The 278,259-nt window shown below is 39.5% G+C and overlaps 6 protein-coding genes and 1 pseudogene across 6 annotated transcripts; 4 read left to right on the forward strand and 3 right to left on the reverse strand.

Moving 5' to 3' along the window:
* Positions 1 to 16,620: 16,620 nt before the first annotated feature.
* Positions 16,621 to 143,992, reverse strand: AADACL3 (arylacetamide deacetylase like 3). Its single transcript, XM_061160717.1, has 10 exons — positions 143,876 to 143,992; positions 142,405 to 142,460; positions 114,735 to 114,834; positions 107,451 to 107,560; positions 60,409 to 60,645; positions 38,911 to 39,032; positions 24,906 to 25,039; positions 21,864 to 22,080; positions 20,080 to 20,143; positions 16,621 to 19,121 (listed from the first exon to the last, which is right to left on the reverse strand). Exons 7-10 carry the CDS (start codon positions 24,951 to 24,953, stop codon positions 18,347 to 18,349), a joined length of 1,104 nt encoding a protein of 367 aa, XP_061016700.1. The 5' UTR covers positions 24,954 to 25,039; positions 38,911 to 39,032; positions 60,409 to 60,645; positions 107,451 to 107,560; positions 114,735 to 114,834; positions 142,405 to 142,460; positions 143,876 to 143,992; the 3' UTR covers positions 16,621 to 18,346.
* LOC133068878 (small ribosomal subunit protein uS14-like) lies at positions 82,440 to 82,690 on the forward strand. The gene has a single exon (XM_061159807.1). The coding sequence runs from the start codon at positions 82,440 to 82,442 to the stop codon at positions 82,659 to 82,661; it is 222 nt and encodes a 73-aa protein (XP_061015790.1). The 3' UTR covers positions 82,662 to 82,690.
* Positions 125,559 to 137,059, forward strand: PRDX6 (peroxiredoxin 6). Its single transcript, XM_061160718.1, has 5 exons — positions 125,559 to 125,761; positions 131,409 to 131,565; positions 133,438 to 133,584; positions 134,564 to 134,710; positions 136,012 to 137,059. Exons 1-5 carry the CDS (start codon positions 125,667 to 125,669, stop codon positions 136,138 to 136,140), a joined length of 675 nt encoding a protein of 224 aa, XP_061016701.1. The 5' UTR covers positions 125,559 to 125,666; the 3' UTR covers positions 136,141 to 137,059.
* Positions 143,856 to 227,716, reverse strand: SLC9C2 (solute carrier family 9 member C2 (putative)). Its single transcript, XM_061159808.1, has 25 exons — positions 227,581 to 227,716; positions 220,085 to 220,185; positions 217,133 to 217,261; positions 214,790 to 214,955; positions 206,805 to 206,921; positions 205,524 to 205,685; positions 201,582 to 201,681; positions 197,532 to 197,675; positions 195,091 to 195,259; positions 189,880 to 189,961; positions 185,992 to 186,158; positions 185,322 to 185,420; positions 178,984 to 179,081; positions 177,631 to 177,750; positions 171,565 to 171,763; positions 170,670 to 170,858; positions 165,926 to 166,075; positions 165,149 to 165,200; positions 163,265 to 163,413; positions 160,561 to 160,686; positions 154,421 to 154,519; positions 151,828 to 151,995; positions 150,217 to 150,348; positions 145,643 to 145,828; positions 143,856 to 143,960 (listed from the first exon to the last, which is right to left on the reverse strand). The coding sequence occupies exons 1-25, from the start codon at positions 227,714 to 227,716 to the stop codon at positions 143,856 to 143,858; spliced, it is 3,345 nt and encodes a 1,114-aa protein (XP_061015791.1).
* An 8,150-nt stretch (positions 227,717 to 235,866) lies between these two features.
* Positions 235,867 to 275,744, reverse strand: ANKRD45 (ankyrin repeat domain 45). Its single transcript, XM_061161253.1, has 5 exons — positions 275,383 to 275,744; positions 266,868 to 267,035; positions 254,748 to 254,842; positions 252,120 to 252,258; positions 235,867 to 236,510 (listed from the first exon to the last, which is right to left on the reverse strand). The coding sequence occupies exons 1-5, from the start codon at positions 275,732 to 275,734 to the stop codon at positions 236,479 to 236,481; spliced, it is 786 nt and encodes a 261-aa protein (XP_061017236.1). The 5' UTR covers positions 275,735 to 275,744; the 3' UTR covers positions 235,867 to 236,478.
* Positions 244,160 to 244,571, forward strand: LOC133069646 (putative large ribosomal subunit protein eL32'; annotated as a pseudogene).
* TEX50 (testis expressed 50) lies at positions 260,064 to 262,149 on the forward strand. The gene is made up of 2 exons (XM_061161159.1): positions 260,064 to 260,387; positions 261,910 to 262,149. Exons 1-2 carry the CDS (start codon positions 260,064 to 260,066, stop codon positions 262,147 to 262,149), a joined length of 564 nt encoding a protein of 187 aa, XP_061017142.1.
* Positions 275,745 to 278,259: the final 2,515 nt, after the last annotated feature.

The following is a 278,259-nucleotide window of genomic DNA, read 5'->3' on the forward strand; positions in this document are numbered from 1 at the left end:
AGACCTTTACATGTACTCACTTGTTTAACCCTCAAAGAGTCCTATGAAGCAGGTGCCATAACTGTACCCATTTTATGGATGAGGACACTGAAGTAAAGAAGGATTAAGTAGCTACCTCAAGTCACACATGTGGAGAGTTGGGATTTAAATCCACTCTGATTCAGTTCTTTTACCACTGGGCTGTGCTCATTGCCCATCTGCCCCTTCACCTAAGGGTCTTCCAGGAAGAATGCTAATAAATATGATTCTTTTAGATCATCTTCATTCATTCATTCATTCCACAGTCATTCTATCAAGCGTATGCTACATCCAGAGCACTGACCTGGAGCTATTAGTACAATGCTCAGTGGCTAGACCAGGGCTCCATTCCAATAGAGCTCAGTCCAATGAGATAAAGACCATGACTTTGCTTATTCTTTAAGCCAAAAAATCAAGAACCAACCATCTAGATATCTACCAATGGAGGGCTGGCTCAACAAACTGTAGCATATCATATAATGAAATACCCGTAGCTGTTAAAAAATGCTGACATAGAAAGATGCCTGCAATATATGGTTAAGTTAAAGAATCAGTAGGCTTCCCTGGTGGCTCAGATGGTAAAGCGTCTGTCTGCAATGCAGGAGACCTGAGTTCAATTCCTGGGTTGGGAAGTTCCCCTGGAGAATGAAATGGCAGCCCACTTCAGCACTCTTGCCTGGAAAATCCCATGGACAGAGGAGCCTGGTAGGCTACAGTCCGTGGGGTCACAAAGAGTTGGATATGACTAAGCAGCTTCACTTTAAAGAAGCAGCACACTGTAGTCTTATTTTTAGTTTAGTTCAGTCTCTCAGTCATGTCCAACTCTTTTCAATCCCATGGACTGCAGTACACCAGGCTTCCCTGTCCATCACCAACTCCCGGAGCTTGCTCAAACTTGTGTCCATTGAGTTGGTGATGACATCCAATCATCTCATCCTCTGTCATCCTCTTCTCTTCCTGCCTTCAATCTTTCCCAGCATCAGGGTCTTTTCCAGTGAGTCAGTTCTTCAAATCAGGTTGCCAAAGTATCAGAGTTTCAGCTTCAGCATCAGTCCTTCCAATGAATATTCAGGACTGATTTCCTTGAGGATTGACTGGTTTGGATCTCCTTGCAATCCGAGGGACTTTCAAGGGTCTTCTCCAATACCACAGTTCAAAAGCATCAATTCTTTGGCGTTCAGCTTTCTTTTCAACTCTCACATCCATACATGACTACTGGCAAAACCATAGCTTTGACTAGATGGACCTTTAAAATGCAATGTCTCTGCTTTTTAATATGCTGTCTAGGTTGGTCATAGCTTTTCTTCCAAGGAGCAAGTGTCTTTTAATTACATGGCTGCAGTCACCATCTACAGTGATTTTGGAGCCCCCCAAAATAAAGTCTGTCACTCTTTCCATTGTTTCCCCATCTATTTGCCATGAAGTGATGGGACCGGATGCCATGATCTTAGTTATTTGAATGTTGTGTTTTAAGCCAACTTTTTCACTCTCCTCTTTCATCAAGAGGCTCTTTAGTTCTTCTTTTTTAGTAGTCTTGCTTGCCACAAGTAAAGACACTCGATTTCAAGCATCAATTCAGAGAAAGTGTTTTCCAATGACCTTGAAACTAAAGTAGAGGAATTCCAGGAAACCATTTGTTCTGCGTTGAAACAAAGCATGTGGCAAGGAAAGGGCGCGGTAGATAGAACAGAGCAAACTTCTATTTGGCAGGACTATATTTGAATATATATATTCCTGGCTTAAGCCAGGAAGACGGGATGTCTACCAATCAAAACATAGGAGAGCTACGTGTTCTGTATAATTCCGTTTTTTAAAAGTTCTTATTATAAACTGTAACACAAACATGAAAAATTACATTAAAAATAAATGAAATGGTTTATAGTCAATTTAGTTATAATATATTCCATGCTTTCCATAAATGGAATCCTATAGCATGTATTCATCTGAGTCTGATTGCTTTTCCCCAATACAGTTAATGTTTTTAAGAATCATCTGTGTTGCATGTGGCTGTGCTGTGCTTAGGTGCTCAGTCATGTCTAACTGTGTGATTCTATGGACTGTAGCCTGCCAGGCTCCTCTGTCCATGGGAATTCTCCAGGCAAGAATACTGGAGTGGGTTGCCATGCCCTTCTCCAGGGGATCTTCCCAAGCCAGGGATTGAAGCCAGGTCTCTCACATTGTAGGCAGATTCTTTACCATCTGAGCCACCAGGGAAGCCCTTGTAGCTGTGGTTCCTATAAGTTTGGGGGGGGGCACAGAACAAGTCTCCTGATGGCCAGATAGTGCCATTTTTCTAGGGCAGTGTTCTTTCAAATTTTTATTCTCATAAAACCTGTAGAAGACCCACAAGACTTCTTAAAGTGTGGATTATATTAGTGATCTGGAGCCAGATTGTACCAGTTTGTGAGAGCTGATACTACATTCTGTAGTCATGTTGATTACCTGAAATTGGTCATGGTAGGAATATTTACACCACAGAATTGGCCAACCCAATGAATTATATATTAATATTTATTAATTTATAAGTAACAACAAACTTTTGATCTATGGGAGTATACTGTTTAGTTTAAAGGAGAAAATCAGTCTTACAGAGATATATAGTTATAAGAGAGAGAAGAATTTTCCTAGCCTTTGAAATTAATTGTTTGGTTTGCTTTTTTTTTTTTTTTTCTTGGCCATGTCTTGCAGTGTGTGGGATCCCAGTTTGAGACCAGGGATGGAACCCATGTCTCCTGCAATGGACGTGTACAGTCTTAATCACTGGATCGCTAGGGGAGTCCCCAAGTGGCAGTTTTCAAAGGTTAATTGGACTGTGGAGTCTGAAACTACTCAGTGAACTCTTTGAGCTCTATTATATTAAAATCCACTGGTTGATCTTGTACTTTGGATAGATCTTTAACCTACTTGTAATTTTGTAACATCATGGTGGTCTTTTGGAAAATATTATTTTATAGAGCTGTGCAGATAGATCTTTCAAACGTTAACATGTTTCACTATACAACATTCCCCAAAATCACATTTGCTAATATCCCTACTGATATCATCAGAAAAGCACATAGTAGGAAGTTGACAAAGTCATATTGGTAGATACAAGTTTTCCAAAAATTCTAGGTTTAGCTTGAAAGCTCAAAGTTTTGTTATCGGCAGTAACTACTGACTATCACTTTCTTTGAAGTGAGAGCCTTTCGTAATCACTTCTCGGCCTTTTGGCTAAGATCAAGTGAGAGCCTTTCATCATTCATTTTTTTTTTTTAATTTGAGTATTTTATTTATAAATGTACATTTACTATAAAAGCTGTTGCATTTTAGACAACTTTTTATTTTTTATTTTTTTTTTTTTACTATTTCTCAGAGTCATTTTAGAATAAATATTTTAAATGAAGGTTAGTGTAACTGATACAGAACATTGGCCCACCCAGAATAGTAACATCTTTTGGACGGACTCACATATGAGGTGGATCATTTCAGCTTGTTAAGTCTTACACTGTGTATAGATAACTATAGTATGTATTGCATTAATAACACTACACAGAAAGAATGAACACATCATGAAAGTTTGCAAGTGAAAAACAGAGTTACCCATTTTTTTTTCCTTAAGAAAGAAGAGACTAGCTTTTGAAGTATAAGAAAAAAAAGATATACTTCCTCAGGAACAATAAATCACTCACTTGCCTCTCCTTTTTTTTAAACAAACACATTTACATTGTAGCTCAACGGAGCACAGCATTTTTTTTTTTCCTGGGATCTCAAAGATTATTTGAAAAGAAATAGATCATACTCATTATGCTGCATTGGAAAAAACAAGATCTAGTCTGCCCGAGCTGCCATGTAACAGACTCCAAATGAAATATAAATCAAATATAAATAGAAACAGTTGGCAATTAGAATTTAGAAAATGTTGGAGATTATTCTGTGCTGGTGACTATTGTTCATTATGGAAAAGCACATTTTGCAGTTGGAGAATGGGGCTTTATTTTTCTTGACTTGATTCTAGCTTCAATACATGTACAATGAGTCTCACTAAGAAGTATGTATAAATGGGTTTGTGAAACCAGAAGAGAATGTGCAATATTCATATAATCCTTACATAATGGATGGAGTTCCACATGTAAAAAGCATTCTATAAAAATCGGTTATGAATGATTCTATTGTACATGTTTTGTGCATTACTGGTGGTAAAGTACTCTTCTAATATCATGCAAAGTGCAAACATCCATATTATCAAAATACTTAATAAAACATGCAGGTGGTTAATCAAAATATTGGACTTAATCTGTACATTTTCAAAATGTTTTCAATTCTTCTTTTTCTTTTTTTTTTTTTTAAAATTTCTTCCCCTGTAAAGCAGCCAACACCTCCATGAGAAGTCTTGAGAACTTGGAAGTGACTTCATCTCTCTTCACTGTACTGCATCCATAATTCATCACTATGTGCAACAGCTTTGCATTTTCTAAGGCACAATTTTTAATGAAATGATGTGTAAATTTCAATCTAACAACAGCTCGTCCAAATAACAAAATGGCCAAACTATCTCCAGTGGCTGAGGAAATTTCTGCACTTACATGGAACCCGCGTGCAGAGAACCATCTAGCAAGTAAATAAATAAATAACTGCTAGCCATACTCAATAAGACAGAAAAAAAAGTTATTGCTTACGTAACAGAAAAACATCTACTTGATCTTTTATGACTACATTAACCTATTAGGAGTATATCCAGAGTCTTCATTCACAAAATGTCACCTGTCATCGTCACTTATTTGCCATCATTTTAAGGCAGAATAAATAGTCCCCCTTTCCCCAGTCTTCAGGAAAACAGCCTGGAGATCTAACATGGGATGCTTTTTAATAACTCGATTCCTTTCTTGGTCAGATGAAACTCATCACACAGGGCAAAAAATCATCGTCATTCATTTTTTAAAACACATTTGGCAAATGTTCCAACTCGAATAACCATGGTTTTGTCTGCCAATTGTTCTTCCAAGTAAAAGTTTCATTAAAAAAAAAAAAAAAAGCCCTGGGAATTCCCTGGCTGTCCAACGGTTAGGACTCTGTGCTTCTGCTGAAAGGGGCTCAGGTTGATCACTGGTCAAGGAACTAAAATCCCACAAGGTGCAAAAAAAAGCCCAACTTACTTCGCTCACAACTCAAACAATTGCACACACAGCATTCTTTCTCAAGAGAACCATTGAACGTGGACATGCCACAGCAGTGCTTTCTCACACGTGTCCTTCCCATTTCATCACACAGCATGTAAAAAAGATGTCTGCTCAGATGTCGAGATTTAATAAAATTAATAATTTCTACTTCTTCATCACGGACACTCTATGTGAAACTAGTGCCTTTTTTTTAAACTGCAAGTGTGTGGTGGTGAAGAATATGACTGATAATGGCACTGCTCTGATTTATGCACAGGCTCTTGCATTTTTACTCACCATCACTTTTGTACTATCAATGCAAATGCCAAGAACATGGAAAAAGGCAAATAATACCTTAATATCATTAAGAAGGCATGCTCAGTCACTCAGTTGCATCTGACTCTTTGAGACCCCATGGACTATAGCTCCCCAGGCTTCTCTGTCCATGGAATTTCCCAGGCAAGAATACTGAAGTGGGTTACCATTTCCTTCTCCAGGGGATCTTCCCAACCCAGGGATGGACTCGAGTCTCTTGTGTCTCCTGCATTGGCAGGCAGATTCTTTAACACTGCTACCTGGAACAGTATTGACATTGAAGATCTCCTGAAAGGAGCCTGGGGATCTCCAGGGGTCCATGGACCATGCTTTGAAAACCTCTGCTCTTGGATATATACCTAGGAGCAGGGTTTCTGGGTCATAGGGTATGCGTGTCTTAACTTTGCTAGACAATGCCAAACTAATAATATTTTCCAAAGCATTACAGCAATTTATTATGCATCCCCTCTACAGTGTATAAGTCTTTGTTTCCATTACTCCACATTTTCTAGAACTTTTTAATCATCCCAAACAGAAATTATGTACCCATTAAGCAATAATGGTTAATTATTGTTCCCCATTCCACCGTCCCTCAAGCTCTGGTAACCGCTTTTCTACTTTCTCGTCTCTGTGAATTTGATTGCTCCACGTACCTCATAACTTATTTCGCTTAACTTAATGTTTTCTAGATCCTTCCATGTTGTAGCATGTGTCAGAATTTCATTCCTTTTTTTTTTTTTTTTTTTGATGCAAAACTCTATGACTTTATTTAGTTAAAAATGACACCAAAGAGAAGCTACATAGTCAAACTGCATGAGATAACCAATCTTTGAAATGAGGTCTCTCCCACTGCAGAGTCCTCAGTGCTGGATTTTTACGCTGAATAATAATGTTCTATTTTGTGTATGTGTGTGTATATATAATATCACACTTTCTTTATCTGTTGATGGACATTTGGACTGTTTCCACCTTTCAGCTATGTGAATAATGCAGCTGTGAAAATTGGTTTACAGATAGCTGTTTGACCTATACTCTATTGAGTTTTCACCTAAGAGTGGAATCAGCCCCAGAAAACTATTTTACACAGCAACCACACCATTTTTACTTTCCCACCAGCAATGCACAGGGTTCTTGTTTCTCTATTTACTTGCCAACACTTGTTATTTTTTCTTTTTTCTTTCTTTTTTTTCCTGATAACCTATCTTAATAGGTGTGAGGTAGTACCTCACTGTAGTTTCAATTTGTATTTTCCCAATATCTGCCTCAGTGCAGGAGATGTGGGTTCAATCCCTGGATCGGGAAAATCCCCTGGAGAAAGAAATGGACAGTATTCATGCCTGGAGAATTCCATGGACAGAGGAACCTGGTGGGCTACAGTCCATGGTGTCTCAGAGAGTTGGACATGAATAAGTGACTAACACACACAAAGGGTATTGATCATCTTTTCTATGCTTATTGCCCATTTGTATACCTGCTTTGGAGAAATGTCTTTTGCCTATTTTTAAATTGTTTGTGTGTGTGGGTGTTTGTGGATGTGGGTGGGAGTGAGTTGTAGGAGTTCTTTAAATTCTGAGTATTAATCCCTTATCAGATATAAGTTTAACAAATATTTTCTCTCATTCTGTGAGCTCTTTTCACTCTCTTGCTATCTTCTGTTCCCATGTATTTTATATTTTATGCTACTTAAATTAATTATTTTTATTTCATTTTCTGATTATTGTCTTTATATTAAAATTGAATTAATTTTTTTAAACAATAACTTTATAGCCATCAACTTTGTTAATTATCTTATTAACTCTAGTACTTTCCCTGTAGATTCTTTGAGAGTCTGCATGCAGGAATATAGCATCTGCAAGTAATAACTATTTTATTTCTTCTTTTCCAATTCTAATTGGTTTTATACTTGTCTTTTACATTGCCTAGGACCACCCATACAATGTTGATTAAAAATGACATGAGCAACTCTTGTCCTGTTCCTAGTAAGGAAAAATGTTTAATGTTTACTATTAAAGATGATGTTTTTATAAATGCTATTTATTGAGTTCAAGAAGTTTCCTTCTATTCTAAATTTGCTGAGACAGCTTTCATAAATAATATTTAACTTTTTGCATCTATTAAGATAATCACAGTTTCTTTCATTGAATCCATTAATGTGATAAATTATATTGATTAATTCTTCAATGTTAAACTATCTTGCATTTCTAGTATTAAACTGTCATATATATGATCATGATATAGTATCCTTTTTCTAATATTTCTGGATTCTGCTTGCCAAATGTTTTTTAGAAATGTTTTGTTTCTATATCCATGAGTAAGACTTTTGTAGCCTGAATGTTTCATTTTGCAATTTTTTTGAGATTTTATTATTATGATTAAGTTAACCTCATAGAAAGAATATGCTTACTTTTTATAATCTAGGACAGTTTACATAAGATTAATGTGTTTAATCCCTGAATATTAAGTAAGTCAAGGCATCTGGGCCAGGAGATTTTTGTTTTGTTTATCTTTTTTTGAAGGCTTTTCATTGTAGACTTAATATTTGTTATTAGTTACAAAATTAATCTCATTTTTCTCTTTCCTTTTGTGTCAGTTTGGTGAGTTGTGTTTTTCTAGGAATTTACACATTGCATCTAAACTTTCAAATTTGGGACAGTACGTTGTTCATAATGTCCCCTTGTTTTTTTTTAAATATCTCTAGGATCTGTGCTGGAGTCCCTTTTTTATTTCTAGAATTTACTCTTGCGTGTTTTTTTCTGTATTGGTCTCATTAGATAATGATCAATTTTATTAGTCTTTTCAGAGAGCCAAAATGTGGCATTGTTGATCACCCCTTTTGCATCAGTATTTTAGAGATTTTTGCCCAAAATATACATATAAAGATAAGTATATTGGAAAGTATAAAATATAGTCATTTTAATTGGAATATAATTGCTTTTCAATATTGTGTTAGTTTCTGCTGTACAACAACATGAACCAGCCGTATGCATACACATATTGCCTCTCTCTTGAGCCTCCCTCCCAACCCCTATCCCACCCACCTAGGTCGTCAAAGAGCAACAAGCTCCCTGTGCCATACACCAGCTTTCCATTAGCTATCTGTTTTACCCATGGTAGTGCATGTGCGTCAATGTTGCTCTTTCAGTTCATCCCATCCTCTCCTTCCTACCCCGCCCATGTCCACAAGTCCATTCTCTATGTCTGCATCTCTATTCCTGCCCTGCAAATAGGTTCATCAGTACCATTTTTCTAGATTCCATATATATGCATTAATATATGATATTTAATCATTCAATTATTTTAGGAAATTCTCAGCTATTACAAGTTCAAATATTGCTTCTGCCTCCGTTCCTTCCAGAACACCAGCTGCATATTTGCCACAACTTTCTCACTGAATCCTCAAAGTCTCTGGCCCCCCTTCCGTATTTTCCATCCTTTTGTTTCTTTGTACTTCTGAATAGCTTCTTCTGATCTCCATCCCAGCCCACAGATCCTCTCTCAAGTGTGCCTAATGTGAAATTAAACCCACCCATTGATTTGTTGCATTCTTCAGTTCTAAACTTTGCTTGATTAATAATCTATGTATATATGCTACTTCTTACAATTCCAGGTTTTTTTTTTAACTTCTGAATTACAGATTATTCCTTGTTGCCTCAAATGTTCAAATCTGTAGGTTTATAAATCTACAGATTTATATATTTTAGACTTATAGATTGTAGTTACATATTGTGTTAGTCACTAAGTCATGTATGACTCTTTGTGACACCACAGACTATATAGCCTGCCCGGCTCCTCTGTTTTCTCTGGGCAAGAGCACTGGATTGGGTTGCCATTATATAAAGATTTATATATTCTATTTATATAGATTATATTTATAAATATATGTATATAGACTTTACTTGGACATAATAAGCAGAGCTATTTTATAGTCTGTGGCTTCCTTTCTTTTTACCTGTTGTTTCTGTGGGTTTCTATTGCTAGTTTCTCTCTTCTCATAGGCCTGGTATCTGAAAAACTAAATGTGAAAATGGTGTGAGGTCTAGGATGATACTATCTTCCTCCAGAGATGATTGCCATTTGCTTTTCCAATCACCTGTGCCTATTAGAAACAGGATTACTTTAATCCAACATAGGTTCAGACACTTTTGGTGTCTGCTCAGCACTACACAGGAGGAGCTACAGCAGACTCTGCAAGCCACAGGAGAAGGGTCTAATTTCAGAGAAGGTGGCACTCTTCTATGGCGAGACCTCACAGGTGGATAATGAATTGACTTCTCCCAGTCCAGTACATCCTAGAAACACTTCTTAAAGATGGGCAATCAGCTCCAGGTTATTGCACAAGGAATGGGATTGGGGATGGGGGGAAGGGGTTGCTGAGTACTCAGACAAACTTGGCTTCTACTTCAAGTCCCACCTCTTATCAGCTGTTTCCTTTTGAACAAGTTCCTGGGTCAAGCCAGCTTTGGTGTACTAATCTGTAAACTGGGAATAATTTCATGGCTGCGGTCACCAACCACACTGATTTTGGAGCCCAAGAAAATAAAGTCTGTCACTGTTTCCACCTTTTCCCCATTTATTTGCCATGAAGTGATGGGACCAGATGCCATCCTCTTATTTTTTTAAATGTTGAGTTTTAAGCCAATTTTTTCTTAAAAAAATTGGCTCTCCTCTTTTGCCCTCATTAAAAGGCTCTTTAGTTTCTCCTTGGAGAAGTGGGTGACAGAGGATGAGATGGTTAGATGGCATCACTGAATCAATGGACATTAGTTTGAGCAAAGTCTGGGAGACAGTAAAGGACAGGGAAGCCTGGAGTGCTGCAGTCCATGGGGTCACAAAGAGTCAGACACAACTTAGCGACTGAACAGCAAAAACAAAATTGGGAGTCAATATCCTATACTTAATAAAATAAGATTATGAGAATACAATGAAATGTCACCTACAAAACACTTCATAAAATACCTGTCACATATAAGAGGTCAATAAATGCTGAACCCTCTCTTTCCTTTGTGCCTAAACCAAGCCTGTTTTAGCAACAAAATCCATTCCTTTCCCCATATTAGAGGAGTGATAATGGGAAACTGGGGCAAAAATACCCAAAGGGAACAATGTATATTCATTTTGAATAGAGAATTACTGAGCACAAAAACAGCTTGTTATCCCCACCAGGGGATAAGCTATGAGTCTGGTAACCAGCACGTCTGTAACTGTCCACTGAACAGCAGATACCTAATCACAACTTACATTGATTCAGCCTGCTTTGCACAAACACCCAGATGTGCTCAACATGATTAACCCCATTTCAAGTCAAGAAAACTGAGGGCTTAGGAGGTTAAATAAATGCTGGGCCTCCAACTGGTTCTAGACTATGTGTCTTCCATCACTCTGCCTCTTTGCAGAAGCTGCAGTAACAAACCCAGAATGCAATGTCTCTTCAACTTAAAATTAAAACTGCTCTATCCTTTGGTGATGACAAAGCAGGGAGTTGTTTCACAATAAAGAGGTCAGACTCACACTTGTGGGTTTTTCCCTGCAATAAGAAGTGCTTTGAAACTAAACCCCAGGTACCACCTTATCAGAGTCAACCTTGTACAGCCATTTGCAAGAAACCAGCTGCAATGTTGGAGCAGGGGTGATGTAGCCAATAGCAAGCCTTGGCAACCTGGGAAAGAGGAGCCAATCTGCTGACTCTGGTGTCCTTTACTTTGCTAGATGAAGATAAGGATGTTAGAGGTAACACACCAGTAACATTGCAGCCTGACTCAACTCCTCAGCTGATTCTTGGAGAGGTTCATTTGAGTTAAGGACATTTCCTGTTAAAATACAGACCTGCCAGTCAACTATGTCCCATGCAACCAGGTGTTAAGCAATTTTCAATTTTCTTTCAAAGTCAATTTTCTTTTTGCTTTTGGGATTGGTGGTTACAATCCAACTACTTCCCTCCCAGCTGAGATCTGCTGGGGAAAAGGGGGGGATGGGACAGTCATTTTTTAAATTATTATTGTTATTATTCATTTTTGGCTATGCTGGGTCTTCGTTGCTACGTGTGGGCTTTCTCTAGTTGTGGCGAGTAGAGGCCACTCTTTGTTGCAGTGCCCAGGCTTAGTTGCCCCATGGCACGTGGGGTTTTCCCAGACCAGGGATCAAACCCATGTCCCCTGCATTGATAGGCAAACTTTCAACCACTGGACCACCAGGGAAGCCCAGACAGGCATCTTTACAGTATCTATTAGTGTGGAAAATTGTGTCAGGCCAAGGATAGATTCCGTCATTCTTGAATCTATCACAGAGAATCACACATGGCAGAAGCGGGTACATGCAGATACATTCACTGCAAATTTGTAGGGAATGGCTAAGAACTATAATAGAGCCATCCCATGGATTACCATGCAGTAGCTATAAAGAGCAAGAGGAATCTATATGGTTTGCTAGGCTGGATTTCTAAGATACATTGTTGAGTGAAAAAAAAAAATACTCAAGTGGTACAACAGGTACAGAATAATCTCTGTTATATACAATATACATCTAAGCCATCCCACAAAGTAATACTCTGTATTTTCTGTAGGTACCTATCTATACATGTGAAAGTCTAGAAACAGGTTTTAAAGGGTTGAAAAACCAACCCTGCACTCCCCAAAGAAGGTAACAGCAGATACATCCATATCAAAAGGACTAGAGTTGAGGGAGGGTGCTCAAAGAGACTTTAGCTTTATCTCTAAAAGGAGAATATTTTTATAAAAGGGAATTCCCTGGTAGTCCAGTGGTTGGGACTCTGTGCTATCACTGCAGAGGACGCAGGTTCCATCCCTGGTCTGGGAAGTAAGGTTCTGCAAGTAACACAGTGCAGCCAAAATAAATAAAAGCATATCACTTGCTGCTGCTGTTCAGTCATGTCTAGCTTTTTGCAACCCCATGGACTGCAGCATGCCAGGCCTCCCTATCCCTCACCATCTCCCAGAGTTTGCCCGCATTCATGTCCATTGCCATCAGTGATATCATCCAGCCATCTCATCCTCTGACACCCTCTTCTCCTTCTACCCTCAATCTTGCCCAGCATCAGGAAATTTTCCAATGAGTCAGCTGTTCACATTAGGTGACCAAAATATGGGTGCTTCAGCTTCAGAATTATCCTTTCAGTGAGTATTCAGGATTGATTTCCTTTGTGATTGACTGGTTTGATCTCCTTGCAGTCCAAGAGACTCTCAAGAGTCTTCTTTAGCACCACATCACTTATATAAAGGGCCTCTTGATGAAAGTGAAAGAGGAGAGTGAAAAAAAGGGCTTAAAACTCAACATTCAAAAAACTAAGATCATGGCATTGAGGCCCATCACTTCATGGCAAATAGATGGGGAAACAATGGAAACAGTGACAGACTTTATTTTCTTGGACTCCAAAGTCACTGCAGATGGTAACTTCAGCCTTGAAATTAAAAGATGAACTGCCATATGACCCAGCATTCCCACTTCTGGGCATACACACTGAGGAAACCAGATCTGAGAGAGACACGTGCACCCCAATGTTCATCGCAGCACTGTTTATAATAGCCAGGACATGGAAGCAACATAGATGCCCATCAGCAGATGAATGGATAAGGAAGCTGTGGTACATATACACCATGGAATATTACTCAGCCATTAAAAAGAATTCATTTGAATCAGTCCTAATGAGATGGATGAAACTGGAGCCCCTTATACAGAGTGAAGTAAGCCAGAAAGATAAAGAACATTACAGCATACTAACACATATATATGGAATTTAGAAAGATGGTAACGATAACCCTATATGCAAAACAGAAAAAGAGACACAGAAATACAGAACAGACTTTTGAACTCTGTGGGAGAAGGTGAGGGTGGGATGTTTTGAAAGAACAGCGTGTATATTACCTATGGTGAAACAGATCACCAGCCCAGGTGGGATGCATGAGACAAGTGCTCCGGCCTGGTGCACTGGGAAGACCCAGAGGAATCAGGTGGAGAGGGAGGTGGGAGGGGGGATCGGGATGGGGAATACGTGTAAATCTATGGCTGATTCATATCAATGTATGACAAAACCCACTGAAATGTTGTGAAGTAATTAGCCTCCAACTAATAAAAAAAAAAAAAAAAAGAAATTAAAAGATGCTTGCTCCTTGAAAGAAAAGCTATGATAAACCTAGAGAGTGTATTAAAAAGCAGACATTACTTTGCCAGCAAAGATCTATATAGTCAAAGCTATGGTTTTTCCATAGCTTTGGGCTTCCCTGGTGGCTCAGATGGTAAAGAATCTGCCTACAGTGTGGGAGACCTGGGTTTGATCCCTGGGCCAGGAAGATCCCCTGGAGAAGGAAATAGCAACACACTCCAGTATTCTTGCCTGGAAAATCCCATGGACAGAGGAGCCTGGCAGGCTACAGTCTGTGAAATTGCAAAGAGTCAGACATGACTGAACAACTTCACTTTCTTTCTTTCTATGGTTTTTCCAGTAGTCATGTATGGATGTGAGTGTTGGACCATAAAGAAGGCTGAATGCCGAAGAATTGATGCTTTTGAACTGTGGGGTGGGAAAAGACTCTTGAGAGTCCCTTGGACTGCAAGGAGATCAAACCAGTCCATCCTAAAAGAGATCAGTCCTGGGTGTTCATTGGAAGGACTGATGCTGAAGCTAAAGCTCCAGTAATTTGGCCACCTGATGCAAAGAACTAACTCATCATAAAAGACCCTGATGCTGGGAAAGATTGAAGGCAGGAGGAGAAGGGGACGACAGAGGATGAGATGGCATCACCGACTCTATGGACATGAGTTTGAACAAGCTCTGAGAGATGGTGAAGGACAGGGAAGCCTGGCATGCTGCAGTGCATGAGGTCACAAAGAGTCAGACACGACTGAGCAATTGAACAAGAATGGAAATGAAAATATTATGATTGAGAGTGTGGTTAGCTGTAATACTGACCACAAGTATCTGCCACTCTTCTTATTCTCCTCTGTCTTGTCAACATCAAGCTTAGTTGACAAGACATAGGTTTTGCTCTGACCAATGAAAGGTGAGCAGAAACAGTGAGCATCACTTCTAAGCAGAAGCTTGGGGAGCCAATGCATGAGTCAACATGCTCTTTTTCCCTCTGCCATGAGACCAGAGATATCTCAAATAGAGGTTGCTCCATCAGCCTGGATCTGGGGGTAGATGAATGTGGAGTCATGCTGCCATTGACCTTTGCTAAGGTGCTTCAGTCGTGTCCAACTCTTTGCAACCTCATGGACTGTAGCCAACCAGGCTCCTCTGTCCATGGGATTCTCCAGGCAAGAATACTAGAGTGGGTTGCCACGCCTTCCTCCAGGGGATCTTCTCGACCCAGGGATTGAACCCATATCTCTCACATCTCCTGCACTGGGAAGCAGGTTCTTTACCACTGAGCCACCTGGGAAGCCGCTGACATTTGAGGGTTGTTGTAATATGTAATTCAGCAGGAAATAGACCTTTGCTGCCATAAGATACTGAGACTGTGGTGCCATTTGTCACTTCAGTGGAGCCTGATCTATACTAGCCTGTATATCACTAGCGAGTCCAGAGATAGGAGGAGAGAGCAGGCAGGTACTCCAGTGCAGTGGGTACCAGGGTAGAGGGAGACAAGGTTTAGAGCCAGACAGGCAGGGAGGTCCTGGGTGGAGGTGAGAAGTACCCTGAGGAAGACACCATTTTCTTTACTTTGCCCTAAGATCTTGTCCTCAATTGTCTTCTGACAAAAGAAAACAATTTTGGTTACAATGTGTTATCTTTTATCTGATGGCACTTGCTGTGGGCAAACTGGCAGATCTTCGCAGGGAAGTCCTGGGAACTTACTGAGAAAACACTCCCGGAGTGTCTAGGCTTAAAGGTGGCTCCATCTTCCGAGCCGTGTTAGCAGGGCACGCCAGCTGTGCATTTCCAAATGGGGCTATGGTTACCTATTCCAAAGCCATTGTGACTTAGAGAAAGCTAAAATCAAGAAAGCAAAAAAAAATAAAACCTGATGGCAAAAAGACTTGACACTATCAATCTGCCTCAGATCAGAGGGTAGCTAACACCCCGCTGGACGGGAAATGACTCACATAAGGTCATGTGACTCACACTTCGTAGAATTCACGTGTACACACAGTGAAGGGTGGGGTGGAGCAGGACAGCATACCTGGTGTATTAAGTTAAGACTGATGATGATGGCTTGCTGAATGAGGGGACACCAGCACCTCACACAGGGTCAACAGGGGGCTCCCCCCACATCCAAACTCTCTTTGAGGAAGTGAACACCTAGGGGTGATTTCAACTGAAAGTACAATTTCAACACACTCACACAAAGCAGGTAAAGTCACAATATTTATTATTTACAGATCCCAGAAATGAGGGTGGGGTGGGGGTGCGCGGTGAGCAGGGGCAGCGAAGGCAGTCCTCTGTTCCAGGTCACAAGTGAGCAGGGGACGAAGAACAGGACAGCAAGCAAGCACCTATTCCTTCTAAGGTGTTGGGGTGGAGGTCACTAACTTTTCACAGGCTCAACTCTAGAATGGTTATTCTAAAAGATGACCAGGGAGAAGCAGGAACTTGTGGTGGGAATCCTAAGCACGGGTCTTTATCATAATGTCCAGACTCTGGATGTGAGCAGAGCTGTCATACCATTAAATGCCTAGGCAGCAACCAGCATAGCTGTTTTTCATCACAGTGAGGTGGCAGATTTAAACAGCCCTGTATGGAGCCTAGCATGCAGCAGACTCTCAGTGAACATTCATTCCTACCCCTTTTCCATTCCCTGAGCCTCAGGAACAGGTTGCAGGAAGGACAGCCAGGAAGAATAAAGGAGAAGAGAGGAGTATCATGTCCCCAGATCAAACCAACCATTGTGGGTGAAAGGGCTTCATCTCTCGCACAGCCTGCAGAAGGAAGCAGCCTCAGAAATAAGCCCACCCAGCATTCTTCCATACCCTAGTGCAAGTGGGTGAAAGGGTAACCCACTATCTCCACTGGGCACCATCTTCCTGTGGCTCACTTACTCCTCACCATCCCACCATTGAAGAGCTGATCACCCAAATTTCCAGAAGGTTGGCTCACTTCCCTCCACCTATCTCCAGAGCTGGGGGTGAACCAAGGCCACAATACAGCCCAAGGCCAGCAGTCAGCTCAGAGACCTGTTTCAGAGGGGACAATTCTCTCCAACAGCTGAGTGGCCAGCAAGCCATGTGCTGTTAGTGAGTTGTTCCTAATTCTCCCACAAAGCTGGTCTTCCTGCTGTGAATGCACCAAGAAGCCATCCAGCGGGATTCCTCTCTGCCCCATGTGTCAGCTTGAACATTCACCTGAATGCAAGTTAAGGGCAAACATGGGGCCCTTTGTGCAGTAGACTTTGTGCAGGTCCTTTGCTTCTTGGCCTATAAAAGCCACTGGCCAGTCAGGAGCAGAGCCTCCTGAGGACCAGGTGGGGTCAGCCTGAGAGCTTGGGCTATCCCTTTCAAAGGAATTTTTATTTATAAGTGGCAAGTGGTCAACTTGCCCAGTGGTCCTTGACATCTCTTACCACTTCCAAGGACCTTGACTCAGGCTTCATTTGAGCTTCTACAGTAGAGTAAGTGTTGATGTGAGGGAGAACTCATCCATCCCCCATGCCCATCCAAGCACCACATGGAGTTGATCCCACCCTCCACTCCAAGGAGGGCATGGGACTTGGGGCTGGTCACTCATAGCATTCCATATTCTTGGTTTTAGCAACTGGATACACCACTCAGAAAACCAACAAAGTCATCAAATTGCAGTGTGATTTCTGCTGGGACTGCTGAGAATTAAATAAGTTCATTATAATGAACTTGACTATGGGAAAAGACAAGCCTGGAGGTACTCAGGGCCAAATCTAGAGAGGGGACAGTGAGGTTCACAAGCATGGACTATAGTAAAGAGAACATAGCTGGTGATACTGTTTGCATTCCTGGATCAAACCATGCCTGATTTATCCTTGCAATTTGTAGCTACATTAGCCAATACATTCTCTCTTTGATTTAGGCCAGTTTGAGCTAGTTCTGTGTCTTAAAGTAGTGATAGTTCTCACTAACACATCTTCAGTTCTTTGGGCCCTCCTTTGATTTCCACTGTGGACATGGTTGAGTTTGATCAGATTTCATCTTCATAGGTCTCCAGCTTGGGACTTAGCTTCCCTCTGGACTCTGCTCCTTGAGCACATATAATACTGTTTACAAGCCCTTGGCTGAAAGCCTGACTTTGACTCCAAGAGCTCCAGTCTGTCTTTATCTCCCACTAAGTGTCAACTACCATGGAAAACCTACTCAGTCCATCTTCACTCTTCCAGTCCAGGCAGTTGAGACTCTGAGCTCAGAGACAGAGAAAGGGCAGGAAAAATGTCACCATGTACCCAGAGGGGGAAGATGAAACCAGTTTCTGCACCACCACCCAGCACTAGGACATCAGGACCCCTGCCCTCTGAGCCAGATTGGAAAAGGCCCACGAGATTGCACATGATGCTCCCAGCTTATTCCAAGGCCCAGACAAGTAGACACTCCTGTTGCCCACAGCCTGGATCAGCCTGGGCAACCTGAACTGTCCCTCAAGGAGGCCATGAATGGTCTTTACTTGCTCATTCCCTCTTGTAAATGGTCACTGAAGAATGTCAGCTTGATTTTTCACTGACAGTGATCATGGATCATGGACAGAGAGCCCACCCTTCCCCTAAACCTGTCTCTTCTGCTGTTCTCCTTTTAGACATCAGAGACATGCATTCTAGGATTCCAGAACCTGAAGTAAGATGACATGATAACCTCCACACTCTCCCCAGCCCTACCCAGCATCACCTACATGAATAACAGGGACCCCCGATGAGAATCAGATGATGGCAGAATCCATACTTTTGCAACTGCAGCAGGAAGGAAGATGGTCACAGCCCCTTTATGAAATGAGCCACAGCATCCAGAATCCTCGAGGAGCAGGGGAAGTAAAAGAATCTCATGTCAATGGTGGTCAACACTCCATGAAAACCATCCTCCATGTGGTGCCAAGTTACTCTAACCCCCAGGTCCTCCAACCTCTTCTTGTACAACAGCGACTCGTCCCGAAGTATATCATACTCACAGCTCACGATGCAAGCTTCAGGGAGCCGAGACACTACTTCATCATCTGCAATCAAGGGTGAGTTCATCACATCTAGAATGATGTTTGTCTCCAGATAGGCAGCCTCATTCAGGGGCTCACGGGACACAGGCAGGTAACCTCTCTTCTTAAACCTGTCTGGGAGGTTTTCTGCACCCAACCACTTCCTGTACTTTTCCCAGACTTCCGCAGGCAAGTGGGCGCCTTTCAGTATAGCGCTTCTCCAAGAGGGGCTGATGTCCAAGTAACTACACCAACAATAGAAGGCCAAATTCTGGCTGAGCAGTGGCATGTTCTTGTTCTGCTGATAGGAAGGGGACTGGAAATCCAGGCTCTGGACAGTGGAATAGATGAGGATCTGAGCACGAATCTTGGGGAGATCAGAATGGTCCACAAACTTTTGACAAAGAATCGTTGCCACGGCCCCGCCCACACTGTCACCACAGACTATGATCCGGGCTGGATCCACCCCATACGTATTCAAGGACTTCAAGAAGTGGATTGTACCCACCATGCAATCTTTTACTACCACTGGAAACCTATGCTTAGGCACCATGCGGTATCTGAAAAGGAATCAACAAATATGGTTTACACTCACCACTCCCACAGGGCCCCAAACACCTGTGTCTAACATCCTTCTGCCCATATTTCTTCTATTAAGTTCTTCTTCTGAAGCTTGAGAAGGTGAAGTCAAAGTAGAAGGCTTAAATGAGATGACAGACAAAGCCTTCAATGCCCAGGCACGTAGGCTCAGAAATGTCTGAGGACTGACTTCTGTCAATTTTACTTACTTCACTGGCTATATCCCCACCAAGATGTTGGCAGTGGATATCTCTTCCTGGCATGTGCATTTAAATGAAACTGCAGGAAGAGCTTGATCAGAAGGAACCACCCAGGGCCTGGGTGACGATGTGTCAGGCAGCAGGCAGGAGACCCAGGGAGGGTCTCTCCAGGTGTCTCTGTGCCCTGTTGAGGTTCCAGATCGTGTGGTGACTCGCCCAGATAGGTTAGGAGAGACAGTGGCTTTTTCATTTTTCCTGCCTCCTTCAGTGGGTCTCACCAGGGTGGACCGCCCTCTCCAGAGCACTTGGAAATGATGTGGCACTGTTGGAGGTTGTCCTGGTTACAGCGCAGGGCATTGTGCACATTTGGTGGAGGGAGGTACTCAGTGTAGAAGGTGCAGGGCTGTTCTGTTCCAAGTACAGTGTTCCACCCAGACATGCACTGGTAGTGAAGCTCTGCCCCGGATGTACTTTGCAAAGACCACCCCCTATCCAGTTTCCAGAGGCTGCAATGCTCTAAAGCCTTCCTTTAAAGATACCTAAGGGCCACCCGCAGGAGTAATGCCCCATCTCCACCTCTCCCTGCTTCTCCCTTCCTCTCTCTCTTCTTTGCCCTCCTGCTCACCATCATCTCACAGCCTCTGCTCCTGGCATCCTTCAACACCTGCCTGCCACAGACTCCTTTATTGCCCCTGGGGCTCCTGGAATCCCAGCATCTCTGCATCCTTGCCTTACTCACCCAACTGCTAGAACCACTGCATCACTCTTCTTGCACAAGTTACAGCATATGCCATGGTGTGTTTCTAGAAAATAAAAGGTTTGAAATGTTCAAGCTAGGGAGGTTTAGTGGGCTCCTTTTGCCAGCCATCCTCACCTGCCCCTTCTTAAGGATAACTTCAGAGGTCAAAGGGCCAGGCTGATTCTAATAAGGTTTTGCAGATTCTCCTCCAGCTGTAGTCAGCCTCCCTCTCTACTTTCTCACTCTCCTCTGTCAAGCTGTCTCAACAGCTTTCTCTAAGACTCACCTGCAACCCTATCTGTTCTACAGTACATTCACAGCATCTGAGAAGATGTCTGACCGTGGGTAAGCTATAGATTTAGACCTGAGTTCAGATCCCAAGTTTTCCTCCTTTTAGCTTGACCTAAAGTTGTACCGGGCGGGTCCCTTCACCTCCCTGAGGCTTGATTTCCTCTTCTGTAAAATAGATATAATGACAATAATAGGGCTGTTGGGGACTCAGATGAGATGCTTCCAATATATATTAGGTGCAGACAAATACTGTTTGATTCCACTTACATGAGGTACGTAGAATATAGAACAGTCAAATTCATAGAATCAGAAAGTACACTGGTAGATGCCAGGGTCCAGGGGGTGGTGGGAGGAGAAATGAGGTCTAAGTGTTTAATGGGGACAGAGATTCAGTTTAAGAAGGTGAAAAATTCAGGAAATGGATGATGGTGAGAGTTGTACAACAATGTGGATGTATTTAGTGCCACTGAACTGTACCAATAAATATGTTTTATATTATGTGACTTTTACTACAATTAAAAAAATTTTTACAAAAAAGATTATGCATCTACACAGATTCCATAGTACCTTCCATGTAAATATTAATATTAATAATGTCAACAAATAAATATTGGCTCACTGTCATTGATTATGTAAACCAAAACAAAACCACAGTTGTATTAAATCCCTTATTCTCAAAGTCTACAGCAAAGGGACCCTGGCATTCCACAGACCAAGAAGTACTATGTAAAGGTGGTTCTTCTCCCTAATTTCTCCGCAATGGAAAAAATTAAGATATATAATAACATTGACCCAATTTTGCACTCATTTCCCTCCTCCTTAATTTTCCTCAACTCTTTGGTCCTCCTGTCTGTCTGTACCAGAAATTTGTCTCAAGCAATACCTATTGTGAAACACACTTGAGTTTTCATTGTTTTTAATCCTTATTTACAACTAAATAGAAGTGGTGGTCACACATTTGAATGTACTAAATACCATCGAATTGCACAGTTTAAAATGGTGAATTTTATGTTATGTGAATTGTGTGTGTGTGTGTGTGTGTGTGTGTGTGTGTGTGTGTGTGTATAGGGAGAGAGAAAGAGAGAGAAAGTGAAGTCGCTCAGTGATGTCTGACTCTTTACGACCCCATGGACTGTAGCCTACCAGGCTCCTCTGTCCATGAAATTTTCCAGTCAAGAGTTACTAGAGTTCGTTGCGATTTCCTTCTCCAGGGGATCTTCCCAACCCAGGGATCAAACCTGGGTTTCCCGCAATGCAGGCAGACGTTTTACCGTCTGAGCCACCAGAGAAACCCTTAATATATATGTATGATATGTATACATATGTATATGATCTGGGCCCCAGTAACTGTCCTGGTGTCCCCTGGTCATAATAACAGCTTTGAGACCCTGGGAAAATGACAGGAGGGCCACCTCCTGCTGAAAGATGTGTCCACCCGGCTGTGCTCTGGGACATCACACTCCAGGCAAAGGATCTAAGGAAAGGACTCTTACTCAAGCTCCCTAGGATGCCCCCGCCGCCGTGGTAGAACACAATGCCAGGCCTGAGACCACTTGTGGATGCCTTGGGCTGGTAGAGCTTCACGGGGATCGTCCCAAACCGGAGGTCCTTGACCACCACATCCGGATGCTTCCTTAGTGGCGGCAGATCATGAACGAAACGGACAAACTGGGGCATAGCGCAGATTCTCAGTTTCTCAAAAATCATCCCCTGTTGGTGAGAGAAAAGGAAATGGGATGAGAAGGGTTTCAGAGTGTGCTGTGCCAGGGCTCTATCACCGCAGTACCCTCTGCAAAGTGGCTGCAGACTGGGCCACAAGCCTGCAAGTCCCCCGCTGTGCCTCCATTACCTGCAGAAAATCCATCCTCACCGAGACCCTCACTGCTCCAGTACCAGCACTTCTCAATCCTCTCTCCTCAGAAACCCAGCCCCACAAACCAGGCTCTGGCCACCCCTCAAGGGACCCTGGAAAGGCTCCCACCTCAGCCTGCATGTGTGGTCTCTTCCCAGGGAGGCCTTTCTGGACCATTCTAGTCATCATGGCCATCCTAAGCATCCTGCTGCTATCTTTATGAGTGATAATTGCATAGTGGTTATGTTTTTTTAAAGGGATGGTGAGGCAGAGGGAGGTCTTGTTTTTTAGAGACACCTACAGAAATATTTTTAGATAAAATAATATGATATCTGGGATCTACTTATAAGGAAATGGGAATGAGGGAAAATGTAGGGGCACAGATGAAGTGAGATTGGTTGAGAATCAATAATCATGAATGCTATGGGTTGAATGTCTGAGGCTTCTTTATACTATTCTGTCTCCTTGGGTTATGTCTGTAAGTTTGCATGATAAAAAATATAAATAAGTAATGTGGGCTCTCTGCCAGGCACTCTCTTTCCAGTGGTTCCTCATCCTTTCTGTACCAAGGGCATTTTGGCTTTTAGCAAAGTCTGTGGCCTTTTCACAGAATACATTTGAATATATAAAATAAAACACATAGGATTATTACATTTTACTGAAATATAGCTATCAAAATATTAGAGTAAATGTATGCTATAGTAGTATACCTTCAGTACTTCCTTATTAGCATACTAAATAGAAGATCTAGTGGCTGGTCTAATACTATCATAATTTCAAAAGAACAAGGTACACATGTGATTGTTTGCAATCTGCTATGCCTGTAATAGGCTCTGAGAATATCCATGATTCCTCTTGCTGACAGAGTTGAGGGTTCTGCTGTCCCAATGGTGATTTGTTCCCTTCATGCATGAGGGAAGGAAATACCCCATTTGCATTAGAGGTTAAGTGAAAATGGGGCAATTTCCACCCCATCCAAACTCATGGACTCCTTGCATTCTGTTACCCTTGGGGGTTCTAGGAACTCCAGGTTAAGAAACCCTACTATACTCTACTGTAGCCCTACTGTTTTACTCTCCTCACAGCACCTGCCACTCTGTCATTTGGTTTATTTGTAGCAAGTTTGCTTATTTATTGCTGACTCCCCACCCCACACTTCCACGAGTGTTCAGACTGCTTGCAAATCACCTCTGTCTGGGGCTTTATTTCTTTCACCCATCACTAATCCTCAGAGCTGGGAAGGGAGAGTGACACATAGCAGTTACACAACTTTGTAGAAAAAAAAAATTAAGAAATAGCAATAAGGCTAATATTTATGGACAGTTTACTCTGTACTGGGCACATAAAGTCCACTCTGGGTAGATTAACTCATTACGTACCCACCAAGTGCTATGAAGCTGGGGTCTATTACTTTCCCTGATCCTGCAGATGAGGAAATTGAGTCACTGTATTTGGAAACCCAAAGTGTAGACTATGAGAGTCAAGGCCAGGAAAACCACAGGACTGAACCATCCCATCTCGTTCAAGCTGACCCCATAGGTAAGAAAATTGGCCCCCGAGTTCTCCTCCATCAAGGCTACATTGAGAACAAGTGCTTGCCATCAATTTTCATGAAGTAAGAGACTTAAATGTATCTTCTGTATCCAATCTCCATCAGCCCTTTGGAAAATCATAGCAAATCCTAATTGGCAATATTTACACAATCCTTGCCATGATCTACTTACAAGTATTTGATTAAATTATACAAACCAGCAATAATGAGTAGAATCTGACTATATTACAGAAAGAGTTTTCCATCTCTCAAAAGCAACAAAATATTTTTCTAAAAAGTCACATTCTGGAGTTGCACTCATCTCTACTCATTTACTCATCTGCTGCATCTTTTTATTTTGTGGTTGGCTGGTTCTAGGTAGCAGGTAGTCAACACAGGCCCCAAATTCAGAACAATTATCCCTGTCTTCACCACTCCACAGAATGGTGGATTCCATGGAGAAAATAAGACAGGAGGTGGGGTGGAATTTCTCTGTTATCTGAGGAAGTGAATCATTTTTGGCTTAATCATTTTGATTAAGTGAGTCAATGTTGTGGCTCTTAGCTGAGGCCAGCTTGAAAAACATCAGGAAGAGATTAAGAATCATGTTATCCAATAGAAAATCTTCAGGTTTGGTAATACACTGTCAGCCTCCACAGCCATGATGTGACTGTTAATTTAACTGAAAGTACTGGTATGTCCTTCTTCTAGTTAGTTAGTGTTGGTTGCTCAGTCATGTCTGACTCTTTGCGACCCTGTGAACTGTAGCCCGCCAGGCTCTTCTGTCCATGGGATTCTCCAGGCAAGAATACTGGAATGGGTAGCCATTCCCTTCTCCAGGGGAGCTTCCCGACCCAAGGATCGAACCCGGGTCTCCTGCACTGGCAGGCGGATTCTTTACTGTCTAAATCACCAGGGCAGCCCATTGTTTTCCTAATCCTGCTCTTAATTCTCTGGAAAGAAAGTGAACTTGCTCAGTCATGTCCAACTCTTTGCAACCCCATGGACTGCAAAGGTCTGCCAGGCTCCTCCGTCCATGGGATTTTCCAGGCAAGAGCACTGAAGTGGGTTGCCATTTCCTTCTCCATGGGATCTTCCTGACACAGGGATATTATTCTCTGGAGGAGGGGACAAACAAAACACAAAACTCACCCATGTTATCAAAAGCTGGAAGAAGCCGTTGAGGACCCGCAGTCTCATTGGATGGCTGATGGCAGCAGGGATGTCTGTGGTGAGGAAGTGGTTGCCGAAAACCCATAGTCCAACACCCACGAAGGCCACGCAAACTGTAGCAAGGAGCAGGAGGAGGAAAGAAATCAACATCCTGCTGTTTCCACCATGGGAGAGGCCAAGAGGAGACTGTGCTCAGGACAGGACCATTTGACACAGCTGGGAGCTGGCAGGCTTGCTCCACTTATACTTGCACCACCTGCACTCCCCACCTTCCCATGTGTTGCAAGCACTGGTCAGCTAGGTGAGTCACAAACTCAAGCGAGGGCCTGGTTCTAGGACAGGGCCCGTACTACGGAGGAAGCGGCTTGTGTAACCTGACCCAGCTGGAAAGGAGAGCTCCAAAGTCCAAGCTTGCATCTAGCACTGCTACTAGAAATGGCCTAGGCTAAGTAACTGCAAGGAGATCAAACCAGTCAGTCTTAAAGGAAATCAGCTCTGAAGATTCATTGGAAGAACTGATGCTGAAGCTGAAGATCCAATACTTTGGCCACCTGATATGAAGAGCCAACTCATTGGAAAAGACCCTGATGCTTGGAAAGACTGAAGGCAAAAAGAGAAGAGGGCAGCAGAGGATGAGACAGTTGGATGGCATCACTGACTCAATGGACATGAGTTTGAGCAAACTCTGAGAGATAGTGAAGAACAGCAGAGCCTAACATGCTGTAGTCCATGAGGCTGCAGAGTCAGATGCAACTTAGAGGCTGAACAATAACAAAGTGACTGTGGACATCACCCACACTCTTCCTTCCAACAAGACTCTGACCTCATCACCACCTCCTAATTCCACTCTGGTTGCACTTACTAATCCTCAACCTGCCAGAGGCCCCAGGGCATTGGCACTTACTATTCCCTGTGCAACATTCTTCCCTGAGACTTCACCTGGCCTCAATTGCTCCCCTACTGTGAGTCTCTGCTCAAATGTCACCTTCTGAGTGAGGCCAACCCTGGCCACCTTATTTAACACTGTAAGTCCCCACCAATATTCCTATACCCACCCTGGCCCACCTGCATGCTCTGTTGCTATGGCCTTTATCATTGTCTGGGATACCACATGCTTCACTTGTTCACATATTACCTTGAATGTAACCTCTGTGAGGACAGGAATTTTTGTCTTGTTCCTTGCTTTCTCCTCAAAGGCTAGATCAAGGTTTGGTACTTAGTGGGTGCTCAGCAACGTCTACTGAATGAAAGAATGAATGAACAGGCTTTGTCCTTTTCATCATAAAGCAGAGAAGAAAAAACTGAACTCATCTGTCTTTCCAGACTGGGTCAGAGATTGATATCAGCATTCAGAATCTTCCCTAACAACACAGTCCCTCATCCTCTGTAATAATGATGATGTCTGCCATGTCTCCCACCTCCCCCACCCTCATGTCAGGGCAGTGGTTTTTAAACAAGGGGATTTTACCCCGCCCCCTGGACACATCTGGTCATGTCTAGAGACATTTTTGGTTTTCGCCACTCCATGGGGTGGGAACTGGCACTGGCATCTTGTGGGTGGACCCCAGAGATGTTGGGAAACATCGTACAGCGCACAGAATGGTCCCCAGAACAAGGAATATTCTGGTCCAATGTATCAGTAGTGTTGAGGTTGAAAAACCCTGAGTTAGTAAGACTTGGATTTGTATCCTGCTGAATGCCAGCATTCTGATAATGAGCAAGTTATACTCTCTGACCCCCCATTTCCAAATCTGTAAAATGGGAAGGATAATAATAGCACCCCCATGGAGCTGTTGGGTGCAACAAAGGCACTGTGTCTGTAAGCACCTAGCCTGAGCCTGGGTGTTTTGTTGTTCAATTGCTAAGTCGTGTCCCACTCTTTGTGACCCCAAGAACTGCAGCACTCCAGGCTTCCCTGTCCTATACCATTTCCCAGGGTTTGCTCAAATTCATGTCCATTGAGTCAGTGATGCCATCCAACCATCTCATTCTCTCTCATCCCCTTCTCCTGAGTGTGGTAACACTCAATAGATTTCAGAGAGCAAGGCTGAGACAAGGTCTATAACAAAAGACAAAATAGGGCATTATATAATGATAAAGGGATCAATACAAAAGGAGGAATATCATTCATTAACATATATGCACCTAATATAGCAAATAATTAGGCAAATATTTACAGACATAAAGGAAGAAACTGATAATAATATTATAAAATTAGGGGACTTTAACAGCCAACTTACATCAATGGACAGATCACCCAGACAGAAGATCAATAAGGAAGCAGTGACACATAAATTGGAAGTTGAAATGAATGTCTACAGGACATTCCAACCAAAAACAGGAGAACACACATTCTTTTCAAGTGCATATAGAACATTTTCTAGAACAGATCACATACCAGGGGGAAAAAAACCAAGACTCAACAAATTTAAGATGATAGAAATTACGTTAAGTATTTTTCTGAACACAATAGTATAAAACTGGAAATCAAATACAGGAAGAAAATGGGGAAATTGCAAACATGTGGAGACTAAACCATATGCTACTAAAAAATGTGATCTTAGAGAAAATGCTTTAATTTTTCACTGTTGAGCATGATGTTAGCTTTGTTATAAATAGGCTTTATTATGTTAAGTTCCCATTACACCAACTTGGTAGAGAGTTTTTATCATGAATGCATGATGAATTTTGTCAAATGTTTTTTCTATATCTATTGACATGATCATGTGATTTTTATTAATGTTATGTGGTGTGTCACACTGACTGATTTGCAAGTACTGAACCATCCTCGTATCCCTGGAATAAATCCTACTTGATCCTAATGCATAATTCTTTCAGTGCATTGTTAAATTTGATTTGCTAACATTTTGTTGAGCAGTTTGCATCTATGCTCATCAGGGATAATGGCCTATAAATTTTTGTGTGTAACTTTGGTTTTGGTATCTGGGTAATGCTGGCCTCATAGAATGAGTTTGGAAGCATTCATTCCCTTGATGTTAACTCTTTAAATATTGGTCAAGTTCACCCGTGAAGCTTTTTGGTCTTTGACTTCAGCTTATTGATAGTTTTTAAATTACTCATTCAGTTTCATTACTATTAATGAGTGGTAACACATATTAAATAAGGAATAATGAGTAGTAATAAATAATAAAAGTCTGGTCTACTCAGATTTTTCTGTTTTTTCTGATTCAGTCTTGGAAGATGATATGTTTCTTCTAAATGGCCCAATTTGTTGTCATATAATTGTTCTCAGTATTTTCTTATGATTGTTCGCATTTCTGTGATATTGGTTGTAATTTCTCCTCTCACTTCTAATTTTATTCATTTCGGTCCTCTCTCCTTTGTTCTGGTGCATCACCATTTCTTTTCTCTTGTTTCTATCTTTCTCAAGCAATTTTCAACATCTGACATACTGTGTATTTCTACATATTCACTTGCTATGTCTCATCTATGAAATTAAAAGACACTTGCTCCCTGGAAGAAAAGTTATGACCAACCTAGACAGCATATTAAAAAGCAGAGACATTACTTTGCCAAGAAAGGTCTGTCCAGTCAAAGCTATGGTTTTTCCAGTAGCCATGTTTGGATGTGAGATCTGGACTATCAAGAAAGCCGAGCTCCAAAGAACTGATGCTTTTTAACTGTGGTGTTGGAGAAGACTCTTGAGAGTCCCTTGGACTGCAAGGAGACCCAACCAGTCCACCCTAAAGGAAATCAGTCCTGAATATTCATTGGAAGGACTGACGCTGAAGCTGAAACTCCAATACTTTGGCCACCTGATGCAAAGAGCTGACTCATTTGAAAAGACCCTGATGCTGGGAAAGATTGAAGGCGGGAGGAGAAGGGGACAACAGAGGATGAGATTTTTGGATGGCATCACTGACTCAATGGACATGAGTTTGAATAAACTCTGGGAGTTGGCGATGGACAGGGAGGCCTGGTGTGCTGCAGTCCATGGGGTCACAAAGAGTCGGACATGACTGAGTGACTGAACTGAACTGATGTCTCCTCAGAATTATCCAGTGACTTCCCTCCTCACCCATGAAGCCATATATATATATATATATATATATATAAGAAAAGCCAAACTAATCACAGTGGCTGAGAAAACTACCATGAACAGTTTTGGTTACCCCCCTGACCTCTTTTCATCCTATTTATCTCCTCAGTCACTCTGCCAATCACATTGGACTCCTTGTTGCTCCTTGAAGGCATTGGGCTGCTTCCTGCCATAGAGCCTTTGTACTTGCTCTTCTCTCTGTTCATTAGGTTCATCTCACAGATATCTGCATGGCTAGCACTCTCATTTCTTTCAGAATTTATGATCAGATAGATCTTCCTTAACTTCCTATTTGTAATTCCATCAATTTCCCTCTGCACCAGAACTCCTCATTCTCTTTTTACTGCCTAGCAAATATCACCTTTAATCATGCCATGATTTATCTCATTTACTTCATGAATACTGAAAGTTTCATGAAAACAGGTGTTTTTGACTCTCTTAAAATCATAAAGTAAAGTGTCTCAATAAACAGTGGTTGAATGAATGAACAGACGACTGAAAAATAGGAAATGCAAAGGCAAAGTCGTAAGGGATTTTAAGAAAATATTAAAATTCTAACTTGGCCTGGTTCCTTCTGAGATGCCTGATTGCATTGCTACAGTATTGTGGATACAGTGGTGTGGCATTTCCTGCCTTAAATGCTAACTCAATGCTGACTTTGCTAAAGGGAAGGAACCATTACATTTTGCATGCTGGTAATGACTAACTTTCCCTCTCTCTCCCAGATAATATTGTTTTGGGCCTTCACCACCACCAAAGGATCACGTCCAGATTTCTCAGCTGGGCTTTTCCCTTTGACAACCCATGGGATTCTACTCCTACAGACTTAACACATTTCCTAATTGCTGTTCACTGTCACATAACAGGCATTTGGAGGCAGAGGAAAGGGAAGTCAAAGTTTCAGTTAATGACCTCTGTTGCTTTGGTGTTTAGGAGGCAAAATCATCTGTTGAGAGAGGGTTGAGCTAGGATAGAGATGATGAAATATGAACCATCACTGATGAGATTGGGAAAGATGGCTGATGACAGAAAAGAGAGTGGTTGAGCAGGAAAAATGTGTTTGGGAAAAACACAGTATTTAAGATGTTTGAAGCAGGTTTTAGAAAAATGCATCATTTGTGGTTTAAAATTTAAATGATTAATAAAATACTTTTTAAAAATTCAGTCTCACCAATATCTTTAAAAATGTATATGTAGTACATATATACAATGGAATATTTCTCAGTCATAAAAAAGAATGGATTTGAGTCAATTCTAGTGAGGTGGATGAACCTAGAGCCTACTATACAGAGTGAAGTAAGTCAGAAATAGAAAAACAAATATAGTATGTTAACGCATATATATGGAATCTAGAAAAATTATATTGATGAACCTATCTGCAAGGAAGGAATGGAGACACAGTTGTAGAGAATGGACTAGTGGACACAGTGGGGGAGGGAAAGAGTGGGATGAATGGAGAAAGTAGCATCCACACACATAGACTATCTTGTGTAAAATGGATAGCTGATGAGAAGTTGCTATATAACAAAGGGAGCCCAATCTGGCACTCTGTGATGGCCATGAGGGTAGGGTGTGGGGAGGGGACGGAGGCTCAGGAGGGAGGTGATATATGTATAATTATGGCTGATGCATGTTGTTCGATGGCAGAAACCAACAGAACATTGTAAAAATTAAAAAACAAAAAATGCATGTTAAATATTGATATATATATTTTTCATACCAAAATACTTTAATGGGAATATCCAATCCTCGCAAAGGTAAGGAAGCAAGAATATGTACATAAAGCTGTTAACCTTTCAGAATGCAATTCTCTATGTATCACAAGACTTAAAAATGCTTTATACCTTGAATGTTAGTAGTAACTATTAGGTTGGTGCAAAAGTACTTGCGATTTTGCAGTGTTGAAATTTGCGATTTGCTATTGGAATATATTCTTAAATGAATGTGGGTTATGTTATACATCTTTTTAATGCACACTTCTTGTTTTATGTTTTTTTGTTAATGACTTATTACTTGCTACTTATTTTAAATTTATTTGAGACTATAGAAAAGATGTTAGATAAAAAGCAAATTCCAGTAATTTTTTTATTCAAGTTCAAAATGGGTTATAAAGCAGCAGAGACAACTCACAACATCAACAATGCATTTGACGCACGAACTGCTAATGAAAACAGAATGCAGCGGTGGTTCAAAAAGTTTTGCAAAGGAGACAAGGGCCTTGAAGAAGAGGAGCATGGTGACCTGTCATTGGAAGTTGAAAACAACCAGTTGAGAGGATCACTGAAGCTGATCGTCTTAGAACTACAGGAGAAGCTGCTGAAGAACTCAATGTCAACCATCCATGGTCATTTAGCATTTGAAGTAAATTGAAAAGGTGAAAAAGCTCGATAACTGGGTGCCTCATGATCTGACCGAAAGTCAAACAAACTGTCATTTTGAAGTGTCATCTTATTTTATTCTACGCAATATCAACAAACCATTTCTTCATCAAATTGTGACATGTGATGAAAGCTGGATTTTATATGATGACTGGTGATGACCAAGTTCAGTGGGGTTGCACCAAGAAGAAGCTCCAAGGCATTTGCCAAAACCAAACTTATACCAAAAAAGATCATGGTCACTGCTTGGTGGTCTGCTGCCCAACTGATCCACTACCGCTTTTGAAATCCAGGTGAAACCATTGCATCTCAGAAGTTGCTCAGCAAATCAATGAGATGAGCTGAAAACTGCAATGCCTTCAGCTGGCATTGGTCAACAGAAAGGGCACAATTCTCTATGACAATACCCAACTGCACATCACACAACAAATGCTTCAAAAGTTAAATAAATTGAGCTAAGAAGTTTTGCCTCATCTGTCATATTCACTCAACCTTTTGCCAACTGACTACCATTTCTTCAAGCATCTTGACAACTTCTTGCAGTGAAAATACATTACAACCCGCAGGATGCAGAAAATGTTTTTCAAGAGTTTGTTGAATCCTGAAGCATGGATTTTCATGCTACAGGAATATATAAACTTATTTCTTGTTGGCAAAAATCTGTTGGTTGTAATGGTTCCTATTTTGATTAATAAAGATGTGTGTGAGTTTAGTTATAATGATTTAAAATTCATGGTTCAAAGCTGCAATTACTTTTTCATCAACCTAATAAATATGCTCTGGGTCCTTTGGCCCAGTAATTACACATATTAAAAAATATATTAAGGAAATATTGCAAAATACTAAAGAAAATTGCCTTATATATCAAGAAAATCACTGTAGCACTTTTATAGCATTAAAATATTGAAAAACAACAAGTATACAGCAACAAATAAATAATTAAAAGGATAGGAACTATGAGGCACACTTTTAAAATTATATCTAAAAGAACTACAAAAATGATTATACTGTAATATGAAAGAATAAAAGTAGAGTGAAAACAGACTATTCTAAAACACAATCATAATTTACAAAAAGGAAACAATACAACATTAAATACAATTGTATATTAGAGAAGAGGTGAGAAGAGTCTTCCTTCTTCATATGACAACTAGAGAACAAACTTCAGAGCTATAACAAATTAAATGTAATCTGGGCAATTTGTTCAGTTCAATAAGCAAATATTGAGACCTAATAAATGCCAGGCAGTACCCTAGGTTCTATTATGTATAAAATGGCATTTTGTGCTACTACTAAAGAATTTCAAAAGGAAAACATGTGTTTCAAACATGAGACATTTGAGTCTTGACAAGAAAGGAAGGGAAAAAGGAGAGATAGAGGCAGAGAGGGAAGGGAAAAGGAAAGGTAGAAAGTAGTATTTTATTGAACTATCACAGAGTTACAATATAGTTCTGCACTTCCTCAAAAATGCCATCATCCAAAGAAGCAAAGAATATACAGTGGAGAAAAGACAGTCTCTTCAATAAATAGTTTTGAGAAAACTGGACAGCCACAGGCAAAAAAGAAAAAAAAGAAACTAGATCACTACCTCACACCATACACAGAAATCAACTCAAAATGGATTAAAGGCTTGAATGTAAGAACCGAAACTACAAAACTCCTAGAAGAACACTTAGGCTGCATGCTCCTTGATGTAAGTCTTAGCAATATCTTTCTAAATACGTCTCCTCAAGCAAGGGAAACAAAAGCAAAATTAAACAAATGGGGCTACACTAAACTAAAAAGCTTCTGTACAACAAATTGAAAAGATAACCTAGCAAACAGAAGAAGATATTCACAAGCTATATATCTAATAAGGGATTAATATCCAAAATACATAAAGAACTCATACAACTCAACAACTAAAGAGCAAACATTATCCAAAGGGCTGAGGACCTGAAAAGGCATTTTTTCCAAAGAAGACATACAGTTGACCAACAAGCACATGAAAAGACATTTAACATCACTAGCTATCGGAGAAATACAAATCAAAACCACAGTAAGATACCAACTCATCCATATTAGAATGGCTATTATCAAAAAGACAAGATATAACAAGTGTTGGTGATGACGTGAAGATAAGGGAACCCTTGTACACTGTTGATAGGAATGTAAATTGATGCAGCCACTATGGGAAACAGTGTGGATGTTCCTCAAAAAATTAAGAATAGAACTACCATATGATCCAGTTACCCCCCAAACAAGGTATTTATCCAAGAGTATGAAAACACTAATGGTAAAGAAACTGCCTGCCAATGCAAAAAACATAATAGACACAGGTTCAATTTCTGGGTTGGGGCAATTCCCCTAGAAGAAGGCATGGCAACCCACTCAGTATTCTTACCTGAAGAATCTCATGGACTGAGGGGTCTGGTGGGCTATGCTCCATAGGATTGCAAAGAGTCAGACACACTGAAGCAACTTAGCACACAGCATGAAAATACCAGTTTGAAAAGATACATGCATTATTCACCCTTATGTTCATCACATTAGGTATGATTGCTGAGATATGAAAATAACTGAAGTTCCCAATGAATGAACAGATGAAGAAGCCTATGTGTATCTCCTCATGTATCCACATGAGCATCCACATGTGGATGTGGATGTGTCCACAATCATTTAGTTGTGTCCTACTCTTTGTGACCCAATGGACTGTAGCCCGCCAGTCCTCTGTCCATGGAATTTTCCAAGCAAGAATACTGGAGTGGGTTACCATTTCCTACTCCTGGAGATCTTTCCAACCCAGGAATCGAACCCATGTCTCCTGCATTGCAGACACTGGCAAACAGATTCTTCACCACTAGTGTCACCTGAGAAAAACTGCAAGATATCACTGTTTTTATGACTGAGTAGTAGTTTGTTGTGTGTGTGTATACATATATATGTGTGTATGAAGTCATATATATAAACACGCACACAATGGAATACTACTCAGCCATAAAAACAATGAAAGCTTACCATTTGCAACAACATGAATGGACCTTGAGAGCATTATGCTAAGTGAAATAAATCTGATGCACAAAGACATATAATGTCACTCATATGTATAATATTATATAAAAATGAATAAATAAAAATAAATGGACAAACCAACCCAAATAAAAAGAAACACATAAATATAGAGATTAGAGTAGTGGTTACCAGAGGTAACGGGAGGATGTGGAGGGTGAAATGGGTAAAGAAGTCAACTACATGGTGATAGATGGAAATTATACTGTATACAGAAGTAGAAATATAATAGTGCTATACTGTATACAGAGGTAGAAATATTAATGTGGAATATATGAAACATATAATGTTACATAAATCAGTATTACCCGAATAAAAAATAAATCTAATTTTTAAAATGATTTTTAAAATGCCATCATCACCTGCAGTCCTGAAATCATTCCCCAAATAAATGTCATCAGTGATATACAAATTCTAGACACCATTTCTCCAATGATATTTGCTCCAAATCTACAGATGGGTTCCCATTCACATAATTGTTTAAGGATAGGGAAATAACACTAGCACTCAAAAATCAGAAAAATAAAAATATAAAAAATAAATAGACCCAATTTGGAGAAAAATATAGAAATCCTCAAAAATCAACCCACCTTGTTGATCAAAAATGTTCATAATTATTCAAAACTAACTCAATATACTCAAAAATAATCATTAATGCATTTATATTGATATTTATGGTCACATAATTTTCATTTTATGTCACTTATTATTAATATTAAATAATTGCTATTGTTGTTGTTCAGTCTCTAAGTCATGTCCGACCCTTTACAATCCCATGGACAGCAGCACACCAGGCTTGCCCGTCCTTTACTGTCTCCTGGAGTTTGTTCAAACTCATGTCCATTAAATTGGTGATGCCATCCAACCATCTCATTCTCTGTTCATTCTCTGTTGCCCCCTTCTCCTCCTGCCCTCAATATTTCTCAGCATCAGGGTCTTTTCCAATGGGTCAGCTCTTCACCTCAGGTGACCAAAATATTGGAGCTTCAGCTTCAGCATCAGTCCTTCCAATGGACATTCAGGGTTGATTTTCTTTTAGTATTGCTAGTTTGATCTCCCTGCTGTCCAAAGGACTCTCAAGAGTCTTCTCCTGCACTACAATTCGAAAGGATCAATTCTTCAACACTCAGCCTTCTTTATGGTCCAACTCACACATGTACATGACTGTACATGACTACTGGAAAAACCATAGCTTTGACTATACAAACCTTTGTTGGCAAAGTGATGTCTTTTTATTTTTAATATGTTGTCTAGGTTTGTCATAGCTTTTCTTTCAAAAAGCAAGCGTCTTTTAATTTCATGTTTGCAGTCACCATCTGAAGTGATTTTGGAGCCCCCCAAAATAAAATCTGTCACTGTTTCTAATTTTTCCCCTTCTATTTGCATGAAATGATGGGACAAGATGCCATGATCTTAAGTTTTTGAATGCTGAATTTTAAACCAGATTTTTCCCTTTCCTCTTTTCATCCTCATTAAGAGGTTCTTTAGTTCCTCTTTACTTTCTGTCATTACAGTGGTGTCATCTGAGTATCTGAGGTTGTTGATATTTCTCCCAGCAATCTTGATTCCAGCTTCTGATTCATCCAGACTGGCATTTCCTATGATGTACTCTGCATAGAAGGTAAATAAACAGGGTGACGCTACATAGCCAGATGGACTCTTTCCCAATTTTGAACCAGTCCATTGTTACATGTCTGGCTCTAACTGTTGCTTTTTGACCTGCATACAAGTTTGCAGATGTTGGCAATTTGATCTCTGGTTCCTCTGACTTTTCCAAATCCAGCTTGTACATGTGGAAGTTCTCACTTCACGTACTGTTGAAGCCTAGGTTGAAGGATTTTGAGCATTACCTTACTAGCATATGAAATGAGCACAATTGTCCAAGAGTTTGAACAGTCTTTGGCATTGCCCTTCTTTGGGAATGAAAATGGACATTTTCCAGTCCTGTGGCCACTGTTGAGCTTTTCAAACTTGCTGGCATATTGAGTGCAGCACTTTAACAGCATCCTCTTTTAGGATTTGAAATAGCTCAGCTGGAATTCCATCACCTCCACTAGCTTTGTTTGTAGTGATGCTTTCTAAGTCCCACTTGACCTTGCACTCCAGGATGTCTGGCTCTAGGTGAGTGATCACACCATCATGGTTATCTGGGTCATTAAGACCTTTTTTGTACAGTTCTTCTGTGTATTCTTGCCACCTCTTCTTAATCTCTTCTGCTTCTGTTAGGTCCATACCATTTCTGTGCTTTATCGAACCCATCATTGCCTGAAATGTCCCCCTGGTATCTCTAATTTTCTTGAAGAGATCTCTAGTCTTTCCCGTTCTGTTGTTTTCCTCTATTTCTTTGCATTGATCACTGAGGAAGTCTTTCTTATCTCTCCTGGCTATTCTTTGGAACTCTGCGTTCAAATGGGAATATCTTTCCTTTTCTCCTTTGCTTTTCGCTTCTCTTCATTTCACAGGTATTTGTAAGGCCTCCTCAGACAACCATTTTGCCTTCATGCATTTCTTTTCCATGGGGATGGTCTTGATCCCTGTCTCCTGTACAATGTCACGAACCTCCGTCCATAGTTCATCAGGCTCTCTATCAGATCTAGTCCCTTAAATTTATTTCTCACATCCACTGTATAGTCATAAGGGATTTGATTTAGGTCATACCTGAATGGTCTAGTGGTTATCCCTACTTTCTTCAGTTTAAGTCTGAATTTGGCAATAAGGAGTTCATGATCTGAGCCAGAGTCAGTTCCCATTCTTGTTTTTTGCTGACTGTATAGAGCTTCTCCATCTTTGGCTGCAAAGAATATAATCAATCTGATTTCGGTGTTGACCATCTGGTGTTGTCCATGTGTAGAGTCTTCTCTTGTGTTGTTGGAAGAGGGTGTTTGCTATGACCAGTGTGTTCTCTTGGCAAAACTCTATTAGCCTTTGCCCTGCTTCATTCCGTATTCCAAGGCCAAATTTGCCTGTTACTCCAGGTGTTTCTTGACTTCCTACTTTTGCATTCCAGTCCCCTATAATGAAAAGGACATCTTTTGGGGGTGTTAGTTCTAAAAGGTCTTGTAGGTCTTGATAGAACTGTTCAACTTCAGCTTCTTCAGCGTCACCTGTTGGGGCATAGGCTTGAATTACCGTGATATTGAATGGTTTGCCTTGGAAGCAAACAGAGATCATTCTGTCATTTTTGAGATTGCATCCAAGTACTGCATTTCAGACTCTTCTGTTGACAATGATGGCTACTCCATTTCTTCTAAGGGATTCCTGCCCACAGTAGTAGACATAATGATCATCTGAGTTAAATTCACCCATTGCAGTCCATTTTAGTTCACTGATTCCTAGAATGTCGACATTCACTCTTGCCATCTCCTGTTTGACCACTTCCAATTTGCCTTGATTCATGGACCTAACATTCCAGGTTCCTATGCAATATTGCTCTTTACAGCATTGGACCTTGCTTCTATCACCAGTCCCATCCACAACTGGGTATTGTTTTTGCTTTGGCTCCATCCCTTCATTCTTTCTGGAGTTATTACTCCACTAATCTCCAGTAGCACACTGGGCACCTACCGACCTGAAGAGTTCCTTTTTCAGTATCCTATCATTTTGCCTTCTCATACTGTTCATGGGGTTCTCAAGGCAAGAATACTGAAGTGGCTTGCCATTCCCTTCTCCAGTGGACCACATTCTGTCAGACCTCTCCACCATGACCTGACCATCTTGGGTGGCCCCACACGGCATGGCTTAGTTTCATTGAGTTAGACAAGACTGTGGTCCGGTGATCAGATTGGCTAGTTTTCTGTGATTATGGTTTTAGTGTGTCTGCCCTCTGATGCCCTCTCGCAACACCTATCATCTTACTTGGGTTTCCCTTACCTTGGACATGGGGTATCTCTTCACGGCTGCTCCAGCAAAGCGCAGCCGTTGCTCTTTACCTTGGACGACGGGTATCTCTCACGGCCGCCCCTCCTGACCTTGAACATGGAGTAGCTCCTCTCGGCCCTTGTCCCTGTGTTCCTAATAGCTCAGTTGGTAAAACAGTATGATACAGGCATAAAAGCAGATCACACTGAGCAATGGAACTGAATGGAACTGAACTGGGTTCCACTTAGAGACCCCAAATATAAAGTCACCCATATATAGCCAACTAATACAACAATGGAACCAAGAATATACTGGGGGAAGGATAATCTCTTCAATAAATGTATTGCTCAAATAAACAAAAACTCTTTTGTAACTTCAGTAATTTCAAAATATTAAAGGAGTCCTCAAACTAAAAAGTTTGGGAATCACTAATATATACATATAAATAAACCTCTTCCCCTTACCTATTTATTCCTCCAGTCACCAGTTTCCCTGACCAGAGGCAACCCCTCTTGATAGTTTCCTATGTGTTACATGCATATGTAACACATTACATGTGTGTCATGTATTTTTTCTTTTTATAAATGGCAGTTTATTATGCACACTGACCAAGATTTCTGAAATAAGGAAAAGTAGTTACCATCATTTCATCACACTTTTCAACTCTTCCTTCTCCATGTCCTTGGAAACACATTGTGTGTCTACTCTTCCAGAAATTACTGAGTCTTTCAAAGACACACACACTTCTCTTTGGATGCCCATCTGCAAATGACAGGGTAATAAAAATGTATATCATATCTATGATTATAAGAAAATTTCCATTTTTAATATTTTAATATCACCTTATCTTTGAGCTAATAAGACAGTTCTAAGTAATTAGAACACTAAGTCACTTTCTTCTCTTTAGGGGTGTAGTAACAATGCCAGCATAACCAGAATGTAACCCAAAGAGATGTATGAAATCTAGCCAAAGAAAATATCCTTCTTTAACTGTCTCTGGTACATTCTGGTTTTGTTTTTTTTTTTTCTTCATTTATTTTTATTAGTTGGAGGCTAATTACTTTACAATATTGTAGTGGTTTTTATCATACATTGACATGAATCAGCCATGGATTTACATGTATTCCCCATCCCGATCCCCCCTCCCACCTCCCTCTCTACCCAATCCCTCTGGGTCTTCCCAGTGCACCAGGCCCAAGCACTTGTCTCATGCATCCAACCTGGGCTGGTGATCTGTTTCACCATAGATAATATACACGTTTCGATGCTGTTCTCTCAAAACATCCCACCCTCGCCTTCTCCCACAGAGTCCCAAAGTCTGTTCTGTACATCTGTGTCTCTTTTTCTGTTTTGCATATAGGGTTATCGTTACCATCTTTCTAAATTCCATATATATGTGTTAGTATACTGTAATGGTCTTTATCTTTCTGGCTTACTTCACTCTGCATAATGGGCTCCAGTTTCATCCATCTCATTAGAACTGATTCAAATGAATTCTTTTTAATGGCTGAGTAATATTCCATGGTGTATATGTACCACAGCTTCCTTATCCATTCGTCTACTGATGGGCATCTAGGTTGCTTCCATGTCCTGGCTATTATAAAAGTCTCTGGTACATTCTTAATTATTTCTAGCTTAAAGTTTCTATTCTTTCTTTAATCTGCATATAATCTGAAATTTAACCCTTCCATTGAGATTTTTTATTAAAGTTGATTCATAATGTTGTGTTAATTTCTGCTGCCCAGCGAAGTGATTCTGTTATATAAGTACATACACCCATTTTTACATTTTTTTCCATTATGGTTTATCACAGGATATTGAATATAGCTCCTTGTGCTATTACAAGGGAACTCCCATAAGTCTATCAGCTGATTTCTCTCCAATGAGTTTACTATCAATTACTCTATACTGTTCAGAAAACTATTTGATTTTTTTTCAAATAGCTAATCTCTTCTGTTTGTAAGGCCCTGTTTCTCTTTTATATTTTTTTCTTTCATTGGTTTATTTACTCAATTGGATATATTTATTTTAGAAATTTGAATAATTCCAGTATCTGAAGTTCCTGGGAATTAACTCCCGTGATTTGTCTTGCAGGACATGGATTGAGGTTATGTCCTTCCAGACAAATGCTGCATTTGCTTCTACCAGGTGTCAAAGGATTCATGTTTATGGTAATTTATTGGTTTGGTTTTTACTAAAGTATGTGGAATATATAAATTTGAACCCCTAAACCATGTAAGAATAATCCTGTATTTACCATTCATCATGAAACACTTTTTTTCAGTCGGTACCAGACTAAAAAAGTTATTTTCTAGTCCACCCTGTTCACTGTTGCTGCCACTGCAGATATCTGCTTTGTATACACCTCTAGTAGGCATAAGGCCATGTCTCCTGTTCTTGTAAGGCCATTAAAACTAAGCACATTGGTTACTGAGACCTACAAACCCTTTCTAGTTTTCATTTTACTCTTGAGTTTTGGCCCTGGGAATTTCCCCTCTTTTCTTGCAAATTCTTGTAACTATGCATTGAAAAGAATGCCTGTTGTGGTTTATCCAGTATTTCTAGATTTTTTGCATTGGAAAAGGTACCAAATACTCTAGCCCACCATACTGCTAGAAACAGAAGTCTTCATCATACCTTGCTGATCAAGGTTATGTAACCTAAAGACAAAACCAAATTTATCCTCCAAATTATTTCTCAAATCTAAATCACCATATTTCTCCAACATTGTAAGACGATGGAAAGGCAGAATCCCTTCTCAAATTTATTATTATCAACCTAATTTCCATATTCCTCTTATGAAAAACTGTAAATTGTAGAATTAGTCATGCTTTCCTCTTCCCTTGACTACTAAAGAGTACATAATCACAGTCAATGTTAAAAATCTATATTCAACATTTCTTTTCTCAGCCTTTCAGGCAGTTTCACCATCCGAGGCTTCTTGCTCTGGCCTTCCCCTGTGAAGCACCTGGTCTCAAGGGCCTCTTTTTCTCCCTCCTTGTTTACATATCCCCAGCCTCAGCTTCAAATCAGCTTTTCTCTCTCCCTTATTTTCTCTCTCTTTCTCCTGCTCCTCCTCCCTCCCTTCCTTCCTCCCTCCCTCCAGTTGACTCCAGATTAGGTCTCTCTCTGGTTCCTTTTCTAAATGAACATATAAAAATTCATCTAGATATTCAACATATCTAAGGCTTTCCCATTTTTCCATCTTCCTTAGAAAGCAAAACAAAAAACAAAAAAAACTCCTATACTATCTCAGCTCTACATACTGAGAATTACTTCTCATCCTCTTAAATCTCTTAGGGGACTTTAGGAAAAGATTAAATCTACTATGACCTTGTTCATTCTTGAACTTGAACTGGTAGTTCATCTCCTTCCCTTCCCACCACACTAGAAAGCCAAGTTTTATCTCGCTCTCCCTACAATTCTGACAGCTTCTCCTCCTTGTTCTACCTCAGTCTAACCCATACCATCCTGGTGACCCAGCTGGAATGTCTAAACCAACCCCTAAATGAAGTGAGGATGATTATTAATTACCATAAAAGATATATAGTAATCAGTGGCCTGATATTCAGAGATGCCTAACTCTGACATACAGACCATGGGGTTTCCAAGGATAAAATTTAGAGTTTTGAGTGACTTTTATTACAAAGACAGAAATAAAAATATGAATTTTACAAACAAATACTTTATATAAACCAGAATATTCTAGTATCAAAACCTTTCAATTTCATGACTTTGCCCAAGTGGGTTGCAAGCCATTTACCTGAAAAATACCCCCAAATCTTTGGGGAATGTTGGCCACAAATGCTGAGCTAACATTAATTCCTTATAACCAGTAACACCACTCTGCAGTGTACCAGTCTGAGCAGGTGCTTATGTGAGTCAGGTGATAAGGAGTTCTAACCCAGTGTCAACTCATAGTACCAGAACTTTCCAAGTTTACATAGAGGTTTAATGGGGTTCAACCACAAACACAATTCAGACAGATGGTCTTGACAAGACCTTACATTTTTAAGGCTGCATCTTTGAAATGGCTCTAACTATGGGATGGTGTGGGTAAAACTTTTTGGGGTGGCCAAAAAGTTTGTTCAGATTTTTCTGTAAAATGTTAAAAACCTAAACAAGATTTTTGGCCAATCCAACATATTCCAAGTACAGGGCAGGAAGTAAGGAGCTTTCGATTGTCGAGGTCTAGCTCTTGGGTCAACCAGCAGCGATGTCCTCCACTTATACAAAGATCTTTGTTTTGTTCACTGATGTACCCCAAATACCTAGAACAAACTCTTCTGTAAAGTTTCAGATGGCAGATATCTTGTGGACTATACAGCTATTCAACTTGGCCTTCATAATTAGAAATCAGCTACAGATAATACACAAGCAAACAGGTGTGGCTGGGTCCAATAAAACTTTATTTATGGATATTAAAACCTGCATTGAATATAGTCTTCACCTATCACAGAATATCCTTCTTCATTTTATTTTTTCAACCACTTAAATATGTACAACAACAAAAAAATTCTTAGTTCACAGGCTCAACAAAAACAGGCAGTAGGCAGGATTTGGCCATGGGTCAGTTTGAAAACCACTGACCTAGAACATTGTAAGGGTGCTAATTGGAAGCTTTTATGCCAAAGTACTCAAGGGTACTTGAAAGTGCTACATTATTTTAAGTATATTAGGCATTACTTATATAATCATGCTTATGTTGTTACTGTGTTTTCAAAGTGCAGAGGAAAATTTAACTCACTTTATACACTGTGAACTATGATATATTTAAATTAGTGAGACTAGAATAAGGATGTCCTCAGTAAAATAGTAGATGGTAAACTCTCCGAACCCTTCCAGTGTTGTAGGTCAGTGGTTTTCAAACTAACCCAAGTTTATCCAGCCTACTGCCTGTTTTTATATGTCCTGTGAACTAAGCGTGCTTTTTACATATCCAAGTAGTTGAAAAAATAAAAAGAAGAATATTCTGTGGTGTGTGAAGACTACATTAAATTCGAGTTTCAAAAGTAGATGGTAAACAATTCTGGCTCCAAACATCTTATCCATCTCAAATTATACCTAACCAAGAAGACCAAGTTCCCAGCCTGAGCCTTGGATTTGATTTTATTACTGTTTAAAAAGCAGGTACTATCTGGAAGTCCAGTGGTTAGGAGTCGGTACTTTCACTGCCTATGGGCCCAGAGTTAAATCCCTGGTTGGGGAACTAAGAGCCCACAAGCCACAAAGCATGGTCAAAGAAAAAATAAAGTTAAAAATAGCAATTAACAGGATCAGGAACTAAGCCAGTTACGATGACATGTACATTTCTGATCGACTCATACTGAAAAATAAGAGTTAGTTAATCTCAGTGGCATAGAAAAGGCTGCATGGAGCAAAGATATATACTATTGGACCTGGAGGACTATGTCAACATATTTTTAACCTGTGGGCCGCATGAAGTAGAGAGCTCTGCTAAGGAGGTGGGGCCGGTTCCATTCCCACACTGGCTGGTTAGTTCAGGGATTATAGACAAATTCTGCTCTCCTAAGACTAGAGCAAACATTTCTCAGTCCCAGCCAGGCACACTTAAAAGAAACAGGACCTTGGCATATAGTAGGTACTCAGGAAATATTTAAATGAATGGATGAATATATGGATAACTTTGAACTATTAGAGTAAAAAAAACATGCATTCTAGTAAAGAGGCCATTAACAAATATTGTTTACTCTGTTCTTATCTTTTCTGTTATGGGAAACATAAGAAGTATAAGCCCAACTGATTGGCCGCTTACTCATTCACTAATTTCACAATCATATTACGAAATACATATGTTACAGAAACTCTTCAAGGAGCTGGGCCTACAAAGCTAAGACACCAGAGGTGTGCACACTAACTCTCATGGGTTCTAGGCACTTTTGTCTTCATGGGTCCCTTCCCCCAATAAAACAATATTAAAAGTTTTACCTTGTGTTAATATAAACACAAACATACTCAGACTGGATTCATTATTATACTCATGTGTGCAATGTGTGCTAAGTCACTTCAGTCCTGTCCAACTCTGTGACCCTATGGACTGTAGCTTATCAGGCTCCTCTGTCCCTGGGATTCTCCAGGCAAGAATACTGGAGTGGGTTGCCATGTCCTCCTCCAGAGCATCTTCCTGATCCAGGGACTGAACCCACATCTCTTATGTCTCCTGTACTGGCAGGCAGGTTAAGACTAGCTCCACCTGGAAAGTCCATTATAGTCATGGTTATTATTATTTTCATTATTTCTTCTGAATTTAAATGAAATTAAGACTACAACAATGGGGTGGGCCCCCAAAAGTATCGTGGGCCCTGGGTATCGTGTCCACTGAGCCTTATAAAAGGGGTCAGCCCCACAACAGTCTCTGTCTTCCTGCCATCTCTCCTGAATGATTCAGTCTAAACATTAATTGAAGGGGCTGAGCAAGATAGGTGGGTGGGATTCCAGAGTGTGGGAGTCCCGCAGGGTAATTTTGGAGAACTTCCAAGGTCGGAGGCAGGGCCTGCGGTGAGGGGGTAAGGAAGGCAGCTGTGTGGAGGGACAGTGACAGCAGTGGGAGGCATTAGGATCTGAGCAGAGTGAGGAGGAAATCTAGTTGCGAGTCAGGGTCACCATAGCGATGGCAGGAGAGCTGAGCAGGAGCACAGGAGGAGAGGGACCTCACCGCTCAGTGCAGGCTGCCAAAGCCTGAGTGGACTAAGGCAGATGTCCACACAAGGGTGCTAGGTGGTGGCAGTGGCCCATTAAGAAGCCACTGGGGATCAAGAGGGACTCTGGGAAGGCTAGGGGAGCAGAATAAACCGGCAGGTGTGGGCCCAAGCAGGATGCGGAGGACATTAGCACAGTCTGATGTGGGATGTCAGAGCCTGGGCAGGGTGGATCAAGGGAAGTACTGTCAAACTGAGGACAATGTGATAACAGATTTGATAAATACTGATGATAACAGATTTAGTTCAGTTCAGTTCAGTTGCTCAGTCGTGTCCGACTCTTTGCGACCCCATGAATCACAGCACACCAGGCCTCCCTGTCCATCACCAACTCCCAGAGTTTACCCAAACTCAAGTCCATAGAGTCAGTGATGCCATCCAACCATCTCATCCTCTGTCGTCCCCTTCTTCTCCTGCCTCCCAGCATCAGGGTCTTTTTCAATGAGTCAACTCTTCGCATGAGGTGGCCAAAGTAGTGGAGTTTCAGCTTCAGCATCAGTCCTTCCAATGAACACCCAGGACTGATCTCCTTCAGGATGGACTGGATGGATCTCCTTGCAGTCCAAGGGACTCTCAAGAATCTTCTCCAACACCACAGTTCAAAAGCATCAATTCTTCGGCACTCAGCTTTCTTCACAGTCCAACTCTCACATCCATACATGACCACTGGAAAAACCATAGCCTTGACTAGACGGGCCTTTGTTGGCAAACACTCAATAAATAAAATAGGAATACATGAGGCCACACTGATATAAATGAATGAATCTGTTAACTGATTGATTTATAAGGAAAAGAGAAAGCTTTTCCTCATAGCAGAATGCCAACTGATAAATGTAGAATGAATAAGCTAAATAAGAAAATCACTATCTGGCAATCAACTTAATAATATTGATTCAGACAAGAATAATCAATGGATGCCAAAACTGAAGGGTGAACATTTGATGCAGAATGGAATATTCAAATAGTCTCAAAGTACCTCCCACAAAATACTAACTATAAAGGGGGAAAGAACACTTCAACAATAAGGAAGGGTGATCAAAGCAAATGTCACCATTAATAAAACAAACTGGAATTGTGCACCACCTATTGGAGGCAGTGAGAAGATCATCACTGCTGTGATATTCCTGCCAAAAAAAATAATAATAATTTTAAAGCCTGACTGAAATGTAATTATGACATCAGACAAATTCAAACTTACGTACATTCAACAAAAATAACTGCCTTGCAATTTAATAAACTGTGAGGGCTCAGACAGCCGAGGAAAGATTGAGGAAGTCCCCTATTTGAAGAAAGCTAGACATGACAACTAACTGCAATACACAATCCTGGACTTGTGGGTGAAACTTGAAGGTATCTGCAGATTATATTGCATTGACTATATCAATGTTATTTTCCTGATTTTGATGACTGTGTTATCATTAGGTAGTAGGATGTCCCTGTGAGCGATACACTAAAATATCGGGCGGGGGTGTGGAGTGACAGGGTATTAATGCCAGAAACTTCCTCTTCAGTTGTTCAGGAAACAAGGTTATTATACTATTCTTGAAACTTTAGTTTGAAATTATTTCAAACTAAGACGACAAAATTAAAACCAAGGACTACAGAATTTGTTAACTATTTTGTATTCCTCGAAAAACATTTGCTTTTATTGATTTATAATATTTTTATTTATTTATTTTTTTTTGTTTTGTTACAGAAATCTTTTTTATTTTTTTATTTTTTTTCCCATTTATTTTTATTAGTTGGAGGCTAATTACTTTACAATATTGTAGTGGGTTTTGCCATACATTGACATGAATCAGCCATGGATTTACATGTGTTCCCCATCCCGATCCCCCCTCCCACCTCCCTCTCCATCCCATCCCTCTGGGTCTTCCCAGTGCACCAGCCCTGAGCACTTGTCTCATGCATCCAACCTGGGCTGGTGATCTGTTTCACCCTTGATAGTATACTTGTTTCAATGCTGTTCTTGGAGAACATCCCACCCTTGCCTTCTCCCACAGAGTCTAAAAGTCTGTTCTGTACATCTGTGTCTCTTTTTCTGTTTTGCATATAGGGTTATCGTTACCATCTTTTTAAATTCCATATATATGCGTTAGTATACAGTATTGGTGATTATCTTTCTGGCTTACTTCACTCTGTATAATGGGCTCCAGTTTCATCCATCTCATTAGAACTGATTCAAATGAATTCTTTTTAATGGCTGAGTAATATTCCATGGTGTATATGTACCACAGCTTCCTTATCCATTCGTCTGCTGATGGGCATCTAGGTTGCTTCCATGACCTGGCTATTATAAACAGTGCTGCAAATGCTAACGAGCATGAAAGGGGAAATTAACAAAAACACAATAATAGTGGGAGACTTTAATACCCCACTCACACCTATGGATAGATCAACTAAACAGAAAATTAACAAGGAAACACAAACTTTAAATGACACAATGGACCAACTAGACCTAATTGATATCTATAGGACATTTCACCCCAAAACAATCAATTTCACCTTTTTCTCAAGTGCACACAGAACATTCTCCAGAATAGATCACATCCTGGACCATAAATCGAGCCTTGGTAAATTAAAAAAAATTGAAATCATTCCAGTCATCTTTTCTGACCACAATGCAGTAAGACTAGATCTCAAATGCAGGAAGAAAACTACTAAAAATTCAAACATATGGAGGCTAAATAACACGCTTCTGAATAACCAACAAATCATAGAAGAAATCAAAAAAGAAATCAAAATATGCATAGAAACAAATGAAAATGAAAACACAACAACCCAAAACCTATGGGACACTGTAAAAGCAGTGCTAAGGGGAAGGTTCAGAGCATTACAGGCTTACCTCAAGAAACGAGAAAAAAGTCAAATAAATAACCTAGCTCTACACCTAAAGCAACTAGAGAAGGAAGAAATGAAGAACCCCAGGGTTAGTAGAAGGAAAGAAATCTTAAAAATTAAGGCAGAAATAAATGCAAAAAAGACAAAAGAGACCATAGCAAAAATCAACAAAGCTAAAAGCTGGTTTTTTGAAAAGATAAACAAAATTGACAAACCGTTAGCAAGACTCATTAAGAAACAAAGGGAGAAGAACCAAATCAACAAAATTAGAAATGAAAATGGAGAGATCACAACAGACAACACTGAAATACAAAGGATCATAAGAGACTACTACCAGCAGCTCTATGCCAATAAAATGGACAACTTGGAAAAATGGACAAATTCCTAGAAAAGTATAACTTTCCAAAACTGAACCAGGAAGAAATAGAAGATCTTAACAGACCCATCACAAGCACAGAAATCGAAACTGTAATCAGAAATCTTCCAGCAAACAAAAGCCCAAGACCAGATGGCTTCACAGCTGAATTCTACCAAAAATTTAGAGAAGAGCTAACACCTTTCTTACTCAAACTCTTCCAGAAAATTGCAGAAGGTAAACTTCCAAACTCATTCTATGAGGCCACCATCACCCTAATTCCAAAACCAGACAAAGATGCCACAAAAAAAGAAAACTACAGGCCAATATCACTGATGAATATAGATGCAAAAATCCTTAACAAAATTCTAGCAAACAGAATCCAACAAGATATTAAAAAGATCATACATCATGACCAAGTGGGCTTTATCCCAGGAATGCAAGGATTCTTTAATATCCACAAATCAATCAATGTAATACACCACATTAACAAATTGAAAGATAAAAACCATATGATTATCTCAATAGATGCAGAAAAAGCCTTTGACAAAATTCAACACTCATTTATGATAAAAACTCTCCAGAAAGCAGGCACAGAAGGAACATACCTCAACATAATAAAAGCTATATATGACAAACCCACAGCAAACATTATCCTCAATGGTGAAAAATTGAAAGCATTTCCCCTGAAATCAGGAACAAGACAAGGGTGCCCACTCTCACCACTACTATTCAACATAGTTTTAGAAGTTTTGGCCACAGCAATCAGAGCAGAAAAAGAAATAAAAGGAATCCAGACAGGAAAAAAAAAAAAAAAGTGAAACTCTCATTGTTTGCAGATGACATGATCCTCTACATAGAAAACCCTAAAGACTCTACCAGAAAATTACTAGAGCTAATCAATGAATATAGTAAAGTTGCAGGATATAAAATTAACACCCAGAAATCCCTTGCATTCCTATACACTAACAATGAGAATACAGAAAGAGAAATTAAGGAAACAATACCATTCACCATTGCAACAAAAAGAATAAAATACTTAGGAGTATATCTACCTAAAGAAACAAAAGACCTATACATAGAAAACTATAAAACACTGATGAAAGAAATCAAAGAGGACACAAATAGATGGAGAAATATACCATGTTCATGGATTGGAAGAATCAATATTGTGAAAATGACTATAATATTTTTAAAATCAAGTATTTTTTCTGATATAAAAATATGGCTCCCACATGCAAACCTAATCTACAGTATGAGAAGCTAGGATATTGGTTACCCTGGTGAGAGAATAACGGGGAATAGTGACTAGAGAAGAGTGGTGAGAAGTTTCTGCAGTTCAAGTATTGTTTCCTAAGCTGGGTGCTAGCTATGTATCCTTTATGTATTTCCTCACCCTGCACACATAAGATTTGTGCTCTTTTCTGTATGCAGGATATACTTCAATAAAATTTAAATGTAAATGAAAAAAGACATAATCTTTAACTTTTAAAAATCCACAATACACTATATATTTTAGATGATGCCAATTTCTCAGAGTTGCATATCTAACACTCACAAATCAACAGTGAACCATAAAACTAACCTAGGAAGCTCTAAATTGGTGAGTAAACAAAAATTCAAGAGAGAAAGTTGCTGGGGGTCCTAGTAGTCAAAAAATACACTCACTAGCTGTTCATGACATCTCATACAAAAGTGGAAGATGGAAATCAAGATCCAGTTTCACTACTCCTTGTTACTGCTTTCCTCCAACAATGCGAGGCAGCATTCAAAATGTTTATGGTAAAGGGACTTGGTCAAGGGGGAGACCCCCCCATATGCCTTAATAGTTACGAGCCTATCCAAGTGAGCCCACGTGGCACTGACACCTAAACAATGATGTCGGCAGGACTCCACAGGATGTGAATAAAAATAATGGCAGGAGCCCATCTACTCCTGCATGATGGATGTAGCAGGGATAAACTTCCAACACACACTCCCATCTAAGTATAGCAGCCCTTTCCTCCTCACTGAGGGTGAGGCATTTTCACCTAGAAATTCCAACTCCCTCAATCAGGAAAATAGCACAACTGTGCAAACATGTGAACACTGCTACCTGGATCAAGCTTTTTACTCTGCACGATGGTTCTGCCTCCTCTTAGTACTTGTCAGATTTCAACCTGGGGACCTTGTTAAAACGCAGGTTTCAACTTGGCTTGCAGGCAATTCAGCTTTCTAACATGGTTGTGCCAGTGCTGCTGATCAGCAGCCTCCTCTGGTTAGCCAGGTGATGGAGACCAGCCCTCATTTATTTCATCAATCTGCTTCCCCTTTGTGGGGAAGGGTTCAGCTGGTAAAACTTAAAGTGCACTGAGGAATCCATGGAGCTTCTTTACCATTATGCAAATACTCAAAACATATAATAATGAAGCCTTGAAGAAGGGTGAGAGTAGATAGTGTCTCCTCCCACTCCTGTAAAAATACTCCAGCCTTGGTTGGTCGAATCTGCAGATGCAGAATCCACAGACTTGAGAGCCAACTGCAAGTGGTGTGAGCACCCAAGGATGAAATGCTCTGTGGATACAAAGGGATGACTCAACTTTGCCCTTCTTGGTTACAGGAATCCCATTGTTCTGCATTAGACTTTGGCTCTAGCACCTGGAGATTATGTGATTTAGGACAAATTACTTAACATCTTTGTACCTCTTTCCTCATCTATGCTGCTGCTGCTGCTGCTAAGTCGCTTCAGTCAAGTCCGACCCTGTGCGACCCCATAGACGGCAGCCCACCAGGCTCCTCTGTCCATGGGATTTTCCAGGCAAGAACACTGGAGTGGGCTGCCATTGCCTTCTCCATTCCTCACCTATAAATCAAAATAATAATGTGTACTTTGTTCTGTGTGTATTAAGTAAAACTTAGTCTGAGCACTCTTATGTAACTAAGCAATGTTAATAAATAGTCAGGGCATAAAAAGAAGACACAATCATGGAGAGAAAAGGTGAAACAGATATATAAGCAAAATAATAATGAAGATAAATAAAAATCATGGTGAATATTAATATGACTTACTGAGTGGTCAACCCTGTACTTCAGCTTCACATGCTGACACTTCACATCATCTCACTCACTCCATAACACCACTGTGAGGCAGGCGTTATTGTTATTACTCACTTTATAGACAGGAAAACTAATCCAAGAGGCTATTTGTGTGCAAGGAAATTCAATTTTTAAGTGGTAAAACAGAGCCAGGATTGAAACCTAGATCTGTCGGATCCCAAATTCCAAACATAGCAAAATGAGTTTCTGAATCATCTGTTTATCATAATCACCTGGAGGGCTTATTAAAATCATAAACTCCTAGGGCCAAGGCAAGACCCACAGTGTGATTCTTACACCTGCCACCAGTCCAGCCTGCCACCAGGCCACCCAACTGAATTTAGGAACCACTGCCTTCTTCTAATAATGTGGGGGAACATTCAAAAGATGTTTGTTGTGAAGGGATGTGGTCAGTATAAAGACCCTAATGATGCTTTAACAGTTATGAGCACCTCTAAGTAAGCCCTTGTAGAGCTGGTTCTTACATTCAATTTAAGGAAACTTTGACGCAGGAGCAGAGATCAGAAGAGGCCTCCTGGGGTCACCAGTTCACTATGTCACTGGCTTCCAGTTCATCCACAAATTCAAAGGCATCCAAAAGTCCATCACCTCCCCCCTGCTGCCCGCCTGGTGCTCCTTGGAACTGAGCCTTGGCTGAGTACTTGCTTGAAGCTGGGTGATCCTGCTTTAAATCCCAGATTCCTGGGGCTGAAGGATGAAGCCCATTATCCTGGAGGAAAACTCAAGGGGTAGCAGTCCCACTAAGAGACACTTCCCCAGTTGGGAATAGTCCTTGGGATGTTTTTTTTCCTTCGTGAAAGTCTCTAACGCTTATTTCTTTGACAGGAAGGACTTGGGGGAAGTCCCTATGACTTTCCCCTGCTGACACTGGTCTGCTTTGGCCCTTTGACTCGTGTGGGCTTCCTAAAGTCTCCGCTACTGCAGACCACGAGGATCTCACTTTCCATTTGCTTGGGGAGGGCTTAATCCAGGAGACTCCCATTTCAGCTATAGCTCTGGTTTAGTGGTGGTTCTGCCCTAGCTATGATGACAAATTATTTATCATTCTTCACCTGGGTTCTCTAAATCTGTAAGAAGGTGTTTTTATGTAATTTCAAAAATCCTTCAGAATATAAGCACCACCCAGTGAGTGTCCCATTGTTGAATACCCTTTCAGTAAATACTGTATTAAAGAAGAGTTAAATGAATCTTTTTAGACACCAATTGCCCTGCCACATTGTCTCAGCTCACTTGTTGATTTCAGCCACAAACATAGAGAACAGTTCCTAGGAGACTCAGACTGGCCTAATTCTGACCCTCTCCCACCTCAATACCAGCCCTGCAAGTCTTTCTGCCTCCATTGTTGACTCAGCCTCACCTCCACACAACCTCAAATTCAAAGAAAGAAGGAACCATTTATCTCTACCTCCCTCAAAAGTTGGACCATAAAGAAGGCTCAGTGCTGAAGAATTTGATGCTTTCAAATTGTGGTGCTAGAGAAGACTCTTGAGAGTCCCTTAGGCTGCAAGAGATCAAAACCAGTGATCAAATCAACCCTGAATATTCATTAGAAGGACTGATGCCAAAGATGAAGTTCCTACACTTTGGCCACCTGATGCAGAGAGTCAACTCATTGGAAAATACCTTGATGATGGGAAAGACTGAAGGCAAGAGGACAAGGAGGCGACAGAGGATAAGATGGTTGGATATCATCACTGACTCAATGGACATGAGTTTGAGCAAATTCTGGGAGATAGTGAAGGACAGGGAAGCCTGGTGTGCTGCAGCCCATAGGGCTGCAAAGAGTCAGACTTAGCAACTAAACAATAATCCTCAAATGTTGCTAACTCATGATTCCAGAGTGAGCAAACATTAACCATAGAAAAGATTAATGAATTGAACTTCTGTTCCTAAAAAGACATCATTAAAGAAGTTAAAATGTTAACCATGGGTTAGGTGAATGTATTTGCAATATATGCATCAAGCAAATACTTGATTCATATCCAAAATATATAAAGAATTGCTGGAAATCAATCATAAATAAAAGACCAACAACTCATTGTTTTTCAGATATGGGCAAAAGTTTAAACAACCAACTGACAATACAGGACGTCCACAGGCCAAAGAGTATATGAAAGTGTTCATCACTATGAAAATACAAATTAAAACTGCAATGGATAACATGATATCTATTCAAAATGGCTACAATTTATAAGGCTGAAAATAATAAGTATAGGTAAGTATGTAGAGCAACTATAAATCTCATATACTCTGGTAGATGTATAAGTTGGTACAATCACTTTGGAAAACTATTTGATAATACCCACTAAAGATATTAGAATAGCAATGAGAGATAAGAAAGCCTTCCTCAGTGATAATGCAAAGAAATAGAGGAAAATAATGGAATGGGAAAGAGGTGGCAAGAATACACAGAAGAACTGTACAAAAAAGATCTTCATGACCCAGATAATCACGATGGTGTGATCACTCACCTAGAGCCAGACATCCTGGAATGTGAGGTCAAGTGGGCCTTAGGAAACATCACTACAAACAAAGCTAGTGGAGGTGATGGAATTCCAGTTGACTATTTCAAATCCTAAAAGATGATGCTGTGAAAATGCTGTACTCAATATGCCAGCAAATTTGGAAAACTCAGCAGTGGCCACAAGACTGGAAAAGGTCAGTTTTCATTCCAATCCCTAAGAAAGGCAATGCCAAAGAATGCTCAAACTACCGCACAATTGCACTCATCTTACATGCTAGTAAAGTAATGCTCAAAATTCTCCAAGCCAGGCTTCAGCAATACGTGAACCGTGAACTTCCAGATGTTCAAGCTGGTTTTAGAAAAGGCAGAGGAACCAGAGATCAAGTTGCCAACATCTACTGGATCATCGAAAAACCAAGAGAGTTCCAGAAAAACACCTATTTCTGCTTTACTGACTATGCCAAAGCCTTTGACAATGTGGATCACAATAAACTGTGGAAAATTCTGAAAGAGATGGGAATACCAGACCACCTGACCTGCCTCTTGAGAAACCTGTATGCAGGTCAGGAAGCAACTCTTAGAACTGGACATGGAACAACAGACTGGTTCCAAATAGGAAAGGGAGTACATCAAGGCTGTATATTGTCACCCTGCTTATTAACTTCTATGCAGAGTACATCATGAGAAATGTGGGCTGGAAGAAGCACAAGCTGGAATCAAGATTGCCGGGAGAAATATCAATAACCTCAGATATGCAGATGACACCACCCTTATGACAGAAAGTGAAGAAGAACTAAAGAGCCTCTTGATGAAAGTGAAAGAGGAGAGTGAAAAAGTTGGCTTAAAGCTCAACATTCAGAAAACTAAGATCATGGCAACCAGTCCCCTCACTTTATGGCAAATAGATGGGGAAAGAGCGGAAACAGTGGCTGACTTTATTTTGGGCTCCAAAATCACTGCAGATGGTGATTGCAACCATGAAATTAAAAGACACTTACTCCTCGGAAGGAAAATTATGACCATCCTAGACAGCATATTAGAAAGCAGAGACATTACTTTGCCGACAAAGGTCCATCTAGTCAAGGCTATGGTTTTTTCAGTAGTCATGTATGGATGTGAGAGTTGGACTATAAAGAAAGCTGAGCACTGAAGAATTAATGCTTTTGAACTGTGGTGTTGGAGAAGATTCTTGAGAGTCCCTTGGACTGCAAGGAGATCCAACCAGTCCATCCTAAAGGAGATCAGTCCTGGGTGTTCATTGGAAGGACTGATGTTGAAGCTGAAACTCCAATACTTTGGCCACCTGATGCAAAGAGCTGACTCTTTTTAAATGACCCTGATGCTGGAAAAGATTGAGGGCAGGAGGAGAAGGGGATGACAGAGGATGAGATGGTTGGATGGCATCACCAACTCAATGGACATGAGTTTGGGTAGAATCTGAGAGTTGGAGATGGACAGGGAGGCCTGGTGTGCTGCAGTCCATGGGGTTGCAAAGAGTCGGACATGACTGAGTGACTGAACTGAACTAAAGATATGCATTTTTTCCATGACCTAGAAATTCTACTCTTGATACATACTGAAAGAAATGAATGCTTATCTCCACTAAGATACATACAGTAAAGTACAGAGCAATATCATTTAATAGACCCAAACCAGAAACAACCCAAATGTCAACCAGTGGATAAACGGATAAATTGGATAAATACACTGAGGTATGATTCATCTAATGGAATACCACACAGGTGTGAAAAAGAATGAATACTCTGTAAAAAAAAAAAAAAAAAAAAAAAAACAAGAAGGATGAATTTCACAGACGTAATCTTGATTAAAGAAGCCAGACACCAGAGATCATATACTCTATGATTCCATGTAAATAGAGTTCACAAAAGGTAAAACTCTATCTGTGGTAATGTAAGTCAGAATAGTGATTATCTGGATGGCATACTGACAGAGTGCCTGTAAGGAAGCATCCTGGGCTGCTGGAAACATTCTACAACTCCATCTTGGTGATGGTTCCATGGATGTATAAATGTATACAGTTCATTGAGCTGTACACTGAAGACTGACACGCTCACAGCATGTAACCTATAGTTCAGTTATTAAAGAAGTACCAGGCTTAGATCACATACCCACCCCTGGATCAATCGCTGTGGCCACGGAGCACAACGACAGTCTTGGACCTGGTTCGTATGGTTCAGCCCTTCGGCTGGGGATGGACTCCACCGAGACAAAGAATGGACAGACGAGAAAATCTGGACCTGTTTCTGGAAGACAAGGAAATGGATGCTCTGAAGGAGACGAGCAACTAATTCCCAATGGTGAGGATGAAGGTGGCCCTCACCATGAGCAAGTAGACTGGGAAAACCTAGTCTTCAAAGACAGAGAGAGAGAGAGAGAAATAGTACAGGGAGACACACCCAGAGTAACCTGGCTCCTGACTTTCTAATTCCTGGTTCTCGGCCCTATGAGTGGAGCTGCTCTCCCTATTTTGGGGGTCTGTAAGATTCTCCTGTGTCTGTGGGGAACTTCTCGTTCTTTTTGGCCATCTGGCACTCTGAACCTTCTTTTATTGTTTGGGGAAGTTCCCTACATTATGAATCTTGGTGGGAGGCAGAGCCACCCCCCACTGTCAATGATGAAAATGCCAAATGCTCACATTGCCAGCCTTCCTTGATGTCAGAATGCAGTTGGGTGATACAAGCCAAAGGAGAGCACTGCTCCTGAACTGCAGGGCCCAGAGGCACATCCATTCCAGAAGACAGGCCACCAGTGCTCATGCAGTCCAGCCCAGTGCCCGGGGTGTTGGAGGAGTGAGTGGTAGTGGCCCATGCCGAGCAGTATAAGCCTGTGGTCCTCACACCACTCTACCCTTGCCTGGTGAGGCCTCACACCTAGGTCTCCAGCCTTCCTGAAAATCTTATACTTGATTCAGCATCCTTTCAATAGCTCTTTTGTGGCCTTGATCAACCAGAATTACTGTGTGCTGCTTAAAACCAGGAACCCTAATTGATAACAGTTAGTTCCAAAAAATTCCCCTTTTACTTTATACTAGTTTTGGAAGGTTCTATTACTTACAATGTGGAGAAAACAAGCCTGAATCCACAGAAGTGATTCTACCATATGAATTATCCAGGCCACCAGGAAGATGTTTGGTGGCAAACAGGCCCTTTACCAGCCCACAGATCACATGACAAAAGGGAAGGGATGGAGCTAATAGATGCAGATGACTGTTAGGGCTTCCTCTTGCATTATGTTCCGTTCCCATAATAGACCCAACAGATGGTATTGTATCCTTGTACTAGGATTGCCATAATATACCAGATATGGGATGGCTGAGATGACAGGAATTTAAGGTGCTGGACAATTCAGCTTCTAGTGAAGTCTCTCTTCCTGGCTTGTAGCCAGCTACCTTCCCTCTGTGTCCTCATAAGGTTTTTTTCTCTGTTGCATGCATGGATAGAGAGACAGAGACACACAGATAAAGAAGCAGAGAACAGAGGTCTCTGATATCTCTTCTTCTTGTAAGAACCTCAGTCCTGTTGGATTATGATAGGTTAACCCTATGACCTCATTTAACCTTATTACCTCCTTAGAGGCCCTATTTCCAAACAAAGTCACACACTGGTGCTGAGGGTTCCAATATATGAATTTTGGGAGACACAATTCAGTCTATTACAGGTATTGTCCCAACACTGAAGAAGAGAAACATGAGGTTAAAATCCTTGTCCAAGGTCTGAATGAAGCCTTTGCACCTCCCAGCCTCCTTTGTGATGGTGGTGGTTTCGTCGCTAGGTTGTGATTCTTAATATCCCATGGACCATAGCCTGCCAGGCTCCTCTGTCCATGGTATTCTCCAGGCATGAATACTGAAATGGGTTGCCATTTCCTTCTCCAGGAGATCTTCCCAACTCAGGAATCAAACCCGGGTCTCCTGCCTTGCAGGCAGATTCTTCACCAACTGAGCTACAATGAAGCTCACTTATGGCTTATCAAATCCTAGAAACACAAGCTTGCAAAGCACCAGATGAAGAGTATGTGGTTGGCACAGAGCAGTAAGAAACGAACAAACATGGGATAACCTCAGTGTGCCTGTCCAGTCTTCAGCGCTGAAGTCAGTGACTGGAATTGCCCAAACTCACCCACTGGCGCCTCTCCAAGCTCCAGCTGTGTCCATGGCTGGCATACTGTTTTTCCCTGAATCTCATCATTCTGGGTCCAATGTTCAGGGCTCTACTCTCACACTACTTTGTGAATGCTGACAAAAACTCTCTCTTTGACAGAACAGCCAGGTTCCTTCAGAGCCACTGTACCAAGCCTCCTTCAGCCTGCTGAGTCCAGTTTTAGCAAAGAATCCACTAAGTCAGTCAATCAAGATTTTCTTTTCTTTTTTAGTAGTGCTTGATAACTTATTGAAAAGAATGTAAATGCTTTTTCCAGGTAGAATGAAGGAGCTGGGCAGAGTGCATGTTTTTGTTTGTTCTCTTCTCAGTAGACTTTTTCCAAATGTGCACATCTGCAGGCCTGCTGAAATTTTGAAAGACGAGTGACTTATGTAAAACTGGTGCGTAGGAGAGAATAGATGTCACTGTCGTGATTTGGCTGCGAGGTACACGTACCCACAGCAGTCTGATTGGGGCAGGTAGAGAACACCCCAGGCTGTAGGAGTGGCCCCTTTGGGGGTTGGTGTGCTGCTCAAATCTACATCCAGCAGGTGAAGCCAACGCAGGCATCTTTTGGGTTCATCCTTATCTCCAAAAGCAGTGGGAGGTCGCTGTATAAGTGGGCAGTAGTGGGTAAGTGGCAGCTGGGTAAGTGGGCGGTAGTGGGTAAGTAGCAGCATAGTTCTCTGGGCAGACAGAGGGCCAGGCCATCGGGTGGGTGGCAGCAGCAGGGCTGAGGGTGGTCTGACCAGTTTGTGACAGGGGCCCGGCCTGCAGCTTGAGCTCTGGACACAGATTTGCAGGAGAGGGGTTCTGGGGCAGTAGTGTGCTGCAGAGCAAGGCGCCAGCCCCTGGTGGCAGGTAACTGAACTGCTATTTTGTGGAACAAACAAAAGCATTGTAAAGGGATGGGAGGGAACCTGAGGGCGGGAAGAGGAGACTTCCAAAGGGACCGTGGCAGGAGGGGGCAGCGTGCAAGAACCTGCCCCGCCAGGGCCTGGAGGTCTCCAGGCCTAGCAACCAACAACCTTCATTGTCATCAAAATACTGTGTCATTTCATCCAGGGCATTACGACTGCTATTTTTAAAATACACGTATTCCTGATGGAAGGTGAGTATCCTCAGCATGCAGTTTCTGAAACCTCTGTAATTGTCATAACACTGAGACTGCAAACAGACAAGAGCAAACACTGAGGCTGTGTTATTATCTCTATTTTACAGACAGAGCAAGATAGTTTCTTGGGTCAGCATTTGCCAAATTGTGATCCATGAGATGGTAATGATAGTGCTGAGCAATGAGGGGCAGAGGATTAAAAAAACATTTCTGTAGCCAAACATTTGAAAAATAATGCTAGAGAGTCTCATGTTCATGAGCATGGACTTAGGGGTCACAGAGACCTAGATTTGAGGCCAGGTTCTGCCGACTATTAGCCAGGGAGCTTGAGCAAATAGTAGACTTGACTGCCTCATCTGTAAATGGAAATAATAAAACACCAACTACATAAGGTTGCTGTGAAGCAAAGCTGGTGCAAATAAAATCCTCAATAAACGTGAGCTGTTACTAGCTTTGCAGCAGGTTAAATACTGTTAACACCTTAAACCTGGTCTTATAGTTCTAACAAGGAGATGGATTTTGTTTAAGAAAACACCTTGATAAACCACTTGGAGGAATGGGCAGAGATGAGACTGAAGTTATAAGACAGCAATAGCTAAGACCAAAACCTGGAAAATGAGGTTGGAAAAAACCAGGGTCCCATAGTGGGTGGGTCCCCAGTAAGGGGTCAACTGATTTCTCACTCAGGCTGGCATCATGGCATAGAGCTTAGGGCCACAGGGGCAAGACCTCCCCCCTCCCCACCCAGCTAGAGTCTTCACCTCCCTCTTTTGGGCACTACTCCACCCCTTTACACACACACACTCACACATACACAACTCCTACTTAGGAAGAAAGCCACATGCTCTAATTGAGTAGAGATTCTACTAACCTATTTTACTGTCTTCCTCTTCACTCCCTGAACTTTCTCTAAAGAAGCCTGTTTCTGTAATGTTTTTTTGCAATGAAAGGTAATACCTTAGTAACTAGATATAAAAGCAAAACACTTCTTTAAAAAATATTAAAGACTCTGCTCAGTCAGTACAAGCTCCAGAAAGTGTTTCCTGACCACCCTCAAGTTAGATACCCCTCTCCTGAGCTTCCAGAACACCCCTCTATACCAATTCTACCAGCTGAAATTATCCAAGTGTTTGTCTCATTTGCCTTAACCAGGTATCAAACTTCAGGCACGCAGGGGCCCTGACTTCCTCCTCGAGGTATTCCCAGCAGCTCATCCCACAGCTGACAGGCAATAGTTTGGCACTACGGATCTACAACTGAATCTGGACATCTCGCAAGGAGAAGGGCCCTTGACAAGAGATAGATAGGGTCTGAAACGCTATCCACCTCCTCCCTGCAGTAAGGATGCTCAGACAGTGCACCTTCCAAGGCCCAGAGCAGTGTTCTTACTTATTACATCCTGGAGATACCCTGGTTGTGGGCATTTGGAGTGACGTCCAGTATGCAAATACTCAGGGCCTGGTCCTGGTGAGCAGCAGTGACGATGCCTTGTGTGAAAGTTCCACAGGCAGCAGAGGGATCTTTCATTAGTCATTTCAATGCACACAGCTGTTAGGAGTCTGGCAAAGTTTTATTTGGCTAGGGGGAGTACATTTTCCACTTGTGGGCGTCTTGAAAACTTTCACACTAAAAAAGAAAAAAAAAAAAAAAAGAGTTGAGAAAGTCATCATAGTCCAAAATGGGAAGCCAGAAATTGAGGGTAGAGAGGCTAGGGCAGCAAATATAACAGAAAGAGGCCTGAACATAAACCAAAGACCCAAGTTCCCAGGCAGCCCTGCCACTTCCAGGTGTTCCATGGGCAAGTCAGCCCCTGCTCTCAGGATCCTCCCATGTGAAGAGAGATACCAATGCCTCCCTAGGAGATGGGGAAGATGAGTGGGTGTGAAAGCCTGAGCCGACTGCCAGGCAGTATTCAAAGACAGGCATTATTTCCAGCTACAGAGGCAGAAGACAGAGAGTTCATAGAAAAGAGAGGAGGATGAATGCTGGGGAAGAGACACGGACTGACCCAGCTTCCACACCTTGCTGCATGCATGCGGGCTAAGTCGCTTCAGTCGTGTCTGACTCTCTGCGACCCTATGGACTGTAGCCCACCAGGCTCCTCTGTCCATGGGATTCTCTAGGCAAGAATATTGGAGTGGGTTGCCATGCCCGCTTCCAGGGGATCTTCCCGACCCAGGGATCAAACCCACGTCCCTTATGTCTCCTGCATTGGCAGGTGGGTTCTTTACCACCAGCGCCACCTGGGAAGTCCGCAACTGTCTTCAGTGCCTGCAAAAGATCCACGGGGAAAGGAAGAGCGGACAAGAGAAAACAGCTCCAGGCCAGAGTCGGGTCAGGTGGGCCAGGAGCGGACTCCCCTCATGTCTCTGCTATAACGGACTGAAGGATTTTTTAAGATTTTTTTTTTAAATAATGTTACCCTGGCCTCAATCCTCCTCTGATGTTAACCTCAGTTTGCTCATGTTTAAACTTAAACCTCAGTTTAAGAGATGAAAAGCTGGATCCAAACACAACTCAGTTGGCCTGTTCTTTGGCAGCATCCCTATGCTTCCTTTCCCACTGGTTCTTCCCTCCTGACACACCTGTGACATGTGTTTACTGAATGAGCTGCATGCAACAGAAGGCAAGTAAAAAGCCCTTGTTTTTCCCTTGGTCCTTTCAGCCCCACCACCTGGATATGTGTTTTCCCTGCCGTTTGGATGAAAGCTGAACAATACCATGGATTTTCTAACCACTCTTAGGCATGAAACAAAGAGATCCTTTGTCTTGCCTTTAAAAGACCAGCCCAAAGTAACAATAGCACCCTACTCAATACAAAGCTTTCCCCTCCAGTTTGTCTCTTCACTCTTGGAAACCCACTGTACAGAGGAGGAGGGCGTGGACGTCACTATCTCCCCTGTTTTGCCTTTTCACCTCCCCTAGTGAGCCGCTAATTCTCAACCTGAAGTGTTGGGAGAGAGGGACCTGGGGGTAAAGACACAGTTGTTCACGGCTCTTAGCGTCACCAAGTTCAAACACTTGACTTTCTTCTAGGGCTGCTCTTAGACATGTTGCAGTAAGATGATATGGCCATCAGGTGGCAGTAAAGGTCTTTTCTCCTTGTCAGAAGAGCCTATTATCAGGGTTAATATGACTACACAATTTCCCTAAGATGCTAAATTTCCTTCAGAAAGTTAAATATGCCTTCCCTCTGTTTAAAAATGAAGCAAACAAAAAAAAAAATACATGACACTACAAACATCAATCTGACTAGCATACATATATATTTTTAATGATGCTAATAAACATTCAAAAGTTCAGTCAGACTCCTGAAACTTTTTTTAGGCTCACTGTAAATGTCCTTGTAAAATCTAGTTTTAGCAAGAATGCTAATAAATCAGTTTAACCAGAAACCCCACCCTCAACATCTGATCACCATCAATATCTGATCAGGTTCCTCATCCTCCAGCATTCTGAGGTAATGTCTGATCACCCTGGCTGTCTTTAGCAAGATTCCTGTTGGTTGATTTAAACATATCCCTCTTTAACCCTGGTGTTCCTCTTAGTAATTTTCCATACACTGACCTCCATCTGCTTCTTGTCTGTAGATACCACTTGCCCATATTGCAGTGGTCCCTGTACCTATTACAACTGAATAAAGTTGTATTCTGTATAAAACTTAGTATACTGAATATTTAAAGTCCTGAATAAAGTCTGTCTTAGTAGGGAACAAACTTTCAAAGAGAAATCCCCAAAATAATTAAATAAAGATATAATTTATCAATTCTCCCCCTCTCCCAGTTAATACCATGTGATTCTAAATCTTGTTCCCAGATTTCACTTATAATTTACCTTCCCCTAAATTACATTCAGGGACTTTCACCAAGGGCTCCCTGTAAGGCATACTGCCATTTAAAGGACTTCGTGGGTGCTGGGGTCCCTTGCTCAGTTGTGGCTCTGCTGAGGGGGAAATATTTAAGTACCTCATGCTGAAAGCAGTGTGCTCAGAACATGAAATAAAACTAAAGATATAAGATGCACTGAGACTTTGCTGCTGTGGGCTGGAGGGTTCAGAGAAGGTTTTCATGTAGGAGCTGAACTGACAGCAGGATCTTGAAAGAGTTCCAGTACAAGATGGGACACAGAATGCACCTGAACACACCTCCTCTCATGGACACATCAAACCTGTAGAGACACATGAGGCAACTCCCTCTGAAAGAAAACCAGAAATCAGCAGAGAGACTACTACATATTGGGTGAATAACAAAATACCCACATATAAAAGGAGTTCAACATATCGTCAACTACTGCAAGTCACGGAGACCAAAGAAAACAGCTTGGACAACATCACAAAGGTTTGAGAAACAACCCACAGCTCGGACCAAGCTGAATGATAAGTTCATCCCCTACACAAGACCTGGGGTAGGGCAGTTGTTTTAGCTGATGCACAGACATCAATACATCAAGGAAAATGAAGAAAACAAGATTATGTCCCACATAAAAGAACAAGTCAAAACTTCAGAAACAGATCTTAATGAAATGGAGATAAGTGATTTACTGGATAGAAAGTTCAAAACGAGGGCCACTGAGGCCAAGAGAACAGTGCATAAACCAAATGAGATTTCAACAAAGAGAATATATTTGAAGGTACCAACAAATCACAGAGCTGAAAAATACAATAATTGAACTGAAGTATTCAATAGAGGGATTCAACATCAGACCACATCAGGCAGAAGAAAGGATCACCAAACTCAAAAATAAGGCAGTGGCATTCATCCAAACAAGGGAGGAAAATAAGAATGAAAAAGAGTAAAGATAGCTTAATGGGACTTAGGAGATACCATGAAGAAGATCAACTATTCATCACAGAGGTCCCAGAAGTAAAGGGAAAGGGGAAGAAAACATATTTAAAGAAATAATGGCTGAAACTTTCCTAACCTGGGAAAGAAATAAGATCTCCAAATCCAGAAAGCCCAGACAATTCCAAAAAATGTCCAAAGAGACCCACACTAAGACATGTTATAATTTTCAAAAGTTAAAAATAAGAAGAAAATCTTAAAACAGGAAGAGAAAAATAACTTGTTAAGTATATGGGAATTCCCATTAGACTATAAGTGTATTTTTCAGTAGAACCTTTGCAGGCCAGAAGGGAGTGCCACAATATAGTCCAAGTGATGAAAGAAAGAGTTGCTGACCAAGAATATACTACCCAGCAAAGCTGTCTTTCAGAAATGAGTGAGAGATAGTTTCCAGACAAGCAAAATCTAAGTTTTCATCACCACTGGACCAGTCTTACAAGAAATGTTAAAAGGACTTCCTCAGGTTGAAGCAAGAGGATGGTAATTAGTAATAGGAAAACATGAAAGTATAACTAAAGTTAAATATATAGTGAAATTCAAAATACTCTAATGTTGTAAAGGTAATGGATAAATCAATTATAAATCTAGTATAAAGGTTAAAAGACACAAGTAGTAAAAATAACTATAACTATAATAATTTGTTAATGGATACACAAGGTTAAAAAAGTAAATTGTTACACTGAAAACAAAGAAAAATGTGTGAGGGAGAGGCTTTAGTACATGTTCAAAAATAAACTGTTACTAGCCTAAAATAAACTGTTATAGATATGTTTTAGGTAAGCTTCATGGTGCTACAAATTGAAATTCCATAGTACATACACAAAATAGGAATCTAGGCATAGTACTATAGGAAATCATCAAATCATCAAAGGAGGAGACCATCAAAGGAGGAGAGCAAGAGAAGAAGAAAGGAAAAAAGGACTTACAAAGTAACCAGAAAACCACTACAAACTGGCAATTTAAGTCCATAACTATCACTAATCACTTTAAATATAAATAAATAAAGTCTCCAATCAGAATACATAGAGTAGCTATGTGGAAGGAGGGAAAGAGAGCATTTTGCCAAAAGTTTTACTTTCACTTTAGGTCCAAAGGATTCACTAACAAAAGAAACCACTCACACACACACAGACACACACACACACACACACACACATGCACGACAAACAATTTCAATATTTAGTAGAGGACATTTGACTTAATTTCAATATACAGTCATTAAAAGATGAGAACAGGGAGAAGCAAAAGCACATACATCACCAAATTGGGGCAACCTACATCTAGTCTTGAAGAGTGCTGGAAATACAATTGTTAACAGCAATCTGGAGTCCCAGCTGGGAAAAGGTCCCAGACGGTTTGCCCACCCCGCAGGTGAGACTTCAAACTGCAGTTTAGGGGACTCTGCTTATAATCCCAGGCTGTAAATTGTTATTATCATCAGTTTTTTTCCATAAATGCAGCTCTAGTTTTTCTTAACTTTTACAAAGCTGTTTGTTTCACCTTGTAAATCATAGGATTTTCTTACACCCCAGAGGGTTGGCCAGACCCTCAGGGGCTCAAAAATGCCAAGGCCCACTCCCCACTTTCTTATCTAAAGTCTGCCTGACTTGGCTGTGCTTGCAGGCAGGCATAGAATCCAGGCAGTGTCCAAGCAGGTCAGAAGCAGGTCAGAGGTCTGCCTGCCTGCTTTTGAAGCCTGAACAAGACTTCCTCCATTTTAATTTCCATAACAGAGAAAGAGAGAGAGACTCCACTATATGCTGCCTAAAGAGATCCACTTTAGCTTTAAACATACATAAACACAATGAGAGCGAATGGGTGGGAAAAGATACTCTATGCAAATGGACACCAAAGCAAAGCAAGACTAGCATATTACAGCCAACAAAACATACTTTAAGACAAAGCCTAGTAAGAGACAAAGAAGGTTATTATATAATGATAAAGGGATCAATCCAACAAGAGGATATAGCATTTGTAAATACTTATGCACCCAACATAGGAGCAACTAAATATTTAAAGTAAATATTAACAGAACTAAAGGGAGAAACAGATCTCAGAGAATCCAATATGCACTTTCAACAATGAGTAGATTATGCAGACTGAAATCAATATGAAATCATGGGACTTAAAACCACATTAGACAAGGTAGACTTAACAGGCATTTATAGAAAATTCCATTCAACAGCACCAGATTACAAATTCCTTTCAACTGCACATTGATCATTCTCTAGGAAAGATCATATGTTAGTCCAAAAAATAAGTCTTAATAAATTTAAGAAGACTGAAATCAAATCAGGTATCTTTTCTAACTACAATGAAATTAAAAATCAATTACAAGAGGAAAACTGGGAAACTCACAAACATGTGGACATTACACAATATGCTATTGTTTAATAATAATGCCTACATTAAGAAACAAGAAATATCTCAAAAAAAACTAAATGTACACTTCAAGAAACTGGAAAAAGAACAAATTGAGTCCAAAATTAATAGAAAGAATAAACTATAAAAGATAAGAGTGGAAATAAATGAAAGAGACTAAAAAAGACAGTAGAAAAGATCAATTAAACTCAAAGGTAGGTTTTGAGAAGAAAAACAAAATTGACACAGTTTTAGTTAGACTCAACAAGAAAAAGAGAGGGCTTGAATAAATAAAACTATAAATGGAAGAGAAGACATTACAACTCATATTACATAGTACAAATGAGCATAAGTGACTACTATGAACAGCTATTTGCACACAAATTAGACAAATTAGAGAAAATGGATAAATTCCTAAATATATACGACCTACCAAAACTTAATCAAGAAGAAATAGAAAATCTGAACAGATCAATTACTATGAAGGAGGTAAGGAGCTTGAATCAGTAATCAAAAACCTCCTACTAAAAAAAATTCCAGGAAAAGATGGCTTCATGGTGAATTCTAACAAACATTTAAATAAAAATTAATGCCAATCCTTCCCAAATTCTTTCCAAAAAAGGAAGAAGAGGAAACACTTGCAAACTCATTTTACCAGGCCAGTATTAACTTGATCCCAAATCCAGACAAGGATACCACAAGAAAGGAAAATTATAGGCTAATATCCCCAACTAACATAGATGCAAAAATTGTCAACAAAACATTAGTAAATATAATTCAACAGTACACTAAAAGGATCAAACACCATGACCAAGTGGGATTTATTCCAGAGATGCAAGGAAGGTTCAACATTCACAATCAATCAATGTGATACCACCATTAACAAGATGAAGGATAAAAATCATAAGATCATCTCAAACGGTGCAGAAAAAGCATCTGAAAAATTCCACATCCTTTCATGATTAAAAAAAACACCTCTCAACAAATGAGTACATACAACATAAAGGCCATATATCACAAGCCATAACTAACATACTCAATGGGGAAAGCTGAAAGCTTTTTCTCTAAGATCAGGAAAAAGACAAGAATGCCTACTCTTGCCACTTTTTTTAATCTAGCACTGGAAGTTCTAGCCAGAGCAATCAGACAAGAAACAGGATATCCAAATTAGAAAGAAAGAAGTAAAACTGTCACTATTTGCAGATGACATGATATTATATAGAGCAAATCCTAAATACTCCAACAAAAAAATTATGAGAATAATAAATTCAGTGAAGTTTTAGGATGCAACTAAAAATATAGATTAAGTTAATACAGAAAATCAATTGTACTTCTATACACTATTAATAAACTAAAAGGAAGAGCAATTAAGAAAATAATCCCATTAAAACTGCATCAAAAATAATAAAATAACCAAGAAAGTGAAAGATCTCTCATGAAAACTATAAGATACTGATGAAAGAAACTAAAGACACAATTATATGAAAGGTATTCTATGCTTATGGATTGGAGGAAGTAATCAAAATTTCCATGCTGACCAAAGTGATCTACAGATTCAATCCAACCTCTTTCAAAATTGCAATGATATATTTCATAGAATTAGAAAAAGTAATCCGAAGATGTGTAAAACCTCAAACAGTGAAAGCAATCTTGAGAATGAAAAACAAAGCTGAGGCATCAGGCTTCCTGATTTCAAGCTATATCACAAAGCTATAGTAATCGAAACAGTATGGGACTGGCATAAAAACAGACATATGGATCAATGGGACAATAGAGACCCCAGCTACTTTACCTCCTTTAGAAAAACAACAACACCTCATTTTTCTCATGCTGACATTTATGTTTCTGTAATCCTTTCTGTCTCTGGGAAACTGAAATTTAAATACAATAGCCAAACCCAACTTGTGCATCTGGCTTAAGTTACCTGAAACATAATATAGCAATTTAGACCTAAACATAAACATAAAAACTCTAGTGTCACTGCACTATAGGGATACCACATGTTCAACACTTCTTTTCATTTCTGTTTTTTCTAGTCATATCTTTAAGTGCCTAATGCTAACAGATTTACTAAGCTTGTGTGTTACTGCACAATTTGTTGTGCTATGGTGAGACTATAACAGGACAGAACACCAAATGTTAATTAAGGTTAACTTCTAGTGGAAAAGAATCTGTCTGCAATGCAGGAGACCCTGGTTTGATTCCTGGGTCAGGAAGAGCCTCTGCAAAAGGGATAGGCTATCCACTCCAGTACTCTTGGTCTTCCCTTGTGGCTCAGCAGGTAAAGAATCCACCTGCAATGCAGGAGACCTGGGTTCAATCCCTGGGTGGGGGAGATCCCCTGGAGAAGGGAAAGGCTACCCAATCCAGTATTCTGGCCTGGGGAATTCCATGGACTGTATAGTCCATGGAGTCACAAAGAGTCAGACACTACTGAGCGACTACCATTTTCTAGTGGAAACACTTGGCAACAATCAAACATTTAAAGGCATTTATACCCATAAAATGCTTAAAACAGTGCCAGGCAAAGAATAAGTGCTCAGTAGCTGTGAGTTAGTGTCATCATTTTTAATACCTGGGGACAAAATTGATGGTTAGATCAGGAAGTGATTTTATAACTAGTAAGCCATAATGCAGAAAGGGACAGAAGGAATGGTGGTGCCAGAGGCGGGGTGGGGGAAAGGTTAAGATTGAGACAGAATGAAGAAAGTCCACTCATTCATTCAATAGCCATTTAGCAAATTAGTGCTATGTGCCAGTTTTCAAAGGCTGAGGAGTTTGATAAGGGAGGCAGGTCTTTACAGTACAATGTGATAACTGCAATGAAAGAGTGAAGCCCAGTGCATCAGGGACGCACAGACAAAGGGAATCAAAGCCAGTCAAGGAGGTCAAAGAGGGGTCAGGGAAATGTCCTAGAGTGACACCACAGCTGCCTCTTACTGGGGCAGTGAGAGCTGGCCAGGCTAAAGCTGGTAAAAAAGGAACACTAAGCAGACATAGACTTAAAGCAGCAAAATGTGTACAGGGGAAGTGGGAACACTTCAGTTCCCCTCTGCCTTGGGAAACAAGTCAATTATTGAGCAACATGTAGTTACTAGAACTATATACACCCAACCAAGGTCCCCTGAAGAAAGAAGACTTCTCACATCTTTAGCCAACCTGAGCAAGAGGGTGAATACCACAAGATGGAGATTTGGTGACAGGGAGAAAGTTTTGTCTGCTTCACATACTGACCACTGAAGATGTTGTTACATGTTGTATCTTAACTGTATTAATATCACTTGCAACCAAAAGAGACCTAATCAATATATGGTCTTCCACATTAACCCTCATAACCATCCTAACATAGATTTTATTATCCCACCATAAAGATGAGGAAACTGATTCCCACAGACATTAAATGATTTTTCTCAAGATCACGGCCACTAACAGAAAGAACAGGAACTGAATTTCAGTAGTATGCATAATTTTATTTCCCCTTCCATTCCATCTCTTTAATGAAATCACAGCTTCTGAGACCTCGCTTGAATCCTACCTCCTTACAAAGCTTTCTCTGGCCTCTGCTACAGCACACAGCCTTTCATAGGCCAAATACTCAGTAACAGTTTAATGATTGGAGATGATAATCAATGATTGTTTAGCAATGGCTGATCTGTGTGGGTACAATGTAACCACTGGAAAAAGAGCAACAATAACAGCCTGAACTCAGGAGAGAAGTCTTTTATGAAGGGCTAGGCTTTGACCCAGCTCTTGAAGGAAGTGGAAGCTATGAATTACTAAATGCATCTGGGATAGGAAGGGGAATATCCCACAAATGATGGAGAAGAAATACTTTGTACAAAGGCACAGAATCAGAGTAAAACAATATTACATCTATCTTCCAGGTCTCTGGCTTTAATGTTATATTTTGCCAAATCTTTGATAATTAGAGAGAAAGAAACAATTCTGATTGAATCATCCTGTATGTGCTCCTTTATGCTATACATATTTTGGGTGCCTTCTATGGGCAAGACTCTGTGAGAGGTACCAAGATGAATTATTTACAGACCTATTCTCTCCTGCTTGCAAGGAGAGGAAGACCTATACATAAATATTTCTAATAAAATATACAAAGTGGAAACAACCATAAACAAGATATGGACTGCTATAGTTCATTAGAAGAACCTATCACTTCCAGGTGGGGATCTTTCTGATAGCTTCCTAGAAACAATGGTGTTGCTGCTAGCTTTGCAAAAAGGATAGGATTTGTAAAGATGAAGATGGGTTCCAGGCTGTTCCACGAGGCAGACAAACCCACACACAAAAAGAAAGGTAGGAAAGTTCAAATCCAGCAAAGATGAGTGAGGGGTCTGGTTTTACTGCAACCTTGTAGATATAAAGAGTGAAAAATTAAGTTATAACACAAGTGAAGCAATATCATGGAGTGAAAAGAAGATGAAACTTTGGAGTCCTATGAAAAAATTGCTATTCTGTCCTTTCCTGCTTATGTGATCTTGGGCAAATTATTTAAATTCCTGAATGCCAGTTACTCAGTTACCTCATCTGTAAAATGGGACTAGACAGGAGGGTCCCCAGGCATGCAATAATGTGATATCCCTTCTATCTGATATTCTTTAAATACGGATTCAAGTTTTTTAAAAGACAGGCTGAGCACTGAGTCAGGTAGAGGCCCCTGCCTTTCCTCTACTGTCTCAAGTAATTTCAAAGTTCCAGGCAGTCAAACAACACCCTGTAGTTAATATGAGTGTTCTCTTCTCTTTGAACTATGTTCGGACCCTTCGATAGGAGTTCCTGGGGCATCCAATATCCCTTATAGGCTGTGACTTTGAACTTATGCCCTTCTAGCCCATCCCTTGGCTCAACTCTGTTCAAAGAATGGTTACAAGGATTCATGAGATTACAAAAATTGAGTGTTCTGTAAGAAGAGCTATAGTTATCACTGAGAGACAAACTGAAGGAGGAGAAACTGAAGAAATGGACACTGGCTAGGAGGTAATTTAGGAGGACTATTACATAATCCAAGAAAAAAAATCTGAAGGCCCGAAATAAGAGAAAGGTGGTGGGGATAGAGAAGAAAGGATAAATTTAAAAGCTCTCACTGAAATAGAATCCTGAGGACTTAGCAAATAACTGATGTGTGAAATAAAGTAAAGGAAGAGGTTGAAATCTGGGCTCTAGGAGGACTTTAGTGTCACTAATACAACTAGTGAGGAGGGGAAAAAGGAGTGGATTTGGAAAGAATATCACTGAATCTGTTGGGACACATTCAGTTAGGGGCCAGTAATAGTGTAACCAGGCAGGGAAAAAATAAGAAAGAGAGAGTTCTTTATAGATTCTCTCCTTGACCAAACTCTGCTCAGACTCCATGTCTGTCTCTGCATTTTAGCAAGAATCCTGCTAAGTCAGGTTAGCCAGAAACCCCCATCCTCCATATGTGATCACCCTCAATATCTAATCGGGTTCTTCATCCTCATGTGATGTCTGATCATCCTGGTCTGCCTTCAGCAAGAATCCTGTTAGGTCAGCTTAGCCAGAACCACCCTCACCCCTTACCCTTGATGTTTCCTCTTATAACTTTCCATCCACTGACCCCCACTCTTCTCCTCCCAACTTGTCCTTCTGTTTTGAAATGAGCTAGGTTTTATACCAAGATCTTTTTCTCCTATTGCAATAATTTTTCTAAATAAAATCTATTTTTACCATTTTATGTTCATCTCTGTTTTTGGAGTTGTTTTTTTGTTTGTTTGTTTGTTTGTTTGTTTTTACAGCAGTTAAGAATTCAGCCTGTTCTAGGGAGAACTAGAGGGTTGACACTTACACAGCCTTTTATATGCTCACATCAGCAGCAGGGAGGCTTAGTCAGCATACTGTGACTAAATCATGGACTGTTTCTACATTCTACACCCTTTTGGTGTCTTTTCTATTAAAATCACTCTCTGTAAACCTCCTGAAAACTTTCTATTCCTTCTGACTCTCAGTTATATGGACATGATAGCAAAACAACAGCTCCCAAAAGATGTCTATGTGCTAATCTTTGGAACCTGTTAATATATTACCTTGTGGGACAAAAAAGGACTTCATAACACTGATTAAGTTAAAATTGTTAAAAATGATGGCTTCTTCTGGATAATTCCAGTAAGCCCAATGTAATTCAAAGTGATCTTATAAAAGGGGTACTAGAGAGTCAGAGAGACAGAGAGAGAGAGGTTGGAAAATGTGACTAGCCTTCTGGCTTTGAAGATAAGAAAGGGGTATGAGCCAATGAATTCGGACAGCCTCTAGAAGCTGGAAAATGCAAGGGAACATATTCTATCCTAGATGCTCTAAAAGAAATACAGCCCTGTTAACACCTTTATTTTAGGCTAGTGAAACTCAGTTCAGACTTTTGGCCCTTGGAATTATAAAATAACAAATCTGTATTGTTTTAAGCTATTTCTGCAGTAATTTGTCACAGCAGCAATAGGAAACTAATACAATAGGTGTGGTGAATGGCCTAAGCCATTCAGTTGATAAGCACTTGAGAAATGGAAGGTTATGGACAGATAACATTTAAGAATGTTAAATGTGGTTCTCACAAGAGGAATTTTGCCCTCCTCTCCCTAGGGGACATTGCGAAAGTCTGAGATATATTTGATGGTCAAGCTACAGGGTGGGTATAACTTCAGACATTACATCAGAAAAACCAGAATATACATTCCTTTCAACTGTACATGGAATAGTCTTTAGGACTGATCACATACTAGAGCAAAAAACAAGCCTCCACAAATTTAAGAGCACAGAACTTATTTCCAGCATCATTTCTGACCACAATTGCATGAAACTAGAAATCAATAACAGAAAAAGAAAAGATAAAAAAAACAAATTACATGGAAAGTAAACAACATGCTACTAAAAAACCAGTGGATCAACAATGTGAAATCAAAAAGAAAATTTTAAAAATACCTTGAGACAAATGACAATGAAAACACAGCCAATATAAAATCTATAGGATGCAGCAAAAGCAGCTCTTAGAAGGAAGCTCATAGCAACACAGGCTTTCTTTAAGAAACAAGAAAACTCTCAAACAATCTTATCTTCTACCTAAAAGAATTAGAAAAAGAAGAACAAACAAAATATAAACTCAGCAGAAGAAACAAAATAATAAAGATCAGAGAGGAAATAAATAAAATAGAGACTTAAAAAACAATAGAAAACAAAACCCAATAAGGTCAAGAGCTGGTCCTTTGAAAGGGCAAACAAAATTGACAAACCTCTGGCCAGGCTCACCAAGAAGAAGAGAGACAGTAAATAAAATAAGAAATGAAAGAGGAGCAATCACAACTCATACCACAGAAAGACAAGAAACTATAAGAGAATACTACGACCAATTATAAGCCAAAAATTGGACAACCTAGAAGAAATGTACATGTTTTGCTTCTAGAAACATACAGTCCATCAAAACTGAATCACAAAGATATAGATAACTTGAAGAGACTGATCAATAGACATGAAATAGAATCTGTAATAAAAAGAGAAAAACTCCCTACAAACAAAAGTCCAGGACCATATGCCTTCACAGGAGAATTCTACTGAACATACAAAGAAGAACTTACACCAATCCTTCTCAAACTCTTCCAAAAGACTAAGGAGAAGAAAACACTCTCAAATAATAGTCTACAAAGCTACTATCACTGTGAAGCCAAAATCAGACAAAAATACCACCAAAAAAGAAAATTACAGGCCAATATCTTTGATGAATATAGATGCAAAAATTCTCAATGAAATCTTGGCAAAACAAACTCAACAATACACACAAAAAGATCATACACAATGACCAAGTGGAATTCATCCTAAGTTCACAAGAATGGTTTAACATACTCAAATCAAAAAAGGTGATACACCACATCAAAAAAAAAGAGAGAAAAACCACATGATCATCTCAATAGATGCAGAGAAAGTATTTGACAAAATTCAACATCCATTCATAATAAAAACTCTTACTATAATAGGTATTACCTTAACATAATAAAAGCTATTTATGATAAACCCACAGCCAATATAATTCTCAATGGTGAAAAGTTGAAAGCCTTTCCACTAAAATCTGGAACAAGACAAAAATACTCACTCTCAACTCTTCTGTTAAACATAGTATTGGAAGTCCTAGTTATAGCAATAAGACAATAAAGAGAAATAAAAGATATCCAAATTGGAAAGGAAGAAGTAAAATTGTCATTATATGCTGGTTACATTATATATATATATGTGTATGTATATATATATATATCCCTAAAGACTCCACACAAAAACTGCTAGAACTTTTAAATGAATTCAGCAAGGTAGTAGGATATGAAGTTAACATACAGAATCTGTTGCATTTCTCAACACTAACAATGAAATATCAGAAAAGGAATGTAAAAAAAAAATACCTTTTAAAATAACAATAGCACTCCACAAAATAAAATATTTATGAATAAACCTAACCAATAAAGTGAAAGATTTACATGCTGAGAACTATAAAACACTAATAAAGGAAACTGAGGATGATTCAAAGAAATGTAAAGACATCCCATATCTTAGAAAAATTAATATTGCTAAAATGGCCACACTGCTCAAAGCAATCTACAGATTTAATGTGATCCCTATTAAATTATCCATGACATTTTTCACAGAAGCAGAAAAAAATAATCCTAAAATTTATATGTAAATAAAAGACCCAGAATTGCCAAAGCAATCCTGAAGAAAAAGAACAATACAAGAGGCCTAACCCTCCTAGACTTCAGACAATACTACAAAGCTATAGTAATTAAATGGCATGGTACAAAAACTGACACATGGATCAATGGAACAGAATACAGAGCTCAGAAGTAAACCCACATACCTTGCAAAAAGCAAGGGATACAAGGAAAGATACACCCAACTAAACACAGAGTTCCAAAGAATAGCAAGGAGAGACAAGAAGACCTTCTTCAATGAACAATGCATAACAATTCAGGAAAACAATAGAAGGGGAAAGACTAGAGATCTCATCAGGAAAGTTGGAAATATCAAGGGAACATTTCACCCAAAGATGGGCACAATAAAGGACAAAAACAGTAGAGACCTAGTAGAAACAGAAGAGATCAAGGAGAAATGGAAAGAATACAAAGAAGAACTGCACCAAAAAAAGACCTTAATCAACTGGATGACCACAGTGGTGTGCTCAATCATCCAGAGCCAGACATTCTGGAGTATGAAGTCAAGTGGGCCTTAGGAAACACTGCTGTCAAGAAGTGGATGTGATGGAAATCCAGTACAGCCAGTCAAAACCCTAAAAGATGATGCTATCAGGGGGTTGCACGCAATATATCAGCAAATCTGAAAGACCCAGCAGTGGCCACAGGACTGGAAAAGGTCAATCCTCATCTGAATTACCAAGAAGAGCAGAATTAAAGAATGGTCAAACCACTGGACAATTGCACTCATCTCCCATGCTAGTAAGGTCATGCTTAAAATCTTGCATGCTAGGCTTCAGCATTATGCAAACCAAGAATTTCCAGACCTCCAAGCTGGGTTTAGAAAAGGCAGAACCAGAGATCAAATTGCCAACACTCACTGGATCATAGAGAAAGCAAGGGAATTCCAGAAAAACATCGACCTCTGTTTCATCGACTACGCTAAAGCCTTTGATTGTGTGGATTGTGACAAACCGTGGAAAGCTAGTAAAGAGACGGGAATACCAGACCATCTTACCTGTCTTCTGAGAAACCTGTAAGTAGGTCAAGAAGCAACAGTTAGAATCCTGTATGGAACAACTGATTGGTTCAGGATTGAGAAAGGAGTACGAAAGGAAGAAAAGTTATGACCAACCTAGACAACATATTAAAAAGCAGAGATATTACTTTGCCAACAAAGGTCCGTCTAGTCAAGGCTGTGGTTTTTCCAGTGGTCATATATGGATGTGAGAGTTGGACTATAAAGAAAGCTGAGTGCTGAAGAATTGATGCTTTTGAACTGTGGTGTTGGAGAAGACTCTTGAGAGTCTCTTGGACTGCAAGGAGACCCAACCAGTCCATCCTAAAGGAGAACAGTCCTGGGTGTTCTTTGGAGGGTCTGATGTTGAAGCTGAAACTCCAATACTTTGGCCACCTGATGCAAAAAGCTGACTCATTTGAAAAGACCCTGATGCTGGGAAAGATTGAGGGCAGGAGGAGAAGGGGACGACCGAGGATGAGATGGTTGGATGGCATCACCGACTCAATGGACATGGGTTTGGGTGGGCTCTGGGAGTTGGTGTTGGACAGGGAGGCCTGGCGTGCTGCAGCTCATGGGGTCGCAAAGAGTTGGACACAACTGAGCGACTGAACTGAACTGAACTGAACTGAAAAGCTAAATATTAAAAAACTAAGATCATGGTATCCGGCCCCATTACTTGATGGCAAATAGAAGGGGAAAATGTGGAAGCAGTGACAGATTTCCTCTTCTTTGGCTCCAAAACCACTGCGGATGGTGACTGCAGCCATGAAATTAAAAGACAACTGCTTCTTGGCAGGAAAGCTATGACAAATCTAAACAGTGTATTAAAAAGCAGAGACATCATTCTGCCTACAAAGGTCCACATAGTCCAAGGCTACGGTCTTCCCAGCTTTCACATATGGTTGTGAAAGCTGGACCGTGAGGAAGGCAGAGCACCAAAGAATTGATGCCTTCAAACTGTGGTGCTGGAGAAGACTCCTGAGAGTCCCCTGGACAGCAAAGAGTTCAAACCAGTCAATCTTAAAGGAAATCAACCCTGAATTCTCACTGGAAGGACTGATGCTGAAGCTGAAGCTCCAGTACTTTGATCACCTGATGCAAACAGCCGACTCACTAGAGGGTGTCAGAGGATGAGATGGCTGGATGGCATTACCGATACAATGGACATGAATTTGGGCAAACTTTGGGAAATAGTGAGGGAAAGAGAAGACTAGCATGCTGCAGTCCATGGGGTTGCAATGAGTTGAATGTCAGACAACTGGGCAACTGAACAACAACCTACAGCCAATTAATCTTTGGCAAAGGAGGTAAGTATACACAATAGGAAAAAGAAAGTCTCTTTAGCGGGTGGTTTTGTGAAAGTCAGACAGCCACATTTAAATCAACAGTTAGAACACATCCTCACACCATGCACAAAAATAAACTCAAAATGGCTTAAAGACTTAAACATAAGACATGACACCATAAAACTCCTAAAAAAGATCATAGCAAAACATTAATTGTACCAATGTTTTCTTAGGCCAGTCCCCCAGAGCAACAGAAATAAAAACAAAAATTAAAAAATGGGATTTAATCAAAGTTAGAAACTTTTGCATAGCAAAGGAAACAATAAACAAAACAAAAAGACAACCTACAGAATGGGAGAATATATTTGCAAACAATGCAACAAACAAGGGCTTAATTTTCAAAATATACAAACAACTTACACAATTCAACAATAAAAAGAAAACCCAATCAAAGAAATTAGCAAAAGACCTAAACAGACATTTCTCCAAAGAAGACATACAGATAGATGGTCAACGTAGCTAATTATTAGAGAAATGCACATCAAAACTACAAAATGGTACCACCTCGCACTGGTCAGATTGACCATCATTAAAAAGTGTATAAATAACAAATGCTGGAGAGGGTGTGGAGAAAACGGAACCCTCCTACACTGTTGGTGGGAATGTAAGTTGGTGCAGCAACTAGGGAAAACAGTATGGAGGTTCCTCAGAAAACTAAAAATAGAATTATCATATGATCCAGCAATCCCCCTCCTGGGCATATACCCAGACAAAACTCTAATTCAAAAAGAGACACACACCCCTATATTCATAGCAGTACTATTCACAATAGCCAAGTCATGGAAACAATCTAAATGCTCCCTGACAGATGAGTGGATAAAGATGTGGTACAGAGACATGATGGAATACTACTCAGCCATTAAAAAGGAACAAAATAATGCCGTTTGAAGAAACATGGCTACAACTAGAGGTCATCATACTAAGTGAAGTGAAGTCAGGAAAAGAAAGACAAATATCATATGATCACTTATAAGTCAGTGACAGACAGGGGAGCCTGGTGTGCTGCAGTCCATGGGGTCACAAAGAGTAGGACAGGACACAGTGACTGAATAACAGCAACAATCACTTTTAAGTGGAGTCTAAAATACGATACAAATAAACTTATGTATGAAACAGAAAGAGACTTACAGATATAGAAAACGGATTTGTGGTTGCCAAGGGGAAGGGGGTTGAGCGAAACATGAGTAGGAGGTTGGTGTTAGCAAATGTAAACTATTATATACAGAAAGGATAAACAACAAGGTCCTACTCTATAGCACAGGGGACTATATTCAATATCCTATGAAAAATCATAATGGAAAAAAATATTTAAAAAAGAATGTACATATATGTGTAACTGAATCACTTTGCTGTACAGCAGAAATTAATATAAGTATTAAAAAAAAGAATGTCATGGGGGATAAAAAGAGTGATTAGTCTACTTACAAAGTCATTTTGAGAGGAAAATGAAACCTGAATCTGATCAAGTCTCTAGATCCAACTATTAATTTATTAATTTACAGGAAACAAAGAATGGAGGATTCTGTTACATAGCATCCAGGGATTCAATCAGCAAAATCTACTGGACAAAGTTTTTCAACAGACTGCAAGAGTAATAAAAGACAAAAGGATATGGAATGGGGGGGAAATCTAAGGAATAAAAGAGACTTGAGACAAAGTAACCAGTTGGAATACATGGAGATGATTTGAATTCTAATTAAAACAAACTATAAAAATGCACATATGCATTTATGAGACAATTAGAAATTTAAATACTGACTAGATGATGTATGATATTAAAGAATTATTGCTAATTTAGGTGAATTGTCCTGTGGCTACTTTTTTAATGGAGTCCTTATCTATTAGAACTACATGTTGAAATGTTCACAGGTGAAACAGTATACCAAATATCCTTCAAAATAATACAGGAGAGAGGCTTGTTTGAAACTAGATTAGGCCATTAATTGATAATTGCTGAAGTTGATGAAGGGCACATGGGGGTTTATTATGCTATTCTCTATAAAGCATGTTTAAAATTTTCCATATTAAAGCATTTTTAAAAGAATATTATAAAACTATCTGTTTCTACTTTAAATATGTCTATTTTTCAGAAAGGAAGAATGGTCTCTCCCCTTTTCCTATATTCTCTCATTGCTCCAAATGACCTGTTCACATTTGCCATGCTCAGAAATGTACTCCAGATCAAAACAGAAGAAAACGTACTCAGAGTTCACTTGCCATTAGTTAGGTGCTAAATAAATTTAAAATATTCCAGTTTCAAGTGTGTAGATTCACTAGTGAAGAGAGAAACTGGGAGGGCCCCTGTCCTGTGTTAGATTCCAATCGCTCTCTGTGGCTCTTATAAAACAGAGCAGATGGAGGAAATGACCCTCAAAAAGCTGAGACCCAGGACTGGGCATGGGCTGAGCTACCACCTCCACCACCCATGGGGAAAAAGACTACAAGCCTCATTCATCTTTTACCATCAGCCCCTGGCACTGTGCTGGCACTTGGGCACACAGCACATATTTGGAAGGCAGGGAAGGAGGAAGTTGATTTAGCAGGTTTAGTTGTTTGTTTTTTGTTTTTAGTATTTTATTTTGGAGGGATGTTTTTGTGTGTGTGTGTGTGTGTGTGTGTGTGGCTGCACTGGGTTTTCATTGTTGTGCCTAGGCTTTCTCTAGTTGTGGAGAATAGGGTCTACTCTCTAGTTATGATGCATGAGTTTCTCATTGCAATGGCTTCTCTTGTGGAGCACGTGCTCTAGGGCCCATGGCTTCAGCAGTTGTGGCTCATGAGTTTAGTTGCCTTGAGGTACATGAGATTTTCCCACACCAGGGATCGAACCTGTGTTCCCTGCATTGGTAGGTGCATTCCTAACCAGTGGACCACCAGGGAAGCCCTGAGCAGATTTAGTCTTTAAGTGAACATGAATAACGTGTTTTATGGCGTGACAGCAATATCCTTCATTTCTCCACAGATGTCTTTGTTTTACAACCATCATGCCGTAAAGTGACCTCACCACCACAAATGTAGAGTTTCCTGTCTTAGCAGAGACTTTTCAGGAAGGTGCTGTAGCTAAAGCTGTCAGCTGCTGCTTTGTAAGACAAATCTTATATTTAAATAGCTACTCGTCACAAGTCCACTCCAGTGCACCTTATTTTTAACATTTATCACAGTTCTCAAGGTAAGATGCGGAAAGTCTCACCCACAGCTGAGTCACCCCTAAGCTCTCCCCACCCCTCCTGACCTTGGGCTAGAGAGTTGCTATACAGCTGGTATGCTATACAGTAGAGAAATAACATTATTGCATGATGTACTTAAAAACTTGCTAAAAGGGTAGATTTCCTGTTAAGTGTTCTTATCACAAACAAACAAACATATTACATAAATACATAAATAAAGGTGGGAGGAAACTCTGGGGAGGAGACCAATATGTTATGGCATATATTGTAGTGATGGTCTCACAGTTATCTCCAAACTCACTAAGTTGTATACATTAAACACTGTTGACCCTTGAAGAACACAGGTTTGAAGCGCCCAGATCCAGTTGTATGCAGAATTTTTTTTCCAATAATCCATACTACAGTACTATACAACCAGTGGTTGGTTGAATCCGCCAGTGTAGAACCACAGACAAGGGGGAAACAAGGATACAGGGGAAGCACTGATGAGGAGGGCCAACTCTATGTTGGATTTTCAGCACCCAGGAGGGTCAGTGTGCCAAGCCTTGAGTTGTTCAAGAGACAACTATATATATAGCTTGTTGTTTAACAATCCTACCCCAATAAAGAAGCATTGCTGAGCTTGCTATTCAAAGGAACATGGGGTCAAAGAACACAACAGGTTTACAGGGAGCCCAATATTCAGGCAGCATTGAGAAAGAACAGCCTGCTGTTTAGAATGGTGTTTATTTGCCCAGCCAAAGATCTATCTTTCAGACACAAAATATTTCATACTGAGGGTACAGAATTCACAGCTGCTTCCTTGGCACACTCTGCCGGTTACCAAACTTTCTTCATATTTTTCTGTTTAATATAAATGACTTCTTAAAAAGTCTTCCACATTCTGTGTCGAGAGCAGATGTTATGGAACTTAGCATACTTGAGAAAACAAACATTGGATAGCCATCTGGCTTAGAGGAGACAATGCTAGAGTGAAACCAGGCAGGACCCTATGGTCCTTCCCTACGCCCCGTCCTCTGCCTGCCTTTTTTGTCTGTGGAAAAACTTTAGCCAAAGAATAAGTTTAATCAGAGAAGCAAGAAAATGCAGAAACAAAGGAAAAGAGTTCACCAAGACTAAACAATGATAATTAGTCAGTTAACATAGCCAAGGACCTTTAGTTCCTTCTCAAGGGCTATGATAATATTCTGAGCCACATCCTGTGAGCTGTCTCGTAGGTTCTGAACCCTGCACCAGGTACGTGATGACCAGACAAGGGGCACATGACCTAAACTGCCACAACCCCGAGAACTGGCTTCAAGGACATGGGCACAAACAGGCCCTAGAACTGAAGAGTCATTGTACCTAAAAGAATCAAGAAGATGCTGATCAGACCACCACAGGACCAGTTTCAAGATGACTTGAGCTGACTGTGCTGTTTCTGCATGGGAGCCTCCTCCCTTCATCTATAAAAGCTCTTGACCACTGACTATCAGTGATGGGGAGTCAGTCTTTGGACAGAAATCCCCCCTCAACCTCTTGGCATCCAAAATAAAGCAAACTTTGCTTTCCATCAGCCTTGCCTTCTATTGGCTTTTGAGTGGCGAGCAACCAGACCCTACTTTTGGTTACAAGAGGAGACACTTTCAGCAAAGAAGAGTGGAACTATCATGGGGGAAGAGATAGAATAGGCATTTCATGGTTTTCTTCTTGTTGCTTGTTACAAGAATAATTAGCTTGGCATTCATATTCCCTAATAGATTCTTTCAAAGAGTGTGTGCATAGTAAATATGATTTCACTCTTAAGCTAAAGGGACTATGAAGCTGTTCACAGCAGGAACTAACTTCATACTCTGTATGAACAAATAACTGTACTCCTTCTCTGGTGGCTCAGATGGTAAAGAATCTGCCTGCAATGTGTAAGACCTGAGTTCAATCCCTGGGTCGGGAAGATCCTCTGGAGAAGGGAATGGCTACCCACTCCAGTATTCTTGCCTAAAGAATTCCAGGAAGAGCGCATGCGTACGCTTTCTCGTTCTTTTTACCTCGTTGCAACCGAGAAAGCAACATGGGTCACCAAGCAGCTCTACTGGAGCCATCCGAGAAAATTCGGCCAGGGTTCTCGCTCTTGCCGGGTCTGCTCAAACCGGCACGGTCTGATCCGGAAATACGGCCTCAATATGTGCCGCCAGTGTTTCCGCCAGTATGCGAAGGACATCGGCTTCATTAAGTTGGACTAATTGAACTTCCTTAGATGGCTCATCCTGAACATCACCCCTAGGCGGAAATAATACTAGCTCTTTGTATATAAAATAAAAGTTTTCAAAACTTCAAGTATGAGTGAAATCTTTAAAAATTTACTTCTCTGGATTCAACTTAAAAATGCTTATTTTCCCTGGCTTATGCAAAAGTATTCATGCTGAACTCTTGTAATGTCAGTTTTAGCTTTATACTTCAAAAAAGCCGTTTTTTGTTAGTTAAGGTGCCCACTGCATATAGCAGCATCCAGCATATAACCTGAGACAATTGGACTCTTGAGCAGCAGTTGCTGTCATTTAGATCTGCTCTGGGTGGGAAAAAAAAGACCTGCTCTGAGCATTTACCTAGTGTTTAGTAGTCCTGGCTTTTGGGATAATTCATCAGTTTACAAGAAAGCTTGTAAATTTCTCAACGTGTTTGGGTGAGGTGATTAAAAGTGAAATGGGTCGTATGAACAAAAGTAGCTTTTAGTGGGGCAGAGTTTAACAGAAAAACAAGTCCATCAGAATAGGCAGCATGAAAGTTGAGCTAGTCAACTAGCACACAAGTCAAAATGACTTCTGAAGAGGAAGACAGGATTTGTTGAAGGATTAGGTGTGGGAGAGAACCAAGAGTGATTCTAAGGGTTTTGGCCTGAACAACTGGAAGGGTTACTCTTGAGCTAGGACTTGAGAAGGTAGCTTGGTTTAGGGAAGAAAAAGTTGAGTTTCAGGCATACTGAATTTTAAATGCTTATTAGCCATTTGTGTTAAGCTCTGAAGCAGGCATTCATCTGGGGTTGACAGGAGCCTATCTTGGGCTCCCTCTGGGGCCCGCTGTTGGGTGGGGATCTTGCAGTGTGTGGTGTGGCTTTGTCCCTGAATAACCTGGAGAAAGAAATGGCAACCCACTCCAGTGTTGTTGCCTGGAGAATTCCATAGAGCCTGGTGTGGGGTCACAGAGACAAGACTGACTAACTCTGAACTGAACTGAACTATGACAAGATAGGCTTGACTGGTTCTCAGGTTATGAATAGTGTCTGCTGTTTGGGGATCTCATTTTCCCGACTGGGTGAGATCTCAGCCCTAAAGTCTAGAGATTAAATGATAAACATGGAGAAGGCTGTTCTGGGTTATTCCCAAGAGCAGGTAAAATGAAGATTCAACAGAGTAGAAGGAAAGGCAAAAGAGTGGTATGTTAGAAAACTTCAAAAACAGTTGAACACAGTGTAAGACTTGAGCTCATGGAGGTTAGGGACCCTGAAGCTTAGGTCTCAAGAGCTTCATGGTAAATTCAGTTCTTACTGACCCTGAGTTGCAGGAGTACATGGTAATTCTGTGGTGGACTTCTAACGAAATTTTAAGTGTTTCTGGGAAAGTGTTTAGGGAACAGGTTTCAAACAGGGTAAGGAAGTGGATAGAATTTTAGGAGAGGAGATCAAACAGGAAAGTTTTCTATGTTACAGATAGAGTGGCTGGGTGAGAAGCAATACCAGCTGAGCAAGAGTAAAAAATTTTAGGTGAAGAGGAGAGGCCTAAACAGTGATTTAAGTAAATGAAGTGATATATTTGGGTATGAGAACTGGGAGGAAGATGAACACTGCTCTAGTGGGATAGTCCTACGTAAATGCTCTTATAAGAATTGTGTGTTAGTTGAGAATTATGTGGAAGGGAACATTCTCTAGCCAGTCCTGGCCCTGTGGGTATGGTGGGTAGGAAGGCTGGTGTGAGCAGATGGTCTCTATTCAGAGTTGAATAACTTACTGCTAAAGATTATTTTAAAATGTATGTGCCCCAACATTGTATATCAACTATGACAACAAAATAAAATAATTTAAAAATGAAAAAAAAAAAAAAAAAAAGAATTCCACAGACAGAGGAGCCTGGCCAGGCTACAGTCCATGGGGTCCCAAATACTGGACATGACTGAGTGACTGACACACACATACAGCATATGCAATCCCAACATTTTATATAATTTGTCACTTGGGTCAGATATGACTCGGGCTGTACACTTAATTAAAAAAAAAACAAAACAAAACCCAAGACAAGAAAGTCTTCCCCTTGTGCCCTAAGTGCCCACAAACCCCCACTTTCTCAGATCTTCAGAGCTCTGCTGGGGTGAAGATAACTGGCAATCAAACCTGGACCTATGCTGAAGACTTCTGTAAAAAGAAGGATCCATTTATAATGTGAATACCAGCCTCCAAAGGGATATGTTTGAATTTTCACCTTTCAGCTTAGTGAGATTTCTTACAATGTTATTTAGCCAATCATTATTTTTAGGTATTCCCCACTGCCATCCTCCAAAGAGCCAAAGAGCATGTTATTTATATTGTTAAATGAATATTTATTTATAGACTTAAAGTGAATGAATTACTATAGCTGTTTCAACTTTCTTTAGAGAATACTTTTACATTCTGAATATCTCCAAATACAATCTCTTTTTAAAAAAAGATCCTTCTTTAAGAAAGTTCCTTTAAACAGTAACCTTCAAATTGGGTTTGAAATTCAGAAATACTGTGGTGTCTTCCAGGTTAAGGTTCTTAAAGGTCTTTACCTTCTTAAGATGCTGGGTCATAAAGGGTGCTTTCAGCATCCTGGGGCAGTAATTATTAGAAGTGCAACAGAAGAGAAACCTCATCCTGTCCTCTGGGCTTTGCACCCTGCTGGGGCCTCCTACCAGCACAGAGAAACACTGCCCTTCATTGGCCCTCAGCTGCAAGTGCCAACTCATCTATCTTTAGAGAACCAAACTCAGTTGAGCTTTCTCCCCAGGAAGAAGGTTGGCTGCTAAAAAGATTCTTTTTGCCAATACTTGCTTTCTGAATAAAGTATTTCACAGTTGGCAGATTGCTTTCAAATGTATTACCCTACATGCTGTCCTCAACTGACAGGAATCCGTGGTCTCAGGATGCATGGCATAAAAGGAGCATTCAGGACCATAACCTATTTTGATGTTAGATGAAGTCTGGAGTTTTGATCCTGGCCAAGCACTTACTTGCAGGTGACCTGAGGACACCACCTAACCTTTGAGAACCTCTGACCCTCATGGTAGAATGGGCTATATGAGAAATAAGTAAGGTAATGCCCCACTGAGCCCAAGATAGCTAGGTCTTTATTAGAAAATTGCAGTTAGAACCAGAGTTATATAGACGGAGTTGTGTCTCCTCAAATTCATATGTTGAAGCCCTAACCCTCAGTGTGACTGTATTTGAAAATGGGGCCTCTAATGAGGTAATTAAGGTAAGGAAGGGCCCTTACTAACAAGTGTCTTTGTTTTCCTGGAGGACAGTCTAATGATGTGATTTATGATAGGGGCTTTGAGCCATGCTGTACCTTTCACCTCTGGAGGGATTAGAGACTAAAAGCATTAGCCTAAGTCCCTGGAGTGTATGAAAACAGAGTCAGCCCTGTGGACAATACGTGATCAAGCTTCACTAAAAACTCCAGACGCCAAAAGCTGAGGTGAGCTTTCCTGATTGGCAGTATTCTCTGAGTACTGTCACACATCATGGCCAGGAAGCAACGCCATTCATGACTCAGTGGGGGAAGGAAAATCAGAAGCCTCATGCTTGGACCCTCCCAGACTCTGCCCTTACTTGTTTCTTCCTTCTGCTGATTTTAGTGTTTTTTTTTTTTCTTTTTACTACAATAAAATTTTAATTTTAAATATAGTGCTTTCCTGAGTTCTGTAGTCATTCTAGTGAGTTACCAAAACTGAGGATGGTCATGGCTCTTTAGGCTTTTTCTTTCTTTCTTTCTTTTTATGCTTTTTCTTTTTTTAAGGATTTTAACTTTGTCTTTTATTCTGTAGTAAATAGTTATTTACTTACTAATTTAACTTGTGGTAGTTTTAAACTATTGTGTAATCAGCTTTATCAATCTTTCCCATTAAAGTTTTTGTTTACTTAAAAAGGCTTTTTTCACAAGAAAATGAAATAGGTATTCATCTTTATTTTCTTCCTCTCTTTTCTGGCTCTGGCACCAGCTGCCTCAGCTTCCTTGGTCCATGAGCATCACACTGAAGCTCATGCCAGTGGGGACACCAAGAACCCCATTCATGCTCCTATATCTTTATTTTCTAGTTTTTTACAGTATCATTTCTCTTTATTAACTAATTTCATTTGGGATTTATTTTGCTATATGCTACTAAGTAAAAATCTGTTGTTACTTTTTTTCCATACAGTTTCTCAATTGACTCAACAACAGCTTTTGAATAATCATATTTTTCTACCTTGTTACCACATGCAAAATTCCCACATATATTAGGGTTTGCATGTGGTCAATCTATTCTGTTGGATCTATATGGCTATCTTCTCTTGCACCATCCTGCTTTTAGATTTATTGGCTTCATAACATGTATTAATATCCCACTGTAGGCATCTTTCCTATTTAATGTTCATATTTAAAATCTTCTTGGCTTACATTCCTATTTATTCTTCCACAACAAAATTTTCTGTGCCCCAAGAAAATGTTTTACTCAGAACATAAAAGAAAAATTAAAATCAGTTTGTCAATTCCCATTGACCTCCAAAAATAAAATACTAATATAGTTTTTCACTGGAATTACATTAAACTTAAAAATTTGGGGAAAATTGATATATGTATGTATAAGGCTAAGTCTTTCCAGGCAGAAATATGATATGTCCCAGAGTAAAAATAAATACATTAAAAAATGTTGATGTTCTTCATACAGGTCCAGCAAGTTTCTTGTTAACTTCAGGGAAATAAGAAACTTTAAGGCTCTTAATGCACATCACTACATTATCTCCACAAAATTTTCACAGAATATAAGACTGAAAATGCCCTCTTGCCAGTCTGAGCAGGTAAAAAAAAGTATTCACTATAGATTTAATGTGCACTTCTTTGACTTTTCATGAGGTTGAATGATTCTGAACATATTTACTGATTAGTTGTATTTCTTTCTTTGTGAACTTTTGCCTATTTTATTTTTTGTCTATTTTTTATATTAAGAATAATATACTTTGATTCCCCAGGTGGAAGTATTTTTCCCAGTACATCATTTGCCTCTTAATTTTGTTTATTATGTTTTTGGATATATAGAATTTTAAAATTTTCTATCTCCAATTCAAAGATCATATAACATTTGTGTCTGTTTTCTTATAGTCATGTATATATTCTTCTGTTTAAATTTTAATTCCCAATTTTACATTGATTTTTATGTTTATGATATAGATGGGCTTCCCTGGTGGCTGAGACAGTAAAGAATCTGCTTGCAATGCAGGAGACCCTAGATCGGGAAGATCCCCTGGCAAAGGGAATGACTACCCACTCTATTATTCTTGCCAGGAAAATCCCAATGACAGAGGAGCCAGGAGGGCTATAGTCCATTCGGTCTCAAAGAGTCAGGTACGACTGAGCAACTAACACACACATAGTAAAAATGAAATATAGCCTGGGTTTCATTTTGAGTTTTAGGGATTAGTTTATTTAGGTCTGTATATTGAAACATGGTCACTCTCTTTTTGGAAGTTATTCTGTGTCAAAGCAATTTGGTTTACTTAGCAATTTTTAAGTACAGAATTTCTTGGAACACATTTCAGTGGAGTAATAAAATGTTCTCATTATGAAAGGAATTTAAGCAATTACATCTGAAGCCTGCTCTAGTGTATCTAACAAGGTACTTTTTAGCTTAAAGAATGTTGTGTATCATTCAACTGCTAGTTGCCATAACATTGGGACTTTCCTGAGTCCTCTGAAAGTTGCATAGAGCTAAAGAGGTTATTTTACCAGCACCATCTGTAAAAATGTGTTGCTACAATTCACTTGGAAGGCTCAATCCCCCAAGAGTACAGAGAATTAATTTATAGTCACAAGTTTGGCATTCTTACAAGCTACTCAACCAAAGGGAAACAAAACCCTCTGAGAAATCAAATGTGTTTGGCAGATCTGGTTCAAGATTTCCAGCAATGTACTATCAACACAGCAAACCTAAGAAGCAGGAGAAACCTCTCTCGAAATCAAATACGGTACAGTACAAGGAACATTATATTGAATGTCTGAAAGCCAGGAGTCTTTGTTCCAACACCAGTGATTTGACCTTCACAAATCATTTTAATGAGTTTCAATTTCCTCTCTTATAAAATGGGTGCCCTCATAGGACTACTGCAAAAACTGAGAAAATGTATATGGATGTATTGTATAAACTGTAATGCACAGGTCAAAACATTAGTAGCTATTAATTAGCCTGCAATTGAACTTATTCTACTTTTCTAACTCAAGAGGAGAAGGTAGCACCTGCCGTCCCTGGTCTGTTCAGCCTGTCCTGGGGAAACACTATATGGACGCCCACCGCCTCCCCTTGAGTCATGCCCCACCTCTGAACCATGCATGCTTCCAGCCTGCAGCACTTCCCAGGGCAGACGTGTACATGAGCTTAAGCCTGGGGCCTTCAAGAAAGTAAGCACTATGTCTAGGAAGGAAAAAGAGGAATAACATTTATTGAGCACCTACCATATGTGGAGTACTGAAAGATATGCTAGCAAAATAGAGACACATGAGGCCAGTCCTAGGACTTTTTGCTTTAATTTTCACTGTATCAGACTCACAAGGTTCATAATGATTCAACATATATCATAAGCCAGAGGGTGTTTGCAAGTATGAACTACATTCTCAGCCTTGGGCAGTGACAGGTCTGGGAAAGTGAGATAAATTTACATACAGGTTGGGTGGAGTCAATGGGATACTTGTAAAATGATTTAAAAGTTTAGCTAGCTTGGGACTTCCGTGGTGGTCCAGTGGCTAGGACTCTGCACTCCCAGTGCAAGGGACCTGGGTTCAATCCCTGGTCATGGAACTACATCCCACATGGGGCAACTAAGAACTGGTGCATCCAAATAAATAAAAGTTTAGCTGGCTCAAAGATGTGTTCGTGCATCTATAAGAATTAGGTTCAAAATTCTTGACATGAAACCAGGACCAAGTCTGGGCTCCTCTTTCAAGAGAACTGCCTAAGTTGGGATAAAGTCAAAACATAATGGGAGGGACTTCCCTGGTGGTCCAGTGGTTAAAAATATGCCTGCTAGTGCAGGCGACATGAGTTCAGCCCCTGGTCTAAGAACTAAGATCCCACATGCCACAGAGAAACTAAGACCATGCACCATAACTTCTGAGCCCACGCTGCAACTACTGAAACCCACGTGCCCTAGAATTTGTGCTCCTCAATAAGAAAAGCCACCACAAGGAGAAGCCAGCACACCGCAACTAGAGAGTAGCCCCCACTTGCTGCAACTAGAGAAAGCCATGCATGCAACTAGAGAAAGCCTATGCATGAATAAATAAGTTTTTAAAAAAACACAATGGAAAGGCATTGAGAAGGGAGGGACATGATCAGATCTGAGCTTTAAAAAGAATACTCCGGTTACAATTAGGTGTTACCTCACAATGGTCAGAAAGGCAATCATGAAAAAGTCTACAAATAACATGCTGGAGAGGGTGTGGAGAAAAGGGAACCCTCCTACATTCTTGGTGGGCATGTAAACTGGTACAGTCACTATGGAGAACTGTATGGATATTCCTTAAAGAACTAAAAATAGAGTTACAGTATGATCTAGCAACCCCACTCCTGGGCACATATCTGGAGAAAATCGTAATTTGAAAAGATACGTTTACTCCAATGTTTGTAGCAGCACCATTTACAACAGCCAAGACATGGAAGCAACCTAATGTCCAATGATAGATGAATAGATAAAGATGTGGTATATATATATATACAAGGGAATATTACTCAGTCATAAAGCAAATGAAATAATGCCATTTGCAGCAATATGGACAGACCTAGAGATTACCATATTAAGTGAAGTAAGTCAAAGTCAACTATCATATGATCTCACTTGTATGTGGAATCTAAAAATAATTTTACAAATGAACTTATTTATTTAAAAAAACAGACTCACAAACATAGAGAACAAACGTGGTTAACAAAGGGGAAAGTTGGGGGGAGGGTGTAAGGACAAATTTAAAGTTTGGGTTTGACAGATACACACTACTATATATAAAACAGATAAACGATAAGGATCTGCTGTATGGCACAGAATCTTATAATAACCTATAATGGAAAAGAATGAAAAAGAATTTACATATATATATTTTTTATATATCGTATATATGTCATATACATGAAACTAACACAACATTGTAAATCAACTATACTCCAGTTGAAAAGAGAAAAAGAACTTTGGTTGCTGTATGGACGACGGAGGGGAATGCTGCAAGAAGGGAGCAGGTATGCCCCCACGGTGGTATGCAGCTGCTGGTTTGCTCTGGCTCAAGAAAGTTGACTGTGTCCATAATTTTCCCAAAGCCACATGTAGTGGTATCAGGTTGGTAGGCTGAAGGAAGCTATGGTGTGAATATTTACACCAAATATACCTGCAAATACTACAAACCAGGACTTCCCTACCTGCCCACCCTCCAGAGACAGTTTACCAGGACTGGAGGGGCTAGAAAGCTTCTACAGGGGATCAGGCAAGAGAGGCAGTGTGGTCCAGAGTGGTGACAGTGGAAGTGAAGGGAAGTGGATGGATTTGGAAAGCTATTTGCAGATAGAAACAGCTGCTGACAGTACTGACAGGTTGGATATGGGATGGGGTGGTCAAGGTGAGGTGAGAGAGTGTTGTAAGGAGAAGCCAATTCTGACTCCATGTTGGAGCTATTTCTTTGATTTGCTTTTTATTGCTTTTGTTATTACAATAATATATAATAGCCTGCCTCAGAGAACCCTGCCCCTCTGCCTGGCTGTTAAACTAAAGTGCCTTTGTTTAGCTCACAGGGAGATAATCTGACCCTGCCCCCCTGTTAAAAAGAAGAGATTAACACACCCCTTCCAAAGGCTGGTCCTTCCCAGAGATGTTCCGCAAGACTGAACACCACTTTTTACTTTACTTCCTCACTGCCTCTCCCTCTCTATTCTGCCTTCTGACTTTATTTCCTTATTGCTTTTCTCCCTCTGGCTCTATGAAAAAACCTGGCATCCAGAACCCACAAGATGGTTAATTTGAGACATTAATCTACCATCTTCTCCATCAGCAGGCTTTCCGAATAAAGTCGTATTCCTTGCCTCAACACTTCATATCTTGGATTCATCGACTTCCCATGCAGCAAACAGAGCAAGTCTGAAGTCATTAACAAGAGAAGAATATCTCCCAGGATTTAGTAAGTATGAAAGTGTGAGCATCAAAGGCAATGTTCCGAGTTTGGCTTTGAGACAGAGAATGTCTTAGACTCAGACAATGAGGTGATTTAGAAATACACACTCCACAGTTTTCAGTCACTGTGGCCTGACCCTAGTCCACCCTCCCAACTCACTTGGGGCATTCTCTTTCTGCCTCTCTGCCCTAGACTCCAGTCCTGCCAGCCACCTTTCAGTTCTTCATTTAGAAAATTTACTTAGTCTCTTGGCCTTCCTACATTCTGCTCCCTCAGCCCACAGTGTTCTTATCACAGCTCTCTGCATGGCTGGCGTGTTTCTCCCTCGGGTCCCTGCTAACAGAAGACACCTTCTCCCTCCAACCATATCCTCTCTGTTAGTTTCCTTCTTAGCACTTATCACAACTTATAATCATATACTTGTTGTCTACTTGCTTGTGTTCTGTCTCCCTCACTGGACTGTAAGTCTTCTTTAAAAATTGATTTCTGATTCTTTAACATTTGACAGAATTTGCCAAATAAATAAATAAACAAGAAACACAGCCTGCCTGCTGCCTATAAACAACACGGACCAAGATTGTACCAACTCTGCAGTGTATACCTCTTAAGCGTCCACAATAAAAAGCTGAATTTAGAAAAACAGTTGAGCCTTTGCAAGTAACTCATTCACAGGACAGGGTGTGACAGGCAAGGGCAAGTCCAGGCTTAAGGACAGTCACTTCCCCAAGTTTAGATCTGTCTAAAGAACCATAAAGTTCTTACAGTGAAGGTGACAGCCAAAAAAAAAACCCTAAAGGATGGGTGTAGTACATTTCTGTATTAGTTCCAAGTGTAACAGGGAAGAAGAGAGTCTGACTCCAAGTTACATCTGTTTCTTTCACTTTAAGCTTTGCTCCCCATTGCTTTTGTTACCATAATCACTGAAAGGATGCTCTCTATAGCTTAGTTGTTGTTCAGTCACTCAGTCATGTCGACTCTTTGTGACCCCATGGACTGCAACATGCCAGGCCTCCCTTCATTCACCATCTCCCAGAGCTTGCTCAAACTCATGTCCATTGAGTTGGTGATGCCATCTAACCATCTCGTCCGCTGTCGTCCCCTTCTCCTCCTGCTTTCAATCTTTCCCAGCATCAGGGCCCTTTCTAATGAGTCACGTCTTCCCATCAGGTGGCCAAAGTATTGGAGCTTCAGCATCAGTCCTTCCAATGAATATTCAGGACTGATTTCCTTTAGGATTGACTGGTTTGATCTCCTTGCAGTCCAAGGGACTCTCAAGAGTCTTCTCCAACACCACAGTTCAAAAGCATGAATCCTTTAGTGCTCAGCCTTCTTTATGGTCCAACTCTCACATCCATACAAGACTACAGGAAAAACTATACTTTTGACTAGATGGACCTTTGTCAGTAAGGTAATGTCTCTGCTTTTTAATATTCTGTCTAGGTTGGTCATAGCTTTTCTTCAAGGAGCAAGTATCTTTTAATTTCATGGCTGCAGTCACCATCTGCAGTGATTTTGAAGCCCAAGAAAATAAAGTCTGTCATGGTTTCCATTGTTTCCTCATCTATTTGCCATGCGGTGATGGGACTGGATGCCATGATCTTCATTTTCTGAATGTTGAGTTTTAAGCCAGTTTTTTCACTCTCCTCTTTCACTTTCATCAAGAGGCTCTTACTTCCTCTTTGCTTTCTATCATAAGGGTGGTGTTATCTGCATATCTGAGGTTATTGATATTTCTCCTGCAATCTTGATTCCAGCTTGTGCTTCATCCAGTCTGGCATTTCACATGATATATTCTGCATATAAGTTAAATAAGCAGGGTGGCAATATACAACATTGACTTACTCCTTTCCCAATTTGGAACCAGTCCACTGTTCCATGTCCAGTTCTAACTGTTGCTTCTTGACCAGCATACAGATTTCTCAGGAGGCAGGTAAGGTGGTCTGGTATTCCTGTCTCCTGAAGAATTTTCCACAGTTTATTTTGGTCCACACAAAGGCTTTGGTATAGTCAATAAAGCAGAAGTAGATGCTTTTCTGGAACTCTCCTGCTTTTTCTATGATCCAATGGATGTTGGCAATTTGATCTCTGGTTCCTCTGCCTTTTCTAAATCCAGCATGAACATCTGGAATTTCTTGGTTTACCTGTTGAAGCCTCACTTGGAGAATTTTTGAGCATTACTTTGCTAGCATGTGAGTCTATAGCTTTAAGCATATATAACGACCTGCCTCAGGAAGCCCTGCCCTCTGCCTGAATATTAAACTAAAATGCCTTTGTTCAGGTCACAGGGAGACATTCTGACCCTGCCCACCTGTGAATGGCTACAGAGAAAAAGAAATTAACACATCCAGCACAACAAAGGAAACTATAAGCAAGGTGAAAAGACAGCTCTCAGAATGGGAGAAAATAATAGCAAATGAAGAAACAGACAAAGGATTAATCTCAAAAATATACAAGCAACTCCTGCAGCTCAATTCCAGAAAAAAAAAATGACCCAATCAAAAAATGGGCCAAAGAACTAAACAGACATTTCTCCAAAGAAGACATACAGATGGCTAACAAACACATGAAAAGATGCTCAACATCACTCATTATCAGAGAAATGCAAATCAGAACCTCAATGAGGTACCATTACATGCCAGTCAGAATGGCTGCTATCCAAAAGTCTACAAGCAATAAATGCTGGAGAGGCTGTGGAGAAAAGGGAACCCTCTTACACTGTTGGTGGGAATGCAAACTAGTACAGCCACTATGGAGAACAGTGTGGAGATTCCTTAAAAAACTGGAAATAGAACTGCCATATGACCCAGCCATCCCACTCCTGGGCATACACACCAAGGAAACTAGATCTGAAAGAGACACGTGCACCCCAATGTTCATTGCAGCACTGTTTATAATAGCCAGGACATGGAAGCAACCTAGATGCCCATCAGCAGACAAATGGATAAGAAAGCTGTGGTACATATACATAATGGAATATTACTCAGTCATTTAAAAAAATTTATTTGAATCAGTTCTAATGAGGTGGATGAAACTGAAGCCCATTATACAGAGTGAAGTAAGCCAGAAAGAAAAACACCAATACAGTATACTAATGCATATATATGGAATTTAGAAAAATGGTAATAATAACCCTACATGCAAGACAGAAAAAGAGGCACAGATGTATAGAATAGACTTTTGGACTCTATGGGAGAAGGCGAGGGGGGGGATGATCTGAGGGAACAGCATCAAAACATGTATATTATCAAGTGTGAAACAGATCGCCAGTCCAGGTTGGATGCATGAGACAAGTGCTCAGGGCTGGTGCACTGGGATGACCCAGAGGGATGGGATGGGGAGGGAGGTGGGAGGGGGGTTCAGGATGGGGAACACATGTAAATCCATGGCTGATTCATGTCAATGTATGGCAAAAACCACTGCAATATTGTAAAGTAATGAGCCTCCAACTAATAAAAATAATTGGGGAAAAAATAAAGCTAAACATGCATTAATATGGAAAAAAACATATAAAGGAATTATGTGTATGTTAAAAAAAAAAAAAGAAATTAACACATCCAATTCCCAATGCTAACTAAGCCAGGAGATATTCTGCAAGACTCAGGGCCTTTTTATTTGACTGCCTCACCTCCTCCACCTCACTGTTCTATAAAAGATACTGGCATCCAGACCCCAATGGATGGTACTCTAGGACAGGGGTCCCCAACCTCCAGGCAGTGGACTGGTACCTCCTGTCAGATCAGTGGCAGCATTAGATTAGAAATAAAGTGCACAATAAATGTAATGTGCTTAAATCATCTTGAAACCATCCCTCCCACCCTCAGTTTGTGGATAAATTGCCTTCTACAAAATTGGTTCCTTGTGCCAAAAAGGTTGGGGACCACCACTTTAGGACAGCTATCCACCATCTTTTCAGAAGCTCAGTTTTCTGAATAGTCACTCTTTCTTGCCACAAACCTCACCTCCCAATTATTGCCCTGCTGTGCAGTGAGCAGAATGAGCTTAGATTCAGTAACACAAGCTCACAAAAGGAGATTCACATTTATTGGAGAAGTTTGTTGAGAGGATGTGACTGCAAGCTGACCCTAGAGTTGGATCCAGGCAATCAGGCTTCTTATTTGATGCCCCTGTCCTTAGAGTGTACACTCCATGCACTTCTGCTTAAGAACCATTTTCAAAGACATAGCCTTGAGGGACTAAGGCACTGTTGAGATCATCTGGATATTATATGTGATGGAACCTGTTGCAGAGAGGAAGCCAATTCTGACTCCATGTTGGAAACTGTTTCTTTGACTTGATGTTCATTGCTTTTGTTATTATAATCATACTTAATAGCTTGACTCAAGAGGATCCTGCCCCTCTGTCTGACTGTAAACTGAAATGCCTTTGTTCAGCTCATAGACAGATAATCTGTCCCTGCCCACTGGTGAGGAGAAAAGATTGTTGTTGTTCAGTATCTCTGCTGTGTCGACTCTTTGTGACCCCCAGGGACTGCAACATGCCAGGCTTACCTGTCCTTCACCAGCTCCCAGAGCTTGCTCAAACTCATGGCCATGAGTCGGTGATGTCATCCAACCATCTCGTCCTCTGTCATCCCCTTCTCCTCCTGCCTTCAATCTTTCCCAACATCAGCGCCTTTTCAAGTGAGTCGGCTCTTTGCATCAGGTGGCCAAAGCTTCAGCTTCAGCATCAATCCTTCCAATTAATATTCAGGGTTGATTTCCTTTAAGATTGACTGGTTTGATCTCCTTGCAGTCCAAGAGATTCTCAAGAGTCTTCTCCAACACCACAGTTCAAAAGTGTCAATTCTTCGGCACCCCACCTTCTTTATGGTCCAATTCTCACATCCATACATGACTACAGGAAAAACTATAGCTTTGACTAGACAGATCTTTGTCAGCAAAGTAATGTCTCTGCTTTTTAAGATTCTGTCTAGGTTTGTCATAGCTTTTCTTCCAAGGAGCAAGCATCTTTTAATTTCATGGCTGCTGTGACCATCAGCAGTGATTTTGGAGCCCAAGAAAATAAAGTCTGTCCTTGTTTCCATTGTTTCCTCATCTATTTGCCATGAAATGATGGGACTAGATGCCATGATCTTTATCTTTTGAATGGTGAGTTTTAAGCCAGCTTTTTCACCCTCCTCTTTCACCTTCATGAAGAGGCTCTTTAGTTCCTCTTCCCTTTCTGCCATAAGTATGCTGTCATTGGCATATCCAAGCTTATTGATATTTCTCCTGTTACAGCCACACGTTCTGGGAAACAAACTCACTTAGAAGGACAATGCAGATAGTGGAGTGCAGTTTGTTACATTGGCAGGCCCAAGGCAGAGTCTCCTCTTAGCCAAGGACCCCAACCAGTTTTTGTGAAAACCTTATATACCCTAAGTGTACGTGCCCAAACCCACCTCCCCAAATTCCCTGAAATTAGTGTGAATAAAGGAAAAGAAAGATACAATCAAAGTTAACCCGTGATTCATATGCCTTAGGCCTAGGTAGTTAACAGTGGACAATTATCAATAGGCCTGTGGTCATACCCCAATAAGCATAATAGAATTTATGATTCTATTTGATTACACAGACAATTAGGGTATTCTTTCAGGTGACAGAGAGTCTAGGTATGAACTCTGGGGCTCTTCCTTCCAGGGGTCTGGTTTTGCAGTTGTTATGTTGTTTCTATAGATACTGGGCAAAGAGCTCAAAGTCCACAGTCCGGCCCAAGATGGAGTCCTGCTTTCAAGAGGAGCCTGTTCTGTCTGTTTCCTCCTTCACTCCCAGCAAGCTCCCTGCTGAGAGAAGAGATTACCACACCCCTTCCAAAGGCTGGCCACTTCCTTGGAGATGTTTTGCAAGACTGAAGACCCTTTCACTTTTCTTCCCCACTGTCTCTCCCTCTCTATTCTGCCTTATGACTTTAGTTGCTTCTTTCTCTCTGACTCTACAAAGGAAACTGGCATCCAGATCCCAGTAAGATGGTTATTTTGAGGTCCTAGCATGCCATCTTCTCAGTCAAATGGCTCCCTGAATAAAGGCTCTTCCTTGCCTCAGCCCATCTTCTCTCAGATTTATTGGCCCATCACGTGGCAAGCAGAGAGAGCTTGAACTGGGAAACAAACCCAGCTATGTATAAAACTTTTTAAGATTCTGGTGAGCAGGTACTGAGAGCTGACTCATTGGAAAAGACCCTGATGCTGGGAAAGATTGAGGGCAGGAGGAGAAGGGGACGACAGAGGATGAGATGGTTGGATGGCATCACCAACTCAATGGACATGAGTTTGGGTGAACTGCGGGAGTCAGTGATGGACAGGGAGGCCCAGCGTGCTGCGGTTCATGGGGTTGCAAAGCGTCAGACACGACTGAGCGACTGAAATGAACTGAACTGAACTGAGACTCCTCAAGGTGGCGGGGTGGTAGGCACAAGTTTCGAGGAAGGAGCCTACTGTGTTCCCCTCTCCGTCAGCTGAGAATTAAAGCCACCTTTCTATTTCCTCCAAACTCTGTCTCCACATTTTTCATTCAGCTTCATTGGGCAGAGAAAGACAAGATTTTAGCCAGCAACACACCGACTATGTGACAGATAAATGGGGGTACAGGGGAAATATAAAGCATAATCTTTGATCTAATGGAGTTAAAAACTTGCAAAACAATTTGAGACTACTCCCACCATCAATCATCAACACCTGCTAAGCTGATGGACTGCAGGAACTTGAGAGACAGAGGAGCATGTGTAGGCTGAGAGCCAGGAAAAGCTGTTGCAGAAGGTAACTTTGAGTTCTGCAGACCACTCCTGACACCCCGTCAATGAAGAGGAGAGGACTAGAGTTCACTGCGTCCCTGCTGAGCTCATCTCCTTGACTTTAACCGATGAAGACATTTCAGGATAAAGACCTTCTTTCCCAATCAGCAACGTGCTGTACATGCAAATATCTGAGATTGTTACAGCCAGCAGGACTCTTCTCACTCCAATTACTCCCTGTTCAGGCTTGCATCATCTTGTTTTTCTTTTTCCTGCTCTGCATTTTCCACCTACAACATTCAATTCCTATTGACTCAGCACCAGACGACACTTTTCTTCTCTGGAATCCTCTACTGTCTCCATAGCGAGACTCTGTCATTGCTGATCACAGCTGCCTTCCTTTTGATCGATCACCAATTGCCTGCAGCATGTACAAATAGGAGTACCAGCGGCCTCCACCGACCCCATCTCCTCAAGACAGGATGCCATGCCAACCCATGTGTCATTCTCACACACCCCAAGTGGCAGTCAGTGGCCACGATCCCATTATCTTTCACAGAAATTGAGAAGGAGCCTGAGAAGAAAAGAGGAAGAAAGGAGCATCATATGTGATGAGAAGTTAAGGGCTACCAATTATGACTTTAGGAGAAAGTCAGTGACCCTGAGACACAGGCTAAGTCTGCCAGAAAAGCCACTGAATGATTCTAGAGACTTGCTTGTGATCAAGAGGCAAGTATGCCCCCTGCCCCTACCCACCACCATCAAACACACAACTTGTAAATAATCAATCAAATGTATACTCCTCCAGTTCTGTACATTCTTAATTTCACCTGCTTGACAGTGCTGCTCTTCCATGCTAGAGACAGTGTTGTCTGGCAGCAGAAGCTTCAATCAGAATCTAATTTTCATCCTTGTAGATACCTAGGTCTCATTCACTTTCTCATTCAAGTAAGAACCAAGCATTTCGTTCAAAACCATTAATGAAACAACAAGCCAATGAAGCCTCCTGTTGAAATATCTCTTCTCATTTATATTTGTTTACATTGTATGCTCTTCATACCGAGTCCTCAATAGACCAAAAACAGGGCTTTTTTTTTAGATTTATTTTTAAATAAACATTGTTTTCAAGTATAATCTATAGATACTACTGTGAGATGAGGCATTTAAATCTCTCTTAAAATAACACAGTCTGTCAAGTTTAAAATCCCTCAAACCAAAATGCAGGCTATATTTATATAATGTAATATAAATTACTAAAATCTTAAATTCTAAATAATTTTGCCACAAAGTGAAGACGTTCAAAATTCTGTGAGAAAATACCTTCATTGTCAAAAATAAACAATAAAATGGAAAATAAGAATAAAAATTTTTCAAAAAAAAAAAAAAAGCTTCCTCAGCAGAAGAATGGATAAAGATGTGATATATATATATATGTATGTGCATATATATATATATATAATATATACAATGGAAAATTACTCAGCCATAAGAAAAAAAAGAGAAGTTAGAGTTCTCTGAGCACTAACTATCCTGGTGATTCAGAGATAAAGAATCCACCTGCCAATGCAGGAGACACAGGTTTGATCCCTGGGTTGAGCAGATCCCCTAGAGAAGGAAATGGCAGCTCACTCCAGTATTCTTGCCTGGGAAATCCCATGGACAGATGAGTCTGGTAAGCTACAGTCCATGGGGTCACAAGAGTCGGACAAGACTTAATGACTAAACAACAAAACAACAATAAATGTTGCATTTTCCTTCACCATAAAAAAAAAGAATGAAATTTTGCCATTTGCAACAACATGGATGAAACTCAGAGGGCCTTATGCTTTAAGAAGTAAGTCAAACAGAAAGACAAATATCATATAATAAAACTTACATGTGGAATCTAAAAAGTAAAACAAATTGAGTGAATATAAGAAAAGAGAAACAGATTCAAAGACACAGAGAACAAAATAGTGGTTATCAGTGGGGAGAGGGAAAAAAGGAGCGGCAAGATAAGGGTAGAGGATTAAAAGGTAAAAAGTACTATGTGTAAAATAAATGAGGTACAATGGTACAGGACAGGGAATATAACCAATATTTTATAGTAAGTTTAAATGGACCATAATCTATAAAATGTTGAATCCTGAAACTAATGTTGTGCACCTGAAACTAACACAATATTGTAAATCAACTATACTTCAATTAAAAAAAAAACACTAAAAACTATTTCTTCTATTGTTGCTCACTCCTGGAGTGCTGCTCAGAGTAGGGTAACACATCTCCTGTCTTTTTGTTTAAGTGAAACCAGAACAGTTTAACTCTAACTCCACCAGCAGGCTCCTCATCCTTTATCTCACCATCTACCTTTTCTCCTACCTGCCCTTTACATATTTTCCTCTCTGCACATTTTTTGTTCTCATCTTTTCCCTCTTTTTCTTCCATTTTCCTCTCCCTTCTCTTTCCCCCATTCTCTAACTTGGTCTTTCCCTGCCCTCCCTTGCATCTCCCATTCCTTGCCATTCAAAGGCTATAAAATGAAGTCCAAACACAAATTGTTATCGTTTGTTTTGAGAACTGTTTGCTTTAATTTTTAAAGTGGGTGCTTTGAATATTTTCCATTTTGAACTCTAAAATAAACATTTACTTTTTTGTGCCTACAAGTGTTCACAGTGTTCCCCATGAGGATCAGTGGACCTTGAAAGAGAAAAAGGATATATGCTCTAGAGTTATAATACATTGGGACAAGCCCTTTCAAATCTGCTTGAACTCAGTTATCTCTTGTGGATGCACAGACACCTGCAGATAAAGTCCTGAGGAGGGGGCTGACCCGTTCTTACCAAGTTCACACGAAGCATCCCCCAAAAGACGGCTGGAGTTTCCAATTGCTCTGGCAAACTGAGGAATGAGAAGTCATGTCATGCCAGTAATATTTAACTTGGTCAGGGGTAAAATCTGAGTTGTAGCACTTGCTGATTACTATGGCATAAATGCTTCCATCATGACCAATTTCAAGCTACTACCATGGCATCACTGAACACGGAGTTGAGAGTCAATGCACAGTAAGCCCACTATTAAATAGTATTTGTACCATACAGATACACTAGATGTAAATAACCTCAAGGATAGATAACACTAAATTTTGCTAAAGTAATTAGAAAGTAATGGGTTTTTAGTATTTTTACCTTTGTTCACAGTATAAATTATTTAAGAATACATAATTTAATTTTTAATAATGGCTATATTAGACAACTAGCTTGCAAAATTTCTGAAAATGTAACATTCTGTTCTCATAAACTGGTACAAGCCAGCTCCCACACACCTCCTTGAGGAAAGTCACCTCCTCTTATCCAGTTATATCGGAAAAGCTGGCCGCTCAGATCAAATGGGATTTTAAAAGCTGCAGTAACAATAGAATATAAGAAGGTTTCTTTACAAATAATGAAGGAAAACTAGAACTCAAGTAAGTTATCAATGTTGTTTGTGGCATTTGTGTAGAAAGACCATACTTCATCAAAAGAAAAAAAATCTTCTTGGTGCCTGTGATGCACCAAACACAGCCATTTGCCACCAGCTCAGCCTCCCTCAATCATCACTTTCATCAAGGTCTGCCACACTGTGCCTTTCCACCTCGTCTCCAATAACTTCTCCTTTGCCCAGACCGACTTAAGCATTTTTTCCCAAGTACATGGCTCCTTAGCTCCACTTGGTCTGTCTGGCTGTACTTCCCTGCTGAGAAGCCCTTTGATTTCACATTTCAGGAACTAGCTTGGATGTCACCTCCAACTTTTCAACCTCAGGATCAGGGGGCTCCCATAGCTCTGGTTAACTGCATGTACCTTAATCTGCACTCTGTGTGTATGTACTCACAAGACATTTAGAAAAGTCAGCAGTGGCCACAGGACTGGAAAAGGTCAATTTTCATTTCAGTCTCAAAGAAAGGCAATGCCAAAGAATGTTCAAACTACTATAAAATTGTGCTCATTTCACATGCTAGCAAGGCAATGTTCAAAATCCTTCAAGTGAGGCTTCAAAAGTACATGAACCAAGAAATTCCAGATGTACAAACTGGATTTAGAAAAGGCAGAGGAACCAGAGATCAAATTGCCAACATCCATTGGATCATAGAAGAAGAGCAAAGGAATTCCAGAAAAACATCTATTTCTGCTTCATTGACTATGCTAAAGCCTTTAACTGTGTAGATCACAACAAACTGTGGAAAATTCTTAAAGAGAAGGGAATACCCGACCACATTACTTGTCTCCTGAGAAACTTCTATGGAGGTCAAGAAGCAACAGTAAGAATCAGATATGGAACAATGGACTGGTTCAAAATTTGGAAAGGAGTATGTCAAGGCGGTATATTGTCACCATGCTTGTATAATTTAAATGCAGAGTATATCATGTAAAATGCCAGGATGAAATCAGCATTGCCAGGAGAAATATCAACAACCACAGATATGCAGATGATATCACTTTAATGGCAGAGAGCGAAGAGGATCTTAAAAGCCTACTGATGAGGGTGAAAGAGGAGAGTGAAAAAGCTGGCTTAAAACTCAACATTCAAAAAACTAAGATCATGGCATCGGGTCCCATCACTTCATGGCAAATAGATGTGGAAAAAGTGAAAACAGTAACAAATTTTATTTTCTTGAGCTCCAAAATCACTGCAGACAGTGACTGTAGTCATGTAATTAAAAGATAGGAATATAGATAAATAAAATAGAATTGAGAGTCTGGAAATAAACCCTTATATTTATGGTCAGTGGGTTTTTAACAAAGTTACAAAACAGTTCAACAGAGAAATTATGCTATTTTTGACAAATAGTGCTGGAACATTTGGACATGTAGAAGCCAATAATTTATGTATTATACATATATGTATATATATACATGTATATACATATTATGTAAGAAAGATAGATCTTGACCAATACCCCCTATCTTATACAAAATCAACTCACAGACCTAAATGAAAAATCTAAAACTAATAAAATTCTAGGGAGAAAAAGTACCTTGCAGTCTCATCAGAACAAAAAAATTCTCTATGTCCAATGACGATGCTAACTAGATTTATTGTGGTGACTAGATTTAATGTTATGTGTCAATTATACCTCAGCATAAAAAAAAAGAAAAAAAGAAAGCAACATGTAGCTACCTTGCTCTTCTGTATTTAAGGAACCTTCCCCAATATACAAAAACCCTACAATTACCTCATCTGGAGCAGAAACCTCACAAAAGAGAGGATGACCATCCTTAAAACCTACCCCAAACATCCCCTATTTTCATTTGACTCATAACAAAGGTTAAATTTCAGTATGTCCTGGTGGCCTGGAAGTGGTAGCACATCTCTGGGTACAACTGGTGCTGAGTGCAGATTTGCCCCTTCTTCCAGGGAAGCACTACCTCCTCTTCAGAGTACGTATGGACCAAAATAATCTATACATTATGCCTTCACTAAACACCTGCTATAAAACAGTCTGAGGTGGGACTTCCCTGGTGGTCCAGCGGATAAGACTCCAGGCTCCCAATGCAGGGGAACTGTGTTTGATCCCTGGTTAGGGAACCAGATCTCACATGCTGCAACTATGTCAAATAAAGACAAATAAGTATTAAAAAAAAAAAAAAAAAGACTGCAGTATGTGTAGCTCCCATCTCTGGCCTTGTTTATTTTCAGTGGTTATATAATCCTTTGACCCACAGTTTCTGGCTCCAATAAGTACCCAAAGCTGAAGTACAAAAACAAACTCCAGCTTGGAAGGGAAGGTAGAAAGGTTTGTTCTCACAGAATCTGTCCCCATGACCACTGAAATAACCAGCCCAGATTCTTAGTTTTTATTCATTGCAATCAGTAAATATTTATTAAGTAATCACAAGAGATTTATTGTGTAATTAAAGTTGATAATGTACTATGCAACCACGTGAAGACACAAAGCCAGAGTCCCCAAACCTGCACAGTCCATTCTTGATGAAGAGTAAACATACACCTTTATGTTTTCACAGACTCTGTTTACAGAGCAATTCCAAACTCTTTTCATTGGGTGACATGTCTCTGTGTGACTAAATGTTCTAGGTTCCATATGGGCAAGGTAGCTAGGCAGAGAATCCCCTAAAACTCAAATTGTTTCTAAGGGAAATAGGGGTTGTACTTACGCTGGAGGAGGACAAAGATAGACTCTGAAAGAGCAGGTGGTTAGAGGTTAGCGTCCATCATCACGGAGCTGATCTCAGTAAGGTAAGGATCTCATTGCTTGTGCTGCCCCAAGTCCCCAGCTATCCCACCAGCGGGTATTGTTGGTGACAAGATAAAACCCAGGAGTAAAGCCCATCACTGCTATAAGAACTACTTAAATGCTCCTGATTTGAGTTAGTTGTTTCCTTATGCAAAATATACATACATTTTTTTATCATATACTTGAATAATAATGTAAAGGACAAAAGGGATGGGAAAGAAGAAATGTTTAGGGGAAAGAGAACGACAAAGGGATGAAAAAGTAGAGAAGAAATAAGGAAGGAGAACATTACCCTATAAGTTCACTGAGGCCATTTACCAATACCTTGTACAGTACCTTGCACTTAGAGAGGGAAATGCTTATTCAATGAATGAATGAATGAACAGTCATGAAAAATGAGAGAGAAACAAGATACATGAATACATTAACTTATAAATAGGTTTAACTCTTTAAATATTAAGCAAATGTGCCTTTATATAAAAAGATAACAACAGTGATACTCCTTCCAAGCTCCTCCAATCAGAAATATGTACTTCCTATTGTTTATCCTCTGTTAGATATGAATCAGCCATATATCCTACTCGCCTCCCTTTATGACCAGGATATTGATCCCAGAATGGAAAAGAGCAACAGATGTCTGAACCCACAATCTGGTTTCCAGTGGAACTATACGCTCAACTAACATGAGATGGAAATGAAGGCTGAATGCCTATTTATAAGAACTGACTACATGCCTAGTGTGTATACAAAAAAATAAACCAAAGGTATAAGATGAAATTCTGGACTTCCAATCTACAAAAATCTCACAAGAGGTTTTATTGTTAATTGAAAAATAAGCCTATTTGCCCACGGAGGCCCTTGGGAAACAGTGTCACTGACTGGATAATATATATAAATACTTTGCATATATAACTTTAATTGTATGGCTTCCTGAAAAATGAAAGAATTTAGTTCAGAGACATTTGAGCTCAGTATCTAAGGACTACATTCCTTCTCCTAGGAACACAGAGATCTATTATTTCAAAAACTAAATCCTAGCCATATGCTAAAGATGACTCAGTGCCCAGAAAGCTCAGGAGAACAAATCTCAAAGAGAAACTGCCTCTGTGAAATGCCCCATTTCTCCCACCCAATATTTACATGCCACCTAACTATCACCCATGTGGTCTGAAAGCTATCAAAGAGACAATACTGATAGGTCCAGAATTGAACAATAGTTACCACAGATATATTTAGGGAGAATTCTTCTATTCAAGACCCTGAAAAGTACCTCTCAAATTTAGTTTTCAAAATTATGGTTTTAAAACACACTGGCTGAGAATCTGGAACCTAGTATTTTTTGAGGTTATTTGATCCATATTCACTCTACAGAGCAAATAGTGATTCCTGGAAGAAGGGACAAATCTGGGAACCTGGACTCAGCACCAGTTATATGCAGAGACCTGCCCACTTCCAGGCCACTAGAACATGCTGAAATGTAACCTTAGTTATGGGTCTAATCACAATAGGAGTGTTTGGGGTAGACTTTTTAAAGATTTTTAAAACATCTTTTTTGAATTTGCTGCTTCTTTTCTTATGTTTTGGTTTTTTGGCCATGAGGCATGTGGGATCTTATCGCCCCAACTAGGGATCAAAGCTGCACCTCCTGCATTGAAAGGAAGTGTCAACCACTGTACCACCACGGAAATCCCTTGGGTAGGTTTTAAGGAGGATGGGCATCTTCTCTTTTGTAAGGTATCGGCTCCAGGTGAGGCAACTGTAGGGTTTTCGGGGGAGAAAAAGATTCCTCAGATACAGAGGTGCAGGCAAGGGAGACTACGAGTGACTCAAGATTCCCAAGTTTCAGGTTCAACCAAAACTCTTCAATTCAAGTCTTGGAACCTCATTCCTTCCTTATCAATGACCTGCTTTCCCATGGAACACCTTGCAAGGCTATGAACTAAACTGATGTAATTCTGCAATCTGCACAATCAAATTTTGCATTTGATTTTCAATAATATCATGCCTGTGACTATAAGAAACAAAAGATTCTTTTAGGGTTGTTGTGGAAACTCTCTGGTTCTCAGGCCAAGAAATGAAGTTGTTTAAGTTGTTTAAGAGTTTAAATCCTGAGATTTTCACTTTCTTTTTCTAAGCACTCCACTGGAGTGCTTAGCCAATCTGGAACAAGGTCCTTGCAGTGATTGCTGCTTTCGTAACAGGTGCGGCAGCCACTTGGGCCCCCAAAGCACATGTGTTTCATCACCATCAACCACGTGTGGCTATTTGATTGTGATGCCACCGAGTGTCATATATAAGTAGCATCACATTTCCCCTTGGTGAGGGGCTCAGACCAACCCAACCACAGAAACAATCTTCAAGAGTTTCTCTCCTCGGACTAACCCTAATATCAATTTCTATTTCAGTCAGGGTTCAGTCAAGATGCAGAAACCACAGCAATTCAACCAGGGAAAGCATAATATAATGAATTATTCACTTGGTGAAAAGGTGGTTAGCTACTAAAAGAGTATAAGAGAATTTTATGGGAATAGAAATGGCAACCACAGGCTACAGCTTTTATTCTCAGAGCTGAGGGAAGGGTAAATAAGGAGGAAACGTCAAAATGTAGAGAAAAGCTGCTCCAGGCTAAGATTCGGGTCTCTAAGGAGATGGCTCAGCTACTACAGAAACATGTCACTCACCACTTGGATGAAGAGGAAACCTTCTAGAGGACACTCGCTAGCTGGAGCCATGGGAGCAATCCACCACCACAAGGAATACTGCCAAGGCCAGCTGTGGCCTGATTCATTCACTGTCACGTGGAGAAAAAAAATCAAGATGAGTCCTTCATTCTTCAATTTGGAGAATCCCATCAGCACACCCTTTACCCCCAGTTGGTCAAACCCAACATCTGGCAGAGAAAAAACTGTAGCTTGCAAGAGTACAGTTCCAGGGTCATAGAGCAGGATGAAGAAAGGTAGATGTGGAGCTAAAGGAAAATGAATGAACAATCGGAACACCTGAACATAAACACTAGGAGTAAAGACAGAAAGAGGTAAATAATTACAAGATATACTTAGAGGCAAAAGCACTTGTACTTGATTTTGAGTCCTTTTGGGAGTGAGTAAAAGGAGGGCTCAGGATGACGTTCTCCTAAGAGAGAAGGGGGAAAACTGGGGATGTTCAGTCTTGTATCAAATGAGTTTTGTTTGGTGGGGGAGGTAAGGAATTAAGAATTACATTTTGGGCATATTCCATATATCTATGACAGAAGTCAAAGTATCAAATGGCAGACAGCAATGCAAAGCTTGAGGCTGGCTGAAGATAAAAATGGACATCATCAGCAGGTAGGTGCTATTTCAGGTCACAGGACTAGATGACATCACTTACAGAGAGACTGTACTTAGATAAAAGGGCAACAAGCGTGCTCTGAGAAGCTCCCACTTATTATAGAAATCAGAGAAGGGATGAGGCGCACATAAAGGAGACAGATTAGCCAGTGAAAGAGGAGGAAAGAAATCAGGAGAATTTGGGATTATGGAAGCAGAGTAAGAAGTGTTTACCCCCAAATTAGTCAATTCTGTCAAATACCAATTCCACTGGATTTAACAAGATGATCTTAATGAACAGAGGAAAAGAGAAAGGAGCAGAGAAGTGAGTTGTAGCAAGAGGAAATGGTGGGTCAAGGTAAGACTTTTTTTTTTTTTTTAGGGTAGGACTTTTAAACTGAACTGTCCGATACGGGAGCCTCTAGTCACAGGTAGTTCCTGAGCACCTGAAATGTGACTAGTGAAAATTGAGATGTGCTACAGGTATAAATAGTGCACCAAGTTTTTAGAACTTAGTATAAAAAAAAGTATAAAATATCTTGTTGATAATTTTTATATTACTTGCATGTTAAAAATGGTAAATTCTGTATATAATGGGTTAAATAAAATGTATTACAATTACTGTTTCTTCTTTTCACTTTTTTGGGGAGAATTTTTATTTTATTTATATATTTTAATTTTTGGCTGTGCTGAGTCTTCATTGTCCCATGTGGGCTTTCTCTAGTTATAGTTTCTCTATATATAGAGGGGAGAGGGACTGCTTTCTCGTTGTGGCACGCAGGCTTCTCGCTGTCATGGCTTCTTTTGTTGTGGAGCACTGGCCCTAGGTCTGAGGGCTCAGTAGTTGTGGTGCACGGGCTTAGTTGTCCTGTGGCATGAGGGATCTTCCAGGATGAGGGATCAAACCCGTGTCCCCTGCATTGGCAGGAGGATTCTTAACCACTGGACCACCAGGAATATCAATCTTTTCACTTTTCTTAACCACTGGACCACCAGGAATATCAATCTTTTCACTTTTTTAAGGTGGCTATCATAAAACTTTAAATTACACACATGGCTCACCTTATATTCCTATTAGAGAGAACTGTATTAGGGCATGTTTGCATGCTAACAGAATGAACATGGGAGAAGCAGAGATTGATAAAATAGAAAGAGAAAGCAGAAGAGGGAAGTCATAAATAAGCTTCAAGAGATAAGAAGTGGGGAAACAACCATAGATTGATGGACAGAGAGAAAGACAGATGTACACATGCAAATATTTCTCATATCCTTTAAAAAGAAACTGTATGCATGTGTACTCAGTCACATCCAACTCTTTAGAACCCCATGGACTGTAGCCCACCAGGCTCCTCCATCCATAGGATTCTCCAGGCAAGAATACTGGAGGGGGTTGCCATTTATTTCCTTCTCCAGTAAACAGAGGCTATCCAATCTTTTTAAATGGCCATGAAGCATTAATAAACATTTACCAAGGTCTAGGCTGCAAATAAAATCTCAATATGTTTCCAAAGGTACAGTTCATATTGCAAGAAAATAAGAAATTCACAAGAAAAAGGCAGCAAACTCAATCTAACCCATGAACCATATAAAACAGTTTTCTAGATAACTCTTGCGTTAAAGCAGAAGTCAAAAGTAAAATGCAGAATGTTTAGAAATTTAAAAAAAAAACAACACTATATTTCAAAATTCATCTGATCCCACCAAAGCCTTAACTGATGGAAACATTCAGAATTTTTAGTGATCTTCTTAACATACTGAAGACAAACTAAATGACTTAAGCATTCAAATCAGGAAACTAATAAAAGAACACACAGAAGAAATACAAAGAAGAACTAACAAAAAGATCTTAATGACCCAGATAACCACAATGGTGTGACCACTCACCTAGAACCAGAAATCCTGGAGTGCCACCTGAAGTCAAGTGCACCTTAGGAAGCATCACCATGAACAAAGGCAGTGGAGGTGATGGAATTTCAGTGGAGCAATTTCAAATCCTAAAAGATGAAGCTGTTAAAGTGCTGCACTAAATACGCCAACAAATTTGAAAAACTCAGCAGTGGCCAAAGGACTGGAAAAGGTCAGTTTTCATTCCAATCTCAAAGAAAGGCGATTCCAAGAATGTTCAAACTACCTTACAATTGCACTCATCTCACACGCTAACAAAGCAATGCTCAAAATTCTCCAAACTAGGCTTTAACAGTACATGAACTGAGAACTTCTAGATGTACGAGCCGGATTTAGAAAAGGCAGCGGAACCAGAGATCAACTTGCCAACATCCACTGGACCACAGAAAAAGCAAGGGAATTTCAGGAAAACATCTACTTCTGCTTCATTGACTACACTAAAGTCTTTGACTGTGTGGATCACAACAAATTATGGAAAATTCTTAAAAAGATGGGAATACCAGACCACCTTACCTGCCTCCAGAAAAACCTGTATGCAGGTCAAGAAGCACCGTTAGAACCAGAAATGGAACAATGGACTGGTTCCAAATTGGGAAAGGAGTATGTCAAATCTGTATACTGTCACCCTGCTTATTAACTTATATGCAGAGTACATCAGGGCTTCCCTGATAGCTCAGTTGGTAAAGAATATGCCTGCAATGCAGGAGACCCCAGTTCGATTCCTGGGTCGAAAGATCCATTGGAGAAGAGATAGGCTACCCACTCCAGTATTCTTGGGGTCCCTTGTGGCTCAGCTGGTAAAGAATCCACCTGCAATGTGGGAGACCTGGGTTTGATTCCTGGGTCGGGAAGATCCCCTGGAGAAGGGAAAGGCTACCCACTCCAGTATTCTGGTCTGGAGAATACCATGGACAGTATAGTCCAGGGGGTCACAAAGAGTCCATCATGAGAAATGCCGGGCTGGATGAAGCACAGCTGGAATCAAGATTGCTGGGAGAAATATCAATAAACTCAGATATGCAGATGACACCACCCTTATGGCAGAAAGTGAAGAGAAACTAAAGAGCCTCTTGATGAAAATGAAAGAGGAGAGTGAAAAAGTTAGCTTAAAGCTCCACATTCAAAAAACAAAGATCATGGCATCTGGTCCCATCACTTCACGGCAAATAGATAGGGAAACAATGGAAACAGTGACAGACTTTATTTTCTTGGGCTCCAAAATCACTGCCGATGGTGACTGCAGCCATGCAATTAAGACACTTGTTCCTTGGAAGAAAAGCTATAACCAACCTAGACAGCATATTAAAAAGCAGAGACATTACTTTGCTGACAAAGGTCCATATAGTCAAAGCTATGGTTTTTCCAGTGGTCATGTATGGATGTGAGAATTGGACCATAAAGAAGGCTGAACACTGAAGAACTGATGTTTTTGAACTGTGGTATTGGAGAAGACTAGTGAGAGTCCCTTAGACAACAAGGAGATCAAACCAGTCAATCCTAAAGGAAATCAATCCTGAATATTCATTGGAAGGACTAATGCTGAAGTTGAAGCTTCAATGCTCTGGCCAACTGATGCAAAGAGCCAACTCCTTAGAAAAGACCCTGATGCTGGGAAAGATTGAAGGCAGGAGGAGAAGGGGACGACAGAGTATGAGACAGTTGGATGGCATCACTGATTCAATGACATGAGTTTGAGCAAGCTCTGGGAGATGATAAAGGACAGGGAAGCCTGGCATGCTGCAGTCCATGGGGTCACAAAGAGTCAGACATGACTGAGTGACTGAAGAACAATAAAAGAACATCAAAATAAACCAACAGAGAATAGGGGGAACTAAGTAAAAGTAGAAATTAACGAACTAGAAATCAAAGGAAAACTGCATAAACCTGATAAAACAGTAATTTTGTTTTTGTTTTGTTGTTAAATACTACAACATAAAAACCATTAGTTAGCAGAACCAAGAAAAAAGGAAGAGGAAATAAAAATATATACAGTGAGAAAGTGAATATAACCAAAAATGGACTAAAATTATAAAATTTCCAACATATGACAATAAATTAGAAAATCTACATGAAGTAGACATATTTTAGAAATATACAAATAACTAATATTGACTCTTTAAGAGTGAAAATTAGCCTAATAATTAGAGAAGAACTTAGAAATGTAGCAAAAGTTCTAACTTCAAAAAAGTACTAGTCGAGACTGTTTTACCAGAGAGTCCAATATATTTTAAAGAACAGATAATTCCTGAGTTGTTTAAATCATTCAGATAATAAAAACTATGACAAGCTTCCCAATTTACTTCTTTTAAGAAGTTTATCCTGACTCTAAAAAGTAACTATGTGGACTTCCCTGGTGGCAGAGTGGGTAAGAATCTGCCTGCCAATGCAGGGGACATGGTTCAATCCCTGGTCTGGGATGATTCCACATGCCTTGGAGCTACTAAGCCCTCACACTAGAGCCCAAGAGCTGCAACTACTGAGCATGTATGCTGCAACTACTGAAACCCATGGGCCTGGAGCCTATGCTTGGCAACAAGAGAAGCCACCACAGTGAGAAGCCCGTGCACCCTAATGAAGAGTAGCCCCTGCTCACCATAACTAGAGAAAGCCCTTGCACAGCAATGAAGACACAGTGCAACCAAGCAAATAATAAAAAATAATAAATAAAAACTAACAATGCTAGCAAAAATAAAATAAATCTTGGTCATTTTCACCAAGGAATATAAATTTTAAAATCCAACGTAAAATAGTAACAAATCTAATTTACCACACTATAGGATACTTTTGACAGCAACCAACAGAAACCGTGATTCAAATTATTTTTAACCACATGAGTATTTCTTGATTCAGCCGGAAGTCTAGAGGTAGAGGAAGTTTTAGGACAGGCTGCAGTTCAATGATGTTATTAAGAATCCAGATTTTTTTCCACGTCTCTGCTGTGCCATTCTTGGTGTTAGGTCATTGCTAGTCTTGTAGAAATATGACAGCAATATTTCCAAGCATCCAGGCACAATTCTCAGAGGCAGAAGAAAAAATGACTCCCTTTGATTTTCACTTCAGAGAAAGGACATTTTTTCCTTTCTCTGAAAGGAGAGACAGAAGCTCTCCTAGCAAATGTCATGTCTCATTAGAAAGAGCTAGATCAAATGTCTATTCCTGGGCCAATTCCAATAAATGACAAGGTATTGTTTTAGTCTGTAGCATCAGAATCTCCTGGAGGATTTATTTAAACACATATCACAGGGTCCCATCCACAGTTTCTGATTCAGTAGGTCTGGCATGGAGCCATGTATTTCTTATAAGTCCCCAGGTAATACTGATACTGATTATCTTGGACCAATTAGGATTATCTCTGGAGCTGAAGGTGAGGTCAGCCTCCCTGAGACATCTGGCTGCCCTGAGGATGGATCAGTCAATTCAGTTCAGTTGCTCAGTCGTGTCTGACTCTTTGCGACCCCATGAATCGCAACACACCAGGCCTCCCTGTCCATCACCAACTCCTGGAGCTTGCTCAAACTCATGTCCATTGAGTCAGTGATGCCATCCAGCCATCTCATCCTCTGTCATCCCCTTCTCCTCCTGCCCCCATTCCCTCCCAGCATCAGGGTCTTTTCAAATGAGTCAACTCTTCACATCAGGTGGCCAAAGTACTGGAGTTTCAGCTTCAGCATCAGTCCTTCCAACAAACACCCAGGACTGATCTCCTTTAGGATGGACTGGTTGGATCTCCTTGCAGTCCAAGGCACTCTCAAGAGTCTTATCCAACACCGCAATTCAAAAGCATCAATTTTTCGGCGCTCAGCTTTCTTCACAGTCCAACTCTCACATCCATACATGACCAATGGAAAAACCATAGCCTTGACTAAACGGACCTTTGTTGCCCAAGTAATGTCTCTGCTTTTTAATATGGTGTCTAGGTTGGTCATAACTTTCCTTCCAAGGGGTAAGCGTTTTTTAATTTCATGGCTGCAGTCACCATCTGCAGTGATTCTGGAGCCCAGAAAAATAAAGTCTGACACTGTTTCCACTGTCTCCCCATCTATTTCCCATGAGGTGATGGGACCAGGTGCCATGATCTTAGTTTTCTGAATGTTGAGCTTTAAGCCAACTTTTTCACTCTCCTCTTTCACTTTCATCAAGAGGCTCTTTAGTTCCTCTTCACTTTCTGCCATAAGGGTGGTGTCATCTGCATATCTGAGGTTACTGATATTTCTCCTGGCAATCTTGATTCCAGCTTGTGCTCCCTCCAGCCCACAGTTTCTCATGATGTACTCTGCATAGAATTTAAATAAGCAGGGTGGCAATGTACAGCCTTAATGTACTGCTTTTCCTATTGGGAACGAGTCTGTTGTTCCATGTCCAGTTCTAACAGTTGCTTCCTGACCTGCATACAGGTTTCTCAAGAGGCAGGCCAGGTGGTCTGGTATTCCCATCTCTTTCAGAATTTTCCACAGTTTATTGTGATCCACACAGTTGAAGGCTTTGGCGTAGTCAATAAAGCAGAGATAGATGTTTTTCTGGAACTCTCTTGCTTTTTCAATGATTCAACAGATGTTGGCAATTTGATCTCTGGTTCCTCTGCCTTTTCTAAAACCAGCTTGAACATCTGGAAGTTCGTGGTTCACGTATTGCTGAAGCCTGGCTTGGAGAATTTTGAGCATTACTTTACTAGCGTGATTGATGAGTGCAATTGTGCAGTAGTTTGAGCATTCTTTGGCATTGCATTTCTTTGGGATTGGAATGAAAACTGACCTTTTCCAGTCTTGTGGCCACTGCTGAGTTTTCCACATTTGCTGGTATATTGAGTGCAGCACTTTGACAGCATCATCATTCAGGATTTGAAATAGCTCAACTGGAATAGAATAGAATCATTAGTATAGAACTTAAGGAAAAACATACCCTTGTGCATGATGAGTTATTTTATTGTGTAATCACTAGCTCTGGGCTTAAATAAAGTTAATCTTAGGCAAAATAGATTGTTGTCATAACAACTCAGAGTTTAAGAAAAAATGTCTTATGTGTTAAGACAAAGCAATGTAGAATAAAAAGTTTGTTCATTCATCCTGTTCAAGGGCCCTGGTCTCCTTATCAACCTACCTAAGATTAAGCTCTCTCATTACCAAGACTTTCACTGGAATGTCATGTTTGAGAAGGATATACATAGACTCAGATCTGACCAGATAGCTCTAAGGAAGTAAGGTTGACTTTCAAAATCCAGAAAAGATCACTTTGAAAATCCAACTTGTATCTTGCTTATAGGGTTCCCACATCACAGTGAGTGAGGGAGGTCACTACCTGGTAGGCCAGGAACCTCAGAATATATGGGGGACCTTAGGAAGAGAGGAATTCACCCAAATCAGTAGGTGTTATAGAAAAAGTCTTGTGATGACTCCTTGACTTGGCTTACTAGCCTTGAGAAGCTTTTAAAAGTCCAATCTGAGATTCCTTATGAAAAGTTCCAGCAAAGAAAACTCAGAAGACCCTTGGTCAGTCTTGCTGTACTTGTATAAGTAATCAGGCCAAATCTAGTGACATTAGACTTATTTTTCCAAACAGATTTGTCTTACTTTAGACAGAAAAATTATCAGTGCCATAAAAACGTGGCACATCTGTTTGGATATTAGATTCTAGCCCTGTTCATTGTCTTTCAGGTTTTAGTCCCTAACTGTAAACTGTACTGGTTCCTGAATTCTTCAGGTTTCCTCCATCACCTGGCTACAACTCTCCAAATTATTATTTTCATTTTCTCCCAACTTTCTGACTTGGAATCACTAAGAACTACCACTGCTCTTTTCCCCAAACACTGCAAACTAGATTAATTGGTTATAAACTTCAGAGAAATCATTACAACAGATGTGATGTATGGACATCCTTCATGCCTGCTGCTATGTGGGTCACTCAGAAAGTTTACCAGAACATCCAACACCAACACAGGCATTCAAACTGCAAACCAGGAAATTCATCAAAAATTATCACTGCCATCCTTACTTTACCATTGAAATAAACTATATCTAGATATATTCTCTACAGCCTGGTCTCCAGACTTTAAAAAATGATTTGTAAGTTTTCTCCTATCATTAAACTTTGTTTTTAAAATTTCTATAGAAATACCTTTTATTCAATACCTGATTGCTTGTACCATACACAGAGGCCATGTTTAGGTGGAAACCTGCAACACTGCCTCCTTAGATGAAACACAATTGTTTAACTGGACTGACCTATTCCCAAGACTAAGAGACTGAAATAAGATATGGGACATTGTAACTAGATGTGTTCTTTTCTGCTTTTTCCAATTTATGTTTTCTTTACCCTTTGACTTGATCTCTTATCTCACAATATCTAACTCAAGTCTTTCTGCAGCTACAAACTCAGCCTTAATACTTGAAACTTCCTGAGGATAAAGTTTCAAATGGGAAATGGAAGAAAATCAGAATGTCACCTCAAAATATGCTTCTTTGACGTGAAAATTATTTGAGCTGAAGGCAATTAAGAGGCATCAAAGCCAGATAAAGCTGCTCCTTTCTTCCTAAAGGCAATATATAAATTCTCCTTTTGCTGGAGACAGACTCTTATCAACTCAGAGATGGCACCAGAGAAATCTGCAAGCAAACTTTACTCCATTAGTTTCCTCACATGTATTTACCTTCCCTTGGCATGCCACTTTTGGAAGCCTAAAACCACTTTCCTCTGTTCTGCCATTTCTGTCCAAATTTATTGCTTCTTGTTGAAAATGCTACATAAGTCATGCTTCTAAGCAGGTATCTATCCATTCTCATGTGTGGATCACAATAAACTGTGGAAAATTCTGAAAGAGATGGGAATACCAGACCACCTGGCCTGCCTCTTGAGAAACCTGTATGCAGGTCAGGAAGCAACTGTTAGAACTGGACATGGAACAACAGACTCGTTCCCAATAGGAAAAGCAGTACATTAAGGCTGTACATTGCCACCCTGCTTATTTAAATTCTATGCAGAGTACATCATGAGAAACTGTGGGCTGGAGGGAGCACAAGCTGGAATCAAGATTGCCAGGAGAAATATCAGTAACCTCAGATATGCAGATGACACCACCCTTATGGCAGAAAGTGAAGAGGAACTAAAGAGCCTCTTGATGAAAGTGAAAGAGGAGAGTGAAAAAGTTGGCTTAAAGCTCAACATTCAGAAAACTAAGATCATGGCACCTGGTCCCATCACCTCATGGGAAATAGATGGGGAGACAGTGGAAACAGTGTCAGACTTTATTTTTCTGGGCTCCAGAATCACTGCAGATGGTGACTGCAGCCATGAAATTAAAAAACGCTTACCCCTTGGAAGGAAAGTTATGACCAACCTAGACACCATATTAAAAAGCAGAGACATTACTTGGGCAACAAAGGTCCGTTTAGTCAAGGCTATGGTTTTTCCATTGGTCATGTATGGATGTGAGAGTTGGACTGTGAAGAAAGCTGAGCGCCGAAAAATTGATGCTTTTGAATTGCGGTGTTGGATAAGACTCTTGAGAGTGCCTTGGACTGCAAGGAGATCCAACCAGTCCATCCTAAAGGAGATCAGTCCTGGGTGTTTGTTGGAAGGACTGATGCTGAAGCTGAAACTCCAGTACTTTGGCCACCTGATGTGAAGAGTTGACTCATTTGAAAAGACCCTGATGCTGGGAGGGATTGGGGGCAGGAGGAGAAGGGGACGACAGAGGATGAGATGGCTGGATGGCATCACTGACTCAATAGACATGAGTTTGAGCAAGCTCCAGGAGTTGGTGATGGACAGGGAAGCCTGATGTGCTGCAGTCCATTGGGTCGCAAAGAGTCGAACACTAGTGAGTGACTGAACTGAACTGATAAGGAGAACAGATTCTTACTGAATTTATGAAAATATATTATCACGAAATTTAAAATATTCAATAAGCTTTTCCAAATTCTGCAGGCATCATATAGGGGAAAAGAGTAATTGTTTCACCTTTGTCCACAAAGGTATAATTTACCAAGTTGCTGTAAGTTGGAGGTGGCTAAGGAAAGAGAATAAAAGGTTTCTTTAAATCTGAAAAACAAAATACTAAAGAACCAGCAATATTCCAAACAAAAATTCATAAAAATTGTAATCATTCTCACCAGTTCACTCAGTGTCATGTAACTAATTGTTATTATGTTTGATATTTGGTTTGCAGTTTTAAGAATCCATCAATTTCCACTTGAGTTCTGATAATTTACACCCAGTTCAACGGCATGATCTTAAAAGTTATCAGAACTCAGTATTCTAAAGTATTTGTCAAGGTCTTTTCCACTAACCTTTGAGGACAAGCAATTTTGTTTTTTGCTTTTTTTTTTTTTTTTTCATTTATTTTTATTAGTTGGAGGCTAATTACTTTACAATATTGTAGTGGGTTTTGCCATACATTGACATGAATCAGCCATGGATCTACATGTGTTCCCTATCCCGATCCCCCCTCCCACCTCCCTCTCCACCAGATTCCTCTGGGTCTTCCCAGTGCACCAGGCCGGAGCACTTGTCTCATGCATCCAACCTGGGCTGGTGATCTGTTTCACCCTAGATAATATACATGTTTCAATGCTGTCCTCTCGAAACATCCCATCCTCACCTTCTCCCACAGAGTCCAAAAGTCTGTTCTGTACATCTGTGTCTCTTTTTCTGTTTTGCATATAGGGTTATCATTACCATCTTTCTAAATTCCATATATATGCGTTAGTATACTGTATTGGTCTTTATCTTTCTGGCTTACTTCACTCTGTATAACGGGCTCCAGTTTCATCCATCTCATTAGAACTGATTCAAATGAATTCTTTTTAATGGCTGAGTAATATTCCATGGTGCATATGTACCACAGCTTCCTTATCCATTCGTCTGCTGATGGGCATCTAGGTTGCTTCCATGGAGGACAAGCAATTTTGGATTATAGTTGCTTGCAAGTTTTCAGGAAAGCATCAGAGTAAAACAATAACTGTGAATAACAAAAGACTTAAAAATATCCTTAGTTAAGGACTTAATAAGGGTCTATTTAGATACAACTGACCAAAAAAATTGGTCATTTCTGAGATATACAACATTTTAAGATGATAACTGGAATTTAACTGATAATATTATACCAGGACATATCAGATTTCTCAGAATCTCATGTAATTTCTATAACACTTATATGAATAATATATATATATATTATTTATACACAAATATAACCCCAAAAGGTCAAACACCACGTCTTACTTGAGAACACTTCACTTACATGAATAATATATATATATATATTATTTATACACAAATATAACCCCAAAAGGTCAAACACCACATCTTACTTGACAACACTTCTCATGTAATTTAACATGTCAAATAAGCCTAATTAGTTTAGAACCAACCAGTTCATCCTAAAGGAGATCAGTCCTGGGTGTTCATTGGAGGGACTGATGTTGAAGCTGAAACTCCAATACTTTGGCCACCTGATGCAAAGAGCTGACTCTTGAAAAGACCCTGACGCTGGGAAAGATTGAGGGCGGGAGGAGAAGGGGACAAGAGAGGATGAGATGGTTGGATGGCGTCACTGACACAATGGATATGGGTTTGGGTGGACTCTGGGAGTTGGTGATGGACAGAGAGGCCTGACGTGCTGCGATTCATGAGGTCACAAAGAGTCGGACACGACTGAGCAACTGAACTGAACTGAGTTTAATATCTCTCTTTTTAGAAGAAAATAAATCTCTTGAGATATTCCGGGGCTCTCTGTTAAATTCCCAAAGTTAGTTTACGGTCAAAAATTTTCATTTAGAATTTGATTTTGGGAAGTTTGTCAAATATGCCAAAGGCTTAAAATGCATGACTACATAAAATCACAGGTGTTATCTCATTGTGGCTTTGATTTGCATTTTCCTGATGATTAGTGATGCTGAGCATTTTTACATGTGCCTGTTGGCCATCTGCGTTTCCTCTTTGGAAAAATATCTATTCAGTTCTTTTTTTTTTGATGTTGAGTTGTATGATCTGTTTATATATGCTAGATATTAAACCCTTATTGGTCATATCACTTGCAAATATTTTCTCTCATTCAGCAGGCTGTCTTTTCATTTTACTGATAATTTCCCTTGCTGTGCAAAAGCTTTTAAGTTTAATCAGGTCCCAACTGTTTTTGTTCTTATTTCCTTTACTTCAGGAGATGGATCCCCAAAAATTGCTGCAATTTATGTTAAAGAGTGTTCTGCCTATGTTTTCCTCTAGGAGTTTTATAGTATTCAGTCTTACATTTAGGTCTTTAATCTACTTTGAATTTATTTTTGTATATGGTGTTAGAAAATGTTCTTATTTAATTCTTTTACACATAGCTGTTCAGTTCTCCCAGCATCACATATTGAAGAGACTGTTTTTCCACTGTATATTCTTACTGCCTTTGTCATAGATCAATTGACCAAAAGTGTGCGAGTTTATCTCTGGGCTCTCTACCCTGTTCCATTGATATGTGTCTGTTCTTGTGCCAGTACCATACTGTTTGATCACTGTAGCCTTGTAAATAGTCTAAAGTTAGGACATGTGATTCCCCCAGCTCTGTTCTTTCTCCAGATTGTTTTGGCTATTTAGGGTCTTTTGTGTTTCCATACAAATTTTTTAAAATTATTTGTTCTAGTTCTGTGAAAAATGACATTGCTATTTTGATAGGGGTTGAACTGAATCTGTAGATTGCTTGAGTAGTATTATTTTAACAATATTGATTCTTCCAATCCAAGAATATGGTATATCTGTCCATCTATTTGTGTTGTCTTCAGTATCTTTCATCAGTGTCTTCTAGTTTTCAGAGTATAGGTCTTTTGCCTCCTTACATAGGTTTATTTCTAGGTATTTTATCCTTTTTTATGTGACAGTAAATGGGACTGTTTCCTTATTTCCTCTCTCTGTACTTCATTGTTAATGTATGGAGATGCAACTATCCTACAATTTTACCAAATTCATTGATTAGCTCTAATAGTTTTCTGGTGGCATCATTAGGATTTTATTATTTACTGCTGCCACTGCTGCTAAGTTGGTTCAGTCATGTCTGACTCGGTGTGACCCCATAGACGGCAGCCCACCAGGCTCCTCTGTCCCTGGGATTCTCCAGGCAAGAATACTGGAGTGGGTTGCCATTTCCTTCTTATTAGTTACAGTTTATGTCATCTGCAAATAGAAACTGTTTTACTTCTTTCCTATTTAGATTCATTTTATTTCTTTATTAAATAAAAGTTTTATTTCTTTACATTAAAAAGATCATACACCATGATCATGTGGGATTTATCCCAGGAATGCAAAGATTTCTCAAATCCACAAATCAATCAATGTGACATACCTCATCAACAAATTGAAGAATAAAAACCATATAATAAAAAAAAACCATATAATCATCTCAATAGACACATGAAAAGCTTTTGACAAAATTCAACATCAATTTATGATAAAAATTCTTCAGAAAGCAGGCACAGACAGATCTCAACATAATAAAGGCCATACATGACAAACACAAAGATCATACTTAATGGTGAAAAGCTGAAAACAATTCCTCTAAGATGAGGAACAAGACAATGATGTCCACTCTCACCCTTTTTATTTAACATAATCTTGAACGTCCCAGTCACAACAATCAGAGAAGAAAAAGAAATAAAGGAAATCCAAGTAGGAAAAGAAGAAGTAAAACCATCACTGTTTGCAGATGACATCATACCCTATACATTTTATACACAAAAATTCCAGTGGTCACTCACAATGACATAACTTGAGTTCTGTTACTTTAACTTTATAATCATTGAGCTGTTGTTGCTTACTTCAAACCTGCTATTTAAATCCAAGAATTATTACTTCAGGAGTCAGAGAAAGAAACAATGCTGGAAAACAGCCTGAACCACAACGAATTTATAATTGAAATAAATGAGGTCTACAAATACAGAGAGAGCTGACTGGAGAGTGGAGACTTCTCCAAATTAACTTCTATGTAGACTTTCTTAAAAAAATAAATAAAGGATAAGTAAGTTAAATCTGGGCTTCACTGGTGGCTCAGATGGTAAAGAATCTGCCTGCAATGTGGGAGACCCAGGTTTTATCCCTGGGTTGGGAAGATCCTCTGGAGAAGGGCATGGTAACCCACTTGCCTGGAGAGTTTCATGGACAGAGGAACATGGGGTCACAAAGAGTTGGACACGACTGAGACTAAGCACAGAACACACATAAGTTAAATGTGCTAACCTACAGCTAAGGTATAGATTACATTATTAATACTTACCAGTGACTGGAGCAATTGTTTACAATTTAAACCAACATTAAGACTTTTCTAAGAGAAGTATTTTATCACTAACATTGCTTAGAAATGCCAGATCTTGGTGCTAGTGACAAGCAGCCTGATATTATTATAATCATCATCATCTTTAAATTCTCAGAAAATTTATAACTCGGTTGCCTGTACCTGGGGAGGACTTCTCTCATCACCTAGCTTTAGTTCACCCTGGCAGTAGGTCTCAAAGAATTTAAGTTGGGAAGCTAGGAGGCTATTAGTTAGTATCCTGTATGAAGTATCCTTTAATGACTAGGTGAGTTATCTTGCACCCTTCAGCATCGGTCATCTGCTGCTCTGCTTCTAGAGTTCCTGCCACTTCCACTCTTCTCTGGGCCATCTCATGGCTTCTGCTTACTACTGTACTTAACCATCTTTCAGCCTCTACCCTTCCTGTGAACTCCTTTGAACTGTTAACTTAATTGGTTGTCTTGCATTCCAGTCATCAAAAGAAGAACCAGTAACAAAACATTTTGTACCAAGCTCCCACAGGCTATTACCCAGTCTGCAGATTGATTGCCTTTGAGTCAAGCACCCAGTCCTGGGCAACCACCAAAGGCCAGAGTGGCAGGGCCATGTAGTTGACTTTGCTGAGGAGAAGTCTGGGCAAGGCAGGTATTCAAATTGGTTTCTCTCCCCAAACACTTCTTCTTCTCTCCTTTTTCTTTCTTTCTTCTTCCCTTTCCCAGCTCTTACTATTTGTCTGCTATCTACTTTCTCTTCTCTCCCTCTTTACCTTTCCCCTGTTTCCTCTCTATGATAATCTCTGTAGATAGACAGATATGAAGCTTCACAACTTGATATTCACCGCTCACTCTTTAAAAATCTTAATTTGTTTCCATTACAGCATCAAGTCTCTTATGCTTAACTAAAAGCAGATAAGCAAATTGGTACCTTAATTCATTATCCTTTAAGTAATTCCAAGTTGACTTTTGGTTTTTGTTCTAACACCTAATTCCTTAACCATTAATTAAAAAAATCAGCCCCCCCCCCAATCATTATTTGTGAAACTTACTAAACAGTCTCTTTCAGTGTAAACAGTAAACTTTCAGGAAGAGTGCTGTATTTGGGGAAAGAAGTGTCAGAATTCACTGCTCCAAAGTCCCTCTGAGAACTATTCATCATTCAAGCATTTCATAAGCTGTTGTCTTTTCATTTTTACTCCCACATGTCCTATTTTGCTTTCTTCCCAGATTGTAGATGTCTTGTAGCAGACATGATAGGAAGGAGTAACCACATTAAACATGATAAAAAAGAGCAGTGGAGAGATTATCAGCCCCACTCACACAGCAGCTTGATAGCACTGCCCTGATCAAGAGTTTCCTATACTCCAGCCCTCTATTTTTTTTCTGAAAAGAAAATCTAATTTAACAAGAAAGTTTTATAAGAATTGCTTTTAAAAACATCATCCCACCTTTCTAACATTAATTTCGAGTTTTAAGTATTTCCTCCAAAGTGAAAGTCGCTCAGTCGTGTCCAACTCTTTGCAACCCCATGGACTAAACAAACAGTCCAGGGAATTTTCCAGGTCAGAATACTGGAGTGGGTAGCCTTTCCCTTCTCCAGGGTATCTTCCCAACCCAGGGATCAAACCCAGGTCTCCGGCACTGCAGGCGGATTCTTTACCAGCTAAGCCACAAGAGAAGCCCAAAGTGGGTAAGAATTTTTGCCTAGCTACTATTATAATTAGGGATACATTGCTCTTTCATTCCCAGCAGAAAATGGACAAGAAACTTTGCTGTTGTGGCTGCAGGAAGGTGGCCAAATGGTTCTCCAATACTTTGCGCAATCTAGTTCCACACCCATTATGTCTAACAGGTCACAAACATTTATCAATAAAATATGGTCTAACCTTTAGGAGTTCACAAGCATAATGTACTGTTGTTCTTCCAAACGGCCATTGCCAAAGCCTTCACTTTTTCCTTCTTACCTTTTAACTCTTTAACAATTTGGCACCCTGCCCTCACCCAACTCTCCATCAGCATTTATCATTTTTATCATAACTGCTTTATCACAACTGTACATCTGCTTTCCTTCTAAGAGGAAAGACTCTCTCTCTTCTGTATCACCAGGCCTAGCATAGCACATAGAACAGTTGGCAAAGGAAGGGTTATTGCATAAATTACTATCATCATCCAAGTAATAGCTACCATTTCCAGAGCACTTACTATGTAAACTACTAAGTTATGAAAACAGATGCACCTGACAATTGGTATTACTGGCCTGTAAGTTGGGAGTCTTATCCCTACGAAGGAGCCCTTGATGCACTATGGCAGAGGTTAACTACTTACAGTTTACCTACATTATCCTGAAGGCTTTCCCTGAGCAGACCATCCAGTCCAAGCAGCACCTCAGTTACCCTCCAGCACATGCTACTGTCTAATACATTCCTGTTTAATGATGTCTCCCTCACTATAATAAAAGCTCCAAGAGAACAGTCATCTTGCCTAACTTGGGTAGGTAGAAAGTTAAATAAACGAATCTAAGCTTCCATTTCCTTGGGTGGCCGTGTTGACTTGCACACAATAGATCACAAGTAGGTTTTTATACTTATGCTTAAATTTCAGGATAATTGTGTTGAATATCTTATGGTCCAAAATGAACTCTGGGAGTGGAATAAAACTAAAAGTTCTGTCACATTCTCCCAAGCACGTACTGACATGGTTGCTGGAATTTTTGCTGCAACAAGAAAGCCACTTCCTCTGACGTAAGGTGGCCCACATGCCTGCGTCTTGCCACATCCTCTGATAACAGAATTCAGGATGGCTGGGCTGCCTGGGGCGGTCAGGATTCCAGACGCTCACGCTAACAGAGCCGGGAGTGCAGGGGTCTCTGGACCCCTTTGGCCTGCAGTCGGCCGTGAGGAGGTGAGCAGGAGGGTCTCCGCGGATTCTGGCGTGTCCGTAGGGCGGCTGTACGCCTAGGGGCGCCCTTTTCTACTGCGTTCCGCTTCCTTTACCTCCAAAGCCCAGAACGCACCTCCAAGCCTCCAAAGGGCGACGTCATTGAGTCCCCTGTCACGTGAGGAAGGCGCGACAGTGTCCACAGGCTCCCGGCAGGGCAGAAGCCTGGCGGGGTGTGCTAGACCGTGTCCAGGACAGGCCTTCCCGAGCCCTGCCTCAGGTTCCCGCCCGTTCGGACTCTCGCCCCTGTCGCCGCCGCGGCCAGACGCCAGACGCCAGACGCGGCCCCGCCCACCCCGCAAACGACCTGGCCCCGCCTCCTGGCCCCGCCCATAGCTCCCGCCGCGACCCCGCCTATCTGGACTCGGCTTTGGTCCCGCCCCTGGAAGCTCCATTTATTCCGCCTCCAGCACCTACACCGCCAGCACCAGCAGGCTAGTGGCTGTCGGTGCTGCACCTCCTCCTACTCCCCGCGTCACTGCTGCCGCCATGCCCGGAGGTCTCCTCCTCGGGGACGAGGCTCCCAACTTCGAGGCAAATACTACCATCGGCCGCATCCGTTTCCACGACTATCTGGGAGACTCGTAAGTGGCCACCTCGTCGCCCTGCCCTAGCCTCGGGTTACGCCCGGACTCAGGGCTGCCTTCCCTTTTTCCTCCCTGCGGTCCTTCTCACCGCTCGGCCCCTGCTCGTCGCCTGCCTCCTCCCCTCACCGGTTCCTGCACGTGCGTCTCGTTGTCTGGCCGCTTCTTCGCGGCGGCGCTGCGGAGGGGCAGCGACCCTCCCGCCCGCACTGCACCGGCACTTGATCGCCTCTCGCTTCTCGGCCCCCGCGTGGTTGGGCTGGCTCCCGGATGAGGAAGGGGGAGGGGGAACAAAATTGGGTTCCCGCGGGTCCCAGGAATGGGAGGCCAGTGCGGAGGAGAGTTTGAGTCTATTTAGTTCTGTTGGGTAAACTGTGCGAGTAGCATGGTCCAGCCGAGGCCGGGAGGGGGAAGGGGCCGGGCAGCATCGGCGGTCAGTTCCCGGGACTCGTGCCCAGGGTCGTACCTCCCTCCCTCCCTCCGTTCTGCAGTTCGTTCCCCGGGGAACGTGGGTAGCCAAGGCCAGTCAAAGGACACTCCTGCTGGCTGAAGGTTTAGGACGGGCCCAGCGTGTTATCTGAGGGTTCTGCTTGCTGCAGTGGTATTTGCAGGCTTCTCAGCACCAAAAAAATTTAAACCACCAGCTGCCAAATTGATGACTGAAAGACTTTTTGTCCAAAGCCTCCGCCAGCTGCTAGAATTTGATTTGATAACAGCTTTGGGAGGAACCCAGAACACTCTGTGTGCGGGTGTGTCCTTTATTCCAGAACTTGCAGCACCCTGAGGGAAGGGCTTTCTGAGGATGTTCAGTTTGCAGTAACTATGGGTAGGTCATGGACACCAACACCTCCCACTTGGAGGCCCTTGTGTTTAACAGCAGAGTACTTCTTAATGCCCCTCCCCCTTCTGCCTAGCTCCCAGCCGTACGTAGCCTTGCCAAACTGGTGACCCGTGATCTAGCCTAGCAATCATACTATTATGACTAGGAGTATATTGGTGGAACTGTGGTTTGGCAGCTTCTGAATCAGCAAACTTCAAGTTGATTAGATTTAATATGAAACATCCCAGCTGAGTCTAGTTATATTGTGGTTCTGGGGTTCCAGTGCCTGCCCCCCGCCACACTGTGGTCTAAGGCTTTACAATCCCTTCTTGCTTTGTATCCCTTTTATAAAGTGTCCAGGTGTATATATTACAGACAGAGGGTCAACTTTATGAGATGAATTAATGATAGGCCAAACCTCTGCAGAGCACCTGGGAGAGATTCTTAGGCCTAACCAACCTCTTCGAAGTGTGTTAGTTGCTCAGTTGTGTCTGACTTTTTCTGACCCCATGGATTGCAGCCTGCCAGCGAGAATCCATGGGATTCTCCAGGCAAGAATACTGGAGTGGGTAGCCATTCCCTCCTCCAGGGATCTTCCCAACCCAGGGATCAAACCCGGGTCTCCCACATTGCAGGTGGATTCTTTACCACCTGAGCCACTGGGGATTTTTTTCCAACCACTGATTAAGGGAAAAGCCAAGTTCTTTGAAAGAGAGGAGTAGGCTAGAAAAAGGATGAGAAATGGAACACTCAGACCTTAAAAGCAGGCAAAGACTAAAGAAATACAGACCATGTCCAGTCTCATATTCAAGTATCTAGGTGTTAGTATTTCTCCAAAACTCCATGGGATTTTCAGAGAATGTTTCTTCCCATTCTTAACCTACAGCCCCCACCCACATAAAACAAAATCTTGCCAAAGCTCTTAGGTTGTATAGATTGAAGCTAAATATTATTATGAAGCATATATTTATTGTAGCAATAGTTATAATGATGTCACCATTTAAGCTAACCCTACTTGTTTGGATTTTTTGTTGATCTGATTAAAAGTGGTACCTTCTCAGGGAACCAGCAATAGGAAGATGAGAGAGAAAACTGCATCTATAAACAAATAATACACAAGTCTGCCTTGGGTCAAGTATGAGAGAGTACTATTTCCTGTCTTACCCCAAAAATAAGTTTGAGCCTTTTATAACACTATAATAAATGGATTGCTGAATATAATTTTTCCCAACTCCATTCTTCATGTGATTTCAGTTCAGACTATCAATTTTTGATCAGATGTGTTTTGGAGAAAAAAATTATGATTTCAAACATCACTGGTACCTACCCTTCCCCTGGACAATTGGAAACAGCCAAGGGGTTTGGGATGAGTTTATTGAGCCCAATCACCATATGTATGTGATAGAAGCAGCTTCTTCACAGTATATCTTCACCAAACAAAACGTGGGTTTTCCTTGGGTTTTTCCAGGGGGATAGTGAGTTGGGGCCATCTCCCTTAAAGGAGGAAACCTTTTTGTCTTTTGAAAATGAAGGAAGGAAAGGGGATACTGTAATTGTATTCCTCTGAAGAGCAGCAGTAGGGAGACTTAGAGGGGAACAGACCACAGTAAGACATTGTCAGGAGTTAACGCTGTTCCTAGCCAGGAGCAAACTAGAGTGTGGCTTCTGAAGGGGAAGATGTGAAGTGGCTTCAGACAGGTTTCCTTAACATGATTCAGCAAAACAGTGTCTTGACTCACAATGCAAAGAGAAGGCCTGATTTTCTAACTAATCACCTCTTTAACAATACAAGAGGAACTGCCCTGTTCATTTTTTCCCTCAACTTCTGGAGACTTTGCTTAAGTCTCATCTGACCCTTAAATAGATCCTTCACCACAGACTCTAAGGCCTAGATTGTACTCATAACTAGGTTAATTATTTTTAAACATTTTAAATAAATCTCTTATTGCCCTTTATATATATAAAAAAGTAAACATACCACACCCTCCCACAATCTTAAAAATATTACCTTTCTCTTCCCAGTCTTGCCACAGGGCCATCCATCCTTTTTATAAGAAGGTCTTTTATATAAGGTCTTTTCCTTTCCTGAAACCTTGGGAGCTGAGTGGCAGATGTAGGTGGGAGTTAGGTACCCTGTCTCTGCTTTCTTCTTTGTGCTTCAGGAAATTTGGCAAGCTTCGAGGAGGTCAGTGTGGCGTCTAGGCTACCGTGAGTAATCTACTAGTTTAAGGTCCTGCTTTAATGTTGTTAAGTCAACTAGAGTGTGGAAACTGAGTGTTAGATTTTCAGTTGAAAGAATAGTTTCTGCTGCCCAGAAGACAGTACTCCAAAGATTCTTGGTGACTTAGCTTGAAATGTGCTTAAAACTTATACAAGTTTAATCTTAGGCAATGATGATTTAGATAATACTATTTCCCTAAGAATCTGTAGTTGTAGAAATCAGCATTAAAGGCTGTATTTTTTCTACCAGCTTGGTCTAAAGGAAGAAGAAACTGCATGTGAAGAGATAGGTGAAACTCTTAAAATGCTGTTGTTTTGTCAGGGTACAAACATTGGGTGTCCTGTTTAGCAAGTTAGATCAGTAAACTAGTTTTACAAAAGTTTTTATATCTGTTCACGTAAAAGAAGCCAAGTGTCAGCTTTAACTTTACATATAAATAGAGGATAGAAGCCTATTTATTTCAGGTTACATAATGTGTTTATTATTTAAGTCAGGCATTGGTCTAGATTCAAACATACTGGCTCATCCATTATTGGAGGTGAATGTCAGCATATCTGTGCTTAGAAAAAAATGTAGAAAGTGTAAAGGAGGGGAGAAGCTATTTTACTAAGTATTTAGTTTGAATAGCACAGATTTTTTTAGCTGAAAAGGACTCAGGGTGGCTCTGGAGTTACTAAAGTAGGCAATACCCTGACAGTCTTTTTAAATATTTACCATATTGAATTTCATATATTTGATTGAATTGGGCATGAAGCAGGTTTTTCTGGGGAGATAATTGAAAAGCATTCCACAACAGAAAAGTTTAAAAGTGATTGTCTTCCAGTATGGTACTGGCACAAAGACAGAAATATAGATCAGTGGAACAGAATTGAAAGCCCAGAGATAAATCCACATACCTATGGACACCTTATCTTCGACAAAGGAGGCAAGGATATACAATGGAAAAAAGACAACCCTTTTAACAAGTGGTGCTGGGAAAACTGGTCAACCACTTGTAAAAGAATGAAACTAGAACACCTTCTAACACCATACACAAAAATAAACTCAAAATGGATTAAAGATCTAAATGTAAGACCAGAAACTATAAAACTCCTAGAGGAGAACATAGGCAAAACACTCTCCAACATAAATCACAGCAGGATCCTCTATGACCCACCTCCCAGAATATTGGAAATAAAAGCAAAACTAAACAAATGGGACCTAATGAAGCTTAAAAGCTTTTGCACAACAAAGGAAACTATAAGTAAGGTGAAAAGACAGCTCTCAGAATGGGAGAAAATAATAGCAAACTAAGCAACAGACAAAGGATTAATCTCAAAAATATACAAGCAGCTCCTGTAGCTCAATTCCAGAAAAATAAATGACCCAATCAAAAAATGGGCCAAAGAACTAAACAGACATTTCTCCAAAGAAGACATACAGATGGCTAACAAACACATGAAAAAATGCTCAACATCACTCATTATCAGAGAAATGCAAATCAAAACCACAACGAGGTACCATTACACACCAGTCAGGATGGCTGGTATCCAAAAGTCTACAAGCAATAAATGCTGGAGAGGCTGTGGAGAAAAGGGAACCCTCTTACACTGTTGGTGGGAAGGCAAACTAGTACAGCCGCTATGGAGAACAGTGTGGAGATTCCTTAAAAAACTGGAAATAGAACTGCCATATGACCTAGCAATCCCACTTCTGGGCATACACACCGAGGAAACTAAATCTGAAAGAGACACGTGCACCCCAATGTTCATCACAGCACTGTTTATAATAGCCAGGTCATGGAAGCAACCTAGATGCCCATCAGCAGACGAATGGATAAGGGTGTACATATACACCATGGAATATTACTCAGCCATTAAAAAGAATTCATTTGAATCAGTTCTAATGAGATGGATGAAACTGGAGCCCATTATACAGAGTGAAGTAATCCAGAAAGATAAACACCAGTACAGTATACTAATGCATATATATGGAATTTAAAAAGATGGTAACGATAATCCAATATGCAAAACAGAAAAAGAGACACAGAACAGACTTTGGGACTCTGTGGGAGAAGGCGAGGGTGGGATGTTTAGAGAGAACAGCATCGAAACGTGTATATTATCAAGGGTGAAACAGATCACCAGCCCAGGTTGGATGCATGAGACAAGTGCTCAGGGCTGTGCACTGGGAAGACCCAGAGGGATGGGATGGGGAGGGAGGCGGGAGGGGGGATCGGGATAGGGAACACATGTAGATCCATGGCTGATTCATGTCAATGTATGGCAAAAACCACTACAATATTGTAAAGTAATTAGCCTCCAACTAATAAAAATAAATGAAAAAAAAAAAAAAAAAAGTGATTGTCTTCATGCGTGCATGCTAAGTCGTTTCAGTCCTTCAGTCATGTCCCAAATGGAGGGGGTTCCCATGCCCTCCTCCAGGGGAATCCTGACCCAGGGATGGAACCCACATCTCTTACATCTCTTGCTTTGGCAAATGGGTTCTTTACCACTAGCGCCACCTGGGAATCCCAATTGTCTTCATAAACATTTAAAAAGAAAGCATTTAAAAAGATGTTGGTGATCATCTCTTCATTCACTTGTGACCTTCTTTTCCTTATGCAGATGGGGCATTCTCTTCTCCCACCCTCGGGACTTTACCCCAGTGTGTACCACGGAGCTCGGCAGAGCAGCGAAGCTGGCACCAGAATTTGCCAAGAGAAATGTTAAGATGATTGCTCTTTCCATAGACAGTGTGGAAGACCATCTTGCATGGAGCAAGGTACTACCTGTTGGCAGAAGCTTTGAGGTTACAGATCATGTTATAAATTTTATAGAGTAGCTTGGCTTTTTTGAGGTGAAGGTGATACTTTCTTTGATACTAAATGATAAGAGAGTAGGAATTAGCTTGAATTAGGATAGAATAAAGCCAAAGCATATGGTTCTTTGCTTTTCAGGGGTGTAATGTAATGCCTGTCATACAAATAGCAGGGTTGAGAGTTACTGCATAGCAATCATTGAGACTACAAGTGGCAGAAGGAAGAGTTTATAGCCAACTATATAATATTCTTTAAAGTATAGGAACACACCCAGGTTCATGTTTCCTGGTGACCTTGTGCCTTAGAATTTTCAGAATTGTGATCACATTAAATAGGAAACAAGTCCCAACTTTACACCTGGTTATGTAGGAAACCTCAAGGTGCCGGTGGCATGAAACCATGTCGGTTGTTATTTTAGTGGTGGTGACGTGATAGACTGCTAGTGACAGAAGGAAGAAAGTTAAGCCCATTAAGAAACATGGTATAATTTGTTATCCATTTCAAAGTTCATGAATGCTACCTTTATCCTGTGGCGTCTCTGTGGCGTCTCTGAAATCCACAGAGGTTCTTAATCTGCTATGCCACCAACTCCTGTTTTACTTTGAAGGCGTCACAGAATACATAGACCTTATTCCAGCATTAACTCTTTTTCCTGACTTCCTAAAACCCTACCCAGATAAATTCCTCATTCTCCAGTCAATAGTTTATGCTCAGACTTGCCTACATGTTTCATTAATATTGCTCCCTCTCCCTAGAATGTCTTCCTTTGCCTTGTGAAAATTGTATCCATCCTTCAAGGCCCAGGTCAAAGTCATACCCCATCCTTAAACCCTTGCCTGGCTCAGCAGTCGTACACATGGGGAGGATGGTGTACTTCAGCTTCTGCTATTTGCATATTACCATCTTGCATTTGCTGCTACTTCTTACGGAAATCATCTAACCAAATTAGAAGTTCCCTTAGAGGCAGGAACTTTACTTAATCTGTATCCCACATGTACTTACCATAATGCTTAGCCCACCTCAAGTGCAATTTCAATGCCAGATCAAATAATAAAGCTAGATGTTTGTTTTTTTTTTTTCCCCAAAAAAAACTTCCCAGGATAGAAAAATGAATAAAGTTTTTTCACTAGGGGAGGAAGGCATAGAGAGCGGAAGCAAGTACATGTCCTTCAATTCAGACTTGGAATGCTTTGCTTTTTATGTGGATTTCACCCTAGTGTAAATTCACCTCTGCCTTTTTACCTGTAAGAGATTTACCTTTGACTTGTTCCTGAAGTGAATATTCAACTCTATTCTTTTTGCTCTAAGCTTTGTATTTCTTCTCATTTCTTAATATCTTTGTTTTCAGTAGCTTAATGTCTGAGTCAGGGTGCTTTTGAGGCAGGGGTCAGATCAGTACCATATCTACAGAATTATCTTTGCCTGTGACATAATTTCTGGATGTGAACTCATTGTTACTGATGGTTTTTTTTTTTTTACAGTGTTTGGGTACTCAGAGGTACCTGAGATTGACGTCTTAACTCTGTATTATTCCACTTTTAGAGAGTTTAATGCTGCTTTCTCAAAGCAATAAAAACACGCTGAATTTGAAGAGCCTTGAGCATGAAAAGGCTCTAGATTATAACCTAAGTACTATACCCGACTGTTATTTCTGTCAGTGAACAGTTGGGATAAGGAGTGTTCATTTATAAATTTTCTTATTAAAATTATGTAGAGAAATTATTATGATTATGGTCCTCTCTTCCCTGTCTTACAAAATGATGGCTGTTAACTGATTGCATTTAGAGGATATGCCTGCTTTAGACTTCCCTTTTTCCCTTTCCCCTTCATTTCAGGATATCAACGCTTACAATGGTGAAGAGCCCACGGAAAAGTTACCTTTTCCCATCATTGATGATAAGAATCGGGACCTTGCCATCCAGTTGGGCATGCTGGACCCAGCAGAGAAAGACGAAAAGGGCATGCCTGTGACTGCTCGTGTGGTGAGTTGTGTACATTCACTACTAGATAATCTGAAAACATCTATCCGAGTAAATGCTTGGGGCAACTCAAGTAAATGGGTGAACATCTCCAGTTAGGAGATAAGTGTCTGCTGGCACTCTCACTTTTTCTCTAAATGCTGGTACAAAGTAAAATTTTTCAGCTAACTTATTAATAAACTGCTTAATTCACAGCTTTTGGAAATCTACATAAAAATAGTTATCCTAACATGTCATCTAGAACTGTGAAATCTTTTGCTATAGTTCTCCTGACAGCCCTCTCTTTAAAAGCAGCGGGTCATAGCCTTCTTCATAAGGCATCTCTTGTTTTGAATTCTTATTTGTTCTGTCCTTATCCACCAGAGAACAAACTTATTCCCACATCTGCAAAAATATATAAAATTTTGAGGACCATTGTCAACTCCCATGGGGCTTCCCAAGTGGCTCAGTGGTAAAGAATCTGCCTGCCAAAGCAGGAGACTTGGGTATGATCCCTGGGTTGGGAAGATCCCCTGGAGTAGGGAATGGCAACCCACTCCAGTATTCTTGCCTGGGAAATCCCATGGACAGAGGAGCCTGGCGGGCTATGGTCCATAGGTCACAAAAGAGTTGGACATAACTTAGTGAGTAAACAACACCATCAACTCCCATTAGTATTATTTTTATGATTATTTTCCATAGTTAACATAGTACCTTCCTGAGGCCTTTTCTGGATTCAGTTCACAAGTCAGTTTTTCTTACTGAGATAGCCAAAACCAAATATAATTCCCTTTAAGTTTAGGAATATAACATAGAGAAGAAAATCATAACTATTCCAACTACCCAGTTTGTTTGGCATATCTTTCCAGATACTTGGGGGCTTTTGTTATTTTGTTTTGTTATGCCCTTGAACATTTTTAATGACTAAAGAGCCTTATAAGAGGCTTTAATATCAAAAACACGCAGAGAGTTCTTCCTGTTTATGTGTCTGTGTACTTTGCAGGTGTTTATTTTTGGTCCTGATAAGAAACTGAAACTGTCCATCCTCTACCCAGCTACCACTGGCAGGAACTTTGATGAGATTCTCAGAGTAATTATCTCTCTCCAGCTGACAGCAGAAAAGAGGGTTGCCACCCCGGTTGACTGGAAGGTAAAGATGCTAAGAGGGCAGAACTTTAGCCATCCCAACTTGCCTGGAAGGCCTCTGGGGCCATCTGAATGGCTCCCTTTAGGGTGTTATCTAGGGCTGTGTTTCTGGCATGCAAATATACTGGGAGGATTTTTCCTCCTTGCTGAGTTTAGGATTTACTTAGAGGTCATTTTTCAGTGTCTAACACCTTTTATACAAAACACAAACTCCCTATATTTCTAACTTTTAGGTTATTTGGACAGATTAACTGGTTAGAATGATTCCTTTTCCTAAATAAAAGGATTAAAAAAAAAAAAATACTTGAACTCTTCCTGATGGCAAAACATTTATAGCAGAACTTAGTTTGACCACTTAAGTCATGGGTATAAAACTATTTGGTGTATTAATGTCTTGAAACATTTCTCTTAAGCTTCAGTCTTTTAAACCCATGTAGAATTCTCTGAAACCTGTTCATGAATTTTTAATCTCTATGATTCCTGCAATATGTAGGACATGGATAATATCACAAGAGTTCTTAATGTTGCTACATTTTTTAATCTGCTAACCTGAATACCTGGTCTTGTTATTTTGTTTCGTCTGACCGGCAAACCATTGAAATTCTGTGTCCATTCATTGAACCTATGTTTACTGAGCCCAGACAGTGGGCACTGGAATTTAGCAGTGAACAATCAGTGTAAAGTCCCTGCCCTCACAAAACTTACATTCCAGTGGGTAAAGACCAACAGTAAAGTTTATAGTACCTTAGGTGACAGTGTATGACAGAGAGTAATCATGCAAAGGTGGGGAAAAGGGGAGCAGGGGTGGGAGGGGTTGCTTTTATATTTGGCTGTCAAGGAAGGAAGGCCCTTGTCTGAAGAGACCTTTGGGGAAGACATAAAGAAAGCGAGAGACCAAGTCCTGCATCTTCAGGAGGGAAGAGCACAGCAGGCTTAAAGGAACAGCTAAGGACTTTTCCTAAAAGTGAGCTTGGCACGTTCAAGGAACAGGAGAGCCACATGCCTGGAAAAGGCAGCAGGAGTTGAAAGTAGGGACCAAGGGTGAAAGAGGAAGCTGGGTTCAGTCACACAGGGTAGTGAAAAGGACTTATTTAGAATTAAATTTTAAAATGCAGTAGCAAACCATTATTGGGTTTAAAGCAGGACTATTTCTTGTTAAGGTGGGGAGATACTTCTCTTCCTAGAAGTGTCAAAGATCAATTTGTGAAAGCAGAATACCTCAGAGGGAGAGAGCAAAGCAAAGGAGACTTGATTATTCTCATCATGAAAGATTGAATTTCACCATTCTCAATGTCTTTTCAATAGAATGGGGACAGCGTGATGGTCCTTCCAACCATCCCCGAAGAGGAAGCCAAGAAACTTTTCCCTAAAGGAGTCTTCACCAAAGAGCTCCCATCTGGCAAGAAATACCTCCGCTACACACCCCAGCCATAGGCTCGCCACAGAGTTGGTTCTGGAGCTGCCCACTTAGCACCATGAGCCAGAGGACGCCCACTGTCCATCATGTTTCCCCGCAGCAGTCCATTAAAAACATTCTGGTGTGATCACAGCCAAGGTCTTTAGGTTGCTATACTACTGGCTTATTAAATGAAAACAGCACTAAAAATTCCTTGGGATCCTTTGTGCCTTCAGCAGCTTTCTCCTCTGTTCATATATCTTCACACTCTCTGCTGACTCTCCTCGAAATTTGAGACTTATCTTGGATCTCTGTAGGGTTTATGACCAAGAGGTGGTATCAGTTTATGGTCAAAAAAGCCTGCTTTGCTCCATCATTACTGTGTTGGCCAAAATGTTCATTTGGCTTTTTAAAACGTGAACAAACATTTTGGCCAAGCCAATAGAATGACTGTCAGGTTTGGGTTTTTTTTTTTTTTTTTTTTTTTGCTCTTCTAATCAAATCCTCTGTTACCGATTTTGGGAAGGAATAGAACTTAGAGTAACCCAGAAGTTCTTCAGTATTTCATGTTTTGATCACAACTGGAGGAAAAAAACCTTTTCAATTCAGTACTTTTCTAGTAGATAAATGAAAGATAAGCCTGGGGAGAGAATCTTTAAATATTTTGCTATCAAGAAAATTTTTCAGTAAATTTCTATTGAAAGCAAGAAGCTACAGAAAAGGCTCCACTTGCCTGCCAGAGAGGTGTAGCAGAAGGCATGACAGTGCCAGGTGCCTTTTGGAGAATTTCTGGATGTCAGTCTGTTCTGCGATGATGTGCATGTCAAAGGGCCCGCCGTGGGGAGAGGGAGAGGACGACTGAAAATGTTTATCTATTCTTGCAGTGGGAAAGGGAGATGTTTTTCTGAATTTTGCTTCTTAGGGATCAGCAAATAAATCCTTTTGTCTAAAACGTGATCAGAGAATTCTGTTGTCACATTTTGAGGTACTAGTTCAGACTCATGTCCTGAGGGCAAGACATCTCCTTGCTAGGACTGACACTGATGCTTCTCTCCAAAGACAGATGTATAAAAGTTCATGTAATGAAAACGGAGGAGCCGCTGATGAAAATGTGATCCTGCCACATCTCCTGGCCTACTTAGCACCTTCGTATTACTTACGTGGACCCTGTGGAATCTCTGATCCCTGCAACAAAGAGCTCCTCTAACCTAATACCTTAACAGGGGTGCTGGATTTAAGTATACCAATCTTGAGGGTGATGGGACATCTTTTGCTTTTCTGGAAAGAGTACGAAGGATTCCTAACTCAAGAGTCTCTCAGACTTACTATACTGTCCTAGGTTTAGAAAGAAGGGTCCCATACCTGGTATAATCTCTTGCATGTAGCCCTCTATACTTTTATTGAGTAGAATAACATAAAATCTGATCCCTGGTGCTGTGTTTTAGAGAAGTCATTAATTTTTCATTTCCTTGATTTCACCACGTGTAAAATTTGGGTGATGCTAAGAAGGTTGAGAAGGAAGGTGAAAATTCCAAGTCATATCCTTGGGAATGCTGGTCTGAGAGAGACTTGGCTGGCATCTTGCTGTCACCTCTTCTCCGAGTCACTGTGTTTTGTGCTTAAATAATTAAGACTATCTGGTGCTCTTTAGCACATCTCTTTTGAGTAACCCCTGGCTCCTCAAATCTTGTCACCTCCCAGTTAGGTTCCTCACTGTTCTCTTCCCTTGACTATTCACCTTCAGTCCTGCCTCTCAGAGAGAGTCTGGCTTAAGCTGAAATCTCCAACATTAATTATTCACACATGAGTCTCACCTTTACTGACTGATGGGACATCGGTCATTAAATTTATAAATTCAAAATCAAATTCATCAATTATTCCCCCAATAAATACATTGCCCCTCTTATCACTCAGGCATACAAACCTTGATGTTTTGTTTAGCTATATCTATCTACCCTACCCACATAGATTATGTCAGTATAAAATGCTGAAAAACTCAAGGAAAAGGGAGGTCATGTACCCACAAATTAATTTCTGGTTCTAGCACAAAGCAGCCATGAAGCCATGAGAGTGTGAGTATTTTCCAAATGTAAAATGTAACATAATGAATATGTGTTGAGTGGGTAGCAGTCTTTTTTTTTTTTTAAACTTGGCATGGGAAGGAGAATTCCCCTTTCCAGAATTGTTGCTCTCAATTTCATAGAATAGATTTAATAAATCTGAAAATTTATTACGTGAAAATGAATTATATGGCTGTTGTGGCTGAGAGAAGCTTAAATTGAGGCAGTCTACTGGGTGCCTTCTCAAAGAATCAGCAAATGCTTTGGCTAGAAAAGATAGCCGTCTAAGATTTGCAAAGTGACTTGAGGTTCCTGGGTGGTTTTGCCAAAAATCTGACCTTAACCTCCAACCATTCCCATGAGGGTAAGAATCCTCATTGAGAGGCTCTGAAAGGGGTAAAGAGCTAGAATGGCTGTGTCTAAAGGGGCATGTCAAGATGCCACTTGGATGCAGTGAACTGGCACAGTGATTTACTCGATTTGACCTCCACCACTTTGGGCAATGCAAATTGAGGAAATACAACTTTGATTCAAACTTAAAGGGTACGTTAACTAGTTAAAAAGGCATTGCCACTTTGTCAGTGATTGGTTCAGCAATGAGCACTGAGACACAAATAGAGGATCATGAGTTTCTACAAGAATTCTTTCTCAAACAAGAGCAACTAGAAGCCGTTTTTCTCTCTCATACTGAATGTAAACAAGAAAACATGAGACACTGCTGCTGCAGCTAACTTAACAACCTGGGAGCAGGGATCCAGCCATAGAATGAGGCTGTAAAGGTCAACAGCCAAGTTGAGGGAAAGGAAAACATCTGACCCTTCATGATCTTCACTGAGTAACAAGTGAACCCGTCCTACCTCTGGACTACTATAACATAAAATAATAAATTACCAGACTTCCTTGGTGGCTCAGTGGTAAAGAATCTTGTCTGCCAATGCAGAAGACATGCATGCGTTTGATCCCTGATTCGGGAAGATCCCACATGCCACAGAGCAACTAAGCCTGTGTGCCACAACTATTGAACCTGTGCTTTAGAGCCCCGGAGCCGCAACTACTGGCCCCACGTTGTTACCCCAACAACTGAAGCCTGTGCACCTGAGAGCCTGTGCTCCGAAAGAGAAGCCACCACAATGAGAAGCCCACACACCGCAACTAGAGAGTGGTCCCCACTCTCCGCAACTAGAGAAGAGCCTGCGCAGCAATGAAGACAGCACAGCCAAAAATAAGTAAATAAAATTTTTTAAGTAATAAAAATAAATTACCTTAGTATTTAAGCCTCTTTGAGTTGGGTTTTCTGGTACCTGAGGCCAAAAGCATCCTAACTGATACACATAGAATTAAGTGTCCTCTAGTTATTTCAAATAACATGATAATGTGCCTCATAAGATTGTAGACCCCACCACAGGCTGACATCTGTTTTTTTGCTACTGCTTTATCCCCTATCTTGTGGAACTCAAGCTTCAATATGCATTAAACTACATGAGGAGTGTGTTAAAATAAGCAGGTCAGGGCCCTTCCCCCAGACATGGGTTCCACAAGTGGCCAGAAGTTCTTCATCTGTCACAACCCAGGTGATCGTGATGCAGTATACAGCAGACACTGCAGTTCACCATAGCCATTTCCCCTTAATCTTCATGAAAAATACCCAGATTGTATTAAGGGTGCCAAGTTGAGGTGCCAGTTAAAATTCATGCTAAGATGATAGGTGGGTGTGGTCATGTGACAGTGTTGGCCTGTGGTGGGGTCTCTTCCTGAAAGTGCCTTGCCTCACTGAAAAGCAAATGGGATGACTGAGTTACAGATGTCATTTTGCCACCCTGAGGATAAAAGTCACAGGCCAAGGATGAAAGATAGGGAGTCTGAAAGGAAACCGGGTCTGTGATAACTTCCTTAGACAGCCAGACAGTCCTGGCTGCAGGACTGCTGTTAGGTGTGGCTGCACCTAACATTTGTTGACATGTAAGGGATCCACGAGCCACTCAGAAATACTGCCCTGTTCTAGGTATCTGGAGAGGCTTGACTTTTTCTCTTGTGTTTTCTTCTATTCTTTCTTCTATTATGGTTTTCCCTGGAGTAGAGAATCATGTATTCTTTTAAAATCTTGTTGAAATGAAAAGGAATAATGGATCCTAACTATTAAACAATCACCATAAAATTCAATTTTATTTGACTTTTTAAAGTAAAATGAAAAGTGATATTATATAGTACTATGCAATGTAAGATTGTTAATTTCTCCTAAACTGCTTTTAATAACTAAGATTATGGAACATGGTTCCATTCTTCAATATTTACTAGATTGAGGATGGGGGGAAATAATTTTACTCTATAAAATGTTAGGGAGGCACTAGTTGTAGCAATAACACATCAAAATTAATAGTTCCTATGCTTTAGATAGTAGTGGGTTAATTGTACAATGCTTTTGATAACTTCTACTCTATCATAGGTTGCTCTCAGCTGGATACAGGATTTCATTTGCTAAACCATAAGTTTAAGGTATCTGAAGGATTTTGAACATCTCAGGTATAAATGCAACTACTTAAAATTAGAGCTTTTGCAGCAGTCCATCAAAATTGTTTGTAAAATAAACGCAGAGATAAATTGCTTTAGCAGTTTGTGAGTAAACTCCTTGCCAGGTAGTGTTTCAGCACTTGAGTCAGGATATTAGCTCGGTCTCTAAACTGACTCCACGTATCACATAAGTGCCATTAAAGTCCTTTTCTAAAATGGGATCCAATTTCCAACTATAAAAGAAAGTCAAAAGTAACATATGAGACTATGAGCATTTCAGAAAAAAAGAAAAACAGTAAGTGCAATCAGAAAACCTACTGAAAAGTTTCCATTTAATTATCTGGAACACTCCCTTTAGAAGAGCTTACATATTAAAGACTTTGCGTAAGTAGGTACTGGTGCATCACTATCCCAACAAACATCATCTTGTAAAGAGATCCATTCACTTAGTTAGAATAGTGTATCAAAGTGCACTTAAAGAGAAATGTGAGGAGAGTTGAATTCCTGTTAACTTTGTGACTGATTGCAAGACAAACTGGAAACTTTTCTCCTAATTGTAGTGAGAATTTTTTAAATAAGGGGACCTGGAAGAGACAGTGGCAAGCGACAAGCCAAATTGCTAGACGCCTAATGAGGTGTCACATTTGTGAAATAGATCCCTTTAAGAAAGAGGATGACCCAGGAAGACTGCCTACAAGGAATTCAATTGCTTTGTTTAGAGGAACCAATAACCATAGGTTTGGTCAATGCAACTTTCCTTTCCCCAACAGACACACTGCAGACCACCCTGATTGTCGTAAATGATAGTCATAGGCCCAGAATTTCTATTAAAAGTTTCTTAGGGTGGTGTGATGGTCAAGGGACTTATGAAGCTGCATTTCCACAGCACATCATTTTTTCATAGAAGACATGTTTTCTGGAGTGACTTGGCAACTGGGGGAGGGAGGGTGCTGAAGGCTCCTGAAGCCCATTCTTGGCACCACTGTTGTTGCTACATGACCCACTCCTGCGTTTGCCCACCATCCTGTTGCACTGTCATAGCTGTCTTCTCCAATCCAATCCACTCAGCAGTGGGCTCTGGCCCAAGTGAACTCTCTTAGGGGCCCTCACAGAGATCCCTTGAGTAACAAGGGATCTACCCTCCTCCCCACCAGACTTGCCTCCATATTGTCCTTGCCCAGTGTGACCAGCCCTCTCCCTTGCCTGCCAATGATCCCTGGATTTGGGATGATTCCACATGCCAAGAGGCAACTAAGCCTGTGTGCCACAACTAACTTGGGCCTGCGTTCTAGAGCCTAGGAGCTGCAACTATTGAAGCCTGCATGCCTAGAGCCTGTGCTCTGCAACAAGAGAAGCCACAGCAATGAGAAGCCTGCACACCACAATGACAGTAGTCCCTGCTTGCCGTAACTCGAGATAGCCCATGGATAGCAATAAAGACCCAGTGCAGCCAAAATTAATTTTTTTTAAATAAATAAATATCACAGAAGGGAATTAGGAGGGGGGAAATTGGAAGAGGGAATCACAACAAAATTACGATTTTCAAAAATATTCTATAATTTTAACTGTTAAGTAATTCAGGTGAACTCTAATCCCAATTTTCCCATATTAAAGCAGTCCCACTAAGAGTTTCTTTTCTCGCCACCTACATGTTGCTACTTCACTTCACAACTTATTTTCACTGTGTAGTTTAATAGTCACAATAAGAAAAATCCAAAGTGTCAAGTTAATTACCTCATCTTTTTTCTTCCACTGGTAGTCTCTCTTAGTCATTCCAAGACCAGTGTTGCCTGAGCCAATCCAAATAAATGCATAAAAGAGAAAAATTACATTAGCAATTTCAGAGTACTGGTAGCGAAAGGATATTCTGAAATCTCAGTTTTCTTCCTCCCTTCAAGTCTCCCCATTCAGATGGGCTTTTTACATTTTTCCCTCAAGGAGATTTGTGAACTAGGCTCACAAAAGTACAATACAAGGGCTGGCAAATCCAAATGAGAACAGGTAGGTCACACAGACTGAGTGGTTTGGATATAACACAAGAGGGAGGGTGTGGACTGTGGCAAACCACAGAGCATCTGCTTCCTGTGTAGGAGCCAGCGATGCTCAGCTCTATCTGGTTGTTGCCACACACAGACAAAAGGACTGAGTGTTCAAGACTTTCCAGTTTTTTTTAAGACAAGCTCAAAATCTGTATTTTTTTTTTTAATGTGAAATTTCTGGATGTTTATACTTGACAATTTTAAAAGAAAACACAGATGTAAGCCAAATACAGTGTACTGGCTGGATCAAGTCCATGGGACTGCCACTTGTGACTTTCATCCCAGACTCATTGGGGAATGCAGATAATATATTTCCCTCACTCTAAAAATTTCGCCAACTCAATAGCCCTCGGGGTGCCCTATGGAGCTGACACTAGACCCTGAGCTCCCAGCCTTGCCATATACTCCTGTCCCCCAGGAGTGCTGTGAAAGCAGCAGAGTGGCAGACCTAAAGACACTGTGAAGGCTAAATTAGAGGAGCAAATCAAGGATGATTGTGTTTTCAAGCTGGAGTAGCTGGGGAAATGGTGACCCTGTGCTTGGTAAGGCAGGATGCTAAGCACTGAACAAAAGATCTTGAATGCATTTTCCCTACAGCAAGGCCTTCCTAGAAAGTCTTCTTTACAGTAGGCTTAGCACCATGATATAAGCAAATAGGCATCATATGCACTTAGTGACAATAATTATGTAGTGACTATCAAAGTCACCTCAAAGCAAGTCATTTGAGTTTTGGTTGTGACCGTGGCTTGGACTATTCCATGAGCATGGGTTAGATTCTATATTCCCTTTGGTCGTTGAGAGAAGACCCGCTCCCACACTTGGGCCTGCTGTGTGAGTCTATTCCCCCACCCCCCACTCCTGCTCTGTCCCCCAGCAGCACTATGGGGCTCCAGCTTATAGGATCAGAGTAAAGGTAGCAGCTGCTACCCCCAACAGGGTTGTGGAAGGAGACACACGAGAGAGCAGAGCCACCTGGACTTCAGTGTCTGAAAGTCTCTGAAATGTGACCTCTCGGAAGCAGTGTGGCAGCCAGGGTGGGCCCAAGAATGGAGACAGATGACAAACGCATACAGCGCCCTCAAATCATTTTTTTAGAATAAAATGAAGCTCACATATCAAAATTCTTTCTCAGTGGTTTGCCTACGACTAAAGAGCTACCCCCTTACCCATGACCTTGGCATTGTCATCATTTTTGTCAGGCGCAGGTGCTTGGATAACCAACAGCTTGCTTAAATCTGAAGTTCCCTGAACCTAAAGGAGAAAAGTCAAAATCAGTCAAAAGAGCATTCTTTGACCTCTAAACTGGCTGCCTCCTAGCCTTTCCAAAGAATATAAAAAAATAAGCCAAACATAGAACTGAGCCTCCAACCTAAGCTCTATCTTTTTCATTTCAAATCCTCTTTTACCTTGTTTCAAAGAGTCTAGGATAGGTAGGGGATGGGTGGATGGATGGATGGAAGGATGGAAGAACAGTTGAATGAATGGATTCTTACATGGGCTCATGGCTTAATACATGAAAAAGTAAGCAATCAAAAATGTAAAATAATTTTAAGAAGTCTTGGGCCAGGAAGTTATCTTTTGCATTTTTATAAATATCAGAAAGGAAATTTCTACACCTTACTTGTAACCAGCTTGGAAAATGGAATCCCCAGCATCCACTGAGTTACTTTTATTCCAGCATTAATATTCAAGGGCTCAGGCCCTAGCCTTCCCAGATAGGAACATAAATAAGCTTTTTTCCCTGAGCTTTTGCCCCAGCTGCCACAAAATCTGCCCTCCCAGAATGCAAGCAGCATATGTAAGTCACATATAACTATCATTTCTAGATATTATCACATTTTATCTCATTTAATCCCCACAAGAAACTTATGAGATGGCTGCTGCTATTATCCTCATCTTAGTAAGAGGAAACTGAGGGTCAGAAGGCATCTTTCTAGGTGCCTAGCATCACACACCTAGTGGGCACAGGCGTCAGGTCTTAAACCCAAGTATGCCTGACTCCAAACTCTGGTGTCTTAACAAAACTGTGTGGATTGCTCCCGTGGTCCCCTACCCCTTATTTCAAAGTTAAAGTGATTTTTCACTTTCTATTTTAAAAAAAATTAAATTACCTTCACCTTCTGAACTGTTGGGAGATTGACAAAATAAGTATGTTAGGAAAGTGGCAAGTGCACTTTTTAGGAGCTTAACCAACTTTTCTAGGACTCAAGTTTTCATTAAATTAATGACCTTTCTCAGCCTGAACAAGCAGAAAAGGTCTCTCCCAAAGGGGAGAAACTTGTTACCAAAAGAGAGACATGCTAGCTTTTCTCACAGCCTCTTAGTCCTCATACTTGGGCTCTGTCCTCACGTCACAGCTGTGGTCTAACAGCAAGTGGCTTCACGCATTAGGGACCTGGCTTCTATTCTTCCCATCCCCTGTTATATCCCAGGCACTCAACCGTCCCCCTCCCTTACAGAGGCGTGGAATGATGAGGCTTAGGGTCCTCTACTGAGTTGTGCCCCTAGGCCTTAATGTGGCAACAAAGTGACATGACCCTGACACATCTCCCTTCTTATCGACCAGCACAGATACTTCCAGAACCATCCTAGCAAGCAGTGTCACTGCCTTACACACAAACTAGGAAAAATGCTCCCCATCCTTCTCTGGGGAGGCACAGCCCATGCCAGGGCAAAGAGCTTGGCAAGCAGAGAGTAGGCAGATCCCTGCCCACTGGCCCCTCAGGCACACTCTCATGCAGGGCACAACTTGCACAACGCAGCACACAAGCCCTGGGGGCATTCTGGCTGTTTTGTTAAGGGCAGGTGAGAACTATAGGGTCTTTCTAGGTTTAGAGAAACCTAAATTTCTTTAAGATGGTTAGTTGAGGTTTTAAAGTCACTTATGGGGCACCATGAAAAGCAAAAGACTCTTAAGAAATGACCCTCCTTACCTGTTCACAGGTTTTAGGTAAAATGCAAGGTGCAAAATATGGTACCTCTGTCTTGGTATCAATAACACTGCCATACACAAGAATAACAAATTTCATGTTCACGTTATCAATACTCATTTCATTATAGCTTGATAAAGTCTCCACATATGCATGATTGAGCGTCACACACTTCTGAAATTTTAGGTCCTACAATAAAATTAGATTTTTTTCTATAAATCATATAAAATAACACATGATATCAAGAAGAAAGCATATTCCACATGAAAAGATGTTCAACAGCATTAATCATCAGGGGAATGCAAACCAGCTCAACAGAATGGCTATCATCAAAAAGACAACAAGTAACAAGTACTGGCAAGGATGTAGAGAAAAGGGGGAATCTTTTGTGGACTATTGGTGGGATTGTAAATTGGTGCAGCCACTATGTAAAATAGTAGGAAGTTCCTCAAAAAATTAAAAATTAAACTACCATATGATCTAGCAGTCTCACTCCTAGGCATATATCCAAAGAAAAGATACATGCATCCCAATGTTCACTGGACCAATTTTCACAATAGCCAAGGCATGGAGACAACCTAAATGTCCAAAAACAGAGGAATGGACAAAGAAGACGCGGTACATATATACCATAGAATAGAACAGAATGAAGTAATGCTGTTTGCAGCAACATGGATGGACCTAGAGATTATCATACTAAGTGAAAGAAGCCAGACACTGAAAAACAAACATCATGTGACATCATTTATTATGTGGAATCTTAAAAAATGATACAAATGAACTCATGTACAAACTTATGATTACCAAAGAGTGAGGGAGGGATAATCACATAAACACTACTATATATAAAATAGATAGCCAACAAGTATGTATTATATAGCACAGGGAACTATACTGATGTTTTGTAATAGTCTCTAAGGCAAAAAGAATCTGAAAAAGGATACAATATATATATTATAACTGAATCACATTGCTGTACACACAAAAATAACAAAACATTATAAATCAAGTATACTTCAATTTGTTTTTCAAAAAAATCCATGTGTAGGTGTTTGTGTGGACATAGTTTTTGGACATAGTTTTTTAACTCCTTTGGGTAAATATCAAAGAGAGTGCTTGCTGGATCATATGGCAGGAGCATGTTAGTTTTGTAAGAAACCACCAAACTCTCTTTCGAATTCTCACCAGCAATGAAGAAGAGTTCTTGTTGCTCCACACCCTTGCCAGCATGTGGTGTTGTCACTGGCCAATTAATAGGTATATAACAGTACCACTTCCTTTGTGGATCGCTGCCTTGTTGTGGCAAAGGGGCTTGCATAACACAATGAAGCCTACGAGCCATGTTCTGCAGGGCCACCCTAGACAGACAGGTCACAGCAGAGAGTTCTGACAAAACGTGATCCACTGGAGGAGGGAATGGCACACCACCCCAGAGTGCCATGAGAACCTCATGAACTGCATAAAAGGTCAGAAAGATATGACACCAAAAGATGAGTCCTGCAGGTCTGAAGGTGTCCAGTACGCTACTGGGGAAGAGCGGAGGAGAATTACCAGTAGTAATGAATAGATTCAAGGGACTAGATCTAGTTAACAGGGTGTCTGAAGAACTATTGACAGAGATTCGTAATACTGCACAGGAGGCGGCAAACAATACCATCCCAAAGAAAAAGAAAAGCAAGAAGGCAAAGTGGTTATCTGAGGAGGCCTTACAAATAGCAGAAGAACGAAGAGAAGCAAAAAACAAGGGAGAGAGATAAAAGTACATCCAATAAACACAGGGTCCCCAAAAATAGCTAGAAGGGACAAGAAGGGCTTCTTTAATAAACAATGCTTAATAACAGAAGAAAACAACAAAAAGGGAAAGACTAGAGATCTCTTCAGAAAAACTGGAAACATCAAGGGAGCATTCCGCCCTAAGATATGCACAATAAAGGATAAAAGTGGTAGAGATCTATAGAAGCAGAAGAGATCAAGAAGAAATGGAAAGAATACACAGAAGAACTGTATAAAAAAAGATCTTAATGAACCGGATTACTATAATGGTGTGGTTAGTCACCTAGATCCAGACATTCTGGAGTGTGAAGTCAAGTGGGCCTTAAGAAGCACTGCTATTAATAAAGCTAGTGGATGAGATGAAATTCCAGCAGAACTATTCAAATCCCTAAAGGATGATGCCATCAGGGTTTTGCATTCATTATGTTGGCAAATCTGGAACACCCAGCAATGGCCAGAGGATTAGAAAAGGTCAATGTTCATCCCAGTCCCCAAGAAGGGTAGCAAAGAATGTGCTAACCATTGGACAACTGCACTAATCTCCCATGCTAGTAAGTGAACCAAAAGTCACTCAGTCGTGTCCGACTCTTTGTGACTCCATGGACTATACAGTCCATGGAATTCTCCAGGCTATAATACTTTCCCTTCTCCAGAGGATCTTCCCAACCCAGGGAATCTTCCCAACCAGGGATCAAACCCAGTTCTCCTGCATTGCAGGCAGATTCTTTACCAGCTGAGCCACAAGGGAAGCCCAGCAAGGTTCATGCTTAAAATCTTGCATGTCAGGCTAGGCTTCAACCTTATGTGAACCAAGAACTTCCAGATGTCCAAGTTGGGTTTAGGAAAGGTACAGAAACTAGAGATCAAATTTCCAACATTCACTGGATTATACAGGAAGTAAGGGAATTTCAGAAAAACATTTCTGTTTCCTTTGACAGTGTGGATCATGACAAACTGTGGAAAGCTCTTAAAGACAGATCATCTTATCTGTCTCCTGAGAAACCTGTATGGGTCAAAAAGCAATAGAAGTATGGAACAACTGATTGGTTCAAGACTGAGACAGGAGTACAACAGGGCTGTCTGCTGTCACCCTATTTGCTTAACCTATACACTGAGCACATCATGAGAAATGCCAGGCTGGATGAGTTACAAGCTGGAATCAAGATAGGCAGGAGAATCATCAACAACCTCAGATATGCGGATGATACCACTGTGATGGCGAAAGTGAAGAGGAACTAAAGAGCCTCTTGAGGAGGGTGAGGGAGGAGAGTAAAAGAGCCAGCTTAAGACTAAATATCAAAAAAACTAAGATCATGGCATCTGGCCCCATTACTTCATGGCAAATATCAGGGGAAAAGGTGGAAGCAGGGACAGATTTCCTCTTCTTGGGCTCCAAAATCACTGCGGATGGTGACTGTAGTCATGAAATCAGAAGACGATTGCTTCTTGGCAGGAAAGCGATGACAAACCTAGACAGTGTGTTGAAAAGGAGGGACATTACTCTGCCGACAAAGGTCTGTTTAGTCAAGGCTATGGTCTTCTCAATGGTCATGTACAGTTGTGAGAGCTGGACCATAAAGAAGGCAGAATGCTAAATAACTGATGCCTTCGAACTGTGGTGCTGGAGAAGACTCCTGAAAGTCCTTTGGTCAGTGAGATCAAACCAGTCAATCTTAAGGGAGATCAACCCTGAATATTAACTGGAAGGACTGATGCTGAAGCTGAAGCTCCAGTAATTTGGTCATCTGATACAAATAGATGACTCATTGGAAAAGTCCCTGGTGCTGGGAAGGATTGAGGACAGAAGGAGAAGAGGGTGTCAGAGGATGAGATGGCTGAATGGCATCACCAATGCAATGAACATGAACTTGGGCAAACTCCGAGAGATGCTGAGAGACAAGGAGGCCTGGCAAGCTGCAGTCAGTACCTGGGGTCACAGTCAAACAGGACTGGGCAACTGAACAACAACAGTGGTATCACATTGTTGCATTTCTCTGATGACGTATGATATGGAGTATCTCTTCCTATATTTACTTGCTATTCATATATCTTCTCTGGTGAAGTTATCTATTATCAGCTTTGGCCCACTTTTTAATCAGGCTGGGTTTTTTCCCTACTGTTGAGTTTTAAAGCTCCTTGTATATTTTGGATAATAGTTCTTTATCTGATATGTCTATTGCAAATATTTTCTCCCAGTCTGTAGTTTGTCTTCTAATTTTCTTAATATATGCTCATTTTTAACCCAATATTTGTATTCAGTATCACAATTCAATGAATGTTCTTAAACTTCAGGTTTGTCACTTCCCCAGTTCCTAACTCATGGTAGGGGCTCAAAAAATTACTAAATGGAATGCAAATATAGGTTGTAAATTGTACCAGTCCAAGACCAGACCTGAAATGCTACTTTTTGAAGAGAAAGTTCATAGATGAGGCTTGGTAAACTCAATAAAAATTTGAAAAAGCAAATAATTTATAATAACATAGGTAGATAGAATAATAAACATCAAACTTGTGCTCAGTAACTCACTAATTAATGCTATGCTTGATTCTTGGGGATCTACCTATTTAAGATTTGCTTACTCTCTTATTTTTAAGGGATGACTGGGGGTAGCCTGGGAAAAATCAGCTATCACAAGGGACCAATGACCTGTAGGAACTCAGAATAACAGAGTAGTAAAGGTTCTGAAATCTTACTTTGAAAGATCAAACATACCTTCTTTTCTCTGTCTCCAAAATAGGAAATTTATTTTGTAAAAAAAATACAGGAAATAAAACTTCATTCATATTTTAATCATGCAACTTACCTCATCAACAAGACTTGATTCAAAATACTGATAGGCAATACTGAGAGCAAGCTTCAGCCATATTTTATATTCCAGGGATGGCCAGAAGAAATCAAAGCCTTCATATAAATCCTCCAGGGAGATAAAGCAGGCCTGAAATGACAAGGCATCAAACAGTATGCTTGATTTGAAACTAAATTATGAAATCATCAGAAAAACAAATGCCTGTAGGACTTCCCTGGTGGTACAGTGGATGAGAATCTACCTGTCAATGCAGGGGACATGGGTTCAACCCCTGGTCCAGAAAGATTCCATGCACCTCAGAGCAACTAAGCTCATGAACCACACAACTACTGAGACTGCATGCTGCAACTACGGAAGCTCCTGTGCCTAGAGCCTGTGCTCTGCAGTAAGAGAAGCCACAGCAATGAGAAGCCTATGCACCGCAAAGAAAAGTAGCTCCCACTCACCACAATTAGAGAAAGCCCTCAACAGCAATGAAGACCCAGCATAGCCAAACATTTTTTAAAAGCCTGTAGGTTTCATCTTCACCTAACCTCCTAGAAAAACTATCAACTCTAGTATATTAATTTTGATACTCTGCTATTTAAGTATAAGATGATAAAATGTACAGTCCAATTAAAGCTATAGACCTAATACTAGTCCAGAAAATTTTATATTAATCAATAGCTAGGATAATCATGAGCCCAAGATTATGGAGCTAAGCCACATAAACTTATTTATTTTTATTGCCACAGTAGGTAACATGAGCTCATTCATAGTATTTGCTTTCAGAGCAAAGTGCCAATCCAAACAAGGAAGACGACTCTCAGAATTCAAGCTACCTGAACTTCAGTGAATTCAGTTCAGCCTTGTGAATACATTCGTGTTTTCTATTCTTTTCCAAAAGTGAAATGGTATGAAACTGATAAAGCAACATTCCTTTCTGTCTGTCACACTCCTAAGACTCTGCACCTTGCTCCATTGCATCTAATAGTACCCAAAGCTTGAGAATTCTTTGTAAGTAGGAAGTTTCACTAATTTCTATTTGAATTGCCCACAGCTAGCCCACTATCAGACCACTTATTTGTTAAATAAAATTCTTACTTAGCAAGTGAAAAATGGAAGAAAGAGATTTGAAACACAAGTATTCTTTAAAAACACTACTTCCATAATGGTAGCCATTTATGGAGCACCAAAACATGCCAGGCATCTTACATATGTGTTTTCCTTACCTTTCTAACATCAGAAGTTAGATATTTTCTCTTCTAATTAAAAAAAGTGACAAAGACTCTTCGGTTAAAACATCTCCCTCCAGTTCAAGAGCGAGGGAACATAGGTATACCTATGGCTGATTCATGTTGATGTTTGGCAGAAACCAACACAATACTGTAAAGCAATTATCCTTCAATTAAAAATAAATAAATTTAACTATTTAAAAAAAAATCTCCCTCCAGACACCCTAGTCGATGTGAGACATCAAATTGGCCTTTCTCAGCTACACTGCTTCACAATAGCTGGTTGGATTGACTAAGATAATAGAACCCCAAAACAGAAAAGTGCTGGCACTCCTTACTGACTTGAGGAAGAATTAACTAACAACCCACAATACAGACAGAACAAGGTGCTTACCTGCAAAATAGTTTCACAGATGGCAGTATATTCAATTTCACGCTTAAGTAGACAGCTCAACTCTCCAATTACGTCTCCACTGGTACAGTACTCTGTAAACCTAGTTGTGGACTCTCTGTCAGGCCTTAGGCTCCTGTCTATTCCAAAAGTAGGAGGTGAACTCTCCAACTGCAATGGGGAAATAATTGAGCAAAGGGAAATACAAAATTAAGAGCCCTTGACCAAACCCTAGGAGCTCCCAGTGTTTCTTGCAATTATTACAATAGAAGGAAAAGATTCTTTATGAATCCTTTCAGATGGGAAGGAGGAATGGGCTTCCAAAAATCATTTCTTTCACATTTCAACTCTCCAAGCTGAGACTGTTTCCAATCTTTAGCTTTACAGATGACCCCTATTTACCTTCCTTATATAAAAATTCCATCAAAAGTAGTCATAGCAGTCTGCCACTAAATGCAAGTAACCACTCTAAGTCTATTAGATATTCTTAGCATAATGGGCTAATGCCTCAACTGCATTTGATGCATTTGATGCATAAACCAGATAATGAATATGCCCCCAAGCCAAGTCATAATTTCAGCAGAAATCTTGCCTCCCTTAAGATGCTTAAGAATAATTACCATGAGACATTAGCAGAAAAAGGTTTTAGGATGAACACAGGATGGTTGAGTTACTTCAGGAAAAGAACTGGTAGGCATGGGTGGGGGTAAAAAAAAGTCATCTTTCTTTTCAGGAGATTCAAAAGATTTCAGGAGGAAGATGCAAGAATTAACCAGAAGGATTACAGAACTTTCCAGAAAGTTTAGTTGTAAGTGCCAAATAGGAAGGTTGTTGCCCAAGAGACAAGAAATGGAAAGAAGTCACTGAAGGAATTGCTGTGAAAGTTGTACCCTCTCCTAGCGAGTACCACCATTCAAACTTGTAGAGGCACTCATGCTTCCAAAGAACTCCGACATTTTTAAACTTAATTTTTAATGAAGTCCAAAAGCCTTTTGAGTACAATAAGTCCCCTACACGCAAACAAGTTCCATTCTGAGAGCATGTTCTTAAGTCCAATATGTTTGTCAGTTCAACAAAGTTAACCCAGGTGCCCAGCTAACACAATTGGCTATATAGTACTGTACTGTAATAGGTTTATAATACTTTTCACACAAATAACACATAAAAACAAACACAAAAAACACAGAAAACATCTTTAAGCTTACAGCACAGTACATTGAAAAGTACAGCAGTACAGCGGGCATACAGGGGCACCTCGTATCTTTGAAAGGTTGCAACTTGAAGGTCCGTATGTAGGGGACTTAACAGTAAAGAAGAATGGCTCTGCTTTTTACAAACCAAGGAAAGACGATTACATCAGTGGCAAGCAGAATTTTAAAGAAGGCCTTCCAAGGTTCCTATCTTTTTGTTATTCAATCAAACATTGATCTATGAACTGCTGGGAAGGGATTTTGCAGATAGAATTAAGGTTACTAATCAGCTAAACTTAAAGAGATGATTCTGGATTATCCTGTGGGTTCCAGTGTAATCACATGAGCCCTCAAAGTAGAAAAGGAAGAGGTCAACAAGACTGGAGAGGGACAAATGAATTGATTTCTCTGTCCATCAGTTTTCTCATGAGGTTGATAGAAGGACAAAATGTCATAACATATTGCCATTCTTGATCATCTTTTTAAATGTCACAACTAGCCTCTTCAACTCTTGATCACTGCTAACATACTACATATTTAACTAAGGTATTTTGTCCATTGTTCCATCTCCTTCTATGCTTCTATAAGAAATTGACTTCTAAGAAGACAGGGCTTTTTTGTGTTTTCTCAGTTCTATGCCTAGAATGAACGTGCCTACTGCATGATAATAATGAAGTAAATATTTGTTGAATGAATGAGTAAATGAATGAATGAAAAGTGCCAGACACTTAATAAGTGCTATACATGTGTTAGTTAGTATTTATAATTATAGTTTATTTCCATGATTAATTTTTGTATTTTTAAGGCCTGAAACACTCATTCTAAAAATATAAAGCCAAATATATTATTTGCACTAATAATAAGGGTTTGTCACTTGTAACTGTCATATAGGATCTAGAAATTATGTTGGTCATGGCTGGGGCTCACCCATGAATCCAGCAACCGGTATTCAATTTCTAAAGGATTCTCATCCCTATCACTCTTACTGACAACAAAAACGTCTTATTAGTTAAAAATGGTATGCTCTTCATCCCTATTCAACCTCTGGGAGAATGTGACACTGCGGTGTATTTCCTCAACCTTGACTCTCATTTCCTTTAGATGGGTAACCCAACTACTCCAAGTACTGGGTTCCTTGTGTGACCATCACAGAAAAGACTGTTCCTGCCAGGATTGTTGTAAAGAATAAGTGATAATTATGAAAGCATTTTGTAAGATGGGAAGCACCTTTGAGATGGTGGGTGTTATAATTATATCTCTCAGCTGTGGTGTTAGCTCCAAACAGAAATGGTTTCATTTAGAAATTAAGTTAAAAATTTGAAAGTTTCTTGGTTCCTAAATTTCTCCTTACGTGATCATTACAAATTTCAAGATACATTTGTAGTAAAGAATGAATAGTTCCTTACGATTGCCATTCCTGAAATAATCAAGTAGATTCCTTGCGGCATTTCACCTTCTTTACAAATGACATCTCCGTAGTCAAAATAGGCGAGTTTAGCTCTTTCCTGAAAGAAAAGAAACAGGAAAGGAAAGAAAAAGAATCAACACAAATCTTCATAATCTACTTCTCTAAAGAGAAATAAGATTTTAAAGCTAAAAAGTAGCATGAAAACAAACTATATTCTTTGATTTGTTAATGAGTTGTAATGTTTTAACAAACCTCATTAACTTTTAGGGGAAAAAGGGACAAGCAAGCAAACTGCAGACTTTGTGCTTAGGACCTAGCAGAGTGACTGGCAGAAACACCCAATAAATGCTAGGTTGGATAAATGTTTACAATAAAGTGTAATAATTCTGGTCAAGGATACAGGGGCAGGGTGCTCTGGGAAACAAATTCAGAAAGGTCACAGGAACCCTGACTTGGGTGTTTAGGGAAGGAACAGCTAAACTGAGACCTGAAGGAAGAGTAACAAAAGACAGCCAGGATACCATAAGCTGAAGACCATTCAGGGCAGAGGATTCAGTTTATGCAAAGGCCCATTAGCAAATAGAATAACTGCATTGTGGGGTAACACAGAAGATTCAATACATCTCAGGCGGGGAGGGATGGACACCAGGGTGGAGTTATCCATTAGGCATCAATATACACAGTGTCCAGAGTTCACAGTACTTTTAGGGATTCAAAACAGTGTTTTAGTTTCTTTTAAAATCAGAAGAAAATAAGACAACTTTTAGGTAGAGTAAAATGTCTTAATATTAAAGCATCTAATGCTAATATATTCATCTTTATAGTAACAAAATCACAATGTATAATTTTTTGGTGCTTTTTCATGGAGGTAAAGGCAGAAGTGCCTGGAGTCCGGGTGGAGGCAGGACTGGAGAGGTGAGCCGGAGCCAGGTCTCCAAGGGGCTCACATGCGCAGTAAAAAGCCCACACACTCTGGAGCCCGGGCACCACAACTAGATAAACCATGTGGCACTAGGGAGTCTACGCACTTCAAGGAAAGATCCCATATGAAGTGATGAGGATCTCGTGTGCCACATAAGATCTGACACATCCAAATAAATAATTTTTTTTTTTAAGTCTGAGCTTTTTCCAAAACCAGGGGGTAGTCACTGAAGGGTTTCTAACAGGAGACTTACGGTGACACGTTTGCATTTAACAAAGATGTGGAGGAAATATATTTTTAAATCATTCATAGTAGTTATCGCTTAGTGTAGGGTGGGGAGTGAAAGGATATCACTTTTTACTTGTGAATTATTTTACAGTGTTGAAATAAACGTGGATGACTTCACAATAGTTTTTTTAAAAGCTGGCCTAAAGCCAATTATCCAGCTTATGTATTATTCAGATCTTTATTTTTTTCAATTGTTGTCTTTAGGCTTATCCTCATATACTATTACCTTTTTAATTAACCACAACAGTTGAAGGATGAAAGGAGGAAGGAGTAGTGAAAATTAACTATTGCTGCTGTGATAGAGACCAAGATTGAAATAACATCTATAATGAGGGGGTATTTCTTTTGTTTACTATATGGATTTTTCCATGCATTCCCTGGGCTAACCCTAATGAGAACAATGCTCATGTGCTCCCAATTCATCACATTTTTCTTTAGCCCAGTGAAATCTGATTTAAGTGGCTACCAATAACCAACATATTAAGGAAAAGGGCCACTTAATGAGTGAGCCATGTTAGAGCCAGAGAGCTGCAACTACCAAGCCCACGTGCGGCAATTACTGAAGCCCGGGTGCTCAAAAGCCCGTGCTCCGCAGCAAGAGAAGCCACCGCAATGAGAAGCCCAGCACTGCAATCAAGAGTAGCCCCTGCTCTCTGCACCTAGAGGAAATCCACACAGCAGTGAAGACCCAGCACCACCAAAAATAAATAAATAAACATTTTTTAAAAAGAGTGAGTTATGTCTGAAAGGGGGTGGAGAGAGTCTGACAGCTTTGCTTAGGCATGGCAGGCTAAGGAGTGGAGGAAGCTTGTGCCCTGGTTATAGATTCATCTCAGGTGTATGGAAATTATTAATTTATTGAGTTCCTACCCATTGTTTTTCCCATTCCTCCCCCATTCACCACAGGATGGTCAGTTAATTATACTTGTGAGAACATTACCTATAAAGAACCAAATTCAAATTTTAAACTTGGATATTTTAAAAAACTGAAGAGGATGCAGATTGTAATCAACACCACTTAGATACCTTCTTCCCAGTCCAAGCCCATCCCTCACCTCCCACCCTCTATTCCCCAGACTACCTTCAACGGCCCCTGCCCACTAGGTTTCCCCCTTCTCACAGTCACACTTGTATTCCCCAAACCTGGACATTTGATTCAAGCTAAGCTAGTTGGATTTCTCTCTCAAGAATTTGAACTAAAGGACAAAGAACCTGGGAGTAAGAACTGGGTCATCACAGCCATGTCCTAAAGGAAGAGTCCACAAATTCCTACCACTGACATTCCAGAGCTGGCCTGATTCCTGCCCTGTTCAGGGTTAGTCTGTCAACTGTTTCTTAGCATCTGTTGTTCACTTGCTAAGTCACGTCTCACTCTTTGCGACCCCATGGACTGCAGCATGCCAGGCTTTCCTGTCCTTCACTATCTTCCAGAGGTTGCTCAGATTCATGTCCATTGAGTGGGTGATGCTATCTATCTCATTCCCTGCTGCCCTTTTCTTCTCGTATACCACTGCAATATATTGTTAGTAAGATCCCCTCTTGCTTAAACTAGTTCAGATAGGGTTTTGTTACTTTCAACCATACAAGTCTTAATTTAATTAAATTTGAAATTAATTTCAAAAGGAAAATTCAAAAATTTCTGGCATGAAGTAAACACTAGTATGGCCTAAATGAAATCAGATCTTCAAAGCTCAGTAGAAACCCTCTTATGACTGCTCTCTTTCTAGAAAACAAGGAAAACATTCCCTCATTATAGTTAAACAGATGACATACATCTCCATGTCTAGATCACAAGGCAGAGTAAAACCAAATTTACAGTAAAGCAAGTATCACTCTTTGTCACAGAGTTTTCCTGATTCCAATAGGTTTCAACAAGTTGATGAAAGAGTTATTATTCCTATAATTCATATAACTATGATATAATTCATATAATTACCAGGGCTTCCCTGATAGCTCAGTTGGTAAAGAATCCACCTGCAATGCAGGAGACCCCGGTTCAATTCCTATATCGGGAAGATCTGCTGGAGAAGGGATAGGTTACCCACTCCAGTATTCTTGGGCTTCCCTTGTGGCTCAGCTGGCAAAGAATCCACCTGCAATGTGGGAGACCTGGGTTCGATCCCTGGGTTGGAAGATCCCCTGGAGAAGGGAAAGGCTACCCACTCCAGTATTCTGGTCTGGAGAATTCCATGGACTGGTATAGTCCATGGGGCCACAAAGAGTCAGACACAACTGAGTGACTTTCACTCATATAATAGCCATTTAAAACTAAAACCACGAACTGGTGGTCCATGAGTCATATCCAGTCCACAGATACATTTTGTTTGGCTTGCCCTGCTGCTGCTGCTTATCTTTAAAATTCTGAATTGGTTGCCAAGTTTTAAAATTCACATAAAAACACAGATGTATGGATTCTCCTTTAAAAATTTGACTTTTACATTATTAAATCTAATTATTAAATCAATTTTCAGACTTCATCTTATAATATGTGATCTCTCAGCCTCATATGATATAGTTGATCACTTTCTCCTTCTTGAAATACTTTCTTCACTTAGCTCTGGCACACCATTCTTTTTTTTCTCCTATTTGATGGATAACTCCTCAATTCTTCTTTTTCAGCTTTACTGAGACAGACTACTCAGCAATAAAGAGTCCACCTGCAATGCAGGAGATGCAGGTTCAATCCCTGGGTCAGGAAGGACCCTGAAAGAGGAAATGGCAACCCTCTCCAGTATTCTTGCCAGGGAAAATACAATGGAGAGAGGAGCCTGGCAGTTTATAGTCCATAGGGCTGTGAAGAGTCAGACACAACTGAGTGACTGAGTATACACACACACACAATATAAGTTTAAGATATACAGCATAATGACTTGACATGCACATATTGCAAAATTACTATCACAATAAATTTAGTTAACATACATCACTTGATATAGTTATAAAAATTTTTTCTATGTGATAAGGACTTTTAGATTCTGCTCTCCTAGAGCTTTCAAATATACTGTACATATATGACTATATAACATAGTTATCATGTTGTATACCTAGTATTTTTCTATCTTGTAACTTGGAAGTTTGTACCCTTTAACCCACTTGTCTAATTTACCCAGCTTCCACTCCCCTCCCCTGGCAAAGATCAATCTGATTCATAGCTCACAACTCAACCCTTGGATGTTCATAACAATTTCTTGAGTTATCAAGTTTCAAGGCCTTAAATATTATCTCTATGCTGACAACTCCAAAATGTCTTTCTCCAATTTGACCTCCCACCTACATTCTAGTCATATATCTAATTGCCTACTCAACAGCTCCACTTGGATGTCTAATAGCCTTCTTAAATTTAACTTATTCAGAATCAAACTCTTGCCCAACTCCCACTCCATATAAATCTTCTCTTCCTCATCTAAATAAAGGGCTAATCCATTTTCAGACTATTTTCTATTTTAGCCTAAAATTCTAGAAGTCATTCTTTCTCTCTCTAGCACTCACTCCATCAACATTTATATGCTGTCTCTTCAAAACCTATTGAGTCTGAACTCCTCTCACCACTTTCACTCGTCCAAGTCACTATCATCTCTTGTCTACATTATCATAATCATCTCCTAACTGGATGCCCTGGCTTGCCCTTGACCCCCTACAGCCTATTCTTAACACATCAGCAGATGATCATTTTTAAGTGTAAGTTAGATCATGTCACTTCTCTCTTCAAAACCTTTCAACATGTTTCCACTTAATTCTGAGTAAAAGCCAACATCCTAACACTGACCTACAAAGTTCTACAAACTCAAGCTTGCCATAAACGCTTCGTCTTCATCTCCTCCCTCCAGCACTGGTCCTGCCCACACGGGCCTTTGTGATGCTCCTTGAACAAAGCAGTCAGGGCTTCCCTGGTGGCCCCAGAAGTAAAGAGTCTGCCTGCAGTGCAGGAGACCCGGGTTTGATCCCTGGTTCAGGAAGATCTCCTGGAGAAGGAAATGGCAAACCACTACAGTACTCTTGCCTAGAAAGTCCCATGGACAAAGGAGCCTGGTGGATAGAGTCTATGGGGTTGCAAAGAATTGGACACGACTGAGCGACTTCACTTTGAACACAGCAAGCAGATCCACTTCAGGGCACTGCACACCTGCCTTCTCCCAGATGTCGAAATGGTGTGCTCCCTCACTTATTTCAGATCTCTGTCCCGAGGAGAGGTATTAGAGCAGTCTTCTCTAACCATCCTTATAAAATAGCTGCCTACCTATATTCTGCTTTTTCACCTTTTCCCCATATAGCATTTGTCACCACCTGACAGACTATATATTTATGCATGGGTATGTTTATTGCCCATCTCCATCCATATAACATAAAGTCAATGAAAGCAGGAATTTATTTATTTTGTTCACTGCTATATCCCCAAACCTAGAACATTCTCTGGCTCAAAGAGGCTATTCAATAGCTATCTATTGAAAGAGTACACATTCCTATAGAACACTCAGCTGACTTCAGACGAAGCATGAACTCTGGAATATACTATAGTCCTGTTCCCTATTTATATTACACCCAGATGGTTTTACTTTTATATTATCTGCCTGGCCTGCAAAGTAACTTAAATATGAAACCCTTGATCTAAAAGTCTTTTCCAGAGTGTGCATCTGGAAGTCTGGGGCTCTTCATCAGAAAATAAGATAGGACTGGTAATAATTGGGTAATGTATAAAAAAAAATATCATCCTAAGCAGATAAGCAATTATAAAAAAAAAATCTTTGCGGTTTAGGCTCAAAATGAAACCCACTCTTCTAGGTTTTGCTGGGCCTCCATTTGACTTATTTTTTACTGCCCATTATAGGAGTCTTGCCTTGGACAAGTTTTTTTTAATTTTTAATCTTATATTAGGGAATGAAAAATAATTATCATTGAACATGAGCTAGAATATAACACAGAATCTTTACCTTGAAGAATTCGATGAGAGCATCTTTATTTTCTAGCCAAATGATATTATGAAGATATTTGTCAGGAGTAGGGAGCGGGATTGCCATTGGAAAGTTATTCAATGATTTTATTTTTTCAAGAAGTACCTAAAACAAACAACCAAAATAATGGTGATCAGATCCTGTAACAGAAAAGGGACATCGGGTAAAAATGAAGGAAATCTAAATAAAATACTTTTATTTAGAGCTTTTCTTCTTTAAATTGTCCTCTAATTTTTTGTCCTCTAATTTTTTTTCCACTTTACTATTTTCACTGGTATATTAACTCATATTGAATTTATTCTTTTTATAATCCAATTAATAGCTGTATTCTATTCTGTCTTAATCTCAAACTTAACTGTTGATTACTATATGATTTAATGCCACATTCTCTCAATTTTTTTTTCATGTGAGTGAATTGCTTCTTTACATTCTTCTAGCTTTGGAGGATAAGGTTCTAGTTTTGTGGCCGTTCAGAAGTCTTCTCTGACTTCCCCAAGTAATACATAATCACTTACTTGCCTTATTCCCAGGGTATCTATTACAAATCTCCCTTACTGAACTCATTACATTGTAGTATTATTATGTTTACTTATCTGTGATATGTAACTTCTGTTGATTGCCTGGATAAATGACTAAATGAAAAAAGAGGAAGAGTGTCCATGGACTTTGGAATCAGTGTTGTACTCGTTAAGTATCCAAGTCTCCTCAAGAGTCATGGCACATAGGTATTCAACATATATTTAGTCAGCTAAATTGGCTAGATTTACCTAGCTCCTTACAGCCTGGGATTGATAATTATACCTCTTCAGCCAACAATCAGGCAACTAACAAATAACTGTTGAATGATTGATTTGTCCCTTACCTTTCTAAATAAACCTATAGGAAAAAATAAATCTCTCTTTTCATAAGGGCTATTGTTTATTTAACTAACGGGTATCAATCATTCAATTGAATCTTATACAATCTTCAAAGTAATAAAGGAAAAACAGAAAAAAATACAACATGCACAGAGGTGTAACTTGAAGAAAACTAAACCCTTCTCGTCCCTCTGACAGACACTAAGGAAAAATCATATTACCATTTAGTCCTGTGCCATGACCTTATAGAGACTAATGAGGCAGAGTTAAAATGGGAAAAGTTGGCCTGTCCCATGCCTACTTCCCTTCCAGGGCCATGGAGAGAGGGCTATGTTCAGAGAATGTCCTGAAGCACAGCCCAGGTGGCATGTGGTTGAAAAGTACCAGGGACAAGAATAAGCATGTGACACCCAGGAACAGCTTATCATTGGAAACACAGGCAGAATGTGAGATCAGAACTTATATGTTTCTTCTTTATGCTATGAAGCAGATAGACCCTTGTACAGGAGAGAAAAAAGCATTACTATTTGCACAATTCGCAGTCTAGACAGTGGATTTGATAGCCTGGTAGAATTAAACATTAAACACTTTTTCCTCTTATGGTCTTAGTTTTTTGAAAATTTGTAATTTTTCAAAAGTCCATTTATCAGCCAACCACTTAGGGTGTCTCCCCTGTTCCTCTCAAACTCTTCCCTCCCTGATTTCCACGTATACACACACACACACACGTGGGTCCCCTCCCACCTATGTTCAGTTCAGTCACTCAGTCGTATCCGACTCTTTGCGACCCCATGAATTGCAGCACACCAGCCCTCCCTGTCCATCACAAACTCCCAGAGTTTGCTCAAACTCATGCCCATCGAGTCAGTGATGCCATCCAGCCATCTCATCCTCTGTCGGCCCCTCCTCCTCCTGCCCCCAATCCCTCCCAGCATCAGGGTCTTTTCCAATGAGTCAACTCTTCGCATGAGGTGGCCAAAGTATTGGAGCTTCAGCTTCAGCATCAGTCCTTCCAATGAACACCCAGGACTGATCTCCTTCAGGATGGACTGGTTGGATCTCCTTGCAGCCCAAGGGACTCTCAAGAGTCTTCTCCAACACCACAGTTCAAAAGCATCAATTTTTTGGCGCTCATCTTTCCTCACGGTCCAACTCTCACATCCATACATGACTACTGGAAAAACCATAGCCTTGACTAGACAGAGCTTTGTTGGCAAAGTAATGTCTTCGCTTTTTAATATGCTATCTAGGTTGGTCATAACTTTCCTTCCAAGGAGTAGGCATCTTTTAATTTCATGCCCCCAATCCTTCCCACCTATGTTAACATTATGTAATTACCACTTTCCTTGCTACAGCTGCTGGGACTGGACTGTAGATATTCTACCAGTAGACAGAGAAGCAGAAAAATCTAATGAGTTTGTAAGAGAGAGCCAAAAGAAGATGCCACAGAGGGCAACCCTGATAGGAAATGGAGAAGCTGAAAGCTTTCTAGGTCACTGCTCGAGTCCCTTTCTGAGGCCTGGCCATGTGGTCTGGTTACCATGAAGTCTGTAAGATACTCTGGGTGCTCATGATAAATGTTCCATTTCTTTGTGAAACCTAGCTCAGGTTGGTTCTGGACAACCAAGTGGTTTTGACATAGAGGGAACCAGGTAGCAATGGCACTAGTTGCCACTGGCATTAACAAAGACTTAAACAATTACAGAGTTAACAACTGTCCTGACTCACCCTTTTCCCAATCTCCCTCCCTCACTCTGCTAGAGGAGCATTTCAGACGTGAGTGTTGGGTTTACGGAATCAAGTATCATGGGAAATTGCTTACTTACCTTATTCATCTCGAGGCTCTCATATTTATCAATAATGCCTCTAGACGAAAGGAAGGTGAGGCTTTTCAGAGCTTTAGCAATCACATTCCGGATTGCCTGCTTGGTCTTCAAAGCAATGACAACATCACGACCCTCATGCTCTATGAGTCCTGAAGCAAATAAAAGTATCAGTAAGCAAACAATTCAATAACCACAATAGTAATGAATATTTGCATAACAGTTTATAATTTCCAAAGCATTTACTCAATATCTTTTCATTCCTGTTTTGTATAGAACTTGTGAGGCCAGTAGGACTACAGTTATTTTCATCTCCAATTTATAGATGAGAAAATTGAAAAAAGGCTTCTTTCACCAGCTAACAGAAATTCACTCTTTTTCCCAAGGTATCTCCTACATATCTTCATTACAGAATTCATTACATGGTAGTATTATCATTTTTCCTTGTTTGTCTCATCCTTCGTATTATATAATTCTTGTTGGTTGGATGAATAAATGACTGAAAGTGTCCCTGGACTTGCACTGGTGGGTCTTTCTGAAATCAAATCACATATTTTTTCTTCTTCAGTGAGCATGAGAAGTCATGAGATGAACTAGGAGTCAAGGCTTAAAATGCATCTGTTTCATCCTTGTAATACTAATCTTGAGCACAATGCCTGACATCCGGAAGGGACTCAGTCACTTCTGAACTGAAATAAGCTGAGCAGTGAAATGAAGAACAGCATGGTGGAGAGCACAGGAGATCTCACATGGTGTGAGATCTAGCTCAGCTCTTACCAGCCATAGGACCTCAGGGGAGTTAAACTTTCTAAGCCTCAGTTTCATTATCTATAAACGAAGATGATAATAATATTTGCTTCATGGAGTAGTTATAAAGATCAAATGAAATAATGCATATAAAGCCATTAACACAATTCCTGACATAATTAGCATTCAATAGTAGGTTGCAGTAACAATACAGAAACAGGCATTCTTTCACATGACTGAATCAAGAACACTGGTAATATTCCGTACTGACCTAAAACATAAGACAGCAGCTCCTAGGCCCCTAACCTTTAAAAGCATGGAAATAAAAACCTGCCTAATATGTGAATGGAAACAATGGGTCCTGGATTTTCTGAGACGGTGCCAAAATATTCTGACCTATTGTCTCCAAAATTTACAATTTCATTCATTAGACCATGTTTTTTCAGTTTTGTTAAGGTAAGTGTGATCCTCATAAATCCATATGGCATCTTACAATGTGGTTATAAAAACAAAGGGACTTTGTTTTCTTTCTTTTACAAAAACATCCATTTGTTAAGGGCATACCAAGTGCCAGGCTCTCTACCAGAAACTATATTCTGGCAAACACTGAGAGCCTGGCCCACAGCCCCAGTGTGAGGAAAGCAGATCCAAGAAGTTTTGTATAAAATCCTAGGGCTCCCCCAAATGTTTCAACTCAAGCAGAGTGGCAGTAGATGCTCAAAAACCTTCATCCCTCACAAACTCACTTTGTTTGCGTACCCCTGCAAACAAAGTAGGGCGAAACAAAAACAGCACTCTCTGTCATAGGTAATGTTTTGTGTGTCTTTTTCTTACAACCTTAAGGAATATGATCTTGCCACCTTAACACACTTTTTGCACTTTTCATTCTTGCTTGTATGCACCCATAGCAAATAACAGAACTCCTCTAACTTTCTGCAATTATCTCTTGATATGCTCACACCTCCCACCAGGATCTGAATTTTATGTACACCTGGCCCATTATATGTGTTCAATAAATGCTTATTGAATGAATAAATGAATGAGTCTGTGATTGAATGAAAGCATGAACTTGTTTTCCTTTGGTTAAATTATGGGATTATAAGATGTGATTTTAGGAAATTAGACATCCCAACTACTTACCTAGTTCTTTGACAGCATCTTGTTTGTTGGTTTCCAGAATTTCATATAATTTCTATGACAAATTAATAAAAGTATTAATTTCTAATTATACCAAGTGCATTACTGGCTTTAAAATTTGAGGGGGAAAAAGCATGGTAGAAAACTCTCACTTAATTATCATTTGGGGGAGATATTTAATTCTTCTCTCTTCATAAATTCAGCTGCTTTTCCCAGCCTCATTCTCACAGTGCAATGAATGCTGTGTAGTAGCTTATATAAGTACATAAGTATCACACCTAATATTTCTCAGAAAAGACTAGTGTGCACTTCATTGTGTGCCAAAGAGAATCCTCAGAGATAGCACCCCATTAGAGGGTGTCCAACAGAGCAGCCAACTGGGGAGCCAGTCTACTGGGAGTGCAAAAACAAGTGGAATAATGAAAAATATGGTGTCAGGTAGGTCTTGTTTCCTACAGATAACTCCTGACATAACTGAAGAAATAGGTCCACTCTGGGCTAAACAATCTCTGTTCAATCATACAATTGTTATTTGTCAAATTCCCACCATGGCCCAGGCATGCCCTTGAGCTTTGAGTCTTCCTGAAGTTTGATAATCAGAGCTGAAATTTAAAGAACAGAAACTGTTCTCTGCAGCACCTTATATCACATAATAAAAAACTGAATCACCTTCACTTGACATAATTTCTCTTTTGAGGCAAATACATGCAGAAATGGTCTTAAATTAAATCAATACACCTAAGGGATGTTTTTCCCAAATGACCAGAGCTTGTCTCTCACCTGATCTATTGACTTTCGGCTAGAAATCTGTCTTATTAAAAACTTGGTATCCTCTAGACTTTTGACATAGCCTTTTGTAATACTATATGTCAAGCTGAGGCGCTTTTTGATCTGCACATCTACAATATTTATCAGCAGTGGTATTATTATCTGGAACAATGGAGAGGAAAAAAAAACGAAAATTTGATGAGGAAAGGCACCCTCTCAGGCAGATGTTCTCAACATGCCATCTCTAACAAGCTTGTTAGAAACACAAATTCTGAAACATCCACTGCTGAAACACAAATTCTCAGGTCCCACTCCAGACCCACTGAATCAGAAATGCTAGGGACAGGCCCCCAAATCAATGCTTTAACAAGTCTTCCAGGTGTTTCTATGTACACTCAAGTTTGAGAGCCCCACTCTAAAGAAAAGAAAGCTCAATGAATAACTGGTTCTGTAGCTTTAAGGCGAAGTGCTTACCACTGCCTCTTCCCTTATTCTCCATACTCCCCGTTTTCAGAAGACAAGAGAGGTCACCCCAATAACCTGGACAGTAGTTACCAACAGAATAAATCTCTCTACACCTCAGTTTCTTCACTTGCAGGACAAGGAATTTAGGGTGATCTGAGATTCTCCTTAGCTCTAAATTTCTCAAATGACAAGCTGAAGCAGGAGAGTACAGTGACTAAAGGGAGTGGGATTTTAAATAAGAACCTCCCTGGGTTCAAATACCAGCTCTCTGCTACTCACAGTGCTGTGACCTTGAACAGGTTACTTAGGGACTCCAAGGACTCAGCGTCCTTATCTGTTCAATGAGGATGATAACACCTAAGTACCAGGATTCCCAAGGAGCTGTCCCTCACAAGCAATGCAGTCAATCACAGAGGCACAACAGAGTACAGGGAGCATGGTGAAGGGCCAAGTAACACAAGGTGAAGACGTGATCAGGAAAAGAACCTCACAGGGAAGGAAGCACAAGAGCAGAGAAAGCAGAGATTTTCTTAAACTGTTATTTTGGTTGTGAAACTTTGGGGAGAAGAGGAGATATTGAAGAGGGTTTCTTTTTATAAAGTTTTATTCCATGATGCACTGGCTGATCTAAAGTAAAGTTCTTCAATATTCTTCCAGGCTTTCCAATACAGATTTGCTATTTTTGAAAACCTCACTCGGCTGAGACTGGCTACTAGGACACCTAACTTGATAAAGTGGAGACACCTACTTCACAGTATTGTAACAATTTAACTAGATATGTATGCAAAGTGGTCTGCACACATCCTGGAACACAGTGCCCAGTTTAAAAAAAAAAAAGCTACTCATGATTATATTTACTTAACTACACTCCACTAGGATTTGTCAGAGCACGCTGAACAGAAATAGCAGATGGTTCACACTGTAAACAGGATTGACTTCTATAATAATACATCTTTAAATCTTTACTTCACTCAGAGAGACTTTTTGCAAAGTATTCCTTCTCAGATACTTATTTTACACTCATCTGCATAAGATCCCAGTGTAAAAACTGATTACTTATGAAAGTCTCTACCTTCTGTATTAAGACTTAGCCTCACTCTACATATCCTAGAATAGTTTGTATTATAATGAGATTATACCCTACGTGGGCACGTTGCTCTAAACTCAGCTCATAAGGAAAAAATAATAAATAATCAAAATTACCCCTTAAGTAGGTGTTATGTATATAACTATTAAAGTTACTCTTATGAATATTAAAGAGTGGTAACATACTTTATTTCTATTCTATATTAAGTATATATATGGTGTGCTTTAGTCACTAAGTTGTGTCCAACTCTTGCGACCTCATGGACTGCAGTCCGCCAGGCTCCCCTGTCCATGGGATTTTCCAGACAAGAATACTGGAGTGGGTTGCCATTTCCTTCTCCAGGGGATCTTCCCAACCCTAGGAATAGAACCCGAGTCTCCTGCACTGCAGGTGGTGTCCTGCATTGCAGGCAGATTCTTTATTGACTGAGGCACCAAGAAAGCCCTAAGTATATATACACTTAATATAGAATAAAGGAAGGAACAAAAAAAGAAAAGTCAACAAGCACAGGTCTGGGCATTCAGACAATTCTGCCTAAGACAACTATTAAATTTCTTGGCAAATAGGGGCCAGGTGGCAGATTCTAATGTCTGCCTTTCACCGTCAGGGTTTAGAGCAATACTTTTTAATATTAAGTCTATATATCTTCAATACATACTAACAGATTTATTTGATGTAATAAGAATTGTTGTTTATTCACCAAGTCATGTCTGACTCTTTGGTGACCCCATGAACTATAGCCTGCCAGGCTCCTCTGTCCATGGGATCTCCTAGGCAAGAATACTGGAATAGGTTGCCATTTTCTTCTCCAAGGGATCTTTCTGACCCAGGGATGGAACCTGCATCTCCTGCTTTGGCAGGCAGATTCTTTACCACTGAGCCACCACGGAAGCTCCCGAATAAGAATTAAGCAACTCAAAAATGTGGAGTGGCAAGAGAACTCATCGAAAGCTACCAAGTTAAAAGCTTATATTAATATCATGCAACTCCACTGGAAAAAGAGAAAGGATGCTTAAGAACTGAGACAGAAAAATCTGAAGATCTACTTTCAGAATCAAAATGAGAGCCATGAAAAGAAGAAATGAAGAAATGGTCATTGTAAAGGAGATTGTTGCACTCATCTCACACGCCAGTAAAGTAATGCTCAAAATTCTCCAAGCCAGGCTTCGGCAATACGTGAACCATGCGTGAACTTCCAGAAGGTCAAGCTAGTTTAAGAAAAGGCAGAGGAACCAGAGATCAAATTGCCAGCATCTGCTGGATCATCGAAAAAGCAACAGAGTTCCAGAAAAACATCTATTTCTGCTTTATTGACTACGCCAAAGCCTTTGTGGATCACAATAAACTGTGGAAAATTCTGAAAGGGATGGGAATACCAGACCACCTGACCTGCCTCTTGAGAAACCTATATGCAGGTCAGGAAGCAACAGTTAGAACTAGACATGGAACAACAGACTGGTTCCAAATAGGAAAAGGAGTACGTTAAGGCTGTATATTGTCACCCTGCTTATTTAACTTATATGCAGAGTACATCATGAGAAATGGTGGGCTGGAGGAAGCACAAGCTGGAATCAAGATTGCCGGGAGAAATATCAATAACCTCAGATATGCAGATGACACCACCCTTATGGCAGAAAGGGAAGAGGAAATAAAAAGCCTCTTGATGAAAGTGAAAGAGGAGAGTGAAAAAGTTGGCTTAAAGCTCAACATTCAGAAAACTAAGATCATGGTATCCAGTCCCATCACTTCATGGCAAATAGATGGGGAAACAGTGGAGACAGTGGCTGACTTTATTTTTGGGGCTCCAAAATTACTGCAGATGGTGACTGCAGCCATGAAATTAAAAGATGCTTACTCCTTGGAAGGAAAGTTATGACCAACCTAGACACCATATTAAAAAGCAGAGACATTACTTTGCCAACAAAGGTCCATCTAGTCAAGGTTATGGATTTTCCAGTGGTCATGGATGGATGTGAGAGTTGGACTGTGAGGAAAGATGAGCGCCAAAAAATTGATGCTTTTGAACTGTGGTGTTGGAGAAGACTCTTGAGAGTCCCTTGGACTGCAAGGAGATCCAACCAGTCCATCCTGAAGGAGATCAGTCCTGGGTGTTCATTGGAAGGACTGATGCTGAAGCTGAAACTCCAATACTTTGGCCACCTCATGTGAAGAGTTGACTCATTTGAAAAGACCCTGATGCTGGGAGGGATTGGGGGCAGGAGGAGAAGGGGATGACAGAGGATGAGATGGCTGGATGGCATCACTGACTCGATGGACATGAGTTTGAGTAAACTCCGGGAGCTGGTGATGGACAGGGAGGCCTGGTGTGCTGCGATTCATGGGGTTGCAAAGAGTCGAACATGACTGAGCGACTGAACTGAACTGAACTGAAGGAGACTGAAGGCCACAGTAAAACCGAACTTCAGAGGCAGCAGGCTAAGTATGTACTCTAGAATAAATGTTTTATGTCCTGTACAGTTAGGGCTTTATGAGAAAATTTTACTAAAACTTGGAGAACTTGTTTCCAGATTATCTTGCTTCAAGTGGTGCTATCATTTTCATTTATTCATTCAATACATGATTTAGTAAGTACTTACACAGGTGGCACTAGTGGTAAAGGTCCTGCCTGCCAGGGCAGGAGACAGAAGAGACAGAGGTTCAATCCCTGTGTCAAGAAGATCTTCTGGAGTAAGAGATGGCAACCCACTCTAGTGTTCTTGACTGAAGAATCCCATGGAGAGAGGAGCCTGGTGGGCTACAGTCCATGGGATCGCAAAGAATCGGACACAACTGAGCGACTAACACTTTCATTTTCATATACTAGGTATCATTCTAGGTTACATCAGTAACCAAAACAAAGACCCTTACCTCATGGAAAGTACATACAACATATAGTAAAAAGGTGGTAAGTGCTATGCAGAAAAAATTAAGCAAATGAAGAGGGATCAAGGAGATGGGGTGGACAGTTGGGAGTATGGAGGGCAGGTTGCCATTTTACATAGCATGGTCAGGGAAGGCCTTCTCCATGAGAAGGTGAGAGTTGGGCAATGACTTGAAGGAGTGAGAGGGTGAACCAAGCAGATACCTGTAGAGAGAGGGTTCCAGAAGAAAAGATAGCTCCCTCCCTCATTTCTTCTAAAACAATGAGTTTTCTTAATTCAGTTGACAAATAGTATAGAAAAAAAAATTAATGTGAAATTTTACCTTGAGAAGAGGAAAAAATCTAATTATTCTGAAATAACCTATTATTACTGTAAACTGAATAAGGATCAAGTTGTCTGGTCTCAGTCTCACAAAGTATATACAAAATACATCAACAATTCCAATAATCACAATAAAAAATTCCAAAGTATTCCAGTGTTGGTGAAAATATTTCTTTTTCAAAATTATTATCTGTTTAGAAAACATATAGAACATACATCATTTCATAGCAGTATACAAAGGTGGGGAGAGGGACTCTTAAAAATTAACAGTTAAATGCTCAACTACAAATGCATTACATTCTGAAAGCTGGGTTTTAAGTCATTCATTTGAAATTCAAAAAAATCCTTTATAAATGTCTGACATCAAAGGGTATAATTTGATTTAAAATATATATAATCTATTATGAAGCTGCAACACCAAAGAAAAGCAATGAAAAATAGTGAATTAATTCACTGAAACACTATTAATTATAATTAAAGTATGAAACAGTATGCTGATAAATCATCTTTGAAGCATTTGTCCTAAAAAGTGGTCTTCATCTTATATCATGATAAGAACCTGCAAACTATTTTTCTTTTATTCATTTATTTATTCTTTGTATCCTTACAAGGAGTATTTGAGGAAAACATCAAATGTCTACATTTTCAATTCTCTTTTATGTGATCTTTGAGATTCTCTCCACTTTTATGATACTTCTCTTATCTGATATCCAAGACTGTGACTATTATACTGATTTCACTCAGAAAACTCAAAAAGAGTACTAAAATTCCCATAATCCTATCAACTATTACAGCAAAAGGCTTCTGGTAGGAATTATTCCAATAAAATGACAAAAATAGATTCAAGCTATCTAAATCATTCTTTTTATAGGATACATTTCTATTTTAAATGGTACCTTCAATGCTGATTCTAACAGATATAAACATACAAAATAGTAGTTTACGAATATCAGTCCTGACACATTTAATTTTCTTGCTGTTGGCCACAGGTGCATTATCATAGGATAAATGTACATTATTCCTATAATATGTTCTGCATTTTCAAATTCTTCTGAAAATACAATGTGATATATAAATATAAGAAATCTATTATGCCTGAAAAAAAAGAGATCAAATAAAATGTCAGGTCACTTTAAGAGTATAAAAATTAAAATCTGAAGTTTATTTGTTTAAGTAAATATTAACATTTATTTGAAGAAAGATATAAAATAATAGATGATTAAAATTTAAAACATACTTTCTATACATAGAAGTCATAAGGGAAAAAGATAAAAATATGGCTCTTGGTAATCTATATCAAGGCTGGGGAGCTTTTTTTTTCACTTAATATCTTATACTTATCATTCACATAAGTAGAAAAAAGGCTTTCATTACCTCTGTAAAAACATTAAGTACTGTAAATACATATTCATTTGGGAGGGGTAGTATTTTGGGGAGGGGGTGTTTTTCCTCCAGTTTCTTAAGATGTAATTGACATACAGCACTGTATAAATTTTAAAGTATACAACTTAATGATTTGATGTACGTACATCATGAAATGATTATCACAATAAGTTTAGTGAACATCCTTCATCTCATATGGATATAAAATTAAAGAAACAAAACATTTTTTCCTTTGAGAGGAGAACTTTTAGGATTTACTCCTTTAACAACTTTCATATATAACATATAGAAGTGTTCATTATATTTATCATGTTGCATATGACATTCCTAGTATTTACTTATCTTATAAATGAAAATTGTACTTTTTGACAGTCTTCATCCAATTCCCTCTCCTACCCCACACCTCTGGTAAGCATAAATTTGATCTTTTTTGCTAAGAGTTTGCTTTGTTTTTAAAGTATAATTGACCTACAACACATTAATTCCTATTACACAACACACTGATTCAGTATTTTTAGACATTTCAAAATAATAACTCCAATAAGTCTAGCTATGATATGCTACCATACAAAGATATTACCTTGTTACTGACTATATTCCCCACACTGTACACGTCATGTTTGTTACTCAATTATTTTGCCACTGGAATTTTGTACTCTTTCACTTCCCTCACTATTTCTTTCTTCCCCCAACCACTCCATTATGGACACTACCTATTCATTCTCTTTATCTAAGATTATTTCTCTTTCACTAAGTTTATTCATTTGTTTTGTTTTTTAAAATCCACATATAAGTGAAATCACACAGTATTTGACTTTCTCTGTCTGACTTCACTTAGTATAATACCATCTAGGTGCATCCATTTGGCAAGATTTCATTCTTTATTAGGGCTGAGGAATATTTCATTATACATACATATGAATATACATTTGTTGTTGTTGTTCAGTCACTAAGTTGTGTCCAACTCTTTGCAACCCCATGGACTGCAGCACGCCAGGCTTCCCTGTCCTTCACTGTCTCTCTGAGTCTGCTCAAATTCATGTACATTGAATCAGTGATGCTATCTAACCAACTCATCCTCTGCCACCCCCTTCTCCTTTTGCCTTCAATCTTTCCCAGCATCAGGGTCTTTTCCAGTGAGTCAGCTTTTCACATCAGGTAGCCGAAGTACTAGAGCTTCAGCTTCAGCTTCAGCATCAGTCCTTCCAATGAGTATTCAGGGTTGATTTCCTTTAGGATTGACTGGTTTGATCTCCTTGCAGTACAAGGGACTCTCAAGAGTCTTCTCCAGCACTACAGTTCGAAAGCATCAATTCTTTGGCCCTCAGTCTTCTTTATGGTCCAACTTTCACATGGGTACATGACTACTGGAAAAATCATAGCTTTGACTATATGGACTTTTATCAGCAAAGCTATGTCTCTGCTTTTTAATATGCTGTCTAGGTTTGTCATAGCTTTCCTTCCAAGGAGCAAACATCTTTTAATTTCATGGCTGCAGCCACCATCCACAGTGATTTTGGAGCCCAAGATATAGTCTGTCACTATTTCCACTTTCCCCAGCTTTTATTTGCCATGAAGTGATGGGACTGGATGCCATGCCATGAAGTGATGGGACTGGATGCCATATATATCCATATATATATATATATATATATATATATATATATATATATATATACACATATATACATATACATATATATATCCATTCATCTTCTTTTTCCATTCCTATCAATGGGCATTTAGCTTGTCTCCATATCTTGGCTATTAAAAATAATGCTACAATGAACATAAGGTGCACATATCTTTTCTAATTAGTGATCTCCTTTTCTACAGATAAATACCCAGGAGTGGAAATGGTAGTTCTACTTCTAATTTGTTGAAGAATCTCCATACTATCTTCCACAGTGGCTATACCAATTTACATTTCAATCAACAGTGCATGAGGGTTCCCTTTTTGCCGTATCCTCCCCACACTTGATGTTTATCTTTTTGATAATAGCCATTCTGACAAGTGTGAGATATCTCATTGTGGTTTTGATTTGCATTTCCCTGATGATTGATGATGCTGAGCATCTTTTCATGTGCCCACAGGTCATCTGTATGTCTTCTTTGGGAAATGTCTATTCATATTCTATGCCCTTGTTAAATCAGGTTATTTGGCTTTCTTTTTTTTAATGTTCTTTGTATGTGTGCTTTGTGCTAAGCTGCTTCAGTAGTGTCCAACTCTTTGCAACCCCATGGACTGTAGCCCGCCAGGCTCCTCTGTCCATGGGATTCTTCAGGCCAGGGCACTGGAGTGGGTTGCCATGCCCTTCTCCAGGGATCTTCCAGATGCAGGAAATGAACCCACATCTCTTACATCTCCTGCATTGGCGGGTGGATCCTTTACCACTAGCACCACCTGGGAAAACTGTTCTTTGTATAATTTGGCTATTAACCCCTTGCAGAATATATTGTTTGCAAATATCTTTTCCCATTCAGTAGGTGTTTTTTTTTTTATTTTGTTGATAACTTCTTTAACTGTGCAGAAAGTTTTTAGTTTGATGTAGTCCCATTTGTTTATTTTTGCTTTTGTTTTTCTTGCCTAAGGCCACATACACACACAAAAATCAGACAAATGTCAATGGGTTTACTGCCTGTGTTTTCTCCTAGAAGTTTTACAGTGTCAGGTATTACATTTAAATCTTTAACCCATTTTGAATTTATTTTTGTACATGGTGTAAAAGAGTAGTCCAGATTGATTTTTTTGGTTATAGCTGTACAGTTTCCCCAACAGCATTTATTTAAAAACTGTCTTTCCTTACTGCATATTCTTACCTTATTGTCATAGATTAATTGACCATATAAGTGTTTGTTCATTTCTGGGCTCTCTATTCTGTTCTGCTGACCCATGTGTCAGTTTTTATGCCAGCACCATTCTGTTTTGATTACTGTAGCTTTATAGTATAGTCTGGAGTCAGAAAGAATGATACCTCCAGCTTTGTTTTTTCTCAATATTGTTTTGGCTATTCGGGGTCTTTTGTGTTTCCATACAAATTTTAGAATTATTTGTTCTAGTTCTGGGAAAAATGTATTTTATAGGGATTGCACTCAATCCATAGATTGCTTTGAGGAGTATGGTCATTTTAACAAAATTAATTCTTCCAATCCATAAACATGGTGCATCCTTCCATTTGTTTGTGTTGCTTCAATTTCTTTCATCAGTGTCTTATAGTTTTCAAGTACAGGTCTTTTACCTCCTTAATTAGATGTATGCCTAGGTATTTTATTCTTTTTTGACATAATTGCAAATGGGATTATTTTATTAATTTCTCTTTTTGACAGTTCATTGTTAGTATATAGAAGTGAAACAGATTTTTAAAAATTATTTTTGTATCCTGCAACTCTACCAAGTTCAGAGATGAATTTCAGTAGTTTTTTGGTGGCATCTTTAGGATTTTTTATGTATAGCATCACATTATCTGCAAACAGTGACAGTCTTACTTCTCCCTTTCCAATTTGGATTCTTTTTATTTATTTTCTTATCTGATTACTGTGGCTAGGACTTCCAATATTGTGTTGAATAAAAGTAGCAAGAGTAGACTTTTGTTTTGTTCCTGATCTTAGAAGAAATGCTTTTCACTGTTGAGTTTGATGTTAACTGTGGGACTGTCACATATGACATTTATGATGTTGAAGTGTGTTCCCTCTATATCCATTTTGCTGAGAGTTAAATTTTGTCAAAATTTTTTTCCATATATATTGAAATTATATGATTTTTATTCTTCAATTTGTTAATGTGGTGTATCACACCAATTAGTTTGCAAACATGAACCATCTTTGCATCCTTGGGATAAATCCTACTTAATCATAGTGTATGATCCTTTTAATGTTATTTTAATTTGGTTTGCTAATATTTTGTCAAGGATTTTTGCATGTGTGTTGATACTGGCCTATAATTTCCTCTTTCATGTGATATCTTTGTCTGGTTTTGGTATCACGGTGATGTTGGTCTTCTAGAATGATTTCAGAGGTGTTCCTTCCTCTGCCATCTTTTGGAATAGTTTGATAGGAATATGTGTTAACTCTTCTCTAAATGTTTATCTGTGAAGTCATGTGGTCCTGGACTTTTGTTTGTTGGGAGTTTAATTACTGATTCAATTTCATATTGAATTGGTACTAGTAATTGGTCTATTCATATTTTATACTTCTTCCTGCTTCAGTCTTAGGAGATTGTACCTTTCTAAGAAATTGTCTATTTCTTCTACATTCTCCATTTTATTGGCATATAACTGTAGGGATTTCTTATGATCCTTTGTATTGCTTTAACTTCAGTTGTAACTTCTTTTTTATTTCTGACTTTATTGATCTGGTCCCTCTTTTTCTTGATGAGTTGGGCTGAAGGTTTGTCAGTTTTTTTTGTCTTTTCAAAGAACCAGCTCTTAAGTTTCATTTATCTTTGCCATTGCTTTTTGGTATCTTTTTCAGTTATCTCTGCTCTGATATTTATGATTTCTTCCTTCCTATTATGTTTGAGTTTTGTCTGTTCTTCTTTTTCTAGCTCCTTTAGGTGTAGGGTAGGATTATTTAAGATTTGTCTGAAGAGCATTTTTTAAAAATCAAGACTAATAATAGCACACAGGAATAATGCAAAGATTCGTACATCAAAAGCAAGAAACAAATAAATTTAGAGAAAAACATCAGTATTGATTAAAATTAGGAACAGGACAAAATATTTTACTTAATAATTACTCTGACATATTTCTAAAAAAAAAAATTACTATGACATATTTCTAAAATTCTTTCTATTCATCCAAAGTAGAAAATGACAAAAAGATGTTACATAGATATATGTCAAAACCCTAGGGTTTTAATTTTTTATATTTTTCTATAAACTTAATAAATCAAAGACAGTAAGAAAAATGACCATAATTTACTATGAAAAGTATGTTAACACCCATTTAAAATTTATTAACATTAATGGTCCCAGTGTCTTCTCATCTGACGTGTTTTGTTAGTAGAAAAATATTGTCTTTCTGGCCTAAAAAGTGTGTAAGTTCACAATTTATATAACCAAAGAGTCTACACAAGTTAAGTAAAATACATATCTTATGATATTTTGGACAATGACTGTAGGTGTTTATTAAGGCCATGCTGTGTTTTAACTAACTATAGACATCAACAGAACCATCCCATGCCACAGTTGAAACTAATTTCATGCCCATGAAATTAAGTTGAGAGTTAAATCTAGTCTTTGAGTTTGCTATTTCTCACCCATAAGCACCCCAGAAGAATATGAAAGAAGTCCAACATGTAATGTGACACTAAGACAAGACTATTATGACTTGAAGAACCCAAATATAACCATCTTTTTCTTCTTTTTTCTACCCACATTCTACTAGAGGTGTCAATGAAATTGCTAAAACAGAATGGAAAAAGAGAAGTAAGCACTCTGCTGCTTCCCTACTCAATCAATAAGAGTTGACTGTAATATTAGTTGAGGTTTTTCTTTAGGAAAAATCAAGGTAGCCTATTTTAACAATGTAGAAAAGGTCATATTTTCAAGTACATTGCTATTAAAGGTTCACAGTACTTACCCATATAGAATAGCAGATGTCTTATCTTTATGATATTCCAAGAAAGTTAATGTGTGTTTAAACTTCACAAGCCAACTTCTAGCTCTTACATAAGTTGAAACATCATAAATACTCATGAATCTAACAGAGAAAAAAATATATACATGATGAAAACCAAGTGCTATACCTTTGGGTAATATAAAATGAAAAGTTATACTAAACATAAATATAATACACATTTATTAAAAACGCCTCTGTATCCACCCACCTAACCACCCATGGTCATGGAACAGAAACAATTTTAGCATGAGACCCCTAAAGTCCACGTCCCTGAAACTTTTCTGACCTTAGGTAGAATATAATTAAAACTCTTCCAGCCCAATTCTTTGAGGTTCAAAATCAAGCTTCCTTTTGTCATGCCTTGCCTAGCCCAAGATTCTCCTTGGCCCTGAACTCCCTATCCTTCCCAAACTTTATTTAGGAACTGATGCTACATCTCCCAAATATATTACCAGGCTGATGAAATGTTAACTATCACCCAGAAAGAATCTCCTAAAGTTGCTCTATAACTTTGTCTTCGAACATTCATTATCTAATGTTTACCAGAACTGTAACCGGATATCAATATATCTCTAAGATACTGAGCTTTTCCCAACATATTTAATTGCATCTATCAGTCCCATGCACACACACATGCTCAGTCAGGTCCAATTCTTTGTGACTCTATGGACTGTAGCCTGCCAGGCTCCTCTGTCCATGGGATTCTCCAGGCATGAATACTGGAATGGGTTGCCATTTCCTACACCAAAGGATCTTCCTGACTCAGGAATTGAATCTGCATCTCTCACGTCTCCTGCATTGACAGGCAGATTTTTTACCACTGAGCCACCTAGGAAGTCCCTATCAATTTCATAGGCTGGATTAATTCCTCCAAATCCTGCTCCACACCAGGGAGCAATTTAATAGTAGGCTCCAGGCCTTCTTACCTCCCCTATGCAGTAATTTAGTGAATACAATATAAAGACAAAAAAATTATAATCATAATTAAAACTATGTGGGTTCTTTTTAATAGCTCCCCTTCCCTCTCATATAATTGCTCTGCAGTTAAATCTTCCTCCAGAAACTCCCAATGTCATCAAACTCATGAATCTTCAGGGAGAAAAGTATAAACAAGTAAACTAGGAAGTAGATGGATAGATGGATGGACAGACAGAGAGATAAGATTTAAAAAATGGATCAATCTAAAGCAATTATCCTTCAGTTAAAAAATAAATTTAAAAAAAGATTGATCAATCTGGACACTCAGCTGTTTTCATTCTTTATCGCATACCCATTCAATTTTGGAAATATCAATTAAAGAAATATTATACTTACTTTCCTTGGATGTGGCAATAGCTTTTGGTTGCACCAATTAATGTCCGGGCTGCCTCGACACTAAGGACTCCATCATTACACTGCTTTTCAAAGCTACTCTAAACATAAAATTTTAAATAAAAATTACAAAGGACAAAAACATTAGTGAAATGTACTCTACTTGACCTTTACATAGCCCTCATTATTATTATTGAACTCAGTATATTAAAGTATACTTTTCAAAAACTATAGCAAGAAATAAATTTCATTCAATTTGAATATTTACAGAATATGCAATTTTTGCAAAGTACTCCCTTGGATGTTATAAAAGACACAAAGATTTCTGGCTTCAGGAACCCCAAAATCTATACAGCTCAAAGAGTTTACTTTAGATGTTCAACATCACTAATTACTAGAGAAAAGGCAAATCCAAACCACAGGGAGGTATCACCTCGTATGGATCAGAATGACTGTCATCAAAAAAGGCTACAAGTAATAAATGCTGGAGAAAGTGTGTGGAGAAAACAGAACCCTTGTACACTATTGGTATGAAATGTAAATTGGTGCATCCACTATGAAGAACAGTATGCAAGTTCCTTAAAAAATAAAAAATAGAGCTACCATATGATCTAGTAATCTTACCTCTGGGTATATAGCCCAAAAACCCCAAAACTCTATTTCAAAAAGATACACGCACCCCAACATTCACAGCAGTACTATTTACAATCACCAAGACACAGAAACAACCCAAGTGCCCACTAACACAGTTGGCTTAAGAAGATATGACTATATTATATATATATATGTAAATACATCATGGAACATACATATATCATTAAATATGTATATAATAGAGTATATATATAATGAAATATTACTCAACCATATAAGATAATGAAATATGTCATTTGCAGCAACTTGGGTCATCCTAGAGATTATCATGGAGAAGGCAATGGCAACCCACTCCAGTACTCTTGCCTGGAAAATCCCATGGACAGAGGAGCCTGGTAGGCTGCAGTCCATGGGGTCACTAGGAGTTGGACATGACTGAACGACTTCACTTTCACTTTTCACTTTCATGCATTGGAGAAGGAAATGGCAACCCACTCCAGTGTTCTTGCCTGGAGAATCCCAGGGATTGGGGAGCCTGGTGGGCTACCGTCTATGGGGTTGCACAAAGTCGGACATGACTGAAGTGACTTAGCAACAGCAGCAGCAGAGATTATCAAAATAAGTGAAGCAAGTCAGACAAATATTCTATCACTTAAATGTGGAATCTAAAATATAATATAAATGAATCTATATACAAAATGGAAACAGACTCACAGACATAGAAAACAAGCTTATAGTTACCCAAAAGGAAAGGGAGGAGGACAAATTAGGAATATTATACTCATAGATATAAACTACAATACATAAAATAGATAAGCAACAAGGATTTACTGTATAGCAAAGGAAATTATATTCAACATCTTGTAATAACCTATAATGAAATATAATCTGAAAAAACTGAACCACTATGCTGTATGCTTAAAACTAACACAACATTGTAAATCAAATATATTTCAATTTCTTTAAAAAAATAACATGGAGTGGATCACTACATGGGATTATTGCTTTAAAAAGTAAATGTGGTAGGGCAGTATAACAATGGTCCCAATGAAACATAGCTGCCCATGTCTGTTTGTAACTAACATTGCTGCTCTTCCCTTCAAAGGTAGGCTCTTCTTTACTCATTGAATCTGGGCTAGCTTTGGGATTTACTTTGACTAACTGAATGGGAGTAAAAATGATGTTATTCCACTTTCAGAGCCTAGGAGATAGAGGCCTTGCAGCTCCTCTTCTCACCCTGTTGGAACCCAGAGATCACCATGAAGTGAAGAAGCCCAGTTCACTCTACTGGAAGATAGGAGGCCATGTGAAGGAGATCCAAAGTGCCCTGAAATACAACATAGTCAACTGCCAAATCTGTGAGTAAGGACATGTTGGACCCTCCAACCCCAATTGAACTAAGATGGTAGCCGACACATGAGTGGTCCCAAGCAAGACCAGCAACAAAATCATCCAGATTGTCAACCCACAGAACTGTGAGAAATACCCAATCATTGTTTTCAGCCACTAAATTTTGTAGTATAGCAAAGGCTAACCAAAACAGAAATCAGTACCAATTGCGGACCGTCTCCATGACAAAAAGCTAGACCATGTGTTGTTAGTTTTGGGACTAGGTGGTGAGCAGAGGCTAGAAAGGCAATGAGGAGACTGGAAGTTGGAAAAGCAGTGAGAAAACTGATGCAGAAGGCTGGAGGGAGGCAGTTGTGCTATGACGAGCCAGCACAACTGGCAATACTGTCACCTAAGGCAATTTGGAAAGCAGAAGATGTGCCTAATGAATTTATGAATCTGGCTAAAGAGATTTCTGGATTTCAAATATTCTAGAAATACTCAAGTGTCAACTTTTGAGGGGAATATAATTGCTTTACAATGTTGTGTTAGTTTCTGCTGTACAACATGAACAGCCATAAGGATAAACACATCCCCTCTTAAACCCCCCTCTCACCTCCGCCTGCTATCTCACCTGTCTAAGTTGTCATGGGGCACCAAGCTGAACTCCCATGCCATACAGCTGATTCCCATTAACTATTTTATACATGGTAGTGTATATATGTCAACCCGATTCTCCCAATTTGTCCCACCCTCCCTTTCCCCCGCTGTGCCCACGTCTGTTTCTCTACATCTGCATCTCTATTCTCGCTTTGGAAATGGTTCATCTGTACCTTTTTCCTAGATTCCACATGTATATGTTAATATACAAGATTTGTTTTTATCTCTAGCTGCATGTGATACTGTATGAGGAGAGAGGGGTAAACGAAAGGGTAACAGTTCAATCTGTAAGCAGATATTACAGAAAATATAAAGAGGCCATGATTGGTTTGAAAACCAAACCCATTTTCCATCTGCAGTCTCTCCAGGTGATAAAATGAAAATCAAATCTAGAGTTCTGCCAGTAAACTATGACCTCAGCTTCAAGATCAAGTCAAGGTTGTGGCTCAAGACCCTTGGATAAGACCACTTAGAGGTTAAAGGCAGTGCTTAGTCTACCCTCTCAAGCAGACTAAAGGCTTTCTCAGACCCATATTGTCTGGCATGTGGCCTGTACGAAAAGGAATTACAGAGTAGAATAGACTACAATCAGACTCATTGAAAACACAGAGTTTTTAAGGAAATGGTATCAGGGTGGGCTTAAAAGATAATTAAGAGTTCTAAATGAATAGGAATTTCCATTTCTACTGGCAGAAATCAGTCTGAGAAGATCACTCAGTCACAAACATGAATTACATGCATGCATACTAAGTCACTTCAGTCGTGTCCAACTCTTTGCGACCCTATGGACAGTGCCTGCCAGGTTCCTCTCTGTCCATGGGATTCTCCAGGCAAGAATGTTGGAGTGGGTTACCATTCCCTTTCCCAAGGGATCTTCCCAACACAGAGATCAAACCCTCATCTCTTACATCTCCTGCACTGGGAGGTGGGATCTTTACCACTAGTGCCACATGGGAAGCCCAAACATGGGTTACCTCCTATGATAACAGAATGAGGAGAACCAGATCATATGCCCAGCTGGATTTCAGAACTGCCAAGGACCAGTGATTAATCAATGCTTCCTGTTCTCTTCCTTCTTGAACAGAAGTGTCTGTTGATTACCACTGAAAGTTGGGATTGGGGATGGCGGTGGAGGTGGAGGCTGAGGAGACAGGTAACTTCTCTTTTTAGTCCACTGCTCTGTGTATCAAGAGGAATCATACTTAAAGAGATCCAACCAAGGAGCCTGAGCAATCCTAGACCAAATGAACATCATGAGGTAGCAGACTTTGGATCTGCTACCATAATGGGATAAAGCTTACCTGGGGCTGGTGGGGGGGATACAGAGTCTCAGAAAAAGATCAGTGTGTTTTGCTTTGTACCTCGTCTGAAAGCTAAGTGAAGCGAAGTCGCGAAGTTGTGTCCGACTCTTTGCGACCCCATGGACTCTAGCCCACCAGGCTCCTCTGTCCATGGGATTCTCCAGGCAAGAATACTGGAGTGGGTTGCCATTTCCATCTCCAGGGGATCTTCTGGACCTAGGGATCGAACCTATGTCTCCTGTTTGGCAGGCAGTTTCTTTACCACTGAGCCATCAGGGAAGCCCTTTGCTTTGTAGGACAGGTATAAATATATGTGGCCAGTGAGCAGAACATGGTACATTATATGTGGTCACAAATTCTTTGCATCTCTTACCATCAAGAGTTTGAGTCTACTGTCCCAAGCCTTAAATTAAAGTGGCTTCATTTGCAAAGTCTGGTAGTAGGGTACTGACTCTCAGCTGTATGCCTCAGGTTACTTCTGTATGGCCTCTCATTCTTCAAAGGCTAGGCCAGCTTCCTCACATGACAATCTCAGGGTGGTATTCAAAGTGGAAGAAGGGGGAGGTTACAAATCTCCTTAAGGCTCCAGTATATTCCCAAAGTCATTTGGCTTTGGTCAAAACAAGTCACAAGAGCAACCCAAGTTCAATGATGGTGAGGGATATAGACACTACCTCTCAATAGGAGATTGGTTTTATAAAGAATTCATGACCATACTTTATATCTCTGGGTAAGAACCTTCCAAAATCTGAGAACATTTTAAATTAACTATAGAAATGCTTTTAAAATAATATAGTGTTAGTGTTTCTGTATTAAGGAGAAATATGTTCTTCAATAGAAAAAAAAAAAAAAGAGGAATTTATAGGTTAAAAGAGACCTAGAGTACATATTCTGGGCTTCCCTGATGGCTCAGCAGTAAAGAATCCACCTGCAAGTCAGGAGCCACAGGAGATGCGGGTTTGATCCCAGGGTTAGGAAGATCCCCTGCAAGAGGGCGTGACAACCCACTTTGGTATTCTTGCCTTGAAAATCCCATGGACAGAGAAGCCTGGCGGGCTGCAGTCCATAGGGTCGCAAAGAGTCATACTCAACTGAAGCAATAGCACACACGCAAGCAAAGTACTACTCATTAACTGCAATATATGATTTCATTGAAATGCAATTTAAAGATGTAAACTGGAACTATGCATTGATCACATTTATGAGATAACTGAAAATCTGATCATTGACCAATATTTGATGTTATTAAGAAATTAATCTTTAGGCACAATGTTAGTATTTTACTGTTTTTTAAGACTTTAAAATTTCAAGATACATACTGAAATATTTGCAGATGAAATGATATATTCAATAACATCTGGGATTTGTTTCAAAATAACCAGGGAGATGTGGGAGTGACTGAGGGTATAGATGGGGCAGGGCTGGTCATGTGTGGATTTTCGTGAAGGCTGAGTGATAGGTACATGGAGGTTCAGTATGTTATTTTATCTACTTTTGTATGCATTAGAAATTCTTCATAATAGGTTCTAAAATGAAAATAAAACAGATGTACCTAACAGACTTTTGGACTCTGTGGGAGAAGGCGAGGGTGGGATGTTCTGAGAGAATAGCATTGAAACAAGTATACTATCAAGGGTGAAACAGATCATGAGCCCAGGTTGGATGCATGAGACAAGTGCTCAGGGCTGTGCACTGGGAAGACCCAGATGGATAGGATGGGGAGGGAGGCGGGAGGGGGGATCGGGATGGGGAACACATGTAAATCCATGGCTGATTCATGTCAATGTATGGCAAAAACCACTACAATATTGTAAAGTAATTAGCCTCCAACTAACAAAAATAAATGAAAAAAATTAAAAAAAATAAAATGAAAATAAAAAGGAAGGATTCTGGGCATAATGAGCATTTTATATACTTGTAAATTTGAATAAAATTTGTACTATTAGAATAAAACCCCAGTTTTAAATGTACAATTTGATAAGTTGATTCAAACTTGATTTTATCTCATAATCTATGTTTACATTATAACATTCAAATATTAAATCTTAAATATTTTAAGAGAATGTTTGATTCATTATATTTATTCTAGCCTATTAGATTTACAAGAGTTAAATAAGCATTTGAGAACATTTTATATAAATGGAACTCGCATACTTAAATCTGTGAAAGTAGTTTCAAATATTTGAAGATGTTTAATTATGTAAATGGCACAAAATATTATTCAAAGTTTCCCTAAAAGTGAACTGCTAAAATTTGCTAGACTTAGAATAAGGTTTGTAACTTGAATTTAAAGCCTTAGAAATTTATTTTTCTAACTTTCATAAATCAAACATAAAGTTTAACAACCAATCAAAAGGTGAACATTTTTCTAGTCACCTGAAAACCATATGTAAGAATTAAAAACACTGCAAGAATAAAATACATAAATAAAAAGCAGATTATGTGAAGGATACTAACTATTTGTATCATAACTACATGCAATCGGGCTTCTTCTAGTAAAACTTCATCTGTTGGGAACTCTTCCTTCGCCTTATTGTCACTTGAAACATGAGGAGTCTAAACAGACAGAGACAGATTTAAAAATAAGTAAAAAGGATTAGGAGCTGTCAAACACTCTGCTTGACCAAGATTCCAATAACTCAAATCAGAATTGCTAAAATGAAGGGCTGTATGTAAGTGAAAAACATTCTCCATGTTAGAAATGTTGCTTTCAATTGTGGTGAAGTAACTATTCATTTGGGGAGATTTAGAAGCCAAATTCTTCCCCAAACCGGTCTATGCTTGACTGCTCTCTGAAGCTGCCTGTGTTTTCTGCTTTTGAATAGTACTTGTACAGGGAGAGATCACTCACTTCCTCAACCAGCTGGAAAATATCACCCTGGCAGAGGCCATTCATAGTTACTCAATCAGCCTATTTGTAAAAACTTCTTGTATTTGGCAAATAAGGCTAGATCACCAACATCTGTTCAGAGACAGAATTCAGAGTATTTTGGCTGATAGAAAAAAGCTAGTAAATGTATCTCTCTTCAGTATCCTGACCTGTAACCAACAGAATCAAGTTTTGCACAATAAACAAAAGAAACAGAGAGAAAGGGAAAAGGACAGTTTTTGCCAGGAATCAACTCACAGGAATGATGTATTCAATCTTTGTTTTTTCTTCTACTAAGGTCCAATTAACATTTGTCAAAAGTTTTTCTGTTTTAAATAAAGTTATTCTGCTCTGTATCATCTCCTGGATGTGCTTAATGGCATTTTGCATGGCCATCTGTCTTGGAATGGAAAGGGCACACAAATCTATGACAAAGAAAAGGAAGGACCTTAATAAAATAGTGAAGAATGCACAGGGAATTGAAATGTTGCATGATGTAGTGAAATCTTAGCATCTCCTGCAGAGCCAAACCAGAGTGCTTAGAGCAAGGACAACTATTTGTCCAAAAATTTCCAGAAATTACCCAACTACCCATTTCCTTTCGGCTGTGCAACTCAACTTTATCTGACCCAACTGCTAAAGAATATTTTCTTAGTTTCTTTTTGTTTCCTATAACTAGAAACATGACTCACTATTTCAAGTCATCCAGTCAGTATTTCTCAAAGTATGGAAAATTACCTGTACCTTCTACAGGTAGAAGAATTGCCTGTTGAATTATTCCTGGGCTTTACCCTATGTCTGGAGAATCTGATTGGCCTGAGAACTTTCATTTTAGCAACTTCTTCAACTGATTCTTATACATAATAAAATTTAAAGACCACTGCAATAGAGACGCCTCCAATTTAACATCTCTGTTTCCTGACCAGCAAATCTTTATATCCAAAATTTGTGGCAGTTTGTATAATCCTGAAGTATCAACTTGAAGTTACAGCTATCAAGCTTGCTTACCAAAAGGAGAAATTTAATTAGTGAGTGAGCTCAGCCTACACACTCAGAATTCCAGCTCAATAAAACTGTTCTCAATAAAAAACAAGATTCTACTGTATAGCATAGGGAACTACATTCAACATCCTATGTAAAACATAATGGAAAAGAATATAAAAACGAATGTGCACATATGTATAAGTGAATCACTCTGCCGTACAGCAGAAACTTAACAAAACATTGTAAATCAACTGTACATCAATTAAATGTTAATCTCTTCATAACTACACATGAGATGTCTCAAATAGTTTAAAATGTTATTAAAAAATGTTTCAGTTTAACTTTATTGCATTCTCTACAGCACACTGTGGTGTTTGATATTTGAAATTTTCAGGGATTCAAAAAGATTTGAAATCACATCCCTCTCAGTTCTCTATGGTCCAGAGCAAAGATGCATTTGACTGCATGCTAAAGAGTTAGAATGTGTCAGCTTTGGATTTAAAATTCCCATGGCATAGAGCACACAAGGAAAAAGTTTACTGATCTGCATAATTACATCCCACCCATTAGGATGAGCAACAGCCACTTTCCAGTTGCTCTGGGAAAACACGGGTAAAGGGGACTGATTGGTTGTACCAGTACATTTGAATGAACTCCTGTGTTTAAGATGATTCTGGAAGAATATGAGGATGAATCTTTTCCTCGCTCTTCTTTTTTTTTTTAATTTTATCGAAGTATCGTTGATTTACAATGTTGTGTTTAATTTCTGCTGGACAGCAAAGTGATAGTGTTATATATATACATGAGTGAGTGAAAGTTGCTCAGTCATGTCCAACTCTTTGCGATCCTATGGACTATACAGTCCAGTGGAATTCTCCAGGCCAGAATACTGGGAGTGGGTAGCCTTTCCCTTCTCCAGGGGATCTTCCCAACCCAGGGATCAAATCCAGGTCTCCCACATTGCAGGTGGATTCTTTATCAGCTGAGCCACAAGGGAAGCCTTGCCCTAATACACACACACACACACACACACACACACATATATATATACACATATTCTGCATATTCTTTTCCGTTATGATTTATCACAAGATATTGAATATAGTTCCCTGTGCTATAGAGTAGGACTTTGTTGTTTATCCATCCTTATATGTCAAGGTTTGTAAACTCCCAGTCTTTCCCTCCCTTCCCTCTTGGCAACCACAAGTCTGTTCTCTATATCTGTAAGCCTGTTTTTGTTTCATAAATGTGTTCATGTGTGTCTTATTTTTATTAGATTCCACATATAAGTGATATCATATAGTATTTGTTTTTCTCTTTATGACTTACTTCACTTAGTAAGACAAGCTCTAGATTCAGAGGATGGATCTCTCAAAAGCATTAGACCAGGTGGATGAAGCTAATTTGAAATTCTTCCTGATAAAATTCAGTTTTGTCAATTACATGCTAACATGTGAGTAATTCTAGAAAGGATGAGCATCGATTCTGAGGATAAAGTACATGCCATACATAATATTTGTTTCATAATGAAAATTCTGAGGTTCAGTTAATACAATAAAAAAAATTGTATGGGAAGAAAAGGAGAAGAAAAAAATATTTCCATGATAGTAAAACCTCTTGATCTTGTTTCTGAGTATCAGAGTAAGAGCAATCTCAAGCAAACAAGCATGGGAGAAAACCAGATGCTATGTCATAAGCCAAGAGATCCCTGAAAGCCTATAAAAATTGGTGGGAAGGGAGGTGTAAGCAAACCTTCAGGGATCGGGTTAACTTCACTCACACTCAAGCGTAGCAAGCTCGTGCTGGCCCAAGCACAACTTTCCACTGCAAACAAGAGCAAACCCCATGACTAAGGGAGAAGGAGCACTGCCAAAACTCTGCCCCATTTACTAGTCCTATTTGTACCCCGGAGCCCTGGACTTTGAGGTCAGCTTTCACAAGAAGCTCTGCCATAGTGTTGATGAGGCACAGTTTCAGGAGTGGGCAGAACTATGGGAAGACACAAGCAGAGAAGCTGGATTCACCAGGCTATTTTTCTGTTTATAAGAACTCTCCTTCCTCAGCAACCTTCCATCAACCTCTCCCAAGTTCCACACCTTCCAAGAAACCTTCTGATTACTAATTTGATTTATTAAGGAAATTGGTATTTAGAGGTGAATACCCTGAAAAATGATCACAATTATTTCAGACATAGAAAGAAATCATCCTTATTATAAATTAATAAATTGATTTTCTGCTGCATCTCTATTCTCTTGGGAGTGCAACAGATGTAAATTTCCAGCCATCTGATTAATTCTAGACACTCTGACAAAATCAGGCCTCTGCACCAGCAAACCTGAGGATCAGACCATGGGACACTGGACGATACTAAGGCCCTACTCCTCCAAGACTCTGTGTAACTCCACCCCACCCTCTCTCTCCTCATGGACTCCACTGCCACTGATTATCTTATCCTGATTTCTCTATTGATCATGGGCTTTTTTTGTGATTTTATTATATTTATATATTTTATTATCAACAGCTTCACATTTTTTTTTAGAAATAGGCAACTCTGGCAGAGCCTGCTTACTGCTCCCCTTCATTCTCCTCTTCTTCTTTTCCCAATAGAATTTCCATGCTTTGGCTAAGCACATGACCGGTCAGTTAAGATAGTACTTCCCATCTTCCTTTGCCCTTGTGTGCCCATGAGACTAAGTTCTGGCCAATGGACTGTGAGCGGTAATGATATGTACAACTTCAGGAAGCAGAAGGAAGCTTCTTTAAATAAGCTCCTTACTCTCCATTGACACCATCACCACCACCATCACTCCCACCCTATTTTCCCTTTCTAGTTGATTGGATTGAAGATAACAGCGACTGTGAGCCCACTTCTACCCTGCAGACAAGAGCAACACTCTGGGAAGCAGAGGAGGAATGAAAGAAGGATTTGAAATCTCTGGACAACCTTGTAGGACAGAACCATCCCACTCTTCTTGATTTTCTGATGGGGGGTGGTGGGAAACAACTTCTGTCTTGTTTAAGGCACTCTTAATGTGGTTTCTATTAACAGGGAGTGAATGAAAACTGAGTTATTTCATGATCAATTCCTTGAGCTCCAGAAGAAATGTCCCACCTCCAGCAACAATCTATTCGCATTATTCTTCCTGGTTAAGTAGACTTTACCTAATGTCCTGGCCAAACGAGTCATCATGTATGAATTTATTCCCAAGGTCATTAAGGATATTACTTGTATGTACAATATAAACTGAAAGACAAAACACATACACATTAATAAGTTCTCCAAAGGGAATCATTGTTCAATTGACCGCCAACAAAATTCTACCTTAATCCACATTTTTAAATCCTACCTCTGATAAGTAAGAAGAGGCAAAAGGGTGGTTTTGGGGCAGGAAGTTCAGCAACAGCAGGCAGTGGTGACAGGGAAGTGCACCCACCGCAAGTATTTACTACATAAAGCCTTACAAGAAGCTCTAAAGAAGCAGACAGGAACTGTAGTGGGGTTCAGAGAGGCACCGCACAGAAGCATAACCACATTTGTAGATCTTGGCTCTGCCATTTACTAACCATGGAATTTAAGGCCAGTGAACTCAACTACTCTAAGTCTCAACATCCTTTACTGAAACATGGAGTTAACAGCAGTGTTGTTTTCAGAGAGTATTTCCCGAATGACTGATCTTATTTAATAAGCACCTGAAGTACTTCTTAAAGACACTGACTCCCAGGTTAATTCCCTGCAGATTCTGATTCTGTAGGTCTGGAGTGGCATCAAACAAATTTGTAACATCAGACAGATTTGGGAAACACTGGAAAATGATACTCACATGTTAGTTAACATTTCATTGTCTTGGTTTTAGGCCAATTCCCTGCACAAAATAAAACTGAGGGGCCTCAAATATTGGTCATTATTCTTTTCCTCTGGAACATGGAAGGACCCAAACCCCCTGCAAAACCACAGGTATGTTTGGACTCCAAATGCATTTCCAGACCATGCCCACAGACGTGGAGTATAAATCCTCAGGAAAGATGGTGAGGATTATGATACTCCATTATTTTTTAAAGCACTATTAAGAAATCAGCTTTCTCTTTTGGGAGTTAGGGTGCCTGAGTTCTTTCACTAACATGCTATTTTTGTTTGTTTGTTTTTGGTTTCCTCACATACAAGATGAGGGAGGTGATACTTGCTCCTTCCAGAAAAGACATTTGAAAAACCACTGTACTCCTAGGATCTTCTAGGACAGGAGTAAAAGAGCAAAGAAGGGAAAATTCTGTACTTGCAGTAGGATAATATCAAAAAACTCTGTACATTTACCTGCAAATTAAGGTTCGTTGGGAGGCGGGTAGTGTTCTTTCTTTATGTAACGATTTTTTTTGGAATGGAATATTTTTAAAGTCTTTACTGAATTTGTTACAATATTGTCTCTGTTTTGTGTTTTGGCTTCTTGGACCCAATGGAAGTGGGATCTTAGCTTTCTGAAGAAGGATCAAACCCGCACCCCCGGCATTGGAAGGTAAAGACTTAACCACTGGATTACCAAGGAAGTCCTGATGGGTAGTGCTCTTAATTCACATTATTTAGATGCTTTTCACCCTCCCAGGTGTAGGTTTGGGATTCACCTCACCAGGAAGTGGCAGGGGTATCCTGGGGACTTCTAGGAACTTCTAATGACTTATCCAGCGAGCTCACAGAGTACTGTCACAAATACCAAGGTACGCTAACACTGTCAGCAGATGTTCTGGGCTCTCTGGACCTTCCCTAGCATCCCACTGATGCTGCCACTGCCTGATTTCCCACTGGCCTGGAAATCCACTGGGTGGCCCATGGGGAAAAGGTTTTGAGAGAGAGTAGAAAGGAAACCAAGTTCTGTCTTGCACTGTGGATAAGGTAGCCTAGGCGAAAATTTTTAAGAAATTAATTTTTATTTAGCCCTAAATGACATAAAGAATGAATGAAGAGACAGAGCCAAAGCAAAAACAATACCCTTTTGTGGATGTGACTGGTGATGGAAGTAAAGTCCAATGCTGTAAAGAGCAACACTGCACAAGAACCTGGAATGTTAGGTCCATGAACCAAGGCAAGTTGGAAGTAGTCAAATAGGAGATGGCAAGAGTAAACGTCAACATTTTAGGAATCAGCGAACTATAATGAACTAGGATGGGTGAATTTAACTCAGATGACCATTCTATCTACTACTGTGGGCAAGAATCCCTTAGAAGAAATGGAGTAGCCATCACATTCAACAAAAGAGTTCAAAATGCAGTCCTGGGATACAATCTCAAAAACAACAGAATGATCTCTGTTGGTTTCTAGGGCAAACCATTCAATATCACAGTAATCCAAGTCTATGCCCCAACCAATAATGCTGAAGAAGCTGAAGTTGAACAGTTCTGTGAAGAACCTACAAGACTTTCTAGAACTAACACCCAAAAAAGATGTCCTTTTCATGATAGGGGACTGGAATCCAAAGTAGGAAGTCAAGAAATACTTGGAGTAACAGGCAAATTTGACCTTGGAGTACAGAATGAAGCAGGATAAAGGCTAATAGAGCTTTGCCAAGAGAACACAACAGACATAGCAAACACCCTCTTCCAACAGCACAAGAGAAGACTATACATCGACATCACCAGATGGTCAACGCCGAAATCAGATTGATTAAATTATTTGCCACCAAATATGGAGAGGTTATATACAGTCAGCAAAAACAAGACCGGGAGCTGACTGTGGCTCAGATCATGAACTCCTTATTGCCAAATTCAGACTTAAATTGAAGAAAGTGGGGAAACCACTAGACCATTCAGGTATGACCTAAATCAAATCCCTTAGAGTGGAAGTGAGAAATAGATTCAAGGGATTAGCTCTGATAGACACAGTGCCTGAAGAACTATGGATGGAGGTTCGTGACATTGTACAGGAGGCAGGGATCAAGACCATCCCCAAGAAAAAGAAAGGCAAAATGACTGTCTGAGGAGGCCTTATAAATAGCTGTGAAGAGAAGTAAAAGGCAGAGGAGAAAAGGAAAGATATATCCATTTGAATGCAGAGTTCCAAAGAATAACAAAGAGAGATAAGAAAGCCTTCCTCAGTGATCAATGCAAAGAAATAGAGGAAAACAATAGGATGGAAAGACTAAAGATCTCTTCAAGTGATGGAGGGATACCAAGGGAAAGATACCATGCATCTTTTCATGCAAAGATGGGCTCAATAAAGGACAGAAATGGTATGGACCTAACAGAAGCATAATATATTAAGAGGGGGTGGCAAGAATACACAGAAGAGCTATACAAAAAAGTTCTTCATGACCCAGATAATCAGGATGGTGTGATCACTCACCTAGAGCCAGACATCCTGGAGTGTGAAGTCAAATGGGCTTTAGGAAGCATCACTACGAACAAAGCTAGTGGAGATGATGGAATTCCAGTTGAGCTATTTCAAATCCTAAAAGATGATGCTGTGAAAGTGCTGCACTCAATATGCCAGCAAATTTGGAAAACTCAACAGTGGCCACAGGACTGGAAAAAGTCAGTTTTCATTCCAATCCCAAAGAAAGGTAATGCCAAAGAATGCTCAAACTACCACACAATTGCACTCATCTCACACGCCAGTAAAGTAATGCTCAAAATTCTCCAAGCCAGGCTTCAACAGTATGTGAACCATGAAATTCCAGATGTTCAAGCTGGATTTAGAAAAGACAGAGGAACCAGAGATCAAATTGCCAACATCCACTAGGTCATTGAAAAAGCAAGAGTTCCAGAAAAACATCTACTTCTGCTTTATTGACTACATCAAAGCCTTTGACTCTGTGGATCACAACAAACTGTGGAAAATTCTGAAAGAGATGGGAATACCAGACCACCTGACCTGCCTCTTAAGAAATCCGTACGCAGGTCAGGAAGCAACAGTTAGAACTGGACATGGAACAACAGACTGGTTCCAAACAGGAAAAGGAGTACGTCAAGGCTGTATATTGTCACCCTGCTTGTTTAATTCACGTGCAGAGTACCATCATGAGAAACACTGGTCTGGAAGAAGCACAAGCTGAAGTCAAGATTGCCAGGAGAAATATCAATAACCTCAGATACGCAGATGACACCACCCTTATGGCAGAAAGCAAAGAAGAACTGAAGAGCCTCTTGATGAAAGTGAAAGAGGAGCGTGAAAAAGTTGCCTTAAAGCTCAACATTCAGAAAACTAAGATCATGGCATCTGGTCCCATCACTTCATGGCAAATAGATGGGGAAACAGTGGCTGACTTTTTTGGGGGGCTTCAAAATCACTACAGATAGTGACTGCAGCCATGACATTAAAAGATGCTTCCTCCTTGGAAGAAAAGTTATGACCAATGGAGACAACATATTAAAAAGCAGAGAGTTACTTTGCCAACAAAGGTCCGTCTAGTCAAAGCTATGGTTTTTCCAGTAGTTATGTATGGATATGAGAGTTGAACTATAAAGAAAACTGAGTGCCAAAGAATTGATGCTTTTGAACTGTGCTATTGGAGAAGACTCTTGAGAGTCCCTTGGACTGCAAGGAGATCCAACCAGTCCATCCTAAAGGAAATTAGTCCTGAATATTCATTGGAAGGACTGATGCTGAAGCTGAAACTCCAATACTTTGGCCACCTAATGTGAAGAACTGACTCATTTGAAAAGACCCTGATGCTGGGAAAGATTGAAGGTGGGAGGAGACGGGGATGACAGAGGATGAGATGGTTGGATGGCATCACCGAGTCAGTGGACATGAGTTTGAGTAAACTCTGGGAGTTGGAGATGGACAGGGAATCCTGGCAAGCTGCAGTCCGTGCGTTGCAAAGAGTTGAACTCGACTGAGCAACTGAACTGAAAAGATATAAATATTAACTAGATCCTTAATTCAAACATTTATAAAATCCTTTTTTCCTTAGTATATTTAATAAGCATTTCAGTTTTCACTCTGATGCTATAGGAACTAGAATGCTCTAGCTAGGTTATTGGTTTTTTCATATTTTCTGAAAGGTCTTGAAAAACAGCATTTGTATGTTCAACAACACCTACTGTACATTTACTAAGCTGTCAGGTGTTTTACTAAGCATCACTGCGATCCTCAACTTGAAGTCCCACAAGTCTAAACTCACCCAAGATCACTCAACCTGTGAATGGTGAGGCCAGAATTCATTTCCCAAGTGTCATCTGACTCCCACAGCCATCACCACTAGTTATATTTGGTCCCTTTCACACTGTCAACATAAACTTTCCTCCATAAGTTCTTTTCTACTTAAAAGAATGCATTTTCCAAATCTAATTTTTTAAATGGTTAACTTTCATTATTGGGTACTATGAAAAGTGCTACAAAATAAAAATGAGTAAATATGAATAATCATGGGACATGACTTTTCTTACCAGCTCTGGTGACTCTACTCTTTCTTCAGCCAGATTATGAACTTCAGGAGCAAAGAGTAAGCTAAAAACTCCTTTAATTCCAGACCATGCTATAACAATTCCCCACCTCCAGTTGTACTCATAACTTGAATGCATCAGAATAGGGCTTACTAACACAACAGTAACAAACCTGTTGAAAGAAAAACATTTAGTTTAAATCACGCCTTATGTATTCACGTGTTTTGGTGTTTTTTTTTTTTTTTTTTGGTACGGTTGATACTATGTAGTAAATACTAAATTTCATGAAAAATTTTTCAGAAAAGAGAAGTCAATCCAGTTTATTAATAAGTTGTTTAAACTTTCTGGGACTAACCAAATCTACTATCTAAATTTTGCATATAATACTCAAATCTTGAAAAATAAGGCTAGAAGCTCTATACAAGTATAAGAAATTATCATTAATACTAGTTTGTCCTGTTTAGGATTTTGGTAGTAAATCCCTGCAGGGAAACTTCTTCAGATAACATTGACAAGTTCCCTGGAAGGTCATGACAGGATTCAGAAATTAGACCAGGAGGACCTGTCATGAGGAAAAAGTAAAATCATTGTAGACACTTTAATAAATTTAGCTCAACCAAATTTTTTTGAGCTGCTACAGGAAAGTGAAGGTGAAAGTTGCTCAGTCGTGTCCGACTGTTTGCAACCCCATGGATATACAGTCCTTGGAGTTCTCCAGGCCAGAATACTGGAGTGGGTAGCCATTCCCTTCTCCAGGGGATCTTCCCAACCCAGGGGTTGAACTCAGGTCTCCCACATTGCAGGCAGATTCTTTACCAGCTGAGCCACCCCAAGAATCATATACTAAATCACACAAATAATTTCTATTCCTGCCTCCTTTCACTATAGATTATTTTTCTATAGGACCCTATGCTAAAATTTAGATTCTATCTGTAACAGACTTGCATCTCCTTGTCCTTCAAATGAGATTTCAGCAGAAATACAACTGATAAATTTCAGCTTCAAAAAAGATATTGTGTATCAGTCACTTAGCTATGAATTTCATAAGACAATTTAGAGGATTCCTGTTATCCACAATTTGCCATCTATAATATATATAATTAATTTGGGCAAACTCTTCATGATCTACAGGTCCTCCTGGTCTAATTTCTGAATCCTGCCATGACTTTCTAAGGAGCTTGTCAGTGGCTCAGACAGTAAAGAATTCGCCTGCAATGCAGGAGACCTGGGTTCGATCCTTGGGTTGGGAGGATCCCCTGGAGGAGGGCATGGCAACCCATTCTATTATTCTTGCCTGGAGAATCCCCATGAACAGAGGAGCCTGGTGGGCTACAGTCCACAGGGTCGCAAAGAATCGGACATGCCCGAAAGACTTAGCATAGCACAGCACCTCCACCTTGCATTTAAGTCTTCTGCAAAGTAATTAGCTACACTTTCAGCCTTACTGAAAGATTTTTCTTTAAAATACCATTGAGTCCAGATGAAATAGAACAACTGATGTCATTTCCTGATATCAAAAAGAGAAAGGCAGTTTAGCAAAGGCTCTGGAGTCAGTCTACTTAGGTTCACATTTAGACTTTTATTGCTATGAAACCTTAAGCAAGTTATTTAACCTCTTCAAGCCTCAATTTCTTCATCTGTAATATGGAAAAATAATAGTCACTGAATTGCCTCAAAGGACTTTCATGAAGATTCAACTAAATGAAGTAACATTCATAGGGCTTAGAATGATGTTTAGAGGGTGATCTGCACTTAACACATGCTAGCAATGATTATGACATCCAGGCCTTTGTTTGACTCACCATCTCCAAAACATTTTTCTCAATAAGTCTCAAGCGAAGAGGAACTAAAGAGTCTCTTGATGAAGGTGAAAGAGGAGAGTGAAAAACCTGGCTTAAACTCAACATTCAGAAAACTAAGATCATGGCAGCTGGTCCCATCACTTCACAGCAAATAGATGGGGAAACAATGGAAACCGTGACACACTTTATTTTCTTGTGACATACTGTGCACAGTTAATGTTAAATAAATGGCTTTATCATAGTTATGACAATAATAAATGATGATGAAGTCAACAAAATGTTAGGAGCCATTAATCTGGTTGCTGGGGTGCTCACACTTAAACATGTTGAAACAGTTTCCTGCATCTCATCTCCAGAGATACAAATCAGTTAAATGGGATGGGCCCATGAATTTGCATCTCTATCAAGCTCATGGGTTATGTTGATGCTCCTGTTCTGCCCCTTCTCTCTTTACAGATGAAACCTTGAAGAGTAAATAGACTTTCCCTTAGTTGCACAGCAAGCTATTGTCAGGACCTTGACAACAATACAGGTTTCCTGACTGCATGTCCATAGCTCCTTTTGCTATAACCCACTTCTCAATTCTAATTCTGGACTTGAGAACCTGAGTTCAGTAAGCAAACTTTAAATTATAATCCTTACCTTACAAAATTCACTGTTACAAATAAGATAGACATGAAAACTACAGTGTGAAATTGAAAATCTTTGATTTGTCCACATCCAATTACGATGCCAAAGAAAGTGTATATTAAATGTTGGAATATACATGAAAACATTATTAGAAACCTAGGATAAATGGAAAGGAAATCACACTTTAAGGGATGTGCTTTTTTAAAATAGTTTCCTTTTCATATAAAAGCATCTATCACATATCTACCACTCTTGTCTTAGTAGAGGTCTTTGCCTCCATCACCGCTACTATCAACATTTAAAAACTATTCTGTTGGAATCAGAAACAGACTCACAGATATAGAGAACAAACTAGTGGTTACCAGTGGGGAGAAAGAAGAGCAAGACAGGAGTTGGGGATTAAGAGATAAAAACTACTATGTATAAAATAAATAAGCCACAAAGATATATAGCACAGGAAAATATAGCCATTATTTTATAATAACTTTAAATGGAGTAAAAACTATAAAAATATTGAGTCACTACATTGTATTATGTTAAGATTAATACATATTATAAATAAACTATACCTAAATAAAAATTAATGAATTTCATTAAAAGTATTTTGTTGGAACTAAAATACATTGTTTCACATTACAATCACCTTCATCACACCAATATCTGTGGGCTGCCTCTCTTGCAGCAGAGTAGTAAGATCGAGGCAGAAAAATAAAGATCCACCCCCGCCAAGTTGGTGATGTGGCGATTTTGCTGAGATGAGTTGGCAGCATATCCATGTCAGACCCATGACTGAAACCACAGCTGAGGCTGCGGCAAGGAGCCCCCTGTCTGGTCAACCCTGACTTTGTACTAGCTGACTGGATCCCCTCAACATTCTGCACTACTTCTCCCATTGTGATTTGCATAAAGTCCTTTATCCAGTATTCTTGTCTAGAGAATCCCATGGACAGAAGAACCTGGAGGGCTATAGATCACAGGGTCACAAAGAGGTGGACATGACTGAGTGACTGAGCAGGCACACTCACGCCCTTATATTTTTTTTATTTATTTTTTTAACTGAAGGATAATTGCTTTACAGAATTTTGTGGTTTTCTGTCATACATCAATAAGAATCAGCCATAGGTACACCCATGTCCCCTCCCTCCCAAACCTCCCTTCCATCTCCCTCCCTATCCTACCCTTCTAGATTGTCACAGAGCACCTGTTTGAGTTCCCTGAGTCAGAGAGCAAATTCCCATTGGTTATCTATTTTACATATGGTAATGTAAATTTCTATGTTACTCTCTCCATACATCCTACCCTCTCCCTCCTCCCCTTCCCCCGGGTCCATAGGTCTGTCTTCTATGTCTGTTTCTCCACTGCTGCCCTGAAAAGAAACTCATCAGTACCATCTTCTTAGATTCCATATATATGCATCAGTATATGATATTTATATTTCCCTTTCTGACTTACTTCACACTATATAAGAGGCTTATTAGAACTGACTCAAATGCATTCCTTTTTATGGCTGTGTAGCATTCCATTGTATATATGTACCACAGCTTCTTTATCCATTCATCTGTCAGCGGACATCTAGGTTACTTCCATGTTCTAGCTATTGTAAATAGTGCTGCAATGAACATTGGAGTACATGTGTCTTTTTCAATTTTGGTTTCCTCAGAATATATGCCTAGTAGTAGGATTGCTGGGTTATATGGGTACACTCATGCCCTTATCTTGAAGGTCCCTTCTGTCTGATTTCTCATCTACCAAATTCCTAAAGATGTTGTGAGGCTGACTCTAATCCCATACTCTTCAGGAAAAATATCCTCAGCACGCTCGCTAGACATGATCCTCCTCTGAGTCCTCACAGTGCCAGTCATCTACAACACTATGGTTCTCAAGCAGAGAAGCACATTAGGACCACCCAAATTGCTTTCCAAAAATCTACATGTCTTGTGACTTTCCTGGCCTTCTAGCGGTTAGGATTTTTCCTTCTAATGCTGAGGGTATGGGCTCAATTCCTGGTCTGGGAGATAAGAACCCACATCTCACAGCCAAAAAACCAAAACATAAAACAGAAGCAATGTTGTAACAAATTCAATAAAGACTTTAAAAATGGTCCACATTAAAAAAAAAAAAAAACTTAAGAAAAGCAAAAACAAAAATCTAGTCCCACCTCCAAAGATTCAGTGCTTAGGGCATGAGGCTGCTCTGGCTCCATGTGGTATCACACCTGGGTCTGGGCCAGGTCTGACTTGTACAGTCAGATCTCAAGTCTTGCCCCTTCTTGAACTCCTCTATTCAGACCTCCCCTTTCAGAGGACTGGGTGACCATCTGTCTGTCCCACAAACCAGTCTCCCTATAGGTAGGCCTCAAGATCTATACTGGGAAAGAAGCGTTAGGAAGCCTCATTTTAGCTGCAGATAGAAACCATGTTCTCTGATACAGCATTACTCCAATCAAGCAGACAGTCCAATTCTCTACCTGACTCCTGTCACTTGATTCAATTGATTCAGAACTCCTAGCAGAAAAGGGTATCAGTGGGACCTCAAACCCCGAAGCTTAGTTTTATCAAAATTCAGAAATGATGGAATAACTGACTGAATAGAAGAATTTTTAAAATGTCTCCACAGTACCTTAAGAAACAGCTTACATATAGTAAGATCCTAATAAAGATATAATTATTTATACTTATTCATAGTCTCTTAAATAAACACATCCATCATTTAACAATGAGTGTCTTCTGAGAAGGGACTTATTTTCAAAGCCCCAAACCTAGGATACAATGTCCAGGCCATAGGAGATAATAAGAAAGGCCTGGTTGAATACATAAAAGAATAAACAACTGAATGAATAGAATGAGTAATTTATGATGATGCTGACAGACAGCATGACTGAGCTCAGAAAACTGTCCTTTAAAATTCAGACAAAAAGGATATGTTCTATGAACTAGTTATTTCTAAGCTTCTGGTTTTTGAAAACCAGTAAAGTGTAATTCACATATACACAAGACTAGAATAAGCTACCAGAGAAGGCAATGGCACCCCACTCCAGTACTCTTGCCTGGAAAATCCCATGGATGGAGGAGCCTGGTGGGCTGCAGTCCATGGGTCTCAAAGAGTCGGACATGACTGAGCGACTTTACTTTCACTTTTCACTTTCATGCACTGGAGAAGGAAATGGCAACCCACTCCAGTGTTCTTGCCTGGAGAATCCCAGGGATGGGGGAGCCTGGTGGGCTGCCGTCTATGGGGTCGCACAGAGTTGGGACACCACTGAAGCGACTTAGCAGCAGCAGCAGCAGAGTAAGCTACAGGAGCCATTTTTTTAAAAGTTTGCAAAGTAATTTTTTAAAATAGTACCATCTTCCATGACTGTAATTTCATGAGAGAAATGACATTTTAAATATCAAAAAAGTATGAAGGACATAATTTCAGAACAAAAAATAGTCCTTTATATTAAAGCAACAAATCTTCACAGGAAAACTCAGGATAATGGCTTATTTTTCTCATTTCAACACTGGCTTTCATCCAATATGAGAATTTATACACTAGACTATGATTTGGTATGAAATAATTCTGAGACAATTCTATAATTTAGCACAGCTGCTCAGAGAATGGCTAATGCCTTTGTCTGAGAAGACAGGCAAATGGCTTTTACTCTGTCCACAGATATCCTTGTAACACCAGAGGTAAAGCTAGATTAGAGTTTGCTGGTATTGCACCTTTCTGCTACTTTTCTTTTCTAGCTCTTTTCATACTACGATACTATCATTCAGGTATGTTATGTAGAAAACAAAGGAATAAAGTAGTTTTTAAACTTCTCACAATTGAATTTTTATCAAAGAGTTATAAGAATTACTATGATCTCTGAGCCACTGATATTACATTATTCATAATAGGAATATCAATTCACAATAGGAATGTCAATAATTATTGGTAACAAGTTCTTTTCAAATATGACTGGCAGTAAAATTAAAAGATAGAAAAGTTATAAAAAGAAATATCATTATTTTTGTGAAGGCATTTAAGCACTAAATTTCTATGAGACCTATAACAAGTACAAAATATGAGACTTACTTAGTAATTATCAACTTGATCCTCGGTTTAAAGCTTAAGGAATCTAAATTTAGTCCTACAGTGGCTAACGCAACTGTACCTGACATTCCCAAAAATTCCACTGAGGAGAAAAAAAAGAATAAAATTAGTTGTGTTCAAATCTGTACATGGAGCTACTTCTCTTGAGTGATGAATCGGGAAATTTAAAACAGTCAGTGATTGCATTTCTTAGAAAGTTGCTTAAAGGGATTGGCCTAATCCTTAGATTGGGGATTGACAAACTTTCTCTGTGAAGGATCATATAGTAAATATTTAGTATTTGCACGTCACGTGGTCCTAGTTGCAACTATCAACCTCAACTGTTCTAGTGCATAAGCAGCCACAGGTAATATGTAACAAATGAGCACCCAATAAATAATGGACATTGAAATTTTAACTGCAAATAATTTTTGCATGCTGAAAAATATTTTTATTTTGGGTTTTTTTTAATGTAAAAACCATTCTTAGCTCATAGGCAATGCAAAAAAAAATAGGCATATTTGGCTACAGTTTGCCAACCCCTGCCATAGACCATCCTTGAGGACAGAGCTAATGAAAAATAAGTTTAACAGCCTCTAACCAGCACCTCAAGGACTCTGTGCTGCATGTCCTAGGGGTTGTGGCCCAAGCTCAGTGCTTTCTTGGTTACTGTAGGTCCTCACGCCTACTGTTTTTTGGCATGATATGTAATTCATATGTAATTCCCTGGGCTCTAAGCAAATGTGTCAATGCAATCTGAGGCAGGAAAACCAACTATGAAGAATGGTTGAACACCATCAATACTAACAGTCCTGAAGGTTACAGAGCCTTCAAATAGCACAGGAAAGTGGCTCTCTCTCAAACTCTCTCTCTTTCTCTCTTTGGTTTAGAAAAAGTGAAGGTCCTCCTAGTAGGAGAATCAAAGGGATTTTGTTTCCTAAAAACAACAGGATTCAGAAATGGATGTTTCCCAACAAGAAAACGTTAGGGTCATGACCAGAGTCCTTTGACATTTATAGCCTAAACCAATGACATAAAAAAAGAGTGAGAACAGTCAGCCTTGGAACACGTAAGAAAAGAATGCATTGTTTTAAAACAATAAAACTGACTAAAATCTGTTTCTATTCACCAGAAATTCTGACCAATGCCACTTGATAAAATATTGCTTCTGCTATAACAGACCCCTCTCACCACCACTCTTGCTGTACCTCTGGCCTAGACTTACACACAACCCATCATCTTACATGAATTATACGATGACGCTCTTAAACTGCCTTTTATACACTAGGGTTTCCCTGGTAGCTTAGATGGTAAAGAATCTGCCTGCAATGCAGGAGACTGAGTTCGATCCCTGGGTAGGGAAGATCCCCTGGAGAAGGGAATGGCAACCCACTCCAGTATTCTTGCCCGGAGAATTCCATGGACATACCATGGGGTCGCAAAGAGTCGGACACGACTCAGTGACTACTACTTGCACTTTGGGGGCTTCCCTCATAGCTTAGTCAGTAAAGAATCTGCCTGCAATGCAGGAGACCTGGGTTCGATTCCTGGGTCGGAAAGATCCCCTGGAGAAGGAAATGGCAACCCACTCCACTATTCTTGCCTGGAGAATCCCACAGACAGAGGCACCTGGCAAGATACAGTCCATGGGGTCCCAAGACTAAAATTTTTCCCGTGGGCTGATATATTAACATTGTTAGCTATACGACCTGTCAACCAACAATGTTCCAATGTGTCTTTTGTCTATGTGGCAAAGTCTGTGCAATTTCCTGACTATTTTATTTTATGAAAAAAGAACAAATGTGCTGACACAGGTGATTTCTAAAACCCCAGGTACAGTGGATTTAACAAGACAAAAATGGAAATTACTACCTGTGCTTGAAGAGATGAGGTTCAAACCTCAATCAGACACTCCCTGGATTCAAGCCAGTTAACAATGTGTTCGTTAGTGAAGAAAAAAAATAAAATTAGATAACACGACAGAAATGTCATGTTAGAGAATGTGTAAATAAAAATTTTATCTATGTCTAGCTTTCTGGCAATGGAACTTCTCCTTAGAACTGTCTGTTCCTGACTTTTGTTGTCAGGATCTGATTAAGTATAAGAGGAGAGAACGGCCAGAAAATTGTTTTTAATTCCTGAAGCAGAGGAAAGTGTAATGGATGAGGGAGCGGGTATTCATTTCCTGGGGCTGTTACCAAAGTATCTTCAACAAGAATGTATTATCTCACAGCCTGGAGGCTAGGGGGTCCAAGATCAAGGCTTTGTAGCAGAGATTCCTTCTGAGAGCAAGTGAGGGAGCATCTACTCCAGACCTCTCAAGCACTTGACCGAGAGCACCTACATGAATTAGGAGGAAAGGGGAAAGTAATCAACATATATTGGCTGCTCTACCTTGAGCTCAGTGGCATGTTGGTAAATGTTTATCAGAAGCAATCTGGGTGGTAAAAAAAAAAAAAAAAAAAACAATTGATTGTGTCTGCCAATTTCCATGGTCCCACTAAGGCCTATTTCAAGCTACACCCAAGTTATGTCAGTTGAATAAAGTGCTGGGAAGAGATGTGGACAGTCAGCTCTCGTGAGCTGGTCAAAGTTACCTCCAGGACACCAGCATGAGTGAGTCACACAACACATACTACCTCACTAACGCCTGGCACACCCCTCTAAATTAGGCTGCATTATATTACATTTATAGATGAGGAACTAACTGAAGTGTAAAGAGGTTAAGTAATATTCCAAAGTTACCAAGCTAATAAGTCGTAAAACTCGGGTTTGAAGTGAAATCTGCCCAACTTTCAAGCTCTTTAAGGACTAATAGTTTATTCAACCAACATGTGTTTAATTATTATTGGGCCTATGGCAAGCATTTGGCTTGACTCAGGGAACAAAGAAAAGAATAAATATAAAGATGGATAAGAGACAGCTCTGTCTCAAGGAACTTACGGCCCAAGAGGGAAAAAAAGGAAATATTAAATTAACTTCTTTTCTTCAGGCACTTAAGGCATTCGTAACAGGGACATAAGGGAGGGGGAAAAAAAGAGAGTAAGGAAATGAGTCTTCAGTGAATGTTTTTCTGTAATTTTACTGATTTGGGGTGGTGAGCAACAATAGGTAGCACTTTATCTTAAGAGAAAGCAGTGCTGTTTGGTAACTGGAGGTGAAAAGAGGAAAAATTAACCTCTTGATACCTGAGGTCTTTCATGGATGGAATTGCTCCACTGTGTGAGCTAAGAGGAGAAGCAGAATTTGGCTATGTTTTTGCCATAGTTACTATGGCTTTGGGGGACTGGTTACCTCAGTCAATGGGGTAAAAACTTTAGTTCCCAATCTCACTGGACTAAACTAGAAGATGACTGTTTGAAGGTTTCCCAGCATTAGGCACTCTGATTCCTGTGATTATTCCTCTGTCCTGCTTTTCTTCCAGAGGTAGATATACTTGATTTCTGCAACTCCTTTCCTGCCTCCTAGCCTCAGGTAAGGGCCACCATTTCTATGGTCCCCTCACTCTGGTACCCCCTGAATGGGTACTGCTGAACTGGAAAAGATCTCAGGAGCTTCTCTCCTAGCTTTCTCATCTTAGAGATGGGTTGCTAAGGGTCAGAGCAGAAATTGGCTCAGGTCTGTTTCCTCTTCCAGGGGACTGCCAGGGAATAAATGTAATGTCAAAGGTTAGAGTTAAAAAAGAATAAGAGAGTAACCACATAGAGGAGGAATACAAGAGAAGGAATGCAAGAGAAGAGTTGAAATTTAGGGTATGTTAAGACAGTCCAGGAAAGAGCTAGAGGTGCCTGAAAGATAGTATGACAAGACACACAAAGGAGCCACATTTAAAAAAAAAAAAAGCAGAAAAGCTGTTGGAAGGAAGCTGGATTCAAGAACAAGGGAAAATTAAAAAGCATAAAATACACATCAAGGATGGAATTTTTGTATCTGTTTCTGTCTTACCAATGTAGAAAGTCATGTACACCATTGAGATGCAAAAAATTATATTGGTCAGTGTATTGCTGAACAGGTCAGTCAATATAAACTGAATGATCCTTGCACACCAATATCCACATACTATGCTCCCCAAAATGTCCAAGGTGAGGCCCACAATTACATGTAACTCTAGAAAAAGGAAATAAGAAAAAAGAAAGGTGAACTCTAATTATTTTTTCTTTTATTAATGGCATTTGGGCAATACCCATCGGTTTGCTCTCGAGATTTTGAGTGGGGACCTTGTTCTTCAGCAGATGGAAGTTTCTTTCCCATGAAAGCCTGGCAAAAGAGGCTTTCTGGGGATACATTCCCCCACAGTCTGCAGCTTGAAGTTTGCTTATCTGGGGACAGCGGACTCAAATGCTCTCAGGAGTCAGGCAAAGAGCATAAATGTGATTGGTGATGGACAGGGAAGCCTGGTGTGCTGCAGTCCATGGGGTCGCAAAGAGCTGGACAGGACTAAGTGACTGAACTGAACCGATAAATGTGAAAAGCTCACCTGGTGAGTGAATAATGAGCCAAAATATGTTTAAATACAATTTTTTTTTTTTTTTTTTTTACAAACTATGTCAGGGCCAAGCACACCGTGCTCAGGATCCCCACAAACCTGCAGCCTATTTGCAACTTCTGCTCATTATCACTTCTAGAACCTGACTCCCCAGTACTACTTTCACCCTCAGACTCAAACTCAGGACCAAGCCAATTCTTTTTTTTTTTTAATTGGAGGATAAATGCTTTACAGTGTTGTTTCTTTCTGTTGTATAACAATGTGAAAATCAATTCTTAACATTTACTCACTGAGATCCAGATTGGTCTAGCAAAGAGGTTAATCTGAGCTAGATGACACAACTGTGTGTGTGTGTGCACGTGCATGTTGAGAGACATGAAATCATTTCTTTAACTACTTTCCCCTCTAATCTAAGGAAACACACAGTAGCAATTATTTTCTTGTTACCTGATATACTATTTTAATTTGTCCATAAGTAAAGAATAGGGGAAGCAGCAAAGTTAAGACATCTTGAATATATTTTAAGTTTGGTATGAATTAAAATGGACTACATAAGAATGATTTTAGAAAATACACAGATGGGACTTCCCTAGTGATCCAGCAGTTAAAACTCCACCTTACAATTCAGGGGGCATAGGTTCAATTCCGTCAGGGAACTGAGGTCCCACATGCCATGGAGGGTAGCCAAAAATTTAAAAATAAAAAAAAAAGAAAAGAAATAGAGGAAAAAATGCTCTTACCTCTAAAGTTGGACATCTGAAGTATGCCTCTCTGAAAAACTGAAAAAAAAATGGATGTGAAGCCACAGATGATCATTGATTCTCCTCTAATGATATCAGTATACATCTTAGAAATGCCTGGAAATGGAAATATAAAACATAATTTAGTACGGTGCATGAAAATGATGCTCTTTCACAGGAAATACAAAAACAGAAGAGAAGGAATATGCTAGAAAAAAAAAAAAGAAGGCAGTCATTACTGTGATGGATCTATAAGATAATCATGATTACCATTTTTTAACTTCTCCATTGTGCCTTCTGCATCTCCAGTGGCAAAGGCACATGGTAATGGCACATCTTGAAGCGTCCATTGCCTCAAAGCATGCTAGAACTTCAAAATGAGACAAAGCACTTCTCAGATCACTACATTCAGCTTGAATAAATATGAATCGTTAGACTCCAAAAGAACCACATTTTAGAAATAAGTATAAAATATGACCTAGCAATTCTGCTCCTAGACATATACCCAAAAGAGCTGAAAACATATGTCCACACAAAAATTTGTACATGGACAGTCATAGCAGCATTTTCATAACAGTAAAAAAAGTGGGAACAATACAAAGTCTATCAGCTGCTAGACAGATAAATATAGGTGATTTATCCCTATAATGGAATATTACTCATCCACAAAAAGGAAGGGAGTACCGACTGATACATGTTACAACATGGATGAACCTTTAAAAAAATTACAAAGTGAAAGAAACCAGACACAGAAATCACATATTGTATGGTTTGATTTATGTGAAATGTCCAGAATATGCAGATTCATAGACAGAAAATAGAATAATGGTTGCCAGGAACTTAGGGGAGGAGGGAATGAGAATGAATGACTGCTAACAGGCATGAGATTTCTTTTGAGGTTAATGAAAATGTTCTAAAATTAAGTAGTGAAGATGCTTGCATAACTATAAATCTACTAAAGACCACTGAATTTTATAACTTAAAAGGGTGAATTTTATGATGTGTGGGTTACATATCAATAAGGCTGGTATTTAAAAATTAAATATAAAATTTTATTGACATTTAACATTTACCAACAGTTTAATAGAAAATATAATCAAATTAACTGCCTACTGTCAATTTGTAAGAAGGATGACAGTGATTGGTACCTGCCCATCTAGTATCTATCCTCTGTTCTTGGTAACAAGACTGGTTTTACTCAGGGTGGCAATGTGCTCAGCTAGATGATAACCGTTCCCCAACTCCTGGGCTTCTAAGAATGGACACTGAGATATAAGTGGAAGTCACTGAGTGGAACTTTTGGGAAACTCCTTGGAGGGAGAGGTGACTTGGCTGAAAGGAACATCTTTCCATCCCTTGTTCTTCTTCCGTTTCCTGCCTGAAATACGGAATGATAGCAGGAACTTTAGCAGTCAACTTGTAATACTGAGGATGGATGCCATACACAAAGGGAAAGAGCAGATAAATAAACCCCACAATAGACAGCAACCATTTTTGCTTTAAATATTATCTTTTAAAAAGAGTAAAAATAAGAAAAAGTCATATTTTCCCATCGGTTTAAAATTATGGTGCTTTCCTTTCTTTTTTGCAGATGAAATTTTCCATCTGGTTCCATTTTCTTTCAGCCTAAAGGGCTTCTTTAACATTTTTGTAGTGCAGGTCTGTTAGTGAAAAATTCTTTCAGCTTTTATATTTAAGTCTTTATTTCTCCTTTATTTTGAAAGATATTTTCTCTGAGGATTTTAAGCTGGCAGTATTTTTCTTTCAGGACTTTAAAAGTGTTGCATACCATCTTTTGGCTTGCAATGTTTCTGAAGAGAAGTCTGTTATCATTATTAGTTTTGTGTCTCTGTATATAATGTGTCTTTTTTCCTCTGGTTACCTTTGAAAGTTTTTCTTTACCACTGGTGTTTAGGAGTTTGATTTTTATGTGCCATGGTATAGTTTTCAATTGTATTTCTTGGGCTTGGAGTTTGCTGAGCTTCCTGAGTCTGTGGTTTATAGTTCTCATCAAATTTAGAAATTTTTCATCCATTATTTCTTCAAATAGTTTTTGTTGCTTTCTCTCCTCTCTTTTAGGAACTTGTATATTAAGGCACTGAATTTGCCCCACAGCTTACGTCCTGCTTATTCTTTCAGCCTTCTTCTGTCCTTCATCTTGTAAGCACGCTAAGTTGCCTCAGTCGTGTTTGACTCTTTGTGACCCTATAGACTGTAGCCTGCCAGGATCCTATGTCCATGGGATTCTCCAGGAAAGAATAGTGGAGTAAGTTGCCATACGCTCCTCCAAGAGAATCTTCTTGACCCACGGATTGAACCTGCATTTCTTATGTCTCCTGCATTGGTAGGGAGGTTCTTTACCACTAGTGCCACCTGGGAAGCCCATCTTGGATAGTTTTTATTACTACATCTTAAGTTCACTAAATGGCAACCCACTCCAGTATGGAAAATCCATACTGCCTGGAAAATCCCATGGACAGAGGAGCCTGGCAGGCTACAGTCCATGGGGTCACAAAGAGTTGGACACGACTGAGCTTTGAACTTTAAGTTCACTAATCCTTTCTTATGCTGTGTCTAATCTGATTCCATCCAGTGTACTTTTCATCTCAGACATTGTGGGTTTCATCTCTACAAATTTTATTTAGGTCTCTTTTATATCTACCATGTCCAGTGGTGTACTGATAAACCAGCTTTCCAAAATCAAAAAAGGCCTCATTTGTACTGATTTGTAGCATTTGCCAACTTAATATGTAAACACTCCTACCATAACTAATTCAAAGCTACCAAAAGTTTAACCACTGGCTTGCAAAATTCCTATTGATTTAAAAACTGGCTCTTTTAAGCTGACAGGAGCAATTCTACCCCATACTCAATCTTTTCCTAACTTTTTGAACCAATGAAATATAGTTACAAGTGTCTTAATATATTTGTCTATTGAATCTACCATCTGCAGCATTGCTAGGTCTATTTCTACTTGTTTATGTACACTTTATGGGCTATTTTTTCAGCTTCTTTGCATGTCTTCCAATTTTTTATTAAGATAACATAACTGTATTATTACCTAATCAGGTGCTGTATGTTTTTGTATTCTCATATTCTTGAGCTTTGCTTTGTAATGCAGTTGTTACTTTGAAACAATTTGACCCTTTTGAGGCTTGTTTTTTAGATTTGTTAGGTAGGGCCAGAGCAGCCTTTAGTCAAAGGTTAATTTTCCCCGCTACTGAGGCAATACCCTTCGGAGTCCTTTACCTGATGTCCTACGAATTATTATGGTTTTCCACTTTGGCTGCAGTGAACATGAAAGGGATTTTTCTCTCTGATCCTTTGAGTGTTTTCATTCCTAGCATTGTGCAGTTTCTTCACATGCATGCACTAATGAGCACTCCCTCACCCAAAGACTCAAGTGGGTAGCTCTCAAAATTCCTTCTTCAGTACAGCTTTCATTCCTGCAGCAATTTGCCCCATGAACTTTAACTGCTTTGGCCTTCCTGGACTCCCAACTCTAGGTCTCCTCAACTCAAAGAAACTACCAAGTTCCAGCTAGGTCACCTTTCCCTGCACAAAGACCTAGAAACTCTCTCCAGGTAATTAAGCTATGGTAAGGGCAATCAAGAACATACTTCTTTTTTCCTTTCTTGAGTATTACTGTCCCGCATGGCCTGATGTCCACTATCTGAGAACTATTTTTCATTTTCATATATTTTGTCTGGCTTTTTAGTTAGCTCAGGCAGAAAGGTAAGTCTAGTCTCTGTTACTCCATATTTTTTAATTTAACAAAGATATTTATTTATATAGCAAATATTAATGAAATCACTCAACATTCAAAAAACAAAGATCATGGCATCCGGTCCCATCACTTCATGGCAAATAGATGTGGAAACAATGGAAACAGTGACAGACTTTATTTTCCTGGGCTCCACAATCACTGAAGATGGTGACTGAAGCCACGAAATTAAAAGACCCTTGCTCTTTGGAAGAAAAAAAAGCAGAGACATTACTTTGCCAACAAAGGTCCCTCTAGTCAAATCTATGGTTTTCCCAGTAGTCATGTATGGATGTGAGAGTTGGACCATAAAGAAAGCTGAGTGCCGAAGAATTGATGCTTTTGAACTATGGTGTTGGAGAAGACTTTTGAGAGTCCCTTGGACTGCAAGGAGATCAAACCAGTCAATCCTAAAGGAAATAAGTCCTGATTATTCATTGGAAGGACTGATGATGAAGTTGAAACTCCAATACTTTGGCCACCTGATGCGAAGCACTGACTCATTGGAAAAGGCCCAGATGCTGGGAAAGATTGAAGGTGGAAGGAGAACGGACGACAGAGGATGAGATGGTTGGATGGCATCACCGTACTGATGTACATGAGTTTGAGCAAGCTCCAGGAGTTGGTGATAGGACAGGGCAGCCTGGTGTGCTGCAGTCCATGGGGTCACAAAGAGTCAGACTCAACTGAGCAACTGAACTGAGTGAGTAATAAATTTATTAGCAAATTTACTAACATATCATTTAACTCTAAAACTTTAATAAAGATACAAATTAAATTCAAGTTAAGTGTTAAAAAACACATTTCAAATAAGAACACTAATTAAAAGACATATGATGTTATTTAAATGAAACTAAATCAACAGCGGTGGCATTAACATTGGAGATTTTAAATTCAAGACCAATTCTTAATCTTTGTTAAATTAAGACTGTGGAGAATCTCAGTTATCTACTTTTGAAGTATTTCAATAAGAATAGCAATTCTTTAGGATTTACATAATCTCATTGATTACTCATTAACAACCTCATGAGGTATAAATTGTTATTACCCTCATTTACTGATGAGAAAACTGAGGTAAATATAGGTTAGGATATTTGCCCAAGATCACAGAGTTGGTAGGGGCTTCCTAGGCAACACCAGTGGTAAAGAACCTTCCTGCCAATGCAGGGGACACAAGAGACTTGGGTTTGATCCCTGGGTAGGGAAGATCCCCTGGAAGAGGGCATAGCAACCCACTCCAGTATTCTTGCCTGGAGAATCCCATGGGCAGAGGAGCCAGGCAGGCTGCAGTCCATAGGGTTACACAGTCAGACAAGACTGAAACAATTTAGCACGCATGCATATAGTTGGCAAGGGGTAGAGATGGGGTTATAACTTCCCCGTCTACTAGCCAAAACACTAAGCTATTCTGCCTTTCATAGTACTAACCAAAAAGTGCTATCGTGAGCACAAAAATGAACAAAGTATATAATACTAAGCATGGTGACTGTCACATAGTCAACACTCAACATATATTAACTAGTATTTTGTCATCATTACCCTCTCATATACCTCAGAGCCTTTTCTGTCCTTGGGAAATGTTCCCTTTTCATCTTGGTCAACTTACAACATGTCATCAACCAACTCTTCTCCAGCACCCATCCTTCACAGACCTGATCCTGTTACTCCATCTTAACTACAGGAGTTATATAGAGGAATCCAGTGTCCTCAATGATTTCATGAAATTGCAGGCCAGCCCTGGACTTCTTTTACTTAGAAGCATAAACTCAAATTTAAGAACATATGACACATAGTGGTGCATTATGCAGTCTAATGTAAATACAAAATGATACAGAAAGAATTATACAACTACATGGTTTTTTAAAAGCAGCTATTTAATATATTTCATTGCATTAAAATCCAAACTGATCACATTAAACAACACTTTTTTAATGCAAGCAGAAATGATCTGATGAAGATTCTAATTTTTTCCCTTTGATATTTTGAAACACAAAATAATTAAAAATATATAGCTGAGGGTTCTCATTATTACTATTTCTAAGATACTATGCATAGTTGAAAAGACAGCAGATCTCTGCTTTCCAGTGTTTGATCTGAGTATATGAAATATCAGATTACAAAGATTCTACCTATCTTTACAAAAACCCTCTGAAAGATAGGATAGATACCAGGATGATACAGAATTTCTGATAACTCAGTGCCTGATTATGGATCAATATTCAGGCTGTTTATTTCTTTTCTTTGTGCCTCATTATTGTAGCCAATTTTAATTTGCTTTCTTTCTTTAGAAAGCAAAGAAAATAAAAGGCAAGGTAAATTATAATTATCTTATACTACTACTTGCTATTAATTCTGACTATGTCAGAAGACACAAAATACTGGTTAAACAGGTTTGAAGGTTATTGGCACATTTGATTTAGCTGGTCAAGAAATTCTTTAATTCTTCCCTTAGATTCAGTAAGTCAACCAGGGGGAAGTAGAGCATAAGGTTTACTGTATAAAGTTTTGAATTTGATGTATAGTTATTTTTAATAGTAAAATACCACAAGAATTACTCCCCACATTTTTATTGGCTTAATGTGAACTAACTTATATACATTAATTCACTGTAAAATTTTTAAAAGGAAATAATAAAACAAAAAATCATCTGTAATTCCATGACCCAGATAAAACCACTTGAATGTGGAAGGCATTCTCAAAGCATATAATTCCTTTTACTTAAATTGAGGTCATACTAAAACTTTGTATTTTATCCCTTTACAAGCTCCTAGTTCAGATTCATTTTAAAGTAAAAACTGTTTGAGCCTTTGTGTTCTTTTAAAATAGGTAATAGACAGGTTCTTTTTAACTTGTATGTGAACATCCATTATTTTTTCAGTGAGTCAGTCCACCTCAGACTCAGACTGTGCAGGTTTCACAGTGCTCCAGAGCACCACATCAAATGAAGAAACACTCACAGTATAGGAACTGCCATTTTGTAATATATTCTGGCAATTTTAGGCACATAGCAAAAAATATATTTTTTTTCCTTAAAAAAGATAATGTATTACAACAATTAGATAGAGGATCATTTTTATCTAATTCACACAAAGGTAAAGACATCATTGAATCCAGAACTATGTAACATCTGAGTATAACTGACATAAAGATAATATCAACTAAAAGTCAAATACCTTTAATAGTTTTCTTGTAAAGAAATGGAAGACTTTCTACTCTCTATTTGAAAAAATTTTTGAATATAGAAACTGCAATAAATAAAGTTTATAGTTTATTAGAGCCTCTTACAGTTAAGAGATTGCAGAAAGGGGAGCAGGAAGATAATGAGGTGAATAAAACAAGTGGAAAATACAAATGGCTTAGAGAGGAAAAACAGATGGAGAAAAGACAGAAAAATATAGCACCTACAGGGAAAAATGAGAGAGAAAAAGAAGATAGGGTCAGACTCTTTGAGAAATATCTGGTGACAATTTATAGTATCACCAGCAAAAGTGTCAAAACCTCATGTTTTCTCAACTGTAAGTATAAATATGTAATAGAAGGGGTTATCACCTGCCAGAAGGTAGGTGTCCCACCCTAATCATAAAGTGATATATTTCCACTAAATATAATTGAAACCTTAAAATTGGTTAATTAAATATTTCTGAGTCAAAATCAGAAATAAAAGCATCTAACCACGTTATGTTTTTTTACTGCTGTGTGAATAAAACATGACAACAGCTATTTCAGAGTGAAATTATCTTTTACAAAATAATATGGCAAGTAGTTCAGAACCCCTAGCCCTCTTGGGAATAAGCTTTTATTGAATAACATATTTGTCAGAATATGCTTTCACCTCATTACTTCTAAATAAGCTCCCTCTCCCACCTGCCGAAAGCTAGCTGCTTTAAAATAAAGGCCTTTCTAACAAGAAGTACCCAGGACTTTTGAAAAGTGCTGCAAAGATATAGTGCCAAATCTCTAGCTTGTGGCTTAGAACTCAGTGGAATGGAATAGAATACCAATTTTAATCACCTTCTAGAAAGATAACATTTTCTCCTTGAAAAAAATTATTTCAGATTATTTATCCCAGGCCCTGGGTTGCTTTATTGATTTTGCATACTCCTCCAAGAGAAATAGCACAAAATGGCTACTCTGCTGGATGCACAATTCACTCAAGAATATTATCAAAAGGAAATTTATCCTCATATCTTCAAAATAAGAGAGAGAAATAAATCCAACATACCAATAGTTTTCAGTGAATTCACAGAATAAATAGGATCTGTAATGCCAAGGGCCATGCTAAAGAGGAGGCAAGACTCCAAATCCCATGAATGTTTATTGAATTTCAGAACCACATATCCAATTATGATGAATGCTGTAGCAAAGCTAATTAATCCAGTTAAGAAGACCTGTGAAACCAATTCACAACACAGTATTAAATTTGACATGTAAGCATGGCATGACTGCATTTACTCATGGAAGAATCAGATCCTGCTATATATTTTATACAATTACTCGGGAAGATAACTTTAAAAGGTATTCTAGTTTACTAAGATACTATGCATAGTTGAAAAGACAGCAGATCTCTGCTTTCCAGTGTTTGATCTGAGTATATGAAATATCAGATTATAAAGATTCTATCTATCTTTACAAAAACCCTCTGAAAGATAGGATAGGAAACCATCCCTTCCAAATGATTCTACCTGTGAGAAGATCAATGCACCCATCTTTCTTGTTGCTATTCAAGATTAATAGCTTTCCACATCAAAATGTTCTAAGATGGAGTGCAAATTTTTCTTGCCTCCATACAAAGCATTCCCTTGTTTCCACAGTGATGATCTACAGGGCTCCAGGCAGGCAACAATGGACGAAAACTACACCCCAGCTGACTCGGTCCCCTTATTAAGGGCTTTCTGGAAAATCCATAGTTAGCAAACTGTTGTATACATCATTGTCCAATAGGTTTCTGACACTACCACACCTGTCAGGGATGCCAGGAAATAAGCACTATTTCAGACTCGGCCCACTACCACACTATACATACAGTAAGTCACTCTGTTATTGAGGAAGAAAGGGACAGGCAATCAACAATGCCTGCCTTAAAAAGAGCAATAGACTGCAAAACTTTTAAACCAGAAGAAGGAAAAAAAAAATAAAGAAAAAATTTTTTAAAAGAATAAAGAAAATTGAATCAATTGACTGAGAAAGGGAAAAAGAATGAGGAAAAACAAAGGAAAAGCATTATAAATTAAAAGTACAAAATCACATGGGACAGATAAATTCAAATCTATTTCTTTTGATCTTTAAAAAATTTATCTTTAACTTACATACAGTAAAATTCACTCTCTGACTGAATAGTTATATGAGTTTTGACAAATGCATGTAGTCAGGTAAACATGACCACAATGAAAAAACAAAACAGATCCATCACATTCAAAAATTTCTTCATGCTGCCACTTTATTTCTTCCCTCATCCTGCTCCCTGGCAACCAATGATCTGTTTTCCAAAGTATTGATTTGCCTTTGCTAGAAGGAAAGGAATTCTATGTATGGAATTATATTATTCCATAGGTACCCTTCTAGCCTGGTTTCTTTCTCTTATTCTGCTGCTGCTGCTGCTGCTAAATCACTTCAGTCATATCCGACTCTGTGCGACCCCATAGACGGCAGCCCATGAGGCACCCCCGTCCCTGGGATTCTCCAGGCAAGAACACTGGAGTGGGTTGCCATTTCCTTCTCCAATGCATGAAACTGAAAAGTGAAAATGAAGTTGCTCAGTCGTGTCCGACTCGTAGCCACCTCATGGACTGCAGCCCACCAGGCTCCTCCGTCCATGGGATTTTCCAGGCAAGAAGAGTACAGGAGTGGGTTGCCATTGCCTTCTCCATCTTTTATCATAATACATCTGAAATTCCTCCATATTCTACTTATCAATATTCTGTTTCTTTTTTATTGCTGAGTGAAAATACTAAAGACTTAAACATGTGGGGTGAAGCTAAAGAGTTATTACCAGAAAATTTCAAACTTTAAACGCACAAAATAACAACAATAAAAGAAGCTAAAAGTCAATCAACTAATACCTAGCTCAAGATATTAGAAAAAGTACAGAATAAAATAAAAGAAAATAAAAATAAATAAATAAAAGAAAATAAAACAATTTGAAAAGAAAAATAATCTGGCAAGTGTGATTAACAAAAAAAGAGGAAGGCATAAAATGGAAAATGGACAAATCTACAGACACAGCTGAGAGGCAGTCAGAGGTGGGTTCAGACCCAGGCTCTGCCATTGGTCAGTCTTGTGACCTCTGAACTATAGTTGTCTTACGTGAAATGGAGATGATATTAACTCAGTGCCTTAGTCACAGTAACTAATCTTAGTTACAGGTCAGCAAATATTTATTCCTTCTCCCTCCCCTCAACTCTCTTTAATTAGTGATTCTGCACAGCTAAAGAGTCAAACAACTAAAAATGTGAGATTGGTGAAACATTAATATGAGATTGGTGAATTATTAATCTCTCTAGACAGATTCTCTGTCAACATGAATAAGGAATAATGGACCATACTTTGTCTTAAAATGTGTTCTTACCTGCCAAAACACATTCTTGAGTATATAGAAGTCTACATCCAAAGCAGCCATAAATATAATTAAAGGTGAAAAATAACAATAAAGTGAAAAACTTGATGTTCTTAGAAGAGGGTAGACAATTTGGTGCATCTAATTAAACAAAGGCAAACAAAAAATTACTTTGTTACCATTTTGAAGTATTAGAAATTAGGTTGATGATCTGCCAATCAATATGAATTTTACAATATTCCAATTTGCAACTAATGAGAGATAACCTACAATGTCAGTCCTGGGGGTCTTGTGGTAGATTTCTTGATCTAACCATCCACATCAGATAAATGCATAGTCCTCTATTCACCAGAAGTATGTGTGACTTTAGGATATGTAAACATTGCTTATGGTAACTAATCAGTCAAAAATGGTACTTCACCATCAGTTACCCCAAGGTGATTTTAGGTGGTACTTTTTTATCTGACTGTTAGGTAATGATTTTAATTTGTGTAAGAGTGGGAGAAAGACCTTTGCATGGGTACTTGTGATTTCACGGACATTTGCTTAGGATTTTAAAATATTTCAGTGAATTAAGTAGATAAAAATAATACATGGATAATAGTATAGATTGTATATATAGGATATAAATCATGAAGGTTATATACAGATGAATAGAAAACACAGCAACAATGACTGAAGTGTAGTAAATATATCCTAAAAAGTCTTTGGCCCAATCAACAGTTTAATCTTCACTACTTAACATCTCTGTGCCTCAGTTTCCTCATCAGTAAAATGGGAAAAGAGTACCTACTTTCATTGGATTGCTCTGAGGAGAAATTAATTAACTCAAAAGTTAATAAGTTAATACAGGTTTCATAGGTGGGACTAGTGGTAAAGGATCTGCCTGCCAGGAAGGAGATGTTAAGAAATGTGAGTTTGAAACCTGGGTTGGGAAGATCCCCTGGAGGAGGGCATGGCAACTCACTAAAGTAGAAAACTGGAGTTTTCTAGTTGCCGGCAGAATCAGATGGACAGAGGAGCCTGATGGGCTATGGTCCATAGGGTTGCAAAGAGACACAATGAAGTGACTTAGGACACACAGTAAGTTAATAAAATATTAAAATTAAAAAATCAAAGAACTTAAAAGGGAGTCTGGCACACAGTTAACACTCAAAAGATGCTAGTTGTAGTGGTGGTGTTTCAAAGAATAACAAGAGGCTTTTACAATCCTAAATGCTCAAAATTCTCAATTCTCCAAGCCAGGCTTCAATAGTACTGTGAACTGTGAACTTTCAGATGTTCAAGCTGGATTTAGAAAAGGCAGAGGAACCAGAGATCAAATTGTTAACATCCGTTGGATCACCAAAAAAGCAAGAGAATTCCAAAAAAACATCTACTTCTGCTTTATTGACTATGTCAAAGCCTTTGACTGTGTGGATCACAACAAACTGTGAAAAATTCTTAAAGAAATGGGAATACCAGACCACCTTACCTGTCTCCTCAGAAACCTGTATGCAGGACAAGAAGCAATGGCTGGAACCGGACATGGAACAACAGACTAGTTCCAAATTGGGAAAGGAGTACGTCAAGACTGTATATTGTCACCCTGCTTATTTAACTTATATGCAGAGTACATCATGCGAAATGCCAGGCTTAATGAAGTATAGCTGGAATCAAGATTGCTGGGAAAATATCAAAAACCTCAGATACACAGATGACACCACCTTTATGGCAAAAAGCAAAGAAGAACTGAAGAGCCTCTTGAAAGTGAAAGAGGAGAGTGAAAGAGCCGGCTTGAAACTCAACATTCAAAAAAAAAAGATCATGCCATCTTGTCCCACCACTTCATGGCAAATAGATAGGGAAACAACTGAAACAGTGGCTGACTTTATTTTGGGGGGCTCCAAAATCACTGCAGATGGTGACTGCAGTCATGAAATTAAAAGACGCTTACTCTTTAGAAGAAAAGTTATGACCAACCTAGACAGCATATTAAAAAGCAGAGACATTACTTTGCCAACAAAGGTCCGTCTAGTCAAGGCTATGGTTTTCCAGCACTCATGTATGGATGTGAGAGCTGGACCATAAAGAAGGCTGAGTGTGGAAGAACTTATACTTTTGAACTGTGGTGTTGGAGAAGACTCTTGAGAGTCCCTTGGACTGCAAGGAGATCCAACCAGTCAATCCTAAAGGAAATCAGTCCTGAATATTCATTGGAAGGACTGATGCTGAAGCTGAAACTCCAATACTTTGGCCACCTCATGTGAAGAGTTGACTAAATGTAAAAGACCCTGATGCTGGGAGGGATTGGGGGCAGGAGGAGAAGGGGACGACAGAGGATGAGATGGTTGGATGGCATCACCAACTCGATGGACATGAGTCTGAGTAAACTCCAGTAGTTTGTGATGGACAGGGAGGCCTGGTGTGCTGTGATTCATGGGGTCGCAAAGAGTCGGACACAACTGAGCGACTCAACTGAACTGAACTAAACTCTGCTGCTGTACATTTAAAATCGTGTCAATAAATTAACAAAGTTTTTCTTGGATCAAAGTAATATTTTGTAGGATGTATGTTTTGCACTTAATCTGGCAGTTAGAAAAGGGTAATCATAATTCATCATGACAGTAACTGAGCCTTTGGTAACTAGAGTCCCTGCATGTGTTGAAGACAATAACATGAGAGAGTCCAGTTGTATGTACAGAGAAAGGAAACAGGAGCAAGGACCAAAGGCAGATGGTGAAGAATCCAAGAAGGCAATTAGATTTACTCACTTTCAAATTACTATTTTAAGCCTCTCTAATTCATGTTTCCTTTCTTGGATGGTTTTTCATTTTCAAAAACTTTAATACTAGATAAACTTTTCTCAGTAGCTGTCCACATAAAAAAAAAAAAATCCATTCATTCAGGTATGGAGACAGGAGTTGACCTTGTTTTTGGTCTTTGATCTTTAGTCTATCCTCTAGTTTATCGTATGTAAGTTACCTCAACAAAATCGTAGGCCAGTTGTCCTATTAAAAGTCCAAATAGAGAAAGAATCGTCAAGACAATGACGTCAGAATTCTTTAAAAATGCCCTCAGAAGTCCTAAAAAAAATAAAAAATACATGTATGTGTTATTTGGACATAAGGTATAGTTTTCAAACAATTTATTATTATCTCTCTTTAGGTATTTGATTTTAAACTTCCTCTGAATGTCATATCATTATGAAGAAATAACTGACAACTATTATATAACGCTATCTCTTAGTATAAGACACAAATAATGAGACTGCACTCATGTGAATGTGGAAAATTTTGAAGTTCCAAAAACCTCCCATTTGCCAACCCAGTGGCACTATCTGGGTATCTTGCTTCTGGATCTGATGAAGAGAAATCATGAAAATGAAATTTCCTATCCTCAAAGTAGCAGCTCAGTTTAGTCGCTCAGTTGTATGAGACAACTTGTGACCCCATGGACTGCAGGACGCCACGCTTCCCTGTCCATCACCAACTCCCAGAGCTTCCTCAAACTCATGTCCATCAAGTCGGTGATGCCATCCAACGATCTTATCCTCTGTCGTCCCCTTCTCCTCCTGCCTTCAATCTTTCCCAGCATCAGGGTCTTTTCAAATGAGTCAGCTCTTCACATCAGGTGGGCAAAGTATTGGAGTTTCAGTTTCAGAATCAGTCCTTCCATGAACACCCAGGACTGATCTCGTTTATTAGCATGGATTGGTTGGATCTCCTTGCAGTCCAAGGGACTCTCAAGAGTCTTTTCCAACACCACAGTTCAAAAGCATCAATTCTTCCACACTCAGCCTTCTTTATAGTCCAACTCTCACATTCATACATGACTACTGGAAAAACTATAACCTTGACTAGACGGACCTTTGTTGGCAAAGGAATGTCTCTGCTTTTTAATATGCTGTCTAGGTTGGTCATAGCTTTTCTTCCAAGGAGCAAGGGTCTTTTAATTTTATGGATGCAGTCACCATCTGCAGTGATTGGAGCCCCCCAAAATAAAGTCAGCCACTGTTTCAGTTGTTTCCCCATCTATTTGACATGAACTGATGGAACCGGATGCCATGATGTTAGTTTTCTGAATGTTGAGCTTTAAGCCAACTTTTTCACTCTCCTCTTTCACTTTCATCAAGAGGCTCTTTAGTTCTTTGCTTTCTGTCATAAAGGTGGTGTCATGTGTGTATCTGAGGTTTTTGATATTTCTCCCAGCAGTCTTGATTCCAGCTTGTACTTCAGCCATCTTGGCATTTTGCATGATATACTCTGCATATGAGTTAAATAATCAGTATGACAATATACAGCCTTGATGTACTCCTTTTCCTATTTGGAAGCAGTCTGTTTTTCCATATCCAGTTAGAGCTCTTGCTTCTTGACCTGCATACAGATTTCTCATGATGCAGGTAAGATGGTCTGGTATTCCCATCTCTTTAAGAATTTACCAGTTTGTTGTGATCCACACAGTCAAAGGCTTTGGCATAGTCAATAAAGCAGAAGTAGATGTTTTACTGGAACTCTCTTGCTTTTTTGATGATCCAACGGATGTTGGCAATTTGATCTCTGGTTCCTCTGCCTTTTCTAAAACCAGCTTGAACATGTGGGAGTTCAAGGTTCACGTATTGCTGAAGCCTGGCTTGGAGAATTTTGAGCATTACTTACCTAGCATGTGAGATGAGTGCAATTGTGTGGTAGTTTGAGCATTCTTTGGCATTACCTTTCTTTGGGATTGGAATGAAAACTGACGTTTTCCAGTCTGTGGCCATTGCTGAGTTTTCCAAATTTGCTGACATATTGAGTGCAGCACTTTCACAGCATCATCTTTTAGGATCTGAAATAGCTCAACTGGAATTCCATCACATCCACTAGCTTTGTTCTTAGTGATGCTTTCTAAGGCCCACTTGACTTCACATTCAAGGATGTCTGGCTCAAGGAGAGTGATCACACCATTGAGGTTATCTGGGTCATGAAGATATTTTCTGTACAGTTATTCTGTGTATAAAATATCAATGTTTTATATTTTATACACAGAATAAACATGAGAGAAATATCAATAAACTCAGCTATGCAGGTGATACCACCCTTATGGCAGAAAGTGAAGAAGAACTAAAAAGCTTCTTGATGAAAGTGAAAGAGGAGAGTGAAAAAGTTGGTTTCAAGCTCAACATTCAGAAAACTAAGATCATGGCATCTGATCCCATCACTTCATGGCAAATAGATGGGGAAACAGTGGCTGACCTTATTTTGGGGGCCTCCAAAATCACTGCAGATGGTGATGGCAGCCATGAAATAAAAAGATGCTTACTTCTTGGAAGGAAAGTTATGACCAACCTAGACAGCATAGTAAAAAGCAGAGACATTACTTTGTCAACAAAGGTCCATCTAGTCAAGGTTATGGTTTTTCCCATGGTCGTGTATGCATGTTAGAATTGGACTATAAAGAAAGCTGAGCACCAAAGAATTGATGCTTTTGAACTGTGGTGTTGGAAAAGACTCTTGAGAGTCCCTTGGACTGCAAGGAGATCCAACCAGTCCATCTTAAAGGAGATCAGTCCTGGGTGTTCATTGGAAGGACTGATGTTGAAGCTGAAACTCCAATCCTTTGGCCACCTGATCTGAAGAGCTGACTCATTTGAAAAGACCCTGATGCTGGGAAAGATTGAGGGCAGGAGGAAAGGGGACAACAGAGGATGAGATGGTTGGATGGCATCACCAACTTGATGGACATGGGTTTGGGTGGACTTTGGGAGTCTGTAATGGACAGGGAGGCTTGGAGTGCTGCAACTCATGGGGTCGCAAAGAGTCAGACACAACTGAGTGACTGAACTGAACTGAATTGATTCTTTGTATTCTTGCCACCTCTTCTTAATATCTTCTGCTTCTGTTAGGTCCATACCATTTCTGTCCTTTATTGTGCCCATCTGTGCATGAAATGTTCCCCTGGCATCTCTAATTTTCTTGAAGAGATCTCTAGTCTTTTCCATTCTATTGTTTTCCTCTATTTCTTTGCATTGATCACTAATGAAGGCTTTCTTATCTCTCCTTGTTATTCTTTGAACTCTGCATTCAAATGGGTATATCCCTTCTTTTCTCCTTTACCTTTCGCTTCTCTTCTCTTCTTTTTTTTTTTTTTTTTTCTGCTTCTCTTCTTTTCTCAGCTATTCGTAAGGCCTCCTCAGACAACCATTTTGCCTTTTTGCATTTCTGTTTTTGTTGGGGATGGTCTTAATCACTGCCTCCTGTACAATGTCATGAACCCCCATCCATAGTTCTTCAGGCACTCTATCAGATCTAATCCCTTAAATCTATTTCTCACTTCCAATGTATAACTGTAAGGGAACTGACTGAAGTCATACCTGAAAGATCTAGTGGTTTTCCCTACTTTCTTCAATTTAAGTCTGAATTTGGCAATAAGGAGTTCACAATCTGAGCCACAGTCAGCTCCTGGTCTTGTTTTTGCTGAATGTACAGAGCTTCCCCATCTTTGGCTGCAAAGAATATAATTAATCTGATTTCAGTATTGGCCATCTGGTGATGTCTATGTATAAGTCTTCTCTGTGTTGTAGGAAGAGGGTGTTTGCTATGACCATTGCGTTCTCTTGGCAAAACTCTATTAGCCTTTGACCTACTTCATTTTGTACTCCAAGGCCAAATTTGCCTGTTACTCCAGGCACCTCCTGACTTTCTACTTTTGCATTCCAGTCCCCTATAATGAAAAGACATCTTTTTGGGGTGTTAGTCCTAGAAGGTCTTGTAGGTTGTCATAGAACCATTCAACTTCAGCTTCTTCAACATTACTGGTTGGGGCATAGACTTGGATTACTGTGATACTGAATGGTTTGCCTTGGAAACAAACAGAGATCATGCTGTTGTTTTTGAGACTGCATCCAAGTACTGCATTTCAGACTCTTGTTGACTATGATGGCTACTCCATTTCTTCTAAGGGATTCTTGCACACAGTAGTAGATAGAATGGTCATCTGAGTTAAATTCACCAATTCCAGTCCATTTTAGTTCTCTGACTCCTAAAATGTCAACGTTCACGCTTGCCATCTCCTATATGACCACTTCCAATTTGCCTTGGTTCATGAACCTAACATTCCAGGTTCCGATGCAATATTGCTCTTTACAGCATTGGACTTTACTTCCATCACCAGTCACATCCACAACTGGGTGTTGTTTTTGCTTTGGCTCCATCTCTTCATTCTTTCTGGAGTTATTTCTCCACTGTTCTCCAGTAGCATATTGGGCACCTACTGACCTGGGGAGTTCATCTTTCCGTGTCCTATCTTTTTGCCTTTGATACTGTTCATGGGGTTCTCAAGGCAAGAATATTGAAGTGGTTTGCCCTTCCCTTCTCCAGTGGACCACATTTTGTCAGAACTCTCCACCATGACCTGTCTGTCTTGGGTGGCCCTACACGGCATGGCTCATAGTTTCACTGAGTTAGACAAGGCTGTGGTCCATGTGATCAGTTTGATTAGCTTTCTGTGATTATGGTTTTCATTCTCTCTGCCCTCTTGGATAAGGATAAGAGACTTACGGAAGCTTCCTGATGGCAGAGACTGACTGAGGGAGAAACTGGGTCTGTTCTGATGAGTGGGGTCATGCTCCATAAGTCTTTAATCCAATTTTCTGTTGATGGGCATGTTCTGCCCGTAGTCCGAGTCCCCGGTCGGGAAAGAAGACTCCTCGAAACAATGCAACTCGCAATAGGGGAATTTATTACTGACTTGAGCCAGGGCCTCCCACCCTCACCAGGTGTGTGAGGACAAAAGGCCCCGAGTCCCAGTTCTCTCGGGTATTTATTAGGTCAAAATAAGCAGCAGGTAGTTGGCTCAATCGGATTGGTTACACAGTGGGTAGTTGGCGTAAGCGGATTGGTTACACAGTTGCAAGGTAATTTTTGTTGGCCCAACGTGGGGCTTTCAGCTTTCCCCTGATAGGTTCCCTTTTCTCTGGCTAGGCATATGTTGATTGGCTGGCTCCAGGAGGCCTGATAATTATGTTACCCCGGGAAACCAGGCCTACTCCTAATCTAGGCTGCCTGCCATGGCATTAGCCGTGACAGCCTCACAGGGCAGGGCTGTGTTTCCTCCCTGTTGTTTGACCTGAGGCCAAACTATGGTGGAGGTAATGAAGATAACGGGGACCTCCTTCAAAAGATTCCATGCACACAATGCCGCACTCAGTGCCCCTGACCCCGCAGCAGGCCACCACTGACCCAAGCCTCTGCCAGAGACTCCTGAACACTCACGGGCAAGTCTGGATGTCTTGTGGGGTCACTGTTCCTTTCTCCTGGGTCCTGGTGCATACAAGGTTTTGTTTGTGCCCTCCAAGAGTCTGTTTCCCCAGTCCTTTGTAAGTTCTGGCAGCTCTATGGTGGGGTTAATGGCGACCTCCTTCAAGAGGACTTATGCCATACCCAGGTCTGCTGCACCCAGAGCCCCTGCCCCTGTGGCAGGCCACTGCTGCTGACCCGTACCTCCACATGAGACACTCAAACACTCAAAGGCAGGTCTGGCTCAGTCTCTGTGGCATCTCTTGGTACGCAGAACATTTTCTTTGAGCCCTCCAAGCATCTCTGGCAGGTATGGGGTTTGATTCTAAGTGCGATTTCACCCCTCTTACCATTTTGCTGGGGCTTCTCCTTTGCCCTTGGATGGGGTATCTTTTTTCAGTGGGATCCAACATTCTCCTGCCAATGGTTGTTCAGCGGTGACTTGTAATTTTGGAGTTATCACAGGAGAAAATGAACACACGTCCTCCTACTCCACCACCTTGCAATGTCTTACTACCTGTTAATCACTACTCATCCTAAGCTATAGTAACATATATTCTATAGTTCTCTTAAACACCAGAAATACTTTTAAATGAATCTAATCATAGGGAAAGCTTCCTTTACCAATTAAGTGTCAAAAGGCACTAGCTATTCTGTTTATATAAAGCTTCTTGCCTTAAAACTCCCTCCGTGCATGCATGCTAAGTCATTTCCATTGTGTCCAACTCTGTGCAACCCCATGGACTGTATTCCACCAGGCTCTTCCGTTCATGGGATTCTCCAGGCAAGAATACTGGAGTAGGTTGCCATGCTCTCCTCCAGTGGATCTTCCCAACCCAGGGATCAAACCCACATCTCCAGCACTACCCGGGAAGCCCCTAAAACTTCCTACTCTAAGATTATTCAGCTCATCACTTCCAGAGGCAATACATAGACTACAATCCAGTTAACTTATGCCTAAGGTGAGACTCATTGGCATCTCAGAGTCTGTATTTCTTGCCTTTCACCTACAGGTCATGACACATCAGTAAATATTTTTTGAATACATATGCATAAGGTTAGCCAAAGAAATGTTTCTCAAGCAATTTCTGCAATGCCCTTTACTGCCTGGAGCACCTGTCTCTATCATAAAAGATCTAAAGCTAGTGAGATTCATGGTCAGCAGTAATCCATTGTACCAAAAGGGACCAAGGTTGATGATGAGCATTTTAAAGACCCCAGAGAAAGCAATTTCACTCCCTAATGGGAGTAAAATTGAAGTTCTTCATGGGTGTTTGCTTTGTTGCTTCTTTGTAGTCTTTGTACCAGGTTTCCCTGATAAAGAATGTACCTGCAATACAGGAGACTTGGGTTCAACCCCTGAGATGGGAAGATCCCCTAGAGAAAGGAATGGCAACCCACTCTAGTATTCTTGCCTGGAGAATTCCATGGACAGACAGACCATGGGGTGGCAAAGAGTTGGACACGACTGAGCAACTAAAACTTTCACTTTTGTTCCAGAAAGCATTTTAAACCAGCTGACATTTTGCCCAAATGAAAAAACTTTTGAGGGAACTAGAAAATGTTCTCTAATCACTAGTGTTGAATTATGGAATAAAGCATCTATGATTTTTAATGTGTTATTTTACCTGCATGAATATCATTCTTCATGCCTACTGAATACTTTATCATTGTGTAAGAGATCTTATAGGTGAAACTTTTCCTAATTCTCCCCAGGAGGTGGAATGGTACATCTTCCCTAAAGAAAAATCACATCAAAAGTCATAGTAGAATGGACAAAAGTGAAGATGTTAACTTAGCAAATTGTGAACCATGTATCTGGGTTCTATTTGCCCTCCCCTCATCCCAGATATTTAGGTCAAGTTAGGCCTGGCAGGCAAGAATGAAGCCAGGCAGTGTAAAGCTCTCCCTCTCCTTTGTTACCAGAGATTCTGGACTATAACTTTACAGTTATAATAATGACACTGCATTGCAATTATGTGTCTGCCTGTCTCCCCCACGAAAAGTCTCCTTGAGGCTAAGAACTTTCATATCCTCCACACTGCTATGCTCAGCAAATGTCACTGAATGAATGAAGGAGCATAGTAGAGATCAGACTTTTTATATAATCTCATTGGTTTTCTTCTTTTGTTGTAATTGTGATCACTTTCTGCAGAAAGGTTCAGAGGTCAGAGGAAAGATGAGATGTAAAAAACAATCACCTACCTCCCAAAACAAGCGTGGACCATACAAGAATCAGGAAATGTCCCTTCACAACAGGGTAGTCAGCGGCCCTTCCACAGAGTAAATCAGGTCTGTTACCTTCTTTTTGTACCCAGAAGGACACATTAGCTTTTGACATTGTTTTATCAGTCCCAGTTGATGAACCTGGATGAGATTTACTGTTGACACTTTCACTAGTACAGACTAACGTGTTATGATACACAAAAAAGAAGACCATGTGACTGGCCAGGATCCAATCCATCCACATTCTTTCTACCTAAGATTATGCTACACTCAAATCTGAGCCCATAAGGTACAAATTAATACCTCCTGTTCCACCTCTGCTCTAAGAACGTTCTATGGGAACACTAAGAGCAGTGTTTGTGTTTCTTCCTGATACTGCTACACATGTATCGGGGAGAGATGGTATTGATTTTTGCATGTACCATTTATTGTACAATATGGTAATGTTTGTCTTCCCCATGGAACAGGGAGTTTCTTGAGGGTCAGGGCCAACTATTAATTTTCCTTAAGGCTGTGCACACAGCATGTGGCACATAACAGGTTCTCCATAAGTACTGGATGAACTCTTTGAGGAAGAACTCTTTCTCTGGGAGTACAAATCATTCTAGAATTTTCTTCTACCACTGCAATTTCTTGCCCCTTTTTCAACTCTCAGGCCCCTCCAACTCCAAAATGGCAAATGGGAAACAGGTCAAAATTGAGTCCTATTGGTTAAGGATGGGGGTGCAGAAGGATGTGAATAACCTAAAAACAAAGGGAAAAGACAAAAGTTGAGGTCTGATCATATGGTAGCTTTGAGTGAATTAGAAAAAGTTCCCCTTGCTAACAATAGGGCACACAGCTTAGCACGTGAATAACAGGCTGATTTCAACCCCAGGACCCAACCCACCCCCTCAAGCTGCTGCCCTTGGGTGGGACCTAGTCTGCATAAATAGATGTGAAGGTCCTGAGGACTCATTCTCTTTTTCTCTCCCTTGCAGCTACCCTTAACCTAAAATTCCTAGAGGTTCCTGAAGTATCCCCAATAATTTCTGGATCTTTGCTTTGCATCTGTTGGGTGTGAAAGTCACAGTGATTCTGACGTGAAGTGGAAGATGGCCCAAAAATGGGATTCAAAACACTTATTTTGAAACCTGTCCCTCCAGCAGCGCCTCACAACCTCAGCACCTTCACAGCCTACTACCCAACTTGTCAGGACAGCCTTGCTCCCAAATCAAGTTCTCCAAACTTTCAAAACCAGCAATACCTTCAGCCAAGGCCAAGCAGGTTCAGAGTTCAAACCAAGGTGAAGGCACTGAAAATCACATAACATGCTCAGCTCTGCATCTGTTTGCCAGGGACAGTACTGCCAACTGATATCACACTGAAAGCTATTTCCATGCCTAATTCCTATTGGTTGCTTCCCAACTTACTTTCATTCTGATTGGCTACAAACATTATGCCCACCCCCAATCCAGAAGAAGCTTAAGTGTCCCCAGGGAAACTTGCATTTCTTAATGCTCAAGCTATGTCTATACACATAACTGTTTTAACTGATTTTCTTTGCCTGGTGTAATGGCTGAAGTGGTCATTGACCATGTAGACAGAACTTCCTTTATGGTTTAATATATACTCTGGTTTTGTTTCTTCAACCTTAATCCTTTTCAACTGCCTTGTCTCCCCTCTGACTTTTTCATTCATCCTTTTCTATTTTCTCTTTTTCTGCCTCTCCTTTCTTTTCCATGGAGTTTCTCACTCCCCCTTTTCTCCTTAACTCCTCTTTGTCATTGGCTTTTGGTCCTTGATTTGAAGAAACCAAAAGCCAATGACAAATAGGCTACATAGGACATTCTTCATAGGACAAATGCGTCCCAAATTCTGTGATGCCCAATGTGATTTTTTTTTTACGCCAAATCTGATCATTAAAACCAAATACAGTATAAATTTAAACAAATGAACCAGTTATTAATCAACCTGTAGTTTACTTTGAAGAGAGTTATTCTGTGACAATGAAATTCTACTCTCTCACTCCTGTGCCACACTAATCAGGGCACCAAGGATAACACCACCACAATGAGATGACTTCGTCTATCATCGATCTTCTCCATCACTGTATCAAGGAAATTCTGACACACAGAGGTCCCAATTCCTTCTTGAGACTAAGTGGTTTCAGTCAACAGCTCTATATCTGCCCTGACTGCAACAACCACCACTAGCACTCACACACCATTCTCCCAAAATATTTCCTTTACAACGTTTTGTTGCTGTTGTCTGGTGTAGTTCTTTTATGTCACTGGACCCATTCCTACCATAAATCCTGAGGACTATGCTTTTCTAAAAGCTGTCTTGTACACAGGCTGTCTCCTGAAAGACCCATTCCTTGCTCATTCCCAACCTGCCCTTATTGAGCCTTTCTGGTTACCAAGTTCACTGCTCTTTCTCCCATATTTATCTTGACCTCATCTCTATTGCTTGTCACCTTGATTTCTCTCCTAAACTGTCATGCCTCAGATCACTCTGAGTAATGTCCCTCCAGTTCTGTCTAGTTCTTATCCCACTGCTATCCCCTCAGGCTCACTGGGTTCACCTAGACCCTACAGGTAAGAGTCATGCAGTTTTTACATTTTAAAAGTCAGATTCTCCATGGCTTTTGGAAAAATACCCATACTTCAAGAAACCCCAAACAAAATTCATAGACTCAGCTCTAGATTACATATGGTTCTGACAGCTAGAGACAGCACATAACTAGAATACACAGAGGTGACCAATTTCTCTCACAACAATATTTCCCATAAAGCTAAAAAAAAAAAAAGGCAATAATAAATTTATATTTCACCTTTTTTGGTATAGTACTTTCCTTGGTGACTCAGATGGTAAAGAATCTGCTTGCAATGCAGGAGACCCCAGGTTTGATCCCTGGGTTGGGAAGATCTCCTGGAGAAGGAAATACAACCCACTCCAGTATTCTTGCCTGGAGAATTCTATGAACAGAGGAGCCTGGCAGGCTACAGTCCATGGGGTCACAAAGAGTCAGACAGAACTGAGTGACTAAAACTTCTACACTTCTGATTTGTGGTAGAGCCAGTTGAATACTTTGATGATTTTGAGAGTTGAGAACTGAGAGGCTTCCCAGTCAGTCTCACCCAAACTCCGTCTTCTAATGAGAGACTACCCTGTCTGACAGAGACAGGCACAAAACAGGTTTGTTAGTCATAGCTCTCTGTCCCCCTAACACTATGGTTGGTTCAGAGCATGAGACTCAAGACCAATCAGATGATGCCTTGATATATATGTGTGTGTGTGTGTGTGGGTGTGTGTGTGTGTGTACTATTATCGAGAGACAGCTGGTCTCTTTCCATTTGACTTTAGCTGTGGTGATAACCCCTAGTGCAGCTATAGGCCATCTTTCCAGCTGCACTGAGAAAGCCCACCTCAAGTCTGAAGCTGAGCAAAGCCTTTTTGAGTCTGAACACTTCAATGACATACCACCTACATATCACTGAGGTCTTAACCAATGACCTCACAATCCTGCCTGAGATTTTTATCTTTTCCCAGCAGCCACCTCTTAGTTTGATAACTTTTTGCCATCTACAAAGGCTAGGAATGAGAACTAATTTTATTTTCAAGCCTAGCAAATACTGAATCCTTTGTATTTCTTTTAAATTTTATTTGAAAACTGAACTGTTCCTTTTAGGCTCATTCCTCTCCAATTTTAGTAGAAGAATACAGGTGGCACTTGAACACTATTTGGAAAAGTTCTGAGCAGGATCACTGAGTTCATCACTTGGATGAAAGTGTGGCCAAACTTAGCACCATCACGTAAGAAAGGTACCTTTTCTCTAGCTTCTAATAACATTTTCCTCTCTTTCCTAAAAATTCCCACTACAAGCCTCCCGTGCATGAGTTTGTGCTCAGTCGTGTCCGACTCTCTGCGACCCCATGGACTGTAGCCCTCCAGGCTCCTCTGTCCATGGAATCTTCCAGGCAAAAATACTGGAGCGGGTTGCCATTCCCTTCTCCATGGGATCTTCCTGACCCAGGGACTAAACCTGGGTCTCTCACATTGCAGGCAGATTCTTTACCAAGAATTCTGAGCCGCCAGGGAAGCCCCAAGAGCCTCCCAGACAGCCTCAAAGATTCTGCTAATAATCTAAGGCTCTGCAGGCTTTCACTAACACTCTCCTCTAGCCCATTCCGGCTTTGGTCTACTACCCAGTCCCAAAAGGCAATGCCATATGTTTTAGGGTTTGTTATGTGGATTTCTCACTTCCAAGTTCTAGAATTTATGTGTTATAAACTGCCGCGTAACAAACAGACACAAACCTTAGTAGTTTAAAACAACAATTATTTATTTGGCTGAAATCTACAATTTTGGCATGGCTCAACAGAGGCTTGTCTCTGCTCCACACAGCACCAGCTGTGGTGGTTCAACTGGAGGATCTGCTTCCAAGATGACTCACGCACATCACTGATGACTGCTGGCTGGAGCTCAGCCAGGGCTATGAGCTGGGCCTCAGTGCCTGTCCATATAGTCTCTCCACAGGTTGGTTTCCAAGAGCCAGCATCTCAAGAAAACTAGGTAGAAACTGTATCATCTTTATCTTTTATGATCTATGAAAGTCACATAGTTTTACTTCTACTGTAGTCACAGGCCTGCCCAGGTTCATGATGAGAGAACAGAGACCCACCTCTCTATGTGAGGAATGTCACAATCACATTGTAGAAGAGCAGGTGGGATGAGAGATGTGACCATCTTAGAAAATGCAATCTATCACAAATTAGATGAAACATTGGGATGGACTGTCAGCCTTTCACAATTATGGTAACCTAAGTAGCAGCCTGACTGCTTTAGCTTAGCCTAGAGCAATATATCTCAAAGGCTAGACCATATGCCAGTTGTAATTCACTATATGAGTTCCCTCATACATGGCAAAATGAAAAACATATAGACGTCTATACTAAAAGTTAATTTATTCAGTTTTAAAGACTGAGCCTTATACTGAGGTCATATCTTCCCATTTTTTCTGGCATTAATATTTCTTTTCATTTATTAAATGATAGTCATAGCAGACATTAGCTTTTTCTTAATGATGTCATACCAATCTCCTCCCCTTCTTTTTTTTTTTTTTTTTACAGTTTTCCAATCAATGAAAAAACACAAAAGCCTAAGGAACTACCATCTAAAAGTAATCAGAACACTCTTATGTACCTTTTGTTTTACTACCTCTTAAATAATGTGATTTAATTTACTAGTATGTGCCTTGAAATAGTAATTAATTACTCTGTGGGTTTTCAAAGTCATGCAGCTACCTGAGTAACAGCTCAAAGTCATGCAGCTACCTGAATAACAGCTCAAACAGGATTCAGACAGGACTCAAAAAGTATCAGGACCTTTGACACTCCTGTAAATATACCTATAATTCAATGTAACATTAGGTCACAAGATACACCATGTCTCTCAAAACTTACTAAAATTACAGATCTATAGATATAAACATATATTCAGACCCTCACATTAGTGAAATGCTTAAAATGAGATTCAGGAATTCCTTGATAATCACCAGGATCACATGACTAAAAAGTAATAGGAGACCCAAGAAGAAAGCTTAGAAATAGAGAACAAACTAAATACACAATCGTAATTCTGGATGTATGTGTGGCTTGTCTTCTGGAGGAGCAGAAGTTGACATGGGGCATTGGCACAGCAAAATATGGAGGCAGGATTCAGGAGTCATTTCTATAAAGGTGAACAAGCTCTATAAGTGAATGAAGACTAGTGAATTCTATGAATAAGGTGGTGCCAAAACTATTATTCACTAACTTACTATATTACAGGCTCTTTGAGAATGAAGAAAAACAAGACAAAGTCCCTACCCTGAAAAAGCTCATACTTGGGACTTCCCTGGTGGTCCAATGGTTAAGAATCCTCCTTGTGATGCAGAAAACACTGGTTCGATCCCTGGTCAGGAAACTAAGATCCCACATGCCTCAGAGCAACTAAGCTTGAGTGCCATAACTATCAAGTCCATGCACAACTAGAGAGTCCATGTACCACAACAAAAGATTCCGCATGCTGCAACTAAAACCTGATACAGCCAAATAAACAATTAAATATGCTTTTAAAAAAAAGCTTGTAGTTCATATGTGAACAATTACATAGAATATAGTACGGAGCTATTAATGCTATGGGTGCCCCAAAGGATTAGCTCTTACTAACATTGGGGATAGAGCTCACGGAGTAGAGAACTGCAGATTGCTTTGCCAAGGGTTGGAATTGACTTTTTTCAGCTTTATTGAGGTACAACTGACAAGTAAAATTGAAAGATAGCGTTGACTTTCGAAAAGTTCCCCTATCTTGAAGCAGGATGAAGAGGAGCTGGTGTCTCAGCCCATTCAGGCTGCTGTAACAAACCCATCATAAGGTTTGTTGTACCTTATAAACAACAAACATTTACTTCTCATACTTCTGGAGGCTGGGAAGGCCAAGTTCATGACGCCAGCAGACGCTCTTGAATCTGCCTTCTAGATGGATATCTTTTTGCTGTAACCTCACATGGTGCAAGGAGCAAGGGAGCCATCTAGGGCCTCTTATATAAAGGGCCTGATCAGCAGCCTCACTGACCTTATCACCTGCTAAGGCTTCGCCTCCTAATACTCTCACAGAGGGCATCAAGTTTCAAAATAGTAATCTGGAGGGGGGACACAAACATATTATAGCAGCTGCTGAAAAGAGAAAAGTAGTCTGTAAGAAAGTAAAGGAACCATAATGACATAAAGATGCCAATGTGAATTTCAAGAACAAGATATAAAGATAAAGAAGAGAGTTTATTTTCTACTCGGTCTTATCTAGGAATCTTTGAAGTGAGATTCAGAAATCCTTTCTTCGTCACTAGAACTACATGCCTGGAAAACAGTGTCATATTCACGATCAAGGCTCAGAAATGTAGAATCGGACCAGGAAGGACAAAAATGGCATCTGGCCTTTGCCCAAATTATTGCTGTGCTTAAAGGGAATAGACTTCTCACAATCTACAATATTGAGAGAATGGCACAAACACTGGTCTCCTTTTTTGCACTACTCCATGAACACCCACTAGATCTATCAATGAGGGGGCTGAGAGGTACTGCTCTCCTCTTTTGCTCAAGGCAACTAAACCTGAATAGCTCATACATTAAAAAAAAAAATCTCAAAACTTTTACATTTGTGATACAATGTTATCTCAGAACTGTGCCTGAGAAAATGTCAAGTGACAAGGAATTACTGAATTGCTCATTTCTTTTTCTTCCCTTCAACAATGAAAAACTAGCTTTTAGGGTGGGACAAAGAAGAGAATAATTTTCTTCCTATAGAACTTTTCCACTTCCGTGTCTCTTATTCTGTAAAACCACTACAACATTATAAAGTAATTAGCCTCCAACTAATAAAAATAAATGAAAACAACAACAACAAAAAAGAAGTTTTCCAGAAAGTCACAGAGTAGCAGAAGGTTCAGGGGCTCTTAGACAAACTAGAAAAAAGACAATTTCAAATCACTAATATGAAACCAACAATTATATTTAAAATCTAAGTGATATAAAACAGAAGGAAAATGACATGTAATACAATTAGGGGACAACAGATGATTAGATGGTTGGATGGCATCACTGACTCAATGGACATGAGTCTGAGCAAGCTCTGGGAGTTGGTGATGCAAGGGAAGCCTGGCATGCTGCAGTCCATTGGGACGCAAAGAGTCGGACACGACTGAGCAATTGAACTGAACTGAACTGATTGCCAAACCTACAGATTGGGGAAAGACAGAAGGAGGTTAAAGAAACAAGAAGATTTACTAAGAGACCACATGTATGCATGCGTGCTTAGTCACTTCAGTCGTGTCTGACTCTATGTGACCCAGTGGACTGTTGCCTGTCCATGAGATTCCCTAGGCAAGAATACTGGAGTGGGTAGCCACGTCCTCCTCCAGGATATCTTCCTGACCCAGGGGTCGAACCCACACCTCTTACCATCTCCTGCATTGGCAGGTGGGTTCTTTACCCCTAGCACCACCTGGGAAGCCCACTAGGAGACCACATCCCACCTTAAAGGTGAATTTTATTTTGGAGGTAAGAGAGTAATATTTATTTTTTTATTTTTTTTTTATTTTTTTTTTTCCATTTATTTTTATTAGTTGGAGGCTAATTACTTTACAATATTGTAGTGGTTTTTGCCATACATTGACATCAATCAGCCATGGATTTACATGTATTCCCCATCCCGATCCCCCCTCCCACCTCCCTCTCCACCAGATCCCTCTGGGTCTTCCCAGTGTACCAGCCCCGAGCACTTGTCTCATGCATCCAGCCTGGGCTGGTGAGCAGAGGACTCTCTTCTGAACCATCCTTAATATTTCCTTGCTCCAGAATGTCATCCCATAGCTTTCCTTTTGAGGAAGGGAGAACAAATTTTTCCTCTGGAAATGGTCAATGTGTCTTAAAAAAAAAAAAAAAATCCCTCAATTGAAGAGAAATTCCCTGCCTCAATTACACAGAAAACTGTCAGATTCTCTAAGCAGCTTTTATAACTCCCATCTGGTATTTGTGAGAGACTTATACTCAAGTGTTCTCTGGAAGGAGCATGTGGAACTCACATTAGACTGACTTGCAAGGGCAGAGGCAAGGCCAGAAAGCCTGGACATAAGCATGCTGAATGGGATAAAACAAAACAAGCATGATTTAATTTCATATTTAAACATTTTTATAAAACCCCACATCTATTTTCTTAACTTCAGTGAGCACAGATAGGTTTGCCTTTATAGACAGAAGACACAGATAGGTTTGCCACATAGAAGACAATGTGGCCTGTTATTAAAACACATACTCAATAGAAGGTATGATCTTGACTTCTTTTCTGACCATGGCTTACTGTACAGATTTGGCACTTTTCACTTGACCTGAAAGGAAGAAGATTTTTAAATTACATTTAATTAGCATGCTACAGAAAACAAAAATGAAGCCAGTTTTTAAAATACTGGCCATGAAATAAATCCGTATATCCAAGCCTGAAGCAGTCATTAATGAAACCCTGATGTTGGTAGGTCAATTCTCCCCCAACCTTTTTCTTTTCCCCCAATATTTAAAGCTGTGAGGTCATATTCTCATATAAACAGTATTATTGTTCCTAATTGAGCCATTTGAGTAAACTGCTTAACCTCACATGTCTGCACTTTCTTCAGTAAAACAAAGGGGTCATTTCACAGGTTCCATCAAGATCTAATATGAAGGTGTAAGATACTGAGGTGCTCGGAGGGGATACAGAGGACCTGGGTAAAGAGGTCTGCCATACAGCAAAGTGATTCAGAGTGCGTGTGTGTGTGTGTGTGTGTGTATAAACAACTTTTTCATATTCTTTCCCATTATGGTTTCTTACAGACTATAGCACCCTCTGCTTACAACAGGACCTTGTTGTTTATCCATACTATGTATAATAGTTTGCATCTGCTAATTCCAAACTCCCAATTCATCCCTTCCCAAACCCCCTCCCCCATCTTGACAAACACAAGTCTGTTCTCTATGTCTGTGAGTCTGTTTTTGTTCTGTAGTTAAGTGCATTTGTGTCATATTTTAGATTCCACATATAAGTGGTAACATCATGGTATTTACCTTTCTCTTTCTTACTTCACTTAGTATGATAATCTCTAGGTCCATCCACACTGCTGTAAATGGCATTAATGCATTCCTTCTCATGACCGAGTAGCATCCCATTGTGTGTATGTGTGTGTGTGTGTGTGTGTGTGTGTGTGTGTGTGTATGTGTATACCACATCTTCTTTATCCATTCAGCTGGCAATAAACATTTAGATTGTTTTCATATCTTTGCTATTGTAAATACACTGCTATGAACATAGGGGTGCAGGTATCTTTTTGAATTATAATTTTTCTGGATGTATACCCAGAAGTGAAATTGCTTGATCATGTGGCAACTCGATTTTTAGTTTTTTGAGGAACCTACATGCTATTTTCCATAGTGGTTGCACCAATTTACATTCCTACAACAATATAGGAGGACTTCCTTTTCTCTGCTCCCTCTCTGGCATTTCTTTCTTGTAGACCTTTTATGATGGCCACTCTGACCAGTGTGAGGTGGTACCTCATAGTTTTGATTTGCATTTCTCTAATAATTAGTGATGATACACATCTTTTCATGTATCTATTAGCCATCCGTATGTCCTCATTGGACAGATGTTTATTTAGGTCTTCTGCCTATATTTTGATTGGGTTGTTTGCTTTTTTTGGTGTATGATCTTTTTTATGTGTTGCTGGATTCAGTTTGCTAGTATTCTGTTGAGAATATTTGCATCTAATTTGTCAAAAACAATGGCCTGTAATTTTCTTTTTTGGTGGTATCTTTGTCTGCTTTTGGTATTTGGGTGATGGCAGCTTCATAAAATGTCTTTGGGAGTATTTCCTTCTCTTCACTCTTTTGGAAGAGTTTGAGAAGGATTTATGTAAGTTCTTCTTTGCATGTTTCATAGAATTTTCCTGTGAAGCCATCGGGTCCTGACTCTTGTTTGTAGAGAGTTTTTCTTTTTTTTTTTTAAATTGATGATATGTTTAATATTCTTTTTTTTTTTTTTTCCAGTGGGTTTTGTCATACATTGATATGAATCAGCCATGGATTTACATGTATTCCCAATCCCGATCCCCCCTCCCACCTCCCTCTCCACCCGATTCCTCTGGGTCTTCCCAGTGCACCAGGCCCGAGCACTTGTCTCGTGCATCCCACCTGGGCTGGTGATCTGTTTCACCATAGATAGTATACATGCTGTTCTTTTGAAATATCCCACCCTCACATTCTCCCACAAAGTTCAAAAGTCTGTTCTGTATTTCTGTGTCTCTTTTTCTGTTCTGCATATAGGGTTATCGTTATCACCTTTCTAAATTCCATATACATGTGTCAGTATGCTGTAATGTTCTTTATCTTTCTGGCTTACTTCACTCTGTATAAGGGGCTCCAGCTTCATCCATCTCATTAGGACTGGTTCAAATGAATTCTTTTTAATGGCTGAGTAATATTCCATGGTGTATATGTACCACAGCTTCCTTATCCATTCATCTGCTGATGGGCATCTAGGTTGCTTCTACGTCCTGGCTATTATAAACAGTGCTGCGATGAACATTGGGGTGCACGTGTCTCTTTCAGATCTGGTTTCCTCAGTGTGTATGCCCAGAAGTGGGATTGCTGGGTCATATGGCAGTTCTATTTCCAGTTTTTTAAGAAATCTCCACACTGTTTTCCATAGCGGCTGTACTAGTTTGCATTCCCACCAACAGTGTAAGAGGGTTCCCTTTTCTCCACACCCTCTCCAGCATTTATTGCTTGTAGACTTTTGGATAGCAGCCATCCTGACTGGTGTGTAATGGTACCTCATTGTGGTTTTGATTTGCATTTCTCTAATAATGAGTGATGTTGAGCATCTTTTCATGTGTTTGTTAGCCATCTGTATGTCTTCTTTGGAGAAATGTCTGTTTAGTTCTTTGGCCCATTTTTTGATTGGGTCATTTATTTTTCTGGAATTGAGCTGCAGGAGTTGCTTGTATATTTTTGAGATTAATCCTTTGTCTGTTGCTTCATTTGCTATTATTTTCTCCCAATCTGAGGGCTGTCTTTTCACCTTACTTATAGTTTCCTTTGTAGTGCAAAAGCTTTTAAGTTTCATTAGGTCCCATTTGTTTAGTTTTGCTTTTATTTCCAATATTCTGGGAGGTGGGTCATAGAGGATCTTGCTTTGATTTATGTCGGAGAGTGTTTTGCCTATGTTCTCCTCTAGGAGTTTTATAGTTTCTGGTCTTACATTTAGATCTTTAATCCATTTTGAGTTTATTTTTGTGTATGGTGTTAGAAAGTGTTCTAGTTTCATTCTTTTACAAGTGGTTGACCAGTTTTCCCAGCACCACTTGTTAAAGAGGTTGTCTTTTTTCCATTGTATATCCTTGCCTCCTTTGTCAAAGATAAGGTGTCCATAGGTTCGTGGATTTATCTCTGGGCTTTCTATCCTGTTCCATTGATCTATATTTCTGTCTTTGTGCCAGTACCATACTGTCTTGATGACTGTGGCTTTGTAGTAGAGTCTGAAGTCAGGCAGGTTGATTCCTCCAGTTCCATTCTTCTTTCTCAAGATTACTTTGGCTATTCGAGGTTTTTTGTATTTCCATACAAATTGTGAAATTCTTTGGTCTAGTTCTGTGAAAAATACCGTTGGTAGCTTGATAGGGATTGCATTGAATCTATAGACTGCTTTGGGTAGAATAGCCATTTTGACAATATTAATTCTTCCAATCCATGAACACGGTATGTTTCTCCATCTGTTTGTGTCCTCTTTGATTTCTTTCATCAGTGTTTTATAGTTTTCTATGTATAGGATCCTCTACATAGAAAACCCTAAAGACTCTACCAGAAAATTACTAGAGCTAATCAATGAATATAGTAAAGTTGCAGGATATAATATTAACACACAGAAATCCCTTGCATTCCTATATACTAACAATGAAAAAACAGACAGAGAAATTAAGGAAACAATACCATTCACCATTGCAACAAAAAGAATAAAATACTTAGGAGTATATCTACCTAAAGAAACAAAGGACCTATATATGTAGAGAGTTTTTCATTACAAATTGTATTTCACTTTAGAGATTGGTCTGTTCAAATTATCTATATCTTCTTGATTCAGTTTGGGTAGGTTATATGTTTCTAGAAATGTGTTCTTTTTTTCTAAGTTGTCCCATTTGTTGGCATATAATTGTTTACAGTATTCTTTCATGGGTTTTTGTGTTTCTGCAGTATCAGTTGTGATTTCTCCTCTTTCATTTCTGATTTTTTTTTTAAGATCATCTCTCTTTTCTTCTTGGTGAGTCTGGCTAGAGGACAGTCAATTTTGTTTACTCTTTCAAAGAACCACTCTTAACTTTATTGATTTTCTATTGCTTTTTAAATTTCTATCTTATTATTTCCTCGCCGATCTATATTATTTCCATCCTTCTGCTGACTTTAGGTTTTCCTTGTTCTTATTTTTTCTGTTTTAAGCAGTAGGTTAGTTTATTTATTTCAGATTTTTCTTGTTTCCTGAAGAAGGCCTGTATCACTATGAACTTCCCTCTAAGAACTGCTCTTGTTGCATCCCACAGATTTTGTATGGTGGTGTTCTCATTGTCATTTGTCTCAAGGTAGTTTTTTCATTTTCTATTTGATTTCATTGCTGACCCATTCCTTTTTTAGTAGCATGTTGCTTAGTCTCCATATTATTGATTTCTTTCTTTTCTTTTTCTATGGTTGATTTCTAGTTAAATGAAATTGTGGTCAGAAAAGATGCTTGAAATAACTTGTATACTCTTAAATGTATTCAGGCTTGTTTTGTGCCCTAGTACGCGGTCAATCCCAGAGTATACTCCATGTGCACTTGAAAAAAATGTGCATTCTGGTTTTTTTTTGTTTGTTTGGTTTTTGGATATAATATCCTGCAAAAAATCAATTGCCTGTTAAATTTTGGCCTCCCCAGCAGCTCAGGAGTAAAGATTCTACCTGTAATGCAGGAGACACAAGTTTGATGCCTGGGTCAGGAATATCCTCTAGAGGAGGACAACCCACTCCAGTATTCTTGCCTGGAGAATCCCATGGACAGAGAAGCTTGGCAAGCTAAAGTCCATAGAGTTGCAAAGAGTCAGACACAACTGATGTGACAACACACATGCACACACAGCATGTTGAATTTTATAATTTAGGATCTCTGTTGCCTTACTGATTTTCTGCCTGGAACATGTATTCATTGGTGTGAGTGAGGTGTTAAAGTCTCCTACTATTAATGTATTCCCATCAATCTCTCCCTTTACATCTATTAGTATTTATTTTATGTATTTGGGTGCTTCTATATTGGATGGATATAGCCTCTTCTTGTATTGTTCCTTTTATCATTATATAGTATCTTCATTTTTATCTCTCTTTACAACCTTTGAAGTCTATTTTGCCAGATATGAGCATTGCTACAACCACTTTCTTGTCATTTCCACTTACATGAAATATCTTTTTCCATACCTTCACTCTCAATCTATGTGTGTCCTCTGCCCTAAAGTGGGTCTCTCATATGCAACGTATTCAGTTGAGTTCAGTTCAGTCACTCAGTCATGTCCGACTCTTTGCGACCCTATGGACCAAAGCACGCCAGGCCTCCCTATCCATCACCAACTCCCGGAGTTTGCCCAAACTCATGTCCATCTAATCGGTGATGCCATCCAGTCATCTCATCATCCTCTGTCGTCCCCTTCTCCTCCTGCCCTCAATCCCTCGCAGCATCAGGGTCTTTTCCAGTGAGTCAGCTCTTCACATGAGGTGCCCAAGGACTGGAGTTTCAGCTTCAGCATCAGTCCTTCCAATGAACACCCAGGACTGATCTCCTTTAGGATGGACTGGTTGGATCTCCTTGCAGTCCAAGGGACTCTCAAGAGTCTTCTCCAACACTACAGTTCAAAAGCATCAATTCTTCAGCACTCAGCTTTCTTCACAGTCCAACTCTCACGTCTATACATGACCACTGGAAAAACCATAGCCTTGACTAGATGGACCTTTGTTGACAAAGTAACATCTCTGCTTTTTAATATTCTGTGTAGGTTGGTCATAACTTTCTTTCCAAGGAGTAAGTGTCTTTTAATTTCATGTCTGCAATCACCATCAGCAGGGATTTTGGAGGCCCCAAAAATAAAGTCAGCCACTGTTTCCCCATCTAATTGCCATGAAGTGATGAGATCAGATGCCATAATCTTAGTTTTCTGAATGTTGAGCTTTAAGTCAACTTTTTCACTCTCCTCTTTCACTTTAATCAAGAGGCTCCAAATTAAAATTAAAACTAAATTAATTAAAAGACGCTTCCTGACCTGCATACAGGTTTCTCAAGAGGCAGGTCAGATGGTCTGGTAATCCCATCTCTTTCAGAATTTTCCACAGTTTGTTGTGATCCACACAGTCAAAGGCTTTGGCATAGTCTATAAAGCAGAAGTAGATGTTTTTCTGGAACTCTCTTGCTTTTTCGATGATCCAATGGATATTGGCAATTTGATCTCTGGTTCCTCTGCCTTTCCTAAAACCAGCTTGAACATCTGGGAGTTCATGGTTCATGTATTGCTGAAGCCTGGCTTGGAGAATTTTGAGCATTACTTTGCTAGCGTGTGAGATGAGTACAGTTATGCAGTAGTTTGAGCATTCTTTGGGATTACCTTTTTTTGGGATTGGAATGAAAACTGACCTTTTCCAGTCCTGTGGCCACTGCTGAGTTTTCCCAATTTGCTGACATATTGAGTGCAGCACTTTCACAGCATCATCTTTTAGGATTTGAAATAGCTCAACTGGAATTCCATCACCTCCACTAGCTTTGTTCATTGTGATGCTTCCTAAGGCCCACTTGACTTCACATTCCAGGATGACTGGCCCTAGGTGAGTGATCACACCATCGTGGTTATCTGGGTCATGAAGATCTTTTTTGTGCTGTTCTTCTGTGTATTCTTGCCACCTCTTCTTAATATCTTCTGCTTCTGTTAGGTCCATACCATTTCTGTCCTTTAGTGAGCCCATCTTTGCATGAAATGTTCTCTTGGTATCTCTAACTTACTTGAAGAGATCTCTACTCTTTCCCATTCTATTGTTTTCCTCTATTTCTTTGCATTGATTGCTGGGGAAGGCTGTCTTATCTCTCCTTGCTGTTCTTTGGAACTCTGCATTCAGATCGGTATATCTTTCCTTTTCTCCTTTGCTTTTCACTTCTCTTTGTTTCACAGCTATTTGTAAGGCCTCCTCAGACAGCCATTTTGCCTTTTTGCATTTCTTTTTCTTGGGGATGGTCTTGATCCCCGTCTCCTGTACAGTTTCACAATCCTCCGTCCATAGTTCATCAGGCACTCTATCAGATCTAGTCCCTTAAATCCATTTTTCACTTCCACTGTATAATCATAAGGGATTTGATTTAGGTCATACCTGAATGGTCTAGTGGTTTTTCCTACCTCTTCAATGCAACGTATTGTAGGCTCTTATTTTTTTATTCAATCTACCACTGATGTCTTTGGATTGGAGAATTAGTCCATTGACATTTGAGATAATTATTGATATGTATGTATTTATTACCACTTTAAACTTTTTTTTTCTGGTGACTTTGTATTTCTTCTTTTTCTTTTTCTTTTAGCTTTTCCTTTTGTGGCTTAATTTCTTTTGTATTATTCTTGTGCTCTCTTCTTTTTGGTTTTTGTGAATCTACTGTATTTTTTTGATATGTGGTTACCCTGGTTTTCAGTATGTTAACCCCTTCCTATATCTACTTGCTTTAGACTCATAGTCAAATAGGTTCAAATATATTCTAAAGAAAGTATCATTTTCTTACTTTCCTCCCCCACATTTTATGATTTTGATGTTCTATTTTACATCTTCATGTTTATCCTTTTGCTGTTCATTGCAGTTATCATCACTTTCACAGAAAAAAAATTATTTCATTTTTAAAAATCTGTGTACTGCTCTCTTCCTCAGCTCTGCATACAGAAGTGGCAGCCATCTCCTACTTGGCATCATGGCTGCCCTCAGACCCCTTGTGAAGTCCAGGATCATCAAAAAGAGGCCAAGAAGTTCATCTGACACCAGTCAAATCAGTATGTCAAAATTAAGTGGAACTGGCAGAAACCCAGAAACACTGACAACAGGGTGTATCGGAGATTCAAGGTCCACATCTTGATGCCTGATACTGGTTACAGGAGCAACAAGAAACCAGAGCACATGCTGCCTAGGGGACTCTGGAAGCTCCTGGTCACAACATTGAAGAGTTTGAAGTGCTGCTGATGTGCAACAAATCTTACTATGCTGAAACTGCTCACATCTCCTCCAAGAACTGAAAAGACTGAAAAGCCATTGTGGAAAGAGCAGTCCAGCTGCTTATTAGAGTCAGCAATCCCAACATCAGGCTATGCAGCAAATAAAATGAATAGACAGCTCATGTACACATTGTGTTTGTGTTAATAAAACCACGAAACTCAGCAAAAAAAAAAAATCTGTTACTGACTCATTTATTTCCACCTGTGATTTGCTCTTTCCTATAGATTCTTGCTTCTTCTCTATTTAGAGACGATCTTTCAGTATTTCCTTCAGAACAGGTTTGGTATTGCTCTATTGTTTTACCTTTTACATGTCTGAGAAACTCTTGATCTCTCCTTCTATTTTAAATGATAATCTTGCTGGGTAGAGTATCCTAGATTGCAAATTTTTCCTTTCAGGACTTTCAGTATATCTTGCCATCAGTGGTAGAGCATTTGACTGCAGTATATCTTGCCACTCCCTTCTGGCCTGCAACATTTCTGTAGATAAATCAGCTAATAGCTTTATGGAGATTCCCTTGTAATTAACTCCTCAAGAGTTGGACATGACTTAGCAACTAAACCACCACTTTTCTCTTACTGCCTTTAGAACCCTCTCTTTATTTTTAACTTTTGCCATTTTAATTATGTTTTGATGTAGGTCTGTTTGAATTCATCTTGTTTGGTACCCTCTGTGCTTCCTATACCTGGATATCTGTTTCTTTCTTTAGATTTGGTAAGTTTTCAGCCATTAGTTTTTAAAATACATTTTTCATTCCCCTTTTTCTTCTGCTTCTGGGACCCCTATTATGTGTAGGTTGGCACACTTTATCACTGACTCAATGGACAAGAATCTAAGCAAACTCTGGGAGATAGTGAAGGACAGGGAAGCCTGGCGTGCTGCAGTCTATAGGATAACTAAGAGTCGGACATAACTTAGTGACTGAACAAAAACAAAATAATATAAAGGTCTTTTTATATTGCTTTCATTTTTTTTTAATTTTTCTTTCTGTCTGCTGTTCTTTTTTTTTTTTTTTTTTTGGCAGTTTTATTTATTTTTTTTTTCCTTTGTTTTTTTTTTTTTCTTTTTTAATTTTTATTATTATTATTTTTTTTTCCCAGTGGGTTTTGTCATACATTGATATGAATTAGCCATGGATTTACATGTATTCCCAATCCCGATCCCCCCTCCCACCTCCCTCTCCACCCGATTCCTCTGGGTCTTCCCAGTGCACCAGGCCCGAGCACTTGTCTCGTGCATCCCACCTGGGCTGGTGATCTGTTTCACCATAGATAGTATACATGCTGTTCTTTTGAAATATCCCACCCTCACATTCTCCCACAAAGTTCAAAAGTCTGTTCTGTGTTTCTGTGTCTCTTTTTCTGTTCTGCATATAGGGTTATCGTTATCACCTTTCTAAATTCCATATACATGTGTCAGTATGCTGTAATGTTCTTTATCTTTCTGGCTTACTTCACTCTGTATAAGGGGCTCCAGCTTCATCCATCTCATTAGAACTGGTTCAAATGAATTCTTTTTAATGGCTGAGTAATATTCCATGGTGTATATGTACCACAGCTTCCTTATCCATTCATCTGCTGATGGGCATCTAGGTTGCTTCCATGTCCTGGCTATTATAAACAGTGCTGCGATATCTCAGCAAATGAATTTTCTATTTTTTTCTTGGTTCCTCTTTATAGTTTCTAGTTCTATTTTTTACAGTAATCTGCATTTCTAATGAAAGCCCTGCTTAACTCATTCAGCATTTTCATTATTTCCTTTTTTAACTTGGTGTCTCTCTTGATCTTTCAATCAAAGATTAAAAATGGGAGTGATTCCTCTGATTCTTCATTTTACTTATATTTCTCTTACTCTATGAGTTTAGGAGAAACAATTATCTACTGTGGTCTTGAAGGGCTATTTTTATGTAAAAGTGTCCCTACGTAGCTTGTGTCTGTTTAATATTTTTGGTACAAGGGCTGTTTTTTAGTATGGATGCCTGCAGCATCTTTCCTCAGTGTGTGCTGGCCATTATCCCATTGACAGAAGGTATGACTGATGATGTGGTGACCATAGCCTGCACTGGATGCTGAATGGGGACTCTTCTTTGCTCTGTGGTTGTCACAGCACTGTTAGAGTCAGGGTCTGCTCCCTAGTTGTTAGAAAAGAAGTCCCCAGATTCATTTCTAAGCTTCACTGTGAGGTAGGCAGGATTGGAGTGCTCCCACTGCAAGAAGAGCCACTGAGCATTCTTCCATTGGAGCTGTTCACCAGGGAGCACACTCGGTGGTATCGCCTGTCACCCATTGTGGGGGCTCACAAAGAACACTATTGTGCACACTACCCTGGGCCCCACCTCCACTGTGGGAGTACAGACAATCAGCCCTGTGTCCCTCACACACTATGTTCTCAAAGCCACTAATGCAGATCCACAGGCGCCAATTCACTGCAGTCAAGCACCGGGGCCACAGTAGTTGCACGACTGGGAGACATGGAAGCAGCCCAGACCCCAGCCCCACTTTCATGAGCATGCACACACAAAGCCCACAGCTGCTAAAGCCAGACCTATCCCAGCCACAGGAGCACCCACTATCCACTTACATGTCCCAGAGGCACTGAGTTACAAAGCTAGCAACAGTATTATGGATCATACAGCCACTGGGGAGAGGACTCTGCTTTCAACTCTGCCTCTAAGTGTGGGCATCCTTCCATATCCGCAGAGTTCTCACAAGCAGCTCTGAGAAAGAAGCACCTATGGCAGACCCCACCACCCCCTTCACTCCTGCATTAACAATTGGGTTTCAAGGGTGGTGCAGGCCAGCCATGAGACTGTCAAAAGTGAGGCTGCTATGATGGGCCCCGTCCTTCCTTTTGTACACCTCTTAACAATGGCATTTCACTTCTATGGCAGGCTGGGCTTCTTCCACGTACACCTCTGGTTTTGGTCCATACAACACTCTAGCCCCTTCAGCTTGTCTTCACAAGGCTAACCCCAGTTCTTTCCCCAAGTCTGTCCTCTGAAGCTTGAGTTTCAGCACACAGCCTATGCGCACACCAGCAGGTGCATGTCTCTGACTGGGGACTGCAGCAAGATAGTACAGGCCCTCTGTGCTTGTTTCTCTCTGTTCTGCCTGCTACAAACTGACTGCTGTGTTTTCCTCCAAGCCTCTGAAGTTCCCTTTCTGTCCTGGGTGATCTCACCGCCAGTGTGACGACTTCCTAGGGCATGGGTACCTTTTCTCTTTTGCAGTTCTCTCCCAGCGACACAGATCCTGTCCTGCTTTCTTCCTTCTTTTTCTCTTATCCTACCCAGTTACATAGAGATCTTCCCTGCACTTCTAGGTTTTCTGCCACTTCTGACATTTTCTGCCAGTGTTTAATAGTTATTCTGTGATAACTGTTCCACAAGTAGATGTATTTCTTATGGATCTGTGGGAAAAGGTGAGCTCCATGTCCTTCTATACCACTATCTTGATTGAAGCCTCTGCAATTCTTTCCCAGAGGTGATAAGGGAAAGAAAAATGATTGTTGGGCCAGACTAACAATAGTGATAGCTCAGGGAAAGGTGGGAATTGACTGTATAAGCATCTTGACCATCTCCTTCCTGGACTACACTGGTCTCACTCCCTCTGGTCTCTTCTGCCTCCAATCCATTTTGCAAGGAAACCCAGATTATTTTCCACTACTTAATCCCGCATTTTTCCTACTCCAAACAAAGCCTTTAATGGCAACCCGTGGCCCTGAAAGTAAAGCCCAAATGTCTAAGCTTATAATTCAGTACTTTTAATAAAATGATCACAAGCTAACTTTCAACCTTATTTTCTACTCTTCCCTAATTCAGACTCAACTACAATCAGCCATAAGGGTACTGACCACTTCCCTATTTCCATATTTCAATTTTTCATCATCATACTGTGCTTTCATTTCATAATTCCCTATATACTCCACCCTGGCTACCTATTCTTCTAGGAAATTCCTCTTTCTTCATGATGCTTTCTCTTTATGTTTAGGCCTCCCTGAATTACACAGCATTTAGCTTATCCTTTCAAGTATACATGTTTACTCACAAACTGGGTGATGGACTCCTGAAAGACAAGAACAATGTAAAGGTATCTATTTCCCTTCAGGGATCTAAGAGAGTGCAGTGGGTATGCTCATTCAATATTAGATACACACCATGGAATATTATTCAGCCATTAAAAAGAATTCATTTGAATCAGTTCTAATGAGATGGATGAAACTGGAGCCCATTATACAGAGTGAAGTAAGCCAGAAAGATAAAGAACATTACAGCATAGTAACACATATATATGGAATTTAGAAAGATGGTAATGATAACCCTATATGCAAAACAGAAAAAGAGACACAGAAGTACAGAACAGACTTTTGAACTCTGTGGGAGAAGGTGAGGGTGGGATGTTTCGAAAGAACAGCATGTATATTATCTATGGTGAAACAGATCACCAGCCCAGGTGGGATGCATGAGACAAGTGCTCGGGCCTGGTGCACTGGGAAGACCCAGAGGAATCGGGTGGAGAGGGAGGTGGGAGGGGGGATCGACTTGGGGAATACGTGTAAATCTATGGCTGATTCATATCAATGTATGACAAAACCCACTGAAATGTTGTGAAGTAATTAGCCTCCAACTAATAAAAAAAATAAATAAAATAAATAAAATGAAAAAAAAATATTAGATACAGATGGCAAGTGATAGTCTGTCATACTACTGAGGATACATTCAGTACCTTAACTTTTGAAAAACCACAGTTCCTTCTGATAAACATAAATATCTTAGGTACTGGGTTTTCACATTCAAAAGAATGAAGTTGTTTCCTACCTGACACCATAAACAAATAATAACTTAAAATGAATCATAGACATGTTTAGACATAAGGGTCAAAAAACTGTAAAAGTCTTACAAAAAAAAATAAATAAATAAAAGTAAATCTTGGAGACCTTAGACAAGGCAATGTTTCTCCAACATGACACTGAAAGCACAATCAACAAGAGGAAAGATAGATAAATTAGATTTCATCAAACTTAAAAACTTTTGTGCTTCAAAGAACACAATTAAGGAAATGAAAAGATAATTCACATAATGGGAGAAAATATTTGCAAGTTATATATCTGATAAGAGCCTTATACCCAAGATATACAAAGAACTTTTACAACTCATCAATAAGAAGAAGAATACAAACATGTGGAGACTAAACAACATGCTGCTAAAAAAAACCAATGAGTCAATGAGTAAGTCAAAGAGAAAAGCAGAGAATACCTCAAAACAAATGAAAATGTAAACACAACTTTGCAAAATCTACAGGCTATAGAAAAGGAAGTTCTAAGAGGAAAGTTTAAAGCAATACAGGAATACATCAAGAAACAAAAAATATCTCAGATAAACAACCTAACTTACCTAACCTTCTTTTAACTTCACATAAAAGAATTAGAAAAAGAAAAACAAAAAAAGCCCAAAGTCAGCAGATGGAAGAAAAAAAAAATCAGAGAGGAAATAAATACAATAGAGACCAAAAAACTATAGAAAAGATCAATGAAATCAGTAGTTTTTTTAAATAAATAAAATTGATAAACCTTTAGCCAGACTCATCAAGAAAAAAAGAGAACCCAAACAAACAAAAGGAAATGAAAGAGGAGAAATAACAACTGATATCACAGAGATATAAAAAAGTCATAAGAGAATATTATGAACAGTTACATGCCAACAAACTGAACAAACTAGAAGAAATGGTCAAATTTCTAGAAACATAAATTTTCAAACACTAAATCAAAAACAAACAATTTGAACAGATCAATCAGCAGTCATGAAATTGAATTTTTAATTGTCAAAACTTCTAGAAAGCAAAAGACAGAACTGAATGTCTTCACAAGAATTTTACCCAACATAGAAAGAAGAGTTAATTCCTATCCTTCTCAAACTATTCCAAAAATTGAAGATGAGGGAATACTCCCCAATTCATTCTTTGAGGCCATTATTATCCTGATACCAAAACCAGTCAAAAATAACTTCAAAAAAAAGAAAATTACTGGTCAATATCTCTGATAGACTATATCTCAGAAAGTCTTGCCAAATACTATATACAATTACTTACATGTGGAATCGAAAAATTTTTTGCAAAAAACAATGAATGTAATAAAACTAATAGACTCACAGATATACAGAACAAACTAGTGGTTACCAGTAGGAGGGGAAAGACAGGAGGGGTAAAATAAGGGTAGAATAGTAAGAGATATAAACTACTACACATAAAATAAACAAGCAACAGGGATATACTGAACAACAGAGGGAAGTATAGTCATTATTTTGCAGTAACTTTAAATTCTATTAAAATATTGAATTACTATGTTGTATACCTAAAACTAATATATTACAAATCAAGTATACAGTTCAATTAAAAAACAAGAATGACAACTCAACTTAAAAACAGGCAAAGGATTCAAAAAGACATTTCTCCAAAGAAAATATGCAAATGGCCAGCAAGCACATGAAAGAATGTTTAACATCATCAGTAATTAAGGAAATGCAAATAGGAACTACGTTAAGATACTTCATACCCACTAGAAGAGCTAAAAAATATTTTTAAGATAATAACAAATATTGATAACAATGTGGAGCAAATTGGAATCCTTATATATATTGCTTATGAAAACAGAAATTTGGAAACAATTTGGTAATTCCTCCAAAGGTCAGAAATAGAGGTACCATGTGACCCAGCAATTCCCCCTCAAAATACAGACCCAGAGAAATGAAAACATGTGGCCACATAAAAGTTTGTACACAAAAGTTCACAGCAGCATTATTTATAATAGTCAAATGAACAGAAACTCAAATGTCTATTAATGAATAGATAAATTTGAATCCACACAATGGACTATGATTTAGCAATAAAAAGGAATACTGACATATATTACAACATGATGAACCTTAAAAACATTATGCAAAGTGAAAGAAGCCAGACACAAAATGTGACAGACTGTATGATTCTATGAAATGTTCAGAACAGGCAACCCACAGAGATAAAAAGTAGATTAGTAGTCGCCAGGGACTTGTGGAACCAAGGAATGGGTAGTGACTACTAACGGGTATGGTGTTTCTTTGGGGGTAGTAAAATGGAGAAATTATGCGGTAAAATTAGACAGTGAAAATATACCGAAAACCACTGAATTGGACATTTTTAAATGGTGAATTTTATGGTATGAGAATTCTATCTCAATAAAGCTGATAGCTTTAAAATCTTAGGTACACATGCCACCAAGATTCTGACAGTGTACCTTCTCCAATGACAGTACAGTATTCCCACAACAGGCTTTTCAAACTATAGACTTTCATCACTGAAAAAACAAAATTTTTTTCAAATTCTGCCTCTCTGTCTCCTTCAAAGGCATGCTTTCTGGTTGAAAATCATTAGTCAAAACCATAGCAAATTACATAAAATTAAATGATTAGTGACGGTAATAAGATTAGTACTAGACATTCTCTATAGAAATAACTCAGTCATTATTTTTAGCTATTAATATTGGAACTGAATGAAACTGAGTTATGGATTAGAGCTTATAATAAGGTTAATGGTTACTTCATGAAGATTGTTGAAATCTGATTATCTCAGAAATAACAACACTGAATCTAATTTTTATCCATTTTCAATTCATTTTTATCCAAAACTTACGTGGTGTAGCCATTTTCGTGAAGATAGGAGTCACAATATCTTCCAATTGCTGTTTCTGCTCAAAGAGCTCGTTAATGGAAGCTTCCAAATGGGTTTCCAACCACTCATTTTTTACACGGCATGCACTGAGGAGGATATTCTAGAGACAGAAACAAGGAATTTACTTTCCACTTGTTTATTTAAAAAAGAAACTCTATATTATCTCTAAACCAGCACTGTGCAACAGAACTTTCTGTGATGATGGAAATGGTCACAGAAATATCTGCACGGTCTAATACAGTCACCATTAGAGGCATATAGCCAGTGAGTGTTAGAAGAGTGGCTGGTGTGATTGAGGAGTTGAATTTTTAATTTTAATTAATTCTAATTTATAGTCACATGAGGCTAGGAGGTACTGTATCTGCCAGTGCAGCACTAACACTAGTGAAATGTGTGTATAATGAAACTCATTAATCTAGAGTCATGATGCCTTGGGCCAGTCTACATCCTCTCCCTATTTATTTATTTTCAGTGAGCTCTGTATGGCAAATAGATGGGGAAACAATGGAAACAGTGACAGACTTTACTTTCTTGGGCTCCAAAATCACTGCAGATTGTGACTGCAGCCAAGAAAATAAGACACTTGCTCCTTGGAAGAAAAGCTATGACCAACCTAGACAGCATATTAAAAAGCACAGACGTTATTTTGCCAAGAAAGGTCCGTCTAGTCAAAGCTATGGTTTTTCCAGTAGTCATGTATGGATGTGAGAGTTAGACTATAAAGAAAGCTGAGTGCCGAAGAATGATGCTTTTGAACTGTGGTGTTGGAGAAGATTCTTGAGAGTCCCTTGGACTGCAAGGAGATCCAACCAGTCCATCCTAAAGGAGATCAGTCCTGGGTGTTCATTGGAAAGACTGATGCTGAAGCTGAAGCTCCAATACTTTGGCCACCTGATGTGAAGAACTGACTCATTTGAAAATACCCTGATGCTTGGAAAGTTGAAGGTGGGAGGAAAAGGGGACAACAGAGGATGAGATGGTTGGATGGCATCACTAACGCAATGGACATGAGTTTGAGTAAACTCCGGGAGTTGGTGATAGACAGGGAAGCCAGGCGTGCTACAGTCCTTGGGGTCGCAAAGAGTTGGACACGACTGAATAAAGAGTCAGACATGACTGAACAAAGAGTCAGACACGACTGGACTGAACTGAACTGAACTGAACTGTGATAAAAGTGTTTGCAAAAGTTAGAAAAAGTAGGTGTGCACTTCATGCAACTCAACAGACAATGCCAATATTTATTCCTTCTCAGGTGATTCACAGGAGGAAGAAGTGCAAGAAATGCAAAATGAGCAAAACCTCACTGAAAACCTTTCAATTTGCACTTCAAAACCATCTCTTTGCACATGAGCAGCAAACTGCTGGTATCTGATTTAAGATGTTCATTATTCTATGATTTGTAATAATAAGGAGACATGAATAAATTTATTAAATGTCCTGTCCATATTATTAAATAAGCAACATTATTTGAAGAAGTATAAAGAATGAAGTGGATTTGTAAAGATGTCCATAATATATTCTTTAAAGGAAAGGAGAAAATTAAAGAATAATTTGTATAGTATGATCCTATTTTTATAAAAGCAAAATCTCTTATATTAATAAAACTATATGTATGCATATATATTTATATAAGTGAAGGAAAAGTATACTGAGATTAACACAAAATTGCTATTAGAATCATAGGGTAATAAGATTCAACAGGGTAAAAAGAAAATTATTAAGCCTGCTTTAGATGTTTTGCTTTTAATCTAACCATTAGTATAGGTACATAATATTTTCTAGCTCAAATAATCAAATACTTAAAAACTGAAATTAAAAAGGTTTTTATAGTAACTAGTTTGAAAAACAAAGCACTGTTTGTGGCAGAAAGATTGTTTTGCAAATTAATAGATACAACAGCTCTTCTAATAGCATTCTATCTATACTTTATTTCATAAGAGATTTTGTAAAATGTTTTACAAACAAGTGAAATGTGTGTCTTATCATGTTCTCAGACTTGCTGATGTCTTACACTTTTAGCAATAGCTAATTCTTTTTCATAAGAATTAAAAGTCACAGAAAATTCACACAATGTCCTGCCCAGAAATGAAAGAAATAATTTAAAACCCAAACACATTTCTAATGCCTTTAGCATACCTTTTTTTTAGTGTACATCAAAAGAAATTAACTAGTTCACATGTAGTACTTAGTATATGGCAAATGTGGCAAGCTGGCTTTACAATTAGCTATCTTTACACCTGTGTATTTTTCTGTTATGTAAATTTTGATACATGAAAAAATAGGCAGTGTATATAAGTATACATGTAAACATATAGACCAAAATATATGATGTATATGTAAGTTTTGAAGCAAACTAATGAAATGAGTATCAGTGGACCCCACTAATCAACAGAAGAACAAGAACACTGCCAGTGCTATTAATGCTGTTTCTGTCAGCAGTTTAATAAGAAAGGGAAAAAAAGGAAGGAAGGGAAGGAGAACAGAGCAGTGAGGACCACCACCTACCTCTAGTGCTTTAGTGTAGGAGTTAGATACAAGGGGCAAAAATCTCAAAAGACTTCAGAACAAAATATAAGCACAATGTTGTACCTTGTCTTCCTTATAAAGCTTCCCTGGTCCCTTTTCTGTATCTGTAACAGTTGCAGAGACCTTTGCAATATATTTTTTCAGTGCCAGCCTTGCTTCTGAAAAAACAGGACAGTAAAAACGCTTAACAATAAGGCAAAGACCAAAAAAATTCGCTCAACAGTTTATAATGTAATTTTATAAATCCAGAGCTTTATAAAGACTGTGTAGATTTATTATAGTTTTCCTTGGGGAAATTCAAGAAAGATAACACTTAACTAACACAGTGATTTGGGGTACTCACTATATTCGTGTGTGTGTGTGTGTGTGTGTGTGTGTGTGTGTGTGCGCGCGCGCATGTGCTCAGTCACTCCATCGTGTCTGACTCTTTGCAACCCCATGGACTACTGCCATCACACTCCTCTGTCCATGGAATTTTCCAGGCAAGAATACTAGAATGGGTTGCCATTTCCTACGCCAGTAGAACTTCAATTGCGCTAAAATGTTTAAAGAGCAAATAAATACAAACTGTGATACCAAAGAAACTATAGTCAAAATATCTACTCTGGAAAGTGAAAGTGAAGTCGCTCAGTCGTGTCTGACTCTTTGCAACCCCATGAACTATACAGTCCGTGGAATTCTCCAGGCCAGAATACTGGAGTGAGTAGCCTTTCCCTTCTCCAGGAGATCTTCCCAACCCAGAGATCAAACCCAGGTTTCCTGCACTGCAGGTGGATTCTTTACCAGCTGAGCTAATCTGGAAAAAGGAACGAAAAGTATTTCCAATAGAAAAATTACTGAGACTTCCCTGGTGGTCCAGTGGCTAGGACCCTGTGCTCTTGATGCTGGGGACCCAGGTTCCATCCCTGGTCAGAAAGCCATATCCCACATGCCACAACTAAGAGTTTGCATGTCTGCATGCTGCAGCTAAGACTCAGTGTAGCCAAATAAGTAAATGTCATTTGTTTTACCCTTTAAAATAAATTAAAAATAGCTTCCCTCTTTAAAAAGTGTTTAAAATAATCCCATTCTCTATAAGCACCCATCACAAAATTTGCAAGACTTGTTTAAACAAAATCACAACACTGAAAGAAATATAGAGACAGATTGAATATAATAAACAGTAGATTTATTGTTGTTGTTTAATTGCTCAGTTGTGTCTGATTCTTTACAACCTCATGGACTATAGCCTGCCACACTCTTCTGTCCACAGGAGTTCCCAGGCAAGAATACTGGAGTGGGTTACCATTTCCTTCTCCGGGGGATCTTCCCAGATCAGGGATCGAACATGCATCTCATGCATTGGAGGAGGGGTCTTTACAGCTGAGCCACCCTGGGCTTCTACATGGCTCCAGCCCACGTAGAGTCAGACAGGACTTAGCGACTAAACAACAAAAAAGGATTAGCAAAGTATTAATAAGACTTCAAATTAATTTAACAATTGATCATGTCCTGTGACTGCTGTAACAAATTGCCACAAATCTGGTGGCTTAAAACCATGCAAGCTTATCCTGTAGTAAATTCTAGAGGCCACAAGTCTGGAATCAGTTTAGCTGAGCAAAAATCGAGGTGCTGGTGGGGAAGATTCTTTCTATGGAATCTGAAAGGAGAATCTCTTTCTTGCTGTTTTCCATCTCTAGTGCAGCCTATATTCCTTGGCTGGTGGTTCCTTCTTCAATTAAAATACACCACTCCAATGTCTAGTTCCATCATCAAATCACCTCTTCTTCTGTGTCAAATCTCTCACCTCTCATTTATAATAAGGACACTTGTGACTACATTTAGGTCCCAGCTGGATAATCCACGACGATCTCTCCATCTAAAGATCCTTAGTTTAAGGATCCACAAGATCCCATATGAGGTAACATGCTTAGGTTCCAGGGGTTAGAATCTAGATATCTTTGGTAGACATTTTTCAGGCTACCACAGCCTGCCTTCTGACCCCCACAAACTCACATCTATCCCACATGCAAATACATTTACCCCATGCCAGCATCCAAGTTTCAATCCATTACAACATCAACTCATGTTCAAATGTTCATTTAAAATATCATCAGCTCGAAAGTCTCATCTCCACATACAAACAAGGTATGTGTGAGACATTGGTATGATCCATCCATCCTGGGGTAAAATTCCTCTCTATCTGCAGACCTGTGATACTAGAAAACAAGTTTTCTATCCCCAAACATACTGGCGGGACAGGCACAAAGCAACAGTTATAGATACTGCCATTTAAAACGCGAGAAATTAGAAGGAAAAAAGGAGTCACCTCAGTCTCAAGCAATTCTGAAATCCCACAGGGCAAATTCTATGAGGTATCATAGCCTGGGAGTGATACCTCTTGGCCTACAGCTCCAGCCTGAGTCATCCTTCCTTTTTCATGAAAGATGAAAAGTTTTTGCAGCTGAACAGTCTTGTCAATTACAGCTTCAAACCTGTCATTCATGTTGCAAGCAGAATCCTCTAAACTGGAATCTAAGGTTTAGGTTTTGGCTCCACTAGTTGGTGACCTGGAGCCAGTGGTGGTTCCAGAATTTCAGTAGAGGAGGAAGTTTAGCAGAGGAATTAGTTTGAAGAGGCAACTAAGGGACTTGTCATAAAACTGTATTTGTATAATAAGCATGCTGATTTTACTGAGTGCATATATTTATTTTGGGTGGCCTGGTAGAGAAAGGAGCTTACTGCAAGCATCTTCTAATGCCACCAGACCTATCAGAGCATTCAGGCAGCAATATACCACAGACTGGGGAGTTTATAAACAACAGAAACTTGTTTTTCATAGTTCTGGAGGCTGGCAAGTCCAAGATCAAGCTGCAACATGGTTGCAGTCTAGTGAGACCCTTCTTCCTTCACTGCCAGCACCTTCTCACCATGCCTTCACATGGTAGAAGCGGCCAGAGAACTCCGTGCGGACACATTTTTATAAGCCACTGATCCTATTTATGAGGGTTCCACCTTCATGTCCTAAGCATTTCCCAAAGGCCCCACGTCCTAACACCATCACATCAGGTATTAGAAATTCAACATATGCATTTGTGGGGGAACACAAACATTCAGACCATAATAGTATCTTAACCCCTCTAACCTCAGTTTCTCCATCTACAAAGCGGAAGTATTATAATACCACCCACATACGGTTGTTCTAAGAATTAAAACATAGTATAATGCATGTAAATTTCTTGACACAGTGCCTGGCACACAGGAAAGTACTCAGTAAGTTTATTATTAGGTCACTCCTCTCCTCCAAACTTTATAAGTAACTCCCTACTGGCTACTGAATAAAATGCAGGGCCCTCCAAGACCTATCTAGCCATAATCTTTCCAGCTTCATCCCTTCCTACATTCATCCAGAGACCCTATCAATCATTTACTTCCTGTTCCCTCTGACTGCTGGTATCAATAGGGCTCACTCCTTTAGTTCTTCAGGTCTGTCTTCAAACATCACCTTACCAGAGAGGCCTCTCCTGATGGCCCTCTGTAAGTGTAAACACACACTCATTCATTCACTTGCTGGCAACTTCATAACCCCCTTACCACTCTATTTTTCTTCATAGCACTTCACAGAAAAATAGATTTAGATCATTTTATTTTCTGTATCTCCCTACTAGAAAGTAAACTCCATAAACATAGTATTATGCCTAGTTGTGTAAGTATCCTCAGCTCCTAGAACAGTATTTAGCACATAGGAAGTGCTCAATAAATATTTATAAATGGAATGTTACTCAGCCATAAAAAAGGAATGCATCTGAGTCAATTCTAATGAGGTGGATGAACCTAGAGTCTATTATACAGAGTGAAGTAAGTCAGAAAGAGAAAGAGAAATATTATATACTAATGCATATATGTGGAATCTAGAAAGATTATACTAATGAATTTATTTGCAGGGCAGCAATGGAGAAGCAGACATAGAGAACAGACTTATGGACATGGGGTAGAGGGGAGGAGAGGGTGAGATGAAAAACTGATTCATTAGAGGGTCAGCAAAAAACTGACTCATTAGAAAAGACCCTGATGCTGGGAAAGATTGAAAGCAGGAAGAGAAGGGGATGACAGAGAATGAGATGGTTGGATGGCATCACTGACTTGATGAACATGAGTTTGAGCAAGTTCTGGGAGTTGGTGATGGACAGGGAAGTCTGGCGTGCTGCAGTCCATGGGGTCACAAAGAGTGGGACATGACTGAGTCCCACTGAGTGACTGAACTGAACTAAACTGAATGGTTTACACAGATGCCCTCTCTGCCATCCACCAAAATTCTACTCATTCGTCAAAGCTTACTCAAAATGTACTCCTATGAAACTCCTAATTCCCCCTGGTAGAACTCAGTGCTCTATCAGCCATTACATGATTATAATTTGATCTAGCCCTGAGTATAATCTGTCCTGTAATTTTTTATTTTCCTGTTTTCTGCTTCTACTGCTAGACTGTAAGTTCCTTAAAAGCAGAGTCTCTTTCACATTATCATATACCACACTAATCTGCCATCTCTTTTTCATACAATCATGCCAAATTCCCTACCCCTCACCATCTGGTAGTTACCACATTGTCACCAAAAAGATATGTCAAAAGGGGGAGTCACTCAGTATTTCCTTGACTAACTGAAGAGAAGAACATTCCTGAATTTAAGAAAAAACAGAAGTAGAAGCTAGGTTGTATATTACCATGATAATGATATTACCATGATATATGACTGTAGCTACTTGGCGCAATGGTGAAGAATCTGCCTGTCAATGAGTGGGCAAGGAGACTCTAAAGCCACAGGTTTGAGCCGTGGGTTGGGAAGATCCCCTGGAGTAGGAAATGGCAATCCACTCCAGTATTCTTGTCTGGAAAATTCTATGGACAGAGGAGCCTGGCAGGCTACAGTCCATAGCATCGCAGAGTCAGACACAACTGAGTGCACACACATACACACACGCTTTTAAGTAGATGCTAAAGTACCATACTTCTAAAGGGTTGGAAAGGATACAGGTAAGGTGTTTCCATGAAATTCTATTAATATAATGATGATTTAAATTTATTGGCTGTCAAAATATTAGCAAAGTCTTCATTTTTTTCAGAAAACTGAAGAGGCTCAAACCATTCTGGCATAAAAAGAAAAAAGTATCCCTAATAAACCCAAGGTGATTGGTTAGCCAACATCTTTTAGTCCCGGTGTGGTTCTTTATGACATCACTGAATTTATCCTCGAGTCACCATGGCTGATGATGTTACAATGATCATCAGTGTATATTTTGCTGCCTAGTTATCTTAAGTGCCTTGACTGGAGTACCAGGGCATTTCTGCTCTGTCTGTAAAAAAATTTTTGGCTGTAATTTTTTTTCCATTTGAGAAAGAAAGATGTCTACTCAAGGACTATCCCTGATTTTTACTCTGTTGTTTATCTGCTTCTTCAGGGAGAGCTTCTGCATTTGTGATGGTACTACCTGGACAAAGGTTGGATGGGAGATTTTTCCAGAAGAAATGCATTATTTGAAAGTTAAGACAGCTCCATCTCACTGTCTACCTTACCCTCTGGACAAACTATGCTGCAATTTTGCTAATATGGATATATTTCACGGTTGTTTAAATCTTATTTATATTTTAGTACAAGCTCTCTTTTTAATCCTGTCTGTTTTGTCTGCACATTATCTGTGGATGAAGTGGAAGAAACACAAAAAAAAGGTGATGCTAATAGTAATAGCTATAGAACATCAAAGCGTTTAAAAGATAAGATTATCATCTTCTCTGGAGAGAGAACCATGTCTTCTTCATAAGCTTCCCCACTCCCACCATTCACCCCAGCATCTATCACACTTTCTTACACATATCAGGTGTTCAACAAAACTGTACTGAATTAGAAGGTCTTTAAAATAACCTATTATTTTATTTTATTTTTTTTGCTTGTTTTTGTTTTTTTCATTTATTTCCACTAATTGGAGGCTAATTACTTTACAACATTGCAGTGGGTTTTTTCATACACTGACATGAATCAGCCATGGATTTACATGTATTCCCCATCCCGATCCCCGCTCCCACCTCCCTCTCTACCCGATCCCTCTGGGTCTTCCCAGTGCACCAGGCCCGAGCACTTGTCTCATGCATCCAACCTGGCCTGGTGATCTGTTTCACTATAGATAATATACATGTTTCGATGCTGTTCTCTCGAAACATCCCACCCTCGCCTCCTACCACAGAGTCTAAAAGTCTGTTCTGTACATCTGTGTCTCTTTTTCTGTTTTGCATATAGGGTTATCATTATCATCTTTCTAAATTCCATATATATGTGTTACTATGCTGTAATGTTCTTTATCTTTCTGGCTTACTTCACTCTGTATAATGGGCTCCAGTTTCATCCATCTCATTAGAACTGATTCAAATGAATTCTTTTTAATGGCTGAGTAATATTCCATGGTGTATATGTACCACAGCTTCCTTATCCATTCGTCTGCTGATGGGCATCTAGATTGCTTCCACGTCCTGGCTAAAAATAACCTATTATTTTAGATAGTTTAAAGTTACAAAACACATCAAGAAAGTAATGAGCTACAATGAGTATAATGTATAGGAAATGCAGTTATCTATCTGGGCTCTTAGGTAAATCACTGTATCTTTCTCTGCTGTCTGATCAATAAAATGAAGGATGTGGAACAAGAGATCTTGTTAGATCCCTTCCCGATCCATCTAAAAAAGCTAAGTATACTGAAGTTGGTGTGTATATTATTTAACATACTGTAAACTAATTTCTAATTTTAGGATAACTTTCTGGAAAATAACACTCAAACTGATTCCCCACTTTGCCAGTGTTACTATATTTTGAGGCAATCTTAAAAGCTCATTGACCTTCACAACAACTATATATTTATAAAATGTCTATGATTTTATCACATTACATCTTAAGGTGATTTAGTAAAGGAAAATAATGTACTAATATTTTATTTCTCCCAGCAGAATGCTCTAACAATCATAGAAAGTACTTATTAAATGTTTGCTGAATGGTGATCATGATCACTACAACCTTACACAAAGGCATATAAAAAAGAGCATTTCTTCTGCATTTTTACCTCTCTTCTATAACAACTTTTTCTTTGTATAAGTAAGTAAAGTGTGATATTTGGAGCTTAAGCATATATATCCAGAAAACAAATTTAATTTGAACTACAGTAAGGAAAAAATTCTGTAATATCATTTGTTTTTCTTCTTTTAGCTAAAGAAACAAGTCTCCTTGGATACAACTGGTAACGATCTAGAAACCCAGTCTGTCTACGACATTGACCAAATACTCTGCAGACTGGTGGCCACAACATCAATGATGACCAAATACCTGAATCAGATGTCCCATCACCCTCAGGCTAAGAAAGCCAAGCACCGAAAACTAAAACGAAAGAAGACTGAAGAAGGAGAAAAGGAGGCAGAGTATACTAGACACATTCATAGGCAAATATAACTCAGTCCACTAGGGAGACTACACAAGAAATCTATTGAGGGAAATCATGGAAGGACAAAAGTGATTCTTTGAGATGCTTTGTAATTTTTTGGCAAAATTCTTTACTGAAACTTTCCAACGAAGTCTGTACTGAAAAGTTATTTCTATTCAGCTAAAACAGCATCCATGCTTACTAAAAAGTACTAGGGGAAAGACCATATACAACCACCGCTTCATGTTTAAGTGTTCTGTTCTTTTTAATGTGTTAGATTGCTAATCAGTAAGCAAACTGTAGAATAGAATCTTGATTTAGTGTTTCAATAAATCTCTGATTTAAGCAATTTTTGTGAATTCTCTTAGTTTCCTGAGCAAATTTTATGGCCACGTGCAGATGTTTAATTTCCATCTCAAATTGTTAAAATAGTATGGAAATAATAAGGAACAGATTAATTTCTAAGTATAAATGTTCCCCTTTTCAGTATAATAAATAAAGAATTAAGTATCAACACTTTTTTTAAAATTTCAAACTTCTGTTGATAAGACACGTAAGTTTTAAAAATATTTCACTTTTGTTGATCAGTCACCTCATTTCTTAAAGAATCGTTTCTATATTAAAAAAAAAAAAAAAACTGAGGGACTGAGACGGACAGATTTTCTTAACAACATATAAAAGAATCCCAGAAAAACATGACAGATTTATAATATACCTCCCATCAATAAAAGGAAAAAAAAAACTTTAAAAAAATCCTTTGTAAGTAACAGATAATGCTATAGTCTTAACAAATAACAGAAGGGAATAAGTTCTGCCTTGTGTTATTGTAGATTATTAAAAATTTACTTATGGTTCCACTTTCCAGAATCCCTTACTTTCACTCTTCCTTAACACAACATTACTCCCACATTTCCATGAATATTTGTTCCATACCTTCAGAGTTCTGAACAATCAACTAATTCTATATATATGTGTATATATATATGTATTTCTTTTAATATAGGACCCTTGAACAATTAAAAAGTATAAACCTTGAAAACCCAAAGAAATTTATCTCTAATGGTCAAATTTTCAGTAGCATGGAGGAGTCTCTGGGGTAGGGAGTCCTCAACCCTGTAAACCTCTCCAGGTGACTCCTATTCTGATCATTAGAGCAAGAAATGGAAGTGGTTTATATTCTTATTAAGTCTTAATTAAACAAATGCTTAACTTTATGTTGACTAGTTAGCATTTCTGACACTCCACAGCTACATTACCATGAATCCTTACAATTCCATCACTCATCTGGAAACAGAACACTAGTTTATAGCATCATAGTCTTTTCTCTTCATTACTAGGAAATGGTAGGTCTAATTCCTCCAAGACTGTAAGGACCCAAACTAAACAGATGGACATTAGGGGGAAGGAAATTGAAATTCGGCAGGGAGGGCACACAGGAGTCCTCAGGGCAGAGTGTGCTATGTGAGGCAGACTGCAGCCTTCTCCTCAGGGCCCTCCAGGCCCTCCAACCTCAAGATCAGCTGGTGAGCTGGGGGGTCCAGGTACAGGCTGAGGGCTGTGTCCAGCAGAGCTCCAGAGCCCTCCCCATGGCACCCACTGGCCAGGCTCAGGCCTTGAAGCAGCTGCTGACCCATCCCTATTTCTCCAACCTAAGAGTGGCGGTCTCCACAGGTCGTAGTCCATGGGACCTGGCCCCCATTTGGGCAGACTGAGGGCCAGTTGGTCCTAGGCACCTGGCTCCCACAGTGATGACAGCTGGGTGGGATCTGGGGACCTGGCCCTGAGGGTGCCACCCGCTGAGATCTGACTCCTCAGCTGGACCTGAGCACTGGCAGGAGGACCCGGACTGGGTACTGGATGAACGCTCCTGGGTAGGGTTACTGGCCCATGCAGGGACTCCTCCTCTTAGCCAGGCTAACTTTTGACCTTGGAGGGCAAAAGTTGAGGGTCAGGACCTTGCCCTTTCTTGTAGAATAGAGAATAACATTTGCTTTGATAGAGTTTTACCTAGCCGTGACCTGACCTCAAGAACAAAAGATCTGACACCAAGAAGTCTGCAACAACTAACCATGCCCCTTCCTTCACCTTTCCTATAAAAGGGCTTTGCTGAGAGCTTTCAGGGAGCTCCTGGGTTTTTTAAGGCATGAGCCACCCATCTACTTACATGGCCCTGCAATAAACCTTTCCCTGCTCCAGACTCACATTTTGGCATTGTTTGGTCTCACTGCATGTCAGGCCCGTGGACTTCCGCTCAGTCACAAAAACCAATGAAACTTTACGCTCATAAGCCCCAAACTTTCAGAAAAGTTACAGCAAAGTTTGTTCCTGGATTGTATTTTCTTAAATACCATGGGTCATTCTTCAAAATTGGACTTTAAATTATGTAATGTGAATTTTGGTAGATCGCCAGTCCAGGTTTGAGGCATGAGACAGGGTGCTCAGGGCTGGTGCACTGCGATGACCCTGAGGGATGGGATGGGGAGGGGGGTGGGGGGGTGGTTCAGGATGGGGAACACATGTACACCCGTGGCTGATTCATGTCAATGTATGGCAAAAACCACTACAATATTGTAAAGTAATTAGCCTCCAAATAAAATAAATTAATTTTTAAAAAATAAATAAATAAAAATTATATAATGTGAATTTTGGTCTTCCCAGGTGGTGCTGGTGATAAAGAACCCACCTGCCAATTCAGAAGACATAAGAGACATGGGTTCAATCCCTGGGTCAGGAAGATTCCCTGGAGGAGGTCATGGCAACCCACTCCAGTATTCTTGCCTGGAGAATTGCAATGACAGAGGAGCCTGGCTGTTACAGTCCACAGGGTGGCAAAGAGTTGGAGATAGGTGAAGCGACTTAGCACACATGAATGTGAATTTCACCTAGAACTAATTATTCATGAGGAGGTCAATTAAATTTTTGCTATTTTCTTTTTGTTTATGCATCTGATCATAAAATTGAAGGTAACTGACAGAAATATGGCCCCTCAAAAATATTTAGTGCAAGTGGACAATTAAATACCAAATAATCTACAAAGTATAACTCATCTTTTTCTTCCCAAATACTTCCCTCAATTTCCTTACTTCCATTAATTCTCCCAGTTCCCTTTTTATTTTACTGATAAACAACTCCTCAAGGCTGCCATATGAATCTTCCTAAAGATCACTTTAATCCTCTTCCTCTTCTACATGAAATCTTCCAATGGCTCCCAATGGCTACAAAAATGAAATGTAAACACCTTAGCCTGACATTTGGAGGTATAATCTGACTGGAACAATAGCAGCGTCACACTTCAAGTGTGATCACCCAACAGGCATTGTGCTGAGACATGGTTTATAGCATCTCATCTCATTCTCACAACTCCCCCAAAAGATAAGGACTATTATGAGCCCCCTTTTCTGGAAATTAAGACTTAAGTATAAAGAATTTAAGTATCTTGCCCAAGGTCACATAGGTTTCAAGGAGAGACACCAGTATTTCAACTCAAGCAATTTGATTCAAGACCCCATGTACTTACTTTTCTTTTATTAACCTGCCTGTGCTGTAGCCTGCTTATGTAAATTATATTGACTTGCTCTTCCAGTAAGCCAATCTCATCACTGTTTCCCCAACACGTCACTTCCAGTCATAAGGTTTTGCTCACACCCTTTCTCCTTAGTCTGTGTATACAAATCCCACCATTTCTTCAAGGCCCATCTCAACTCCAACATACTCTGACTTCATGTTCTCTGACCACCCCACAGCATGACCCACCTGCTCTGCCAATTTTAACTCTTAACTATAGTCTTTCTGATATTGTTATTTAACTGTAGGATGCATCTATAATTTATCACCCCTCAGATAACAAATGTCCATAGGGCAGGAACAATCTATGTATCACAACATAGCTGTGTACCACAACAATGCTATGCTTGTAATCCTAGAAACACAAATGCAGAGAACTACACAAAATGAATGCCATGAACGTCCTTGGTACGAGTTTTATAACCAATGTTTGTCACATACATAATTACACAGGTATATCTTCCTGAAATCTCTAAGCTCTATTCTACAGGTTAAAGAAATACTGTAAGAAAAACAGTAAAACTCAAAATAGTACATAGTTTTTGACCTTTGATTAAAGCACAAAACACATACAGAAAAGTGCAAAATTTACAAGGGTACATCTCAATGAATTTTCACAAATGAGCACACCATGTTAAGAGTCACTAAATTAAGAAAAAAGAGTATTATGCCCCAGAAGTACCCTCCCTCATGCCATAATGAAACCTGCTATTCAGACTTCTAACACCATGGATTAATTTTGCACAGCAAACCATTTTAAATTATTACAACTGTTTCTACCTGGGGAATCAAACACATTCCTCAAGTATGCCATTCTTTTAAACATTTAAGGAATGGTCCACTCTGCTGAGGTCTCTCAGAAAATGGCCTTGAACCATGTATGTATTTTATACATACATTCTTATAGAAGATTATTGGAGAAATTGTTAGAAGGTGGTAAGAATATAGTTTCTACTAAATACAATGTTTTAGGCCAATAGCAAAAAAAAAAAAAAGAAGGCAGATTTGATATATTATCACCAACGGTGACTATGGTTATGTCTACAAATAAAAAATCCTAATAGAAGGTGAAAATGTTAATCACCTCTTGGCTTTGTTAACGACACAGCCTGTAACTCGTACTTACGGGAGGGAAACCCAGCAGTGAGTCAATTTGCTACTACTACCTTGTAAGCATCCTTACCTGCCCAGTCCAGGAACTCAACACACTCAGTCTGGGAATATCGAGCAGCAACATCCCGAGCTCTCTCCTCCCGGAAGTTCAGAGCTTCTATATCAACATCCAGTTCCACCAGTGCTTTCAAAGTCTCCAGTCGACCCCAGGCTGCAGCACAGTGTAAGAGTGTGTAACCTAACAAATAGAATGAGGATGGTCAGGTCAAAAAGACTACATTGTTTCAGGCTCTTCTACAGAGTACAAGATAATAATGATAATCAGGTATTGAACAATTACTACAAGCCAAGTATTATCCTCTGGCTTCCCTGGTGGCTCAAATGGTGGGGAATCTGCCTGTAATGCAGGAGACCTGGGTTCGATACCTGGATCAAGAAGACCCCTGGAGAAGGCAATAGCAACCCACTCCAGTATTCTTGACTGGAGAATCCCATGGACAGAGGAGCTTGGCAGGCTACAGTCCATGGGGTCACAAAGAGTCAGACATGACTGAGTGACTTTCACAGCTATTATCCTAAGTGCTTTACATATAGTAAGTTCATTTATTTGGTTAAAAAAAAAAAAAACACCCCTATGAGGTCACAACTATTATAATCTTCATTTTACAGGCAAGGAAACAGAGGTCCAGAGAAGTTAAACTTGCCCAAGGCACATAGCCAGTAAATGATGGACACAAGGAATCAACACAGGCAATCTGAGCTCTTCAACATCTTCTGAGGAAGACGACGATCTCCCTAACAGTCATCTACTGGAACACAGTTAAGATTTATGACTTTAGTCTAAGAAATTTTCATCAACCTCTAATTACTCCATTATTGTTAACACAACCATACAAATTACTACAACTGTGTATGCCTTTGATTTGGAAATTGATCATTTGAATTAAAACTGAAATTGTGAGCTATCAAATTAGATAGCTATTTCTTAGATTTACTGAGGCAACTACCCCACAAAACTGGGAGCCAAGAAATATCCAGATATCACCTTCCCGAAGATGTATTTCTTCAGCCAAATGGCCCACAGCCCCTGATTTGCTGAGAAAGGGGACACTACCTACGGAAAAGACACCACGATAGCATGAGCAGGAGGCCATTTCAAATGAGATATTCTCCAACCTTACATTGCTTTTCTCAGGGCTGAAATTACTACTAAATACAATGTTTTAGGCCAATAGCAAAAAAAAAAAAAAAGGCCAGTGGTAACACCTAAAAATTTTCCTATTTTTTTAATATACATAGTTTAAAAATAAGAAAACATGATTTCTAAACAGAGAGAGGCTTTTGCCAAGGAATTTGAAATCTTCATACGTGGTTTGTTTTTTCTCCCCTTGTGGGAGATGGTGTGTTTTCTAGAAGGAAACACACAGATCTTTGTACTACATTAATTCCATAGCCTTCCCAGGAGAAGAACATTTAAATAAGATGATTTCGAAAGCATCCAGACAAGAGGGGGGATTTTCCTAAAGTTCTCCCATGATATTGGCAATGAATAATTGAACCCAGAAGTGAGATACAGATCGTTACATGTTAGAAATCTCAGCAAGAAGAAAGGGACCATAAATGGAATACTGAAAAATCAGAATTGGTTCCAAGAGAAAAATAATCTCTACATGGAAGACTACTGGTTACTAAACAGAGAGTCAACTGAGCATGCAGTTCACATTAAGGCAAAAGATCAGACAAGAGGAAAAGCAATCTTCTCCTCTATACAGGCACCGTTCTATGCTCTCCACAAGTATCAACTCATTTAATATTCTCTACAATCCTGTGATGTACAAAGTAGTATTGTTCTCATTTATAGATAAGAAAAAAAAAAAAAGCACAGAGAGGATAAGAACTTTTCTCAAGGTTGCTTAAATTGACGAAGGTCATTGATAAGGTAAAAATCCCAAACCTGAGATGATGATAGTCACAAACAAGTAATAGGCCATGGAGCAAAATACTCACTTACCTAGAATATTTTTCACAACCTGCCTACCAGCAGTACCAGACTCTTTGAATTCTCCAAATCATATTGTTTCATATGATTTTGCATATGCCGGTTGTCTCTGCCTGAGAAAATTTTTTTAAGTATAAATTTTATCTTTACTTAGCATTAATACCAGTATTTGTAAAATTGAGTTCAGAATTTATTTTTTAAGTTAGTGAAACTAATACCCCTTTTTCTGTTCTTCAATTTTTTTACATTTATTTTTATTCTTGGCTGCCTTGGGTCTTTGTGGCTTCGCATGAGCTTTCTCTAGCTGCAGTGAGCAGGGAGTACTCTTGCTATGTGCAGGCTTCTCATTGCAGGGGCTTCTCTTGTTGCAGAGCACAGGCTTTAGGTGCACAGGTTTCAGCAGTTGCGGCTTGTAGGCTCTAGAGTTGAGGCTCAGTAGTTGTGACCCACAGGCTTAGCTACTCCATGGCATGTGGAATCTTCCCAGACCAGGAATCGAACCATGTCCCCTGCATTGCAAGGCGAATTCTTATCCACTGAGCTACCAAGGAAGTCCAAGACTAATACATCTTAAATACAAAAATATATAAACATAAAATATCAGATAAAAGCATAACTGTCAAACAAATGTTAAGTATATATTGTCATTCTATTAGCAATATAAACTGTCAGATAAAACTAATAAAAATTAAAGATTAAAAAGCAAATACTATTAAAATGAAAAAACTATAATTATGAAAATCACAAATAAAACATTATCTTTCAAGTAGGTCAATGGTTTCAACAGGACATTTCTGTGCAAATTTTTTCAGCTATTGAAGTTTTTCTCACTCAACATTAGTTGGAAGTAGTTATAAACCAACACCAAACACTTTCCTTCAAATTATCTCATCTCTAATTTTAAAAGACAGAGATATATCTGAACAGCTTTTTTCTTTTTTAATAGAACTGCAATCTTTCTATTGAGAGTAGGTTGTAATCTTTTTCTCCAAAGAAAACACTGATGGCTCATATTTGTCTTTTTTAGTCTCCACATATAAAGAGAGACAGAATCCATTTCAGTTTCCTTATCAGTTTCGAAGCTGTGCGATTCACGTTCTACTTGTTTGGGAGGCTTGTGAACTCAAGAATTATTCTTACAATAGAATTTGCAATACCACAATTTGGACCATCTACATTTGTAATCTTCAGTTTGCCTTTTTATATACACTGAGCAATTAAATCATTGAAATTGTTCTCAATCCAAAAATGACTCTAATTTCATATGTTTAAAATACCAAATAAAACTATTATACCTATAAAAAGGCCAGCATTTCATCACCTAAAATTGCAGATAAGTACACCAGGATAGCAAAAGTATTTTAACACTAAAATCTGCTATTGCAATTACTATCTGATACTGCAGTTACTGCCACCTGCCATGCCTTATCCTTCAACTTCGTTTGTCTGATAAACTCTTGGTCATTATTCAAGATTCCATATATTGGACTTCCTTGGTGGTCCAGTGGTTAAGACTCCACACTTCCACTGCAGAGGACACGGGTTCAATCCGTGGTCAGGGAATTAAGATCCCAAGGGCTACATGGTGCAGCAAAAAAAAAAAAACTGAACATATTGCCTCTTCTATAAAGCCTTCCTTGACCATGTCCAACACTTTCAGGTAAAGCTGACTAATCTCTCCTCTGAGCTATTACTGTACCTTGTCTCATCATATATCATCTATTTACGCATCTGTTTTCTGCTAACTGTGAACCTGATCAAGGTTGCTGAATTCATTCATCTTTCTATCCCCAGTTCCCAGCTCAAGACCTGGCTATTCCTCCACCTTTAACAAATAGTACCTGACTGTAGGGAAAGGCAGAGTTTAAAACAGTATTTCATTTCAATCATGCTTGTTTGAGTGTGGCCAGGTTGAGAAACCAAAGCCTTACCAGAACCAAAGGTGGTTCCATCAATAACCTACAAACTGCAAACAAATGTCCTTGGCTCAAACAGAAAACAAGGCACTTCCCAACAGACCAGAAGTCAGTAGTGCAGAGAGCTCAGACACTAAGAACTGTTTCATCCTCCTTCCGTCAGATCAAAGAGAAGAGATTGTAAGAACTGTTTCATCATCCTTCCTTTGAATCAAAATTGTCCAATTCTCCAATATTTAAAAGGAAAGGAAATCTTGAATATAAATGTAATCTCTGGGAATCATCCACAAATAAATGGCATACATCTTCTTAAAGAGATATCTACCACAGTTCTTCACCCAAAAGTCCCTTAATTTTAGGCCAATGGCTTCTTATGTCGCAAAAATCAATAGTGTTCACATATATATGCACAATTGTTGATCCTTAAAAAAAGAAAATTCTATCATTTGTAACAACATGGATGAACCTGAAGGGCATTATGCCAAGTGAAATAAGTCAGAGAGAAAAAGCCAAATACCGCATGGTATCACTTAAGTGGAGAAATCTAAAATAAAAAGTTAAACCCATAGAAACAGAGTAGAAAAGTGGTACCAGGGGCTTGAGGAGTGGGGGGAATATGGAGAGATTGGAAAAAAGGTACAAACGTCAGTTAGAAGATGGAAAAGATCCCAGGACTTAATATATAACACAATGACTATAGCTAATAATTGTACTACATACTTGAAATTTCCTGAAAGTAGAACTCAAATGTTTTGACCAAAAAAAAAAAAAAAACAATCTTTGCACTGATCTGTTCTCCCATGTAAACAAGCTCATGGGAACTGAATCAATACCAACCAAACAATAAATTTACTGGTAAACTGTAATACAATTCATTATTTTATAATGATTTAAGTAACAGAACTGGTCATGGAACAACAGACTGGTTCCAAATAGGAAAAGGAGTATGTCAAGGCTGTATATTGTCACCCTACTTATTTAATTTATATGCAGAGTACATCATGAGACATGCTGGGCTGGATGAAGCACAAGCTGGAATCAAGATTGTCAGGAGAAATATCAATAACCTCAGATTTGCAGATGACACCACCCTTATGGCAGAAAGTGAAGAAGAACTAAAGAGCCTCTTGATGAAAGTGAAAGAGGAGGGTGAAAAAGTTAGCTTAAAACTCAACATTCAGAAAACTAAGATCATGGCATCCAGTCCCATCACTTCATGGCAAATAGATGAGGAAACAGTGGAAACAGTTGGCTGACTATTTTCTTGGGCTTCAAAATCACTGTAGATGGTGATTGCAGCCATGAAATTAAAAGACGCTTACTCCTTGGAAGGAAAGTTATGACCAACCTAGACAGCATATTAGAAAGCAGACACATTACTTTGTCAACAAAGGTCTGTCTAGTCAAGGCTATGGTTTTTTCAGTAGTCATGTATGGATGTGAGAGTTGGACTACAAAGAAAGCTGAGCACCGAAAATTGATGCTTTTGAACTGTGGTGTTGGAGAAGACTCTTGAGAGTCCCTCGGACTACAAGGAGATCCAACCAGTCCATCCTAAACGAGATCAGTCCTGAGTGTTCACTGGAAGGACTGATGTTGAAGCTGAAACTCCAATACTTTGGCCACCTGATGTGAAGAGCTGACTCATTTGAAAAGACCCTGATGCTGGAAAAGATTGAAGGCAGGAGGAGAAGGGGATGAAAGAGGATGAGATGGTTGGATGGCATCAATGACTCAATGGACACGAGTTTGGGTAAACTCCGGGAGTTGGTGATGGACAGGGAGGCCTGGTGTGCTGCAGTCCATGGGGTTGCAAAGAGTCGGACACGACTGATCAACTGAACTGAACTGAAGTAATAATCACCAAGTTGACTGATACAATTAGGTTAGCCAGTTCATGCATACATTTTATTATAAAATCATCTTCATTGAAATGGCAAACAAGCTTACAATTTCCCAGACCATCATATATCATCTAAGTCTTGGTTTCTTTTAATTTAGCAATTCTCTCAATTTCTTTGTCTCCTCTGGCATTTTACTATAAGCAGCAAGAAAAAAGCAGGATGCACCTTCAACTTCTGCTAAATGAGAAGATTTCATGGTAAGCATGAAATCAGAATGAAGATATGGATTATCTTAGAGTACATCATCAAACTCTAAAGACTGTATACCTATCCTCACAGACTGGAAAATATCTAACAAGAGGATGGCAATACCCATATCAATTAGTCAAAGCACCCTCTCCCTGGAGTGCTGGAGGTACACTTCAGATATTTGATTTAGGGCTCTCATTTTCCTTTATGTAGTATGATTTTGAGACATTACTATTAGTCCCATTTTTATGGATGAAGAAACGGTAGCATGGAAAGGTTATATAACTTGCCCAAGTTAAATAGCTTAAAATTCAATATTAGATAAATTTTGCTACAAGTTTTCCACAGCCTCAAGAAAGGCTTCTTCTGTTCCTATTTCCCCAAAAGCTTTCACCATGAATGAATGCTACATTTTCTTTCAAAAGACTTTTCTACATCTATTGAGATGACCAGGTGGTTTTGTTTACATAATCTTTCAGTGTAATGAATTATACTAACAATTTTTCTAATGTTAAAGCCATCCTTGAGGTTTCCCTGGTGGCCCAGTGGTTGAGAATCTACCTGCCAATGCAGGGGACACAGGTTTGATCCCTACCCCAGGAAGATCCCACATGCCGCGGAGCAACTAAGCCCACGCATCACAACTTCTGAGCCTGCGCTCTAGAGCCCAGGAGCCACAACTACTGAAGCCAGAACACCTAGAGCTTGTGCTCTAAAACAAGAGAACTGCTGCACGGAGAAGCCCATGCACCACAACGAGAGAAGAGCCCCCGCTCTCCACAAGCACTCGAGCAGCAACAAAGACCCAGTGCAGACTAAATTGATAAATAAATCTTTTTAAAAAAAGCAAATCCTTGCATAAATGGGATAAACCCAAGCTAGTCCAATAAATGTTTCAACACACATTAGATTCAATTTGTTAATATTTTAAGATGCTTGCATCTGTGTTATTAAATGATTGGCCTATAATTTTCCTTTCTAATGCTGTCCCTAACTAGTTTTGCTATAAAAGTTATCTCATAAAATAAGCAGTTGTCCAACTCTCTTTATATTCTATGGAAACTTTGTATAAGCTAGAGATTACTTCTTCCTTATAAGTGTAGTAAACCATATCTTTTAAAACATTTGAGTTAGGAATTGGAAAGGGTGGGAGAATCAGGCAGATTCTGATTATTTATTCAATTTTTTAAAATAATCGTTGATCTAATCAAGTTTCTTTCTTTCTTGACTCAATTTTGGTAATATATATTTTATTGAAGAAACTGTCCATTTCATCCATGTTTTCAAATGTATTCTCATGAAGTTGTTTATGATATTTTCTAATAATTTTTTAAATCTTACTTTTTCCTCTGTGAATGCTTCATTTTAAAATTCCAAATATTATTTACACTCTCTTCTTCTTATAATATCACATATCAAAAATTATCAATATTATCAAATGTTTTTTCAACTTTTTTTCACTAAACCAGTTTTTGGTTTTGTTGATTCTCTTTATCGTGTTTGTTTGTTTGCTTGCTTGTTCTGGTTGCATTGTGAAGCTTAAGGATCAAGAATCTCAGTCCCCCAGGGATCAAACATGGCACCCTGCAGTGGAAGGCGGACTCCGAACCACTGGACTAACAGGAAATTCCCTCTCTATTGTTTCTTTATTTTCAATGTCATTATTTTACTCTATTATTTATCTTCTTCTTTCTTTGGATTTTCAGTTGTTATTTTTGTAACTCCTTGAGTTAAATAACTTTCTAATTTTCAATATTTTTTATTCTAATATATGCATTAAACTAGATTTTAATTTTAGTTTTATTTCACAGGGTCTGACATAGCAATCCTATTGCCACCTAAATGTTTCATAATTCCTATTACATTTTCTGTCACCAACAGATAACTGAAAGTGTGTTCCTGTTTCCAAAATTATAGGGATTTTCAGTAATCTTTTTGTCACTATTTTCTAATTTTATTTTAGTGTGGTCAGAGACCACAGACTGCATGCTATAGTTTATTTGATAATTGTTGACACTTCCTTTATGGCCTAACACATGACAAGTTTTTTTAAGTGTTCCACGTAAGCATGAAGAAAATGCATATTTGCTATTTGCTAAAGACCACTGTTTCATTTTCTACAATGACCATGTCTTATAGTTCCAATCTGAAAAAAAACAGTGACTTAATTTAAAGAACTAATTGAATAATGACTGCAAAAATGAATAAATCTTCCAAGGAAATAGGTGATAAGATTATTGAGCATTTACTATATACCAACTTTATATTAGCATACTTAATCCTCATAACCTATAAGGAAAACCTATGAAGAAAATACAATCATCCCCATTTAGTAGATGAAACAGAGACACAAAATGATTTGGTAACTTGCCCAAGTCACACCAGTTAATAAATATCAAATTCTGTATTCTTAATTACTATGCTATAATAACATGAATACACACACATTCATATATATATACATACACACACATAACATATGCAAAATATAAAGCAGACACATCAAATTTACCCAAATTTAAAGACAATACATGCTATCTTTAGGTAGTTAGAAGTAATAGTGATGAGAGAAAATACCTCTGGTGGTTTTCTCATTCAGATTCACACCATATTTGGCCAAAGCTCTAATCACATCACTTTGCCCAGCCATGCAAGCTGCATACAACAAATTTCTCCCAACGATGTCTTCCTCCAAGAGTAGCTGCATGGCCTGCTCATGGTGAGAGTCCTCAGGATCCTCAAAAATCTTCTGCAAACCTTCTACATCCCCTGTGAGAGCAGGTGGTAAGAGGGGGTTAATGGTGACAGTTTCCTCTGCTTCTTTGGATTCTTTTTCTTCTTCACTATCATCTTCTTCCTCTTCTTCTTGTGGTGAAGAAAATATTAATTTTTCTGAACTCTCTGACTCTGGGGGTACTTCTGGCTCCATTAACTCCAAAAATACCTGAGATCAAAAAAGAGAAAAAGTAATAGAAACATACTCAAATCAGCATTTGTTTATTTATTTGTTTGATCAGTCAACTGACAATATGAATGGAATGAAAATGTTTAGTGGTTCAAAATAATTATAAAATAAGATATTTCATTCACTCAATCAGTAAGGTTTATCATGCACCAACAGACTGCCTGAATACATACTAAAATGCTGAATGTGTGATGCAAACCGTAAATTCAATAGGAACAGGAGAAAAAACATCAATGTGGGTGAGATTCATCAGGAAAAGATTGAAAGAGAATGTTAAAAAGACTCATCTGTTTAAACAAGGGTCCATGTTGGGGAGAAGTAATAAATACAGTTGGATCATTGAATCCAGATTATTAGAACCTTAAAAATTAGGTCACTTTGCCGACAAAGGTCCATATAGTCAAAGCTATGGTTTTTCCAGGAGTCAAGTACGGATGGGAGAGTTGGACCATAAAGAAGGCTGAGTGCTGAAGAACTGATGCTGTGGAACTGGAAAAGACTCTTGAGAGTCCTTCAGACAGCAAGATCAAATCAGTTAATCCTAAAGGAAATCAATCCCGAATATTCATTAGAAAGACTAATCCTGAAGCTGAAGCTCCAACACTTTGGCTACCTGTTGCGAAGAGCCGACTCACTGGAAAAGACCCTGAAGCTGGGAAAGACTGAAGGCAGGAGAAGGGGCAAAAGAGGATGAAACGGTTGAATGGCAACATCAACTCAATGCACATGAGTTTGAGCAACTCCAGGAGATAGTGAAGGACAGGGAAGCCTGGTGTACTGCAGTCCATGGGGTTGCAAAGAGTCGGATACAGCTTGGCAACTGAACAACAGTGTGAAATGAGCAAAACTGTGTGGTAGTTTGAACATTCTTTGGCACTGTCTTTCTTAGAGATTGGAATGAAAACTGACCGCTTCCAGCCCTGTGGCCACTGCTGAGTTTTCCAAATTTGCTGGCATATCGAGTACAGCACTTTCACACCATCATCTTTAAGGATCTGAAATAGCTCAGCTGGAATTCCATCACCTCCACTAGCTTTGTTCATAGTAAAGCTTCCTAAGAGCCACTTGACCTCACGCTCCAGGATGTCTGGCTCTAGGTGAGTGAGCACACCATTGTAGTTCTCTGGGTCATGAAGATCTTTTTTGATCACAGATAGTTCTTCTGTGTATTCTTGCCACCTCTTCTCAATACCTTCTGCTTCAGTTAGGTCCATACCATTTCTGTCCTTTACTGAGCCCATCTTTGCATAAGATATTCCCTTGGTATCTCTAATTTTCTTGAAGAGATCTCTAGTCTTTCCTATTCTGTTGTTCTCCTCTATTTCTTTGCATTGCTCACTTAAGAAGACTTATCTCTCCTTGCTATTCTCGGGAACTCTGCATTCAGTTGGATATATCTTTCCCTTTCTCCTTTGCCTTTCTCTTCTCTTCTTTCCTCAGCTATTTGTAAAGTCTCCTCAGACAACTTTTTAGATATTGAAAAAACTAATATTTTTGTTTAGATAATAGTTTTTCCCATAAGAAATATGTAACTTATGTTTACTACAGAGTAGGTTTATGCTATTGTTAAAATAATTAATAAATCTTTTTTAAATTCCGTTTTAAGTTCTAATTCTTACTAGATTTGTAACAGTTACTGTATGAATATTTTCTTGGCCCAGAAAAATTCTAACATGAATCTAAACTGCAACCCCACCGCATATAACCAACAGTTCATACAGAACAAGACCATGGAGAGAGGAGGTCTGGAACTCCGAAGGCAGAATGGCAGAACAGACTATGAGTCAGAAGACCCATGCTTTAGTCCTGCTTTATTAACAATGCAACTTTTCTGAACTCACTCTCAACAATGAATTGAGACTAGCTCTGCTGTACTAAATTAGCGTGAATTTTAACTATAAAAGTTGCATTCTTTAGAGGCTGCTAAGGCCCTCATGGGGCTCCCTGGGTGTCTCAGTAGTAAAGAATCCACCTGCCAATGCAGGAGATGTGGCTTCCATCCCTGGGTCACGAAGATCCCCTGGAAAAGGAAATGACAACCCACTCCAGTATTCTTGCCTGGGAAATCCCATGGACAGAAGAACCTAGTGGGCTATAGTATATAGGGTCTCAAAAAGTCCGACGGCCACTTAGGAAGTAAACAACAACAATGCACTCCTAATATAAAATCACATAGGTCTCTACTTCACAGGCATCAGAGTCTGGTCGGAAAGACACAAGCAAATCAGCAATGACGCAGTGGGATGAAGGACGTGATAAGCAAAGGGTGCTTGGAAAGGAAAGAGACTGGACCTCTAAATAAGACTCAGAGTGGGGAGGTCCCCGGAAGGCTTCCCAGAAGAGGTGACACTTGGTATTGAAGAGCAGGAGTCTCAAAAGGAGAAGGTAATGGGATAAGCAAAAACAAAGGGCCAGGAAGGCAGACAAGGCTGTATGAAGTTGTGGTAGAGGGATAAATCTCAAGGGCCTTTAAAACCAACTGAATTTTT

Source organism: Dama dama, chromosome 14, assembly GCF_033118175.1.
Source record: "Dama dama isolate Ldn47 chromosome 14, ASM3311817v1, whole genome shotgun sequence".
Taxonomy (NCBI): domain Eukaryota; kingdom Metazoa; phylum Chordata; class Mammalia; order Artiodactyla; family Cervidae; genus Dama; species Dama dama.

What these genes read in the sequence shown, in the direction of transcription:
- PRDX6 (XM_061160718.1), top strand. Translation starts at nt 125,667, where the DNA reads ATGCCCGGAGGTCTCCTCCTCGGGGACGAGGCTCCCAACTTCGAGGCA. An exon ending in ACCATCTTGCATGGAGCAAG is followed by an intron (nt 131,566 to 133,437) that starts GTACTACCTGTT and finishes CCTTCATTTCAG; the next exon opens with GATATCAACGCTTACAATGG. An exon ending in CCACCCCGGTTGACTGGAAG is followed by an intron (nt 134,711 to 136,011) that starts GTAAAGATGCTA and finishes TCTTTTCAATAG; the next exon opens with AATGGGGACAGCGTGATGGT.
- LOC133068878 (XM_061159807.1), top strand. Translation starts at nt 82,440, where the DNA reads ATGCGTACGCTTTCTCGTTCTTTTTACCTCGTTGCAACCGAGAAAGCA.
- AADACL3 (XM_061160717.1), bottom strand. Translation starts at nt 24,953, where the DNA reads ATGAGACTGCGGGTCCTCAACGGCTTCTTCCAGCTTTTGATAACATGG. An exon ending in TCCAGCTTTTGATAACATGG is followed by an intron (nt 22,081 to 24,905) that starts GTGAGTTTTGTG and finishes TCTCACCAACAG; the next exon opens with GGGATGATTTTTGAGAAACT. An exon ending in GCAGTGGTTCTAGCAGTTGG is followed by an intron (nt 19,122 to 20,079) that starts GTGAGTAAGGCA and finishes ATTCCTTTTCAG; the next exon opens with ATACCGCATGGTGCCTAAGC.
- TEX50 (XM_061161159.1), top strand. Translation starts at nt 260,064, where the DNA reads ATGTCTACTCAAGGACTATCCCTGATTTTTACTCTGTTGTTTATCTGC. An exon ending in GGAAGAAACACAAAAAAAAG is followed by an intron (nt 260,388 to 261,909) that starts GTGATGCTAATA and finishes TTCTTCTTTTAG; the next exon opens with CTAAAGAAACAAGTCTCCTT.
- ANKRD45 (XM_061161253.1), bottom strand. Translation starts at nt 275,734, where the DNA reads ATGGAGCCAGAAGTACCCCCAGAGTCAGAGAGTTCAGAAAAATTAATA. An exon ending in TGAGTTCCTGGACTGGGCAG is followed by an intron (nt 254,843 to 266,867) that starts GTAAGGATGCTT and finishes CTGTTTTTTCAG; the next exon opens with AAGCAAGGCTGGCACTGAAA. An exon ending in CACGAAAATGGCTACACCAC is followed by an intron (nt 236,511 to 252,119) that starts GTAAGTTTTGGA and finishes TCTTCCTTTCAG; the next exon opens with GTCAAGTGAAAAGTGCCAAA.
- SLC9C2 (XM_061159808.1), bottom strand. Translation starts at nt 227,716, where the DNA reads ATGTCAAAAGCTAATGTGTCCTTCTGGGTACAAAAAGAAGGTAACAGA. An exon ending in CTCTCATCGAATTCTTCAAG is followed by an intron (nt 154,520 to 160,560) that starts GTAAAGATTCTG and finishes CTTTTCTTTCAG; the next exon opens with GAAAGAGCTAAACTCGCCTA. An exon ending in TCTGTGAAACTATTTTGCAG is followed by an intron (nt 150,349 to 151,827) that starts GTAAGCACCTTG and finishes TTGTCATTTCAG; the next exon opens with GCCTGCTTTATCTCCCTGGA.